The 284,384-nt window shown below is 44.9% G+C and overlaps 10 protein-coding genes, 1 non-coding gene and 1 pseudogene across 21 annotated transcripts; 10 read left to right on the forward strand and 2 right to left on the reverse strand.

Annotated features, from left to right (window-relative positions):
• Positions 1 to 35,950: 35,950 nt before the first annotated feature.
• Positions 35,951 to 36,068, forward strand: LOC111759458 (small nucleolar RNA SNORA70; annotated as a pseudogene).
• A 20,030-nt stretch (positions 36,069 to 56,098) lies between these two features.
• SLC7A8 (solute carrier family 7 member 8) lies at positions 56,099 to 107,200 on the forward strand. Its single transcript, XM_004474547.4, has 11 exons — positions 56,099 to 57,258; positions 72,665 to 72,869; positions 73,811 to 73,962; positions 93,912 to 94,037; positions 95,385 to 95,538; positions 96,085 to 96,208; positions 97,596 to 97,699; positions 101,247 to 101,343; positions 103,732 to 103,881; positions 104,157 to 104,334; positions 104,892 to 107,200. The coding sequence occupies exons 1-11, from the start codon at positions 57,108 to 57,110 to the stop codon at positions 105,047 to 105,049; spliced, it is 1,599 nt and encodes a 532-aa protein (XP_004474604.1). The 5' UTR covers positions 56,099 to 57,107; the 3' UTR covers positions 105,050 to 107,200.
• Positions 107,201 to 112,668: 5,468 nt separating this feature from the next.
• On the forward strand, positions 112,669 to 114,266 carry CEBPE (CCAAT enhancer binding protein epsilon). Its single transcript, XM_023583506.3, has 2 exons — positions 112,669 to 113,244; positions 113,845 to 114,266. Exons 1-2 carry the CDS (start codon positions 112,735 to 112,737, stop codon positions 114,178 to 114,180), a joined length of 846 nt encoding a protein of 281 aa, XP_023439274.2. The 5' UTR covers positions 112,669 to 112,734; the 3' UTR covers positions 114,181 to 114,266.
• A 3,271-nt stretch (positions 114,267 to 117,537) lies between these two features.
• Positions 117,538 to 132,383, reverse strand: LOC101413187 (uncharacterized). Its single transcript, XR_009185043.2, has 5 exons — positions 132,300 to 132,383; positions 124,080 to 124,142; positions 118,958 to 119,037; positions 118,177 to 118,266; positions 117,538 to 117,647 (listed from the first exon to the last, which is right to left on the reverse strand). It is a non-coding gene; the product is annotated as an uncharacterized protein (transcript).
• On the forward strand, positions 123,249 to 129,003 carry CIROP (ciliated left-right organizer metallopeptidase). Its single transcript, XM_058293731.1, has 14 exons — positions 123,249 to 123,558; positions 123,686 to 123,779; positions 124,103 to 124,154; positions 125,235 to 125,378; positions 125,673 to 125,798; positions 126,001 to 126,085; positions 126,230 to 126,375; positions 126,457 to 126,631; positions 126,828 to 126,897; positions 126,974 to 127,070; positions 127,165 to 127,437; positions 127,649 to 127,878; positions 128,062 to 128,241; positions 128,780 to 129,003. The coding sequence occupies exons 1-14, from the start codon at positions 123,249 to 123,251 to the stop codon at positions 128,985 to 128,987; spliced, it is 2,190 nt and encodes a 729-aa protein (XP_058149714.1). The 3' UTR covers positions 128,988 to 129,003.
• ACIN1 (apoptotic chromatin condensation inducer 1) lies at positions 132,218 to 164,194 on the forward strand. Of its 5 annotated transcripts, none has more exons than XM_004474552.4 (19): positions 132,218 to 132,485; positions 133,887 to 133,952; positions 136,413 to 136,524; positions 136,947 to 137,066; positions 142,972 to 143,060; positions 144,145 to 145,419; positions 145,879 to 146,097; positions 146,763 to 146,878; positions 154,085 to 154,226; positions 157,691 to 157,733; positions 158,610 to 158,743; positions 158,841 to 158,993; positions 159,531 to 159,672; positions 160,406 to 160,551; positions 161,150 to 161,257; positions 161,397 to 161,504; positions 161,752 to 162,076; positions 162,179 to 162,279; positions 163,246 to 164,194. In XM_004474552.4, exons 1-19 carry the CDS (start codon positions 132,348 to 132,350, stop codon positions 163,570 to 163,572), a joined length of 3,864 nt encoding a protein of 1,287 aa, XP_004474609.2. In that variant the 5' UTR covers positions 132,218 to 132,347; the 3' UTR covers positions 163,573 to 164,194. The 5 variants fall into 5 exon arrangements, with proteins under 5 accessions (XP_004474609.2, XP_058149711.1, XP_058149710.1 ...); XM_058293728.1 differs by having other exon boundaries at positions 132,232 to 132,485; positions 158,877 to 158,993; XM_058293727.1 differs by having other exon boundaries at positions 132,232 to 132,485; positions 158,613 to 158,743.
• An 890-nt stretch (positions 164,195 to 165,084) lies between these two features.
• On the forward strand, positions 165,085 to 175,556 carry CDH24 (cadherin 24). 5 transcript variants are annotated; one of them, XM_058293733.2, is made up of 15 exons: positions 165,085 to 165,303; positions 165,910 to 166,063; positions 166,628 to 166,693; positions 166,874 to 167,198; positions 167,383 to 167,677; positions 167,839 to 167,958; positions 168,033 to 168,200; positions 168,357 to 168,544; positions 168,940 to 169,193; positions 170,137 to 170,273; positions 172,732 to 172,853; positions 172,935 to 173,046; positions 173,311 to 173,559; positions 174,105 to 175,165; positions 175,270 to 175,556. In XM_058293733.2, the coding sequence occupies exons 4-14, from the start codon at positions 166,998 to 167,000 to the stop codon at positions 174,602 to 174,604; spliced, it is 2,346 nt and encodes a 781-aa protein (XP_058149716.1). In that variant the 5' UTR covers positions 165,085 to 165,303; positions 165,910 to 166,063; positions 166,628 to 166,693; positions 166,874 to 166,997; the 3' UTR covers positions 174,605 to 175,165; positions 175,270 to 175,556. The 5 variants fall into 5 exon arrangements, with proteins under 5 accessions (XP_058149716.1, XP_058149715.1, XP_058149718.1 ...); XM_058293732.2 differs by having other exon boundaries at positions 165,926 to 166,063; XM_058293735.2 differs by having other exon boundaries at positions 165,926 to 166,063; positions 167,497 to 167,677.
• Positions 175,557 to 179,304: 3,748 nt separating this feature from the next.
• PSMB11 (proteasome subunit beta 11) lies at positions 179,305 to 180,096 on the reverse strand. The gene has a single exon (XM_004474585.1). It carries the CDS (start codon positions 180,094 to 180,096, stop codon positions 179,305 to 179,307), a length of 792 nt encoding a protein of 263 aa, XP_004474642.1.
• A 3,648-nt stretch (positions 180,097 to 183,744) lies between these two features.
• Positions 183,745 to 190,118, forward strand: PSMB5 (proteasome 20S subunit beta 5). Its single transcript, XM_004474554.5, has 3 exons — positions 183,745 to 184,268; positions 184,959 to 185,265; positions 189,628 to 190,118. Exons 1-3 carry the CDS (start codon positions 184,071 to 184,073, stop codon positions 189,909 to 189,911), a joined length of 789 nt encoding a protein of 262 aa, XP_004474611.1. The 5' UTR covers positions 183,745 to 184,070; the 3' UTR covers positions 189,912 to 190,118.
• Positions 190,119 to 209,176: 19,058 nt separating this feature from the next.
• C3H14orf93 (chromosome 3 C14orf93 homolog) lies at positions 209,177 to 233,320 on the forward strand. The gene is made up of 7 exons (XM_004474555.5): positions 209,177 to 209,254; positions 220,913 to 221,951; positions 224,081 to 224,401; positions 229,057 to 229,118; positions 229,338 to 229,441; positions 230,056 to 230,168; positions 230,442 to 233,320. Exons 2-7 carry the CDS (start codon positions 221,352 to 221,354, stop codon positions 230,859 to 230,861), a joined length of 1,620 nt encoding a protein of 539 aa, XP_004474612.1. The 5' UTR covers positions 209,177 to 209,254; positions 220,913 to 221,351; the 3' UTR covers positions 230,862 to 233,320.
• Positions 233,321 to 234,422: 1,102 nt separating this feature from the next.
• Positions 234,423 to 244,893, forward strand: AJUBA (ajuba LIM protein). Its single transcript, XM_004474557.5, is given in 9 exon segments — positions 234,423 to 235,687; positions 235,689 to 235,824; positions 238,563 to 238,664; positions 240,434 to 240,501; positions 240,650 to 240,712; positions 241,470 to 241,600; positions 241,684 to 241,735; positions 242,432 to 242,500; positions 242,961 to 244,893. Coding segments are annotated over 9 exon segments (1,647 nt in total). The 5' UTR covers positions 234,423 to 234,787; the 3' UTR covers positions 243,087 to 244,893.
• Positions 244,894 to 256,410: 11,517 nt separating this feature from the next.
• Positions 256,411 to 274,562, forward strand: HAUS4 (HAUS augmin like complex subunit 4). Of its 3 annotated transcripts, XR_011648391.1 has the most exons (11): positions 256,411 to 256,997; positions 258,354 to 258,431; positions 260,053 to 260,195; positions 260,287 to 260,418; positions 261,533 to 261,667; positions 263,822 to 263,918; positions 264,420 to 264,565; positions 264,703 to 264,833; positions 265,182 to 265,250; positions 265,395 to 268,655; positions 273,466 to 274,562. XR_011648391.1 is itself a non-coding variant. In XM_071214023.1 (10 exons), exons 1-10 carry the CDS (start codon positions 256,536 to 256,538, stop codon positions 265,576 to 265,578), a joined length of 1,368 nt encoding a protein of 455 aa, XP_071070124.1. In that variant the 5' UTR covers positions 256,443 to 256,535; the 3' UTR covers positions 265,579 to 265,855. The 3 variants fall into 3 exon arrangements, 2 of the variants coding, with proteins under 2 accessions (XP_071070124.1, XP_023439268.1); XM_071214023.1 differs by lacking the exon at positions 273,466 to 274,562 and having other exon boundaries at positions 256,443 to 256,788; positions 265,395 to 265,855; XM_023583500.3 differs by lacking the exon at positions 273,466 to 274,562 and having other exon boundaries at positions 256,499 to 256,606; positions 265,395 to 265,855.
• The last annotated feature ends 9,822 nt before the right edge of the window (positions 274,563 to 284,384 follow it).

Raw genomic sequence — 284,384 nt, forward strand, 5'->3', positions numbered from 1 at the left:
GGGGGAGCCCCACGCGCAAGGAGTGCGCCCGTGAGGAAAGCCGCCCAGCGTGAAAAGAAAGTGCAGCCTGCCCAGGAATGGCGCCGCCCACACTTCCTGTGCCGCTGACGACAACAGAAGCGGACAAAGAAACAAAGAAATAAGACGCAGCAAATAGACACCAAGAACAGACAACCAGGGGAGGGGGGGGATTAAATAAATAAATCTTTAAAAAAAATAAAAATAAAAATAAAAATGGATAGGCCCAGAGAATGGAAGAAGATATGTGCACATCATATATCTGATAAGGGACATGTATCTAGAATATATTAAAAACTCTTACAACTCAATAATAAAAAGACAACCCAATTTAAAAATGGGCAAAGGACCCGAATAGACATTACTCCAAAGAAGATATAAAAATGGCCAATAGACACATGAAAAAATGTCAACATGATTAGTCATCAGGGAAATGAAAAATCAAAACCACAAATGAGGTACCACTGCATATCTACTATGATGGCTATAATAACAACAACAACAACAACAACAACAACAATAATAATAAAGTCATATAATAACAAGTGTTAGCAAGGATGTGGAGAAATCAAAACCCTCACACATTGCTGGTGAGGATATAAGGGTGCAGCTACTTTGGAAAAGAGCATGGCACCTCCACCAAAAGCTAATTTTAATGGTTCCATTTCACCCAGCAACTCTACTCCTAGATATATACCCAAAAGAATAAAAACATTTGTCTACATAAAATCTTGTACAAGTGTTCATAGTAGCACTATTTAAAATAGCCAAAGGTAGAAGAAAAACTTCCCATTAACTGATGAACGGATAAATAAAATACATATCTATCCCTATAGTGGAATATTATTCTACCATAAAAGGAATGGAGTACAAATACATGCTACAATATGAATCAACCCTGAAAACATCAAGCTTAGTGAAGCAAGCCAATCACAGTAAACCACATATCATATGATTCCATTTTTATGAAATGTCCAGAACAGGCAAATCTATAGGGACAGAAAATAGATTAGTGGATGCCTAAAGCTGAGGGTGAGGTGGGGAGGATTTGGGGAGTACCTGCTAATGGTTAAGGCTTTCTTTTTGGGGTAATGAAAATGTTCTAAAATTAGGCAGTGGTGATGGCAAAATTCTGTGAATGTACTAAAAATCAATGAATTGTTTTTGTCTCTAAAACAGTGAATTTTATGATCTGTACAGTATATCTCAATAAAGCTCTTATTGAAAAAAAGACATAGATGGAGTATTTTATACTTCTCTCTGGAAAAATTTTAAAAACCACAAACTCCTTTCTATTTATGTGGTTTTTTATTAATTTTTTTCCTGTGGATTTGTGACTTTCATAAACTTTTATAAGTTTTCCACATTATTCTTTATTTATTTATTTTTTTAATATTTATTATTATTATTTTTAATTACATTAAAAAAAATATATGAGGTCCCATTCAACCCCACCGCCCCCGCCCCCCACTCCCCCCACAGCAACACTCTCTCCCATCATCGTGATACATCCATTGCACCTGGTAAGTTCATCTCTGAGCATCACTGCACCCCATAGTCAATGGTCCACATCATAGCCCAGACTCTCTCACGTTCCATCCAGTGGGCCCTGGGGGGATCTACAGTGTCCCGTAATTGTCCGTGAAGCACTATCCAGGACAACTCCACGTCCCGAAAATGCCTCCACATCTCATCTCTTCCTCCCGTTCCCCACACCCAGCAGCCCCCATGGCTACCATTCCCACACCCATTCCACATTTTCTCTGTGGACATTGGATTGGTTGTGTCCATTGCACATCTATGTCAAGTGAGGGCTTAGATTCCACATGGGTACTGGATGCACTCCTCCTGCTTTCAGTTGTAGACACTCTAGGCTCCATGTTACCACATTATTCTTTAAACTAATATAGTATTTTACAGCTTTTAGAATGCTTTCATGATTATCTCACTGAATCCTTACAATAAGTAGGATGAGTGCTATTATTTCACATTACATGTGAGGAAGTATGAATGGGTCAAAGAAATTAAGTCACAAATAGTAGTGAGATTTGGTCTTTAGATTTCTAATGCAATAGTTTTGCCAATATTAAAACTTTACTGTATATTTCATATACATTAAGGAAACACTTCAATAAGGAAGATCATGCTATTCATTCTTTCAAAAAGTATTTATTGAATCCTACTATGTTCCTAGTACTATGTTAGGAGCTTGTATATAAGACTGATATTGTCCTTGCCATTGTGGGAGGATGCAGATAAAGAGAGAATTATAATACAGTACAGTGTTAAATACTATGTCTATTTATACACATATATGTTTGGGGGAAAGAATGTTCCAGACAGGTGGAACAGCATGCACAAGGGCCAGGAAGCAACAGAGAAATTTATTTATATAAATAATTAAAATAGATTGCCTGTATTACAGTTTAAAGCAGGGGAGCTAATAAAATATGAGACAGAAAAGAAAAACAGGGACCAAAGCATGTCTAGTCTTATGGGACATATTAAAGGGTTTAGACTTTACTTCAGACCAAGTGTTGTTTTGAACAGTTTTAATAGGGAAATAACATGATCATACTCACATTAAGAACAATTTTTCAGGAAGCGGACTTGGCCCAGTGGTTAGGGCGTCCATCTACCACATGGGAGGTCCACGGTTCAAACCCCGGGCCTCCTTGACCTGTGAGGAGCTGGCCCATGCGCAGTGCTGATGCGCGCAAGGAGTGCCATGCCACGCAGGGGTGTCCCCCATGTAGGGGAGCCCCAAGTGCAAGGAGTGCGCCTCATAAGGAGAGCCACCCAGCTCAAAAAAGAAACACAGATTTCTATGCCGCTGACAACAGAAGCAGACAAAGAAGAAGACGCAGCAAACAGACACAGAAAACGGGGCAGGGCGGGGGGGGGGGAGGGAGGGTTGGGGAGAGAAATAAATAAATAAATCTTAAAAAAAAAAAGAACAATTTTTCTGGCTTCAAGGAGAAGAAATGATAGGAGAAGGAAAGAATGGAGGCCATAGATCTATTAGGAGGCTACTTAACAGTAATCCAGATGGGAAATTACAATAGCCTGAAATAGGAGGATAGAGATAAAGTTGATAGATTCAAGATATCTTATAGAGACAGAACTAACATGATTTGATAATGAACTGGATATATGAAGAGAAGAAAAAATTAAGAATTACTACTGGGTTTTTGGCTTGGTTATTACGTGTACAGTGGTTATCACTCACCATAATGGAAAACAGGAAAAATGTCTAGCTTTCTTGTGCATGTGTGTGTGTGGGGGGGGGACATGGTGGAGGGATGTTAAGAATAATGAGTTCAGTTTGAGACATGTTGCATTAGTGAAGAAGTGGAGATATCAAGTCACCAACTGGATACATGGCTCTGAAACTCAAAAGAGAGAGGTCTCATTCATTAAGCAAAAATTTATTGCATGCCTCCTATGTGCCTAAAATGTTCATTGTAGGAATACTATAATGACCAAAACAAACTGGGTCCCTGCTTACAGTTATAAAGTATATAATTAACAAATTAAAAATTGTAAATTACCTAAACGTAATGAAGAAAATAAAAGGATTGCTGAAACAAAATAAACAGGGAAACTTAATTTTGATGTAGTGGTCAGAGAAGGCTTGTATGCATTGACAGTCAAACTGAGATCTTGACTGGAAAGAAGAGATTTGGAAGTCATCCAGACATTGATGGTAACTGAGGCCATGCAAGTGGATGAGATTATCCATGGAGAGTGTAAGAAGAAAGGAGAGTATTTAGGACAGTACTACTTAAGAGATGTACAGAGAAGGGGATGTGGCTCAAGCAACTGGGGTCCTGTCTACCATATAGGAGGTCCAGGGTTCAATGCCCAGGGCCTCCTAGTGAAGGCAAGCTGGCTTGTGTGGTGAGCTGGCCCATGTGGAGTGCTGGCCTGCAGGGAGTGCTGGCCCATGCAGAGTACTGCCCCATGCAGAAGTGCTACCCCATGCAGAAGTGCTGGCCCATGTGGAGAGCTCATGCAGCAAGATGACACAACAAAAAGAGACACAGAGAAGAGACAATAAGAGTCATGGCAGTTCAGGGAGCTGAGGTGGCACAAGAGAATGATCACCTCTTTCCCACTCTGGGAGGTCCCAGGATAGGTTCCCGGAGCCACCTAATGAGAATGCAAGCAGATATAGAAGAACATGCAGTGAATGGACACAGAGAGCAGACAATTAATTGAGGGGGGTAGATAAATAAGAAATCTTTTTTTTTTTTTTAAAGAATCAAAGTGCTTTTCTCTCAAAAAAAAAAAAAAGAGAGAGATAGAGGAAGAGGAATCCAAAAAGAAAAACAGGAGAATTTTATTATAGTAACCAAAGAAAGAATATTTCAAGGAGGAGAGAGTGGACCTCACATGCTAAGAAATAAATCTATTGGATCTGATAACAAGGAGGCTGTTGATGTCCTTGGCTAGAGCAGTTTCAGTGAAAAAATCTGAAGCCAGACTGCAGAGGGTTGAGGAGAGGCTTGGGAGGTGAAGTGCACTGAGTGTAGACACAGACCCACCACTGCTTTCCAATATAGTTTTCTTCTCAAGACTCTACTCAAGTGCTCTTGTGAGGATGCTCATGTTGTCGTTGTCCTCATATTACTTTATCTCCCAATTGTACTGGACCCAGTTGATTTTTTATTCCTTCTTGAAACATTTTCCTTTCTTGGCTACTGTGGCACCACACTCTCCTAGCTTTCACCTTTCACTGTTGTTCTTTCTCACAGTCCTTTGCTAACTTCTCCTCCTCTGCTACCTAATTGCTAGACATTGAAGGGACTCATTCTAGATGATCTCATCTAGTTCCAAGGCTTTAAATACTATCTACAGCCTGATGATTTCCATACTTTTATCTGCAGTCTTGACCTATGCCCTGAACTCCAGAATGGTAAATTGGATTTCTAAGAAGCATCTTGTGGTAGCCTGGAATTATGTATCCCAGAAAAACATGTTCTTAAACTTAATTACTTCCTGTGGGTGTGAGCCCTTGTAAATAGGACCTTTTTTTTTACTTAAATAAGTTGTAGGTTTACAGAAAATCATGCATAAAATACAGAGTTCCCATATAGCATCCTATCATTAACACGTTGCATTAGTATGGTATAATTTGTTACAATACATGAAAAAAACATTTTTATAATTATACTATTAACTGTTGTCCATCCTTTACAATAGGGTTTGCTGTTTGTGTTGTACAGTCCTATGTTTGTTTTTAATTTTTATTCTAGTAACATTTAATAAGGTTACCTCAATTAAGATGAGGTCCAGCTGAATCAGAATGGGTCTTAATCCTATTACTAAAGGCCTTATAAGGAAGGCCACAGCGAGTGAAGCCTGAGGGAACAACCCCAAGCTGGAAGTCAGTGGAACTGAGACACCAGAAGAGGCTGCCCTGCGTACTGCCATGTGACAGGAAGGCCAAGAATCAAGGATCTCTGGAAGTTAGCCCCAGAACACCACAGTCTTTTGGGAGAAAGCATCAATGATGCCTTGATTTTGGACCTCTCCTAGCCTCAAAACCTGGAGACAAAAAATTCCTGTTGCTTAGGCCAACCACATTGGCTTGTATGCATGGTATGTTTTATTTTATTTTATTTTTAAAAATTTTTTTTAAGATTTATTTTTTATTTCTCTCTCCCCTTCCTCCCTTGTCTGCTCTCTCTGTCCTTTTGCTGAGTGTTCTGTGTCTGCTTGCACCCTCGGTGGCACCAGGAAATTGCATCTCTTTTTTGTTGCATCATCTTGCTGCGTCAGCTCTCCACGTGTGCAGCACCATTCCTGGGCGGGCTGCACCTTTTTTCATGCAGGACGGTTCTCTTGCAGGGCACACTCCTTGTGCGTGGGACACCCCCATGTGGGGGCACCCCTGCGTGGCACAGCACTCCTTACGCGCAGCAGCTCTGCCACACGGGTCAGGAGGCCCTGAGTCTTGAACCCTGGACCCTCCCATATGGTAGGCAGACACTCTATCAGTTGAGCCACGTCTGTTTCCCCATAGTATGTTTTAGTAGCCAGGAAACTAAAATACATCTAAAACCCAATATGCCCAAAATATTTTCCTCCAAAATAGTCTTGGAAAAGGATACTATCATACCACTAAACTGTTTAAGACAAAAACACAGGCATCTACTTTCATTCCTCTCTTTTCCTCATCTCCCATATCCAAGTCGACAAGTTTTATTCGTTGTTCTTAGAAAGCATATCTCAGATTTAACACCCCTCTCCATGTCTACTGCTACCACTTTAGCCCAAGCAGTCTTCATCCCTTACTTAGACTCTGCAGTAGCCTGCTAACTGGTCTCTCTGCTCCACTTCTAACTTCTTTCTGGTCCATTATTTACTCAGAAGCCAGAGAATTCTTTTAAAATTATATCAGATAATTTCGTTTCCTTGCTTAAAACTCTTCAATGGTTACCCACTGCACTTAGAAGGAAATCTAAAATCTATGCCATTGCCTATAAGGCCCTATGAAATCAAGCCTTTCTCTCTGACTTTACCTTAAGTCATCCTTCCCCCCTTGCCTTAATGTGCATTCATTCATTTAACAAACATTTCTATATCCTTAATTTGTGCCAAGTAGCCAGGTTAGGCATTGTGCCAGGTACTTAGTCAGTCATTGGGTAATACAAAAATGATATCTGCCTTTGAAAAGCTCACAGTTTAGAGAAACAGGCACATGAACAAATAAAATATAACACTTTTGCAGAGTTAAGTAACCTTGCAGATTTAAGAGCAAGGTGGACTAGGAGTACAAAAAGAGCAAAAGACCGCAAAAATCTTACTACTAGAATCAGGGACAGTTTTACCAAAGGAGGGACAATTATATTTGAAAGATGGATAAAGATGCAGCCTATGATCTTAGAAGAAAGGTAGCAGGTTTACATGAGTCTCTCCAATTCCCAAAGATAATTGGAAAAGTTATATAGAAGTAGGTAAAGAATCCAAAATAGGCAGTTTGATCAACTTTTGACCACAGAGTGCAGCAGAAAAATGTCTTTGTCAGATTATTTCAGAGATTGGGGATGGTTACAACACCAATGGATATTTAGACATTCCATTCCTTCATTCAACAATTTTTTGAGTGTCCACTACATATTAGGAATTATTTGAGGGAAGTGGACTTGGCTCAATGGATAGGGCATCCGCCTATCATATGGGAGGTCCTCAGTTCAAACCCCAGGCCTCCTTGACTCGTGTGGAGCTAGCCCATGCACAGTGCTGATGTGCTCAAGGAGTGCCGTGCCACGCAGAGGTGTCCCCTGCGTAGAGGAGCCCCGTGCACAAGGAGTGCACCCTGTAAGGAGAGCCACTCAGTGCAAAAGGAAGTGCAGCCTGCCCAGGAATGGCGGCGCACACACAGAGAGCTGACACAAGATGACACAACAAAAAGAAACACAGATTCCCAGTGCCGCTGATAAGGATAGAAGTGGTCGCAGAAGAACACACAGTGAATGGACACAGAGAGAAGACAACTGGGGGAGGAGGGGGAGGGGAGAGAAAGAAATAAAAAATAAACTTTAAAAAAAAAAGAATTATTTGAGGGAGGAGATGTAGCTCAAGTGGTTAAGCACCTGCCTCCCATGTACAAGGTCCTGAGTTTGATCCCCAATACCTCCTAAAAAAGAGAAAAAAAAACCCCACAAATGAAAAAAACCAACTCGGGGGAGCCGGTATGATTCAGTGGTTGAATGCTGGCTTCCCACATACAATATGAGGTCCCAGGTTCAATCCCCAGACCTGGTATCTCAAAACAACAACAAACAAACAAAAAAAAACTACTTGAAGAGCTGGGATACAATACTAAACAAAACTGACTAAATCTCTGCCTTTGTGGAACTCATTTTCCAGTGCAAGATTCAGGCAACAAACAAACATATTTAATATAATGTTAAAGATATGAGCAATGATAACAAACTAGGGTAAGGTGTAGAGGGTGTTGGAGCTACTATTTAAGATACAAGAGTCAGGAAAAGCTCTCCCTGAGGAAAGAACATTTTAGCAGATGCCTGAATGAGGCAAACTAGATATTACTTGGGTCAGTTATTTAAGTTCACGAATTAAGAAAACACATTTTCAGACTTTGCTGACTTTACCGAACTGCCCCTTCACCAAAGTGATGACTAACTGACTCTTTCCATTTATTTTATCTTGATTATTTGACCATGTGTAACTGATCGCATGATTAGGTAGGTTAGGATTCAGACTACATATAATTTCTCTAGTAATCATTAACTAACCCTGGGTTTAGTTATTAATCAAAGACCTGGTCTCTTTCTCTTGTTCATGTGACCTTGTTTACAGTTCTCCCTGAGTCTCAGTTGGATTTTATCTCCATGTATGACTGCTCACTCCTGGGGCTAAAAGCAAGATGCAACCAAAGCCTTGATTTACCTTCCTCTATCTCCAGAATTAGGATTGTGGTGTCAGACACGGAACAAAAATTGAAACACTATCTTCAATAATCAAATGACTACAGACCATATCCTTGTTAGGATGTTAGGAAAGGGGTACTCTAATAAGAATGATAAAAAAGAGTAAAGGAGAAGGGGAATACAGATAAAAAATCTCAAGAAACATGCCAAGACAGGAATCACAAGAGGCTATAAAATAATCTCAGTGGCGAACTAGAGAGTAGAAGAGTAAAACAAAGTTTTTACAATTTGGGAACTCTCTCAAATGGTCTTCCTGTCTTCTCTCCACTATATTCTGCATTCCTATTGCTCCTCTGATGAAGTCAAAGTTCAAGTCAATGGTATGCCAATATATGATGCATTAAGAAAATACAAATGTTTTCTAAAATTCAGTAAACCAGTTGTGAACACTAAATTCAGAATTATATATATGTGCATTACTAAGAAACATTACTGAAAAATGAGAATAGGGAACAAGAAATCCCTTTATAAACTTAGGCCTATAAGCAAAAAGTTGAGAGTTGAGTGTTAAACCACCAACTGTGTTGGTGTTAAACCATCCACTGTTTTCAGGGTCAGGCCTATAAATTCAAAGAAATTTTTAGAAGATGCATCTATCTCACAGAAAAATGATAAAGCTTCCTAGAACCTCTTTTATTCTTAAAATGATTTAATAGAACTAGTAAATACAAGACAAGATGGCAGTTGCATAGGGTTTTACAGCCTATCACAGACCCCGGGTCAGTAAAATTAACTGGTTGAGATTCGTATGATTAGGGAAGAAAGCCAATTTCTCTCCATTATGTACAAATGCAGTCTAAAGAGAACTTTTCATAAAGGAATGAGATGCAATTAGACAGTGAACCCTGAGGTGAATGATGGACTGTGGTTAACAGTACAAATGTGAGAACATATATTTAAACTGTAACAAATACACAACACTAATACTTGATGTTAATAATAGAGTGATTTGTGGAGAAAAAACACACCAAATATAAGCTACAGACTATAGACAGCAGCAGTAATACTATGACAACGTTCTTTCATCATCTGCAACAAATGTGTCACAACAGTGTAAGGTGTTGGTGATGGGGTGATATATGGGAATCCTGTATGGTATGCATGACTGTTTTGTTAACTCACAACTTCTAAAATAAAAAATTGTGTGTGTGTGTACGTATAAAATGTGAGCAACACGGAAAATTTTAAATTTTCTAGTAGCTGCATTAAAAAATAAAAATAGGGAAATGGACTTGGCCCAGTTGTTAGGGTGTCCGTCTACCCCATGGGAGGTCCGTGGTTCAAACCCCGGGGTTCCTTGACCCGTGTGGAGCTGGCCCATGCGCAGTGCTGACGCACGCAAGGAGTGCTATGCCACGCAGGGGTGTCCCCCGCATAGGGGAGCCCCAAGCTCAAGGAGTATGCCCCGTAAGGAGAGCCGCCCAGCGCGAAACAAAGTGCAGCCTGCCCAGGAATGGTGCCGCACACACGGAGAGCTGACACAGCAAAAAGAAACACAGATTCCTGTGCCACTGACAACAACAGAAGCGGACAAAGAAACAAGACGCAGCAAATAGACACAGAGAACAGACAACCGGGTGCGGGGGGGGGAGGGGAGAGAAATAAATAAATAAATCTTTTTAAAAAATAAAAAATAAAAATAAATAAAAATAAAAAGAAGTGACTTTTTTTTAAAGACGCAATTAGAATTTGCTCAGAGAATCAGGTTTACTTCACTTTTGTTTCGCATACCTGAGAGATGTGACTAAAATACTGCAAAGCTGTCTCCACAGGGCTTCTAAAGAACATCTTCTCCTGAGGTTTTAGCTATGAAGAGAGTGTAAGAAACAGTGAGTATATCCGTAATGGAATGAAATAAAATTCTGAAAAATATGGTAAAAGACATAGCACTCATTCTAAAGTGCCTAGAATTATTTCCACTGTGCTTAAACAAGAGGAAGATCACCACTGCTCTAGGAGATGTGGATTACTTGCCCTAATTATTGTGCTTCTGTAACAGTGACCATAAATAATTCTTGTATCTGTTGCTTATCCTATTTTTGAAACTATCTGTGAGCTTTCTTTCTTTTTTTTTAAATTTCTTTTCTTCTTATTATTATTTTTGTAAGTTCCATGGCTTATCTTCCCATCATCTGTACTTTGGGGATACTTCTTACAGGCCAAAATGAGATGAGATGGTTTGTAGCAGAGAAATAAAAACTTACATTATCAGAAAGAGCTAGATGCTTGCAGGCAGTTCCACAAACAGCACATTTTTCTGGGGGAAAAAGAAGGGAAAAAAATGTTTGGGTCTCACAGGTTTGAGGTCAGTTTCCTAAAGTACATGGTAACAGTCAAGTAGACTAGCAAGAGAAGAAGGGGATTCTAACAAATTTAGTACACCATTGTGTTATAAAAGACCATCACTTGAGCTCTGTTCTCTAAATATTATTTCCACACTAGTATGTTGAAGACCAGTAAGGCTTTCTTTCACATGGTACCATCACCCATTTCTCCCTCTCTCTTTAAATTTCCAATTTTCTTCTGTAAGTGAGAGATAATTCCAACCCCCAGCAGTAGTACTAGAATATATTTACAAGAATAACGGGAAGCATACAAGAGTGCTAATGATCTCAAGTATAAGTTATTCTTTGTTATCCTAGCTACTTGATAGCAGGTACACAATGGGTACTATAAGAAACTACCAGTTATTTCTGCCCTCCTTACACTCTGCTAATATTCCTGGATCTTGCTGTGAAGTTCTCCTACTGTCATTTCCAATCTAAAAGATGTGAAAATTCAAATTCCTAATTTTTCCATGTAAACTGAAATTTCAGTGGTGGTGGTTACTGATTAAGACAGATGTTATGCCAAGAGAAAAGATCACATGATATATACTTCACAGACACAAGCCACTCCAAAGTGAATAACTTTGTTTCATTAGCAGATAACTTTAAAAGATTATGAAATTAGAGGATTACAGGAAGCTCCAGGAATCCCAAACAACTATTAAAAGGCAGGAACTCGGGGAAGCAGACTTGGCCCAATGGATAGGGCATCTGCCTACCACATGGGAGGTCCGTGGTTTAAACCCCAGGCCTCCTTGACCCGTGAGGAGCTGGCCCAGGGGCAGTGCTGATGAGCGCAAGGAGTGCCCTGCCATGCAAGGGTGTACCCCGCATAGGGGAGCCCCGCGCACAAGGAGTGTGCCCCGTAAGGAGAGCCGCCCAGTGCAAAAGAAAGTGCAACCTGGCGCTGCACACACGGAGAGCTGACACAACAAGATGACACAACAAAAAGAAACACAGATTCCCAGTGCCGCTGATAAGGATAGAAGTGGTCACAGAAGAACACACAGCGAATGGCCACAAAGAGCAGACAACTGGGGGCGGAGGGGAGGGAGAGAAATAAATAAATAATAACTCTTAAAAAAAAAAAAAAAGGAAATAAAGGGTGCTATGGGAGTGTATTGTTAGGGAATTTATTTTTTTAAAAAAGTCAGGACTGTCTTTTTTTTTTAAGATTTATATTTCTCCCCCTCAAACCACCCCATCCCCACCCCCCACCCCCCCTAGTTGTCTGCTTTCTGTGTCCATTCACTGTGTGTTCTTCTGTGCTTGTATTCTCATTAGGCGGCTCTGGGAACTGTTCCTGGAACCTTCTGGAGTGGGAGAGAGGCAATCATTCTCTTGCACCACCTCAGCTCCCTGTTTTGCTACATCTTCTTGTTGTCTCTCCTCTGTGTCTCTTGTTGCATCATCTTGCTGTGCCAGCTCTCCACATCTGCCAGCACTCCTGCATGGGGTGGCAGACCTGCATGGGGCAGCACTCCCATGTGGGCCAGCACTCCTTGGGCCAGCTCGGCTCGCGGGCCAGCTTGCCTTCACCAGGAGGCCCTGGGCATCAAAACCTGGACCTCCTACATGGTAAATGGGAGCCCAACTGCTTGATCCACATCCGTTTCCCAGAAACTATTTTAATCAACTATTTTGAAACTCCAGAGGCTAGTAGAACACTATACAGCATCCAGGGAAGAGCAAAAGGAAGAGGCTGATAAATTACAGTAAATACTAGTAAATTGCTCTCTTTGTGTGATGGGTACCATTGCCCAGCCCCTACTCTTGCAAAAGGCAGCAGTGGGGTTTGGCCCTGGTATAGCTTGCTGGTGCCAGAAAGAGACAAAAAAATCCAATTCCCCAAGATCCAGAGTGAGCACAGGCCGACTGCTGATCACAACATTTGATCAGCTGCTTCTCATGGCTGGGATCTGGCTTTGAGGGTGACCATTGTTCCAACCCACCCCAGACAAAGATGGTAGGAGAGATTTAAAGACAGTACACTTCCTCAGAACTGCGGGAGAGCAGTTAAAGGGCTGTATTTGCTGGGCAAGTCAAGAAAATGCAACTTTGGGGATCCATGGAAGAAGCTCTAAAACTGGCGGTTTGGAGCCTGCCAGTGCTCCTTTGTGGCTTCTTAGTATTGTTATGGCTGGGAAAGACTGACTTGGAAAACTCCTCTCCGGTGTGCTCCCCCTGCCAAAATTTGCTCCCCAAGCAAAATTAGCTTGAGACAATGAAAGCAGTGTAAGAAACAATTGAGGCAGATGGCCTGGGACAGTGGAATACCCAAGAGAGGGAAAATGTCTGTCTCCTGGGAAGTAGAGAGGGTTTCAAACTCCTATAAACAGGGGAACTCATAAGGCACAAACTCAGTACAAGACACAGACCCGGAAAAGACAGAGGACCCAGGACTTTGCAATAAATCTGGGCAGACCATTCTGATAGGAAGGCTGAGACTCAAGAAAATCTATGTCATATCATCAGCTGGTTACAAACTCAAGAAAGAGACATCTCCAGAAATAAATCCCATAGTTAACATTCTAAAATATTAAAATGTATACTGTGCAATGAAAGATTACAAGATAAACAAACAGGAAATGATGGCCCATTGAAAGGCAGAGGATAAAATCTCAGAAAACATTAATGAAGAAGACTGTGGACATACCAGACAAAAAAAAATTTTTAAATGATCATCACAAGACCTAAATATAAAAGCCAGGATCATAAAACTACTAGAAGAAAATGTAGGGAAATATCTTAAAGATCCTGTGGTAGGTGGTGGTTTCTTGGATCTTAAACCCAAAGCACGAGTAACAAAAGAAAAAATAGATAAATGGGAACTCTTCAAAATTAAACACTTTTACACCTCACAAGACTTTGTAAAAAGGGTGAAAAGGTAGCCAACTCAATGGGAGAAAATATTTGGAAATCATATATCTGATAAGGTTTAACATCCATGAAATATAAAGAAATGTTACAATTTAACAATAAAAAGACAAACAACTGGATTAAAAAATGGGGGAAAGACTTGAACAGTAATTTGTTCAAAGAAGAAATACAAATGGCAAAAAAACACATGGAAAAATGGTCAATATCACTAGCTATTAGGGAAATGCAAATCAAAGCTATAATGAGATATCATTTCACACCTATTCGAATGACCACTATTAAAAAAGACAGAAAACTACAAGTGTTGGAGAGGATGTGGAGAGATAGGAACACTTATTCACTGTTGGTGGGAATGTAGAATGGTACAGCCACTGCAGAGGACTGTTGGTCAGTATCTAAAGAAGGTGAATACAGATTTGCCACGTGACCCGGCAATGCCACCACTCCATATAGACCCAGAAGATCTTACAGCAGTGATATAAACAGACATCTGCATAAAGATATTCATAATGGCGTTATTCACAATTGCCAAAAGATGGAAACAACCCAGGAATCCATCAACCGATGACTGGATATACAAACTGTGGTGTATACACAAGATGGAATATTATGCAGCTCTAAGAAGAAATGAAGTAATGAAACATATGACAATAAGGATGAACCTGGAGGACAATATGTTGAGTGAAGCAAGCCAGACACAAAAGGACAAATACTGTATGACTGTGCTATTATGAACTAAATATATTGTGTATACTAATTGAGTTAATAACTAGAATATGGGTCCCAGAAAATAGAATGAGGTTAAAGATGGAAAGCTGAGAGTTAACCTGTGCAGAATTGGTAAAAAATTTGTGTGTTAATCTTTGGAAATGAATAGAAAAGTTGAAAGAACAACATAATGTTTATAATTAGCAGTGCTTTTATATGGACAGTGGTTGAAAGGGAAAGTCTAAAAGGAAAGCTAAAAATGTAACATGAGATTGTATAGCATAATCTATAAGACTGTTTTTCTTTGAAACTGAACAAATATATGTTAATATTACAAGATGTTAATATCAGGCAAAAGAAAAACATGCTAAATGAAAGAAATCAGACAGAAAGTACTACATAATATATGATTCTAATTATATAAAGTATAAATATAAACCAATTAATAAAGATGGATTTAGATTAGTGATTATGTAGGTCTGGGGAAGGACAGAGGTATTGAGATAACTGCTAAGGGGTATGGAGTTTTTCTTTTTAGAGTAAAGAAATGGTTCTAAAATTTTTTGTGGTGATAATTCACAATACTGTGCTTATACTCAAAGTCACTGATTGTACACTTTGGATAGACTGTATGGTATGTGGATACACCTCTATAAAACTGCTTTAAAATTATCTTCAATATGCTCAAGCAGATAAAGGAAAATACAAAGAAAGAACTAAAGTATATCAGAAAATTAATGAACGAATAATATGAGAATCTCAATAATGAGAAAGAAAACTTTAAAAAGGAATCAAACAGAACTACTGTAGTTGAAGACCACAATAAATGAAATGAAAAATTCCCAGGAAGGTTTCAACAGCAAATTGGAGCAGGCAGGAGAAAAAATCAGAAAACTCAAAGACAAGACAATCAAAATGAGACAGACTGAAGAGCAGAAAGAAAAATGAATGATTAAAAAACAAAAATAGCCAAAAAGACCTCTGGGACACCATCAAGTACATAAATACAAGTATTAGGGAGGTCCGAGAAGGAGAAAAAAGAGAAAGAGGCAGAAAGATATTCAAAGAAATAAAGGTAGAAAACTTCCCAAACTCAGCAAAGATATGAATATGCACATCCAAGAAGACCACAGCACACCAAACAGGATAATCTTGAAGAAAATATGATATACCCCATCATATACTAATCAAACTGTTGAATGCAGAGGGAGAGTTCTGAAAGCTGCATGAGAAAAACAACATGTTATGTACAAGGGACTCCCAGTTAGATTAAGTACTGATATCTCATCAGTAACCATGGAGGAAAGAAGGCAGTGGGTTGAAATACTTAAAATGCTGAAAGAAAACCATGATGAACAAGAATTTTATATCCAATGAGACTTTCTTTCAAAAATGAGGGAGAGATTAAGACATTCCCAGATAAAAGCTGAGGAAGTTGGTCACCACTAGACCTGTCCTATAAGCAATGCTAAAGGGAGCTCTTCAGACTGAAAGGAAAGGTACTAGACAAGCAGCATAAAGAAATAAAAACTCCTGATAAAAATAAACATTTGGGTAATTATAAATGTCAGTATTATTGTACTGTATTTTTTGATATTGTAACTCTACTTCTTACTTCCTAAAGGACCAAAATTCAAATTCATAAAAAGTAATAATAAATCTATGGTTTTGGACCAACAATATACAAAGAATATAACTTGTAATAAGTACAAAAAAGGTATGGGGATAGTGGGGTATAGAAGCCATGTATGTGTATTCTATTGAAGTCAAATTGGTATTATATCAAATATAATTGTTACATATGTTAAAGATTAACCCCATGGTAATCACAAGGAAAATATATGCAAAATATATCCCAATGGAAATAAGAAGGGAGTCAATATGGTATAAAACAAAAATCAAATAAATATGAAAGAGACAACAAAAGAATTGAGGGGCGGGGGGGAAAGAGGTATAAGATTTACAAAGACTAAATAGCAAAATGGCAGAAGAAAGTTCTGCATTACCAGAAGTGACTTTAAATGTAAAAGGAGGGAGCAGATGTGACTCAAGCAGTTGAGTGCCTGCCTCCCACTTGGAAGGTCCCAGGTTCAGTTCATGGTGCCTCCTAAAAACAAACAAACAAAAAAACAAACAACAAGAAAATCAAATGGAAAAACCAACACAGGGAGCCAATGTGGTCAGTGGTCGAGCACCAGCTTCCCACCTACAAGGTCCCAGGTTCAATCCCCAGTCCCAGAACCTCAAAAAATAAATAAATAAATAAAAATAAATTAAGTTAAAAAAATTTAAAAGTTATAAAGGACAAAGATGGTTATTATGTACTAATAAAGGAGTGAACTCAGCAAGAAGGTGTAACAACTATAAATATATATGCTCCTAACAGCAGAACCCTAAAATATATGAAACAAATACTGACATATTTGAAGGGAGAAATTGACGGTTCTACAGAAACAGCAGGAGACTTTTGTTTTTTGGTGTTTCTATAAAGGTTTTTATCCTGTATGTACGACATTTTGTACAAAATATGAAGCCTACATTTTTATTACTTATTACCATAAAACAAAGATACAAAGTATGTACAATATTAAAAGGAAGTCATACTAAAAAGACCTCTAGGAATAGTGACATTTCTGATGTACAGATACAGTTTGGAAACTGTGAGGATGCCAATGCAGAACTTTATGAAGAAAAACATCACCAAATCACTAGTTTATTTTTAATGCAGTACTTCTGAAATTAGTTTGGTATAGAATAAATAGTGTATCTATATAATATATAAGTTGAATGATTAGCACAGGGAATCCAACTTTAAAGATGTGGAAATTAAACAACATACTCTTCTACCCCAAATAAATACCCTTTATAAAAGCCAACAGATTTCTGGTACTTCACATCAGCCCCCTTTGGCTGACTAATACAACTACCAACCACGCTAAAATGTAAAAGGACTACAACAGGATACTATGAACACTGATACACCAACAAATTAGATAACCTAGGTGAAATGGGCAAATTCCTAGAAACCCACAAACGACCTACACTGACTTAAGAAGAAATAGATCTCAAAAAGCCAGTAACTAGTAAAGAAATTAAATCAGTAATCAAATACCCCCTAACAAATAAAAGTCCAGGATTGGATGGCTTCACAGGAGAATTTTACCAAACATTCCAAGAAGAATTAACACCAACACTGCTCAAATTCTTCTAAAAAATTTAATAGGAGGGAACACTTCCTAATTCATTCTATGAGGCCAATATCACCCTCATACCTAAGCCAGATAAAGATACCACAAGGAAAGAAAATGGCATTCTTGTGAATAGAGATGCAAAAATCCTCAACAAAATACTAATAAATAGAATCCAGCAGCACATCAAAAGAATTATACACCGTGATCAAGTGGGATTTATCCAAGGTATGCAAGGGTGACTCAACATAAGAAAATCAATTAATGTGATATGGCATATTAACAGAAAGACAGGGAGAAAAAACACATGATCATTTCAATTGATATAGGAAAGGCATTCGACAAAACCCAGAACCATTTTTTGATAAATGCACTTAGAAAACTAGGAAGAGAAGGAAATTTCCTTAACAGGATAAAGGGCATATATGAAAAATTCACAGCTAACATACTGTTAATGGTGAAAGACTGAAAACTTTCCCTCTGAGATCAGGAACAAGACAAGGATTCCCACTGTTACCTGTGTTATTTGACAGTGTACTGAAAGTTCTAGCCAAAGTAATTAGGCAAGAAAAATAAATAAAAGGCATACAAATAAGAAAGGAAGAAGTAAAACTTTCCCTGTTTGCAGATGATATGATCCTATATACAGAAAATTCTGGAAAATCCATAACAAAGCTCCCTGAGCTAATAAATGAATTTAGCAAAGTGGCGGATACAAGATCAACACCCCAAAATCAGTAGTTTCTATACCCTAACAATGAACAATCAGAAGAGAAAAAAAAGTTCCATTTACAATAGCCACTAAAAGAATCAAATATCTACGAATAAATCTAACCAAGAATGTAAAGGACCTGTACACAGAAAATTACAAAACATTGCTGAAAGAAATCAAAGAAGACCTAAATAAATGGAAGGACATTCTGTGTTCATGGACTGGGGGGAAGACTAAATATTGTTAAGATATCAATTCTAGGGAAACGGACTTTGGCCCAGTGGTTAGGGCGTCCATCTACCACATGGGAGGTCCGCGGTTCAAGCCCTGGGCCTCCTTGACCCGTGTGGAGCTGGCCCATGCGCAGTGCTGATGCGCGCAAGGAGTGCCGCGCCACGCAGGGTGTCCCCCGCGTAGGGGAGCCCCACGCGCAAGGAGTGCACCCATAAGGAGAGCCGCCCAGCGCGAAGGAGGGAGCAGCCTGCCCAGGAATGGTGCCGCCCACACTTCCCGTGCCGCTGACAACAACAGAAGCGGACAAAGAAACAACAAGACGCAGCAAAAAGACACAGAAAACAGACAACCGGGGGAGGGAAGGGGAATTAAATAAAAATAAAAAAATAAATCTTTAAAAAAAAAAAAAAAAAAAAAAAAAGATATCAATTCTACCCAAAGCATCTTACTGATTCAATGAAATCCCATAAAAATTGAACAATTTTCTTTGCAGAAATGGAAAATCCAATCATCAAATATATATGGAAGGATAAGGGGCCCCAAATAGCTAAAGCCATCTTGAAAAAGAAGAATGAAATTGGAGAACTCACACTTTCTGATCTTAAACTTATTACAAAGCTACATCAATCAAAACAGCATGGGGTGTTATTGATGGGGGGCACATGGTCAGGAGGGAGTTCTCCAGGGCATGTATGTAGGGTACATAAAATGTTCAGATATATGTTGGGTATTTTCATAGTAATTACAGTTACAAATGACAACTGAGGGAGTGCTAAGTTCCTAGCCAGAGAAGCTCTATCACATTCCCCAATGGAAAAGCAACAATCCCCCAAGTGCAATGGCATAGACCAACAAAGAAGGATGGTCCAACGATTAGCCCTTGATACTGATGACTATGCTTGTGAGCCTGTGTGCCTGAAATATGAACTAGGCCTAGAGCTGCAGGGTGCCTAAGAGTTACCTCCTGAAACCTCCATGCTGCTCAAGTGTGGCCACTCTCTAAGCCAAACTCTGCATGTAAATGCATTACCATCCCCCCAGCATGGAACATGACTCCCAGGGATGAGCCTCCCTGGCACTGAGGGATTACTACCAAGCACCAGCTGGTAATGTAACTAGAAAAAGAACCTTGAGTAAAAGGGTCAACTCAGACCAGCAGAATATCTCAGCCTACATGTAGGATCATGTGTTAAAAACCGTGTTTTGACCTTGAATAAAAGGGGGAAATGGCAAAGACAAATGAGTTTATACGGCTAAGAGTCTTCAAAAAAAAAAAGTCAGGAGGTCATCAGAGGGGTTGTGCTTATGCATGCCTCAGCAGGATCCCAAAGACAGCCAAAGTAGATACAACCCCAGGTACTGGTTCTCCTGAGGGCTATGGAGACCCACAGGTTCTATGGTCATGGCAGATGGCTCTGGAATTCAGTGCCATGTCAGTTGGCCCTACTTCGGAATTTGTTTTCCTGAGTTTGACGGAGTTGGACTCAGATGTGACCTTTCTACACATGCCTCTTCCGTCACTTTTACTGAACCTGTGATTGGTGCTAGGGTTGGTGTATACTCAGGAGACTTGAATCTCTGGACTGTTCGTGTGCCAGCTGGGCTCTGAGCCTCAGCAGAGTTGCAGCTCCTACCCTCTGGTTCATTGGACTTACCAAGGTCAGCTAACAGGGAGGTGAAGATGGTCAACCACCACACCAGGAAACCAAGAGAGCCTACAACTATAAACAGGAGAACTGTCCATCATCGATGTGGAATCTAAGCTCCCTCTCGATACAGAGGTAGAGTGGACATCACCATCCCAGGGCCCAAGGGATGGAGGAATAAAATATGGATTAGAGTGGACTTACTGATATTCTACTATGGAACTATTGTGACTAGTAATGGAAGAAATTGTAGCACTGATGTGGAGAAAGTGGCCATGGTAGTTGCTGAGGGCAGAGAAAGGGAAGAAGAGATATGATGTGGAGGCATTTTGGGGAGTTGGAGTTGTCCTAAATGATATTGCAGGGACAGATGCTGGACATTATATTTCCTGTCATAACCCACTGAATGAATGTACTGGGGGAGAGTGTAAACTACAATGTAAACTATTATCCATGTGCTTCAAAATGTATTCACCAAATGCAATGAATGTGCCACAATGATGAAAGAGGTTGTTGATGTGGGAAGAATGGGGTGAGGGGGGTAGGGGGTATATGGGAACCTCTTATTTTTTTTAATGTAACATTTTTTGTGATCTATGGATCTTCAAAAAAATACAATTTAAAAAAGAAAAATTAAAAAACATTGTATCCTGCACCGTGATAAATTCACATATTAGTTCTAGTAGCTTTTCTATAGATCATATCAGATGTTCTACATAGACAATCATGCATCTGTGAATAAAGACAGTTTTACTTTAAAAAAACAGCATGGTACTACCACAAAGAGAGATATATAAATCAATAGAATCAAATTGAGAGCTCAGAAATCGACTCTGAATAGATCAAATATAAGCTATGGACTATAGACAGCAGTAATACTACGATGATGTTATTTCATCATTTGTAACAAATGTGTCACAACAACATAAGATATTGGTGGTGGGGCAACATATGAGAATTCTGTACAGTATGCATGATTATTTTGTTAACTCACAAATTCTCAAATAAAAAAAATTTAAAGAAATCAACCCCCACATTTATGGCAGATTGATTTTTGACAAAGGCACAAAGACCACTCAATTGGGAAAGACTAGTGCTGAGAAAAAACTGGATCTCTATTTCTTAAAAAAATGAAGGCGGATTCCTACTTCACAGTATAAACAACAATTAATTCAAAATATAAGAGCAAGAACTATAAAACTCCTAAAAGAAAATGTAAAGAAGCATCTTCAGGACCTTGTGTTAGACATGGTTTCTTAGACTTTACACCCAAAGCACAAGCAACAAAAGAAAAATATAGATAAATGGGATGGCATGAAAATTAAAAACTTTTGTGCTTTTATGACTTTATCATGAAAGCAAAATTAAAACTTATATAAAAACCTATAAAATTGAAGAAAATATTTGGAAACCACATATCTGATAAATGTTTAATAGCCAGAATATAAAAAGAAACCCTTCAACTCAGCAATAAAAAGACAAACAACCCAATGAAAACATGAGCTAAAGACCTGAATAGACATTTCTCCAAAAAAGATATATAGATGGTCAAAAACCATGTATTAATAAAAAGATGCTCAACATTAATAGCCATTAGGGAACTGCAAATCAAAACCACAATGAGATACTATTTCACATCCTCTAGAGTGGCTACTATCTAAAAAGTGGAAAATTACAAGTGTTGGAGTGGATGTGAGAAAAAGGAACATTCATTCATTGTTGATGGAAATGTAAAATGTAAAATGGACAGTGGCAGGCCTTCAGAAAGCTAAGTATAGAACTACCATATGACCCAGCAATCCCACTACTATGTATATATCCAAAAAAATTGAAAGCAGGGACTTGAATAGATATTTGCACATCGATGTTCATAGTGGCATTATTCACAATTGCTAAAATATGGAGGTAACCAGAGTGTCCACTAACCAATAAATGTGGTAAATACATACAATAGAATATTATTCAGCCCTAAAAAGGAATGAAGTTCTGATATATGTGACAACATGGATGAATCTTGAAGGCATCGTGTTGAGTGAAATAAGCCAGACACAAAAGGGCACATATTGTATGTTCTCACTGATACGAAATAATTAGACTAAGCAAACTCAGAGTCAGAATCCAGAACATAGGCTATCAGGGAATGGGGTGGGGGTAGGAAATATGGAATTATGGCCTAAAATGTATAGAGTTTCTTCCACATATACCGTATGTATGCTATAGTCCATAGTTAGTGGTAATAGTCTGATGATGTTCTCTAATAACATATAATAAATGTACCACAGCAATGTAATGTGTTAGTGGAGGGGTGTTGTATGGGTGGGACTTCTGCACATTGTGCATGATTGTTTTAAAGTTCACAACTTCTTTAAATACATACATACATACATATATATATATATATATATATATATAAAGAAAACAGATGGATAGAGTTTCTATTTGGGATGATGGAAAAGTTTTGGTAATGGATGGTGATGATGGTAGCACACCATTGTGAACATAATTAACAGCACTGAATTACTTATTTGAATGTGGTTAAAAGGGGAAATTTTAGATTGTATATATGTTACTAGAATAAAATTTTTTAAAAATCCATGGAACTGCATAACACAGTGAACCCTAAATTAAACTACAGACTATAGTTAATAGAAAAATTATTAAAATTTGCTTTCATAAATTGTAACAAATGTACCACACCAATGTAAGGTGTTAATAATAAGGTTGCATATGGGAATCCTGTATTTGATGCATGATTGTTCTGTAAATCCATAATTTTTCTAATAATAATTTTAAAAGATCATGAAATTCAGATAGAGAAAAATGCTTTTCCAGAGGCCACCTAACATGATAATTCTTTCCTTGGGGACTAAAGATTTTTCCCAATCTGTGTTCCCTTTTATTGTCAGAGTGATCTATCAAGTGTAAATCAGTCTTCTATTTAAGGAACAAAACAAAACAAAACAAAACCTTCCCTAGCTCTTCATCCCCTACAGGATAAAGTTTAGGTTCTTTAGCCTGATTATAGAGTCTCGCATCATTTGGTCCCTGCCTATCTCTCTAGTCTCATCACTCACCATTTCTTATCTTATTCTTTATGTTCTACCAATTCCCCTGCACTATGGTTTCATGATGTGTTAGGCTTCTCCCCATCCTGTTCTCTTAAGTTAGAATATGCTTTCCTGCTACATCCACTTGACAAACTCAATGTACGGTTCAAAGACCTATTTAAGAAGCACCGCTTCTGTAAAGTCATCCCTGATCAAAACATACTACCCTAAATCCCTCTTCTGGGCTATTTCCACAGCTCTTTAAGTATTTTAGCATTGAAAAAGAAAAACACTTAAATTCAAGTCATATTTCTAAGACTTTATATCTGTGAGAAATGGTCAAATTACTTAGGCTCTTTGAACCAGTTTTCTTATTTGTAAAATAGGTCTACCAATAAGAACCTCCTGGGGTTGTGGTGAAGATTACAAAAAATTGGTACATGTGAAAATGCTTTTTAAACTGCAGAGCTATCATTATCATCACCACCACCATCATCATCATCATTTCAAATCAAATCGATTTCACTGGCTAGACTACTTTCCATTACAAATGATCTTGATATCAACTAAATATTCCCCTCTTTACTACTCATTATTTTTATTCTTTCCCTTTTACCCTCATCAGTCTGATCCCTTGTGGCTTTCTCAAATGCAGACTTCAAAGCACTGATGGGTACCTTCTGGCATTCGAGTAATAGATAATCCATTTAAAAAATCATTCTTTATTAATGGATTCCTCCCATTTCCAAATGATAGGTTCCTATAGTATCCACACCACTGTTGTCTAGTAGGTGGTTATTTTTATCCTAAGTCACACAGAATAACAGCTAATTATTATTCCCAGATTTAAAATATTTTTGCTTGAATCTTAAGACATTTAAGTTACTCACCCAGAGTCACACATTTTTTACAGAAAATATGGCCACAGCTGGTGACAAAGAAATGGGCCCCATCTTTTCGGAAACACTGGTTGCAATGAAACCAATCCATTCTAGAGAAGATAAAAAGGGAGAATAACCTGGGCATAATACATTCCAAAACCTATTTAACAATATTTGCTTAGCTTCTGGTAGCTTTTCGGGGTGTGAATATATTGTGGGTATTACAATTCGTTGTAAGAAAATATACAGCTATGTCCGAAGTGAAAAAACAAATTGTAGGCTGTGTTATACTATTTTTTTTAAGGAAAACTAGTTATATTTGGAAAATTAATAGGAAGACAAGGATAAGTTTTTTTGAGTGGGAGATTATGGATATCTGTGTGTGTTTTGCTTCTACAGTTTTTTTGGTTTTTAAGTTTTCTATATTAATTCATGTACCGATTTACAATTAGAAAAAAAGCAATATATATAAAGAAATAAAGAATTTTAAAATGAACTATCCATTTCTTTCCTAATGATTTCCTGTGCTATATGGCAAGAATGGAGGGAGGAGGTGGTGTTGGATCAGACATAGAAGATTATATTAGCTACTTGGGGCACATTTTATCTATGGGAAACAGATTTAGTGAATGATAGCGTGGTTTGAGTTTGTACACTTTCCCTTCTATTCTACAGAAACTCGGAATATAGTTCCGAAAGGACCTTGAAAATCATGTGTTTTGTTCAAACCTATCACTTTTTCAAAAGATGTACCAGATACTCTCTGAATTTAAATGACTTCTCTAAAATACATTTTTACTTAGTGGTAACTCTGGAATTATACTCCAAGTCTCCTGATTCCGTGCATAAAGTTCCTGTTACTACATTAAGCAAGCCTTGCATTAGACAAGGCAACCATAAATTCCACATTTTTCACAATACCAATTTCACATAATTTGTTAAATGCATAACTAAGTAAATATGACTGTAAGATTTTAAAATGAATAACATCAAAAAGGTATAACAACTGTAATTAGTTCATATGTATAATGAATTCATGTTTAATTTAATGAATATGCTACTGAAGAATGTAATTAATTTGATTTCCTTAAAAATTAAATCAGGAAAATAATCAAAGCAAGGTGATTGTTTTTCTCATCGAAGTAGTAAAAAAAAAATTTTTTTTTAAATAGTTTAGGGAAAGGTTTGCTACAAGAATGATGCCTGGGGAGTGGATGCGGCTCAAGCATTTGGGCTACCAGCTACGACAGGGGAGGTCCCAGTTTGGGGTACCTCCTGAAAAAACAAAACAAAAAACAAAACAAAACAAAAAAGGAAAGCAAACAAAAAATCCAACTCAGGGAAGCCGATAGCTCAGTGGTGGTTGAGCTCCAGCTTCCCACACATGAGGTCCCAGGTTCAATCCGACGCCCTGGTACCTCAAAAAAAAAAAAAAAAAAAAAATGATGCCTGGTTTGCACCACACCTCAATATTTTTAAGTCACATAAAGCAAGATCCACCATATAATTGTAATGAATAACATTTCAAAGCAAAAGTATTCAGTCAGTGCCATGACCTTCAGTTTACCATATTCTAACTTCTACAGGAAGTTAAGTCTAAAGAAGCTCTTGAAAAGGCCCTGGTTAATTTGAGGGCCGTAACAATTTTGATCAAATACTTAAAGCCAGGCGAACTCTCTATGAAAAGGGCAGTTAACAGGGTGTGCGAGTAAAACGACCCTCTGAGGGCAAACCTCGCCAATTCTGTAGGAGTGATGGGTATTCAGCAGAAGCTCAAATTTCCCGTAAGTTATTGTTCTAGCTATGCTCCCTCCCCGCTTGGTTGCTATGACCCCAAAAGTCCTAGGACTTCACCGAAATCATTCAGTTCACCTCACAGCGCTGGAAATGGCGGGCAAAAAAGTACCAGAGCTGGCACCAGGGTGTGGCAAGCGACTGGCGTAACCCTGGGGCTACAGCGTGAGGAGGCAGCGGCGGGGGCGCAGCCCGCGGCGGCGTTCCAGGGGGCGTGGCCGCCCGGGGCCGCTTGGGAGAGGCTTTTCTTTCTTCTCTTTTTTTTTTTTTTCCTCGACGGGCACTTCTTAACAGCTTAGGGAAGGGCACCTCGTTTAAAAGTTGGAAACAAGTAAGGATATGTTCTATTCCCATTCAGGTTACTACGGAAACAAAAATATTGAAATGAAGCTAATAATGTTCCAATAGAAAATGAGAACACACTAGAAGAATGTGGTCACAAAGCAGATGAAAATATTAACCTAATATTTTAAAATAAGCTAAAATTTTTTAAAGAAAATAATCAGTGCTTTGAAAGAACAATATGTATCAGAAATAGAAAAGTTCAAAAATGGTACGCAGGAAGCAGATTTGGCTCAATTGATAGAGCTTCCGCCTACCACATGGGAAGTCCAGTGTTCTAACCTAAGGCCTCCTGACCGTGTGGAGCTGGCCCACTCGAAGTGCTTATGGGCACAAGGAGTGCCCTGCCAGGCAGGGGTATCCCCCGTGTAGGGTGACCCCCGTGCAAGGAGTGCACCCTGCAAGGAGAGCCACCCTGCACGAAAAAAGCACAGCCCACCCAGGAGTGGCACTGCACACACGGAGAGCTGACACAGCAAGATGATGCAACAAAAAGAGACCCAGATTCCCAGTGCCGCTGACAAGAATACAAGCAGACACAGAAGAACAGACAGTGAATGGACACAGAGAGCAGACAACTGGGGGAGGGGGGAAGGGAGAGAAATAAATACAAAATAAATCTTTAAAAAAATGGTATGGATGTTAAAGGAGAACTAACAGATCTAAGAAAACTTCAAAAACAATTTTTTAAAACTTTGTGGTGATTTGAAGCTGTGTGTGCCCAGAAAACATATTCATAAAATGAATCCATTCCTGCGGGTGTAAACCTTTTGATGAGGTTACTTCAGTTAAGGTGTGCCCATCTCAAGGAAGATGGGTATTTATCCTATTAATGTGTTCTTTATAAGTGGAATGAAATTCAGACATAGAGAAAGCCACAAGAAGCAAGAAGCAGAAGATAAGTAAAACTGGAAGAGAAGGGAAAGGACAGGTGATGTCGCCATGTGCCTTGCAGTATCAAGTCTGTTAAAAGTTCATTGCAAAGTAAGGACCAAGGATTGCTGGCAGCCAACCCCAGAATACCAGCATCATCTTTTTTTTTTTTTTAAAGATTTATTTATTTATTTATTTCGCCCTGCCCCAGTTGTCTGTTCTCTGTATCTGTTTGCTGCGTCGTCTTCTTTGTCTGCTTCTGTTGTTGTCGGTGGCATGGGAATCTGTGTTTCTTTTTGTTGTATCAGCTCTCCGTGTGGGTGGCGCCATTCTCAGGCAGGCTGCAGTTTCTTTCACGCTGGGCAGCTCTCCTTACGGGGCTGCACGTGGGGCTCCCCTACACGGGGGACACCCCTGCGTGGCACAGCACTCCTTGCACGCATCAGCACTGCTCGTGGGCCAGCTCCACATGGGTCAAGGAGGCCCCGGGGTTTGAACCGCAGACCTCCCATGTGGTAAACGGACGCCCTAACCACTGGGCCAAGTCCACTTCCCAGAAAGCATCATCTTAATGATGCCTTGATTTGGACTTTCCTTTTGCCTCAAAACCGTGAGCAAAATAAATTCCCATTGTTTAGCCCTACCCTTTTAATGGTATTTGCTTGAGCAGCCCAGGAAAGAAATTAGGGACTGGAAAGGAGAAAAAACAATTTTATTTAAAGAAATAAGAGTTAAAAGGTTTCAAGTGAAAGTGATATAGAAAATTTAAAAAAATATATTTTTGCAAAAGATATCAGAACAAATACTTAAAACAAAATTTTGAGAAAATTTTCCTGAAATAAAAAAACTTGAGTCTACATACTGAAAATCTGTACCACGAACATTTTCTAAGAAAACTATTGGACTTTAAAGATAAGGAAAAATACCTTTGGTGACCAGCCAGAAACTACTATCAGTTACAGGGAAAAGAAAATCAAATTGACATCAGGCTTCTCCACAGCAGCATTTTTTTTTTTTTAAAGATTTATTTTTTATTTATTTAATTCCCCTCCCCTCCCCGGGTTGTCTGTTTTCTGTGTCTTTTTGCTGCGTCTTGTTTCTTTGTCCGCTTCTGTTGTCGTCAGCAGCACGGGAAGTATGGGTGGCGCCATTCCTCGGCAGGCTGCTCCCTCCTTCGCGCTGGGCGGCTCTCCTTATGGGTGCACTCCTTGCACTTGGGGCTCCCTTACGCGGGGGACACCCCTGTGTGGCACGGCACTCTTGCGCGCATCAGCACTGCGCGTGGGCTAGCTCCACACGGGTCAAGGAGGCCCGGGGCTTGAACCGCGGACCTCCCATGTGGTAGACGGATGCCCTAACCACTGGGCCAAAGTCCGTTTCCTACCACAGCAGCATTTTATGCTAGAAAGAATGAAGCAACATTTTTCAACATTTTCAAAGAAAGAAAATATGTTCTCAGGATTTGATATACTTTCAAATTATGTTTGCAATAATAATTGTGGGAATGAGTTTTTCTGAGGAATTCACTAAGGTAGTGGTTCTCAAACATTTTGGTCTCAGGCCACTTTTACATTTTTAAAAATTATTGAAGGAAGCAGATAAGGTTCAACTAGATGGGTGCCTGCCTATCACATGGGAGGTCCCGGGTTTGGTCTTCGTGCCTTTTAAAGAAGACAAGCCGTCACCTGCACCTGCCACAATGAGCTAGATGTCTACACCCTGCCAAAACAAGCTAGACGCAACACCCCACTTTAACGAGCTAGACACTGTACCCTGCCACAGTGAGCAGACACCTAAATGAGCAGATGCCGCTAGCCAGCAGACTCAACTATGTAATTTCATAACATCATACATTTGGTCATTGGACCAAACTAGTCATTTGGAAAATATTGGTTCTCTAGGTTATGTACATTGACACATTTCATTATACAAAAATCAAATAATGATATGCTTTGATATACAATATCCAAAAAATCACTTTTGTTAATATCACTGTCTATCTCATCAGAAATGTCTTTGTGTATCAAAAAGAAATAGTAGGGGAAACCAGTGTAGCTCAGTGGTTGAATGCCAGCTTCCCACATATAAGTCTTGGGTTCAATCCTCAGCCCTGGTACCTCAAAAAAAAAAAAAAGAATTAAAGAACTGAGCAGTCATTAAAAAGAAAAAGAAAGGGGGGGGCAAGCAGATGTGTCTTAAGCAATTGGGCTTCTGTCTACCATGTAGGAAGTCCAGGGTTCAATGCCCAGGGCCTCCTGGTGAATGCAAGCTGGCCCATGTGGCCAGCTGGCCCATGCAGAAGTGCTTCCCCGAGCAAGAGTGCTGACCCATGCAGAAAACTGGCTCAGTATGATGATGCAACCAAAAGAGACACAAAGGAGAGATAAGAGACACAGTAGACCAGGGAGCTAAGGTGGTGCAAGAGAATGATGGCCTCTCACCCTCTCTGGAACCCAGGATCAGTTCCCAGAGCTGCCAAATGAGAATATAAGCAGACATAGAGGAACACACAGGGAAGCAGATTTGGCTCAACAGATAGAGCATCTGCCTACCACATGGGAGGTCCGAGGTTCAAACCCAGGGCCTCCTGACCCGTGTGATGAGCTGGCCCATGTACGGTGCTGATGTGCACAAGGAGTGCTGTGCCACGCAGGGGTGTCCCCTGCATAGGGGAGCCCCACATGCAAGGAGTGCACCCCTTAAGGAGAACCGCCCCATGCAGAAAAAGTGCAGCCTGCCCAGGAGTGGGGCCGCACACATGGAGAGCTGACGCAGCACGATGATGCAACAAAAAGAGACACAGATTCCCAGTGCCGCTGACAAGAATACAAGCGGACACAGAAGAACATACAGCGAATGGACAATGGAGGGAGGGGGGAGAAATAAATAAGTAAAATCTTATAAAAAAAAAAAAAAAAAGAAGTGGTAGGAGATAAAACAAATTAAAGATATGGGTAGGGAGGGAGGATGGTAAAGTCAAGAGTATTGGGGGGCGGAGCGGCAGCCGCGAGCCGGGTCCCCGCGCCGCGCGCCGTGCCCTGGGCCCCGCCGGCCGCCGGGCCATGGAGGTCTACATCCCTTCCTTTCGCTACGAGGAGAGCGACCTGGAGCGGGGATACACGGCTGTCATTTTAGAAAACGAAGAGCTTCCCAAACTGTTTCTTGATTTCCTAAACGTGCGACACTTGCCCTCTCTGCCAAAGGCAGAGAGCTGTGGGTCTTTTGATGAGACAGAATCTGAAGAGTCGAGCAAACTGTCCCACCAGCCGGTGCTGCTGTTCCTCAGGGATCCATACGTCTTGCCTACAGCCAGCGATTTTCCAAGTGTGGTTATTGAAGGTGTTCTCCATGGGATATTTTACTCTCATCTGCAGCCCAGGTAGAAATCCTACGTGGCTAAAGGAAGCTGAAGCAAGTTTCAAAGTTGTAGTCAAGGAAATCGATATCTACCAAATTAACCTAAACTCTGTGACATAACAGCTCTAGCTAGTGGTGAAAGCACAGTCCCAGCTTAATTCAGGGCAGGGATGTTTCTATTAGAGTGGTGCTTTTAAAAATAGAAACTGGACCAATATGGTGGTCAGGTTAAGGCCAAGTATTTAAGAAGTGAAATGTAGCTGCCAACTTAGAAACTCTTGAAAAGGTGGCTACAGCAGGTCCTGGGAGCATAGAGTGTAACAAAACAAGTTACTCTCTACTTCAATAGCACCATTTGCTAGTAGAAAAGCATATCCTGAATTGTACTAAGACTGATAACTGTGGTAGCTTTTATGTTCAGATATTATGACACACTAATCTTTTCATAGTAAACTTTTCTCTGTTAGTAATAGGGACATTTTGAAGTGCTGGCACCAGGAAAGTATTATAGAAACACACTGCTAAATGTGAGGAAGTAACTGAACTGGAATTTAATTATACTGACAATATTATGGTATTTTTTTTTTAAATCATGACATTTTTATTTTCGTTACAGTAGAGTTGCATCATACCCAGGGGTTACTTTAAACATCAGTATATAAGATAAAATGGGGCGTTATCAAGATTTCCCTCGTAAGCCCTTTTAAAAGGCGCCTTATTGGAAATCTGTACACCTACCACAACCATTTTCTCCCTGTTGTTGGAAGAAATGACATTTTCTTTGGTTGAAGACCAAATGAAGTTGTTGTTTGTTTAAGGCCATTTTGTACAAAAATCCCATACCTTTAAACACTAGAATCACACTCAGCCCTGCCAGATGCTTGCCCTCTGGGGCACAAGTGTGACCTGAGGGAATGCTGGATTGACAATACTCGCCCTGGTCTACTCCAGGGCGGACATTCCTTGACTGGGTGGTATCACAGCAGCATTTAATGTTACTGTCCTTACTGTCCCCTTTCCACTGACCTTGTATATTGAGTCGTTGTAAGTTAAATGTGTTTATGATATCACTCTACTGTATATCAAACAAACATTCATATTTTGAACAGTAAAAAATAAAAATGTGCTACTTGCAAAAACAAAAAACAAAAAAACAAAAACAAAAAAAAAGACAAGAGTATTGGGGAAACGGACTTTGGCCCAGTGGTTAGGGCGTCCGTCTACCACATGGGAGGTCCGCGGTTCAAACCCCGGGCCTCCTTGACCCGTGTGGAACTGGCCCATGCGCAGTGCTGATGCGCGCAAGGAGTGCCGTGCCACGCAGGGGTGTCCCCCGCGTAGGGGAGCCCCACGTGCAAGGAGTGCACCCATAAGGAGAGCCGCCCAGCGCGAAGGAGGGAGCAGCCTGCCGAGGAATGGCGCCGCCCACACTTCCCCTGCCGCAGACTACAACAGAAGCGGACAAAGAAACAAGACTCAGCAAAAAGACACAGAAAACAGACAACCGGGGGGAGGGGAGGGGAATTAAATAAATAAAAATAAATCTTTAAAAAAAAAAAAAAAAGAGTATTGGAAGAAAGACTTCCCTGAATTCGACTTGTTATATAGTTTTGTCTATGGAGATATAATTTACATATTTAAAAATAGAGTTAAGGGGGAAATGTGAGAGTGGAAGGGGGTGGGTTATATGGTAATCCCCTATATTTTTGCTGTAACTTTTACATAATCTAAAACTTCTTTAAAATAAAGATAAAAATAAATAAATATAGAATTGAAAAGTAATCCCTAAAACTTGGGGGAAAACTGAAACAAAAAAATTTAACTGTATATCAGGTTAATGACCTTTTTCTTTCTTTTTTTATTTTTAGGAGGTACTGGGTATAGAACCAAGGACCTTATACAAGGGAAGCAGGCACTCAACCATTGAGCTATACCCACTCCCTTGATGACATTTTTTTAATAGATTTATTTAGGTACAATTGGCATAGAATCAACTGCATATATTAAAAATGTGCAATTTGATAAGTTTTGACATATGTATACACCCTTGAAACCATCGCTTCCAATAAAAATAGTAAACATATCCATCATCCCCAAACTTTCCTCATGCTGTTTTGAAAACAATCCCTCCAATTCCTCCCATATGAATTTTTTGGTTTCCTAGTGCATTTAAAAGTTATGTTTACATTATACTGTACTCTATTAAGTATGCAATAGCATTATGTCTTAAAAAACAGTGTACATACCCTAATTTAAAACACTTTTGTGGGAAACGGACTTGGCCCAGTGGTTAGAGCGTCCGTCTACCACATGGGAGGTCCGCGGTTCAAACCCCGGGCCTCCTTGACCCGTGTGGAGCTGGCCATGCGCAGCGCTGATGCGCGCAAGGAGTGCCCTGCCACGCAGGGGTGTCCCCCGCGTAGGGGAGCCCCACACGCAAGGAGTGCACCCCGTAAGGAGAGCCACCCAGCGCGAAAGAAAGTGCAGCCTGTCCAGGAATGGCGCTGCCCACACTTCCCGTGCCGCTGACGACAACAGAAGCGGACAAAGAAAGAAGACGCAGCGAATAGACACAGAGAACAGACAACTGGGGAAGGGGGGGAATTAAGTAAATAAATAAATCTTTAAAAAAAAAAACACTTTATTGCTAAAATATGCTAACCATCATCTGAGCCTTCAGCAAGCCATCATCTTTTTGCTGGTGGAGGGTCTTGCCTGGATGCATATGGCTGCTGATGAATCAGGATGGTGGTTGCTGAAGGTTTGGGTGGCTGTGGCAATTTCTTAAAACAATGAAGTTTTCCACATGAATTGACTATTCCTTTCACGAAAGATTTCTCTGTAGCCTTCAATGCAGTTTGATAGCATTTTAAACACAAGAGACCTTCAAAAATAGGAGTCAATCGTCTTAAAACCTGCTCCTGCTTTATCAACTAAGTTTATTTAATATTCTAAATATTTTGTTATCATTTCAATAATGTTCATAGCATCTACACCAGGAGTAGATTCCATTTCAAGAAACCACTTTCTTTGCTCATCCTGAGAAGCAACTCATCATCTGTTCAAGTTTTATCACGATTGCAGCTATTCAGTCATATCTTCAGGTTTCACTTCTAATTCTAGTTCTCTTGCTACTTCCACCACATCTGTAGTTACTTCCTCCACTGAAATCTTGAACCTCTCAAAGTCATCCATGAGGGTTGGAATCAACTTCCAAACTCCTTTTAATATTGATATTTTGACCTCCTCCTACACATCACAAATGTTCTTAAAGCCTTCTAGAACCTCGAAAAAGTTTTTAATTTACTTTGCCCAGATCCATCAGAGGAATCACTATCTAGTAGCCTTATGAAATGTATTTCTTAAATAATAAAACTTGAAAGTCAAAATTACTCCTTGATCTATGGACTACAGAATGGATGTTGTCTTAGCAGGCATGAAAACAACATTCATTTCATTGTACATCTTCATCAGAGCTCTTGGGTGACCAAGTGCATTGTCAATGAGCAGTAATGTTTATAAATATATATATTTTAGGAGGTACCAGGACTCAAACCTGAAACCTTGTACAGGGGAAGCAGGGGAAGCACTGATCTACGTCCACTCCCCAATGAAAGTTGGTGTGGCAATTTGATATTGTTTATGAACTCCAAAAATAGATATTGGATTATATTTGTAAACTGGTCTGTCCCTCCCAGCATATTAGATTGTATTGGATTCAGAGGTTTCACTTTTACTTATTAAATAATCATTAAGGCTTTGATCGGGCCATGTCAGTAGGACATTGAGCCCCCACCCCCTGGTGGCCAGGGACTCACAGAGAAAACCACATGGCAAAGAAGAGAGAGTGGGGGTTATAATGTTGCAGGCTAGAAAGTAAGAACACAGAGGAGAAGAGAGAAAACTTGATTAGACACAGCAGAGGCCCTGGGAAGAGAGATGAGCTGTTCACTTGATAGTCTACAGCTGGCCTTGTAGAGCAAGGTGAGCAGCTTAGCCAGGAGAGAAACAAGCCCTGGGAAGAGAGAAGCCCAGGAAGACTGAAACTTTGTAGCCATCTTGCTCCAACACATGGCAACAGACTTCGGTGAGGGAAGTAATTTATGCTTTATGGCCTGGTAACTGTAAGCTTCTACCCCAAGTAAATACTCTTTTATAAAATCCAACAGATTTCTGGTATTTTGCACCAGCACCCCTTTGGCTGACTAATACAGTTGGGTTTTTGTTTGTTTTGTTTTTAGGAGTTACCAGGAATCGAACCCAGGAACTTGCACTTTGATGTTATGGAGAAGGCTTCTTTCCTTAAACCTCATGAACCAACCTCTGCTTGCTTCAAACTTTTCTTCTACAGCTTCCTCACCTCTCGCAACTTTCAAAGAACCGAAAAGAGATAGGGCCTTTTTCTGGATTAGGCTTTGGCTGAAGGGAATGTTGTGATTGGTTTGATCTTCTATCCAGGCCACTAAAACTTTCTCCATAAAAGTAATAAGGCTGTTTTACTTTCTTATCATATGTGTGTTCTCTGGAGTAACACTTTTAATTTCTTTTCCTTTGCATTCACAACTTGGCCAACCATTTGGTGCAAGAGGCTTAACTTTTGGCCTTTCTTGGCTTTTGACATGCCTTCCTCACTTATCTTAACCATTTCTAGCCTTTGATTTAAAGTGAGAGAAGAGACTCTTCCTTTCACTTGAACACTTAGAAACCATTGTAAGGCTATTAATTGGCCTGCGTTCAACATTGTTGTGTCTCAGGGAATAGGGAGGTCCAAGGAGAGGGAGAAAGATGTCAGTACCACAGGACAGCATGAGCCATACCCCGCCCCCCCATGATCCCAGTATGCAGTAATACCTGGCGGGTAGCTGCTGGGCATGCGGGGGAGGAATGATGCATGGAAGGTACAGCCACCAGCCATGGAAATTAGTATAGACCCACACACACACTCAGGCACATGATAGGATACAGAGTGGACAATACCTAGCTGGGGTGGAAAGAATGGGAATTGAAACACACAAAACCTGCTCTTGGAGGGAGTGTGGCGCTCCTACTCCTGTTCAACTACATGGTGGGGGCATACTCTCTCCCCAGAAGGAAAGGGGTTTTTTCCCTCAGGATCCTTGTTGTACCAAGCCCACCTCTTACACAGCCTGGGCAGGGGGCTTTGCCCTGAGAGTGGGCCAAGGAACATTGGGAAACTCATGTGGACAAACCAGTTCCCAAACTAGTTCCCACTTTCTCCTCTGATCAGCAGGAAAAGGAGAGGCCAGAATTAGCTGAAGCTGCCTTCCAGAAGGAAGAGTAGGCATTGGCCTTCCTCCCTTCACCTTCAGCCTACTCCTAAGACCTCATTTGGAAGCAAGCTGGAGGTTTGCTGAGCTCCTTCTTTCTCTCTGGCTTCCCTTTAGAGGGAGAAGGGTGTGGAGGGTCAAGAACAGAGAAGCCTAGGCCCAGGATTTATTCTAACTCCTGCCAAAGATTGTTTGGCTTTTTAAAAAGTAATCACCCCCATGGGCACCTGGTATGCAATGGCTGTGACAGCAGCCTTCTGTGTGTGGGCTGTTGCTTGTACAGGTTGCCTTGAGGGACCTTGGAGACAGCCCTTGCCTGTCGATGTCCTCTCTGACCTCCTGCCATCCCTAATCTAGGCTCCAGACAGGTATGTGAGGTGCCTTTGGAAAGCCCCAGGGGACAGTGGCCAGGGTCCACATCAGCCAAGTCATCATGTCCATCTGCACCAAACTTCAGAACAAGGAGCATGTGATCAAGGCACTGTGCAGGGCCAAGTTCAAGTTCCCTGGTCACCAGAAAATCCATTATCTCCAAGAAGTGAGGCTTTACCAAGTTCAATGCTGACAAATTAGAAGACATGGTGGCTGAGAAACACCTCATCCCAGATGGCTTTGGGGTTAAACACATCTACAATTGTATCCCTTTGGCAAGTGGTGGGCTGCTCTCACCCAACTTGTGCCCTCCAATAAAGGACTTCCTTGCCATCTAAAATCATCATCATCTGGCAGCGGACTTGGCCCAGTGGTTAGGGCATCCGTCTACCACATGGGAGGTTCGCAGTTCAAACCCAGGGCCTCCTTGACCCGCGTGGAGCTGGCCCATGGGCACTGCTGATGCACACAAGGAGTGCCCTGCTACGCAGGGGTGTCCTCCGCGTAGGGGAGCCCCACGCGCAAGGAGTGCGCCCCGTAAGGAGAGCTGCCCAGCGCGAAAGAAGGTGTAGCCTGCCCAGGAATGGCGCTGCACAAACGGAGAGCTGACACAAGACGCATCAAAAAGAAACACAGATCCTGTGCCGCTGACAAAAACAGAAGCGGACAAAGAAGACGCAGCAAATAGACACAGAGAACAGACAACCGGGGTGGGGGAGGGAAGGGAAGAGAAATAAATAAATAAATCCTTAAAAAAAAATCTTCATCATCATCATTACAATTCTCTGGTTAAAAACCAATTTGTAGAAAGCAGATATGGCTCAACCACTTGAGTGCCCTCCTACCACATGGGAGGGTTCGGGTCCCAGTTCCTCCTAAAAGAAGTTGAGCAGATGCCTCCTCCCACCTCAACAAGCTAGACACCACCCTGTGGAAATAAGCAGATGCCACAAGCCAGCAGACACCACGGCCCTGTGGGGAGCAGATGTGGATCAGGCTGTTGGGCACTCACCTCTCATGTGGGAAGTCCCTGGTTTGGTTCCCAGTGCCTCCTGGAGAAGGCAAGTGAACAATGAGCAGACAGATGAGCAAACCATCTTGGGGGGAGGAATAATTAAAGAAGATAATAGAGTAAATAAAATCTTTTAAAAAATTGTGGGAGGAGTGGGGGGTGTGGGGAATGGGGTATATGGGAGCCTCTTATATTTTTTAATGTAACATTTTGTGTGATCTATGTATCTTTTTTAAAAAAAAAAAAGATAATTTAAAAAATGATACCTGGGCAAGAAAAAAATTGTAACCCAGTATCAGCCACCATCAGAACCACCCCAGGGAGACATTGGGTTTCCAGACAGGGTCTTGCAGCCCTATTTCTGTTGTTCCCTTAACCTTCTGGGGTCCCTAACCTAGATCAGTCCAATCACTCCTGGGTACTGATTACCCAAATGTGGGATGGTTCTTCCTTGGAGGAGGGCAGGGGCCATGTCCAGCAAGCCAGAGACCATGGCTCAGGGTCAACTCCATCTCCGTGTCAGTCAGCTTGATTCCTAGCACTGGACTGCGATGCTCAATCTTGGCTCCTGGGAGCAGAGGTGACTGTGTGGAGGTAGGAAAGTACATCTCAGGATGTAGACCAGGCAGGTGTGTGCACTGGCATGATGGTACCACAGAGGGGCAATGTCTAGGTATGACACCACTTCCCAATCAATTGACCCAGAACACAGAGACTACCTTCTCTTCCCACCCCACTTCTAGCAAAAGGAGGGAGGCACAAGATCAGAATTTTCCTTAGAGCCCCAAAACACAAGTACAGAATAAATAACCTTAAAGTGGCCAAGGAAGGGGAAACAGGGCAGGCTTCAGAGATAGGAACATAAAGAGAGGAACTGAAGCTGGTCAAGGTAAAAGAAGGAATGTCAAGCAGCAGCTGGGAACTTGGGCTGCCCCAGTAGGACAGTGGGATAGGGTAGATAAGAGGAATATGGGACAATCCCAGGAAAGTGATTCAGCTATTCTTTTAGGATACTTTTGTCTGGTAACAAATTCTTTTGTTTTTCTTCATCTGAGAATGTCTTTATTTCAGCTTATTCCTGAAAAAATATTTTTTTCTGGGTTGATGATCTTTTTTTTTTCACTTTTTTTTATTTTTTAAAAGATTTTACAAGACCTTGACAGTTTTGAGAATACTGTTCAGGTGTTTTGTAGAATGTTCCTCAATTTGGGGGTGTCTGATATTTTTCAACTGGAGTTATAGACTTTTGGAAAGACTACCACAGAAGTGAAATGCTATTCTCATCACATCATATCAGGGGGTACAGGGTAGACACATGACAACTGGTGATATTAACCATGACCATATGGTTAAGGTAGTGTTTGCCATGTTTGTCCACTGTAGAACTACTATTTTTCCCTTTCTATACTCTATTCATGGAAAGCAAGACTGTAAGTAAATCCAGCCTACCTTCAAGGTGGGAGAGGAAGATTAAGTTCCCCTTCCTGAAAGGCAAAGTATCTACATACATTATTTGGAATTCCTCTGTAAATGAACTTTGTGCTGTTGCTTCTAGGCCTCTCAGTGGACAAAGCTAGGTAAGATATGTGTGTATCCTAATTCATGTATACATGTATATCTATAATTGTTTCTGTATGTATTCACCTCCAGATATATAAAGGTAAACATAGCTCAGACCAATGTCTCTGATTCTAATCCAGTACGACAGGATTCATTCTAGCCTTCCCTTCTTGCTTATATGTAACTTCTCTTTCTGACAGTGAGAAACATGGCTGGCTCCCAACATCCACTATACATTTACTTATTTGTTCAACCCCATATTCATGTACAGGAATTTCAGAGTTTTTTACTCATATTCCATGAGAAACATGTTTATGTATAGTATGTGGATCTTTTTTTTTGATAATTGAAGAAATTTTATTACATACCTGCTAAGGGGTGGGGACTTTTTCTTTTTGGAGTAATGAAATTGTTCTAAATTTTTTTGTGGTGATGAGTGCACAACGTTGTGATTATATCAAAAGTCATTTGTTGTACATTTTGGGTAGATTTATGGTATGTGAATATATCTCAATAAAATGGCTTAAAAATAAATAAATAATTGCGCAAGAATTGCCAGAAATAGCAGCTATGTACAACAGGGGAAGTATAGAGAGATTGAGAGGTAAAAGATTTTCTTGTTTGTCTGTTTTTTTATTATTATTATTATTGAAGTAATGAAAATGTTCTAATAATGATTGAAATGATGAATGCACAACTATGAGATTATACCAAATACAATTGATTGCACACTTTGGGTGAATTGTATGCTTTATTAATATGTATCAATAAAATAGATTTGTTTAAAAAAATTGAAGCTCAAGTTCTTTTATTTTATTAGAAAATAAAAGCTCACCACCCCAATCACAATTGACAGCCTTTATATAAGTCCTTCCAGAATTTTTCAATGCATACACCAACATACAACATAGATGCATGATATGCTTTTTAAAAATGTGATAATACTGTACCCAGTATCTCCAATTTTTTTAGTTAACATTGTTTTTATCTTTCTACATCATTCTTTTTAAAGGTTGCATGATTTGATTAATTATACCTTAATTAATCAGCCCTATATTGTTGGACATATAGAGTGTGCCCAATTTATAACTATTGCAAAAATTGCTATAATGGGAAGTGGATGTGGCTCAAGCATTGGGACCACATGGGAGGTCCTGAGTTTGGTTCCCAGTCCCTCCTAAAGAGAACACCAGTAGGCACAGAGAGCACACAAGGAATGGTACACAGTGAGCACAAATAATTGAGGTGGCAGGGGGGAGAAAAAAATAAATCTTTTTTTTTTAAAGCGCCGTAATATAACATCTTTATTCAATTATCTCTGAAAACCTATACAATTATTTCTAACAGCAAACTTCCAGAAGTACATTATCGGCCATCTTGAATCCATCCTTTTCACATTTTTACCACTCTTGCTGTCTTGCAGTTCTTCCTTATTTCTTACTTTAATTTGTCTGTTTCCTAACTGATCCCTGCCTTTAGATCTGCCCAAATCTGTTCTGTCCTACGCTGCTGCCAGATCTGCTAAAAACTCTCCAACACTTTAAAGACAATTTACTGAGCAAGGCAGTCAAGCTCTTCATGATCTATCTTTATGCATCTCTCAATGTTTGGTCAAAGGCTCAGTGAACTTCAGTCACATTGAATTTAAATCACCATCTTGCACCTGCGCCATTGTGTAAACTGTTTATTTGCTTGGCACATTCTCCTTGTTAACATCTATTTGTCCTTCCAGGCTTAGCTCAGCTATCACTTTCTCCCAGATGCCTATTCCGACCTACACAGCTAAGATCAGCCTCCTTCTCTTTGCTCTCATTGCACTCATTGCATATTCCTATTATGGCTCTTGTCTCACTGTTTTATAATTGCCCACTTATCTCTCTTTCCCCAGATTGGGACTGTATCTTTCATTTTGGGATTATTAGGCCTATCACAGTGTCTGATATGTAATAAGTGCTCAATAAATCTTTTGATGAATGATGGACTAGGAAGGGAAGTTATCAGGGAGAGTCTTACCTTGCTTCTAGACCCACATTAGCAAACCCAAACAGGGAATATATCTCAAGGGGAAAAGAGAAATCTAGGGAAAAAAATGAAGAAGATTGGTGGTACCTGTAGGTATCTACTGCCACCAGTAGATACCAAAGGCAAGGGATCCATCTGGCAATTAAATCATTCATTCAACAAACATTTCCTGAACTAGGAAGGGAGGGTGGAAGATACAAAGACATTATGAAATTTCCCTTTAAAAAACCTGTAGTCTAATGGGAAATCCAAATGTGTATATAATTACATACATTACAAAGCAGAATATGTGATAATTTCAGAAATATTCATTTTCCCAGTCAGCAAATATTGTTGAGCTTCTGTGTTATATACCAACTATACTGAGTAACAGATATGACTCTTGCCCTGAAAGCAGTTCCAGTATAGTGGAAGATACAGACATTTTCTTAAATTCTCACAAATAAATACATACCATTAAGTATGTTAAGTATCATGAAGACAAGACACGAAGAACTATAAGATCATATAATCTTGGAAGGCTTCGCTGAGGGAGTGCAGAATGCTGTGAGAGCACAAAAAGGATCAGGTTCATTTGGGCAGGTTTCCTAAAGGAACAAGTATTTGAATGAGCCTTAACAATGTGAAAATTTCTTCTTGCAGTAGGGAGAGAAGGGTCATTCCAGGCAGAGGAAAAGTATCAGTAAAGGCTTTTCCTTTACTGATTAGATGAGAAAGTACATGTAGGGTTGTCCATTGCAGCTGAAAAGAATAGGGAGTGGAATATCAAGAGGGATGGTAGGGGGAAACGGACTTTGGCCCAGTGGTTAGGGCGTCCGTCTACCAAATGGGAGGTCCGCGGTTCAAACTCCGGGCCTCCTTGACCCGTGTGGAGCTGGCCATGCGCAGTGCTGATGCGCGCAAGGAGTGCCGTGCCACGCAAGGGTGTCCCCCGCGTGAGAGCCCCACGTGCAAGGAGTGCGCCCGTGAGGAAAGCCGCCCAGCGTGAAAAGAAAGAGCAGCCTGCCCAGGAATGGCGCCACCCACACTTCCCATGCCGCTGACGACAACAGAAGCGGACAAAGAAACAAGACGCAGCAAATAGACACCAAGAACAGACAACCGGGGGAGGGGGGGGGAATTAAATAAATAAATAAATCTTTAAAAAAAAAGAGGGATGGTAGGAAAAAAGATGTTGTGAGAAAAAAGCTAGAGATGGATTGAAGTATTGATACAAGAGTTTAGACTTTATTTTCTAAGTTACTAGTTCCTCAGGCAATAGAGGGATCCACTGAATTAGAATCTCAGAAGGAATTTTGTGGGTAAAATGAAAATTGGCATTGCGTGAAGTTGCCACCAGAGGGTACCATAGAAGAGTCTACCTGAGAAAGTTTTGAGCACTCCCCCTGTGCCAGATGTATTTTTAAAAAGTTCCTTGGGAGGTTATGATGCTCGAACAGCCTCAGGGACCACTGCTTTCTACAATGGGGAAACATCAGAAGCTTTTGAGCAGGATAGAAATATGAGCAACCTCATGTTTTAGAAAAACTATTATTAGGGACAGTGAAATGATGGAAAGTCTCAGACAGGGTGATTTTTTGGTTGGTCAGTTATTGTAATGAGACAAGAGAGATGATGAGTTCTGGAATAGAGCAGCAAATATGGGATGGGAGAAGATAGTGATGAGACAATTTTCAGAGATGGAATCAGAGAATCAGCAGGACTTGGTAACCAATTAGGTATAGATCTAAAAAGGGAGAGGGAGGGAAAAGGTGAAGGTCTCAAGTCTGGGTGATTGAGACCATGATGCTGTGGCCATAACTAAAAATGGGGAACACAAGAGGAAGAAAAGCTTTGACCAGAGAACTGAGAAGAGTTTGGTTTTGAACTCAATGCTAGTATGTCCAGGGCTCTAACCTGGGGGCTATATTCTTCTCACTCTAAGCACCCTTTCTGGGTGATAACATCAGTGATCACTAGTATACTAATAACTCTTAAATCTGAATTTTGAGTCCAAATCTTTCTTCTGAGTTCCAGATCCATATACCCACTGTGCACCAAGTGTCACCACTAATATGTCACATATTCTTTTGTTCAGCACTTTTTTTTAATTGAGTGCCCACTGTATCTCAGGTACTGTGCTGAGTTCTGGAGACACTGGTGAACAAAAAAAGCTGTCATCTCTGCACTCATGGAGTCTGCAATCTAGTTGAGGAGATTGACAGTAATCACAAAATCATTCTCATTAATACATACACTATACATTTAATGTATAATTACTAATGAGTGCTCTGAGGAGCTGCTCTAGGGTCCACAATGGGGTTGGATGAGGGCCTCTCTGAGGAAATGACACTCAGGCTAGATCAGGATGAAGAGCAAGGAAATAGGTGAAGAGGGAGAGGGGGTCTCTAAGCAGAAGGAAGAGCATGAACCCTTTGACGGTAGCCTTCAGGGACTGGAGGAAGGCTGCTGTACGTGTGGCACAGAGAGGAGGGTCATGGCTCAGATTGAGCCAACCAAGGAAAGGAGATGGACTTTGGAGGAAGCAGTGAGGATAATGACAAAGATCATATTTATCACAAATAAGTCAGTGGGAGAGCAGAATGATTGGCAGTTATAGTCAACAGGAAAATTGTCAGCACCTGGTAAGAGGCAGTTTTCCATGGTAATGAAGTGTCTGGGCTCTGGTTGGGAGAGTGCTCACGTCCCAAAAGTTTTCAGAAGTCAGGAGGGGGCAGTAATTGAGGATGTAACTAGGTGGTACCAAGTCTCCATGGAAAAGTTGAGATATGGTGAAGGGACAATTGTCCAAAAGTGACAGGGATGGAGAGGAATGTTGTCCCATCCTTCTCCCATGGCACAGTGAAAAGAACACATACCATGGGATCAGTTAAGATTTAACAGTGACCTCAGCATGTCACTTATCTTTCCTCATTTGTAAAATGGGAACAAGAATGTTCACCTGGAAAAGTTGTTTGGAGGGTTTAATAAGATTAAAACATGTTAGATGCCTTGCTCAGGTAAGTGCCTGCATTTAGTGGTTGCTAAATCAATGTTAGTTCCCTTTTAAGTTCCAGGCCCCAATAGAATAGGGTAAGGAACAACTTCTATACTGAAGAGCCTTGCCAAGGCAGCAGTGCAGTCAGGAGGAGAGTGAGGTTTCATTTAAGGTGTGGAGGTTCAGGGAGTCTGGAAAGAATATAACTGAGTACATGAGATTAGTATATGAAGTAGGGGGGAATTAGTACTAAGTTGGAATTAAGTTGAATTAGTATTAACTTGGAATACTAAGAATTAGTACTAAGTTGGATTTCTGGATAGAAATGAGACTATAATGAAGGGAAATAGCTGTAAAATGATTGGGTCTAGAACAGAGATGGTAAATAATAAGGATAAATGTGACAAGGGAGGCATGGTGAGTATGGGCCTCAAGCAAAGTATTGAAATGGTTAAGCCACCATTCCAGTTGGTTCCTGTGATGGTCTTTTTCATTTATTTTATGTTGTTCATGTTTCCTGAATAAATGCATTGAACACATTACATTCAAAATACCAGTTTAGCTGCATCTCACAAGTTTTGACATGCAATACTTTCACGGTCAGGAAACTTCTAGTCATTTCATAATTTCCATGATTATTATTTAAGTTATTTAGTTTAGTTTTTTATATCCCCAATACATATGGTTTTTAACCCTCTTCCCCCACCTGCAGTTGGCTCCCTCATCTGTTTACTTGTTATTGCCGCAGGGTTTTTCGCTCATTGTATGTTTTTCTTTAGAAGGCACTGGGAACCAAACCTGGGACCTCCTATGTAGGGGGCACATGCTCGACAGCTTTAACCACATCCAGTCCTCTTAACCCTCTATTTAATTGCATTGTGATTCAAGAATCTGTATGATAGCTGGTTTTGATAGCAAGTCTTTGAAATTTCGAGACCTCCTATGACCAGAACGTGTTTTTGTAAGTATTCCATGCACAATTGAAACTAGTGCATATATTCTATTTTTTTCTCTGCCCCCTCCCCAGTTGTCAGCTCTCTGTGTCCATCTGCTGGGTGTCCTTCTGTGTCTGCTGTATTCTTGTCAGCGGCACCAGAAATCTGTGTCTCTTTTTGTTGTGTCATCTTGCTGCATCAGCTCTCCATGTATGTGGCACCATTCCTGGGCGGGTTGTGCTTTTTTCACGCAGGGCACCTCTCCTAGAGGGGCGCACTCCTTGCACATGGGGCTCCCCTATGTGGGGGACACCCCTGCGTGACAGGGCACTCCTTACACGCATCAGCACTGCACATCGGCCAGCTCACCACACAAGTCAGGAGGCCCTGGGTTTGAACCCTGGACCTCCCATGTGGTAGGCAGATGTTCTATCTGTTGAGCCAAGTCTGCTTCCCTATTCTATTTTTTTTTAAGCAGGGTTCTTTGGAAATCTTTTAGATTAAGTTTGCTAATTTTTTAATTCACTTATTTTATATCTTTCCTATTGTTTTAACTGCTTGACCCATCAGTTTCTAATAGAGGCATATTAAACCCTCCCAGTAACTGCAAATTTATCAGATTTGTTTTCCAATCTATGGATCATATATTTCAAGTTTTACTTTTAAGTGCATGGAAGTTCAAGATTGCCTTATCTTGGGAGTGATTGTAGCTCAATGGTTGAGCATCTGCCTCCCAAGTAAAAGATCCTGGGTTCAGTCCCCAGTGCTTCCTTGAAAAAAAAAAAAGATGGAACAGATAGATCCCAGTTCAGTTCCAGTGCCTCCTAAAAAAATATTGCCATATCTTTTTTTTTATAGGTTTATTTATTTATTTCTCCCCCCCTCCTCACTCCGTTGTCTGCTCTCTGTGTCCATTCACTGTGTGTTCTTCTGTGTCTGTTTGTATTCTCATGAGGCAGCACCGGCAACCAATCCTGAGACCTTCTGGAGTGGGTGAGAGGCAATTTGTTCTCTTATACCACCTCAGCAACCTGTTCTGCTACATCTCTTATTGTCTCTCCTCTGTGTCTCTTTTTGTTGCATCATTGTGCTGCGCCAGCTCTCCCCCTCGGCTGGACGGCACTTCCGTGAGAGCGGCACTCATGCACAGGGTGCACTCCTGCAAGGAGAGACATTCCCGCACAGGCCAGCACTCCACGTGGGCCAGCTCACTTCAGGGGCCAGCTTGCCTTCACCAGGAGGCCCTGGGCATTGAACCCTGGACCTCCTATATGGTAGACGGGAGACCAATTGTTTGAGCCATTTCCCTGCCATATCTTTTTAACAGTTGGTCCTTTTTCTTAATTGATATGGTTCTTTATACATATTGATGCTTTTTGCCCTTAAATTCTAACTTGACTGATAATAATATTGTTATATCTTTGGTTAGTATTTGTCTACTACCTACTTTTCCTTTCTAAAAATGTTTAAATGATGGTACATAGTTTTAAAAGGTCGTGTTGTTCTATAAAGCTTAAAATTTAAAAAAACAATCCTTTTCCTTACCCTCCAATACTTCTTAGCCTCCTTTTAAAACTTTTACATTTTGTCCTTTCCAGCATTAATCACCATATATCTAAATAATAATAAATCTTTGTTTAGATTTATTGTGCTTAGATATCAATTTCTCATATCCAATTGGGGTAGATTGGAATTTAAGTACTTTCACACCACTGCCCTTCTCCCACTTCTCTTCTTTCCTTTCTTCCTTACTTTTTTTGTTAAATTAATTACTGGTATACATTATTATGGCTATGTATTGTTCACTGCTGAGCCAAAGTCAAAGAACTTCTGTACTTCTTGAAGTTAATACTTGCCTCCTGTTTTCATTTGCTTCGTTTTCTATGTCACCATCACTAGTTCTTCCTAGTTTACTTGATAGAAATGTAAGCCTGCCCTTATATACTATGCTCCAGGCTGACAAACATATCATATATAGTCTTCAGGTGCATTTTTACTTTCTGGGCAACATCCTCTTGACTCCTCCATTCTGCTCCTTTCTCCCTAAGAATGGCTCTATAGGCCTATCCCACACTCTCATCCTTGGACTTCTCTTTGTTTGTGATACCTTCTTTGCTGAACCCAGGGCCTTCCTTCTCTTTTATTTGTTCCCTTGTTTTGGTGGTGCACATCCTCTGATAGCTTCCTAAGAAAGGGCACCAAGGAGTTTTCAGGATCTTCTCTCTGATCCTCAGTACTATAAACTTTTCTGATGTGTGGGATCCTTTGGTGTGGGACTTTTTTTTTCCTTTTAATCTTTTTTTTTTTTTAAGATTTATTTATTTACTTAATTTCCCCCCCCCTCCCCTGGTTGTCTGTTCTTGGTGTCTATTTGCTGCGTCTTGTTTCTTTGTCCGCTTCTGTTGTCGTCAGCGGCACGGGAAGTGTGGGCGGCGCCATTCCTGGGCAGACTGCACTTTCTTTCACACTGGGCGGCTTTCCTCACGGGCGCACTCCTTGAGAGCCCCCACGCGGGGGACACCCTTGCGTGGCAAGGCACTCCTTGCGCGCATCAGCACTGCGCAAGGGCCAGCTCCACACGGGTCAAGGAGGCCCGGGGTTTGAACCGCGGGCCTCCCATGTGGTAGACGGATGCCCTAACCACTGGGCCAAAGTCCGTTTCCGGTCCTTTTAATCTTTTATTGTGCTTGGCACTCAGTGTGCTGTCTCAGTCCAGGTACTCATGGTTTTCAGTTCTAGGAGATTTCCTTGCATTATTTCTTTGATCATTTTCTCCTCTCCATTTTTCTATTCTCTTTTACCTTATACATTTAAGTCAAATGTTGGAATCTCCTGAATTGATCCTCTAATTTTCTTATTTTTACCTCTTGTTGTCTGTCTTTTTATTTGTTTGACCTACTTTTCAGATACTTCCCAACTTAATTTTCTAACCCTCTTACTGAATATTTTAGTTTCTATTATATATTTTAATTTCTAAGAGCTTTTTTTCTGAATGTTCCTTTTCTATTGCATCCTGTTCTTGTCTCATGTAAGCAGCATCTTCTCTTACTCCTCTGAGTCTATTAAGTAATTTTTTGGAAGCTTTGTTCTGCTCCTTGCATCATCTCTTTGTTTTTGTCATGGCTTTCATGTTGGAGATTCCCTTAAATGTCTAGTGATTCCTCACTGGAGATGCCAAATAACTAAGTTATACCTGGCCTTAATGGAGATAAAGATTTAAAGTGCTTGTTTCTAAAGTCTTTGAGGTCCTTGAAGGTAGATGGTCTTTATTCTCCATTATATCCCTAGAGTCTAGCACAGTAAATAGTTCATCAATATTGACTGAATATTTTAATGAATTTAATTGAGCACATCTAGTTATATATAGCAATAACATTAGAATTTCTTTCTCTATTAGTCTGATAAGTTGCATGCCAAAAATACCTTATTCTCTGGGTTTAAGAAGGATAATTTGAGGCATAGTTGTCACCAAATTAGCCACTAAAGTCTTTGGCATTCCCAAAATTAGGGCATCCTTAGGTACATACCCAGGAAGGGGAGATTCTGTAAAATCCTCCTCCTTTAGAATCTAGAATTTATATTTTCAACAAAGTAAATGATTAATATTTAACGTCAAAATATACCTATACTCTCCTGACTCAATATGCAATGAATATTGAATAAACATGTTTTTATTGAGTGCCCCTCATGTGCCAAGCCCTACTCTAGACATTGAGAAGATAATGGTGAATAACCAAGCAAAGCCTGTTTTATATAGTGTTTTTATTATGGAAAAATGTAAACATATATAAAAGTAGAGAAGACAGTATAATGAACCCCTGAGTATCCATAACACAGTTGAAACAATTATCAACTCATGGTCAGTCTTCTTTCCTACTCTTCACCTCTCCCCCTGTGTTATTTTGAAGCAAATCAAGATGTCATATTAATTCATCCATAAATATGTTAGCATATATCTCTAAAAGATAAGTACTATGTAATCATAACCACAATAACGTTACCCCACCTAAAAAACAAACAACAAAACCCTAATCTGGAACTTATATCCTAATAGGAGAGACAAACAAGGAATAAACAAACAATCATGTTAGGAATAACAGGTATTATAAAATGTCCGGGTGACAGGCTAGAGATTGATTTTCTATTGTGTAGTCAGAGGAGTCCTGTCCGAGGAGATAACATTTGCTGAAGGATACGAAAGATATGAGGGAGCAAGACTTGCGACTGCCTGTTGGGAAGAAGAGTGCAAAGCCCTTAGGCAGAGCTTTGTTTTGCAGTGGTAAGGATGCCTATGAAGCTGCAAGGAGTAAGTGAAAGGAAGAACTGGAGGATATGGTTTTGGAGTGGTCACCAGGGGCCATGATAAAGAAGATCTCAGATCTGATGCCAGTTGGGTGGCAGGGGCAGCCTCTGGAGGATTTTGAGCAGGGGAGTAACATGACCTGATTTATGATTATAAAGGTTCACTCTAGCTGCTGTTGTTTTGGGTTTTTTTTAAAGATTTATTTTTATTTATCTCTCTCCCCCTTCTCCCGTTGTCTGCTCTTTGTATCCATTTGCTGTGTGTTCTTCTGTGTCCATCTGCATTCTTGTCATGCAGGACCAGGAAACTGTTTTGCTTTTTTGTTGTGTCATCTTGCTGTGTCAGCTCTCTGTGGTGTGCAGCACCACTCCTGGGCAGGCTGCGCTTTTTCTGCATGGGGTGGCTCTCCTTGCAGGGCTCACTACTTGAGTGTGGGATTCCCCTATGCAGGGGTCATCTCTGCATGGTACAGCACTCCTTGTGCATGGCAGTGCTATGCATGGACCCGGAGGCCTTGGGTATCAAACCCTGGACCCTCCATATGGTAGGCAGATGCTCTATCAGTTGAGCCACAACCACTTCCCTAGCTGCTGTGTTAAGAATAGAGAGCAGGGGAAGCAGATGTGGCTCAAGCAATTGGGCTCCCATCTACCATATGGGAGGTCCTGGGTTCAGTTCCTGGGGCCTCCTGGTGAAGGCGAGCTGGCCCATGCAGAGAGCTTACACAACAAGATGATGCAATGAAAAAAAGACACAGAGGAAAGACAATGAGAGACACAACAGACCAGGGAGCTGAGGTGGCTCAAGCAATTGAGTTCCTCTCTCCCAGGATAGAAGAACTCCTCGGAAGGTCCCAGGACTGGCTCCTGGTTCCTCCTAAAGAGAAGACAAGAAGAGGAGACAAGCGAACACAGAATAACATGCAGCAAATGGACAGAGAGCAGACAACAAGCACAGGCAGTGGTGGTGGGGTAGAATAAATAAGATAAAATAATCTTTTAAAAAAATAGATAGTAGGAAAACATCTGTATAGAAACAGGGAGACCAATTAGAAGGTTAACAAAATAGTCCAGGTGAGAACTGATAGTGATGAACTAAGGTAGTAGCAGTGGAGATGGTAAGATGTGATTCATTTCTAGATATGATGTGAAGTTAGAATAAACAGGATTTGCTGACAAACCAGATATAGGGTATGTGAGAAAGAGATAAGCCAAGGTTGACTCCAAGATATTTGGCGTGACCAACTAGTGCTATTTACCAAAGTGGGAAATATGGGGAAGAGCAAGTTTAGAGAGGGAGGCCCGCACACTCTTTTGGCTATATTAAGTTTAAGATACCTATTAAACTATGCAAATGGAGACATCAAATAGGCAGTCAGATTGCTGACTCTAGAGTTTACGGGAGAGATGAGGGCTGGATCTATAAATTTGGAAAATATCAGTGTATAGACACTACCAAAAGCCATGTGCCTAGAGGAAATCACCCAAGTAGTGACTTAGGATGAAGAAAACAAAAAATCAGGAAGAGAAAAGGATCCAGCATAGAACCCAGAGAAGAGGTCAGTGAGGTGGGGAAGAGCCAGGACAGTGGGGGTGAAGCTATTAAATGGCTTGCTTTCATGCTGCTGTGAGATTGACAAGATGACAAGATTGACAAGATGAAGACTCAGAAATGACTGGATTGGACTAGGTGGTGGTCATTGGTGACCTTGACAGGAATGGATTTAGCAAAGTGATGAGAACAAAAGCTTAAGTGTAGTGAATCAGAACATGAATGGAGGTGAGGAAGTGGAGAGAGGGGAGCAGAGAAGTCCAGTGACAGCAGGAGAGGAATATAGAGTTAAGGGAAGTTGTGCGAGTGTGTGTGTGTTTAATGGAAGCTAACATAGCACGTCTGTATGCTGATAGGAGTAATTCATAGAAAATACAATGATGCAGGACAGAGAGGGATAATAGCAAGAGCAAAGTCCCCAAGTAGGGGAGATGGGACAGGGAAACTAGTGCACAGTTTGGGGAGACTTATAGGAGTACAAGAGTGCATCCATTGCAACAGGGGGGAAGGCAGAGTATCTGGGTAAAGCTACAGGTAGACAGACAGATCCCGTGTTGTGAAGGAAGTGAAAGTTCTCTTCTTAACATTTCTATTTTCTCCAAGAAACAACAGGCAAGGATTTCAATTGGAAGTGAGGAGTGGAAGGGTGGGGTTGGAAGTTTGAGAAGAAGAGAAGTGGAAGAGTAAATTGACTTCAGGACTATGATAGGATTGTTGGGCAATGTTGGGGGTCTGCTTGAGATTCTGTGCTCTATAGTAAATGATGTTCAAAATCAAAACTTGGATTGTGTTTTTCTCCTCCTTCTACGATGCAGCCCCTTTCCAGGCACCAAGGGCTACATCTTACTATAATACAATTACTCAAGACATCAGTCAATTGGTAGTTTTTAAATTTATTTATTATTCATAAATGTACATCACCATTAATAATTAATTCAATCATCTCCATTGAGTTTCAGACACCATTTTATTTTTATTTTTTTAAAGATTTATTTAATTTATTTCTCTCCCCTTCCCTCCACCCCCAACACCATTTTAGGTACTGGGAAGACAACAGTAAATAAAATAGGTCTCCACCTTCAGCAAAATTATCTTCAAAGATATGAGGCCTCACCTTTGGTAAACACAATTCTTAGTGAAAACCAGTTAAGGGGTGGAAGTTTCCATATTTAAGTACTCAGAACTAAGTCTCCTAAATCTACAAAGAAGAATACTAAGGCCCCATGACGGGTTGGGCCAGCAGAGTTGTCAAGAAGATGCCACCTGCCGCAAGTTATGCATTTTTCTTTCCTTCACACTGGTGTTGGGCTGGCTCCATGGAATCAGGCCAAGTGCAGCAGACAGAAGAGTAATCTACTGGAATTTTTGTCTCTAGTGTCAGAACAAAGATTCATCATGCTCTCCAGAAAAGCATGAATTAATTGACCTTTGTAACAAAATGGCGTCTGCTTATAGTAGCTCCATCCAAATTCTAATGACTTCATAAACCCTAAAAGACACAACTTCCTTTGAACTTATGAATATGTCCAAAAGGCAATCAGAGCATGCACTAAAAGTGGCTTATTAACTGACAAGTTGTCCTCATTTTATTTTCCTTTTTCTTTCTGGCCTGCTTTGGCCTTTTCCTTCTTTTTTATTTCCTTCCACTTCTCCCACTAATTTTCATCTGCATTGCATTTTTTAATGAGGTAAAGATTCCTAGAACACTGGCTCAGGACTCCACACAATCCCTGTGATCCAAGTCAGTAGCCCCCGGGCAGTAAGCTAGTTTTAATTTAGAGTTTTCTTCTAGCTTTAGGCATGTAGATTCAAGGAAAAGGAGAGGGAAGCCGTTTTGGCTCAGGCTACCACATGGGAGGTTCCTGATTCGGATTCCCATGTCTTTTTTTTAAGATTTATTTTTATTTATTTAATTCCCCCCCCCCCCCGTTTGTCTGTTTTCTGTGTCTTTTTGCTGTGTCTTGTTTCTTTGTCCGCTTCTGTTGTCGTCAGCGGCACGGGAAGTATGGGCGGCGCCATTCCTCGGCAGACTGCACTTTTTTTCGCGCTGGGCAGCTCTCCTTACAGGGTGCGCTCCTTGCGCGTGGGGCTCCCCTACGCAGGGGACACCCCTACGTGGCACGGCACTCCTTGCGTGCATCAGCACTGCACATGGGCCAGCTCCACACGGGTCAAGGAGGCCCGGGGTTTGAACCGTGGACCTCCCATGTGGTAGACGGATGCCCTAACCACTGGGCCAAAGTCCGTCCCCCCCCCCCCCCCCATGTCTTTTAAAGAAGACAGTGAGCTAGTGTAACGGGCAGGCAAGTCAAGGTGATACAACAAGAGACACAAGAAGAAAAACCATAATGTGAGAGACAACGAAGTGGGGAGCAGAAGTTCCCAGTGCCTCCTAAAAGAAGACAGTGAGCTGATGCAATGGGCAGGTGCGGCGAGCTGACGCAACAAGAGATGTGGGAAGGAAAAACAGAATGAGAGACAAAGCAAAGCAGGGAGCAGAGGTGGCTCTAGTGATTAGGCATCTACCTTCCACATCAACAGTCCCAAGTTCAGCTGCCTGTGCCTCCTAAAGAAACAAGGAAGATGAACAGACACAGCAAGTGAAAAACAACAAGGGGGTGGGGAGGAAAAAATAAAATTTTAAGAAAGAAAAAGGAGAGTAGAGTGGGAGCGTGGACTGTGAATTCCCTCTCGGGAGTGATTTACTGACCTAAGATGCCACAATTCTGTTACAAAGAACAAGAATAAAGTGCTTGTCTGTTGGGTCCAGAAATCAAAACCAGGAATGGAATGGTTGTGCTCCATTCCTTTGTATTAATAGACACTTCAGACCCGTTGTTTCAAAAAAGGAACACTGAAATTTGACTGAATTTTTATTTAACTGTTATCCAAGCCGCACGTCTCCCTGCCACATCCCTCTTTGCACAGTAGGTGTCAGCCACACACAGCCATTCTCTTCCTAAATCCTTATTGGTGAGAAAACGACCCTTTCACCCACTTTCACTAATTAAAGGGATCAATTGTCTTCCCATCTTAAACACACAAAACAACTGTAAACAGTCACTCAGGTACTAGAAACAGAGTTGTACTAAAGTACTAGTCTACTTGGAAATGGTCAAATGGAAGATTGTGTGAAAGCTGTGGCAATTGGGGAAGGGAAGCAGGGCTGATTCAGTCCTGTGGTTGTCCCTGAACAGATGTTAAGTGCTGGCATCAAGGTGAGTCTCTTAAAGGCACAGGTTTAACACCAACTCAAGAAGATTTGGGCATAGCACTAATCAAAAGTCTTCTCTTTCCCTCAGGGAGAAGTTGACCCATCAACAAGTAGCTAGAGTATCCCGGAATAAGCACTTGAAGTAAGCCATTGATATCCTGCTTGTCAGTGAATAGGTTGTTTTGTCTTTGCCCTCAGGTAAGATACTTCTCTGAACTTCAGCTTCCTGATCTTTAAACTGGGTAAAGTATCTGCCTTGTCTACCCAAGATTTTAATGAAAAAATTTGAGATGCTGTGTATGAAGCAGTTTGTGGACTGTGAAGCACTATTTAAGTGTAAAAAGTAGAATAAAAAATATAAAGGCAAATGTAGAATAGAATTACAAATAAAAAAGAATCCAGCACTCAAAATTTATTGAACTCCTTCAGTTAATCATTTTTACAGATTTTCCTCAAGGTACTATATCAAGAGCTTTCTTCCTCTCCCGTGTTCAGTGTTAGTTGGAAATTTTGACATACCTGCGGTTTATTTCACAAAACGATCCCAACCTGAAGTGAGCCACATAATATGAATGCATGGTCGCTTTGAAGGAGGGAAGGTTCCTTTACATTGTGCCATTAATGGACCATCTTAAGTCACTTATAAATTCCAAGTGCTAAAATAATAGAAATATTAATCTTCAACAGCCTCTTCTTTCCAATTTGGCAAACTTAGTACCACTGTATCACAACAATGTACCTGATCTCGGGCCCCCTCCCCCCTTAGCTTCTTAGTTTATAATTTGATATTGCCAAAGTTTACCATAGAGTGGTCAGTTTGCGCTGGTTTTGACCTCAAATTTACCACACTCATGTTTTATCCCATATTAACTCTCCATCATTTAAATTAGAAATAAAAAGTATTACCAAAAGAACTCACATGTGGGAAGTAGACAGATTGTTTTATATCTTGATGCTGAAATCTGAGCAGAAGTCTTCAAATCAGATTGCTTACAAATGAATTCATCAAACTTTCCCTCAAGGCTTTCTAATGTTGTCAAGAAAGGCATGGGGCAATTCAAAAATTTTTCATTTCCCATGACTCAGTCTTTCCCATAGAGTTTTGTGCTATATTCCTTGCCCCTCCTCTGTTCTTTTGTTGAAAATCCTTTCTACACCACACACCCTCCCTGGCCCCTCCTTTTTTTTTTTTTTTTTTTTTTTGCTGAGGCTTTCAATTTACTATATCTTGAACTGAAAAAAGAACGGGTTGAATTCTCAACCTTTGAAACCTTAGTACTTGCTGAGTGATCAGGGACAGAGTGAAAAGCCTGATCTGGAGGACTTTACCCATTTGGAAAAGCCCTTTCTTACTTCAATAGTTCACCCAGTCCCATTTTAAGGAATTATGTTTTTATTTTCCTCAAAATCCAAAGTCTTTTAGAATAGTTCCAAAAGGTGAGGCCAAATTTCCATGGATAGTGGTCAGCTTGGGGAACTTTGTGTTTTAGACCCATTCTACTTTTTTCAAATTATTTTTTATTTTTGTTTTATTTTGTTCTAGACCCACTTTTAAATCAAATAATTTTGCATAATAAATCTAATACAGGTTCATCTTAATTTTATTTTAGATTTATATTGATGCCTGCTCTATTGTTTCATGCTATTACTTCAAAGTACTTCACTATTATATATACCATCCCATGGTTGTTCTCACCACAAGGCAGCAGTTTCAGGGTGAAATTCTTTGGGGACACCAAGACACAATATCAATACAGTAATAAATTAGTTCATCTCTTACACCAAAAAGTCTACTTCATGATCAGAGGTGTTGATTATTCCTCCCATCTGCTTTTCAAGTGATTTATAAAGAAAATATTAGGAGCTGTGAAAGGCCCCAGTCAACCAGATTTTTGTTTGTTTTTAATTTTTCTTTTGTTTATTTTCAGTCAGATTTTGGGTTATTCTTTCCTGGGACAGTTTGGAATACTTTTGTGTTTGTCTCAGTCTGCTCAAACTAAATATGAGGTGCAAACAGGGAGGCTGCTACCTCTTCCTAATGATTGTTTCCTTTTTTTATTTTTATTTTTAGGAGGTACCAGGGATTGAACCCAGGACCCTGTATATGGGAAGCAGGCATTCAACCGCTGAGCTACATGCACTCTCCTCCTCTATGCTCTTCATAGCTCAGAATTATAGGAAATGAACCTCTTTGCCATTATTCTTAATTCTTTCCTCTCCCCACTCCCACCAGAAACCACTTCCCCACCCCTTTCAGAAACTTGTAGACTATGTATCCTTGAATGATCCGGACGTAAACATTTTAGTTCATTAGCTTGTTTATTTCTGGTGGCATCAAAGGTGTCTGAACAACTGCTCGCTTATTCGTAAAGCTCACAAATGCTGTATGACCTGTAACGTTATCCTGGCTTATGAGCTCTCCCGGAACGGTTGACATGGAAGGATTTTGCTTCCACCTCGTTAAGAGATAAAAGATGGAGAGAGATGATCACAAGGAGAAATATTTTAATCCATGTTTTTTTTTTCAGTGTTCTCTGGGGGCCGTGCTGGTATTTAAATCGAACCGGAGGGAGGAGACAGCACTCAGGATGGAGAGGAACCAGAAGGGGGGGCGGGGCCTCGCTCGGCAAATAAAGGCGGCGGCGGGCGGGCGGCGCTCACGCGTGGAGGCGCCCTCCGGCGACCCGGCGAGGTGGATCCGCCAGAGCCCGAAGGACGGGGATCGCGAGCCGGAAAACAAGGACGAGAAGCGAGCAAGGAATTAGAGGACATCGGGGGGAAAGCGCAAGGCAGAGACGGGGAGGGGAAAAGAAACCCACGTCAGGTGGAAACAAGATCGAGAGCAAACCGGTCGAGTCCACAATTTATTTTCCTGAAAGGACAGAAAGTACCTGAGGATTGCCTTTTTTTTCCCCCTTCAATTTATTGAAAGCTACTTTTATCCTCATTACAAAAGAAAAGGCTAAGGGGAAGTAAAGACAATCTCTGCTTATTTAGGGTGAGAGCTGAAGGGAAATCTTTTTGGTACGTCTGAAATCAGCCACGGCCCGGTACACAGAGCAGAGCCATCCTGATTTCTGAAGATCTGCATCCCTTTCAGGAGAATTCCAGAGGGAGTAGCTGGTACAGTTCTATTTTTATATTTAAATATGTGTGTCTCTGTTTTCCCCCGTTTTAACAATACTTTCCTTGTTTGTAAGCACGAGTGACAAGAAAGTTTCAATAGGAATATTTTCAACTTCCACTTTTATCTGCCTGTGTCTTTTTTAGAGGGTAGGAGTGGTCCTTATTTCGGAAAAGGACATTTTAACTTGAAAAGCTCTCTCTAAATAATTTACACACACACACACACACACACTTAGAAAGAGAGAGATCTTGTGGAGATTGAAATTCTACTAAGAAAGATGGAAAACGGTGCCAGGCACCGAAACAGCACTGAAAATAACCACCCAGGTGGGAGCGAGCCGGAGGCCAGCGCAGGCACGGTTTCCGGAGGGGGCGGAGTAGCCCTGAAGAAAGAGATTGGATTGGTCAGTGCTTGTGGAATCATCGTAGGTGAGTCCAATTCCCTGTCCCACCGACCGTCCCCCCCTTCTTTGCTGGTCCTGTTGTGGAACCTTAGCACCTCTCAAGCACTATCTTTCCTTCCCAATCCCCTAGAAAAGGAGTGTCAGTCCCCTGTGCTATAACCCAGCCCCCATGGTCAATTTTGAGAGGCATGGAAATGAACAAGAGATATATGTCATGCTTCTCTCCCTCCAAGCTAGACTTAAGGGTTCTGCCCGGTGTTCATAGCCTGGAGCAGATTGGGGATCACAAATCTGGCTGATGGACAGCATTACCTGGGAGCTTTTCAAAAAACAAAGATCTCCAGGCTCCAGACCTGGAGGCACTGATTCAGTAGCCTCAAGGTGGGACTGGAGACCTGAAATTTTTAACGAGCGCTCATGCAGCCATCTCCTCAGCAGTCTGTGCACTGGCTTTCAAGACGGATTTAGTAGATATGTTCTTATTTATGTTATATGACACTATGGTCCTAGAGGGTGTGTAACAAGAAAAATAGCAACAACCAATAAGAATGCCTTGAATTTATATAGCTTTTTCTATCTTATACAGCACATTCACTTTGTGAAGTAGATATGACAGCGCTGTTATTCCCATTTCTCAGAGGAGGAAATTGTAAAGCAAAGAGGAGACAGATTGTGCCTTCCTGTAAGGGTATAATGGGAGTTGAGGAGGACTGTTTGGGGTAGACGTGTGTTCCGGCTGGGAGGTGCTGAAGCTGGGCAGCCTGGGTGCCCCTGAGAGTGCAAGTGCAGGTCAGGCAGGACTGCCTTCTATAGGACAGGGGTCCTAAATTTGGCCCTGTCTCCAACAGCATATTCTCCTCTTTCCAGAGAAACCCTGGAGATGGATGGCAAGTAATGGCTCATCACTGCTCTCACAGGATGAGTTTCTTCTGTTGTCCTTGACAGAGGCTTTACCTTCTTCCCAGAGGAAGGGGTACAGGACTGTCATGCCCAGATGCATTTTTGTGTCATTGCTCCAGGGTTCTTTTGTGAAGGCTTAGTGTGTCCTGGTGCCCATGAACCATTTGCTTTGGATGCTCCCATGTCCCAGGCAGTAGAACAGAGTCTTTTTTGGCACCTGAGCAATAGTGACACTGGAGAACACCCTTGAAATCAAATAAAATCAGCACAGTATTCAGCTAATCCTCTTCACCTCTACACCCAGACTTCAGTGATCATACTATCTGTACTCTCTTTTCCAAATGGAATCCCATTTTATCTAATTCTCTGACTCTGGGAGGTTTTCCAGGCATCTACAGTTATTAGAAAGGTAATGTTATATATTAAAAAATTGTAGTCATTATATGAAACTCATTAACTTCTCTTTGTCTCTCCTACCCTCTATCTATATTGTTCTAAAAAAATAAGATCAGCAAAGCACTCAGTACATTTAGCACATGCTGATTTACCGTCTGTAAATAACCCAGAGCCTGTTACCTCTTTCACCAGTTTGATAGGATCACGCAGTTTCCTCCCAGTGAGAAGGTTCTGATTCATACACAGAGGTGCACACCCACATGTACACAAGCACACTCAAACCTCCTGCCTCGGAATGTGCAGGAATTCAAGGGTAGAGGACATTTTCCTACATATTGAGGTTGTTTGTCTCTTTCCTTAATGTTTTTTGACTATGAAGAAATGGGAATATTCAGGTGTCATAAGTACGATTTCATTTGGGTGGCTGTGACCACTGATATGTCCATAACCTCATGGAAGGCACTTCAATGTGAGAATAGTCCTATAGCTCCTCATGGTGTCATTACAATAACAAGAATAACAACTCTGGTGCTCTATGGTGAAAAGAGATCCTAAATATGTGATTTTGGAGAAATCACAGTGTGAGACTCCTGTGTGGTGAATAGACACTATCCTTCCTCCGGTTAAGCTAGGATTAGAGATGGATTTCTCCTCTGGGATGGTATGAAGGCAAATCCTTTCCACTTTGCCTCCTGGGTGGCTGTTGAGTTGCAGACATGCTTGCCCTCAGCTGCCCTGTTCTCTTTAGAGGGGTTTCTGAGTGGATGATAGTGATTCAAGTTTTCTCCCGACCAAATGCAAAAATAGAAGAACATTTTCCAGGCAGAATTAAGTGATCTGGTGTTCAACATCAACATTATGAAAGAAAAAGAATTAAAAGGTTAAAAAAAGGTAAAAAGAAAAGGAAATGTCCTAAGTGAGTCAGATGAAGAGGTATGGGAAAGTAGCATTTGTCCCAAATCTGTCTCACACCTATTTGACTTAGAAGGATAAGTTAAACTATATGTTTCTCACAAGTTCAGAGAGTTTAAGATTTATTCATTCATAATCATCATTGATGATCTAAAGTAGGAATTGCAGGGTGGCAGGTGTTATGGGAATATAAAACTAACTAATAGAGAATTCATGCCCTATAGTCACTTGTAATCTGATTGGATAAGTGAAATTCTTATGCATTAAACAGAGAACATAGAAAATTAATGAGGGAAGCAGATGTGGCTCAGGCAACAGGGCTCCCACCTACCACATGGGAGGTCACTGGTTCAGATCCTGGTGCTACCGAAAGAAGACGGCAAGCTGACACAACAAGAAACACAAGAAGAAAAAACATAGTGAGAGACACAGCAAAATGGGGAGGAGAGGTTCCTGGTGCCTCCTGAAAAAAAAAAGATAACAGTGAGTTGACGTGATATGCAAGTGCAGTGAGCTGATGCAACAAGAAACATGAGAAGAAAAAACAAAATGAGAGACATGACAGAGCAAGGAGTGAAGGTGGCTCACATGGTTAGGCACCTCCCTCCCACACCAGAGGTCAGGGGTTCAGCTCCTGGTGCCTCCTAAAAGAAACAAGGGACACAAACAGACACAGCAAATGAAAAACAATAAGGGAGTGGGGAGAAATAAATAATTCTTTAAAAAAAAGAAAGAAAATTAATGATATGATTTAGATGTGTAAGAGCTGAAAGGAGGGCAAAGTGAGGTGAAATTGTGGGTAGCACAAAGGAAGAGAAGTTCTCCCCAAGAGCCAGACTGAGAAGGAGCTTGAATGAAGTGGGGAGAGAGGAAGTGGAAAGCATGATTCTTAAACATTTTGTTGGTAAAAGGATAACGACTAAACTGTTATTTCCTTGAGCAAAGTTTTATCTTGTACATCTCAGAATCTTTAGTGTTTAGTGGAGTACTAAATGATTGTTGAATTTAACTGACTCAGACAAAAATCTGAAGATGGTAGTAATAAGAACCATTTATCTGAAGGGTTTTTGGGAACCTGGCTTGAAAACTGTGAAGCTAGGGATAATTTCATCAACCTGGATGATGATTGGTTTGTTTTAATTTTATTTTATTTTATTTTGTTTTTTTCATTTTAAATTTTTAGCATCACCTTTGCCCTAACCTAACCAGGCTGTTGAATTTCATGTACTTGGCTAAGGAAATTCAAAAGCCTATTGGCAGCAGATGAACTTAGATTTCACCATGAATGTGGAGTCCCCCCACTAAAGACAGTGTGAAGGAGCAACAAAATTCATTTATTAATGATACCAAATCTATTGTTAACAGCTGTCCCTATTAAATACTTTTTTGGGGGGGTGGGTACCAGGGCCTCATACATGAGAAGCAGATGCTCAACCACTGAGCTATACCTACTCCGCTAGACACTTTTATGCCAGGCACTAGTCCAGTCCCCTAACATATACTCTCTTATTTATTACTCACAATTATCCTGTATGGTATGCACTTATTATCGCCCCCTCCAGATAAGGAAATAGAGGCTCAGAAGGATAAATAACTTGCCAAAGTTCACACTTTAGAAAGTATTGGAGTCAGGATTCAAACCCAGAGCTTGTCTGAATCCTGAATCAATCTCTTGAGCATTATTCATTATATTTCTATTCTGACTCCCTTTTGCCTAAGGACCTGGCCTGAGATTCTTACTCAGTTTTATAGATGAAGCAATTAGGGTTGTGTTCCCAGCGAGGAAGTGTCCCAATGTTGGGGATAGGAAAAAGCCATGTTCCCTGGTGCAGCTGAAGGAAGGTTTGGGATGAGCAGAGGGGCAGCTCAGCTGCTGTGGGGTCAGGGTAGCACAGGCCATACTCCCATCAGCTCCCCCAGCTGCATATGCTGTACTTTCCTTTTGGACCAGGGCCCTTTCCAGCATGTATGTTAGAGGCACCCACAGAGTTCCTGCATAGTAAGTCTCTTTATACTAGTTATGTACTTAAGTATGTACTCAGAACCTGGGCCTGAAGGCAAACAGGCAGCTCCACAGCCTAAAGAAAAATGATCATAATTTGTCACCATTTTTAATATAAGCTATGCTCATGTGGGAACTTTGTATATTTGCCTCAGGGCAACCTTGGATGCACGTCCAGCTACTTTGCATCTAGATCACTGTCTCCCCACTAGCAGGATTTTTTGAAAGTTGTATTTATTGAGCTCTTTCCAAATGTCAGTTCCTGTGTTATAAGCCCTTTACGTATACTTTCTTATTTAATCCTAACAACAATCCTGTGGAAGTAGCTGTTATAAATATCTCCACTTTAATAGAGTCACAGAGCTGGTAGGTAATTTGCCCAAAGTCACACCATTGAGAACTGAAGTGGTTGGACTCCATAGCCAAAGCCTGGTGGGTATTGTGTGGCAGGGGAGTGGGCCATGGAGAAAGATCACCCTGAGGTTGGAGTTTGGCAAGGCCATGGTGAGTGTCTAATACTGAAAAAGTTGGGAAAAGCTTTTTTTTCCTTTTAGGATATCTGTCAACATAGAAGTATAACTGTAGGTATAATCATATTGAAATGGCAGTGTGCTGATTTGGAAAAATTTTAGGTCCAAAAGATCTTTGGGCCTGTGTGGTCCATGCCCCTTTAGAAGATTTTATATTTTAGTCCCTAACATGATGTATTAATTTCTAATCCCAAGGTTTTGTTTTCGTTTTTAACAACTCACATCTGTCTTTTATTGTATTCTAAAATGAACAGGAATCTTGATGTATTGAAAGAGTGCAAGTAAATACCATATTCAAGCAGTCACTATTTCTAGGCACATGCTCTTTAATTCTTCCCCCAAAAAAACCATGAAATCACCAAATACATCAAAATACAGTTCTGTTTTCACACTTTACATTCAGAAAAACTGACTAATAATTTACAATGTCATAAAGTTTCCATTTCACAGTACAAAAAAGGATAAATTGAAATTGGATCTTTCTTTTGTTGTTGTTATTTATGAAACTTTAGCCTGACCTGTAAGTCACTTACATGTATGAAAAGTGACATTGAACAGAGGGAGGGAGTGTCAAAATTACATTTGAGTTTCTTTTTTTTTTTTTTCGTTTTGAAACCTGGAGGGGTTAAGATTTGGTTCATACAGGACAAAAACATGTTTAAACTAAGACTTTCATTGTTCTCAAAGAAAACTCTGAGACAGAAGTGAAGGAAACCCCACAGGGGTCCCTCTGGGTTCTTGCCCGGTGCAGATGAATTGGAGTCCATACTGGGATGGTCACAAGAGAAAGCAGGTTTTTTTTTAACACCAGCGGAAGGAGGGGGTATCTGTGCCAAATCTGCCTTCCCTGAACAAGGGGGAGGGGGGGAGGGGGGTTTATGGATTCAGAAAGGGCAGGGTGGGGTGGTTCCCATCACAATGGTAAACATACACAAGGGTAAGCCTAGTTTTGAAACAACCATCAACAAATGTAAGGTCAGTTTAGCGCGATTTAGTAATTTCAGGTATTAACTTTAGGCTTTAATATACTTACTGGAAACATAAGAAAAAGAGTTTATATAGCATTGCATTGATCATAATTGTCAATAAGAATTGTCAATTCTTAATGTTTGGTTAGTTTCAGGCTTCATCTTTGCTTCAAAACAAATTGGGCAGTTTTGTTTATCAACTAAGCAATTAACGCCTACTTTAATGTTAGGTTATGGAGGACAGGACTGCCTCAGCTAAGACCCTGGTGTTCGCAGAAACCAACATGAGGTTGGATTGAAATTGCTGTGGTCCAGAAGCTAGCTATGAGGCTTGTCAAAACAAGTACCTCATGGTGCATAGAGAAAGGCACTATAATAGTAATAAGTAGCTACCATTTATTAAGCATTTACTATGTAGAGGTCATAGTACTTGATGAATATTCTCACCAAATCCCATGAAATAAGAACCGTTATAGAAACAGAGGGTTCAAATGGGTAAGTAACTCAGAGACCACAGAGCCAGGATTTCCATCCAGGCATTGAAACACTCAGCCTGGAGCACCCGGTGGCTGGGGACCAGGAATCCTGCTGTACGCTTCCCAGCTCCAGGAACCAGGGAATTCAGGGAGCAGTTTGTTGTGCCTCCTGCTGGCAGGGCTGAGACCTGTACCCTCAAAGAGCAGAGGTATGCAGAATGAGTGACTAGTAGGAGACACTTAGGGTTGGGGAAAGAAAATGGGAATCTGATGGGTTAATAAAAAAAAAAAAAGTGTCCCAGAGACAGAACCCAATAGCCCATTTAGAACAGCAAACACCCTTTTACTCAAATCAAATGACCTTCTCAGAGAGGCATCCTATATACAACTTCTAAAAATTAATTCAGTTTATTGAAGTGGAGTGAATCGTCTCAAAGTTGCCAGGCTACCAAGGTTTTCTGCTGTTCCTCTGAGGGATAATCCAGCAACACAGCTTCCTAGGAAGAAATGTCTCAGGAATTTCTGTTGTTGCTGTGGTGTTGGTGCTGCTGTTGAGTAGGGGGCATCTAGAAAAGTGGACACAAGCAAATAATTCCAAGAGGACATTTTGAACTATGGGAAACATCCACCATTCAGGAATCCAGGGTCTAGGAACTGTTCCCTTCCAATTTGTCCCTCCCTGCTGGGCACACTGAGCAAGAAGGACCCTGCTTTGTTCCCCTCCCAGCACCGGCCTCCAGAGGAGACCCCCGAGGCCCTGCTCCCTGAAGATCTGGCAAACCACAGACTATTCCTGGGCCAGGGATGGGCCACAGGATTCGGGATTATTCCATAAACACTCACTGAACATATTATAAACTAGGCCCTGATGAAATTTGCTAGCACTGGTGAATTTCATTTCTAAGAAGCAAAATAATCCCTCAAATCTATTTTAAGCTGTTTTATTTATAGAACGAGTGAAGTTTGAACTGAAAAGCTTTATCGATCACATCTTGTCCCTCATCCTTTGTCATGAACACAGCCTTCCCAGTGGTTTGCTCCCTGCTTTAAATATCCTCGGCATGAGGAGTGACGTCACCCCTGGGGAGAGGATTTGACAATATGCCTGAAGATATACCTGGCAACCTCACATTGAGCTGCAGTTTGCGAAAGCAGACTACTAGAGACAGTACCATTGGGGCAGAATTATTAGGGTTTTTTTCTTACCTATATATATATACACACATACATTTTTTTAAGGTGCTTGTCTATATACCTATAAAATGATAAAGGCTTTAGCTGCTTCTTTTTTTTTAGTTGGCTTTTATTTTATATTTTTATTATTCTTAAAGAAGCTTTAGATTACATAAATGTTACATCAAAAATATAGGGGATTCCTATATACCTCACCCCCTCCCCTTCCCACAATTTTCTCCATTAACAACATCTTACATTAGTGTGGTACATTTGTTACAATTTATGAACATATGCTGAAGTATTGCTATTCACCATTGTCTGTAGTTTACATTATAGTTTACACTTTGCACTACACAGTTTTATAGGTTTTGACAAAATGTATAATGACCTGTATCCATCATTACAATGTCATGCAGGACAATTCCAATGTCCCCAAAATGCCCCATGTTACATCTGTTCTTCCCTCTCCCTGCCTCAGAACCTCTGGTAACCACTGTCTTTATATCAATGTTACCAGTTCTTCCGTTACTAGAATAATTATGTCTACTTTAGTCCTTAGTTATATTCCCCCCTTATGTTTGTTCATTCCTCAATCTTGAGGATTTGGGAATGGTGATGCCCACTCTGTTTACAATTGAGAGGGGCTTAGATCTCATGGAGCAGATGGGTGGAACTGTCTTGCTTGCAGTTGTAGATACTCCCTGTTTTGGGGGATGGGCATTGCCCATCATCATCCTTTTGTTAGTTGCCCTGGGTGAGTCCAGTGAACTGGAGAGTTGGTGTTGGTTGCAACTCTGCTGAGATTCAGGGCCAAACTGCCATATGAAATCTGGAAGATTTAAATCTCTGGGACATATATTTAATGAGTATAGTGCTAATTATAGGTTCAAATAAAAGGGGCAGAACATGTGTAGGAAAATTATAAATGGATCCAACTCTGATACATTGAGGAGGTAACTTGTATATTTCAAGGTAAGGTCCACTGACAGGGTGCCAAAAACCTGGAATTATCTCTGCTGCCTATAGTGTCCAAATATCTCTAGAGCCCTCAGGAGCACCCCTGCTTGAGACATTGTTTACTGCAGCAGTCAGTGAGCTCCTCCTTAGATGTGTATGAGCATAATCTCTGAAATGACCTCCCAATTCACTTTGAAATCTCTTACCATAAAAACACATTTGTATTTAATATTTACCCCTTTTGGTCTAGGTCTTTTTCTAAATGCATTGCTAGTTGGCACTTGGTAATAATCCCTCAGTGCCAGGGAGGCTCATCTCCAGGAGTCATGTCCCATGCTGGGGTATGGGGGACTTTAGCTGCTTCTAAAAAGCACTGTTCTTCACAGCACGTTTGGAAAGCAGCTGATATAGGCAGTTGGGTTGCCTTAGGGATAAGAAGGTAATTGTTAAGGGGCCCTGCTGCTGGAAGTGGAACCGCTTGTAATGAAATTTTCCATGATTTGCATCAATGCATGGTGAGAGGGAACAATCATTGATGATATAGCAGAAGAAGATGAGCGTTGGAGATAAATTTTAGGTTTGCAAACTGTTTCCCCATTTACAAACTTTGGTATCTTGAACAAATTACTTAGTATACTGACCTGTAAAATGGGAGTTTCTGGTGGAATATTAAAGTGAAGTCCTTAGCCTGTGGTAAGTGTGAAATGAATATTGGTTTCTTTCTTTCCTTGAGCTTGTCTTTCACCCCATCCCCAGTTGCTGCCCCTCCTCCCCGCCCCCAACATTCACTAATTCTGGTTCAGAAATTTAGACTGGACAGGAGTGTTGAGAACTAACCAATTTCACCAAAGTGACTTGCTTAGTGACTGGTTGTTTTTCCTTTTCTCTTTGTTGATTTGAGCCTATTTGCTTGCTCATCAGCATAGTCTCATGCTTCCCTTCTTCCAAGAAGCCTTAGTCCAGCCAAAGCCTGTGACCTTTCTGTTCCTAATATCTACTAATCTATTGCCTGTAAGCATTCATGCAACTTCTGACATACCTGATGTTGTCAGCTCTTTGTCCACATGCATGATCTTGTCTTCTCTACACCATTCCGGGAGGGCAGGAACTTCAGGGATTAATCAGATGTTGATACCCAGGCACAAAGATAAACCCGGGTTTCTCAACTGTGGCCCTGTTGACCTTTGCACCAGAAAATTCTTTTTGGTGGGGGGCTGTCTTGTGCATTGTAAGATGTTTAGCCAAATAACCAGCCTCTACTTACTACATGCCCTCTCCCCCAAGATTTTTACAGACATTACCAGATGTCCCCTGAGGGGCACAATTGCTCTCATTTGAGAACCACTGAGGTAAACAAAGTCTCATTGCTGGTGCCTGGTTACTGGCTAGGCAGGGAGATGCTAAAGGCCACATGTAAATCCTTAATGGGCATATTGGAAGGCTCAGCACTCCTAGCTCCTCGGGCTATGGTGAATGTCTTTCAGTGGCTGGTGGGTGGTAGTTGACTCCATCTATTTCATTAAAAGTCCATGTATGAACAAGTGCTTTCCAATTACCTTTCAAAGCAAGCATGTACAGAGTAGGTGCTTAATAAATACTTCTTGAGATGCAATTAACTGCTGCCCGCCCACCTGTGGCATCTAAAAATTATACCTAGACAAGTGACTCAGAGAATGCTTCATGGTCCTGGCTGTACAGTGCTGTTTCGGAGCCAAGGCCTCCAAGGCAAACCCATCACATTCTTCCAGGGCTGGTCTCTATCCCATCTGCTTGCTACAAATCCTAGTAATTCTTGTATTTGTTAGCATTTCATAGATTATAAAGTGCCCCCACATATATGTGAGCTCCCTTGATCCCCACAGCAATCCTGTGAGGTAGGTAGGGCAGGAAAAATTATCCGCATTCTGCAGATGAAGGAAGTTACTCTCAGATCTCACACTACTGAGGGCAAAACAAGGACTCATTGTCTCCTCTGACTGGTGCCCTTTCTACTTTTTCAGTAAGGAATCCAGGGTAGCAGAGTTCTGCAGTGCCTTCCTTATCTCTGTTCCACAGGAAATGGCAGCTCCACAGTCTTGACCTGCCCCCACCCCTGAGGTAGCTGGTTGCACAGTCCTGGTGGGCAAGTGTGCAGAGGCTAAGAGGCATGGTAGGCTTCCAGGCCTGCTATGTGGATCAGAGCCCGTTCCTCCATGCACCAGACCCCGTTTCCATGCTGCTCTCCCCATCCTTGAAGCACTCTGAGATCCTCCTGGCCAATTTATACAAGAGGCACAAAGAATTTTCACCTCACCTCTCTCTAAACATCATGGAGTGGCCAGAACCTTCGAGACCCAAGAGGAAGCTGTGGCTAGATTTCAAGGATAGCAGGAGTTAGTAAAGAAGGCCAAAACTTTTTGGATCTGAGGGTCTGTAGGCATTAGAAGTTCAAAGCCCTAGGAAATTCTTTGACTACATCATTCTAGTGTGGACAGGCCTGGATTTAAGCAATGCCTTAATAGAGAGTCACTGGTGTATTGGACTACAGGTGGGGAAGTTAGTTATTATTCATGCAAATAGGGAATTTTTTCAATTCCAGCTATTTTTCCAGTGAAGACTTGCCCATGGGTACAACTTGGCCCCCTTTTAATGGCATGATTGGCTTGGCATTTCTTTGACAGAACAAGCCAAGCTGGGCCTCATTGTCCAGGCATCCTAGGATCCATTTTCCAAAGATGATTTTCATGATAAGATGATTAATTTATTAATTGAGGTGGAGGGTGGGGGAGGATTGAAACGCTGACCTCAAGGGCCTTGGGAATAGCAGACAGGTGTGCATCTCATTCTTAAATGACTTTATAGATAATGTGTCTGAGAGTAAAACAATGGAGAAAAAAAATCCCCACAGTAATCAACTTTGTACTTACATCTCTGTGAGAAAGCTATAGAAAAGTCCTTCCCCAGTTCTCCTTTTTTCAAAGACACTTCAGGAAAGTCTCATTTGGACAGGGTCCAAGTCTAAAACCCTGCAGTTAAAGTGTCTGTTGTGCAATTTCTAGAGGAGAGGCAGCATGGAATTGTGGAAGTAACCCTGGGCCAGGAGTCCAAGGACTTGGCCTCCAGTCTAGGCCCTGCTACTTAGGACGTGTGTACCTTTGATCAAGTTTCTTCACCTCCCTGAGCCTCCATTTTCACAAAAGGTATAGTAGGAATGATAGACTTGGTCTGCACACCTAAGAAAGTGAGAATCAAGTAAGATAATGACACAAACATTCTATAAATCATCAGACAGTACTGCTATAGCAGAAAGACATCAGATCTGCGTTCCAACTCTTTAGTAAGTGCTTTCTGTGAACCATCCTCATTGCCTACAGAGGAGCATGTAAAACAGACTCCAGTTTACATAGAAAGGTCTTTTGTCTTTTGGGAAAAGCTTGAGGCTGTGATGAGAATTGAGGTTCAAGTAGGTTGCTCTACTCATTTACCTATTTACACTGGACATATTTCACAGGATTTGGAGGTTCCAAAGAAACAGATGTATTAAATGCTTTGTGAAAATAAACTCTGGATTGATGGCGAGTGTTGCTTCATTTGGCAGACACTTCTGAAGTGCCTACTGTGTGGCACTTCACAGGTAAAGGAAAGCAGCACAGTTCCTGCTCTCCTAGAGCTTTCAGTCTAGCAGGAGAGATAAATATTAATCAAAATATCACACCAAAGATTGTATATGGTAGGCATTCTTTTTGAGTAAATGACTCTTCTCTCTGTTCCAGAAAATAGTTCTTCTATGAGGGATGTTCCTACCCCCCTGCAGAAGTTCCAGAGGCTGCTAAAATGGAAGAACTATTATCTGATTCTGGTTTTCTAGGTAGTGGCTTCCTAGAACCAGGGAGAGGCACTCTCTCCTTCCCTGTCCCCTAATGCTAAGTTTTGACTAGCATTGCTCCTTTTTTTTTTTTTTTAAGTGCTTATGTTTGTCATTTTAACTTTGTCAAAATTAAGATTGTTTAGAACCAGGTATAACTCAGTGGTTGAGCGCTTGCTTCCCATATACAGAGTCCCAGGTTCAATCCCTGGTACCTCCTAAAAAATAATAAAATTGGGGGAAGAACCCAGGTTTTATAAAATGAGGACTCTTGTCCCAATGTCAAACTACTGTGACCCTCACAATCACTCCAGTAGCTCCATGTAAGTTACATTAACCAAGAATAACCCCCCAAAGGCTGCTGTTGAATATCCCCTGTTCAGTGGCTCCTGTGGCCCAGAATGAGGAAGAGCGCGCACACACTATGGAAATGTCAGGAAGAGCAGGAGTTCTTACTGATCCCTATAACAGTGTTTGTTTTCCAAGAACCTTTAGTGGAACACTGACACTTCATTCCTGAGAAGATCAGATCTTTTAAATAACATCCACCCCTACTTTCCTCCATGAGACAGACATTCCTAGCTCTAGGAAATACCTAGCTCTTCTCCCCTCCCTTTTCAGCACCTGAGAGCTCAAAGTCAAACCTTGTTTTTAAACTGGTATTGATTGTTTTTCCAACCCTTTGAGCTAGTTTTATAACCCTAGTTCTATTGCTTTCTTCTTGGCTGGCTTTAAAATGCCCTGTGGATCACTCTTTCGATAAATTCCTGCTAGGCAAGGAGTTTACTATCATTTTTCAGCAATAATAGAAATCTCTCTCCCTCCCAGCACCTGGTATCTTCCAGGGAGCAGCATCACATGTAGTCTGGCAGGTGAAGAGTTCATTTAACAGGTGAGTCCTGGGATACTACATGTAGGTCTTTCTGTCCCCACTAAGCTGACACTTCATACAAAGCACATATGGGGACTGGTTGAGGAGAGAGGAAGGCTGAAAGATGTCCTCACTCCTATCCTAGACCTTAAATAAACATGCAAAAAAATGAAAACCCACTACAAACTGGTGGCACTTATCTCATTTTTCTGTCTTTTCTCTGCCTGATATTTACGTCACAAATGTGAAGATCAGGGATTGTTTCTTCTCTTAGTTGGATAACAGCTCTGTTCTGTTAGGGTAAACTGTTAGCACCAAGAGAAAAAAAGGCATGTTTGAGACAGAAATGAGCTTCCTTTGACTCCATGCTTTCTGATTCTGTATTTCAGTCTCCCTGGTTATTGTGGCTTTTATGCCCCTCTGGATCCCCTCTCTCTCCCATTACTCAATGCATGCCGTAATTTCTTAGTTTTTTTAAGGGGTAGCATATTCTGCATCCCAGAGGAAGAGAAAGTTATTCCTTTCAGGAAATGAATAGGGGAAGTTGATGTGGCTCAAGTGATAGGGTTTCCACCTACCACATAAGAGGACCCCAATTCGATCCCTGGGGCCTCCTGGTGAAAAAGAAGAAGAGAAAGCATGCCTGCATGGTGAGCCAGTGCCCACGCAGTGAGCCAGTGCCCGCACAAGTGAGTCATGCAGCAAGATGATGATAAAACAAAAGAGAGACGAAGGGGAGAGTCAAGGTGAAGTGCAGTAGAAACCATGAATTGAGGCGGCGCAGCTGACAGGGAACCTCTCTCCACATCAGAGGTCCCCAGGACCAAATCCCAGTCAATCCTAGAGGAGAAAAGTGAAAAAGAGAAGACAAAAAGAAATAGAAAAGATGATACAGCAAATGGACACAGACAGCAAAAACAGCAGGGCGGGGGAAGGGGTAAGGGGAAAATAAAAAAATAAATCTTAAAAAAAAAAAAGGAAGTGAATAGCCTCTTCTTTTCCCATTTGACTGCAATAGCTGCATGTGTGGCAATTGAATTTTGGTTTAGAAATGATTGTGTCAGGACTGGACTAAGGTTGAGTTATGGATGAGATCTGAAAGTCAGTTTCTAAAAGTTGAGCACAGGCTCCTATACTCTCTATCTTGTTTATCCCAGAACTGGTTCCAAATGGCTGAAGAGAGATAGTGGAGATTTGAGATGTCTTCAGAACACTGTCAAATCCAACTGGCCTCATAATACTCCAACTCTGCATTTCTCCCTGGGCCCATTTATTCTCTGCTTCTCCCCATAGGCAGTTAGTGGTGCAGCCCACAGGGCAAGAAGAGAAGGCTTTCAAAGCATCCATCCAGTGGGCCTTCACTGCCACAATAAATGAGCAACAACAACCAAAACATGGGAAGAAGTATGTCAGGAGCTGCCCCCACACTTCTCCTCCCCTGTCCAACACACCAACCACTCTGTCCTGGCTGCTGCCTCACCTCTCGAAAGAAAACCAGCCCTTTGAAGCAGAAGTGGATTAGCGGAAAGTGCTGGATTAAGTGTCAGGAGACCTGGCTTCTAGATCCAATTTTACCCATCAGTAGCTGTGGAATTTTGAGGAAGCCACTTAACTCTTCTATGTCTCAGACTCTTGGTTTGTAAAATAGTGGCAGAAATAGCTACCCTTTCTCCTCCTCCTGAACTCCATCAACTTATGAGGGTGACATAAGACAACAGAGGGGAATGACCTTTGGAAGAATATAGCACTGAGGCTTTGCACGTATCGCACCCTAAAATCACTTCCAAACCATGAGAACTGTTTTTATAGGGCCATTTTACAGGGTGAGGCTATTGCATCTAGGGAATAATATCCAAGCTCATAGATCTTGAAAACCCCCAGTCTTGGGGTGTGTCCACAATCTGTCCCAAAGGTATTGCCCATCGGCTCAGTTTGAAGCTTCTGTCTGAGAGCAGTCCACCCTTCCAGCCCTGCCGTTTTCAGTCAGTCTTGTGATCCTTATCACTTTGGATGGACCACGAGTAGCCCAGTCAGTGGACCCTGGGATCCAATCCCTGCCCCACCACATAATACTCTGTGGGCTTGGGCTGCTCACCCCCTATCTCTGAGACTCCTCTGAAAAATGAGAGAAATGCTATCTGGCTCCAGAGGGTTGTCGTAAGGAATAAACAAGACATGTAAAGTATCTGACCAATTTCCTATCTCAGTTCATGTCAGTTCTCTTCCCCTCCTTTACCAGACTTTTAGGAAGAATTATTTCTCAATGCATCTGCCTGAAGATGATTTATGAATCCCCAGGGCATTTTAGAATCAGAGATGAGAGTGCCCCTGCAAATGTCAGTCCTGCCTGCTGGGCTGACACTGCCTTCTCTCCTTCTTACCCTTGGTTCCTCGTGCAGGGAACATTATCGGCTCTGGAATCTTTGTCTCGCCAAAGGGTGTGCTGGAGAATGCCGGCTCAGTGGGCCTCGCGCTCATCGTCTGGATTGTGACAGGTCTCATCACAGCGGTCGGAGCTCTGTGCTATGCCGAGCTGGGTGTCACCATCCCCAAATCTGGAGGGGACTACTCCTATGTCAAGGACATCTTCGGAGGACTGGCTGGGTAAGAGGATCTGTGGATGCCTGAGGGCTAGGGGAGAAGAAATATAGTTCACAAAGAGGTCAGATTGGAGGAGGCCTAGGCCATGGGTTTCCAATCACCAGGGTGACAAAGAGAACAAGAGCATTTCTCTGTTGCTCCATGTCTGTAGCGTTGTGTCCCCTTGATACTCCTGAAAGCGGTAGGGGGACCTGGTTTGTAATTTTATCTCTGTTGATCTCGGTGGGCAAGCTTCTGTAAGTGGAAGCAGATAGAGCTCGGCGACCACATTGACCACAAACTCCCAGGGAAAGCACATCACAAAAGCCGAGTCCTTTTATCTTGATTAATAACACTGATGGCCTGAAATATGGAAAATCTCCTCTCACATCACCAAGGGTAATGGCCTCCTTCTAGAGCCAGGCCCTGCTCTTCAGTTTCCCCGACTTCTGTAGCTGCCGTGGAACTCCTCAGCCCTCCCCAAAGGGCTGAAAGTTGTGGAGGACATGGCCCCTGCAAACCTCGGTCCTGTGCCTCCCCTGGCAGTTGCTTAAGGAGGCACACCCTCGGCATGTCCTGGCTGTCAGAATTGGGGATTGCCAACTTGTTTTTCCATCACTGGGTGCTGGGGGCCAGCATAGTAGAGAAGAGATGTTCAAAGGAGAGGGGGAAGAGAAGGGATGCCAAGACCTGTGCCAGTACTAGTTGAAACTTAGCTGTTCACTCTTAAACCACTTTATTGTCATTTCAGAGGGCTGGGTGTCTCATTTGAAGGCAGCTGTTCTCCTCAGCCTCCCTGTAAATGAAAAAGGAAACACACCCCTTAACCTCCCTCCCTCTCCTAAAGGCCGCCCTGTGACTTGTCCAGACTTTCCCCTGATGAAGTCTGAATCCTGCCACTCTGGGGGAAGGGGCGGGGGTCTCTATCGCTGTTCCAGGTCAAGCCCTATCCTGCTCCCCTTCAGGTTCCTGAGGCTGTGGATCGCGGTGCTGGTGATCTACCCCACCAACCAAGCTGTCATCGCCCTTACCTTCTCCAACTACGTGTTACAGCCACTCTTCCCCACCTGCTTCCCCCCGGAATCAGGCCTTCGACTCCTGGCTGCCATCTGCTTATGTAAGTCTCATCTGGGCCTTGCTCTCAGGACACCCCTTTTAGACTTTCTGGTGCCTTTGGATGAATGGATTCTGCATACAATTGTCTGGTGTTTAAAAAAAGAATACTTAAGATGTTGCTCAGCAGTACAGTCATTTTCACTGGTGGGATTCTTTGCACAAAGCACTTTCACCTATATTTTCTGACTTGAGCTGCTTTCAGTAAGCTGGGCCAGTATTAAGTTTGTCATGGAGCAGATAAGGAAACAGGGAGCCAGGCTAGTGACTTACCCAGGATGTGGGCCCTTGAGGGGACCCTTCTCTTGGATTCCTTCTCTTGACACTGCACCATGCTGTGCTGGCTGCTTCCGGCTACTCCTGGGAAGATTTTTCTGGCTTTATACCTTTACCTCCACCTACCAGCTCACACTTTTTTAAATCTTTGGGAAGAGAGTGTGAAAAGTGATTTGGGGATAAAAGCATTGCTAGTGAGCAGGTGTAGCTCAGTGGTTGAGTGCCTGCTTCCCATGTACAAGGTCCCAGGTTCAATCCCCAGTACCTCCTAAAAAAAAGTCATTGTTCATGTGCCCTGCCCTTGATGAGTTTGCTATCTAACTGGGGAGAAGAAAAGCCATGGAGACCAATCCTGTGGTTGGAATTACAACTACAATAAAAATGCAGAGAAGGAAAAAGATCTCGGTGAGTTAGAATAGGTTAAAGAAGTTCTGCAAAGCTGTATTTCTAAGAAGTCTCAATGTTTAATCTCTGATACCAGAGTTCTCAATGGATTGGGGTATTTTACGTCTTTCCAAAAGCTAATAACTCATGTAAAAAACTGGATATGTTTCAGAGGCTCTGGATCAAGAGATGTTTTGGTGCCCTCCTTCTCCCCGCTTCCAACACATACACACTTGGCTGAAGGTGGTGACCATCCTGGCCACACCCCTTCCCAGGTCCTTTCCCACATTGAAAAGCAGAAGAGGTCTTTCGCAGGTCCTGACACTTTCCTTCTGTCATGCTGGTGGGGGTGGGTGATAGAGGGATTCCCCCACCCACCCCAATAGCTGGGACCCAAGAGGTGGTCTCCTTGGCAAGTGTGCCATCTTTGGATGGGTGTTCAGCCCTGGGATAGACCCCACCTCCCAGGTGGGTGGCACTGCAGAGCCATTGCTTGGGGCATTTTCCTTGTTGTCCATCAGGTCTCACAGGTCTATAGGCAAGAAATGTGGCCTCCAGAGCCAGGCTGCCTGAGCCTGGGTCTCTGCTCCACTTTCGAATGGCAAGCTCTTCCTGGCCAAGTTGCCCAGCCGCAGTGTGAGCTGGAGATCGTAAAACCCTGCCTGTCCCCGGAGGTTGTTGGAAGGAGTGCATGAGATCACAAATGTGAGGCCCTAATGACAGCGTCCTGCCAGTCACTGAGGCTGGGCTTGGGGAGTAAGCTGCTGGGGCTACTTCACCCTTGCTTATGAGTAGGGGGCAGTGGGGGCATGGGAATGCAGGAGGAGTTGGTGTATCTGTCATCAGGCAGGTTTATGTAGTGGGCAGGGAACCACATAAGGGCCAGCTGCTGCTATTTCAGCATCTCGTGCACAGACACAGCTTCCTTTTTCCTGCTGATGCTGCCAAAAATGTCTCAGACGAGAGGCCACCCTTAGCCTCCAACTAGAAAGCAAAAACCCTGAAGCTGTCCAGGCCTTCCCCCAGGGAGAGGAGCCAGGCCACAGCGTGGAGTTTCCTGGGCTGCTGGACCCTGTGGCTTCCTTGGCATTCACCAAACCCCCAAGGTAGTTTAGCCCTTGTCTGAAGACCCATGAACCTCCGCCTCTGGCTCCAACCTTCCCTTCCCACTCCACCCCTTTCCCCCAGCAGATAAGAATCACTTCTGCCTGCAGCCCAGCTCCAGAAAGTCAGGTTGCACACACTCTCCCTCCGTAGCCTTCCCCAGACCTGGACGCTGTTAGCACCCAGCTAGGGGGAATTCAGAAATGCTTGCTAATGACAAAAATGACAAGATCTTCCCCTTTCCCAATTCCTGCTGTCAAAGGTTCAATAAAGTATACCTGGTCTGTGCTCTGTCTGCTACATAGACCTGCAAGGAAGTTATCTCCAGCTTAATGGTGGTCAGTCCAGTCCTCTAAAGACAGGAATTTTTTTATTTCCTGGCACTACATGTTCAAGTATCTTTCCAACTTCATAAGCAGAAAAATCCTCTTAAACTCTTCTTATTCCCAAGCTCATTCCTCCTTATTTCCTTTAGAGGAAACAGAAAACAGCTCCTCTCCTCGCGCTCTGCACTTTCCCTTTCCTCCCAGATGCCTTGGCTGCGCGGAGCCCCCAGCTCCCCTCCCTCGCAGGGGGCACATTTCTCTCCTCTTCTTTAGACAGGACCCTCCCAACTGCTTTGTGTCTGTGTACAAAGGTTCTGTTTTCTAGTTTAATAATTAGATTTTTTTTTTAACACACATCTATAAGCTCCTCAAATCTTCTCTTCAAATATCTAGGAAAACAAGAACCAGGCTCTCAGGCAGGCTTGGTGGATGCCATCTCTCATTAAATGCTGATATCTTTTATTCTGACACCCCCATACCTATCCCACCCCTACCGTCATCCACCCCATCCCATCTTCTTAGCAAGTGCCAGGAAAGCCAGCGGAATAAGACAGACCCAGCAGTCTTTGGAGGTAGAGCCCGGAGTGGCAGGTCTAGCCATTTTCTCCAGGGTAGCAGTAGAGCTTGGGTATGGTATGGATGGATTTACATGTGAAACTCTGTTTTCTGCTTTCTCATTTGGGCCTGCTGAGGACGGGCTCCATCTGCTTTGGCCTTAGAGGTTTGGAGGGAAGACTACCCCTCCGTGGAGAGGTCACTGGTGCGTGATGGAGAGCTTCCGGTTCAGGGAGCCAGAGCCCAGGGCACAGAGCCCAGTGCGAGCGTCCGCATGGCAAAGCCTCTGGCTGGGATTTGCTGTTGAGAGGGAGGAGATGAGGTCACCTTTGATTCCACCGAAGGGCTGCTTTGGAATAGAGCCGAAGAGAAATGATGGTGGGATGGAGGGGCAGGAAGAACCTGCTGTAACTGGCTTGCCTGCACAGAGCCTGGAGGGGTGGAGAGGAGAGGGAGAGAGGGAGAAGCAACTGCAGATTTGGATCACACTTACGCAACTGCAGCTGCTGCTTTGAGTTATTTTATTATTTAGGTCAAAGCTGATTATTCACTGCTGAGTCAGCAGAATATCTCTAGCCACCGGGTAGTAAAAAAAAAGAAAGCATTTTACATTTTAATTAAATGAAAAGTCTTTCTCCCTTCTCCAGAGCTAGCACATTAGCGGGAGGAGGGCGTTAGGAAAGAAAGGACTGGGAGGTGGTAGAGGTTGGCTTTGGGTTCTATGACTATATTCTCTATGTAAAAGATTCAAGTAATATGTAAAGAGAGTCAACCATGTAAACCTTCCCTCACCTTTTCAGCAGTGGTGGATAGGTAGCCTTACAGTTCTAAATAAAAGGCATCAATCTATTTACATATCTGGGTATACAAGCATATATATTGATAGGCTGTTTTCTGCAGTTTGCTCTTTATCATGTAATCACATATTTTGGCTGTTACTGGAGTTTCTAATTATAAACAAAGTGGCCTGAGTAGTACGGGGGGGGGGGAAAGTTAGATGTTCCTTTTGAGGATGACCTCTCCTACTCCCTAATCTGTGCATCTTGCTTCCTAACTCCGGTTTTCCTTTGGGGTATGTTTGTCCCCCCTTCTTTGGGGACTGGGCCACCTTTCCTTCAGGCAGCTCCTGACATCCTTTAACTCTTTCTGGCCTGGGGTCACATCCAGCATTTGAAGTAGAGGTCTTCCTGCTCTTCCAAAATGTCTTGCACTAAAGAAGCTCTGTCTCCTTGCTTGCCCTGAGGGGGGAGCAGGGCTGGAAAAGAAGGAGGGTAGAACCCTGCATGCATTTCACAAGTTTAAAGAATGCTTCTTATCTTCTTTTCTGTCTTTCACCCAGATTCCAAGAGGCTAGTTGTCCAGGGCTTCAGGTCTCTCCATCTTCCCTTTACTTAAGCTATTTGGAAGGGAAAGGACTCATTTTATGTATTTCTTCTAACGCTGAGTTACTCTGCAGTTACTTTACAGAAAACTTCCCCGTGTGAGAGGCAGAATGCTGTGATAAACTGGTATATGTTGTTTTGCAAATTGCTTACAAATTAATCCCATCATTCTTTGTGACATCAAAGAATTCAACCGGCTCTCCCAGCATCTAAACCCCTTAATCTCAGTTCATTTTCCCTTGAGGCTCCATCATCTCTAGCCCCAAATTTCTTATCCTTCACTAAATATCCATTACCTCATATACCTAGGCTCTGCTGACTTCTTGCCCTTCCCTACTCCCCAAAGAGTTCTAGGAGTGTCTGATCAGCCTCGTATAAATATATATATGGATTCATATGAACCCAGACAAATTCGTATGGCCTAGATTTGATTCCTATACATCCAAGCCCCTCTTTTTCTCTGTACATCTTCTAATTATCCAGCATTTAAAATATAAATGTATTGAAAATCTCTTGTTTTTGACTCAATGGTGAATTTGAATAAATCTTATTTTTCATTTTTATGATGCATTAAAACTAAAACTATTCTGTAAGTAGATTTTCTGGGAATAAAAGAAAAAACTGGAAATCCATCATTAATCAAGATATCAAGCTCCTACTTTGAGTGGAGATAAGGCATCATTTATACAGAGTCTTGGGAGAGATTAAAGTGTAGTGAAGAGACTGGTGTACAAACAAATAGGTATAGTACAATGTGATGAAAAGAAGTATATATAACTTGGAGAAAGATGCTTCAAAATTGGGAAGGACATGTGCGAAGGAGGGCTTCCAAATTGAGCTAAATCTTAAAAGGAAAGGAAGAAGGTTCCAGATGGGCATAAAGTAGGAGGGCAATGTAGAGGGAAGGACACAGGTAAGACTTGGGATCCAAGTTCAAGAAAAGCCAGTGCTTTTGTGTGGGTGGGACCTGGGAGAGTGACAGGAAATGAGACTGGACAGGTAGGCAGGAGCCAAATCTTGGAGAATCCTTAATACCATGCAGAAAAGAGCACATGTTATCCAAGGAATGGGGAGCCACTGAAGGCTTTTGAGCAGAGGAGAAACTTAATTAGATTTGACTTGTGTAAAGAAAAGATTGAAACATGAAGTAGCAAAACCAAGTTAGTAGGCTAAGCATTTGTCCAGGCCAGAGAGGCAGTAGCCTAAACTATAAAAGATGTAACAAGGGCAGAGAGGTGACAAAAACAAAGATTTAGGAGCAGAGTCAGCCAGACATGTTGGTTGAATGGCTGCTAAGGGGAAGGAATTCTAGTGTGTCTACAAATGAAAATGAAATGTTGCAGCTTAACTGTCTCCTATGATCTTGATGAGCAACAAGGAGGTGTCCTCGCTGCTTCTGCCTTCCATGTCCTCCCCACCTCCAGTCCTGAGGAGTGCTGAGTGGTTTCTTGCTGGAAGTCTTTCTCAGGGTGGTTACCCCAGGTACTGATCTTGGCACAGGGAATTTAGCAGCAAACCCCCCAAAAAATACTTTTTCTCTTTAGAAGTAGCAGCAGCAGAAAATCAAGCCCATTCTCTTCATGAGTATTTATTGAATGCTTTGATTTGTCCTTTATAAGCACCACAGGGGATACAGAATTATTCGATCATTATCAAATATTTGCATGTCTGTTCTGCTCCAGGCACTGTGCTAGGCCTGGGGATAATTTGTTCCCGTCCTAAGGAACTCACAGTCCAAGGGATGACTCCAACAAGTATACAGGAAATTTCAGTTCAAAGTGGTGTCACAAGAGGACAATATCCAGGGAGCTAGCTGGATATCGATTCAAGAGAAATGACGGCAGGGAAGTGGAGTTGAAGAAAGCCTTGGAGAAAGTAACATATACACTGAGGCTGAAAGATCAGTTCAAGATAGATAGGCAGTATCCAGCCTGGAGAGGAGGGTAGAATAGGATGGGTGGGCAGAATGTTCTGTCTAGAAGAATTAACATGTGCCCAGGTCTGGGGGCAAGAAAGAATACGGTTATATGGGGACTACAGGTGGTTCAGTATAGCCACAGCATAGACTGGGAGGTGGGTAATGTAGAAAGAAGCAGGGGCCCGTGATGAAGGGACTTATGAGCCATGCTTAAGAGATTGGGCTGTACCCTAAAAGCAATGGGAAGGCATTAAAGGGTTTCATACAGGGGAGGGACAGTATCATATTTATGATTTAGAAGAATCATGTTGGCTGCAATGGTAAAGAATGGATTGGAGTGAGGATTAAAATCAAAGACAAAGAGACTGGTTAGAATGCCAGGTTAGAGGTGATAGAGATATGAGCTAGGAATGGGGCAGTAGGAGTGGAGAGGAGAAATATTATCAGGCATTTAGGAGGTAGAATTGGCGGGACCTTGTGCTTATGGGTGAAGGAGTCAGGGATGACATGTGAGCTTTTTCTTGGTGAAATAAATCGAGGACAACATTGGATCATATTTTAATGTCTCCTCATTGGTATGGTTCATGCTGGGTTGAGTGGCACCTCTGTCTCTGCTGTCCTTCCTTCTCACCCTCCAGTATTTAAGATCTGTTGCTAGGACTGGAGAAAGGCATTCCCTGTGCTTTTGGACTTCACACCTAGAATAGCAGTGTAAATGCCCATTCTTTGGTGCCATTTCACCTCCTCTTTGCCCTACAAGGCCTCTGGACTATGACTTGTGGCTAAAGCCCTGGGAATGAAACTATTTCCATTATTTTCATTTACATTTCCATAACAGCAGCTCAGTCTTGCTTATACCATGCTTATACCATACCATAAAACAATGACTATGATCAGGGCAGTGCATTACAGTTTATATATCATAGTAAGTAGTTACATATATTGCAGAGAATTGAAGAGTTTTATGGAGGTCTTTTTCCCTAGAAATCCACTGGTATGGACACTTTGGTCCATTGGTCTAAATCCAGTCAATTCATAAACCAGTGTCCCACCCCCCTGGGCTGTCTGAGACGTTAGGGTCTTCTTTTTAGTTCCAATATGCTTTAATTCCTGGCCCAGATCACCTCCTCTTCTCTGACCCCTTAGAGTCTCTTCTATTTTATTTATTTACTTTTATTTTTATTTTTAAAGAAGTTTCAGATTATATGTTACATCGAAAATATAGGGGGGGAAACGGACTTGGCCCAGTGGTTAAGGCGTCCGTCTACCACATGGGAAGTCTGCGGTTCAAACCCCGGACCTCCTTGACTCGTGTGGAGTTGGCCCATGCGCAGTACTGATGCTCGCAAGGAGTGCTGCGCCACCGCAGGGGTGTCCCCCGCGTAGGGGAGCCCCACGCGCAAGGAGTGCACCCATAAGGAGAGCCGCCCAGCACGAAAGAAAATACAGCCTGCCCAGGAATGGCGCCGCCCACACTTCCCGTGCCGCTGATGACAACAGAAGTGGACAAAGAAACAAGACGCAGCAAATAGACACAGAGAACAGACAACCAGGGGAGGGGGGGGGAATTAAATAAATAAATAAATCTTTTTTAAAAAGAAAAGAAAATATAGGGGATTCCCATATAGCCCTTCCTAAAGTCTCTTCTGATCTCCAACTTTTACTCTCATACTGGGCTGAGCTAGGTGCTGAATTCTGCTGTTCAAAGGGTGTGCCTCCATAGCCCAAGCCCTGGAAATTGGGAGATTAAGGTCCTTATTTCTGGGATTTTGTGCACCCTCTCTTGGAAGACTAAAGACTGAGGTTCCCTGAAACAGGTTTTTCCTCAAGTCCAGCTTCTACTTTCCTTACTTTCTCCATCCTAGGAATGTCAACTCTCCCCTGGCCTTTTGTTGCTGACTCTCAAAGATCCAGAGACCCAGCACCTGTGATTTATGAAATCCTCATTAAATGTGTCTGGTGAATTTTTAAGGGTTAATGTGACATACCAAATGTATATCATATATACCAGAAGACTCAGAGTGAAATCCAGTGGTACTGGGAGCTTTCAGAGAAAGAAGAAAGGGCAGGATTGTTTTGAGAATTTAGCAAGTTTGAGCCCTGGCTGCCCACGGAATTGGGTTACAACTGAACCAGTCTTGGGAATTTTGCAGCCTGGGTCCAGGTTTATAAAGAATCAGACCTTACAGATCCCACAAACTTTCCAATCTGAGAAGCAACCAGGCCTCCCAAGACCCACACCCTCTTCTCCAAGACTGACTAGGAGGGAGCTGGGCTAGTCCTCCTGAGCTCAGGACAGACCCTACAAAACTGGCCCCAGTCCTCCTTGTCCTGTTTGTCTAGGCGGCCCTGGCCCTGTGAATTGGAGCGGGAGATAACAGGAAATTTTCAGGCCCAGGCTGGAAAAGTATTGAGAAGGATTAAAATGGGGCTCCCCAAGGTACTTGTGTGGCATGGCACACTGCGTCTGTCTCCCTGGCTTTCCAGGTGGCTTCAGTTTTTCTCTTCTCCTCCACCCCAGCCCAGAAGTCATGTTTAGCTAGTGCTGAAAGAGAGAGGACTCAGCCTTTGGAAAATGCTGAGCTGGGCGTTCAGCCTTCTTGGCTGAACTAAGTACTGGATGGTGGTGATTCAGCAGAAAGTACAGGTCCAGCAACTGGCACAGAGGGGATAGGATAAGAAGGAAGGGGAAGAGAGAGAGCCAGGAAGGGAAGTGGGGAGCGGGTGCAGCTGCCTGGGCAGGAGCTTAGCTGAACATACCCAGGAAAAGCTGTGTGGATTCAGGACCTCCAGAAGCACCCCACACCTCCTTGTGTTCCTCTTCCCGTGCTTGTGTCCTTGGAGGAGGGAGGCCCTTCCATAAGAGTTCAAGCACCTCCTCTCCTTGAAGGGGGTTCTGAGATTTCTAATATGTTGTCAGTGGTTTGAGATGAAAAGGCAGAGGAGGGCAAACTGTTACTGTAGCATGGTTGGCAAGATTTATGTAAAAACCAGACTCCCCATTGTGTACCTTATTGAAACTGGGATCAAAACTTTATTTATGAATAAGGGATGCTTTGCTTTATTTGATTGAGGTTGTTTTGATATTTTTCTTTGTCTTTCACCAGTCAAGTTATTTACACATACAGTATGCAAAGCTTTGTTTTAGGTGGCAGGGTGCCTGGAGACTCTTTATAATGTGGCTCCTCACCCCATATGAAAAATATCTTGGCCCCAGGTAAGCAGGGAGTGATGGCCTTTTGAGAGTTCCAGGAAGCTGGCTCTGTGTCTCCCACTTTTACCTCACAGTCCAACAGCAGGGGCAGAACTGGAACTTTATCAGAAGCCCCGGGTTGCATGCTTTAGAACTCTAGCAGGGCTTGGTGTTTTCTTTGCCTATCAGTGCCTCTTGGCAGCCGACACTGGTTACCTCCTAGATCTGGAAACAGCTGAGGTTAGACAGGCCAAGCCCCAGCAGCTTTTCCACAATTAGAAACACGTGCCCAGTTCCTTCTACGAGCAGAGGAGACCGCCAAGGAGGCCCCATCCGGCCTATCACAGAGCTGTTCATTGCGACGCCCCCTCCTGCAGGCTGGGTGCGCGCCACTGCTTCAGCATGGAGCACCCAGAGGCTGGCCTGAGGGGAATCGCCTTACCCATTTTGCTCCGGCTCCAGAAGAGAAGGAGTCAGGGATTCCTGGCGTGGCGGGCGGCAGAGAAGTACATACCCCGTCAAAAGGTGAGACAAAGAATCCAAGCTGTCTAGCAGGCCTAAGACTCAGGTGAAATTTACAGCTGTTTCAGAGAACTGGGGAGTTCCATCCCAAAAAGGTGCTTATTTTGAAGTTCTGGAGAGGAACAGGGTGTTCTGATTTCTGCAAAGTGGCATGACTACCTTCCCTCTCAGCAGCTGTCTGCTTAGTACATTCCATCTTTCTTTTTTCTCTGTCCTGGGTTTTCTGTTCTGCTTCTCTCAAGCTTTTTCTGTCTCTCATAATGATTTGTATTGTTTTTCCTTTCCCACCCACCCCACCCAGTTTTTCTTAAGCTCACTCTTTCCCGCTCTTCTTCACCAGCTGTCTTTATGGACTTTGGTCTGGATAATTTTTCCCCCCTTTCTACTGCCTGTTCTCACTTATCTGAAAAGACTAGGAGGAGAGGCCGGGGTTTGAAAATGCTAAGGGAAAGCAAACCTTTCCAAGCCACCTCCAGCGCGCTCCTAAGAAAGGTACAAGCCAGCGAGACCAAGAAATCCAAGTGGAGTTCCCAGAGTTCACCCGGAACATGGGATGGTGGCCTGGACAAGGGGGCCAGCAGGAGGGGAGCACACCCTCCCTGGCAAGAAACAAGTCTGCACGGGAAAGGCCTTTCTAAATTCCTGGGGAAGACGACGCAACTCACTTGGAGTAGTCATCTCAGTCTCCCCTTTTGCCTTATGGGGATCTTCCTGCTGCCCAGAAAGCAACCTGGGTTGGGGCCAGCCCAGGGTCTTCAGGTGGCAAACTCGGTGTCCCAAGTGGCACTGGCGGCAGTGACCATGGGTACCACTCACAGGAGCGAGAGAGAGAAAGGATGTGGGAGTGGGCAAAGGGAAGGAAGACCAACATATCCGTGATGAAAAGAGGGCTGGGGGTGGGGGTAAGCAGCTGGGAAGCGGTAGAGCGGGCCGGTCCTGCCTTTGCCACTGATTAGCTGGGACCTTACTCACATATAAAACAAAGTTCTGGGTCTGCTTTGAGGTCATCCTTGGATCTGGCATACCATGTGATGGAAACGTGCCTCTTTGTGGGAGGGCACAGGCCTGGAGCATCTGCCTCCAGTGCCAGGAGTGGCCTGCAAGGATAGCCCCAGCTGGTTTGTTCGTCTGGGCACTCTTTCTCTCCTAACAACCAGTCCAAACCCTTCTCCACATGGCTCCATCACAACTTCCACCCCATCAGACCAGAACAGTAGGGTTCATGAAACTGCGGCTGGCTTGGCAAAAGGAAGGAGACAGATTTGGGGATCCATGTGGAAAGTGTTCATGAAGGCACAAAATGACCCTTTGCTGACCCAGCTCAGTGAGAGGCCAGTGTCCTATATCCAAAAGAAAGGAGCATCTTGAAGAGAGTTATTCTGTGGCCTTTGGGGATAACCTGTGAATTGTGAGCTTTCTCAGGGGGAGGAGAACAGCCATGATATGAACTCCCACACACACATCATGGGCACCTACCTGCCCCATTTCATGGGGCTGTCCCATGACATAGCAAACCCTGTGTTAACCTCCTAGGACAGCACAATGGCCCCCCTGCACCCTTCCTGACATTTTCTTCATCAGTCTCTCCATCTGTTCATCCCCATTCAGCACACCTCAGCACCTATTGTGTGCAGTGTTCTACGATCTCAACACCATACTGCTGGCTGTGAGAAGAGCAGGGAAGATTCATTCTCCACTGACAGGGGTGTTGAGCAGCAGCAGTGCCTGGCTTTCTGCAAGGCATTCCTTCCAAGCATCCATAGACACTTCCTTCATAAGGGTGGGTGTAGTGCCCCCATAGTGAAGGGGGAATCCAAGCCATGGGACTTGCTTGAGGAAGGGCTCTGGGTTCCTGGTTCAGTCCCTTAGCCTTATGTTTACCAGCCCCACATCCCCTGTTCCATCCTTGGGCCTATGACCCCTGCACTTCCAGATGCTTGGGTTGAAGGGTCCCCAAGCAGGTTATTTGGAGAGGAGCATCCTCCTGAGAAAGTGGATAGGGCGTCCGCCTACCACATGGGAGGTCTGCGGTTCAAACCCAGGGCCTCCTGACCCGTGTGGAGCTGGCCCATGCGCAGTGCTGATGCGCGCAAGGAGTGCCTTGCCACACAGGGGTGTCCCCCGCATAGGGGAGCCCCATACTCAAGGAGTGCGCCCTGTAAGGAGAGCCACCCAGCACGAAAGGAAGTTCAGCCTGCCCAAGAATGGCGCGCACACACTGAGAGCTGACACAACAAAAAGAAACACAGATTCCTGGTGCCGCTGATAAGGATAGAGGCGGTCACTGAAGAACACACAGCAAATGGACACAGAGAGCAGACAACTGGGGGGGGAGGGGAGAAGGGGAGAGAAATAAATAAATAAATCTTTTTTAAAAAAAGAAAGTAAGGAAAAGGCTCAAGGGTAAATGAAGAAGTGCAAGATGTGGCCTAATTGTGTGATAATGGCCTTCCCAAAAGTCTCCAAATCAGCGGGTCCTGGCCCTTTGCCTCTGATTATCAGCACCATCCTGAACAAGTCACACCCTCATTCTGAGTTCCAGTGTCTTAGTCCATGAATAATAAAAAGAACCACCTGACATTTTATATAGCAATACACAGGATACTGAGTTTCCTTACAGAATTAGAGTGGACCCTACCTTCCTTTTACAGTTAGAAGGGAGGCACAACGAGTTTGACTGATGTGTCCAGGCGCCCTGAGAGTAAGTGACTAAGCTGAGAAGGGAAGCATGGCCATCAGAGCCCCTTCACGTTCTAAAGGTCTGTGATTCCTGGTGTCAGAGCAGCCTGTCAGGTCCCTCTGAGGGACCCATCTCAGCCTCCTTCCCTCCAATCTTCTAAACCTCCACCCCATTGTTCCCACTTTACTCCTTACACAAACTACTCTACACTCTACTTACTTGTTCTCCACTCAAAAAGGACACTTAGCAACCCACACGGGCATTCCCTCACCAGGTATTAGCAAGCAGAGCTGAGGGAAAGAGTGGTAAGGTCAGGGCCCTGGCACTGTGATGGTTTTGGGGACTTAAAACCAGTCGCACAGCCCCCAAATTCATCTGTAAAACTATCTGAATGAAGACTTATTTATTTGTGCTAATGATTCACAGATGTTCTATTTCAAAATAGGCTAAAGAGATTAATTTTAAATCACCTCTTTTAACCTATAGCCCATTAATTTAATATTAATTTGATTTAAAAATTCCCAAAAAAAGTCTTATTCCTATTCTTCCCTCCCCAGATGTATACTCTCTCAACCTCATGTGCCTTACCTCCTACTGAGTCGTTAGGTTGACTCAGTCTAGAAAAATCACAGACTGAGCTCTGCCAAAGTGTGTTTGTTGTTATCTACTCCAAGATAGTACATGGTATAGCTCTTTACCCTCCACCTCAAAGAATGAACTTAGACTCAAGACTCTGGAGTTTGCCTCTTGGCTTTCTGCCTGACTTCCTTTATAGCCTTTGATTTTACCTCTTGTCAGTAAAATTAGGAGACCAGCACCACTATGCAACAAAAGCACAGGAATATGTCTGTGGACCCCTTGGCACTTCACTGCCTTGTAAGAAGTTTGTGGCTCTCGAGTCTGTGTCTGTGTACATCTAGGTTATATTTGTGTACCTTAAGTGTATGTAGGAAACCAGAGGAGAACCTGGGGTTAGATGAAGAATGGATATTGTGAGTTGTCTTTTGCCCTGAATTTCTCCAAAGGAAGAATGAGAGAGGAAAAGTTCAGCTGGCATTATTCTAGGGCAAGCCTGTTTTGCCACTGTATTTGAATTACCAAGGGAAGAAAGAGGCAGTAATAATACTCTGGCAGTGGGATCCTGGGTATGTGTAAGAACTGAATGCTATCATGTAGGTCATATGGTCATTGACCGTAGGTCATTGGTGACCTCAAATTCACTGCCCACATGTGGTAGAGAGCCCCACCACTTCCTTTCTCCACCTTTCTGCCTGATATCCGCAAGGCCTGTGGGCAAACACTCCTTTGGGATCCCTGATATATGCTGCCTGGCTACTCTAAAAGTGTTTTTCTTTAAGGGTGTGTCCCCTGCTTTCTGGTTTTTCTGCATGGCATCTGGCCCTGTATTAGTTTCCTATTACAGCTGTAACAAGTTACCACAAATTTAGTGGCTTAAAAAAATTCAAATTTATTATCTTACAGTTCTGGAGGCTCTAAGAGAATTGTTTCCTTGTCTTTTCCAGATTCTAGAGGTTGCCTGCATTCAGTCCGTGGCTCTTGGTCCCTTTCTCCATTTTCAAAGGCCAGCGGCATAGCACCTTCACATCTCTATCCACTTATATCTATCTATCTATCTATCTATCTATCTATCTATCTATCTGTCTGTCTATCTATCTAATCATGCTGCATTTGTCATCACATCTCCTTTTCTAATGCTGACCTTCCTGCCTCTCTCTTATAAGGACCCTTGTGATTACATTAGGCCTACTAGATAATCCAGGATAATTTCCCCCATCTCAAGATCCTTGACTTAATCACATCTGCAAAATGTGGTTTTGCCATGGAAGCTAACATAGTCAGAGGTTCCGGAGATTAGGATGTGGACATCTTTGGGGCCATTATTCTGCCTACGACAAGTCCTAAGAGATCTGATACCATTGTCACAGGAAGGAAGTAAAGGAGAGACTTCTATGACGCCTTAGGGATCAAAATATGAGGGCCAGAGCTAGGCTGTCGCTGGGGGTGCCTTCTCTATAGGGAACAGGAGCTTGCCCACACCCTCCAGCCCTCTACAGCGAGCAAGTCCCAGGTCGGAGGCAGTTCTACATTGTCATCAGTCTGAGATGGACTCTGCATCTCTCTACCTTGCCCGTGGCTTTCCCATAGGCAGAAAACATTGAACCCACCTCTCTCACTTGGCAATTGAGAGACCTTGGGCCCTGGGCAGGGCACTAGATTGCCAGGCTCCGAGTTGCCCTCCCCCTGCCTGCTTTGTTCTTTCAATCTCTCCTATTACCTTGAGGTTCAGTTTTTAATGGGCAGATTAAGTAACAAACCCCTGATTTCAGTATCTTCTTGAAGTCTTGTCTTCTTGGTATCTTTTCATCTTTTTTTACCCAAGAAACAGAAAGGAAAACCAAAGAGAAAATAGAGGACAGTATGCCCAAGAAATACAGATAAGGCTGAGATTCAGTGAGGACCTCTGGAGAAGCAGCAGCCACCCACCACTGCCAGACTACAATGTACAAAAAACAGAGTCTTGGGCTTTTTTGTCCAGCTTGTCCAAAATTCTGAAATTCTCATGTTGCTAGGATCACTACCTCCTCTAGGAAGCATCTCTGATTCCCTGCACTGAGGTAAGGGCTCCTCATGGATACCTAACTTCAGTGAACAGCCAGCTCTACCACCACTGCATTGTTCTGTAGTCATCTTTTAGCTCACCCATCTTCCCTGTTTCACTGTCAACTTCCTGAGGGCAGGAAATTGTGTCTTATTTATAACTGCCCCACCTACCAGAGTGCCTAGCAGGTTTGTAGCTGATGTTGAATTGATAGGTGGTTGGATAGTTGAGTGATTGGATGGATGGATGGTTGGCTAGATGGGTGGATGAGAACCATCACATTTCAAGCTACAGTGGCCACTGCTCCCCATCTATATGTGACTTTCCTGAGGCCACTGTAACTCAGGCATACACAATTCAGGGTCTAACGGAGAAAAGAAAGAGGACATAGTCATCAGCAACAGAAAAGGGCACTGGGGAGCAGAAGGGCAGACGCAGATGCCTGAGCTGGGAAAGGGCTTGGCAAGCACCCGATGAGCGGTTAGCATTGCCTTCACTCTGACCTTTCTTCTCTAGATGGAGGCTCAGGTTTCAGCCTGATATGAGGGAAGCTGCCCTATGGTACCAGGAGACTGAAAGTATCCTCATTACCCTCAGTCACATGCTGTGATCACCCAACTGCAGGGTGAAGGGTCAGGCCTGGGCCTGCAGCCATTGTTCCAAGGAGATTAGGTATCACAGGCAGCCCACCTCCCTACCTCATTCTCAGAATTTCCCTTATTTCTGAAAAATGTCTATAAAAGTGAAAGGCTAAATATTAGTCAAGATCTGTGTTCTTATGAAGCTTTGGGGATAAGGTCAGGAAAGATAGAAGACATCCACAGGAGGTTGTTTGCAAAAGTATACCTGTCCTTCATATATCTCCAGTCATCTCCCAGGAATCCCCTGGAACTGACAATTTACAGGAGTCTTTCTGTCTGCCTTGACAAGGTCTGTCTTGTAATGAGATGGTTTTATGCTTACCATCCCAGCACAGAAGGAGGTGGCCAAGTACCCCCTCCTTTTGCTTGGTGTAGGAGGAATCTGAGTTGTCCTACTTTGCCCTTTTTTCCCTCCAAGCACTTTCTTGTCCCTCCCTGCCCTGGAGGAGGATAATTTTCTTCTCTGAGATGGTGATCTGGTCCCTTATTTGTAATCCTTACCTATCCCTAGCCACATGGGTTTGGTTTTCTAATCTTCCCTCCTTTCATAAATCAGTTTCCTGTATCCTTTTGACATTATTGCCTGTGTTCCTGGATTCCTGGGTGTGAGGGGCCCAGCCTTGTATCCAGCATGCCTCCGGGCCTGGGGAGAAGCTGAGATCACAGACTTAGTTGTGACTTGGGTTGGATTGCCACCAGGCACATGATCCTGAAATCCTTATTGAATTGAGTAAGATAAACCAACTGTGTATTTACCAGGATGTCTCAATCCATCGGGAACAGTTGAGTATTTGCAAAATGTTCTCCCTGTTCAAGCACTTAAAATCCTTCCTCTGACAACATGTTTTGGTTCTCCTTATATGACACCATCCTGGATAACAACTCTTCCACAACAGGTCAAGAGTTTCTGCTCTTGAAGTCAAGCTTCCTTTTGCTTTTTGGTTCTGTGAAACCAACTGGGGATTGTGTTTTCTTTTGATGAGATTCCTGGGGAGCAGGAGATTGGTGTATATTGTGGACAATGTAGACTGAGATGAGATGCGAGGGCTTACGAAATGTGGCATTTTCTTCACTCATTTATTAAATATTTGTGTGTACCTACTATTTGCCCTGGGATTAAAAACATGAAAAGGACATACACCCTGCCCTCCTAGTCTACCCAGGGAGAGGTAGGGAAAGCAGACACTTAGAATACCAAAAAATAAAAATAAAAGGGCCATGGGAAACGGACTTGGCCCAGTGGTTAGGGCGTCCGTCTACCACATGGGAGGTCCGCGGTTCAAACCCCAGGCCTCCAGGACCCGTGTGGAGCTGGCCCATGCGCAGTGCTGATGCGCGCAAGGAGTGCCGCCCCACGCAGAGTGTCCCCCGCGTAGGGGAGCCCCACGCGCAAGGAGTGTACCCGTAAGGAGAGCCGCCCAGCGTGAAAGAAAGTGCAGCCTGCCCAGAAACGGCACCGCCCACACTTCTCGTGCGGCTGAAAAAACAGAAACGGACAAAGAAACAAGACGCAGCAAATAGACACAGAGAACAGACAACCAGGGGAGGGGGGTTAAATAAATAAATAAATCTTTAAAAAAAATAAAAGGGCCGAATAAGATATAAACAAAGTCACCTGGGAGTAGAGAGGAGGCAGAATATTGTTTTTGTATATAAAACATGGCTGATATATCATACCTTGCAGGCACATTGTCAGAAATTAAGTAAAATGATAAAGACTCGCAGAAGAGGTGACACCTGAGCTGGATCTTGAAAGAGTAGTTTGCCAGGTAGAGGCAGTGCAGGGAGGAAGGTTATAGACGGATAATAATGCCAGGACCCTCCTACTCTGCCAAAATGTTCTCAGAATCAAGTAAGGTTGGAAAATATGTGGAAAGTAAAAGCCCAATTTAAGGATAAAGTATTGCTCTAACTTTTTTAAAAAAATTAATTTATTTTTATTTATTTCTCCCCCTCCTCGTTGTTTGTACTCACTGTCTGCTCATCTGTCTTTTTAGGAGGCACAAGGAACTGAACCCAGGGCCTCCCATGTGGGAGGGAAGCACCTAATCACTTGAGCCACCTCCACTCCCTGTTTGTTGTATCTCTCATTGTTTCCTCACTGTGTCTTTCGGTTGCATCATCTCACTGTGTCATCTCGTTGTGTCACCTTGCCACGCCTGCTTGCTGTATCTTCTTTAGGAGACACCGGAAACTGGGACCTCCCAGGTGGGAGCCCAGCTGCTTGAGCCACATCTGCTTTCCTATTTTGTTTTTTGTTTGTTTGTTTTTTTAAAGATTTATTTATTTTATTTTATTCCCCCCCTCCCCCGGTTGTCAGTTCTCTGTGTCTATTTGCTGCGTCTTGTTTCTTTGTCCGCTTCTTTGTCCGCTTCTGTTGTCGTCAGCAGCACGGGAAGTGTGGGCGGCGCCATTCCTGGGCAGGCTGCACTTTCTTTCACGCTGGGCGGCTCTCCTTACGGACACACTCCTCGCGTGTGGGCTTCCCTACGCGGGGGACACCCCTGCGTGGCAGGGCACTCCATGCGCACATCAGCACTGCACATGGGCCAGCTCCACACGGGTCAAGGAGGCCCTGGGTTTGAACCGCGGACCTCCCATGTGGTAGACAGACGCGCTAACCACTGGGCCAACTCCGTTTCCCTATTTTGTAACTTTATATGCCCTTCCAAGTAAAGTCAGAGCCCTGGTTCAAGGTTTGAGGAGACAAACAAGCTCATGCTTCTACATGTACGACTTGTATCCTTTGAGAAAGAGAGACATCCTGGCCACTGTTTTAGGGGAAAGGGAAACAGGAGGATTTAAATTTTCCTTTTGATTCTCACCACTTCACAACCACCAGGAAATTGAGAATCCCATCCCAGCAGAGCCAGGCACCAGTGGGTTGCTTAGGGAGAATAGACAGGGTCCCTCTCCCTAATGCTCAGCTTCTAAGTTCTCATCCAGCCCTTTGAGCTGCCACATTGCTGGGATATTGGAGAGACCTATGACTCCTAGGTAAGGAAGCAGAGTCAAAGGCCCACATGCCACCGAAGAAGACACTGGGATGGATGGCAAATAAGCACATGAAAAAATATCCAACGTCATTATTCATTAGGGCAGTTCAAATTAAAATCACAATGAAACATGACTACACACCTATTAGAATGGCCAGAATTTAAAAACTGACAATGCCACATGCTGGCAAGGATGCAGAGCAGCAAAAACTCTTATACATTACTAGAAATGCAAAATGACACAGCCACTTTGGAAAACAGTTTAGCAATTTCTTATAAAGTTTAACATACAATTACCATATGACTGAGAATCACACTCCTGGATATTTACTCAAGAGAAATTAAAACCCAACTCAAAGACCTCTATGCAACTGTTTATAGCAGCTTTATTCATAATAGTTAAAAACTGGAAGCAACACAAGTGTCCATGGTGAATGGAAAAACAAAACAATACATTCATAAAACAGAACATTACTTGACAATAAAAAGGAATGAACAACTCATATATTCAGCAACATGGATGAAATCCAAAAACATCCTGTTAAGTGAAAAAAGCCAGATACAAAAGGCTACATATGATCCCACTTATACAACATTCTGGTAAAAGAAAAACCACAGGGACAGAAATCAAATCAGTGGTTGCCAGAAGCAGGGGGAAGGGGATTAAAAACAAAGGAGCATGATAGATAAGGTAACTTTTTGGAGGGATGGAAATGTTCTCTATTTAAATGTGGTTGTAAATAAACAACTCAATATATTTGTCAAATCTTATCAAACTACATATAAAAAGGTGAATTTTACTATATAAATTGTATCTTTTTTTTATTTTTTATTTTTTTTTTATTTTTTATTGACTTTGTAATAATATTACATTAAAAATATATATGTGAGGTCCCATTCTATAAATTGTATCTTGATAAGCCTAATAAACCAACAAAATCTAGGTCTTGATTCTGCTAGACCTCTGTTGCCCCCACAGTCATCCAGGATCCCACCAGTTGCCCAGGGCAACACAGAGTGACTTAAAGAGAAAGCCCACCACTCCTGTCTCAATCAGACGCTGATTCCCCACTCTCCTGCCCGAAAGCCAGTGCCCACACTTCAAGCCTACTTCTGGCTTCCAGCCCTGGGCAGGACGGGCTCTGACCAAGCTCTAATTTGGGGCATGTAATCCCCATTTGTAACCCATTAACCCAGCCAAGGTTTCTGGTCACTGGGGCTGAATTTGCAGGATGTTTGGCTGGCTTGTTGTAATCCCATCATTGGGAACGAGGACCATTTCTGCTTCTGTGCTGTGGGCATTGTGCAACCTTGCTCCGGCCCCTGAAGAGTATGTCTGGGGGTCTGTCGTTTCAGTGATCCTCACATGGGTCAACTGTTCCAGTGTGCGATGGGCCACCCGGGTTCAGGACATCTTCACAGCTGGGAAGCTCCTGGCCCTGGCCCTGATCATCATCATGGGGATTGTCCAGGTCTGCAAAGGTAAGTGTTATCAGGACAACAGGGCACTGCCCGATGTCCTGCCCCCTGCCTGTATACATCCCCTCACATCATCTTCAGATGTGTGAACACCCTGAAATTTCCCACCTCTGACCCTAAGTGACCTCTCTTCTTTGCTTACTTGTCAAAACAGGAGATACACCCATTTCCCCAGGGTGGATGGAAATAGGGAATGCACTCCCTGGTTTGCAGTGACCCATCCTCCCCTGCTTGCCTCATGGCCCCAGCACAGCTAGGTGAAGACCCCAGATCTCTGGACTCCTACTGTCCTCTGGCCCTAACCCCAGGGAAGCTCTCTGCCATTTTAGAGTACCTTGTGCATATCTTAAAATGGGGGACAGAGGAGCAGATCTTTATAGGTTTCAAAATCACTCATAATCTCTACAAGAGAGAGCTCTGCATTCCCAGGGCCCCTGCCAACATTCCCCACTGGATTTGGTCCTTTCCAAGCCCCAGTCTGTATTTGGTTTCCATGGGACTCGTGGCACCATTAGGCTCTGCCCAGTGTCACTGCCTCATGGAGAAAGTCAGATGACAAGCAGGAAGCTTTCCCATTGCCCAAAGCACTAAAAGCAGTGAGGGGAGCCCAGATGTTTACTCCAGGAAACCTAATTAAGTTTCTGCTATATAGTATGCATGAATATTTTAAATCAGTTGGATTAAGTTCTTTAGCAGTTTTTATTGTTTCTAGGAATTTAGACCTAAGGAAATCACTGTTCAAAGATGGTGAGTCCCTCCTAATTATGTCTCAATTCTTTCTCCTTACCACTCTAATCCCATCATTTCCTTGTCCAAATGGTGGATTACAAACAAATAAGTAACATATGATTAGGTATTGTGCCTCATTATATCAGTCAGTTGGCAACCTTTGGAAGCTTATGTTTGAGAGTTGACTGTTCTCAATGCTTGCTTTATGAAAATGTACAAACATATATCAGGGAAGGTGCTCAGGAGACTGCCAGTGACTCCAGTCCTGCGTCTCTGAAGCCAAGCAAGCTCATTTGGGCTGGAGTTGCCCAACTTACCCTCCCTTGTCCATTGACCTCCCCTGGCTTTCCTTCCAAGTAACCATGAAAAAGAAGAAGATTCAGAATTGGGCTTTGCACCTGAACGTCCCCCTGCCTATTTGAACTCATGGTTACCATGTTCTAATCTGTATTTCCCTGCTCCTTTTAGTTCCACTTCTTCAGTGCATTGGGTTCACTGGAGATGAGACAAAAGACCGGCCTCATTGCCTCAGAGAGGGGTGAGAGATGGAGCAGGCAGGCCAAGGGCTGCCAGGGCCTCTGACTCATGTCTCTGAACAGCCTCTGCCCATTGTGTCCACAGGAAAATACTTCTGGCTAGAGCCAAAGAACGCATTTGAGAATTTCCAAGAGCCTGACATTGGCCTCATCGCACTGGCTTTCCTTCAGGGCTCCTTTGCCTATGGAGGCTGGAACTTCCTTAATTACGTGACTGAGGAACTTGTTGATCCCTACAAGTAAGTTGAAATAGGCCAGCTCTTCGCTTGAAAGGCATCCACTGCCCACTTCTCCTTTCCCTTCTGGTCTGTCCTGAAGAAATAGTTTTCTCTAAGGAACTTAAACCATGTGCCATCCACTTTGCGGGAAGAGCCATGATCCGGTTACTGTCCCAGAGCAGATTAAATGCTGAAAACTTTGCTGAAATAATACCACTGCTGTATAGAATGAAATGTGCCCCCTAGAAGCTTCCGGGCATCTTATTCACTTGTCTCAAGATAGGCCAGTCTTTGTGACTTGAGGTAGGGGGAAGGGGTGCATTGTAGAGATTCAGGTCAAGAAGAGATCAGCAGGTGTGGAGAGTGTAGCCTGCCTAAACTGTTTTATTTCCTTCAAATTATCCTGCCCGTTTTGAGACAAAATTCACCTCCCAGGGAGAGGGAGCATCATAAGGCTACAAGCTTAGCCTCAGGCATAGAAGCTGAAGATAATCCCTTCACTCCACAGTGAGGCAGGTGGTCCCTGGGTGCCAAGCCTTTCCCCTCTCATCTGCTTTCCCTCTACAGGAACCTTCCCAGAGCCATCTTCATCTCCATCCCACTGGTCACATTTGTGTATGTCTTTGCCAATGTTGCTTATGTCACTGCAATGTCCCCCCAGGAGCTGCTGGCATCAAATGCTGTCGCTGTGGTAAGAAATCAAACTTGGATCTCTCACACCAGGAATGTTGGCATAGATGTAACTCCTTAGCCCCACTTACTTTTCCCTGATACATGCCTTGTGGAATTGGAAATCATTACAAGTCTTCAGGGCAGAAACCATATACTGTCTTCACTGGGGCATCTCCATGTGCCCAGGAGCAAACTGACACCTAGGTTGTGCCTAGAACAACTACTGTGGCAGAACTGAGTAGCTGCGACAGACTGTATGGCCCGCCAAGCCAAAAATATTTACTATCTGTCTCTTTACAGAATACATTTGCTGACCCCTCATCTAGGGTCACTTTAAACTCTAAATTTAATAACTGTACAAAGGAGACAGACTTCTCCTTAGAAAGCCTAATATTGCACAAGACACACCATTTCTCTCTGCCTCTGTTTCCTCCTCTGGAAAGTATGTAGTTTGACTCCTTCCCTCTTCAATGAAAAGTGTTTGCAGGTAAACAGTCATGAAGTGAGAGTGGTTTGTGCTTTGTGGGGAAAGAGATGATTCAGGTCTATGGGATTGGGGTCCTTGATATCTGGGAAAGACCTGGAAGCTGTGTTGCTCCCGCACGTGGCTTCAGGCTGGACCATAGCCTGTCCTACCAAACAGGGTCAACACTTGTCTTCTTTCTGAAGACTCTAAAGAAGGAGGCTTTCTAGTCCCCCATGGGCGTTTGTTCCCATGACTAACATCCTTCCCCATTAGGTCTTCCTCCCACCAGCATGTCTGTTCCTCTCCCCATAACATGCTATCAACCCAGGTAGACCTGGCTCTGAAAATATGGAAAAGGCTCATCACCCTCTATTTTATATTCCTTCAGTACGTGAAGGCTAGTCTACAGCTTCACAAACTTTTCTTTCTCAAAGAACAAATAGTGACTTGTTCATAAATTTTCCCCCATGACATCATCTCTTTCAATTCTCACAACCACACTATGAATTGGGATTCATCTGGTCTAAGGCAAGCTACTTGATCGTTTTATACCTCAGTTTTCTCACCCATAAAATGGGGATAATAAATATTTGTTGTTATTATTGTTGCTGTTGTTACTGTACACTTACTCTATCAGTTAATTAACCCAAGACATTTACTGACTCTGCACTGCGTAGTTATCGTGGTGGGAAGTGGTGGTACATGAGGGAGACTGGGCATTGTTAGACATCCCTCCTCTCAGGGAACCTGGCCAGAGAGATTCAGCAAGGGTGCAGATGGGAGAGAAGCAATCTCAGCAGGGAAGCAAGAACAGAGGGCTGGGGAAACCAAAGAGGGTGGAGGGAGGACAGCAGGCACACCAGCCACTGCTTCCTCGATGAGTACTCGGCCTGAGACGTAATCTCTCCTTTTCCCCTGCTCCCCCTGTTTTCTCTCCCAGACTTTTGGAGAGAAACTCCTAGGGGTCATGGCCTGGATCATGCCCATTTCCGTTGCCCTGTCCACCTTTGGAGGAGTCAATGGTTCTCTCTTCACCTCCTCCCGGTGAGTGCTGTCTGGGCCTTCCCTGGCCCGGGGGCCACTGTGCCGTGCATATTGTTCTGTGTATATGTGGTGGGCTTGTCTCCGTCTGCGGGGTCAGTGTGGGTACCTGGGGTGTGGTGACCTGGCAGAGGGGCGAGTGCTCACATGAGGTTGTGCGTATGTCAGTGTGTATGCACGGGGTGTGTGCTGCTCACATGATGACCTACCATGTGCATGACATGCAGGTCCTAGGTGCTTCAACTCTAGTGGCTTCAAATGGAGCAGAGGCCAGAGAAGGCCCCCTCTGCTGCTGTCTGATGCAGCAGCAGGTCAGGGGCTGTGCGTGGGAGATGGACAGTGCCTTGGCTGCAGTCCTAGAGCCCCCCTTTTCACTTGCCTGGAAACGGGCTGCTGCTGGCTACAAAGGAACCCCACTCTGAGAGGGTCCAGGATGGAGACTTGTGCCTGGGCCTCTGATCTCCCATTAAAGTGATGGGATCAGGCTGCAGTGGAGTTGGGTCTCCTCTGGGTGTCCTTGAGGATGCAGCTGTGGGAGACCTCTGCCTGGTCTAAGTGAGATTCAGGTAGAGATTGTGCAATGAGGAAGGTGGGGAAGAGCAGAATAGAACACTTGTCCAAAGAAAGACCTGACTTTTAGCCACAACCTCTACCCCAAAACTGTCTGGGAGGCCAGAAGCATGAGTGGGCCCAAGAGTCTCTGGCTCCTGCCTCCCTAGATCCAGGAATCTGGCCCCTTCTTGCTGTCCCATCTTACCATCTCCTGTGTCTTAAGCTGAATGTGACACAGCCCAGAATGGGCTGCTGAGGCCAGCAGACATGGGATGATTTCCATTTGTGTGGTTCAGCAGGGTCCTCCCAGAACTCTAGGAAAGCTCCCTGCCCCAGGGCAGAGTCTCTCCTGAAGAGCTGGGAAGGCAGAGAAGCCCTGAGCTCAGCTGCTTCCCACACCACTGTCACATCAGGGAGGAGTTCCCATGAAGTGGCAGGGAAGGGCCGTATTTTCAGGGCCCAGGGCAGGAAAGAGGTAGTATGATGTCACCTATACCCCAGGGTCCGATGACACTCACCCACAGCAACCTCGTGTGCGTGTTACACAGGAGCAGTGGCGACATGGAGGCCCCAGCCAAGGGCGAACAGTGGAAGAACTGTGACCCATGAGGCTCCCTGGGATCTATTGGAGGAGAGTGACTGCCTGCAGTCACTTTAGAGTGGGGTTGGTCCCTCGGGCAGGCCCAGCAGCGGTCTGCATGCATGTGATACAGTTGTGTGTGCATGCAGGCCTCCTCTGATCACCTTTCCAGTCCCTTCCTTCCTTCCTTCCCATTCCTTCCTTCCCTCTCTATCTGGGGTCTGGAGAGGAGGATCTTTCCAGAAAAATAGGAGTGTGTGTGGGTGTGTTATGCTTATTGTCCTCGTCTCCTCTGTTGTCAGCTATCAGGGCAAGGTTTGTCTTTTGTGAACTTTACACTTGCAAATGCTGTTAGGCCTGAACAATGACACTTGGCCCTGGCTGCAGGTGGAGGAGGGACTTGAATGCTGGCCCCTGGCTATGTGCATGATGAGGCCTGGGGCCCAGTCTGGTGCATGAGGCTGTCCTCTAGAGGGTCAGTAGCATGGGGGTGGGCGGGGAGAGCAGGGGCACTGCATGGCTGCATGAGGCTAGTGACACTAGCCTGGGTAGTTGGTGATGGTAACTGCATAGGGGTTCATGGGGTCACAACCAGCTCCCACACTTCTGATCAACTTCTGCTGTTAGCTCCAATCTTCCTTATACACAAATTACAAAGTAAGTGATGATTCTCTTCGTAACTGCCCGTGTCCTGATTCTATGCCTTTCTGACCTCATCACACCATCCTTTTCCTCTTCCCTCTTACATGTTCTTTTCCCTATAAACCTTAGAAAAAAGAAAAAGTGGTCTAATTCACACTACGATGTAAATGACTGCTAACAACTTATAGTATTTTCTTTTCTCTTCGGAGAGGAAAAGGGGAAAATGGCTGCTTTTAATGTTAAAATTTCTCTTTTAAACAGTAAATTTTAGGGGAGCAGATGTGGTTCAAGCAGTTGAGCACCTGCTTCCCATATGGGAGGTCCCAGGTTCAGTTCTGGTGCCTCCTAAAAAAAAAAAAAAAAACAAGCAAAAACCAACTCAAGGAAGCCAATGTACCTCCCTAGTTGAGCACCAGCTTCCCACATAACAAGGTCCTGGTACCTCAAAAAAAAATTATTTTTTTAATATCTTGGTTGTGATATTACAGTATAGTTTTGCAAGATCTTGCCACTGGGAGAGACTGGATAAAGGGTACACAGGACCTCTTAGAATTCTTTTTTACAACTGCATGTGAATATACAAGTATCTCAAAATTAAAAGATTAATTTTTTATAAATTTTTAAAAATACTTTCATGCTGATGAATGTTTTATTTTAGAATTTTAAAAAATTTTCTACAAAACATAAGAAAATTAAAATCACTCATAATCCCACCACCCAGAGATAATCAGCTGATATTTTAATGTATTTTTCCACATGCCCATAAACAATTTTAGAATCGGACTCATACTGTATGCAATCATACAGTTTTCTCTCTTTTTAAAAAATTTAACATTATATCATGAGCATGTTCTCAGGTAATCAAAAAAAATTTTCAAATCATTTTTATAACTACAAAATATCCCATCTTCTGAATATACCATAATTTATTTAATCAGTAATACCTACTTTTAGGCATGTAGGTTATTCCAATTTTTTCTTATCAGAATCTTTGTATGTACATCTTTGATCAACTGTCCATTTCTTTAGGATGGCTTCTTGGGAGAAGAATAAGTAGCTAAAAGGATATAAATATTTAGGTATAATTTATATCCTATAAAATATACAGATCCTAAGTATTCAATGCAATGAGCTTTGACGGGTGTAGAGAGAATGTAACCATCACCCAAAATAAAATATAGAACATCTTCACAGATCCCAAGTTTCCTTGTGCCCCTTTCCACTCAACGCCCCTCCCACCCCCACACAGTGGCAACTACTAGGAACCGAATGTTTTTAAGGCTTTCAATACATAGCACAGTCCCAATATATCAGAGAACCTGTCTCCCTTGAGGACAGGGGAGGCATATTTTAAAAAGATTAAGGGGGAGCAGTTGTAGCTCAGTGGCTGAGTGCCCGGGGGTTCAATCCTCGGTACCTTCTAAAAAGAAAAAGTAAGGCCAAAGAGAGAAGCTGCCCCAGGCGCCTTCCATTGCGAGCTGCAGACAGAGTGACAGTAGACTCATCAGTAACCTAGAGCCACTCGACCACCCTTAGGGTCTATCCACCACTCCAAGGGCTGCTTCTGGTTTGCCCAAACCTGCATTTGTGAACATGGGTCCTGTAACTAGCGGGCTGGGAGGTGTGCACTTGCAGGTGGGTACCTGGTCATGGGAAGGGTACTCCTGTGTGAGGCAGAAGGTGGGCACGGGCAAGGGAGCCTGGGCTGGGGAGGGAATACCTTTGGGGGGCAGATCCATGGGCTATCCCAGGCTGACCTGCCTTTCTCTCTGCCAGGCTGTTCTTTGCTGGAGCCAGGGAGGGCCACCTTCCCAGCGTGTTGGCCATGATCCACGTGAAGCGCTGCACCCCAATCCCAGCCCTGCTCTTCACAGTAAGGCCTCTCCTGCTGCCTCCTCTTTGTGCCTGCTCTGATCTGGTTGCTCACACTCCCCACAAATGCCCTCTCACCCTCCTGGCCTGTTGTTCCTGAGTTTCACTGGGTCTTAGTAAGCTAGCAAATGATATGCATGGGCTGGATTAATATCAAGAGACCCAGGGAAGCAGATTTGGCCCAATGGATAGGGCGTCCATCTACCACATGGGAGGTCCACAGTTCAAACCCCGGGCCTCCTTGACCCGTGTGGAGCTGGCCCATGCGCAGAGCTAATGCACGCAAGGAGTGCTGTGCCACGCAGGGGTGTCTCCCGCATAGAGGAGCCCCATGTGCAAGGAGTGCGCCCCATAAGGAGAGCCGCCCAGCGCAAAAAAAGTGCAGCCTGCCCAGGAATGGCACCGTGCACGCACAGAGAGCTGACACAGCAAGATGACACAACAAAACGAGACACAGATTCCCACAGAAGAACACACAGTGAATGGACACAGAGAGCAGGCAACTGGGAGGGGGGGGGGGGGCGGAGGGGAGAGAAATAAATAAAAAATAAATCTTGAAAATAAATAAATAAATAAATATCAAGAGACCCTGAATTGTAAAATACCCCAAGATCTGATGCCGGTTCATATCCATGCCTCCCATCTTGTCAGGTCAGTGACAGCTTCCAGATTCCACAGCTTCATAAAGAAGCTTTTCTTCCCCCAAGTCTCCTCTGCACCTGTGACCCACAGGGGCGCAGCTCGGGCTCCACCCGTGACTGATCACTGAGCACCTCCCAATCAATCTTCATGCTCTGGGAGGCTCTGTCAGCCTCTTGGACAATATCACTGAAACAAATTCAGAGTGATAAGCGTTCACCAAATGGGAAAGTTCCTAAAGAAAGGAAGACTGGTAAACTGAAAATGGAGAAAAGGAAACTTGGGATGGGGAAGAAAAATAGGAGTAAAATTACCCCGGAGGAGAACCATTTAGAGGGAAGCGGACCTGGTCCAATGGATAGGGCGTCTGCCTACTACATGGGAGGTCCGTGGTTCAAACCCCGGGCCTCCTTAACCTATGTGGAGCTGGCCCATGCGCAGTGCTGATGCGCACATGGAGTGCCGTGCCACGAAGGGGTGTCCCCCGTGTAGGGGAGCCCCATGCACAAGGAGTGCACCCCGTAAGGAGAGCTGCCCCACGTGAAAGAAAGTGCAGCCTGCCCAGGAATGGTGCTGCCCACACGGAGAGCTGACACAACAAGATGATGCAACAAAAAGAAACACAGATTCCCAGTGCCGCTGATAAAGATAGAAGTGGTCACAGAAGAACACACAGCGAAAAGACACAGAGAGCAGACAACTAGGGGTGAGGGGAATAAATTAAAAAAAAAAAAAAAAAAAACATTTAGGGAGAGCTAAAGGAAGGATCGAAGATGTGTCCCCACTGAGTCTTTTGAGTTTTATTTTGTTTTGTTTTCTGGATCCGGAATAAAACTTTGAAAATGACTTTGGTCTACTAGCAAAGCAGTTAGAAATTTGGATAACAGAGTTCTCTGGAGTCAAGGGATTGTGCATTAGGAGGAATTTCAGAATGTTCAAATAAGGAATGAAGGTCATCTGAATTGATTAAAGGTGGCTGGAAAAGACTCAATACTCTCAGTGGACCACAAACTATCTGAGCTATTGGTGCAGTTCTGTAACCATTAGGCAAGTACAAGAGGCTGGCCTAATCACCCATCGATTATTCTCACCATCAGATCTCACAAGGAGAACTGAGCCTTATATGGGCTTTTACAAATTAGCAGAGGGAAAGACCGTGGTACCCAGAGAGTCTCTGAAATGATTTTAAAATTGAAAGTGCACCTTACTAAGAAAATCTTATAGAGATGCTATGAAGGTTAAAGGAATTAATGTTTGAAGAATGCTAAGACTAGGACCCAGTATATAGTAAGTGCTATATAACTGTTAAATTTTAAAAAGATAAGAAAATTAAATCAGATGAGTCAGCCAGGAAAAAGGATTGGGCAAAAGAACACCTTAATCTGCAGTTAACAATCTTCCCTAAGGGATAAAAAAGCAATTAGCTTGAGCTACAACCAAGGGAGAAATGTAAATGAGATCAGGTGACACCCGGATGGTCAACCCAGTTGTTTAGGGCCAATGTCAGTTCTGATTAATTTGGGCCCACCCCTGTCAGTGGTTAAATATTTTTATTATCACTCCTACAATACGATAGAACTTCCTGGTAATGAAAATTACTGGGGGAGGTTGGAAAGTCTCCAGGAGATAATCCACTCTAAGATGGAATTTTCTGTCTGAAGGCAAGGGAAGGGCCACAGGTAGCCTGTAGACACTTCTTCCTGTCTCTGAACACATTTCCCACCACTAATGAGCTCTCTTGCTTCCCCAGTGCATCTCTACCCTGCTGATGCTAGTCACTAGTGACATGTACACACTCATCAACTATGTGGGCTTCATCAACTACCTCTTCTATGGGGTCACAATTGCTGGACAGATCGTCCTTCGCTGGAAGAAGCCTGATATCCCCCGCCCCATCAAGGTGAGAGAACCTCCCTTTGGGGTTCCCTTCCCCTCCTATACTGGTTCCGGTTGCAGTTCAGGTTTAAAAAGTACCTCTCTTCCCGGCTGCTGTCCTCAGCTCACCACCTCTGTATGATGGCAGCAGACCCCTTGGGAGGCAAGGACCATGTGTGAATGGGAAGCCCTTTCCGTTCTCCCCTGGGGATAAGAGCTGAGAAGCTTGCAGCTAGGGATGTGCTGCCCCTGGGGTGCGTGGTGACCACACAGCTAATGGAACCTCTGCTCCAACCACAGATCAACCTGCTGTTCCCCATCATCTACTTGCTGTTTTGGGCCTTCCTGCTGGTCTTCAGCCTGTGGTCGGAGCCGGTGGTCTGTGGCATTGGCTTGGCCATCATGCTGACAGGGGTGCCCGTTTATTTCCTGGGTGTTTACTGGCAACACAAACCCAAGTGTTTCAATGATTTCATTGGTAAGTTGTCGAAGGCATTGGGTGGCTAGAGGGATTACCGGTCTGGGATAAAATGGTCAGCAGTCTAGTGAGGTGCCCCATCAAGGTCAGGAGGTCTAGGTTCACCTTAACCTGGGTCCACAGAGCTCTGGAGTAGGAGCCAGGGGCAGGAAAGAGCAAGTACCTACCCAGAGAGCTCTGAGGATAGAAGAGTGGCATTTCCACATGGACCTTAGACCTGCAAGAATAGGCAACCAGTTAGCCATCCTGCAGGAGCTTCCCTGGGCTAGGCAGAGACCGTGTAGATGCTGGAATGAGTCATCAAAGGGCATAGGAAAGTGGAAGGCTGGGCCTTAATGAGCAAGGGGCAGCCAGCAGAAACAGGCTGTGCCCTCACAGGAGGCAGGGGAGACCACTATCTGCTGGAGAGTAATTCTCCTAAAGACACTGGCTATGGTGCTAAGGCAAAACCTGAGACAGGAGAGATGGAAAAGGGAAAGGCCAAGGCCAAGGCCAGCTACAGGGTTTGGAGAGACATTCTGGCACTGACCTAGTTTCTTTGTGTTCTCCTCCTACAGAGTTGCTAACCTTGGTGAGCCAGAAGTTGTGTGTGGTAGTGTACCCTGAGGGGAAGGGGAGCTCAGAGACAGAGGAGATGAGTGAGGAGGTGGAGCAGCCCATCAACCAGCCCACTCCCATCAAGGAGAAGGATGCAGTGGAGCAGCCCAAACCCTGAGGACTGCTGTGCCTCCCAGCTGACTCTTCCCGCCTTCATCTCCCCTTTCTGCCCTAAGTTCCTGCCTGGGTCCCCCCAAAACACACACACACACACCCCTCTGGTCCCCCCAAAACACACACACACACACCCCTCTGGTCCCCCCAAAACACACACACACACACCCCTCTGGTCCCCCCAAAACACACACACACACACACCTCTGGTCCCCCCAAAACACACACACACACACACACACACACACACACACACACACACACACACACACCTCTGCTCCTGTCAGGCAAGGTAAGACCTGGGTGTAGGTGGTGAGAAACTATAAACAAAGACACTGACATGTGTACCCAAAGAACAGCCCTCTCATTCCCAGGGCCCATGTCCAAGTGCTGTCCATGCTCTGAGCCATTAGAGGAGAGAGGAGATGCCAAGAGTGCCCCACAGAGCCCTCCGTCGTGGACCCAGTTGCGTCCTCAGGAACTAGAGTTCAGTACTGCCCTCCCTGCCTTACCCTCCTTTTCCTGAGCCCAAGGGCAGGTCTCAGCTCAGAGAGATGCGGCAGCAACAGTGAGCTGCTTGGGGAAGGGCAGACTCAAGCAAATCTGTCACCATTAAAGGTCAGCTAGAGAGACCAGCACCTTTCTCCCTTCACCAGGGATGCAAGAAATCAGAGAGGATGCTTCCTTCTGTCCTCTTCCCCACCCACCCCCACCGTTTGTCCCTGCATCCACCCCCACCTGGGCTTCCCATCCAGAGTGAGGTTCCTTTCAGGACACCACTCCCCCCTGAGCTAAGGACCAAGGAGAAGGAGAATTGCCCACCCCCTAACTCCAATCCAGGCCTGTGGAACATATTGGGAAAGGCTCAGATTGCAGAAACCCAGCCCTGCCTGCTGCATCCTGCCCCCAACTTGGTGCCAAAGCTTCCTGAAGCCAGAAAGACTTCTTTTTCAATGTAGTAGACATTTGTCTCCTAATGACAAAGCACTCAGCTCCTCCATCCCCATGCCCACACACACACACCCCCCCATGGGAAGGAATAGTTTCCCGGTTCCCTCTGCACCTGCACCCCCCACACACCCACCCAGCGCTGCCGGTCACCACTGGTCATTCCCTTCCCCTGCTCTCTGGACCTTGGCCCCAGACTGGTGTGAAGAATTCCCAAGCCCTTTAGACCTGAAATTGGAGCTAAATCAGCCTTAACTCACCTCCCATCCAAGAACTGGACCTAAAAATACTTCCTTATTTCTAACCCTCAGGGCAGATGTATTAAATGCCTCCCCTAGGAGGGAGGGCACGTTCCCATTCTCCCCAAAGGTGCCCCTAGAGAGCCCAGAGACTGTGTGGAGAGTGTTTTCTGAAGGCCTCTCCCCCAGTTCTATACCCTTTCCCTCATTTCCAGTCTCACCATCCTTCCTGACTTTGGACAACCTCCAAGGCAGGATGAGAGGGCAGGGGCAGAACAGCACCCACTCTGGAAGCCCCCAGAACAGTGCCGTTCTCAGGTGCCCTCTCGTGCACCCTGAGGCACCTGTGATATGCCAGCTTCGGGCTATCCTGCAGGCAGAGACTGCCCTTTCCTGTGCTCCAATGGAAGGCCTTGGGCCTGGTAACTCCCCTGCCTTACCTGTTGTGCTAAGGACGTAGGATCCTTTTATTCCAAAGCAGGACCTCCGCCCCCAACTCATTCCCTCAGCTTAACTGGAATACCAGGGAACCCCTCCTGGTCCAGGCTGGATCTCCCAGCTTCCCTGACCCATCTTTGGGGCAGCGCTGGGTTTGGTCTGAGTCATGGCTCCCTTCATAGTGGACACCAGGCAGGCTGGGGTTGGCCCCTGGAGGGTCAGGGGACCATCCTCTTGTTCCCTCTCTTCTCATTCCTCCAACTTCCTCCCCTCCTTCAGTTACTGTTTTTGTAAAGTGGATGCCTTACTTTTTGCATAAATATTTTTTGAAGCTGGTATTTCTATTTCTTTGGGGTTTTTTTTTTTTAATTTTATGAAAGGTCATTTTGGAGAGGTGGGATTAGTTAGAACTTGGGTAATGATCTGTCTTTGAGTTGGTTTGGGTTTTAGAGTTTTGTGGCAGATTTATTTCTTTTGGTGTAATAAAATGTAAAGTGGAAATAAAGTATTTGGTGATGTTGATAACTAAATGGCCTTCTGAGACAGTCACCAAGCATTTCCTGTCTTAGGAGATCTTTGGTTGCCAGGTTTCTTCCAGGATGGCATTCCCAAAGGCCTTCACACTCCATAACATTGAGCTGCCCCAAGGACTCGGTGCCAGGACTTTCAAACAGCCCCTCTCTTTTGGAATCAAAATACTCTCATTTCTTCTGTCGAGTCATGAAGTGTTAAGTTCCTTCCCTGGGTATTGTACTGAGAGCCTGCAAACTAGCTGGAAGAAACTCATCAGTACCAGAGCTGGAAACATGGGTGAAGTAGAGACCCCCACACTGAGCTAAGGGAGGCAAAGGCAAGCAAGAACAGTCACCTGGAGGTCTGGTCAGCAAAGGCTTCTCAGGCCAGGACAGTATGGGCTAAAGGGGAAAGGAAGTAACAGGCTGGGACTACAGAGAGACTTGGAGCATTAGGAGAGCACCCAGCTGGGCCCAAGGGGCTTGATGAGAGGGTCTGGGTGGTGAAGCTGGAGAGCACAGAGTGGGCAGGTGTTAAAAGCATCAGGATTGTGAGGCTTTGTTCATTCCACTGTACAGAGCCATCTGAGGGGAAGATTTCTAGGTGGAAGAGTAAAAGGACTGTTGGGTGAGGACAAGGAAGTACCTCCTGGTGTTTTGGGTTCATTGCTAGAGGAAGTTGATGGAATGAGACCCAGCCCTTGCTTCTGTGTTCCTCCCTTCCTGGGCAGCCCTCTTAGCTGCCTTTCCTGGTGGCATTGTTCCAGAACCAGCATTGCTGTCAGATGTAAGATGGGGGGAGGAAGGGGGGTAGTGGCAGAAAGGGGTGTTAAGACATTACCCTTCACCATCTGGGACACTACGCAGACACAGGCCGGCAAGACACCTCCTCTCCCAGTTTTGGCCTGCCCCCTGACATTCCTGCTATGTGGCTGCCATCCTTCCAGACTGCAGCACAAGGGCACTGAGCTGGGAGGCCAGACACTTGGCACCTAGTCCCAGCTCAGCCACCAAACAGCTGTGTGTCCTTGAGCAAGTTGCTCTGCCTATTAAGAATTTTTAGAGAAAAAAATGAAAAGGCTGAACCAAATATCAAAGTGTTCCTCAATCTCCCAACTTCGGATTGTCAGACCCTCCCAAAAGAGCAAGGGTTAAAACTGGGCAGATACCAGTCTGGTGCAAGAGTCTTTCCTCCAAGCCTCATGTCCACTCTTTTGGACACCTCTCCTCTCCCCACCCTCTATTTTCATTGCCCTGGGCTACCTGACATCTCCTCCGTGTTGTCCCATTCCAGCAAGTACAGCCTCCTAGATCCCCTCTCACTCCATGGAGACACTTGTCCCTTGGGAGGGCTCCTCTCTCCTTAAAGTGACACCTGCCAATCTTTTCAACCTGGTTAAATAGGCAACTCCTGGGCAGCACTATTTTTTGAAAACTGGGCCTTCTCCCTCTCTTTAATACTAGGAATGTCAGATGTCCTGACTTTAGGAGAGTTGGAAGTCTTTGAAGGCCACTGAAATCAGAGCTGTTTATGCAGTTATTTATTAATATAGTCATACATCAAATCCTTTTGTGACAAGGAATCTGCTATATTCTGTGGGAAGAGCAAGCATTCCTGAATTTTCTAGGTCAGCACAGACTTCAAATAATTTTTTCCATTGTCCTCACAAATATATTCTTATTTGTCAAATCACCTGCCCTTAATTTTAATTCAGGAAATACAGTCACCACAGATGAAGGGGTCCAAAAGATACATCCCTCCCTCTCCTCAAGGAACAAATAGTCTACCAGGAGAAAGAAGATAAGGCACATATGCACACGCTGTGTACTCTCTGGCACCACTGACCGCCCACTCTGAGCAGGAGCTGCCTGCCTGGGGACTTCCCCAGAAGGGCTATGAGCCTCCTGCAGTCAGGGACTGAACCTACGGTATGCCCACAGCCCACACTGTGCCTGATTCCTACATACTCAAAAGTGCTGTGGGAAGCAGACTTGGCCTAGTGGTTAGGGCATCTGCCTACCACATGGGAGGTCCAAGGTTCAAACCCCAGGCCTCCTTGACCCTTGTGGAGCTGGCCCATGCACAGTGCTGATGCTCGCAGGGAGTGCCCTGCCACACAGGTGTCACCCACATAGGGGAGCCCCATGCGCAAGGAGTGCAAGGAGTACAAGGAGTGCGCCCCATAAGGAGAGCCGCCCAGCGCGAAAGAAAGTGCAGCCTGCCCAGGAATGGCGCCACACACACGGAGAGCTGACACAACAAAATGACACAACCAAAAGAAACACAGATTCCCATGCCGCTGACAACAACAGAAGCGGACAAAGAAGAACATGCAGCAAATAGACACAGAGAACAGACAATTGGGGGGGGGATAGAAATAAATAAATACATCTTTTTTAAAAAGTGCTTATGGAATAGAGGCATCACACAAGGCAGCAGGTAGTGTGTTTGCTCGGGGGCTGGCAGATTAAGCTGGAAGATTAAGAGGAAGGGAGGGAGGAGACTTAACACCTACTGAGACCAGCTGCTTTACCCACATTATCTTATTTAAAGTGTAATTAAACAACCCTATGAAGTAGGCATTACTACTGCCACTTTACAAGTAAGATTAAGGAACTTTCCCAAGGTCACCCAGCTGCTAAGTGACAGAGGTCGAATTTGAGCCCAGTCCTCTCTGACACTTCACGGCCATGCTCTGCCACCTCCCTGTTAAGAAATGCTTGGTGAAGGAGGTGGTGTTGGAGCAAGGCTTGTTACAAAGTCACTAGAAAAATACACATGCCTTATTTCAGTTAGTCCAAACAGGTAGCAACTGCCCTGGCAAAAGGAAAACAATCCTACTAAAGAGGGCCGGCTTCTTTCTCTTTCTGAGATTCTCCCCACAACCAAGAATTCCCTGCCCTTGACATGCACTTCCCTCCCCACCACCCCTTCCTGTCCAGCATACGCCCTCTCCTGCCCTGAGATGCTACTGTCCTGCCCCCAAAACCCCTCAGTTACTGGGAAACACTGAAGTCAGAGCGTGGCAACGTCACCACTAGGCTGGGATCGCTTATCTCCCAGTGACCAAAGCTGCTGACTTTCTCATTTCCTGCCTGGCTCTATTTGCTCATCTCCCCTGCTTCCTCCAGTGCCCATTTCATTCACCACTAACACAGCCTCGCCCCTCTTTCTGTAAGCAGTCAACTGAGGGCAAAGAAGGCTCTTTGAGTCACACAGCTCCCTTTTTCCCCATCTTTTCAACCCTGGCTGATTTCAAGCCCACAGCCCTTTCCCCCAACATTGAGGAGGCATCCCTGTTGATGATGCGCAACCTCTCAGCCTTGTTTTCCTTATAAGGTAGAGGTAGAAATACTGTCTTCCTTGCCTACCTTCCTACTTAACTCGCAGGGAAATGGTCAGCATGAAAAAGTTTCATCTTTCCATGATTGAAAAAGCACAACTTACCAGAAAACACAAGGCCTAACTATTATCACTATTTCGGGGCGGGGGTGGGATTAATAGACTTTCTCCTCATTGAGACCAGGCCACTGGCCCAGTCTCCCTGTAACAGCATGGCAAGCCCCCATCCCTGCTAGGTGGCCTCTTCCCAGTTCCCAGTGCTCAGCAGGCCCTGGTAGGGCTGTGAGAGGCTGCCCTCTGCTGTCCACCTGTTCAGGGAGCACAGCTGCCCCATCAGTTCCAGAACCTTGGACCAATATTGCTACCTGGTGGTCAATAGAGGCACTGCTGCCAAACAGCTGTCACTCCGCTTTGGTTCCTATTCGGCACAGGGTCCTTTGAAATGAGAAGGCAGGAAGTCTCTCCATCTGGTCCTGGAATCTGTCTCCAGGATGCATGCAAATCTCCCCAGCCATGCCGGGACTTTGGGAGAAAGCATATCTATCTGGCCATCCCTCAAGCCAAGCACATAAAGCTCCTGGGGTAGATGTGAGGGCTGGGGAGGAAGGGAAAAGGATGATGCCAACTAAAGAAATAACTTGCTTCGTTTGTAGGCAGCCACATCTCCACAGACATTTTATTTTAGCATTCAAAGCCGCTCCACATCTCCCTTCCACATTTGTCCCACCTTGGCCCACTCTCTGTGGCCCAGCCCTTGTCATGCCCAACTTGTAAAAACTCCTGGCCCACCCACAGGGCACCCACAGCATTTGCTGATGATAAAAGAGCCAGCAACACATTTCTATGCATTCTTTCCTTTTTACTGGATCTACAGCCCCATTTGGAGGTAAAATTCAACGGGTAAAAGCAAGACTCCAGTATGTGCCTCTGTCAGAAGGGAGGGGGAAGTTTCCAGAGGAAAGAGAAAAGGGAAGAAGGGGGGCCCAGCAGGAGACCAAGAAGTGCAGAGAGAGAGCCAGGGGCTTCTTCCAGAGCGCCTGGAACAGAGCCCCAGGAAGAGGTGATGACAAAAGAGAAGGCTTCTCAAGCCTCACAAGAGGAAGTGGGCCCAAGAGAGACAAGGCGGAGGCCTGAGAATGGCCATGAAGAAGGAAAGACAGCAAACTGAACTTCAGTGAGCTCTTAAGCCCTGCAGCCCGGGTACAGGAAATGGGAGGCAGAAGAACCTCAGGCCCAGAGTTGGCGGCAAAGCATGGGCCTGAGTTGCTGGCAGCACAGGGGAGCTAGAAGAGAGGCCCTGGAGTCACCAGAGGAAGTGGCTGCCCGTTCCCTGGGCATCTGCAGCCTGGGCCTGGGGCACAGGGCTCAAGTCCTGAGCAGGCACCTCAGCCAAGCCCAGGCAGTCAGGCACTTTGCCAGGCTGCAGACGCATTCCTGTTTGAGCTATTGCACAGACCTTGGGCAAAAACCTAGCAGGTGAGCCTGCTCTAGGCCACAGCGCACATACGGTTTCCTGCTTGTTCCTACTTTCTGACCCCCTCACACAACACCTCCACCCTGCACCCAGAAGGATGGCCCTGAGAGGTAGGGCTATAAAAGGAACAGGCTGCCCCTGGGGGTAGGTGGAGCCCAGGAGTGGAGTGGTGGGGGTGGTGGAGAGGGAGGTGGGTCAAGGGAGGAGCTCAGATCAGACTGGGGGTCGGCACTGGAAGAGGGTTTCTCTGCTCACTCCAACTTGGCACCTCATTCTGCACAGAACTTTTTGGAAGTCAGAGGGAGGACACTCAGAGTGAGGTGTTGCCCTCAGGAAGAACTCTGGAATCCCTTGGGCTCAGCGGGGAGACAGGAAGGCATCTCCAGAACCTTGACCGGGACTCTGACCAAAGAGTGCCCCCCAATATAGGCCAGGGGCCCCATTTCTCTAAGGCCTGCATTCCTCCCTCTGGGGTGCGCCCTGCCCCTCCCTGAGTCACCCCAAGGAGAGAGGGGGGGAAAAAGGGAAGAGGCATTGACCCCAGAGGAAGAAAAAGGAAGCAAAGAAGAGGAGGGAGGAGAGAGGCCACACAGGAGTGGGTGACAGAGAAGACCGGAGAGGGCAGATCTGGGGCAGATCTGGGGCAGGGGGAGATCGTGAGAAGGCAGACCAAGCATCCTTGGGGTGCCCAAGCGCAAGGCGGCGGGGGCGGGGAGCCAAGGGGGCGGGCCGGCCATGTCCCACGGGACCTACTACGAGTGTGAGCCCCGGGGCGGCCAGCAGCCACTTGAGTTCTCAGGGGGCCGAGCAGGGCCCGGGGAGCTGGGGGACATGTGTGAGCATGAGGCCTCCATCGACCTCTCTGCCTACATCGAGTCTGGGGAGGAACAGCTACTCTCTGACCTCTTTGCTGTGAAGCCAGCGCCTGAGGCACGAGGTCTCAAGGGCCCGGGCACACCGGCCTTCCCCCACTACCTGCCGCCTGACCCCCGGCCCTTCGCCTACCCCCCCCACACCTTCGGCCCGGACAGGAAAGCACTGGGGCCTGGCATCTACAGCAGTCCGGGGAGCTACGATCCAAGGGCGGTGGCCGTGAAGGAGGAGCCTCGGGGCCCAGAAGGCAGCCGCGGTGCCGGCCGCGGCAGCTACAATCCCCTGCAGTACCAAGTGGCACACTGTGGACAGACGGCCATGCACCTGCCCCCAGCCCTGGCTGCACCCAGCCAGCCCCTGCGCGTCCTCAAGGTAAGAGCAGACCGACTCTCCCCACCACCAAGGGGCTGGAGAGAGGCCGCTGTGGCTGGGTAACTTTGAACTTACCCCCACTAATGCAAACCGCATCGGTATTTGGTGTCGCTTTGTGAAATTGACCCACCCACCTCTGTACTCACTGCCCGACGGTGACTAGCCCCCGGTGGCTTCTCTGTGAATTCCCTCCCCCGTGGTGCTGGAGCCCAACGTGTCCTGCAGCCCCTGTGGCAAGCCGACCTGCCCTCCTCTCAGGCCCCCCAGCCAGCTTCCCTGCTGCCCATCAGGGCCCATCACCGCTCTTGTTTCTCTGTCGCCTGCTTTTAGAAGAGGAAATGTCTGCTGATCATAGAATAAGACACTCAAGACAGATTGAGGGAAAGTGTCCTCAGAGAGTGTGGGAACATGGAAAACAGAGGACCCTGTGCACCCAGCAAGACAATGGCTGTGAGCTGGGGGGGGGGGGGGGCAGCTGGCTCTGAATCCTAGATTCCTTTGATGCCCAGGGGCGCCCTGGTGGCTGGGATTCATGTCTTGCCTTCATTCTGCCTCCGTGGCCACCCCTTACCTGTCTGTTTCCTTATGTCCCCCACCCAGGCCCCCCTGGCCACTGCTGCACCTCCCTGCAGCCCCCTCCTCAAGGCACCCTCCCCAGCTGGCCCCTCTCACAAGGGCAAGAAGGCAGTGAACAAAGACAGCCTGGAGTACCGGCTGCGGCGGGAGCGCAACAACATCGCTGTGCGCAAGAGCCGGGACAAGGCCAAGCGGCGCATTCTGGAGACGCAGCAGAAGGTGCTGGAGTATATGGCCGAGAACGAGCGCCTCCGCAGCCGCGTGGAGCAGCTCACCCAGGAGCTGGACACCCTTCGCAACCTCTTCCGCCAGATCCCTGAGGCCGCCAACCTCATCAAGGGCGTGGGGGGCTGCAGCTGAACCCAGCTGGCTGGACTATGGGCCCCAGCCCTCCTGGCCTGTCTGGAGCTCCTCATAGGCCCAGCATGAGACATAGACCAAAGACAAATGACAGTGGGCAGCCGGGAGGCTAGGGAGGGTGAACCCCAGCATAATGATTCTGTGGCTGAATAAAATTGCACTGTGACCTGGTGCTGGGGCTGTATGCTGGACCTGGCACTGGGGGGGGAGGGGGGGAGGCAGGGCATAGGGGACCCCAGGGGCAGGAAATGCTTGTGCATGATCTGCATACCTCTTATTTCCATGCCCAAATGAGTGTGCAGGAATGCAAGCGCTGCCCACAGCTTTCCTCAATACACTACCCACCCCCTGGGCCCACTCTGTCCTTTTAGAAGCTAAAGATACCCCCCACCCCACCACCAACCCCCCACAGGTCCTGGAGCAGCCTCCAGATACTCTCCTAACAGAGATGGGTGAGGGTGCCTCCAAGGCTGGCAGGAAGGTTCCAGCACCACACAGTCCCTATGCTCAGGCCTGCTAACCTGGTCCTGCTCTCCCTTACCTTAAAGTGTAGGTCTGGGAACTCTTGCCCCAGGTGAGCAAAAGAAAAATTCCAGATGGCTCTGGGATGATTATCCTTACATCTTGCTTCAGTATGCCATCCCTTCTTTCAAGTTCCCCAGCCTCATTCTCTACCAGACTGACCCCACCCCATGGCTCTCACCCACCCACTTCCATTTCCCCCCCTCATCTCTGGGCTCTCGTTCCCTAAAACTCAAAGATCTGAGGGCTTGGGAGAGGAATCAGTTGGGAAAGCCCTTGAGACCTGATTGCTATATGAGACCTGATTGATATATAAGACAATCAATACTGAGCAGGAGGGTGATAATCTGCTGCCAGTAGAGCCTTTTTCTTTTTCGTAGAACTACAACCTAAGCGGCAGTACAGTCATAAAGAGCCTCAGTTTGAGTTTCCCTCTATTACTCACTAGCTGTGTGACCTTGAGCCAGTTACCTCGCTTCTCTGTGCCTTGGTTTCCTCATCTGCGGTATGGGAATAATGATAGTACCTACTCATAGAGTTGTTGTGAGAATTAAATGAGCCCATGGATAAACAGGACCTGGCATGTGGTAAGCAATATGTAAGTGTCTGTTATTATTCCATTTTATTAGAACTGAACAGACCTCAGAGATCTCACCTAATCGTCTCATTTTGCAGGGGAGGAAACTGAGGCCTCAGAGAGGACAAGCCACTTACCTAGAGTCTCACAGTGGATTAGAGGCAGAACCAAAATTAGCACCATAAAATCACAGATCTCAAGAGGTGCTAAAAAAGACCTCAAGAGATCATCTAGTGGGCTTTGCCCTCAGACAAGCAAGATAGTGTGAGCCACATTTTGTAGATAAAGCAGTTGAGGGCCAGAGGGGATAAGAGATGTTCTCCTGAAGCTCGGTTCTTGGTGCTGGCTTGGCACAGGGTACTTGTCCCTCCACTCAAGGATACACAGCCCAGGGTGCAGCACGTAAATCATATTCCATAAGTAATCACGAAGTGTCCAGCAATGTCAGAGACCCACAGGCAGAATAAGGCTAGTGAAAGTCTCTCCTGGGCCACCAATGACTTCTAGGCCACTGATGGTTAAGTGTGAGTTAGACATCAAGAAATGATTCTCCTCCCAGTTTGCGCTCTCTCACCTCTGTCCCCAGGGTCAGAGCCTTCCATGCCTTAGCCCTCTGCCCTCAGACACCACAGTGAACCATGCCTGCCTCAGCCAGCACTCAGCCCATTCCCTGCCTCTCATCCTTGTCTCTTGGGCACCCATCTGTCCCATGTCTGGGTCTTGGAACCCTCCAAACCCAGGTCTGGTTTGAGACAGATCTGAACCTTGCTAGGTGTATTCTCCCCCTGCTTAAGTCCAGTTGAGGGACCGATGAGAGCCTCAGCCTGAGTGTGGAAGGGGAGTTGCAGGTCTCTGAGGGTGCCTGGGAGAATCCTTGTACCTTCCTTTTAGCCCAGGGGGATGAGTTGCATAAGGGGGGTTAGTACAGAACATGGTAAGTGACTCAACCTCCGGATTTCCTCCTCTCAGTTCAAGACCACTGCCCCTTGACTTATCCTCAAGGTTCTGGGTGGTAGGACCTGGGTTGCTTCAGCATCAGCCCCAAGTTTCTTTCCCACACCTCTGAACTGGTCTTCCCCAGTTCCCCCTCCCCTGCCAGCTCCTCGGGGCTGGTGCCTGGCAGAGGCTTTCTGATAAGCACTCAGCCTGGAGAGGCATCTGAGAGAAGACAGCAGTTCCCAGCATAAGGCACAGCAGCCAGCACATCCCAGTCCTTTTCACCAGATCATCACCAGTCAAGGAGAGGCAGGTAGCCCAAAGTCACACCTTCTGAATGCAGGCTTTTAACAGGACCTGAATTTGTTTAGGCCAAAGTAACTTAGTCAAGAATTTTTGAGCATCTTTTATGTACCAGGCCCTAGCTAGGTGCTGAGAATACTGTGGTGAACAAGACAAGCTCAGTTCTTAGCTGAAGGAATAAGAAAAAAACAAATAAGTGTGCTGGAGGTATTCCATTTGCCTCTCCAGATCTCCTCCCTACCCTTTATCACCTCACTCTGTCCCCAGAAGGCTGCCCACATCAACAGGCATCCAACAGGAGGGGGACCCTGGCAGGAGGCGAGGGACCTTAGGGGTCTCTCCCCACTCTCCCAGACAGGCCCCTCTCCACACGCTTCTTCCACGGGGTCCTGGCTTCACAGCCTGTGGGTGGCAGTGGCTCCCCTGCGTGACTAGCCCAGGGGGCTTCCCCACACCCTGTTGCTCTCCCTGAACCTTGGGCATGCCTTTATAAAGTGCCTTCATTACATTCTCTTCATTACCCCGCTTGAATATGCCCACTGGAAAAACGAACTGGCAGGGAGGCTATTTTAGCTGGGATGATCAAGGAAGGCCTCTCTAAGGAGATGGCATTCAAGCCGAAACCTAGAAAATGAGAAGGAAGATGTACAGAACTGAGAAAAAGGATGAGCAGATGGCAGAGCAAATAAATGTAACACCCTGAGGGGTGGGGAGATCAAGAAAAAGAAAGGAAGCCAAGTGTAGCTAGCTGAACAGAAAGAAGAAAGGGAATGAGTAAGAAAAATATCCTCCTTCACTCCAGAATAGAGTCGCAAATGACCCTTTTCCTTCCCTCAGCCTCTCTTCGCCCTCGGGGTCTGCTTCCCTCCACGCCCAATCCCCTCCTCTTACCTCCAGCAGCAGCTGCTGCAGAGAGAGGGGCTGGGGAAGGGCAGTTATCCAACCCTGCCTGGGGAAAGGCACAGGACCCGGGCCACCTGTACATCAGCAAATCAAGATTTCCAAAAACAAACCCATGCATTCCGACTGCTTTAGAATTCATAGCACAAGGCCCGCTCTTTCTTCCCGAGCAGAACTGGGTACTAGGACGAGAGTCCTGGGCTGAGAAGATCTCCAGGTCACAGGGAAGCTGCAGAGGAGAAGGAAGGCTGTGGGGAGAGACCGCGGAGAGGGCGGAAGCTGCCCAAGGTGAGCCTGCCAAGGTCAGTCGACGGTAGCGGCAGCTTGTGAAAGCTGCTCCCCCTGCTCGGTGCACACCTCCCCACCCCCCAGCCCCCTGGATTGCCACATGCCTGGGCCCCCAGGGCCCCCATCCCAGTGTTGCAAGATCCCGGTTGGGGTTGTGGGGGTGGAAAGGGGCCTCTTCACCTCCACCCCCTGCCCTGCCCCACACCAGTGAGGGGGCTATGGGATGCAAGGTGCCATATAGGAGATGCTGAGGCAACAATTGCCAGAGCTGGCAGAGGGCCTGTGCACCTCTTCGTGCACACACCAGTCACTTCCCAGTGTCTTCACAGCCCCCAGCAGGCAGACCTCCCAGGACTGCTAGAAAGTGGGAGTGGTCCAACCTGGCTGGACCCTGCCAATTGCTCCTACATGCAGGCCTGGCCTGGCCTCAGAAAAACCTCAAAGGTACATGAGAAACACCTGGAGGTTACCTGTGAGGAGGGGGTGGAGATTTTCAGAGGAAAATGGCTGCAACTGGCCATCCATTCTGCCTTCAGGGAACAGCAGAAGGACTCTACCACCTAGGAAAGGGAAGTCTTCCTATTAGGAAGAGACCTGACCCACTGCAGAGCTCTAGCCTCCCTTTTCTTTTCCTGCCTTCTGTTTTAGAAAGAAACAGAGCTCTGAGGTAGGCAGAGGCAAACTGTACATAGAATAATCCACCACCACCGCCCCACATCCCACAAGGTAAGCTTCACCCTGAAGCCCCAAACTGTCCAAACTCCTGTTGCCTCTCACACCTAGCGCTGTCACCCCTGGCCAGGCCATCCAACCCTGCTGCAATCGGGACGGTTTGCAAAACGCCTGCTACTCCCGCTTTGTCACCATCTGAGGTTAGGACTGTACTAGGGAGATAAGCCCAGGCCCCACCCGCCGGTCCTGAGCTAGGCTGCTGGCCTGCTGCAATCGGGACGGTTTGCAAAACCCCTGCTGGCTCCAGCTCTGTCACCATCTGAGGTTAGGGCTGTGCCCTGGAGATAAAAGTCTAGCCCCGCCCTCCCGCCCTGCCCTCAAACCTCACAAGCAGCATGGCCCCAAGAGACAGAGGTCGTGAGGGAGTCCACCCAGAGTCTGGAAGCTTACTCAGGCCCAGCATGAAGACCCCTTCTCCCCGGCCCTCTCCTCACTCTTCTCCCCTCCACCTCCAGCCTCACCTTTGCACACTGTTCTCACCCCCATCCTCTCCCCTCACCCTCCATCCACTCTTCTCACCTTCCATCTTCTATCCTCACCATTCCTCTTCCTTCACCACCTTCCTGCCTTCTCACCACATTCATTCATTCGTTCATTTGCTAAAACAAACAAGCAAACAAAAGCCTCATTAAACATCTACTCTGGGCCTGGCACTTTGATTGTTATAGGAGCTACTGGAGGACAGTCACTGCCCTTGTCATGTTCACAAATTAGGGAGGGGGACAGACAAACAACATACTACAAATAAATATATAATTTAAATTCTGAGCAGTGCCATGTGGCAAAAGGGAAGGGGTGGCTGATGACAGATACTAACAAGTACGCCTGGTTTAAATTTGGAGGTCAGGAAAGTCTTCCTTGAGGAAATAAACATATAAGCAGGAGTGGAGAAGTTAGTCTGGCAAAAGGCAGGAGTTCCCAGCAGAGAGAAGTGTATGCCTAGGCCCTAAAGTAGGTCCTTTCCATTTACTGACCGAAGGCTGAGGAAGGAGGGGAGGGAGCAGATTAGCCACTAATGGGGACATAAGGGAAGAGGAGGACAGAGAGACACCGGGATAAAGTCGGAGAGGAGGCTGAGGCCAGATCTCTCTCAGATGAGATTCAGAGCTCAGGAGAGGACTGACCTCCAAAGGAAGAGGACCTTTAAGAAGAAAGGGAAGAGATGGCAGCAGATACAAATAGGTTGGTAGCAGGCTGAGGTTGTTCCTGTCTCGTGGCTTCTATTTCAACATGAAAGAAGAGGCAAATAAAAGTGAGCAGGAGGGGAGGCTGAAGACTTGCAGGTGCAAAATCCTAGTTGCTGAGAGTGGAAGAAGGAGCTGATTGCTGAGATTTCTGACTTGGGAGCACCCAATTGAAGTTAGTGATCATTTTAGAGTGACAACAGTCTGTCTTGTGGGATGAATTACTTCTGTTATTCTTAGCTGGTTTTCGGCAAGTGTAGAGAAGACGCTTTTGGGCTCACCTAGAGGTGGAATGGAAAGAACAGACAGGCAAGGGAGTTGAAGGCATTTACAAAGGGGGAATTGTCGTGGCAAACCTGGAACCTAAGGTAGATCAGGATGGGGGCTGATGGCAAAAGTGGAAGGGTCAGTGGATCCTTGGTGAGCTTAAAGAACAGCTGCTGTGAGCCCACTGGAGCAAAGAAACCATAAGGAAAGGCTTATTAGAGAATGTGAAGTTCGATTCAGTCATTTCATAGGTGCTGCAGTTTCTGGTGTAATAAGGTTCAGGTATGACTTGGGAGGAAGCATAATGGAGGAGAATGAGAGGACAGAGGAACTGGGAGTTAGGCCTGTTGGGTAGAGCACCCATATGAACAATGACTCCCCTGGGATTGCTGCCATCCTCGCCTCCATCCCCTCTCCACATCCACATCCTCTTTCACCTCCACCCCATTCCTCATCAACATCTGCTCTCTCCTCATCTCTACATAATTTCCCTACCTCCACACTCTCCTTGTTGCCTTCGTCCCCTTCAGCCCCAGCCTCTCGATTATCCATTCTTTCATGTAGCATAGCCCCACCTTCTTTCATCACCTTCATCCTCCCTCCTTATTCCCATTCTCTCTCATGCCTCCACCTTTTTGTATCATCCTCGTCTTCTCATCCTGGTTCTGCTCATCAAAATTTTATTTCCTCTCTCCCACCCAGAGTTAAAGCCTGCGCTCTAGAGCCTGACTACTTGGGTTCAAATCCCACCCTGCCATTGAGGCAAGTTGCCTAATTTTGCTGTGCCTCAGTTGTAAAATTGTGACATTAGTAATAATAATAATACCTATAGTATCAGGTTGCTGGAAGGACTACATGGGTATAAAATGCTTGGAACAATGTCTGGCCACAAAACAAGGGCTCAATAAAATGATTATTCTTCTCCTCCTCTCTCCTGACTCCTTTTTTCCACCCCTTCATCTGATCACCTTCATTATCTCTCTGTACCTACTGCATCCCTCTCCAGAGATGCAGAGATGAATAAGACTCAGTCCCTGCCCACAGTCAAGCAGGGAAAACAAACACAGAAATAAATCCCAGGCTAATTTTGTTACGTCAGAGAAATAAAAGATATGCAACTAACACTGCCTGGGAGAAAAGTCTCAACAAGCACTTCACTTCTGTTCTGGATAAAGAAAGATGAGGAAGAATTTGCCAGGCAAAGGCGGGAAAGAAGTGTTCTAGCAGAAGCAACACAAGGTGTTTACATGCACACTTATATGAAGTGAAGTTCAGCCCCTCTCAGGCCTGGGCACGCCCCATCAGTATAACCACAAGGGGGCAGTAAAGCTTCAGGAGTTGCTGCAAACTTAGGCCAGAAAACCTAGTGAGAGCCAACCAGACCTTGAAGTCACCACACAAATCTTAAGAGTTTTTTCCCAGACTGGGCCAGCCCAATAATTCAGAAAAAAAAAAAAAAAAAAGATTCCAGACACTTGGAGAAAAAAAACTAGATTTCTCTTAGAGAAAGAACAAGAGTCCTCTAAAGATTTGTACACATATTGATTTTAAAAATACAAAAAACATTTCTCCACCCAGCTGAAATTTTATGTATAAAATGTACTCTTTCCTTGACTTAGTATTTACCATGAGCTGGCAAATATTATCAGCACTTTACAAATATTCACTTACTCCTCATAACAACCTTATCAGGCAAGTACAATTATCATCCCCATTTTACAGATGGGAAACTGAGGCACTTGGCCAGTTACATGGCTAGAAAGTGGCAGAGTCAGTTTGAACCAAGTTTGGGTGCTCCCTTATAAGCAATCATTCCAGCCTTAGCTCTGGTTCTTCTGAGTATAAGATCCAGCCTCCCTAGGAAGTCAGCAGCCCCTCCCTAAACAGCAAAGGTTTCTGTCACTAATTAGCTATGTCACCTTCCTGAACTGCTTCTTCAAAAGTTAAATAATGGGGTTAGACTCTGTTTCTCATTCACAAACTGTAGACTAGGCCCTAAGGGCCACGCCAAGCACTATGGATACAAAGACAGACAGGAAGTAGCCCACCTTCAAGGAGTTCAGGATGTAGATGGAGAGCTACTAAGCTATTATAATAGAGAATAAGAAATGTTCTGTTAGGAGCTGGAAGAAGCCCCTCCAGTGAATGGTCCCCCTCCCACTCTGGCAGGTGTGGAATTTGAGCAGGAGATGTTAATAAAAGGCTCCCCAGAGTAATCACAGGAAAGGTAGGGATTAGCCAGGCAGACTTGGAGGGGAGCTATCCAGCCTGGGGAAACAGGATGTGAAAGCACAGCATGTGCCAAGAAAACAAAGGGAGTCCCAAGAGTTTCGTAGAACACCTTTGGACATCTGTTGACTTCCATTTCAAAAGCATACTTTTCCTCCCCACCATGCCTATAAACTCTTCTGTGAGACCCTGCAGACCTAATACAACAGCCTCTCATAGGAAGTGTCAATCAATTAACATGTAATTGTTGAGCACATACAAAGTGTCCTACACAGGTGGAGAAGATGCTTCAAAGTCTTGCAGTTTAGTTAGAGTCCACCCAACTCTGTTATCAGGAGCTATGGAGTGCAAAAGTCTTGTTAGCCCATCTCAGATGAGGTAGACAATCATCTGTGAAGCAAAGAATGGTCTTCAACACAAACACATTATGTTGGCATCAATTTTTTAGTTCCAGGAAGCTTCCAAGGTTCCCCACTCAGAAGGTCTGGGAGGTGGGGAGCAGATACAGCTCAGTGGTTGAGCACCTGCTTCCCATATATGAAGTCCTGGGTTGAATCTCTGATACTTCCTTTAAAAAAAAAAGTCTGGGAGGGGAATGGCTGTGGCTCAAGTGTTTGAGCACCTGCTTCCCATATGGGAGGTCCCAGGTTCAGTCCCGGTGCCTCCTAAAAACAAAACAAACAAACAAGCAAATCAGGGGAGCAGATGTCACTCAGTGGTTGAGCACTAGCTTCCCACATATGAGGTCCCAGTTCCAATCCCCAGCCCTGGTATCTCAATACAAAACAAAACAAATGTCAGGGGAATTAGAATGAGGGATGGAAGAGGGTGGGGAAAGGTTTCCATCCTGAATGAGGCAGGCTCCTTTGGAAAGGTCACCTGAGACCTCAAGAATAGCATTTCTCCTCCCCTAGCCTTCCACCTCTGGCACCCTTGCGGTTCACATCTGGCCTCCTGGCAGGGAACTGTAGATTTAGTCAACAACACTCAAACCTTAAAAAAAAACAAGCATGAGTGGTGGAGGGGATACAGAGAGAGAGAGGGGAGAAGAAAGCTAGAAATAAGTGAGCCAGGAAAGAAGCGAGCAGAAGACAGGCTCCGGCGCAGGGTGGGGAGAGATAATGAGAGAGATGTGGCTGCTGCTGCTGCTGCTGCTGCTCCTCCTGGGAGATGCCACAAGCAGATGTCTACATGATGAGATACAGAGGTCTACGCGCCTTCTCAGGCCCACTTTACCCCAACCTCCCTCCAAATTCCGCTCTTCTTTCCTCACCCTCCCTGACTCCCATAATCCTCAACCCCTCCGAATCCAAACCTGTTACATAGGAGACCCTGGAGCAGACGGAGTGTGGGATCCTAAGGGAGATGAGATGAGAAGGGGATCCCGAGCAGTGACTGCAGTAAGAGAGGCCACTCAGCGAATCCAGGGTATTCTAGCAGGTGGGTGAGAAAATGGACCTGGTAGGGAGGGCTGAGGAACAGAGAAGACCAGGGCAGGAAGACCAACACAGCAAATAAAACTCAACTCGACCGTACTGAGGTGAAACTAACCTCTTGACTTGTTAAGTCCCTCCAGTGCAAGGACCCCTGCTTCTGAGTCGAGACCCTGCACAGTACTGCCATGCTGTCTGGGGAGACCCAGAGACCCCAAACTACCACAGGTGAGTTCAAGTCATTAAGAATGTATTCAGGGAGCAGATGTGGCTCAAGCAGTTGAGCACCTGCTTTCCACATGGGAGATCCCAGGTTCGGTCCCGGTGCCTCCTAAAACCAAAAAAAAAAAAAAGCAAACAAACGAAAAAGTGAACCCAAGAGAGCCCATGTAGCTCAGTGACTGAGCGCTGGCTTCCCACATACCAGGTCCTGGCTCAATCCCTGACCCCGGTACCTCAAAAAAAAAAAAAAAAAAAAGAGTGTATTCAATACCTCTTTGTTGATACCCAGAAATATCTCCAGCTCACCTCCAGATATTCATTCTTGGCAGGTGCAGCCTCTTGAACCCAGGGTACAATGGAGAGAGTTGCCTGGAAGTGAAGGTAAGAATTTCTCTGATTTGGGGAGCTGAAGATTTCTAGCCTGCTTAGACCTCTCTAAGACTACCAGTATCAGAATTACTTTATGTGCTTCTCTTTTTTTTTTTTTTTTTTTTTGAGGTACCAGGGCAGGAGATTGAACCCAGGACCTCCCATGTGGGAAGCACACACTCAACAGCTTGAGCCCTCATGTGCTTCTTTTGTTGTTTCTTTTTTGAATTTGTTGTTGTTGTTCTTTTTTTTCTCTTCTCATGTGCTTCTTAACAATACGGATTCCTAAATTCCTCCTCCCTCAATTTATTAAATTAGAGACTCAGAGATTCAGGGTTTAGGATTCAGGACCGCATTCTTTTTTTACCCCTTCCCCTCCCCTGCCTTGCTGCTTTTGCTGTCTATGTCCATTCGTTGTGAGATCTTCTGTATCTTTTTCTCTTTTTCTCTTCTCTTCTTGTCTTTTTCCTCTAGGATTCACTGGGATTTGATTCTGGGGACCTCTGATGTGGAGAGAGGTTCCCTGTCAATCCTGCCACCTCAGTTCCTGGTCTCTGCTGTGGTTCACCTTGACTCTCCTCTTCATCTCTCTTTTGTTGTGTCATCATCTTGCTGCATGACTCACTTGCATGGGCACTGGTTCACCACGTGGGCACTGGCTCACCACGCGGGCACTGGCTCACCAAGCAGGCATTCATGCAGGCACTAAGCTCACCATGTCGGCACTGGCTCACCACATGGGCACTCAAGTGGGCACTTGGCTCACCGCACAGGCACTTGACTCACCACATGGGCACTTCGCTTCCTGTGTGGGCACCCGCATGGGCACTGGCTCGCCACACAAGCATCCTTACTCTCCTTTTTCACCAGAAGGCTCCAGGGATCGAACCCAGGTCCTCCCATATGGTACGGTGGAGGTCTTATCACTTGAGCCACATCTGCTCTCAGTCAAGGCTGTATTCTAACCACTGCTTAGATGACACTAAAGCAGACTCAAAAGAGACTCACTGAACCCCTACTCCTAGTCCCCAGTTTCCTCCTGTCCTATCTCCTAGCCCATCTGCTAAGAATGGTGCTACATTTTTCCACCAGATCCCTGACGCCCATCTCCATGGTTATGCCTTGTGGCCAGAGCAGGGTCCTCCACAACTGGTCCAGCCAGATGGGCCCGGGGTCCAAAATGCTGATTTTCTCCTGTATGTGAGGGTTGCTCACACGCCCAAGTGCCACCAAGAGGTGAGGTTCAAATCAAATTCATTTTCCTTGCACTGCTTCTCTTAATCCAAAATCTCATGGCGGGTGGGTAGAAAGCATAGAGAGCAGATTTTTTATTAAATTGTGCTTATTTAGGATGAATTGGAGTATGCTGATGACGTTCGGGTGGGGGCAAAAAAAAGCTATCCCTTGATAGTACCACACCTTCAGAACTTTGCAGAGCCCCTTGGGCCTCCATTTTCACTAAGATTTCTTCTCTCCACATTACCCTGCTTCCCTCCTAACCACTCATATCTTGTCATGGCACACCCACAGCCCTCTATCATAGCCTATGCTGCCTGCTGCCAGCTGGACTCAGAAGATAGGCCCCTTGCTGGTACCATTGTCTACTGTGCCGAACATCTCACCAGCCCCAGCCTCAGCCAGAGTGACATTGTCATGGTGACTGCTGCATGATGAGAAGGGAGAAGCAAACAGGTGGGGGTGGCGGCAGGGGGGAAAGCAAGTCACCCAGGTTCCCATGAAATGGAATAGAAGATGCCTCGAGCTCTCATAAGAGCTGGTTGGGCTGAGAAGCTATAGAGTGACTGGTCAATCCTGCTGTAAATTCAGCCCTCCTCACTCTACAGTTGCTTATTCATAGGCCACGCTACACGAATTGCTCCATACCCTGGGATTCTCTGGACAACTCTTCAAGAAGTGGTGGGATTGCCCCTCAGGACCCAGCGGTAAATGGGAAGAATGAGGGAGAGGACTTTCCACAACATCAATTAGTGGGAACCACTATCTCATGACCTCCATTTGTCCAGTTCTACCTCACCCTTGCTAAATTTCCCTCTCTTCATATTGCTTTCTCCTATTTCTGTCCTCAGTTAGAGAGAACTGTTCTACAAGGCAACAAGTGACAAGGCGAGATGAATGGGGGCAGCTGCTTCTTACCACCCCAACTGTTAGCCACAGACTGGCCAAACATTTGGGAGTACAAGGGGTTTCCATGGGTGTTCCCTTGGAAGAAGAGGTAAGAACAAGAAGACACTGAGATGTTGGAAGTAAGAAGGGAATAGCCAGGTAGCAACCAGCTACCTGCCATTTCTTCCAGGAGGGATCTCTGTCCTCACACTGGGAGGCCCGACTATTCCAGGGCTCTATAATGACTGCTATCTTTGATGGTGCCCAGCGCACTCGACTTGACCCAATCACTCTTGCTGCTTTCAAAGACTCAGGCTGGTATCAAGTCAACTACAGCGCTGCAGAGGAGTTGTTGTGGGGCCGGGGTGAGACCTACGGGAATAGTTGCAGAGGGGAACTTGTGACCCAAGTCCGCTCAGGGGGAAGGGGGAAAGAAGTTGGAAGGGATTATCTGCTTAGGCCACTGAAGTGTAATTAAAGCTGTAAACATAGCTGGACTGAGGGATGTTCAAGACTTCATTTGGTTTGAAGGCTCTAACTCTTTTCCTGTCACTCAATCAGGAGCTGGCCTGGAATTTGGGCTTGTGACCACATGTGGGACTGATTCCTTGGACTTCTTCTGTACTGGCAGGTGTGTGCACTGACGGGCTGGGGGGCTGTCCAGCTATCAAGCATCCTAGCATCACCCTACCATCTCTTCCACACAGTGGGCTGGGCTGCCACTACCTGCACCTGGACAGAGGACGCTGCTCCTCAGACCCCAAGCTGGAAGGCTGCCGCATGTACAAGCCCTTAGTCAATGGGGTGAGTGGACTAGAGAGCAGAAAATGAAACTGAATGGGCCTGGAGAGGCATCAATAGACAAACACTATACTCTTACCTTCTGCCTGCCCTTCAGAGTGAATGCTGGAAGAAGGAAAACGGATTCCCACCTGGGGCTGAAAATCCCTATGGAGAGATTTACCATACTCACAGTCGTTGCTTCCTTGCCAACCTTACTTCACGACCACTCCCTGAGGACAAGACCAGCCATCCCTCTCAGAACCCACTCCTCAAGGAAGAGGAGCTCACTGGTCGTTGCTACTTACACCAATGCATAGAGAGGGGAGCATACAAGGTGAAGGTGAAGGGATCACCCTGGGTTCTATGCCTGCCAGGAAAGGCTATTCAGGTGGGTATTGTCAGTGAGATAGCAATGGTACATTGGCAAAAAGGTGGGAGATGCTTGTACAGTAGTACTGTCAACCTGTTCTGATGCTCAGTCATATTTTACAAAGTATTTTGAGTCTATGACTCTGATTTAGATTATATTTTCCTTAGGAGGGCTTGCGCAGGTAGTTGACAGATGCTTGAACTAAAGCCTTCTACCCATTTGTGTGCAGATACCGGGGTACTACGGTCTTCTCTTCTGTCCCTGGGGCCGGCTGTGTCAGACTAACGAAGGTGCCAATGCTGTTACTTCCCCACCTGTGAGTCTTTCCACCCAAGACCTGCTATTCCAGCTGTCTTTAGGATTAGCTGTGCCCCAAGGGTACACCCTGGGGAAGGAACAGAGAGAAGAGCTGACTGAAGCAGTGCTGCAGGCTCTGCAGAGCAGAACAGGCACTGGCAGGTAAAGGGATGGTTCCAGCTATTTATACAACAAACCAAGGAGAATGCTTAAGTCCTTTACTTCATAACTCTCCTCTGAAGAGATTTTGTTCATCCCACTCCTGAGCCTGCACCTGTTTCATGAGATACAATCTTCCAGGGACTGTACCTCTACCTCTACTAAGAGATCCATATGTCCATTTAGGTGCTATTTCCACAGTCCATCGATTACTGCTAATCTTGTGTTCACTGTGCAAATGTGGAAGTCTCCTGGCTGCCAAGGGCCTTCAGTTGATATGCTGTACAATGCCTTGACCATGGCTCTCCAGGCGAAGCCCATAGAAGTGAATTATGGCGGAGCCAGCTTTATTGCAGAATATAGCAAGTAAGATAATTTTCCAACTGGTTTTCTTTCAAATCCCTGGAGTCCAGATATTTGAAATTGCACTCAGTAAGCACTCACTCATGTGTACATTTTCCTGGACAGAATTAGGTAATTTCAGAAAACCACCAAGATACCTAACACGATCACCTCAGGTCCATCACTGTGACTGCCTCCTTACCCTTACCGCCTGATTGAGTTCCCCTATCTCTAGGATGTAAGGACCCACAAGTCCCCCTTTTTCTTAGGCAATACTCAGAACATCTCATCCAACTACCTAGGCCCTATAGCCTGACTCTTCCAATAAGCTGCTTCCCTTACTGCCAAATAAGGGTTCCTTCTCACAATTTTAAGTTGTTACAAAACTTAGATTTTGGTCTTGTTCCTACTTTCAGGTTCTATATTCCTTCATTCCCTGTTTAGCTGAATGCTTGAATGAAGCAGGGTTTCATGAGTTCTATACATTGTAATAAAGGTAAAGCCCTTCAACTACTAAACCTAGGCACTATTCCAGGTCAAGTAATACTTTCTATCTTTCCAGGATGCTGGCTACTCCAGACCCTAAGTCCTCCAGGTTGCATCTAGGTCTGTCCATGGGACTCTGTCTAACACTGCTTATCCTAGTATGTGCACTGGGAACCATGGCCTATCAGAAACGAGCTACTCTTCAGGTGGGACCATCTTCCCCTTACCATTCCCAAGTACACTGGGGCACAAGGGGTCCAGCTGGCGGAGTAACAGAGGTGTGATGTTACCTACAACAGGACAGGGTGAGGGCAGAGGATTATTTCTTAAGAGACAACTAGGTGGGAAGTCTATCTAATGCCTACACTTTTAAGATCTACTTTCCCCTTTCCTGAATATCAGCTTTCTACTAACCTTGCAAGAAAAAAAAAGGCAGAGACTTAAGATTCTGAAAATCTGTACTTTATTTTGGTATAAAAAAAAATAAACCCTCAATCTGTAAAGAGTGTTCATATTACTGCAGAGCAAAGTTAGATTATAGGAACACCTGCTACCAAGTATATCACATTATGCTTTACCAAAAAAGTCATTGCTATTTGGACACAATTATCAGTGGAGGAGGGAGTAACTAATTATCTCACTCTCCTGATTTTCCATAAATTTACTAAATCATCACTGGGAAAGCTAGAGTTTGGGAAGTCATAAAGTTATGCCAGAATCTGGTATGGGTGGTGAAACCAGCCATCTGAATCCAGCTAAACTATAAAAGCATGACATTTTATTGCCCTTAATCTCTCTTGTTTCTGGGATATAAGGGTTCTACTTTATACCCCCCACAACAGGCCAATGGCAGGCCAAAACCTGCATTACAATGCTTTGGTTTCTTTTGGTTAGTGTTGCAACAGAAGCCACCAAATTCTTGGATGTTTGACATCTCTTGAAAAGAAGCAAGTTAAGAGGCACACTGATGACCTGGATTTTCTTAAGTGAAAAACATGTACAAGACGAGTTCAGTTGACATGATTGTGCTGGTCAGTGAGTTCAGTCAGATCACTGGGTTACCATCTCTAGATCTTTAAGTGACACATCTGAATTGAGTTCTCATTGTAAGGTCATGGCCTCAACTCCATCAGCCGTTGGTTGTCTTCTCTTTGATTTTAATGCCTATCAGTCCTTACCAGCTGTAGCAGCCACTGCTTGGTAAAATTTTGCCACAAATTCTGGTTCACTGACCTCCAGCTGCCTGACAAATTCATTGCGCTCTTGCTCAGCCCAACCTCGAAACCACTGATCCCAAAGACGTAGCTGGCACTCAAAGATACAAGGTGGTCGGTTTGACCCAGACACACTTAGTTGTTCCAGACCATCCAGCAGTGGCTGTAATTTTCCTGGCACTGCCTTAGCTACCAGGTCCTTTAGGAAACGTTCACGCTGGGGACCTGACCAACTGGCAAACCAGTGCAGAATACACTTCATCTCCTGGGAAGTGATGTACGACATTGGGGGAGGGGAAGTGTTAGTAATATTGTCTGGTACTGAGGGTAAGGGAGAAGGGAAGGATAGTGGCAGCGAAGCAGAAGATGATTCCCGTGGCATCCTGAAACACAAAAGCATTGTTATACACTATTTGAATAGAGTAATCAAAGTACAGCTTCCCAGGAACAGGGAGCTGAATCTAGCTATCACACCCAGTCAGCAGCATCTACTGGGAAAATTACTTTACACCAATCCAATTTATGGGAAAACGGGTCCTTTTTTAAAAGGTTATTATCCAATTACCTTAGAGAAGTCACTCAAGAAAAATTTCATATCCTATTTGCCAATCCTCTTTTTTCAAATCCATCTCTCTCCAGTCACTAACTCCCTCCATCTTTCTTTTAAAGAATCTAAAAATAATCAAACAGTTCTTGCACCTACTTCTATGTTTCCAGGTTGCGTAAAGAAAAATTATTAATGTTGATCTATCACAGCTTATCTAAAGTGCAAAAAGGTACACATTTTTAAATCTAGTTTACACAGCTGGTCAGGACCCAGATGCTAATCATTCTGGAGCTAGGGACTGAAAAAAAGGGGGAAAAATTTTGATCAAAGAGCCTTTTTTGCAATATGCATATAGCCTCTTTTTAAAAAGCCAACTATTTCACAACATCCATTACCTCCTTAAATTTCCTGTAATTAAAGAGCAGAGTGAGGGTCTCATCCAAAATAAGATAACATAACAAGAAAACCAGGAGAAGATGGGTGTTTATTTGGGACTCTGAGAAAAAAAAAGAGTCTAGTTGGCTTGGTGACTTACGGAACAAACAAGAGTTATAACACACACACACACATAATTAATGTCTGTGAACAATCTTCCTTGACGTTTAGTATAATATCTATGCATCACCACCATTGATTTTGCATCACTTATGCAACTAGGTTAGCCAACTTGGACTTGAATAGTCTTCAGGTCCCAGAGTTTGAATCTAACAATCTATGACAGATGTTACTGTTATATGTTTCTTCTGCTTCAAGTTGGGATGACGTGTATGGATGAAGAGAGGAAACTAAAAAATTACATCACTACCAAAACAGGTCAGGGCGGCTGCCTTTTTCACAGCGGCCCTATAAGGAGCAGTTTCTCCTAAAGGAACTTTATTCTATTATTAGGGGGAAAGGAGAACGTTTCCAGAGTCTTGCCACACGACTTTCACGGCAAAGTTTACGTTAAATGATCATGAATTATTTTATGGTCTGAATCCCCAAATTAGTTACCTCATCGCTTTTGTCCCTGCCCACTCAACAGACTTCTGTATAATGCCTCCTAATTTGATCTCCTACAGAAGTTTGCCCCTTACAGGTCGTGGGAGAAGTTTATATTCGCTTTCGGTTAGCTAACGTAGGGAGAAGCAATCTCGACTTTGAGGCTCAAACACTTGAGCCCAAAGACACGGTACTGCCACTTGCCCACTTGTGAAATCACAGGACTCAGCATTTCGAGGCCCCCAAAGGGCGATATAGTCTTAGATGGGAGTGGCGGGGGTTCAGAGAATGCGGGCGCAGTAACTGTTTCTATAAGGGAACGGAAGGCTTGCGCTCGTAGGCTAACCTGCAAACTCTGAGTCAGATCCGACCAAGGTAGGGGCGTCTACTGCGCTTACCTCTTCTCTTCTCTCACAAGACACCCGCAGGCTATCACAAGAATCCCTGTACTCCGAATATCGAAGCCGCTTCTAAATTTCCTGAAAACCCTAAACAGGGCCAGCCCGGCAGCCCACGCACTTCCGGTCCCGAACCAGCCCCAAACACCCAAGGGCCTCAGCGTCTCTGCCCTAGGACCGGAGATAGCCGAATATCTCCGATTTTGGTCATGCAGAGTCGAGAGCTTCCGAATAGATTCGATTCAATCTCAGACGAAAATAACCGAGCTCAGAGAGCAGTGAGAGGGAGGGGGAGATCCTGGGAGGATGGAAAGAACCGATTGGTGCCGATGTGAGAACGGAAATGCCCGAGCAGTTCCGGAGGAACCCGGGGTGTTCTGAGTGGTAATCGAGGGGTTGACTATGGCAGTGGGCGGGTTCAGCTCCGTACGGCCGTAGGGGGGTAGCGGAAATTACCGAAGATGCCCGAAGTCGCCGGGACGGGACCCGAGTACCTCAGGCAAGATGGCGGAGCTGGAGGAGGTGACTCTGGACGGGAAGCCTCTTCAGGCGCTGCGGGTGACCGACCTGAAGGCCGCACTAGAGCAGCGAGGCCTAGCCAAGAGCGGGCAGAAGAGTGCCCTGGTCAAGCGGCTCAAAGGGGTGAGGAGACGGCGTTGCCCGAGTGTCGGAGGGGAGCGGACCCGGTAGAGACGAGTCTGCCGCGGCGCAGGCGCAGTGTCCGGGCTCCGCGCGAGCTCGCTCAGGCCGCCAGCGCGAGCCTCGGGACCCGCGCGCACGGTGGTTGGTGAGGTTCACGCTGGAGTAGAGATCGCGCCGGTTCCCGCCTTAACGGCAGCGGCGCGAGCCCAAAATGGGAGGGTGCGCGCTACTCTCCCGGAGTGTCTTAAGCTCCTTCCTTCTTCCCCCACCCCCTCCTTGTTTGTGTCTATGGTTTCGGCGCATGCGCTGCACAAAGAGTTAAATCCCACTACTACCACCGGCGTTGTTGGCCTGAGGGGGGACCGAGTTAGGCTGGGTGGGAGTTAGGGGTTGAGTTGGGCGGAGGAGTCGTTGGGCTTGGATATCGTGTCCGGAAGAATAGGATTGGGGTAGAGTAAAATGTCTGCTGGATTAGATTAGGAGGTGAGATGAAGAGAAACCTTGATGTGAAGCCACTTGTTAGAGAAGGGTGTTTAATATATCGGGGATCCAGCCGCATTTGAGTGGATAAGAGTTTGCTGAATATTGGTGACAGAAGTGAGGCAGGTTGGTATATTTTGGGGGTTTTGAATCTTCTTGAGTAGATTAGGGTCGGTTTGTCATGAGGTAGATAGGTGGATTGCTGGGTATAAGTTTGGTTAAACTGAGGGAAGGTATGTCCGGTTTTAATTAGGATTAATTAGGGTACGTGGCAGGTAGTACAGATTAGGGCTGGATTGGCTCAAGGATTGAGTTGGCAGACCGTTGCTTTTACAGAAACTGACGATTTCTTTTTGTGTGTGAATTTGAGTCAGACCACAGTTTACATTTGTTCTGTTGCCTTCTCTCTGAAATTTTAATAAATTTGATAAATCTGTATGCCACTTTGCTGGAAACTGCAAGTTCCCTCCAATAGATCTAGTCCTGGGTAACAGTTTGACCAAGTTTATTCAATCAGGTCAGACCCAGGAACCCCGTGTTAGTTTAGTGTGTTTGAAGCTGGTTAGAGTATTTGAAGAGATTTTATGTACATGACGAAATTTAGAAAGGTCAATTGTCAAAAGTGCAGAAGATGTAGGAATTCTAGTACTGGTTCTGTCACTGTCACTGATTTTATGACATAGCCAGGTCACTGATTCTCTATGTACCTGTATTTTACATCTGTGCATTTGGGAGCAGTAACCATGACTACCTTTAAGGGTTTTCTAAAGATGAATGTGAAAAGTGCCAGTAAAAGGCTTTGAGGTCCCTGGAAAATGAGTTTATTTTAAATGTATAGAGCTAGTCATTGTATCTGATGAAGAGGTTGGGGGACAGGGGTTATCCTTTCTGGTTTCTGACTTTTGCCCTTTTCTATACCAGGCTCTAATGCTAGAAAATTTACAAAAACACTCAACACCCCATGCTGCATTCCAGCCAAATTCACAGGTAAGAAAGGTTAATTAGATGGGGTGGACTGTTTGGATATACAGACACACGGAATGATGTTATGTTTTATATTTGATGCTTAGTTCCTTGCCAATATTTTCCTTAGTTCCCTTGGTCTGAACCAGAACAGTTGAATTTCAGTCAAGCCCATTTGAACACAAGACCTGGAGGAAAGAACAGTCTTGAAATGGTGCGTGCAGAAAGGCATGGCTTGGATCTTAAATCATATATTTGCCACTTATTTGAGAAAAGTAGTTGATGTCTTTGAGTGTAGATGTGAAGTAGACAATCAGTAGGGCAGTGACGGAAAATACTTGCTGATTTTTTTGACTTGATTTTCTAAGAATTCAACCCTTTGCATATCAGCCACTATTACTAATGTTAACTACTAACTTTAGCAGTTCCTTTTTAACTTTTAAAAGTAGTACTACATATATAACTCCTAATTTCTCACTTTAACCACTTTCAAGTATATAGTTCATGATATTGTGCTGCCATTACCAATATCCATTATACCCTGGCTTTACGTCACCTCAAACAGGTGATATAAAGCAATAGCTCCCTCTTTCTATGCAGTGACTCTTAAACATCATAATTAGCTCTGTTACTCAGAGCAAGAAACTCACTTTTCTTATCTGTAATATGACAAAGAGTTAGACCAGATCCATCGTTTTATTAACTGCTCTGCTGGGGTTTTGCAGATCTGTTTGGGAGCCTAGGGAAGATACCTTCTTCCCAGTGGAATAAGGTTCATACTCCCCCTCTTAAACTAGATTAAATCTATCTTTATCTGCTTTATACATTGGGTTTCTGCATAAGATTTCTTTTGAAGAAATCATTCCAAAAACAAAAAACTAAAATTCTTCGATGGAATGATGTCTTAGGGTTCCTTTCAGCTTTTAAAGTTCTCTTAATCATAGTGTGTCACACACTTAAAGGAAAAATTCAGGTCTTTGTTAGTGCAATGGTGTGCAGCTTCAGAACTAGATGAAGTCCCAAGATACTGTGGAAAAACAAGAGAGGCCCTCCCTACTCCCTTATCATTACCTCATTAAGCTCTAAGTATCACAGTCTAGTCAGCTTTACAGAGGTTTAGCTAAGTACTTTAACAAGCATAAGAAACTGCATAAGTTGATCAATTTACTATTGTATTCCCTTTGCCCACTGCAATTTAGTCTTTGAAGTTTTGCTTTTATTAACAGAATTTTTGAAACATACATTTAATATGTGCACCTACACTTTATGAATTCCCATTCAGTACCAGGAGACTCATATCTTAACTTAGAAAATAAAAACTTACTACTCTTAGGAGAGATGGCGAATAACATAGAAAGTTTGCAGGTTTTTTCCTTTTTCTGGAGTTCTAATAGGACTTGCTAAGCAAGAAGGACCTGTGAAGAGAAAGCTGAAGAGCAGAATGACTTGGGTGTCTGTTGCTGAAAATGGGAAAAGGGATAAACACCTGGATTTTAAATATTGTTACCAATGATTTCCTCTCACCCAAAGAAAATGGAATTATAAATCTATAAAAATGCTGAGTGGACATCCCTTTTTTTAGTCTCAAAATTTCATACTTTTAATTTGAACTTTGAATTTTGGAGTTGTTAACTCTGTCCATTAATGACAAAATGTTACCTGGATAGGTGGAGATTGATTTTTGAGAGGAACTAGTTAGTACTTTTTTTCCTTTTGGTTTTGATACTACTAAAAGGAAAATTAGATTATCTTTCATTAAAAAGCATAATTTGGGAAGCAGATGTGGCTCAAGCGATTGCACTCCCGTCTACCGTATGGGAAGTCCAGGATTCAATTCCTAGGGCCTCCTGGTGAAGGTGAGCTGGCCCATATAGCAAGCTAGCCCTGCATGGCGAGTGGCCCCGCACAGCAAGCCAGCCGGGCACAGCAAGCTAGTGCAGCAAGATAAAGCAACAACAACCAAAAAAGCATCATTATAAGAATTTTGCTTTCATTTTAAGTTATTTGTACATCAGTATCACTTTTTGGTTGGAAACTGAGTATTTAAAATAAAATATTAGGAGCAGATGTGGCTTGAGCAGTTGAGCACCTGCCTCAACATGGGAGGTCCCGGACTTGGTTCCCAGTCCCTCCTGAAAAAAACAAAAAACAACAAGCAAAACAAAAAACTTCAGGGAAGCCGATGTGGCTCAGTGGTTGAGTGCTGACTTGCCATATGAGGTTCTTGGTTCAATTCCTGGTACCTCAGGGAAAAAAAAAATTATATGCATTTCCTCTTGTCAGCTTCTGTGGATCAAGGTAACTGTTTATTTTGGTCCTCATTATAGGAGTAGCTTACTTAGGAAAAGGTCTCCCAACATTTTTGCTATCTTTCTTGGGCCCAAATAGGACCCAAGGGTAGACTTGTTCCGTGAAATTTTCTCCCTTGCATTTTCCTGGTTTGCTTTCCTAGACTTCCTTTTTTAAAAAATTTCTTTCATGCAGATTGGTGAGGAAATGAGCCAGAACAGTTTCATAAAGCAGTATCTGGAAAAGCAGCAGGAGCTACTTAGGCAGCGTCTGGAAAGGGAGGCTCGAGAAGCTGCAGAACTTGAAGGTAAGCCCAGACCCTCACTTCTTACAAGGAGTTCTTCATTCTTCTCCCTGTCTCTAGGAAAATAGGTTTGTCTGACTTTGCAATCTCAGGATTAAGTCAGGATAACGCTATTGCTTACTTGATTTGGTAGTTTAAAATGGAGCCAAATGAGTTACTATTTACCTTTTGGCAGGGAAGAGGACACTTAACTTGACTGTCTTGTTAGAAGAGGATTCCTCCCTATAGGAAGAGATTTAAATTAATTAAGCTCCCAACTAGATGAGGTAGAGCTTAATTTTAGGGAGTTTTTTTCTGTGTGTACAGTGCTCTTTTTGGTATGTATCTCTGTTTCCGTGCCTTTGCCTGACTTCCTTCATCTGCTACATATTCCCACATGCTGAGCCCTTCACTCCCTCCTTGCCCCAACCCAATCTACTTTGCAGAAGCCTCAGCTGAGTCAGAGGACGAGATGATCCATCCTGAGGGAGTGGCTTCCCTGTTGCCTCCTGACTTTCAGAGCAGCCTGGAGAGACCAGAGCTGGAGCTCAGCAGACATTCGCCCAGTACGTATCTCCCTCCCCACTGCGCTGTTTTGTCAATCCTGCGTAGTTGGTGGGGGGAGGTAGTTAATACCTCCATTCATGCTAAGCCTCCATAAAAATTGCAGGGAAATTCTGTGACATTGACATTTTGACATCTGTTTTCCATGGAAATTATGTCCTTTTTGAAGTCTGCTTTCACCTGTATGTTGTGTTAACTTCTCAAAGTGTTTTATGAGGCAGTATGATTTTTCTTCTCATCTGTACCTCCTTGGTCTCCTCTATCTTTGAATTTGGCACATTACAACAGTTTTCTTCCATCTCTTCACCTAATTGTATATATTATGTGTTGCACATCCAATCACCTCCCTGAAGGTCCATCTGCCTCAGCTTATTAATTCATTCAACAGATTTTATTCCATGCCTGTTGTATACCGGGCACATGTGAGTTATCAGGCATATAGTAGAGAAAAAGACAAGTCTTTGCCCTATTGAAACTTAGTCTAGTGAGGAGATGGACCCAAAAAAAAAAATTACATAATTCATTACATTTGTGCTAAGTGTATGAGAGGCAGTGTAGAGTATTATAAAAGCATATTACAGGGAGCTTTAAATTGTGGGGTTGGTTCAGGCAAGGTTAATATTTCCACATGATAAAAAATGCTATTAAGCATCTGTTTTGCATAGTATATGAAGCCAAGGTCTGTAAGTATAGCCTTTATTTTCTAGAAACTACTGTCTAAGACAGTATACTTTCCAGAGAACATAGTGTCAGTCATTTAGACAATAGGTAAGTGTATTAAACCACTGACAAGTATTTTGAATCATTCCGTATCCTGGTGGTGGTGGTGGTGGTGATGGTGGTATCACTCCATCCATAATACTTTTTGTATGTATGGAGGTTGCTGGTTTTTCTGATTAATACAGAATTCCTTTATGAAAATAGATTTTTAGGAGGTATTTAACAGTAGAAGAGACGTTTCTTGAAAGATTAGGGAAAACGGAGGGCCTTTGAGTCTAATTTTAAGGTTTTAGGATGCTGAATGAAAAATTTTCTTGACCCTAGTCTTAGATCTAAAGGGATATTTTTAGAAATCTTTTAATAAATAATACTTTGGAATTATTAATACTTTAGAAATATTAAGTTATTTTAGAGACTTTTTTTTCTTCTCAAATATAAGAGTAATAAACCCGCAATTGATCCACTTTGCTCTTAGCACTCCTTTTTCCCTAATTGTAAAGACAAGAGAAGGATATTTCTTCTAAAAAAAAAAAGTCAAAAGTATTTATGAATTCATGCTGTATACGTATCTTTGTGTAGAGTATATAGGAAGTTAGAACTGTAGCATTGTAAAGTCTTTTAGGGGAAGAGAAGACAATTGCAAGTAAAACTAAGAGAAGGCAGTATGCGATTAAGTGACATATAAAGTTACAGGCACATGTACCATGGGAATTCAAAGGAGTGAAAGATCCCTGAGACCAGAGTGATTAGAGGGAGCCTCGTGAAGGAGGCATGGGATTTGAGCTGAGCTTTAGAAATGGGTAGGATCTGAATTGGCAGAAAATAGAAAAGAAAAGCTTTTAGAAAGGAACGAAGGCATAGACATGGAATTATATGTGGTATTTTTAAAAGATAAGGCTAATCTAGCCAGAGTAAAGTATTTTTCGTATCTTAGAAGAGTCAGAAACAATTAAATGGAAATGAGGGCTTTGAAAGCCAATGAATATGAGCTTCATTCTGTAGGTAATGGGATCCCTGAAAATTCTTGGTAAGGACCATGTGCTATAAGGACCTATCCTTCAAGAGAGAAAAAGAGAAAGGATGTCTCAATTCTGAATGTGATTTGAAATGAGAATGAGGAATGGGTCCTGAAATAGAAATACAGTTTCAAAAGCACATGAAGACTTAGAGTGGGGCTAGCCAGTCTCTTCAGTGCTTTATGTCATCATTGGGGCTCTGTTCAAGGCTGTAATTGATGGGGAGGGGAGCAGAGATAAAAGGAGATGGAGAGGTAAAAAAATTGTTAGAATTGATGAATGTAAGTTGTAGGGTACAATTAACAATTGCCAAGTGTTTTTCACTGTACTATATGACATAAACTTTCCTATTACCTTGGCTAGAATATGATTCGCATAATAAACTGCTACATTTGGTCACAGCCTTAGAAGGAGCAGTAGTTTGGAGTTTTAGCAGCACCCAGTTGAACTAGTGTTAATGCCTGGTGTTTACCCAGAAATTATATTTGTTTAGATGTAGACTGTAGGTGAATAAATTATTGTTATGGCAGCTTATATGTTGGCTTTGGATGTTCTTAATGAGTCTTAATGGGTTCTTTCTATAATAAGTTGTGTTTTTTTTTAAGGACCGCCTCCCTCAGATGACTTCCTCATCTGTTTGCTTGTTGGTTTTTTTTGTTGTTGTTTTTTAGGGTTTTTTGTTTGTTTGTTTGTTGTCTTGTTCGTTGTTTTGCTTGATATCTGCTTGTTTGTTTGTCTTCTTCAGGAGGCACTGGGAACCAAACCTGGGACCTCCCATGTGGGAGGTAGGCGCTCAACTGCTTGAGCCACATCCGTTCCCAGTACCAAGATTTTTAACAAGATCTTAATTAAAGTAAGGTTCCTAGTAACATATTTTCCTGATCATCAGTGGCACCTGAAGATTTTTATTTTTTTATTTTAAAATATATTTCTAAACAGAATGAGCCAATTCAGTCACAGTTTCTGCTAATTTCCATAGCAGAGCAACCCACAAAGACACAGACAGCACTGATTTTTTAGGGAATATACATCTTGAGACTACAATTTTTAAAACTCCTCCAGTGGTTCTGTTGATCAATTCAATTTATGGGTGACTAAGTGAAAAAATAGTTTTTAGTATCATTATATTCCTCCTATTTATGTGCTTTAGACAAAACCCCAAATAGGAAGGAAGAATTTATTTATAGAGTTCTCCTTTACTCTTTTTTTCCCTTTTTTAGGAGGTATGGGAGATTGAACCCAGGACCTCGTACATAGGAAGCAGGTGCTCAACCTCTGAGCTACATCTGCTCCCCAGTGAAAGTTGTTTCTTTGTTTGTTTTTTAGATTTATTTTTTATTTATTTCTCTCCCCTCTCCCCCACCCCGCCCCGTTGTCTGCTCTCTCTGTCCATTCACTGCATGTCCGCCTGCATTCTTGTCAGCAGCCCCAGGAACCTGTGTATCTTTTTGTTGCATCATCTTGCTGCATCAGCTCTCTGTGTGTGTGGCGCCATTCCTGGGCAGGCTGTGCTTTCTTTGCATGGGGCAGCTCTCCTTGAGGGGCACACTCCTTGCACGTGGGGCTCCCCGATGCAGGGGATACCTCTGCATGGCACAGCAATCCTTGCATGCATCAGCACTGCACCTGAGCGAGGTCACCAGACAGGCCAGGAGGCCCAGGTTTGAACCCTGGACTTCCTTAGTGGTAGACTGACGCTCTTACCAGTTGAGCAAAATCCCCTTCCCTGTTTGTTTTTAGGAGGTACTAGGGATTGAACCCAGGACCTCATACATGGGCAACACTGAGCTAATCCACTCCCCAAAGAGAGTTGGTTTTTTCATTTGTTTTTAAAAGGTACTGGGGTTCAAACCTGGGACCTCTTAAGTGGAAGACAGGCGCTTAACCACTTGAGCTACATCTACTCCCCTTTACTCTCCTTTTCTTTCTTTTTTTTTTTTCCTTTACTCTCCTTTTTGACTTTTGCTCTTCACCACCTTCTTCAGATTTTTCTAAGGTATTGGAGCCAGCATCCATCTCCCATAGTCAGAAGATGTCTAGATTCCTTTTGTGTCATGACTGGGTATACAAAAATCCCTACTGCCTTTAATTTTTTCAAAAAGTACTCCATTTAGGAAAATTAGGGGAAATGAAAAAGCATTTTTAAAAATGGATAAATGTTCAAAATGGGTTCTTTAATACAGGTATAACCACAGGTGATCTTAGCCAAACCTTGCTTTGCAGAGAATATAGCTTTCATTCCTTTCTGTCATATCACATCTGTACCATGTGTGACATTTAGGTTTGACATCATTGCCAGATCTGTCCTCTTAATTCCTTCTTCTTTTTATTCATGGATTCCTTCTGAGCATATACTTTGCTGTGATCTCTAGCTTCCTCAATTCTGCAAATCCTGCCTAAGTCCGTGTTTTCTAGGATGATGAAACTGTTTTTCTCTATGGCCTTTAAACATTCACCTTAGTACATCCTGTGCTGTCTAGCAGCTACTTTTTCCTTTCTCCTGAAGGCTTTTGTCTTTGGAATCTTGGAAATCTTAAAATCACCTGGGCTTGTTTTTCAGCTTCTAAAATATTCGTCCATTATTAGTATTGGTGCCTCCCTTTGCTAAAGCTCAGTTTCTTCACATTTATTAATATAGCAACACATATTATCTGACTTAAGATACTCTTTTGGCCATGTCAGCTTTCCTAAGAGCTTGTCTGCATCATATCAGATCCTTCCAGAGGGGCTAGAAAGAGATTTCTTATCTCTCCTGTATATTTTGTTTCACGTCTGTGGGTCCCCTCCAGTTCTCACTTTCCTCCCTCCCTCCCCCCCCCCAAAAACAGTGATCATCCTAAACAGCTCTGGTTGTTTTCTCAGATCTATTTGATTACTATATTACTAAAGTGATTCCAGGGGAATGAGCTAGAATCCTGTTACTGCAGTTTTACAATGTCAAAATAACTTTGTAATCCAGTAAAATAACACATAGGTAGAGAAAGTTGATGTCCTTTAAAAAAACAAACAGGAGTAAATCAGCTTCTTTCCTTGAGCCTTACAAAGGAACTTTGCCTATAATTCATGGAAAGTATTCTTTTCTTTTGATTTCACTGATTTTATAATTTAACCTATTCCAGGTCACTAAATTATGAAATTATTGTTGATTATTGTAGCCACCACAGTATGCTCTCCAAATTTTTGTTGCAGAGTCTGGCCTGTCACCATACTTTCTAACCGTAGAATCCTATACATACACCTGTAATGAGGTTGCAAGTAATATTCCCTTACCCAGTTGGGAAATGTTACATATTCAAAGATCCTGTTCATCAAGTGATCACAGAGTAAAGCATTACAAGCTATGTGTAGTCTTATAGTTCATTTTATTTCATTTCTTTTGTTATTTTAATTTGTCTCATCATTATTTGCATTGCTACTCTAATATTTTAATACTGGTAGGAAACTTATTGATCTTCTAATTCAGCTCCTCCTTTTTCTCAGTCAGAAAACTGAAACCCATATTAATTAAATGGTTTACCCAAAGTCATCTCTTTCATGGAATGTGAGTGAAAACTTTTTTCCAGTTTTACATGGCATTGTTATTCAAGATGACCCAGAGTTGGTGATTTTCAAGCTTTCTTTTAGTAGTAGAACTCTCACCTTGAACTCTTAATACATATAAAACACAATTGAAAACCTTAATATAATTTCTAGGAACTTTAGAGCCCTGAAAACCATTGAGCTAAGTATTTATTTCATGGATTGTAGTTTTACTATTTGATTAGTATATTAATCACAATAGTTTGGTTAAAACTAGCAAATATTAGCAATAAGCAGTTCAAAAAAAAAAATGAACACAGAACATAGTGAAGTCTTGAGCTTTGATTAAGAGTACCAAAACACTTTATAGAAATCAGTGCCCTGTACATTTATTCATCTCTGCTAGATCGTTTGAAAGCTTAGGAGTTATTTATTTGAGTTACTTAAACTATGTGAATTTGAAAATATGCTAGACATGCGCAGCAGGAACTAACAGTAAGATCCTAACCTTAGTTCTTTATATAGTCTTTCCTTCTGCATAGAAATTAAAGAAATTGACAGATATGTACTGACCAGCTCATATGCTTTTAGAAAACAGCCATGCATGAATGTTCATGTTACGATTATGGCCTGATTTTCTTTTATTTGATAGGAAAAAGCTCCTCTCTCTCTGAAGAGAAAGGTGAATCTGATGATGAGAGACCAAGGAAAGGAGAAAGACGATCATCTAGGGTCAGACAGGTAATTCAAATACTTCCTAAAGCATCCATCACCTATTTGGGTTATCTCCCCCTTTTCTTCTTCCTTTTCAGACTGTTCATATCTGGATTTCTGTAGTTATTTTTCTCCTCTTTGTCATCTTTTTCTTCTTTTTGCAAATTTAAATCTGGGGAAGCAGATGTGGCTCAAGTGATAAGGCCTCCACCTACCAAATAGGAGGACCCAGGTTCGATCCCTGGGGCCTCCTGGTTATAAAGAAGAGAAAGCAGGCATGCATGGTGAGCCAGTGCCCACATGATGAGCTAAGTGCCCATGTGAGTGACTGCACAGCTAGTCAGTGCCTGTGCGGCAAGCTGAGTTGCCTGCATGGCAAGCCAGTGCCTGCACAAGTGAGTCATGCAGCAAGATGATGACCCAACGAAAGAGAGACAGAGGGGAGAGTCAAGGTGAAGCGCAGTACAGACCAGGAACTGAGGTGGCACAATTGACAGGGAACCTCTCCACATCAGAGGTCCCCAGGATCAAATCCTGGTGAACCCTAACGGAGAAAGACAAGAAGAGAAGACAAAAAGAGAAATAGATACAGAAGATCACACAGCAAATGAACATAGATAGCAAAAACAGCAGGGCAGGGATAGGGGAGAAGGAGAGGGAAAAAAATAAATAAATCTTTAAAAAAAAATTTTTTTTTAATCTGTCCCAGCCTTCAGTTTCTAAGCAGATACATAAACAATTATGAAAATTCAGACTGGTTTATATTATAAAGCACATTATTAGAAAAGATATGACAATGAATTATTCCATTAAACCCATAAAGCTTATCTTATTTGACGTAATGTGAGCAGAATACAGAAATGTATGCATAGTATAATTAGGCTGTGCAAAAACTAGTTGCGCTTTCATTGTTGTATTCCTTTTGGTCATTCTCTCTATTTTGATTCCCCTAAAGACCTTTATTAGTTGTGATTGTCTAATGTCATGCCTGTTTCTCTGTTGCTGAAAGTGCATATCAAGTTTCTCCTTCCTAAGTGTATTTTATGAGATACTTTTTTCTTCTTCGTTGGTTGTAAGTGTACTAAGAGGCATTATATGTCTTTTCTTTCAGGCAAGAGCAGCTAAACTCTCTGAGTGCAGCCAGGCTGCTGAGGAGGAAGAGGATCAAGAAACACCTTCCAGAAACCTGAGGATCAGAGCAGATCGAAATTTGAAAACAGAGGAGGAAGAGGAGGAGGAAGAAGAAGAAGAGGAGGAAGAGGAAGAAGAAGAGGAAGAGGAAGGACAGAAACCTAAAGAGGTACCAATCCCAAAACAGTTTAAGGAGGAAGAAGAGGTGGAGATGCCCCAAGCAAAACCAGAGGAGAGAATGGATGAAAGACCCAAAACCATAAGCTCCCTGGAACAGGAGGGGTTAGAGAGAGGGGGGAGAGTGACAAGATCCCAGGAAGAGGCTAGAAGAAGTCATCTGGCCAGATATCAGCAGGAGAAAGAGATGAAAACAGCTTCTCCCCTTGAGGAAGAAGGAGAAATAAAATCTTCAAAAGGCTTGGAGGAAAAATCAAAGTCCCCTTCCCCTCCTCGATTGACTGAAGATCTGGAGAAGGCTCCTCTTGGGCTACAACCAGAGCAAACTGCCAGTGAGGAGGAGACTCCTCCACCTTTACTTACTAAGGAAGCATCTTCCCCACCACCTGATACACAGCTCCCAGGCAAAGAAGAAATAGAGCCCATGGAAGGCCCAGCTCCCCCTGTCCTCATTCAGTTATCTCCTCCTAATACAGATGCTAAAGCCAGAGAGCTATTAATATCTCAGCATACTGTCCACTTGGTGGGAGGCCTGTCTCCTTTGTCAAGTCCTGCAGATACCAAAGCAGAACCTTCAACAGAGAAAGTGCCAGAGGAGAGTGTCCTGCCTCTGGTTCAGAGAAGCACACTGGCAGATTCCTCGACCCAGAAGGGTCTTGAAACTGAGCCAGAAAAATCTGCTCAGACACTCCCATTAAAAACTGAGGAATTAACACCAGTCAAAAGAATCACTGAGGAACCTCTGAAACCACCGTCTTTGGAACAGAAGGAAGGCAGAAGAGCTTCTCATACCCTTGTCCCAAGCCGCAGTTTGAAACGATCAGCTGGCTCCTCGTCCTCTAGCCGCTCCTCCTCATCTTCATCCTCCAGCTCTAGATCAAGATCTCGCTCTCCTGACAGCTCAGGCTCTCAGTCTCATTCACCTCCAAGATCCAAACAGAGAGGTGTATCCCAGGCACGTTCCCACTCCAACCCTTGTGGTGGTAGATCCAAGAAGGGCTCCGGATCAACATCAGAGTCCAGGTCACGTTCCCATTCTCGTTCTCGTTCACGTTCAGCATCAAGCAACAGCAGAAAAGTGAGTATGGGAGAGTCCTGGGTACACTGATGTTCTCTCCGTACTCTGTTTTTCAACCCCAGGATAAACTTCCTGTAGTCCCCAGTTCCCTGATTAAATTCCCCTCATTTCAGAATCTAATTTTCATTTCACTGATGACTAAATAGGATTCTTTTTCATTCTGAGTCATTTTGACTCCAAAGAAAGTTGAATCCATCTACCCATCTCCACCAGACTGTAACCTTTTTGAGGGTGTGGATGTGTCTTTTTACGTGTGTATCCCAATGCCCAGTAACTAGCTGGGACTTAGTATTTGTGGAATAATCTAGGAAGTCAGAAAGATCACTAAATCAGAAATAAACATAGTGATGGAAAGATCTAGAGTATTAAATTGGGTCAGCAGAAGGTGGAAATCTCAATGATACGCTGAATTTATACCATATGAAATAATGTGCCATATTATATGCTTCACTTCTTCAGTCTCTGAGCCCTGGAGTCTCCAGGGACAGCAGCACCAGCCACACTGAAACCAAAGATCCCTCTTCTGGTCAGGAGGTCGCAACTCCACCAGTGCTACAACTGCAGGTTCTTGAACCAAAGGAGAGGACTACCACTTCCTTGTCCTCTATCCGAGTGAGGCGTATGAGCCAGCCTGAGCCAGCTGAAAAGCGTGTGTGCCAGAGGTTACAGCCTGAGCGGGTAGGCTATTTTGCCCCCTCTCTAGAGGGATATGGGGAATTAGGCTTGATTTTCCATTGTCTTAGCTACAAAACTGAAAAGTCAGTTTGGGCAAGGTTCAATAGAAACATAGAAGGTTGGGAATACCTATTAGATCCCATTTATTTCCAACTTTCTGGTTTATGAAAGCTCTACATGATGCTGAGCAACAGAGTCCTTATCTCAAGGGCTCAGAGGGTCAGTTCTTCCCTAGAATTTTTTTTTTAATGAAATTTTATTAAAGTGTATCACTCATACATGAACATACATAAACTATAGTAAAACTTGTGAATTTACAAAGCAAATATGCATATTATCATATAATGCTCCCATACATATCCCAATCACCAACACTTGGCATTGTTATGAAACATTTGCTCAGAACTCTTTTTCTGCCCAAAAGGAAACTTTCTCAATTCTCTAAAAAAAAAAACTATTAAAATGATTGCTGGCATAGAAATTCTTGATGTACATATCTTTAACCCATATTTTTCATTCTATTTTCTAAAATGAAATAAGATATATAGAGCTATGTGTGAAGCTGGTATTGTGTATGTCCTTCCCGATCTTTTTCCAGCTCTACATTAAAGAAAAGGATCCAAGCAGGTTTAAGTACTTTGCTGTTTGTTTTTGCTATCTCCTGACAGGGTAGCCCGAAGAAGTACGAAGCTGAAGAGGCAGAGCCACCAGCTGCCACACAGCCCGAAACCTCAGAGACTCAGCCCTCTCGGCTACCAGAATCAGAAAGGATTCAGCACACTGTGTAAGTGACATATCTTACTGGGATATAACAAGGAACTAGGAGTGTGGGATAGTTCTTTGCTCCTCATGGTCCTTTGAGTAAAGCAGTTCTTGTTTTCTTTTAAAACATGAAGGCAGAGCTGTATCTGAACAAAGGCTAGACTTCTGTTAACTATGTTGGGAGCTGCCGCCAGAATCCTAAGGTAATCTGAAAAGTGGTGAGGGCATAAGGAAACCCACACCTAGGATCATCTGACCAAAAAACTCCTTTAAGGAGCAAGCAGCAGAGGCTTCTGCTTCCAAACTCAGGTAGTGTAATGGAATTTATTCAGGGTATCTTACAGCTCAATTTTAACTCACTATTACCACTAAACTTGAGCCTGGGAAAGCAGTTTAATAAAGGATATTGAGGGTCTACAAAGAAGCACAGCAATTGTTTTTGTTCTTTTTTCATTAACTTTCTCTATTTTCCCACATTACTATCATTCTTTTAAATACCAGTCTAAGAACAGCAAAATATGAGTTCCATATTAAGTCAGAAATTTATTCCTGGGCCCCTGAGACCGACTACACAATTAGTGAACTTTTTAGTCTTTATGTTAAGTCTCAGAGAAATATTCCTAATCATGTTAAAATTTGTCATTAAACAGGTATGGCATTCATTATTCTGAGCAAGGAATTATAAATTAAGCCACTGAACCAAAATTTCTAGCTTCAAACTCTTCTAGTAAGGCTTCCCATGGAATATGTAAAGTAAAACATGGTGGGAATAAGATTGCTTAGCTTTTAGGCATTAGGAATCCTGAACTGCTTTGGAGAATGTCTTGTGTAGACAATTGGCCTAAATTTGTTTCCTACTTGTTTTCATATCATTTGAATACTAATGCTACCATGTATAATTTTTCCTCTATGTAATAGTCTAATAATTTACTCCCTTCTGGAAGTTTCAGACTATTTTTGTGACCCTGGTTTTTGGAGGGTGGTGGGCAGGTGATGTGATTACTTTCTCCTTTCCCTGTGACTTTAACGATAGTTTTATACTCCTTACTATGGCATTTGCTCTGTGTGTACCCTTGCTAGTCTATTCTAATACTCTTGCCTCTGCTGCCATCTTGTGGCCATTACATTTTGGTTTTAAAGCCAAGAGTTCATTCTACTTCCTCTAAAATTTTTTTGTTTTTCCCTTTTTGGATGGGTACGTTATTCTTTGGAAAGGGATTTTTCTTCTAGGAATAAAGTGAAAACAGCGGATTCTGGAAGGTGTTCAGGATTCCCAGCTACACCATCGATGAGGAAATGGGGTGACATCCTCCCTCCCATATACATCAACCAGAGATCACACCTACCCTCCCCTCCCCATTTCATGGGGGTACAGCATGCCCTTGGTATATCCAGTTTCAAAATAGGTATTGAGAACCTGCTACTAATTGGGCCTGAGGAACTGCCTCCTATGCACCTTAAGAAGCAAATAATTTTCTGAAAGCCTCCTTTCTAGCCCTAAAATTCTGTGGGTCTGTGAAATCCTAACAACAGAAAGGCTCTTCATGCTATGTTGATGCACCTATTTCTAGACTTTCCCATATAGGCCAGGATTAATGAAGTTTGGAATCCTATGCAGAGTTTTACTCCCCAGGTAAAGGTGGCTTTGATCTTTATTTTATGACTGAAGTTATAAATCTAGTCACATTGATTCTGGCAAGGGGGTAGGCAAGTGGCAAGGTGATTGGGCAAATACTGAGATTGGCCATTGTTACTCAGGCATGCTTCAGCAGCCTATTTATTAGAAATACAGTCTGAGTTCAGGAGTAGCTCACACACACCTCTTAACCTGCTTTCCTTCTGCCTACCTGCCTGATGCGCTATACAGGAGCCTAAAAAAAAAAAGATACACCCAAAGGCCAAAACCCAAGGGCTGATCTGGCATTGGATTTGGTAAATGAATCTTTGAGAAGTTAGCCTACATTTCTGGAAGCCCTCCTACAACTGGTTCACAATTCTCTAGTCTTTGACCTCTCTATAGAGTCCTAATGTTCAGGCTGGTGGCCTTCTGGAGCCCTGGATGAATTTTAAAGTGGCATCGGCAGTACTAAATGGAAAAGACCATTTATGACTTAACCTTGGTTTTCCTGTCTGTCACAAGAAGTCATGTAATGTTATAAAATACAAAGTTGGGGCTTACTGATTTAGTGAAGTGTTTAAACAATGACAACAAAAAGATATTACCTCAAGAACCTCTCGTCACTTAGAAGAGATTTTCTAACTTTTTTTTTTGTGGTTGATTAAATCCATTCTGACTCTGTGCTCTGAGGAGTACTAGGTTTATGAGATAAGGGTATCTTTTTCATAGTTTGGAGCAGGAATTTGTGAACTCTCACTCCTTTTTCAGTTGAGCCCTGTTCCAAAATCCAGTCTTCTGCCTGCTGTGGATATAACAGAAATGTCTTCATACAGCAGGAAATAATAATTCTGTCTTTTTACATTTAAAAAAAGGCGGGGGGGGGGGTGGAGTAACATTGTACCAGCAGCTATGTCACCACTGAGCAGTAGTTGATTCAAACCAGATCTAACTGGGTACGCAAACGTAGCCGGCAAGAGCAACTTTAGATTCTTGGCACTATGCATATTTGTTCTTTTGCCTGTGTAGGAGGAAGGAAATGGTTCTTTAAGCCAATATGACAGTAATTGATACTCCCCAGGGGACCTACAATGCCAATATCCCAAATGACACATATTGAGGAAGTAGAATTTGTTGTCATTATAGAGTTTGCTTACTGAAAAAGAGGTGTATCTGAGGATATACCCCCAACACCATACTGCCTTTGGTTATTTTGGAACTGGTATGTTTCTGAGGATATTCTGTATTTAAATTTCACTGCCTGAGGACAATCAGGTCTCACTATTTCTTACTAATTTTATATCAGATCTTCACATCCTCATGAATTTTCTAGAATAACTAAAATTCAAATATACTACAGAAATTGCTTTTCCATTAACTTTACTGAGTCTTATATTCAAATATAAACTACAATGTGATGTTACTAGCCTCCAAGTTGTTTGATCCCTTTCTTCTGGGCTACAAATGCATTGTGTGTGGTTTAATTATAGTTAGAATCTCCCCTCATTCCCCAGTGTTGCGATTTCATACATTTTTCAAAGGTATTAATATTTGTGCAAGAACTTAAATTATGGGGAAAGGAGATGCCTGTTGTCTAAAAGGGACTACAAAGAAAAGCTGTGTGGGGCTCTGACACATAGCTAACAAAGCTTGGGACTGGCCCTACAAGTAGTTAAGAGTCCCCTTTTAAGGTCATTTCAAATTCCTCATTTTTTTGAAAATAAAGTTAAATTGTGGGGAAATAGAAAGCACAAACTTATGTCTTAAGAAGGCCAAGGAGAACATGGTAAAATTCTTACTCTTGAAAAAAAGAGGTAGTGAGAACTTCTAACAGAAAATTCTTCTTCAAAGGCAACTATTTCTAGGGAGGCATACTAGCAGCTCAAAGTATTTTAGGACAGTCAGGCAAGGGGAAGGTTTTTTGAAGGTAACATTCTTTGTGGAGTGTCCATCCTAAAAAACATTTTAAGAAGAAACCTCTTAGTTCTACAAGTATTTACTAAATGTCCACTTTGTAATCATTATGACATCCTAATTCAGAAATATCGTTTGAGCATTTCTTTTTGTCAGACTCTGGCAAGGGGCCAGTCCCTGCCCTTGAGGAGTTCTGCAGGGTGGAGGTGGGTGGCAAGTAAACCAGTGTTTATTACACACAGTGATAAGGGCATTGCTGAAAGACTGTGGCACCAAGCACTGAGTGCCTTTGCATCAGAGAAAGCACAGTCTACTTTGAGAAACAAAATAACTCCAGAAGTGACATCAGAGATAATTGCCCATTAGTGTACAAGGTTTTTACATAGCTTTACCTTGATTGAGGTCATGTAACATTTATTAATGCATGCCATATGCCTGGCACAGTTCCATGAGATTGGAATTATTATTGTCCCCACTTTACAAGATTAAGAAACAAATACACAGAGAGGGTCAGGAACTTGCCCAATATTACAAACTTGTAAGGGGGTGGAGGCAGGGTGAGGATTGGAACCTTAACCAGTCGGACTCCAGAGTGCTCACTCTTAACTGCTACATTACCTCTGAGGAGACAAGGACCATTATGTACTATGTGAAAGAGAACTTTTAAAGTAAGGTATGAACATGACTGTTGTAGTATGTGGTTGGCATATAGGTTTAGAATTTTAAGCAGCCAAGAGGAAATTTCATTTCTGGCTAAAGCTCTGGTATTACAAATCGGCTCCCGAGCTTTTGGTTAAGTTCTCAGAAGCTTGTTTTAGTGTTAAGCCTCTGCTACCACTAAGGTGCAGAAGGGAGTGCCTTTGTAGTCAGCATATAAGCATCTACTGTGTTTCAGAATACTTTTTTTTTGGATGGTTAGGATCTGCTTCCCACCTTCACATTTGGTCTAATAAAGATGCCCGTGATTAATATTTTCTGCCTAGCAGATGCCTCACCCCATTCTGCACCCCGCACAACACAATTCTCTCACTTCGGTATCTTCACGAGTCCTGCCTTATCTACTTCAGAGCCCTTACTTGGAGCCCTTGCTCCAAGAATTGGCCTTCATGCTTCAGCTACCCAAGGTCCCCTTGCCCTGTTTCTCCTTTTCCTTTCTGGCTCCAGTGGTCCCTGGGGCAGGGTGACCTTATTAAAGACTGTGAAATAAAGTTGTCTGTCATCTCTTCAGAGACCACCCCACCACCACCACCACACCCCTTCTACTGGTACTTTTAAAAGGAATTCTCCCTGCTTAGGCATTTCCCTCCACTGTCACTGGAGAAAAGGTTCGAGTATTAGTACATGATCATTGCCAGGGGTGTGCAGCCAATTAACTATAGTGATTGGATAGTGCCAAGTCCCATCCCACCTCCCCACCTGGAGCATGTACTGGCTGATGTGGTTCAGTGTTCCATGCCTGGCTTCCTGGGTTGAGGGTGGTGGGCCATAAAAACTGCTCATGCCCCTCCCTTCCGCATCTCAACTTTGACTTTGTTCTTTTCCTCCTTTAAGCCATTTTTCACTCAGCTCTACTGTGTTCCTTCTACTCTGGAATCTTCCAAGCAAGCAGCTGTAACTTTGTATATCCTCTTCATCCAGGCTTCCCGCCCCCCCCCCCCCCCCCCCCCCCCGAAAACTAGGAGAGAGCACCCTCTCCCTGTGCGGTTAGGCCCCGGTAACTATTGTAACCTGAGAAAAGAAGGAAAAAGGCCAGGCTTATTGAGCCACCAGTCTGCTCCCTGTGGCCTGCCAGTGGCTAAAAACCTTGCTCACTCAGCTCCCTCCCTCTTTTCTTTCCCCTCCCCTGCTGCAGCAGGGCCCTCCCCCATCCGCACACAAGGGCTGCTGGGTAAGTGGCAAGATGGCTCCCCTGCATGTCTCCGGCTGATCGCTGCCGCTCCGCCAATACAATAGAGCCAGCCACTACCAGCAGCCTGACCCTCTTCCTCCTCCTCTTCCAGAGAGATCAATCCAGCTGAACTCGGGGTTTGCCGTGAGGACTTAACGCTTATCTCTTAAAAACCAGATCTATTTTAGCCTCCCCTCACCACCACCTCCCCTTCCATTTACCATTTTTTGGATCCCCAGTTGGTGCATCTCGATTTTCTCTCTGGATCGGGTGGCAGGGGAGGTGGTGGTGGGATCTTGGGACAAGGAAGGTTTTTTTCTTTTTTAATTTTTTAGGATTTTCTTTGTTTGGTTTTGTTATTTCTTCCATTCCAGAAAGGGATAAACAGCACTTCCAGGGGGAGAAAAAAAATCATGTTATCAGAAAGCAAAGAAGGGTGAGAGCTTCACATTTCCACGTATCCTTTTTCCCCATCGCTGTAGCCCACTTCATCTGCCTTCTCTTTCCCATGGCTTTCATTCTGACTTTCATTTTGGTTAGTTTTCAGTCATTCTGTTTTCCCCTTTGTCCTTCCTACCCGATTTCTAATTGGCCCCATTTGCCCTCTCTGTGTGAGAAATAGGTATTTTTTTGAAAAGCATTTTCTTGAGATGTAGGCAATTAAGTGGTGTGTTTCTGTGGGGGCCTGTTAGCTGGGGGCACAGTTCTGATTTTCCCCTCCCCCTTTCCTGTACATCCTTCCCCAACTGCTTTAGGGAGACTGTTTTGACCTCTGAGGGTCAGCCTGCTGGGAATGATGAATTTTCTGGTGACGGTAATCTGCTTGGGGAAGCTTGGTTTCCCCTGTCCTGAGAGTTAGGCCCCTTATCACCTTGATTTGATCCCCCCACCCCCACCCCTCCCCATATTTAGGGGTGGGGATAAATTAGAGAAGTTAGGGATGAAGTCAGAAAAAGATGGGAAGGTAGTTATCTGGTGTTCTTTCCCTGAAACTGAAGACAACTTGTGTGATTAAGAGCTGGGAGTGGGGTCAGTGTTTATGGGGGACGGTGTGCCCTGACTTGGGAGGCCTGTTCCCACTGTCTCTTATAAGTTGGAATGAGGGGATGGGAGAAACTGGGTGGAAGCTGAATGTAAGAACGGTTCCTACACTTTGAACAGGTAAAAAGTGACCTGATTATTCTCCGAGCTTTTGTACTCTCTTCAGTTTTAGTTTTTTCTTCTCCCAGCTGCCTCCACCCCCACCATTTTCCCTGCTCCTCTCCTCTAGAGCCTCTGGGTCAGCTGGCCTTTATTTATTAAGTAGTTGATTAAACACAAGGTCGGGATCGTTTGCCACAGCCTTGACCATCGCCATACTTGTGTTTTTAAGGAATTGGGCTTCCTTTAATTTCTAATGCAATTTTGTTAAAGAGGCCTGAGACCAGGGAATAGGGAGGCCACAGGCTTGTGGTCAAATCATAGTCACTTTCGAGGGACTGTTTCAGAGGGGGATGTTTCTCCTCTTCATGTAAAACTCTGGTGAGTCACCTCAGAACAGTTGGGAGTCCTAACCCCACACATTAACAGCTTTATCCCATCTGGACAGTGGGTGGATGTGTTTGCCATGATCCATGCTGGTTGCCCAAGGAAAATGGTTTCCCACTTTTCCTGTGGAGGCTGGTTTCTTCTGGACTGATCTGAAAAGCAGCCCCCTCAATCCCACCCAAGTGATGAGGCAGGGGGGTTTCCTGATTCAGAAGCTAATGTCTTGCTTTCTCCCCCTTGATTCTTTCCTACCCTTCCCTCCCATCCTCTCCCCATGCTGGCAGTGAGGAGAAGGAGGAAGTGACCATGGACACAACTGAAAACAGACCTGAAAATGAGGTTCCAGAGCCCCCTGTGCCTATTGCCGATCAAGTCAGCAATGATGACCGCCCAGAGGGCAGTGCCGAAGATGAGGAGAAGAAAGAGGTAAATATCCCAGCCACCTGTTGGGGTGGGCGGGCAGGGGTGGACCTAGGGGAAAGAGTAGGTCTGGTAATCCCTGTTACACTGTGGGGTAAGTTAAAGAAGGGACTAAGCAGGGACTTGGATCAGAATAGGACCAAGGGAGAACTTGCTGGTTTAGCAAGGGAAACCCTTGCAAGGGGGTAGGGCTCATTCATTACCCTCTCCTTTGTTTGGGGAGTAGTACAGTCCAGACCCCTAGTAACTAACTGGAAAGTCAGTTAATGTTCCTTCATCTAAGTCCTAGGCTCAGCTTTTTCTTCTGTCTTCACACAAGCTTCTCTGGGGTAACTCCTTTAGCTTTCCCTCCTTTTTAAAAGCCTGATGGAGCTCAGCGCCATCTAGTGGGCTTTGGTAGTTCCCAACAGACCAGCCATGCTGAGGAATTTGTTTTTCATCTGCCCCCCAGTGGTCTCATTGCAGAGATGTATCCACTTAGAAGCCACAATGTGGGGTGAGCCATTCATAAGGCCCCTTCTCCATATCTGTGACTCTAAACCTCCTTTTTTTAGCATATAATGTTGTGTCCTGCGCCCAATTCGGGGATCTTCCCCCATCAGAGCTAGTGAAGTCTTCTTGGCTCTTAGAGTAACAGAGAAAGAATTAGCTGGGTTTGGAAGTAGGATAATGGGTGGGAGGGACTGTTGCGTGTGTAGCCTTTCTCTGGTGTGTGTTGCGGGGGTGGGGGCCGGTGAAAGTGATTTGATGTGCAGAATATTATTTATTACAAGGTCCTTCTTCCCCGTAAAACTTTGTCCAAGTACCTCATGTACGGTAATCCGCCCGTAAAATATAACCCTGCCCAACTGGCCAATCGCTGATGCCGCCTCTTCCTCTGGACCCACCCGCTGCTACTGAGCTGCCCAGTCAGAGCCGAGTCTGCTATCCAGGTGTCTTGGCCAGAGGGGGGCATGTTTATGGGCTCCTGCGATGGGCCCCCTTTTGCCTCCCTGTCTTGCTTACATCAGGGGGCCAAGAAGAGCACTGTTCTGGAGAGACTTGTATTGAGAAAGCAAAAAACATTCGGAAAGGGGTGGACTTGAATCATCTCCCTACTTGGGACACCCCAAGAAGAGCTTGTATCAGTGCTGGGGCGCCTGCCCACATGCCCTTGCCCTTTTGAGGACTGTGGGTTGCCTTGTTTGCTACAGACTGTTGGGACCCCCATCTAGGGCATCAAGACCTCTAAAGAGTCAATGTTTGTGACCACAGTGCAATGCTGTAAAATTCTGAGTGGGGCCCTCGGCTTAAGCTGTGACGACTAGGAACCCTGCAGAGGAGTCTAGGGTCTGAGCCCCAGGGATTTAATGCTGATGACAGCCCAGCCCATGTATCACCACTTGCTCATCAGATGGACTTTCCTTTGGTCCCTGTTGTCCATGGTGAAGGGCAGCATGTTGATTGCTCCAACTTCTCCTCAGTCCCTGGAGGCAGGGGCTCATCCATTCACGTGACTGGAACTACTGTCTCAGCTGGAGTCCCTGAGGAAATGCCACACACAACTCGCAGAAGAAAAGTATTCTGACCTTGCTGCTGATTATGTGCCAGGTTCTGGGGATACCCACCTACTATCCCCAGGCTACCTGCATCAGAGGCTCCATAATCCCACTTGATGAGAGGACCCCCCTCCCCAGTTACAGGCAGAGGAGAAAGGGACTCCGGAGTCATCACCTGCGTTCCAAGTATGGGGTGGTGTTACTGCTGCAGTTTGCCACTGGTGGACATAGAGTTCTGCCTCTCACGCTAAAAGGCAAGGACCTGCTTCTCACAAGCCATCTCATCAGGGACTGCAAGATGATGCCCCTACAGGCTGGGACTGATGTCACTCCCCTTTTCCCCCTCTGCCCCTTGCTGAGCCTGGCCACCGCCAGTGAACTGTCTTGACATCATGGAAACTGGGCAGCGTCCCCCCACACGTTTCCCTCCCGCCCCCCCTGCGCCCCTGGGAGGACTCTGGCAGTGCCGTGCTGACTACCACGCCGTGCGCCCACCTTTTTTGCCAACCCAACCCCCCACCAATTGCACAGCGCCTAGCAGGGAGGGCTCATTCTGATTGGACCGGCGGTTGACTAGATACAGTACACAGTGAGGTGCGATTGGCTGAACTGAAGATCCCAGGTGTGAGATGGTACCTGGAACATTTGTCATATTCCTAGTTTATTTTCTTCTTTATTTTCTTCTTTTTTTCTCTCTCTCTTTTTTTATTTTTAACCTTTTATTTTAAATTTTTCTTTAGTTTTCTGATTTCTTTATTGGGTTTATTTATTTATTTGATTCATGTTTTTCCTGTTTTAATTAAGACCTTTTTTTTCTCACTAACTTACCCATCAAGAGCGGCCCAGCTAGGGGTCAGGCTGGCCCTTAACGGAGACCAAGGAGACTTGGTTAGACGACATAAACGGGGCTGGGGGGTGGATTGGAAAAGGGAATTTCATCAGGAGGGTTTGGCCCTACCCTTTAGAAGGGTATAGGGTAGTCTTAGTTTTTCCAGAAATAAGCATTTGCATTAAAAGTTTCTATTCTCCTAGTCTCTGTCTCTGTCTCTCTCTGTCTGTCTCCCTTTCTTGTTGATCTGTTAATACTTCCTTTCTACCACTGGATATTTGGGGTGGGAACTGAAAGCTGCCTTCTAGTAACTGGCAGAGCCCCTAAGGCTTGAGTCCCAATTAGAGAGGAATCAGTAAGGCTCTGCTAACATAAAGTGGTTGGCAGGTTTAAGAATCTGCCTGTGGACAGTCTGCCCTTAATAGAAACCTTCCTTTTCCAAAAATGTAAAGACTCCTTTAAATTCTTTCTGCAAGCACTTGTCTTATGTGCCTCATCTCTAGTGGGTCTGGTACTGCCCTGTTACACAGTAGGGGGTTGGGGGGCTACATAGTCTTTAACAGCCTGCTATCCATATGACTCAAAGCCATTGTCAGGGAGAGTCTGGCTGGCATTGAGGAAAGGGGAGGGTAGCCATTCCTAAGTTGGTTTTCCTTGTTTTCATGTGCTTTCCTTGAGTTATTAGCAAAGAGAGGCCCGGGAGAAGGACTAGATTTCCCAATCCTGAGCCTTTGTTAGGCTTGGCATCCTGTTAACCCATAGAGACAGTGGAATAGGGCATGACCAAAATCTTTGAAGGGCTGGGAGGCTACTGAATTTCAATTTGAGCTTATTTCTGGTTAAGCTAATACACAGGTGTAGTATGGACTAGATGACTTCCCTGCTGTGATGTTTGGTTTTATTTTTTTCTCTAACTTGCATTTATTCCGCTTCGTTTTTGCCGTTTGCCGCTTCTGTTTTGGTCTCTGTCTGTCACTGTGTCTCTCTCTTTGTGTCTTTGGAGCTTATGCTAAGACTGCCCCATCTAACCTCCTTCCCCCCTTTCTGTGGGGTGTGTCTCTTTCTCTTCCCCTCCCCCCCCCCCTTTTTTTTTCTCTATACAGAGCTCGCTGCCTAAATCATTCAAGAGGAAGATCTCCGTTGTCTGTAAGTCTAGCCCCAAATTTCTGGTAAACGTCAGAGAGTGCCATAAAAACCAGAGTTGATAGGGAAAATAGATTCAGTGGCATTCTTGAGATGTCCCCTCCCATCCCATCCTTCCTCCAGCAAATCTGTATCTTCTTGGAATATGATGGGGTTTTATTTTAAAATCAAAACTTTAGACAATCAATGCCATATTCTCCATCGTATTCTTATTTCTGACAGGGTACACTGGGAGATATTTCATTCCATTTCCCATTTAATCCTAGACATGGCATATTCTTTCAGCTATCTGGACCCTCAGGGCCAGGAGTGGGTATGTGGGCCTCCTTTAAAATGCTGGGGATTCTTACCATTTTACATTTTATTCTTAAAGAATATCTGAGGAAATGAGAGCACACCACACCAAAAACAGTAACATTTATAACATTTTCTCAAAGAAGAAACTAAGTTTAGATTGACAAAAGCATAATAGATCTTTGTAACTTAAAACTCAGAATGTGAAAATTATTCTAAGGATGACTGGATCACATTATCTATCTTCAATTATTTTAATCTGGATTTTCGTAACCACGTAATCACATGAACTTCTTAGTCTGTATTCCCCACTACTTTAGATATTTCTACTTACCACTAAATGTTTAAACTAGTCACCCTTCCCTCGTTGCCTTCAGAGAGCAGTAGTTTCTATCTGTCAGGTAATGGCAACACTCCTCTTTTTCACTTTGAAGCCATGTTTTCCCCAGTCCCCAAATATGATTTCCATAAATTAACCTTTTATTTATTAAAACTTCAGCCAACAGCTACCTGGTGGGTATTGTGGCGTGAACCAGCAGAGGGCCTAAGGCCATCTAACTGTTGGGTACTGTTTCTTGGGGACAGCAGCTACCAAAGCGGTTCCAGCTGGAAACAGTGACACAGAGGGGGGCCAACCTGGTCGGAAGCGGCGTTGGGGAGCCAGCACAGCCACTACACAGAAGAAACCTTCCATCAGTATCACCACTGAATCACTCAAGGTGAGGTGGGAGGAGCCGGGGAAGGGAGGATGAGACCTTTTAAGGTGGGAGTAGACATGGGCCCAGTGTAACGGGGTGGGTGGTATCTGTGTCCCAGAGCCTCATCCCCGACATCAAACCCCTGGCGGGGCAGGAGGCTATTGTGGATCTTCATGCTGATGACTCCCGCATTTCTGAGGATGAGACAGAGCGTAATGGTGACGATGGGACCCATGACAAGGGACTAAAGATATGCCGGACAGTTACTCAGGTAAGACTTCTGTCACCCCATTGTGTGGGGAGGGGGCTGTGGAGGCAGAGCAGTCAACTGAGAAGCTAAGAGTCCTATGAGGTAACTCTCCCTTCTCTGCAGAGGGTTGGACTGTCTTGCCTCTTGTGCCTAAATTCATGGTCAGTGGATGACCAAATTGGCCTGCTGCCTACTGTTGTAAATAAAGTTATATTGGAACATAGCCACACCCCTTCACTTAGTCTTGTCTAGGACTGCTTTTGCCTTACAGTGTCGGAGTTGAGTAGTTGCAATAGAGATTATGGCTCACAAAGCCTAAAATACTACTTTCCCTCTAAAGAAGTTAGCTGACTCTTGCCTTAGTGTTCCTTCATGGCAAACTTGGAGCACAAACAATCCCATATCTGCTAGAGGTGAACTTAGTCATGGAATCTCCCTCTAGTGGAAAGAACATGGTAGGTTGATTTTAATACCCTCTCTCATCAGGCAACCTGAAGCTGGGAGAAATATACCAGTCTGATTTTAATAGGTCCCCTCTATTGTATAATGCTCTTATAGGTAGTACCTGCAGAGGGCCAGGAGAATGGGCAGAGAGAAGAAGAGGAAGAAGAGAAGGAGCCTGAAGCAGAACCTCCTGTAGCTCCCCAGGTTTCAGTAGAAGTGGCCTTGCCTCCACCTGTGGAGCATGAAGTAAAGAAAGGTGGGTAACATAGTATGAGTAAAACACAATGTAGCTCCCTGAATTCCCAGAGCACTCTCTTTAGACTTCTTTTTAAGGTAGTTAAAGTTTTCTTTTTGATTTATTTATTTTTAATTTTATTTATTTCTCTCCCCTTCCCCTCCACCCCGCCCCGGTTGTCTGTTCTCTGTGTCTATTTGCGTGTTCTTCTTTGTCCGCTTCTGTTGTTGTCAGCGGCACGGGAATCTGTGTTTCTATTTTGTTGTGTCAGCTCTTCATGTGGGCGCTGCCATTCTTAGGCAGGCTGCACTTTTGTGCTGGGCGGTTCTCCTTAAGGGGCTCACGCCTTGCGCCCATCAGCGCTGCACATGGGCCAGCTCCCCACGGGTCAAGGAGGCCCGGGGTTTGAACCGCGGACCTCCCATGTGGTAGACGGACGCCCTAACCACTGGGCCAAGTCCGCTTCCCAAAGTTTTCTTCCTTGTATGGTAGTATTTGATGTATCTCTCTTTATTTTCCCTTCCAATACATTAAACTCCTTGGGCTGGGTTTGCTTCTCTTTAATCTTTGGATGTCAGCAATGAGATGAGCCTAGCGGAGTACCTTGCACTGTATAGGTGCTCAGCACCTGTAGGTGGAAAAATAACCAGTAGGGAGTAAAAGAAAGGGAGCTTTACTATGAGAGAAGTGTTGGAGGTGAAAGCACCAGTATCGCCTCCCTACTGAAGGCCTTTTGTGTGCTTTCTTTTGGTAGTGACTTTAGGTGATACCTTAACCCGACGTTCCATTAGCCAACAGAAGTCTGGAGTTTCCATTACAATTGATGACCCTGTCCGAACTGCTCAGGTGCCCTCCCCACCCCGGGGCAAGATCAGTAACATTGTTCACATCTCCAATTTGGTAAGTCATTGTTTCCCATATTCCAACCAAATTTCACACGTTTGAACTTTAGACTCATGCTTTCTAGCTTTGACTCCTAGGGCAGCAAGTTACTCAGTCACTGACTTTGAGCAAAGTGCTTAACCAAACTTAATTTGTTTACCTCATCTGAAAAAATGGGCATTTGAAAAAAAAAAGTATCACCTTGTAAGATTGTTTGGAGGATTTAATATGATAATACAGGTAAAGCAGGGGTTTTTAAGGGGTCAGTGAGCTTGAATTTAAAATGAAAAAACATTCTTGTAGGGATGTGTTGGTGTGGGTGTGATACATTTATTAAATAATACACAATATAGTGTAGACTTAGTAAGGGGTCCGTGGAACAAAAAAAGGTTAAGAATCCCTAATGTAGAGCATTAACAGAGTGCCTGGCACATAATGTCTTAGTAATTATTACCACTGCTGGAAAGTTCCTTATATCTCTGCCCTCACATACCCCTTAACCTCTTGAACCCTAACCCTAACTCCTGTGACAGCAGTTTGGGAAATACTTAGACTAGTTACATGGTTATTTTTCTGGTATTCTTGAAAGTCCCTAAAACTCCATTTTCTTTGGCAGGTTCGTCCCTTCACTTTAGGCCAACTGAAGGAACTCCTGGGGCGTACAGGAACCTTAGTGGAAGAGGCCTTCTGGATTGACAAGATCAAATCTCACTGCTTTGTAACGGTGAGGGCAAGAAGCTGATTCTCTGGGTTGTAGAATATGTTTCCTTTTGTGACCAATGTGGGCAGGCTGAAGGACATCATGGCAAGTGGGAGGGCAGGAGACATGTTGTGACCCTCTGCCCTCCTCCTTCCTCCACCAGTACTCAACAGTAGAGGAAGCAGTTGCTACTCGCACAGCTCTGCATGGGGTTAAATGGCCCCAATCCAATCCCAAATTCCTTTGTGCTGACTATGCTGAGCAAGACGAGGTAAGAAACCTAGGGAAAGGGAAGAGGGGAAGGAGGGACAGGGGAGGTCACTGTCTGCTAGATTTCAGCCATGCTTCTTCTGGCCAAACCTGCATCATTGAAAGAGATTCTGTTCTTCCCTCTTCTCCCTCCCTTTGGGCTCCCTTATGAGCCACAGGGCTTCGGAGTCTGCCCCTGCTGCCTCCCCAGGCTCCTCAGAGTGATGTGGTCTCCATCCTGACTACCCTTGTCCCTCCTCTACCCACAGCTGGACTATCACCGGGGCCTCTTGGTGGACCGTCCCTCTGAAACTAAGGCAGAAGAACAGGGAGTCCCACGGCCCTTGCACCCCCCGCCCCCACCCCCAGCCCAGCCACCACAGCACCCCCGGGCAGAACAACGGGAGCAGGAGCGGGCAGTGCGGGAGCAGTGGGCAGAGCGGGAACGGGAAATGGAGCGGCGGGAGCGAACTCGATCAGAGCGTGAATGGGATCGGGACAAAGTTCGAGAAGGACCCCGTTCCCGATCACGGTCCCGTGACCGCCGCCGCAAGGAACGTGCGAAATCTAAAGAAAAGAAGAGTGAGAAGAAAGGTACTGTGGGGGCACACATACCCACTAGTAGGAGGGGAAGGTACCCAAACAGGATGGGATACAAGGTCATATGTGTTGAATATGACTCTCTTTCATTCTCAGAGAAAGCCCAGGAAGAACCACCTGCCAAGCTGTTAGATGACCTTTTCCGGAAGACCAAAGCAGCACCCTGCATCTATTGGCTCCCACTGACGGATAGTCAGGTGAGAGCTGCCCTTCCAGCCCTGCTCACAATGGCATTGAGGTTTGGGGTCAGTGCAAGGGGCAGGTTTGTATGACTACAAGAATGAGAGTAGACTTAAGATAATAAGGGAAGAACCTGAGCATCACAGAAAGAAGCAGTTTTAAGAACTAGTTAGGGGAAGCGGATGTGACTCGAGTTGGCTGCCCACCTACCACATGGATTTGGTTCCTGGTGCCTACTAAAGATGAGCAAGACAGCAATCTGACATGACAAGCTGGTGTGGTGAGCTTTGCAATGGGATGACACAAGGAAACACAATGAGAGACACAAGTGGAGGTGGCTCTACTGATTAGACTCCTCCCTTCCACATGGGAGGTCCTGGGTTCAGTTCCCTGTGCCTCCCGAAAAAAAAAAAAAGCCAGTTGATTAGTATGCCATAGGGACACCAGACTCTAGGGGTGAAGATGGACACAAAGACAGGAACTGAGGTTTGTGTGCCTGGGAAGCTGGCTGTGTCCGTCAGGCTACTTGGAGTTTGATTTTAGTTAACTGAGAAATTTTACCCATTTTTTCTACTTCTTAATTTCTAGAATTTTTACTTTTTGAATTGAGTTTCTTAGTAATGGGACTTTTGGGAATTTTAGCCTTATGGTATTGAACCAAAGAGAAGAGAGGTTTGTGGACATCTAGAGTGAAGGTAGCGAGGGGAATACCTGAGGTCAGACACAGGTGGTGCTGTCACCTGTGGTGGGTATAAAAGTTGCAATCTTGGAGGGACAGGGATGCTCTGAGATAGGGACAGATGCGATTGCTGAGCTTCCCTGCTTCCTGTTTAAGTTTTTTGTATTTTTTTCACACGGAAGCAGCAGCAGAGCTCACATTCACCCTGAGTTAGTTCAGAGCTCCAGACACAGGAACAAAATGGGAACTGATGTCGACAGAGCTAAGATACCTGCTTCTCTCTGCCTCTTCTGTCTGGCTGCAGATTGTTCAGAAGGAGGCAGAGCGGGCTGAACGAGCCAAGGAGCGGGAGAAGCGGCGAAAGGAACAGGAGGAAGAAGAGCAGAAAGAGCGTGAGAAGGAAGCTGAACGGGAACGAACCCGACAGCTGGAACGGGAAAAACGTCGGGAGCACAGCCGGGAGAGGGACAGGGAGAGAGAGAGGGAAAGGGAGCGAGACCGCGGTGATCGAGATCGGGATAGAGAGAGGGACCGGGAACGAGGCCGCGAGAGGGATCGGCGAGACACCAAGCGCCACAGCAGGAGCCGGAGTCGGAGCACACCTGTGCGGGACCGGGGTGGGCGCCGCTAGCTGTGAGAACACTAGAGAGAGCTGCAGGCATCAGCCACCCTGCTCTGAGAGGGTAGAGGCCACGGAGGGATAGGTACAATCTCCATCACCCTGGAACCAAGGGCCTTTCATACCATTTGCTCAGTGATGAATATGGCTGTCACCTGTCCCCACATAGCAAATGGAGCAGTGGCCATCTGTCACCCCCCACCCTCGTAACCTCTCTTGGAATTTAGCCTTAGCCCTCTCCTCCCTCTCATTTCCCATTGTTGTCTGTGAGAAGGGAGGGGAGAGCTAGGCTAGGGACGGAGGTGGTTGGCCCAGAGGTGGGTAACAGCCAGGTGCCCCAAACTTCTTGCAGTTTTTCTCCATCCTGCTCATCACCCCCCTTGGGTCCTCACAGCCTCTTGGGAACAGCCGGGGCCAGGACTGGGTCACCTATGAGCTGAATCAGCATCTCCTCCTGAGTCCCCGGGCCCCTGCAGTTCCCAATCTCTTCTGACCTGCAGCCCCTGCCTCAAGCTCACTGGTTCCACTTTATATCCACCTTTTCCTTTTGTTCAATTTTTATTTTTATTTTTTTTTATTATTAAATGATGTGGTCTATGGAAAATAATAAAAAAAAAATCTGACTTAGTTTTAACTACTGTGTGAGTGGCTTTCATTGGGCAGGGTCTGGATGAAACCCAAATCGACTTGAAGAGGATGCCTGTGGCATGGGGCCCATGGCTTGCACTCCATACACCCAGAGCAGGGACCACTTGCCGCCTTCCATCCTTGCCTAGGCTTTAACCAGCCTAAAGCTGTAGCTCTTGCTCCTTGGGGAAGACTCCCAGGGAAGTAGCAGTGCAGCGTCCTAGCTGTCCGTGGCGGCACCCAACAAGGTTAGGAGGGCAAAGCTCGGTTTCCGTTTCTAAGTCCTGTGGACAAAACATTTGGTCATCTGCTCGCCTCCGAGGTGCTTCCCAGAACTGCCACCAGGGGGCGACAACGGCTCGCCCAGTCGCTCGAAAACCCAGCTTCCCAAAAAGGCTCCACTCCCCACCTCTGTCCCCTCCCGCCAATGTCGTGCCTGCTTTCTTGGGCTGGCCCCCAGTCGGCGGATTCCCTGGGCCCTTGTGCCAGCCTCAAGCGCAACACAGCTAGCCTGCTGTCGTGCCCTGCACGGGGTCCCAAAATGCCACCGCCTATAAGCTGGGGTCCACACCCGCCCCAAGAGCCGGGCCGGGAGCGGGGAACCGGGCTTCTCCGCATCGGGCTCCGAAATCCCCGCCTCTCGGCGCACTCGCCCGTAGCCCGCTGCAGGGGGCGTGCAGGCCGCCTCGCGCACTCCCGAGCACGCTTCCCGCCCGCTGTTCGCGAAGGGCCCGGCGCCCGGGCCGGGGCGTGCTCTCGCTGGAGTGCCCTACCAGGCGCTGCGGGCCTGGTCCGCGAGGCGCGCCGCATCTGTATGCGCCCGGCAACCCCCGAGCGCCCAAGGGGCGGGCGCCAGGCGCCGCCCCCGCCCCCGCCGCGCGGGCCGGGCTGGCCGGGGAGGGTCGGAGGCTGGGCTCTCCTCTCCCGCGCGGCGCGGAGCCGCCTCGCTCCTCCGCAGGCGGAGCCTCCTTCCCCCGCCCCCTCCGTCTCGCTCCCTTGTTCTCGCCGGGGCTGCTCAGACCTGCAGCGGAGCCGCGGCGCCGGATCCCATCGGCTCGGGGCTGCGCGCCCGGGACCCGGCGACTGGGGCCTGACTGGGCCCCTCGGCTCTGCCAGGTAAGGCCTCCTGCCCGCGGGAGCCCAGGGTCGGGAACCCGCGGAGCGGCAGCAGGGGGCCGACAGCCTGCGGGTGTCTTCAAAGCGGGGCGCTCCGTGGCTGGGAGCCCAATGCCGGGTCCCTTCTCCCGCGCGCTCTCGCTTTGCCCTCTTCCTTCGCACCTCTCTCCTCTATTTCCATTTTCCTCTTCCTCTTCCTCTCTTTCTCTTCTCTGCCTGTTTGCCTTCTCTGTCCCTCCATCCCTTCTCTCTCCCTCTTGCCCTTTTTCCATCTCCTCCCTTCGCCTTTTTCTTCCTCTGCCTTTTTCTTTCCCCTCTCCCGCCTTCCTTTCCTCCCCCTGTGCCCTCGCGCTCTTCTTCTTCCCCTCCCGCTCTCCAGTTTACCACTCACTCGTCTGTCCCCCTTCCTTCTCTTCTCCTTCGTCCCGCCTCCCTCTCTGAACCCTCGGCTTCCCTCCGGCTTCCCTCTTCCCTCGTGAGGCAAAGACCGTCAGGTGTGTGTCTACTCTGGGGGAGGAGGGGCGGCAGCTACCTGAGGGGTCCCCCTAGGAGGAGGGCGAGGAGAGAGAGCAGTGGGAAGAATCCTCCCTAGCTCCTTTCCTTCAGCTTTTCCCACCCTCAGCGCCTCCTGGCTGCGTCCTCCCTGAGAATGAAGTTCCCACAGCTGGCCTGACTCCGGCAGCAGAGGGCTGCCCCTGCCTGCGCGACACAGACGCGGAAAGACTCTCTGCCCCCTGGTGACCCGTTCCCCAGCCCAGCGGTACCTATGACTCTGCTCTGCCTTTCAGGCACCCAGGCTGCCTTCTTTGAGCTTTTTCGTTCTGCCCCTTGCTGCCATTCTGTTTGTCTTGCGTCTAGACTTCTCTGTCCCGCCGGACAGTCCCTGAGTCTTGCTCTCACCCCAATCATGCTGTTTCTTTGGCTTCTGCCTTCACCCACCACCCATCCCCCATTCTCTTTCCCCTGCCCCCAACACTGTCTGTCCCCTCCTCTTCCAGCTCTGGCCCTCACTCTGCCTACTTCAAGAGCTGCAGCTGGCCAGGCGGCCTAGGGGCAGGGTCTGGAGAGGTGGGGAATCCCCCTGGGGGAGGGGCTCTTTCACAGCTGCCCATCCTGCCTTGGGCTGCACTCTTGTCATCTCTCATCCCGACCCCAGACACCTGAAGGCCAGCCTGACTAATTCCAGCCCCTTGAAGTTCCAGGCCCTTCCCTGGTAGCCCCACCTCCCCCAGCCCCGCTAGCTGCAAGGCCAACCTGGGAGGTCTGGGCGCAGGTCTGGGCTTCCAAGCTCTCCCAGCACTCCCTCTCCTGTTTTCTTCCCCAGCTCCCTTCTCCAGCTTCCCTGCTCAGAGTTGACTGACCGAAGATTTATCAGCTTAGAGGGCTGGAGGTGAATACAGGCAGAGTCTGGGTGGAGGGAAAGATCCAATTGTCTGCTCTCTGTTACTCTGGGTTCTGGGCAGTGGGGTGTCTGGTTCCTCGGATGTCTGGTCTTCAGCATCTAAATTGGGGTGGGGGTAGGGGATGTTGTAAGGGTTTCCTTGCCCCTGAGCAGCTACCTGTCCTGCAGGTGTGGATCCATGGGGTAGTCCCAATGCATCTGCCCCTCCACCCCAGCCAGCTCATGGGCTGCCCAGCCTGGCCCAGCCTCAACACCCAGGGCCAGTGAACAGAGCCCTGGCCAGAGCCCAAACATGTGGAGCCTGGTGAGGCTCCTACTGGCCTGGCTGGGTGGCTGGGGCTGCGTGGGACATCTGGCAGCTCCAGCCTGGGCCTGGGCAGGGTCCCGGGGCGGGCCAGGGCCTGGACTGCTGCGGACCCGAAGGAGCTGGGTCTGGAACCAGTTCTTTGTCATTGAGGAATATGCCGGTCCAGAGCCCGTCCTCATTGGTAAGGTAAGGAACAACCCTTGCCATATCTACCCTGAATCTTCCGACCCATAGGTCCTGCCCTGCAAATTCATCACTTTTACAGAGGGCTTGATCCCCCAGGATTCCCAACATTCCACCCAAACCCAGACTCTTTAGCCCTCTGACCCCACTCTTGGAGCAGTTGGCCATTTTCCCCCGGCCCCTACAGCTGCACTCAGATGTGGACCGGGGTGAAGGTCGCACCAAATACCTGCTGACCGGGGAGGGGGCAGGCACCGTCTTTGTAATTGACGAGGCCACCGGAAACATCCATGTTACCAAGAGCTTGGACCGGGAAGAGAAGGCACAGTACGTGCTACTGGCCCAGGCCGTGGACCGAGCCTCCAATCGGCCCCTGGAGCCCCCATCAGAATTCATCATCAAAGTGCAAGACATCAACGACAATCCACCTGTCTTTCCCCTCGGGCCCTACCATGCCACAGTGCCCGAGATGTCCAACGTCGGTGAGTGCCCGAGCTCTGAACTTCCCAGTTCCCACCTCCCAGAGTGCCCCTACCTCTTCATCCCCCATTACACCTGCCCCAGAGCCCGCCTTCTTTGACTAGGCCTCCCTCATATCTGAGTCCCCATCATTTGCTGAGTGGAGTGCTGGGATCCTCCACAGGGACTTCCGTGATCCAGGTGACTGCTTACGATGCCGATGACCCCAGCTACGGAAACAGTGCCAAGCTGGTATACACCGTGCTGGATGGACTGCCTTTCTTCTCTGTGGACCCTCAGACTGGTGAGGACAGATCTGGGGTACCTGGTGGAGCAGCCATGGGCGCAGATGCCCCCTGAACCAGTGTCTCTCCCCAGGAGTGGTGCGTACCGCCATCCCCAACATGGACCGGGAGACGCAGGAGGAGTTCCTGGTGGTGATCCAGGCCAAAGACATGGGTGGCCACATGGGGGGGCTGTCGGGAAGCACAACGGTGACGGTCACCCTCAGCGATGTCAACGACAACCCCCCCAAGTTCCCTCAGAGTAAGGGGCCAGTGCCATCTTACTCCAAAGACCTTTGGAGAACCCTCCCCTTCCCATCCTCACCCCAGGCAGACCCTGGGAGAGGGATCTGCTGGGGTGCAGAGAGGAGGGCTGAGGACCTCTCTAAGAATGGGTCTCCCTCCATTCACCCCCAAGGCCTGTACCAGTTCTCTGTGGTGGAGACAGCAGGGCCGGGCACCCTGGTGGGCCGGCTGCGGGCCCAGGACCCAGACCTGGGGGACAATGCCCTCATGGCATACAGCATCCTGGACGGGGAGGGCTCCGAGGTCTTCAGCATCAGCACGGACCCCCAGGGTCGAGACGGGCTCCTCACCATCCGTAAGGTTAGCTCCCTGTCTGCTAACACCTGCAGACCCACTTATGTCTGCCTCCTGCCCCACCCACTGGGCACATTTGTACCTGCTCTCCTAGAACAGACTTAGGCCCCTGTTGGAGCTTAGAGATCATGGTCTTCTCATCTTTCAGATGAGGGCCTAAAGCCCAGAAAGGTGAAGTGACTAGCTCAAGGTCACACAGCAAGTGTGTGATGGAGCTGGGGGCAGACCTAGAATTGCCAACTAAGTCCTCTGCCCCCACCCCGACCACCCAGGCCACTGGCCCTCCGGTGTCCACCTCTCCTCACAGGAAGCCTGAGCCCTGGATGCCCACCCCTCACGGGCCTAGGGCCTGCTTGGTTTCCAGATGTCCTCACCCCATTCTCCATGTCCCCTCACCGTAGCCCCTAGACTTTGAGACCCGGCGCTTCTACTCTTTCCGTGTGGAGGCCACCAACACGCTCATCGACCCAGCCTACCTGCGGCGAGGGCCCTTCAAGGATGTGGCCTCAGTGCGTGTGACTGTGCAGGATGCCCCGGAGCCACCTGCCTTCTCCCAGGCAGCCTACCACCTGGCTGTGCCCGAAAACAAGGCTCCCGGGACCCTGGTGGGCCAGGTCTCAGCTACAGACCTGGACTCCCCAGCCAGCCCAATCAGGTGAGCTAGATGTGGGAGGGGAGGAGCAGGACTCAGGGAAGGAGCACTGCCTCCTCCCCTCAGCGGCAAGCGGTCCCCCTGCCTAGGAGCCAGGCGGGAGGCTTGCTGGTTTGCAGGCCTGGGGGGTAGGGGAAAGTTGGAGGAACCTGGCTAACCAGCCCTCCCCACTCCACCAATCCCTCTGGAATCCAGAGTCTGGATGGATAACAGTGGCACCTCCCAGCGGTAGTACAAACAGATGTAGTGTCATTTGATAAGTACAATAGCTGTCACTGTTGGTCACTCCCTTGATAACTTTTCATTTTCATTCTCATGACCCACCCTCCCCATGAAGTAGGTATTATCCTCACCAATTGTTTCAGGGGTGAGGCTGCAAAAGGCTAAGGAACTGGCCCAAGGTTGCAGTTAGTAAGTGGCAGAACTGGGATTCAAACCCAGATTCGTCTGCCTTGAGCAGCCACTCTTTCTACTTCACTAGCGGGCATCCCTGCCACAGCTCTGAGAGGGAGGTGCTGGTACCTTTCCCATTTTGCAGTTGAGTGAGTAAACAGAGGTTAAAGATTTGCCCAAGGTCACTGAGTTGGTCAGAGGCAGAGCAGGGGCTAGAACAGAGGCCCCTGGGGCCCCAGCAGAGTGCAGACATCTAGAAAACATAGCTTTCTTCCCTCTTCTACCTTTTGTTCTGTCTCTCTTCCCCACCCCCAGGGAAACCCATCCCTCTGCATCTGAGAACAGGTGTTTAATACTCGTAACCTCCCAGGGATATGTGCCTTTTAAGGGCATCCAACCCAAAGCATGGTTCTGGGTGCATGGTACAGATTCTGCTCCAGCCCTCTGCCCAGATGAGCCGTGAGGCCCAGCAAGGCAACCAGCAGGGGGAGAGGTACCATCAAGCCCTGGTCCGGCTCCCAGGTCAGTCCCCGTCCTGTTGTCTCTTCCCCAGGTATTCCATCCTCCCTCACTCGGATCCCAAGCGTTGCTTCTCTATTGAGCCCGAAGATGGCACCATCCACACGGCAGTGCCCCTGGACCGTGAGGCTCATGTCTGGCACAACCTCACAGTGCTGGCCACAGAGCTCGGTGAGGAGGCCTGGGACCACCTGGAGGCCTGGGAGGAGGCAGCAGCCTCCTGGCAAGAGGAGCTGTCTCTGAGTGTGTGGAGGGGTATGGGGTGGACTGCTGCCATCGCATCCCCACCAGGATACGGCTACTCGTCCCAAAGCTGGATCCTCACCACCAGGCAGACGTCCTGGTCTCCTGGGATGGGCTGAGCGCTGTGGGTCTGCCTGTGCATTCCCCTGACTCTAAACTCACCTCTGACCTGACTTGCCCCAACCCAGAAGCAAGCCAAACCTCAGATAGCTCTAGCCCCTAACAAACCCCAATCTGTGTCCTGGCAGATCCTGCCCTGCCCACTCTGCTGCTTCAGGCTGGGAGCTGGGGGCCAGGGGAGGGCTGAGTAGGATGATACCCCTAAGCTACAGGAGGACTCCAATATCCCCTCCCAAGAAGCCCTGCTAGTGAGCCCCAAAGTAGGGTGAGGGGTCAACAGGATAGTTCAGCTGCCTCTGGGCCTGGCGCAGGGGGTGGAGCAGGGGTCAGCAGGCAGTCCTGTTCATGGAGGCAGGAGACCTCCCTCCCCTCTGTGAACTGTTCCTCATCACCCCAGCTCATGCCCCCAGGGGAAGCCTGCGTACTGTACATGGAAGTTGCCTTGTGTGTGGTTGTGCGTGTAGACCGTGAAGAGCTATGTGTACATGGATATGTCCAGTTAATTGTATGTGTACACACGGGTATGTACTTGTGTATGTGTATAGTTCTATATGATGAAAGATACATATACATACAACATACATATTTGTGAATATAAAGCTATACCTAGATATATGGTATATAGGTGAGTGTTCATATGTAAAGTTATATTTGTATTTTTTGTCTGTATGTGCAATTGGAAATATATGAGTGCTGCGTATAGGTAATTGCATATATTGTTTTGTGTATGTAGGTGTTTCTGGACAGATTATAATGCATTGATTACTTATAATGTGTCTGGCACTGTTCTAAGTACCAAATATGGGTTAATTCATTTAATCATCACCATAACTTTATGAGATAGATACTATTATTTCCCCTACTTTCAATGAGGAAACTTGGGCAAAGAGAAATTAAGTAACTTTCCAGGGTCATGCAGAGATTAAGTGGCGGAGCCATCAAACCCAGTCAGGCTGCAGAGTCTGAACTATCACCCCACTGCCTCTCATGTGCATTTAATTGTATATGTATAGTTTTATGTTTATTTATATGCAACTAAGTGTTGCATGGCAGTGTATGTCTGTAGTTGTGTTGTGTGTGTGAATGTCCCAGTATGTATATGTATGTTTGTGGGGCTATGTATGTAGATAGATGATAGATAGATAGATAGATAGATAGATAGATAGATAGATAGATAGATAGATAGATAGATAGAAATGGGGTATGTGTGTGTGTTATTTGGGGCTGCCTATGTATACATAGCTGTGTGTGTGTGTTGCCTCTCACTGTCTTCTTCCCCTCCTGCCAAATCCTCCGCCCCATATTGACTAGATGGCCCTGGGCCATTACTGCAGTGAAGGAGTAGACCTCATGTCCACCCTATCTCTGGGCCATCCAAAGCCCATTAGCCAGGCAGTCCACTCAGCCTGCCCTGCCCAGGGTGGAACCTCAGCCCCTTTCACCAGGCCCTACCAGTGCTTCCCCTGCCGAAGGAAAAGACTAAAGGAAATGGGAGGCTCAGGCTTGGAATGGGGAGCACTTGGGCAGGGATGCACATTTTCCATTTTCTCTTGGATGGCACTGGTAGTGAGGAGCCACCTGAAGAAGGGTTGGGTCAAGAGGGGGCCTCTGTCTGGCTGTGGTGCCCAGGCAGGCCTGGGCTCTGCACCCTTGAGACCATGCAGCTCCTCTCTCCCCAAGGTCACTAAGCTGTATTCATTCTGCAATACAGCCTCTCTCAGAGCTCTGATGGGGTGTGCATGTATATGTGTGTAAATGTGTGTCCATCCCACCGGAGCTGTGCATGGCCTTTGTGCACACTGGATGTGGACCCTGGGTGTGTAGTAGGTGATACTGCATCCACTCTATATTGAACATCCACTTCATGTATGTTGCATTTGTTTTAAATACTGATTGTACATTGGACATATGGTATGAATGTGTTCATCCCTTTCGTGGCTGTTTATGTACCATCTGTATGCACCCTCCATATGCCTTTCATTGATACAATATGTGCCCTGTATTTGGCCTATTGCATATGTACATCATGGGTTCTGCATTCCTGTTGACGTGGATGGTGTATTACACATGCTTGAATGTTGTATGCACTTGGTATTGTTCCATTCATTTCACAACTTGTATGCTACTTGTATATTGCCTGCATATTTCATGTGCTGCACTTGGATGTGTGCTGTATGTGGCATCCTGCCCATATGCAGTGTGTACTGCATGTAAACTGTTGTGTGTGGCGTTGGGGGGGATGTATGTGTTCATGTTCTGGCTTCAGACAGCTCCGCACAGGCCTCTCGGGTACAAGTGGCTGTCCAGACCCTGGATGAGAATGACAATGCCCCCCAGCTGGCTGAGCCCTATGACACCTTTGTATGTGACTCTGCAGCCCCTGGCCAGGTGAGTGGCTGAGGCAGAGGGGTTGGGGCCTCCAAGTCCACCACGTCCCACTCCATCCAAGCCCTCTCCTCTTCCTCCCAGCTGATTCAGGTCATCCAGGCCCTGGACAGAGACGAGGTGGGCAACAGCAGCCATGTTTCCATCCAAGGCCCTCTGGGCCCCGAGGCGAATTTCACAGTCCGGGACAACCGAGGTGGGTGGCCCGAGTACAACCACGAGCACACCTGCCTCCCTCTGTCCTCCTCCGCCAGCCCCCCAGCCCAGCCTACCTGACCCCTGCCCTCCAGTCTGTGCCCTCCACCTAACAGAAGGTAGGTGTGGATTTGCACTATTTTGCTACTGCTCTTTTAAGAGCAGCCATTGCTGGCCTTGCGCATGAGAAGCTGGCTCCATGGGCCAGACTGACCCTAAAAGGAAGTTGTCCTGGGAGATGCCCCAATATCTTCCCTTCCCACAGATGGTTCCGCCAGCCTGCTGCTGCCCTCCCGCCCTGCTCCTCCTCGCCAGGCCCCCTACCTTGTTCCCATAGAACTATGGGACTGGGGGCAGCCAGCACTGAGCAGCACTGCCACAGTGACAGTCAGCGTGTGCCGCTGCCGGCCTGATGGCTCTGTGGCATCCTGCCGACCTGAGGCTCAGCTCTCACCGGCTGGGCTCAGCACCGGGGCCCTGCTTGCCATCGTCACCTGTGTGGGCACCCTGCTTGGTAAGTCAGGCCACAGTGGGATATAGATGTGAAGCCCAGGTGCCCAAGGAGTATGGAAAACAGTGGGTCCGTGGACATGGGGAAATCCACCCTAGGGCTTAAAGGAACCCTCCTACCTGGATTTCCCCAGGATTTCTGCCTGACGCATCCAAGAGAAAAGCTCTGGCCTCATCTCCCTAACCTACCAACCCTGAATGATAGTAACAAGCCATAAAAGTTGTTTATTGAGTCCCTACTTTGTGCTAAGTACTGCTCTGGGCAAGTCACTATAGTATTTCATTTCATCCTTTCAATTTTTCTGAGGTAAATAGGTTTTCCATTTCCCACACTAGTAAACTGAGGGTCAAAGAGGTTCAGAGAAGTAAAGCAGTTCTCCAGGGTCACACAGCTAATATGTGGTAAAGTCAGGATTAAAGCTGAGATTTGCCAGATGTCAGACCTGTATCCTGTATCCCCTAAACGGTCTGCCCTTCAGTATGGAAACAGGCCGCCCTGTTTCCTCGGCGCCCGCCGGCTCAGCCGCCTGTGCGCGTCTCCCGCCCCAGCCCTGGTGGTGCTCTTCGTGGCCCTGCGTCGGCAGAAGCAGGAAGCACTGATGGTGCTGGAGGAGGAGGACGTCCGTGAGAACATCATCACCTATGACGACGAGGGCGGCGGCGAGGAGGACACCGAGGCCTTCGACATCACTGCGCTGCAGAACCCCGACGGGGCGGCCCTGCCGGCCTCCGGCCCCCCCGCGCGCCGCGACGTGCTGCCCCGCGCCCGGGCGCCGCGCCAGCCCCGGCCCCCGGGCCCCGCCGACGTGGCTCAGCTGCTGGCGCTGCGGCTCCGCGAGGCCGACGAGGACCCCGGCGTGCCTCCCTACGATTCGGTGCAGGTGTACGGCTACGAGGGCCGGGGCTCCTCCTGCGGCTCGCTCAGCTCCCTGGGCTCCGGCAGCGAGGCTGGCGGCACCCCAGGCCCTGCGGAGCCGCTGGACGACTGGGGTCCGCTCTTCCGCACCCTGGCCGAGCTGTATGGGGCCAAGGAGCCCCCGGCCCCCTGAGAGCCAACCCTGGCCCTGGCCCTAGCCCTGCCCTCCAGGTGGGGCAGCCCGCACAGGCCTTCTGAGTGAGCCCCACAGCGTCCAGGCAGGCAGAGGCAGCAGCCCAGGGGCCCCCACCTGCCCCCACCCCGGTGTCCCTCCTCCCTCCTTTCCCAGACGACCTCGCTCTTACCTCGTTCTCCTGACTCGTCTGTACGTCTCTCCAGGGCTCTGTCTGCCTGTGTCTGGGCCTCTCTCCGGCCCTGTATGTGACACTCCCCTCTGATGGCCCCTCTCTCTGTCTGGGTCTCAGTTATGTGACTCTGACTCTGAATCTCTCTTTTGTCTCACTGTGATTTCTCTTTTTCCGTGGCTCTCTGTTTTTGTCTCTCTCATACACACTCTCTCTGTTCTGTTGCCCACACACATGCTCTGTGTCTGTCTCCTGCCCACATACCCCCTCCTTCTGGGTCCCTGTGACTGGCTTTTTGGTTTGTTTGTTTTTTCCGCTGTCCATCCCAAAAGCAAGAGACCCTTCCAGCCACTGCTGCCCACCCTCCTGCAGGGGATGCTCTGCCCCAGGTCAGTGCTCCTACACTGTGTGCGACACACGGGGGTTGGGGACGGAGCCCCTCCCCCACTCTCCCCCACTCCTCACCTCTGACTCTGCTTTCCTGTCCTTACAGACCTGCCCGCATGGTTCCATCCATCACTCATGGCCTCATCCTGGCTCCACTGGCCTCCAGCAACAGAGAAGGAGCCGGCCCTGCCTCCCAGGGCAAGAGCTCCAGCCCCTCCACTTGGCCACCTCGCTGGAGCTCTGCCCAGCTGTCAGCCTGCCCCGGGCATCCCAGCTCCGGGCATTGTCTTGTGTGCTTCCCAGGCCCCAGGGGGAAGGGGAAGGGAGAAAACAATGGGGAAGGGGGAAAAAGGGAGGAAGGGGAGGGGCCTCCATCTCTAATTTCATAATAAACACTTTATTTTGTAAAACTGGAGTCCTGCTTATATTTCTGCACTCAGGTTAGTATATGGACCTTCACTCTGCTGAAGGGCAGGAGGAGAGACCTAAGCTTATTCCCTCCCTGGCTTATTGTCCTTTCTCCTTGAGGGCAAATCCACCTCAAGTTCCCCTAGAGAGAGGAGGGTTTGGGTTCATTCCATATGGGGAATAAGGAGATAATGACTCTGCTCACTACCAACAACTACTCTGGGTTCCCCATTGACATCAAACTGTCCAAGGAAAGTAAGGTGTAGGGATTAGCCAGAGGAGAAGGTGAGAAGGAGAAATAGAGGATGAAAGCTACTGAAAGAGAAGAGAGGATGGAAGAAGAAAAGATTAAGAGGACGAGAAAGGGGATCCAGAATAGAGAGAAATTGGGGGTGGTCTGCAGCGAAAGGGGTGAGCCAGCCTCTCCTGGGGCCTGTTTTGTCCACAGAGAAAAGGGCAGGCAGGGGTGAGATGGCATAGTCACACTGCCCACTCCCTACTCCCCGTACCCCCCAGTCCATGGTCTTACTTTTCCCCAGGCACAAAGGAGGATGGAGAGGGACCAGGGAGGCAGGCTCTCAGGGGCAGTCAATGAGGGGTAGGGGCTGAATGGGGACTGCCAGCTTTTCCCAGTGTCCACTCCCTGAGGCAGGACTCCCACCAGTCACTGGGTCAGGACAAGTCTACCCTCTAGCATGGGGTGCTGGCAATCAGGGAAAGCAGCTTCAGCGGGAAGACGCCTTCTCTCACACCTCCCATGCCTGCTTGGCTAGTGCAGCTAGGCGGTGGGAGATCCAGGACCCTTGCTCCAGTGCTGGAGAGGAATTTACTCTGCTGAGGCTGGAACCCCAGACCCTTGACTAACCCAAGGGCCTGTGTGAGGACGAACCTCTAGCCCTGAGGGCCTGGGGAGAGAGTCAGGAGGCATTACCCCAAGCCAGGCAGCAGGGGGGCAAGGTCTTCCAGTTCGGGGCAGGAAGGGAAAGAGTTCTGCCCCTTTGGTGTCACCCTGATATCTGTACCAAACCTTCAGGGATAACTGAATAAGTGGAAAAACTGAGTCATGGGCTGAGGGCCACTCCTAGGTGGTAAGGAGTACATTTGGGTGAGAGCCTTTGTCTACTTTCCCAGACCTCCCTAACGCCCTCTTGAAGTCTTCTCATTAAATCTTGGGGAGTGGGAGACTGAGGGCATAGACCTCAGCAAGACCCTTGGGCTTATCTCTGGTCTCAAGCACCTCATCATCTGGAAGGACAGACCCTGTCAAAGGGAATGAAGGGACGCAGGAAAAGAGAGGGGAGAGACAGAGACAATGGGAGAAAGACACAAGAGAGGAGAGAAAAAAGTAGGCAGTCCCCCTCCCGTTCTTGCCCTGTCTTTCAGAGTTCAATTCCCCAGTTCAGGTTAGGGGAGGTGAAGGGGCAGAGAATGTCCTGGGGTAGTGAGCCTAAGCCGCAGTGCACAGCCATGCCCTTGGCCAGCCTGCAGGAGGCAGCCCAGGCCCCCGCCATGCTCCCTTCATGCTTTTTTACTCTCCCCAAGGACCTCAGGATGGGGTTGGGAGGTGGGGAAGAGGTGAACTGGTGGGGCGTGCCCTGTGCCCACCTCCTCTACACCCTCGAATATTTTCCCCAAAGAAGTAACAAGGCCTGGCATTCTCCCTGGATAAGGCTCAGCTTTCCCCATCCGGGTGCTGCTCGTGTTTCTCTTCCTGTCAGCTCCCACTGTCTGTCTCTGCACCAGGAACCACACTGACCTCCCCTGCCCCACCCACCTGCACATCCCCATCCGGCAAGCGGGCCAGCATCACTCACTCACACCTGGACACAGAACCCACACACATCTGTGGACATGAACGTACACCCTCTCACGCATGAGTCAATCCTGTGCCAAAGCTGCCTTCCCTGGCAGGCTCCCCGCCCCCACCAGGTGAGGGTGTCACAGGGCTTCCTGACCTCACGTACCGTTCCGAGTCCCTCACTCCCTCCCCAGAGGCTGGGGACTGGGCAAGGGGCCAAGAAGGGCTGCTGGGGAGGCCACAGGCCAGACTCCTCCACCCTGGCTGGGACTAGTTCTCTAGTGCTTTGGCCACCTTCCAGAGGCCCCCTTTGCGCACCACAATTTCCTCCCTGCTCTGTCTCCGACGCTTTACCTCCTGTAGCTCCATGACCTTTACTCCCTCCTCCCCTGTCATCCCTTGGGGTCAGAGTCGGAAGTATCCTCCTTCTGTCTGGCCAGCTCCTGCCTGAGGGAATTCTTAGCCTGGGGTGCCAGGTGAGGGCCCAGGGCTCTGCCTGGAGAAGGGGCAGGTGTGTCCACGAGGGAGCAAAAGTGGCTGTTATTAGAACTGAAACTTTAAGGGATAGGATGAGGGAAAAGAAGGTTCTGTGACCTGCAACGGTTCAAGGGCAGGCTCCATCCCCTAGGTCCCAGCATCCTTGTCCTTTCTCTCCTGTGGCCCAGAGGGGGGCTGGTCCCTCCTGGAGCTGTCAGCTTGGATCTCCAAGTCAGCGTTCACAGGGAGAGGATGTGCTAACCTGACAGTTCGCACTGGCACAACCACCTCCCTCCTTCCTTCATTCCCCAGAGGGAGCTGCAGTTAGTGGAGGGAGGCAAATTAAAGAAAGGAGGAGGAGAGGTCTGGCAGAGGCTGTGACAGGCCTGAAGGGCTAGAGAGCAAGGGTACGGCTGAAGAGGGAGCTTGTGGGGAGAAGGGCAGCCTCCCCAGGCTCCCCCTCCAGGCGCTGGGACTCCTCTGGGCTCCTGCATCCCTGGAGCTTGGCCCAGCTACTCTCTCCCTCCCCATCATTCCCCGGAAGCCTGCAGGGCTCTCAGCTGTGCCTGGGTGGGCAGAAAGGAAAGGCAGGGAAGGGGACCTGGGAGGACAAGCAGCGCCAGAAGAACACCGGCTCTGGGGAAGAAGGTGGGATTCAAACCTCATCTCTGCCAGTTACTAAGGGATCTTGGACAAGTTGCGTGATAACCTTGTGCCCTGTTTCCTCCTCAGCAAAGTGAGGATAAATAATATTTACCTCAAACGTGTCATGAGAACTGAATTCAGTAAAGGAGTAACAGCTATGGTCATTACAGATGTGATTGGGGTGAGACAGGGGAGGAGAGCAGGTGTGAGGAGAAGCCCGTTGCCACCCGCGGGATGTCCGTCACTGCACTGCACCCTGCTCCTCCCGACCTGCACCGCGCCCGCCTGGGCTACCATATTCATCTTGCTCAGAGGTGCTGCCCCTCTCCAAGGTGAGAAAGTGACCGGAAGAAAGAGATCAAGACTCTGAAAGTGAGATAGAGGGTCAAAGCAGAAAGAGCTCTTCTTGCAGGTGGGATGAGTTGGGAAAAAGCAGAGAAGAGAATGGCAAGAAAGAGGGTCCAGCACCTAGCATGGTGTCTGGCAGGCGGCAGGCACGCAGGAAGGATTTGCTGAAAGAAAGACTTGATGCTGTGAAGGAGGCTGGACCAATCTATTGGGCATCAATGGGAAGGTGTCGGACAGAGCCATCAAGAGGCAGAAGGGATGGAGACTTGGAAGGAATGAAGCCGGCAGCCCCCGGGCGCTGGAGCCACAGGAAGCGATGCCACTCCCGCGTGCCCGTGCCCTGGCCTCGGCCCTCCCCCTGGTCCCGCGCTTCTCACAGCGCCTCAGTCTCTGCTGGCATCCTAGAGTCCTGCTGGCACTTGCAGAGAGTTCTCCACCTTCCTCAGCTCCGTGGGGGTAGCAGACTCAGGACAGGGCCTTGCTGGCCTCCTCCTCGGGCTCCGGGGGCTCCTGCAGCTCTGCGTACAGTATGCAGGCATCGTTGCGTGACACGTACTCCCACCCACTTTCCCGTACGTGGAAAAGGTCCACAGAACCCCCTGAGTAGGCATCCCGGTGGGTGGCATGGGCCACGGCTCGGCGAGCCAGCACGTAGGCTTCCTGGGTGGTCATGTCATAGCGGTAGCCCCGGTCGAGCACGCCATAGGCATAGGGAGAGCCAGAGCCCACGGAGAAGATGTCCCCCTGCAGGCGGGTGCCGTCGCTGTAGACATAGAAGAGGGCAGGACCCGAGCGGTCCCAGCCACACAGGGCAGTGGCCACACACAGATCCAGCCCCCGGTAGCGGGACATCATGGCTGACAAGAGTTTGGCGGCACCGGCCACACTGGGCAGCTGACCCTCCCTCAGGGCCCGCAACCGCAGCTCCCGCTGTAGCACCCGGTACCAAGTGACGCAGTCGGCAGAGGTGCCAGAGGTGGTGCCCAGGAGGTGCTGGTGTACAGGGATGACCTTGTGAGAGGCCGGACAGGCCACGTAGTTACCGCAGGAGGAACGCGTGTCGGCAGCAGCAATGACCCCGTGGCGGAAGCGGAAGGCCAGTGTGGTGGTGCCGTGGGCCAGCTTGGGGCCGTGGATCTGCAGGAAGGCTTGCGGATCACAGCCCCGAGGCACGGCCCAGCCACCAGCCCGAGGCAGGTGAGGTGAAGGTCCCCGGGAGTCAGGCGCCTGCCAGTTACACACAGCTTGCAGAGCCATCCCTGGGGCTGAGTGAAGGCTGAAAGGAGCAGGGCAGGGATTTGTGAGCTGGGTCAGGTGGGAGAAGAGGGACGCCTGGGAGAAGCTGAGTTGCAGCCAGAACCAGCGAGGAAGGCATGTGATCTAATGCTTCACATCCCCTGAACCCCAAATCAGGCTTTGGGATTGGCGGGTGGAGGGTGACCAAAGGGCGATGGGATGAGGCCAGTGGAGCCTACAGCGCTGGGAAGACGCTGCCCTGTCAGTCAGTCCTTTACCTTCTGCTCCCTGTGAGGCATCTGAGAGTCCCCCGGGAGTCCCCTGTCTGTCATCCTCCACCCACCCAGAGTGGGGTGGGGGTGGGGGTGATAGCAAAGAAGAGCGGGCGGGCACAAGTGGAGGGAGGAGATCTGGGTTCCTCTTGCTTTTTCTGTGCGGGGCTTTGGCATACAAGGACAAATAAGGCCCCACCCCTGCCCTGAAAGAGCTCCAAGCCTAGGAGCAGGCAGTCAGAATAGAGTGCTGTGCACCCACCAAGGCAGGGGACCTTGATGTAAGGGACTCTCTTCAGAGGTATGGGACCAGGGAACAGAGAGGCTCAGCTCATACTTTCAACTCAAGAACCAAATGGGGAAAGAGAAATGGACTGAGACAAGGACAAAAGAGAAGAGAGCCAGAGAGCCTTGCCTGGGGGGCGGGGAGGGGGCGCTGCGAAGAGGCTCAAATACCTTTCGGAAAGGGAGCTTACTAAGGGGTGAGAGTGAAAGGAAACTTGTAACTGGAGCTCTCTTCCTCCTGTTTTGGGGAATTCACCCCAGGAAGGATGATGTCCTTCTGTCTGTATCCAAAGACAGCGTTCCTGACAGTTCTCTGGTGGGACAGCTCCTCAGACTGGTGTTAAAATCCTGAGGATACAGCTGAAAGCATCAGGTGGCACTATATCTCCTGGTCTTCCTTCTGTCCAATAGTTCACAATTGTAAGAGAGTGGTTTGTAGTCTCAGGGCAGAAGAAAAAATTAACCTTGACTCCATAACTTAGAGGATAAGTCTTAGACTAGCCAGGGCACTTACAGTGCCAGGGATGGGGTTGGTAGACCCTGACAGGGAGTTCAGATGGACTGACAAAGTGATAGGCTGCAATTTCTAGCACTTATGGATTGTGTTTTACTAAAAGTTTCAGCTCAAGGGGAGGCTGTGAGAATGGGTTTACCCAAAGAACCAGAACCACACACAAAGGAAAGAGTCTGGACCCTGCAGACATCATGGTGGTGGTGTTTCCTGCAGTCTCGGTACTAAGGGTGAGAGTCAACATGTCACAGGAAGGCGAGGGAAACCAGGACAGCATGCTGAGGTCCACAGTCCTTCTCCCTTCCTTTGGGTAGGACCGTGTGGGAAACCTGCTGAAGAGGTAAGTCTCCTTCTTCTAAAGAACTTTCTAGAGACTAAATCTTAGACTCTTCGTATAAATGTGTGTGTGTGTGGATTACCATCTCCTCCCCACCCACTTCAGGCCATTGTCAAGTCAGGTCTAGACAGCTAAATAGCCTCCTAATTGGCTACCCTCCAGTCCCTTACCCTCTGATGTATTTTCCACAGGGACATATTTTCCTAAAGTACCACTCAAATCCCAAGTCTCTTCTGCTTACAAAACCTTCAAGGGCTACAAGATCAAATCCAAACCACCTCCCCCGTTCCAGGCTGGCATTTAAGGCCCATTACAGTATAATCCAAGTCCATCCGCCACAACCTCTTTCTCGCTATTCTTAACACATCTCCCACCTCCTCGTTCACCTATTTGAATCCTATCCTTCAGGGTTTGGCTTAAGTCCACATATTCTGAAAAGCCCTTCTAGCTACAGGCTGAGAGAGGAAAGACTGTGGGTTTAAGGAGTGATGGGACGCAAGTGATATTTAAGGAAATAAATCCAGACTCCCTTGGCAAAGCTTTCCTGGCCCCTCATCTCACCCTAACCTATACTAACCACCTTTCCCACTTCTGATCTGTAGCACTTCTTATTTTTATCTCTCGTTTGTGAGGTCCTCATGAGTAGGGGCCTTGAAACAGAGAACTAATATAAAGTAAGTTGGGGACAGGTTATGGAGGGCCTTGAATTCCATTCTGAGAAATTAAAACTTTACAGAAAATTTTTAAGCAGGCCAGTAGCAAGATCAAGATGATGCTTTAGGAAAATCAATCTGGTGCTCTGCAGGATGGATGGAAGAGTGAGAGTTTAGACCCAGAAAACTGGTTAGAAGAAAATTTCAGTAATTCAGGAGTGAGGAGATAAGAAGCTGAAGGTGGTGTTAGTTGCAATGGAAAAAGAAAGTGAGAAACATTGCAGAGGAAGAATCAACAGGACTTGGCAACTTACTGGATATGGGGGGAAAGAAGGGAAATTGTCAAAGATGAGCCAGGGTTTTGAGCCTCTGTGATGAAAAGAAAAGTGTTATTATTCTTTCATTTATTCATTGGGCAAACAAGTATTAAGCACAGAGTGGGGAACAGAGATGAATAGCAGAGAAATACCTGTCTTTAAAAACTCACAATCCAATAGGAGAAGATAAATGTACACTTATAATCAGGCAAAATGTGAAAAGTGCCTTAAGAGAGGTTTAAATGCTTTTGGCGGCAGAGTAAAAGAACCACTCACAGAAGTCAGAAGGGGTACTGATTGGATTATTGTAGGGTGGTTGCAGAATAATAGGTGTTTGATAAACAGAGGGACCTGCATTTCTTACATCATCCAAGTATGAAACACAGAGAAAGATCTTCTGCTTCATTACATGGCTGGGTTTAAGAAAGGGCTGCCAAATTCAATATAAAAAATACAACACATGCAGCCTCTACTGGAATGGGCAGAAGTGGGGGGTGCTAGGCTGAGCATCAGAGGAAAGTGAAAATTTAGATGTTGATGGATGTTGTTGCTGAAATCCAACAAAGGAGACCAGACACTGACTTTGTAGAACTATAAAGCAGAGGCAACATTTTATATCCATCCCCACTTTTTTGCTCCCTTATGGTTCCCAAAGGGGTTGAAAAATAAAGGTGGGTGGAGGGAGAGGGAGACAATGAAATATAGCGCATGCCTGAATAAAGAGCTCATTTTAGCAAGCTTAAGTTAAAGAATCTCTTGTTACATCTTTATGGAGTCTCAGAACTCTCCTCTAGGCTTTGAGATGCTGAATTACTACTGGCTCAATGTTTCAAGTGCTGAACTGGGGAACTAGTTTGTGGATTAACTGGGTCCTTTACTTTTCCATCTTTATTCTTCTGTCTCCTTTTGGGCAATTTACTACTTACTGGAATTCCCAACAGAGAATATTAAATCTTAAGAATTGGTTACTGTTTAAAAAAAAGGGTGCTGTGGCGACTGATGCTAACAAATAAGAGGCGCAGCACTTCCAAACGTTTTATTTTGTTGGCTTTTGTTGTTTTTACCGCAAACTACCGTGGCTTAACTAATTTCACAGGAAAACGTCCTCAGTATATATCATTATTTTACCCAGGATAAGAGATGCCCTTAAACAAAATGATAACCTCAGTCGCCTCAATAGAGTGCTGAAGCTGTACAGATGTACAGTGTTGCTTGGACACCGGGTTGGGCGTGGGCGTGGGCGCGGAGCCCGGGCGGGGCGAGGGCTGGGAGCAGGTAGGACTCATTTTTAACCAGTCACGCCCTTCTCAAAGATGGCCGGCCTCACATCCTTCGCGCAACATGGATTTACTTGAAGTTAACTTGAGCCACTGCTACTTGGATGACCAAAGTCAAGATGGCAGTCACATAGTTTTAGAATTCAAAGGTAGTGAAGCCACTTACTTTTCTTTCCTTGGTCAAAATGGTCACTTGCGTCAGGCTCCTGTTTTTGGAGGCGTGGCTGCCAGGAGTCAAAATGGCTCCTTGATGGTAAAGAGTAAATAGGCAGTGAAGCTGCGACGGCGAGGTGCTCCTTTTCCTAGGCCTCTTCGGCCTTACTTCCGTTTGCCCTCACTAGACATGGCGCTGGCCAGCGTGTTGGAGAGGCCGCTCTCTGTGAATCGGCACGGATATTTCGGATTTGGGGGTCGCGCGGATCTGCTGGATCTGGGTCCAGGGAGTCCCAGTGATGGCATGAGTCTGGCCGCGCCGAACTTGGACGTCTCAGAGGAGCCGGGAATCGAAATGCTTCATGGAACCACCACCCTGGCCTTCAAGGTGCAGATCCAGCCGCCGCGCCGGGCTGAATCCCGCGCGCCGGTGCCCGCGGGCGTCCCAGCCGTACTGGTTTCGCTGTCTCACTGCCCTGGCAGGCCTCGGTCCCCTCTGTGACCGGAGAGGGGGGCGGTGGGGCAGCGGGTAAGTGGGGAAAGGCGCCCTAGGCTGCCGGGGTTGCTTCCTAGGTCCTAGGTTGTTCCTGTCTAGGAATTCCCAACCGGGAAAGGGGAGACCGCCGCAGCAGTGAACATTGGTAAAGGGAAAGCTGTTGAAAACATTCTTTTTGGAAACTGGGCAGCCCCTGGAGGCGAAACTAGCCAGAACGCTGCATCTTGAGGGGGAAACAGTGTCATGAAGTCAAGGGAACGCTGGTCTAGTAGCCAAGCAATTGGGTTTCCTGGCTGAGCTCTCCATTAACTAGCCCTACAATTTGAGGCAAGTCATTCGCTGTCATTGCACCTGTCTCATCTGTAAAACAAAAATTAAAATAGTGGTTATGTCTATAGAGATATTATGCCCAAGCAACTGATGTGACGCCCTAGTGATACTAATGTGTAGGAATATATGTTGTGAAGTATAAAAACACCAGAGAAAGATGTGCTGGGTTTGCGTTGGTGCACAAAGAAGTGTAAGGAAGATGTGTTTGTGGTCTGACATGGCCTGCTTTGTGTTTTCCTTTGATCTTAACAGTTTCGTCATGGAGTCATTGTTGCAGTGGACTCCCGGGCCACAGCGGGTGCCTACATTGCCTCCCAGACCGTGAAGAAGGTGATAGAAATCAACCCCTACCTCCTGGGCACCATGGCTGGAGGTGCAGCAGATTGCAGCTTCTGGGAGCGACTGTTGGCCCGGCAGTGTCGAATCTACGAGCTGCGAAACAAGGAACGCATTTCCGTAGCAGCTGCTTCCAAGCTACTTGCTAACATGGTGTATCAGTATAAAGGCATGGGGCTGTCGATGGGCACCATGATCTGTGGCTGGGATAAAAGAGGTCCTGGTGAGTTAAGCTGCAACTACGTGGCCCTTTGGTGACTTTGTGAGCCAATGCTGAGAGTGATTAGGTTCCTAGCCGTTCTTCTCTTTGTTCAAGGAAGGCACCATAGTTTAGGAAAGAGTATGAGGTTAGACCAGCTGTGTCATTGACTAGATACATGACCTTTGGCAGATTTCTTACTTAATCAGCCTTTCATGCACTGTTGTGTTGGTTAAGTGAAGTGCCTGGCAAATTTATCCTCTCTCCCATAAAAGGAGATCTTCAAAGTTGCAATTTAAGAATTGAATTGGATAATATAAATGTAAAAAGTCTAGCCAGGGGAGTGGATGTAGCTCAGTGTTTGGCACCTGCTTCACATGTTCAAGGTCCCAGGTTCAATCCCTGGTACCTCCTTAAAAAAAAAAACAAAAAAAACTCTAGCCAGTGCTAGAGCCACATATAATTTCACATTTTCTACAGGGCACATTAAAAAAGTAAAAAACAGGTGAAATTAATTTTAATGATTCATTTAATCTAGAATATCAAAAATTGTATAATGTCAACATGTGACACTAGCCCCATTTCAGATGCTTAATATATACAGCTCATGCGTACTAAATTGAAAAGTGAAGCTCTAATATATAGTATTACATGTTACCCAAAGGTAGTTGTTCTGTTTTCCTTCATAGAGTCTGGCCTAGAAGGGGACTTTCTGACTGATGTCATTCCTTTCCTTGCTTGATATAATCACCTTAGGTTCTGTTTTGTCATCGTTGACTTGAAGTTCCCTAGCTTCTTTTCCTTTCAGGTATTTAAAAATTTGTCAGAGGAACGGGTATAGCTCAGTGTTTGAGCACCTGCATTCATGTACCTGTTTATAAATGCCCAGTTATCCTGTGGAGTGCCTATAGGATACCTACCACTTTTCCACATGCATTGGAGTGAAAATAGGAAGGGATATAAGAGAATCAATTCGCTACTTAATGGACGATGCATGACAAGATTGAAAACTGGATGTGAGAAAGGAGCTTGGTTGTTGGTTTAGAAATCTAGACACTCTTTTCTCTGAAAGGTGTGAAAGAACAGTTCCATACATCTTGATCCAGAGAACCATTTTGGAAATGTTGCTTCAGAAAACACAAACCAGTATACCTTTAGCTTTGGATTTAGTACAGAGTGCACAGAGACTGACTAGCAAGGCAAATTCAGGAAGCCAGGGCATAACCTAATTTGTGCCTTCTTCAAAAAGCCTTCCCGACTAATGCCATCCCTTTCAGTAAAAGTCAGCCCCTTGCCTTAAGAAGCAAACTGAGAGAGGATCACAGATACACAGACTACTTAATCTAAGACTGAGATAAATACCAGTTTAAAAAGAATCAATAAAATACTGAAAGAGTTTTGAGGAGGGGAGATTACTTCTGATGGGAGGAATTAGGGAAGATTTCATGGATAGTAGGTAGCAGTCCTAGATGTGAAAATAGGGGAAAGGAAACAATGAGCAAAGGAAGGGGAGAAAGAAGAATTTTATATATATATATTTTTTCCTCTTGGTAGTGGGATTGTAGCTGGAGGTCTAGTTCATTTAGAACTAAAGTATATGAAGGGAAGTAGTGAGAAAAAAAAAGTAAATTGGAACTAGATGGTGAACCAGCTGGGGAAGGTGGCAGTGGAACTGAGGAAGAGCTAGAGAAGGAACTGGGGCAGACATTAGAATCATCTGAACCTGAAAGCCCAATAAGAGTGGTAGAGCACAGCCAGGTTTGCATTAGAATCACCTGAAGAACTTAAAAAAAAAAACAATCTCCAAGCTTGTCCCGTTCCCCCCCACCCCCCCCCAACACACATACAGCAGTTAAAATAGAATGCCCCCTGTAAGGCCTGGGCACTTTCTAAAAAGCTTTCTTAGGTGATGCTGATTCCTGGTGAGGGTTGAGAACTTCTGAAGAAAGAAAAAGATCAGTGATGCATTGGCCAAATTTGAGAACACAGGAGGAAGTGAGGGTTAGTGGGTGCACAAGAGAGATGAACTTGTTAGGTAATGGAGAACCCCTGGAAGTATTTGAGGATGGGATTCAGGTTTAGGGATTTTTAATCTGAACTTGGTGAAAAGGATCCAGTTGGGGTGGTCTCAGCAGTTGGAATTGATTTAAAAAAAATTTTTTTAAAGATTTATTTATTTATTTCTCTCCCCTTCCTCCCCACCCCGGTTGTTCTCTGTGTCTATTTGCTGCGTCTTCTTTGTCCACTTCTGTTGTCATCAGCGGCACGGGAATCTGTGTTTCTTTTCGCTGCATCATCATGTTGTGTCAGCTCTGCGTGTGTGCGGTGCCATTCCTGGGCAGGCTGCACTTTCTTTCGCGCTGGGCAGCTTTCTTTCGGGGGCGCACTTCTTGCGCGTAGGGCTCCCCTACGCGGGGACACCCCTGCGTGGCAGGGCACTCCTTGCGCACATCAGCACTGTGCGTGGGCCAGCTCCACACAGGTCAAGGAGGCCCGGGGTTTGAACCACGGATCTCCCATGTGGGAGACAGACACCCTAACCACTGGGCCAAGTCTGCCACCTTGATAAAAATTTTATGAAACTTCTTTTTCTGAATTTTCATGACCGTTATAGTCTATTTGAGAGGTTGACAAACTTGTAATTTGTAAAAAGTGAAAATATTTTGGGCTTGCAGGCTGTATGGTTTTGAGGTTTTTGTTTTGTTTTTTTTTTTCAGTTTTTTCCCCCTCTCTGAGATGACTCCCTAGTCTGCTTGTTGTCTTTTGTGTTTGTTTGTTGTTTGTTATTGTTTGTTTTTGTTTTTTGCTCTTTTTCTGCTTATTGTCTGTTTGTTTCTTGTTTAGGAGGCACCAAGAACTGAACCTGGGACCTCCCACATGGGAGGTGGTTGCCCAACTGCCTGAGCCGCATCTGCTCCCAGGCCATGTTTTCTTTTGGGGGGGCGGGGCATATGGTTTTTGTCACCACTGCTTTACTCTGCACAAAAGCAGCCGTAGACAATACATAAGTGAATGGATGTACCTATATTCTAACAAATTTTATTTACAAAAAAATAAACAGTTGGCTTGGGCTAACACCTGATGTATAGCAATATTGTCCAATAGAAATAGAATATAAACTATGTATGTAATTTTAAATTTTATAGTAGCTACATTTTCAAAAATCATGAAAGGAGAAATTAACTTTAGTAATATATGTAACTCACTATATCCAAAATATTATTTCAACCCATGCCAGGTTCATTTCAAATGCTCAGTAGCCACATGTGTCTAATGGTTATCATATTGGACAATGTAGGTCTTTTCAGTTTGATTTAGAACTCTAGGCTTTATTCTCTTATTGTTGGGTGTATATATTGACCCCCAGATAAACTAAGGGCTCGGATCATATTTTTCGTTTTTAGTGTTTTTTTGAGGTACCAGGGCCAGGGATTGAACCCATGACCTGGTGTGTGGGAAGCTGCACTCAACCACTGAGCCGCTTTGGTTTTTTCATTTGTTTTGCTTGTTTGTCTTTTCAAGGAGGCACCAGGAACTGAATCCAGGACCTTCCATGTATGAAGCAGTTGATCAACTGCATGAGCCAGATCCCCTCCCCTAGGATTATGAGTTTTTTTTTAAATTAAAGATTTATTTTATTTATTTCTCACCACCCCCTCATTGTTTGCACTTGGTGTGTCTGTCTTCCTTGTTTAGAGGCACCAGGATCCAAACCTGGGACCTCCAGTGTGGGAGGGGTACCTAATCACTTGAGCCACCTAAGTTCCCTGCTTTGTTGTGTCTCTCATTATGTTTCTTTCTTCTTGTGTCTCTTGTTGCATCAGCTTGCCATGCCTGCCCGTTGCACCAGTTTGCTGTCTTGCTTGTCGTCTTTAAGAGGTACCGGGAAACTCCACTCCCTGCTTTCTTGTGTCTCTCATGTTTTTCTTCTTGTGTCTCTTGTTGTGTCAGCTTGCCATGCTTACCAATGTGCCAACTCGCTGTCTTCTCTAGAAGCTTTCTGCCCAGGAGGCTAAGAGCAGGAGGTCCCAAACCAGGGACCTCCCATGTGGTAGGCGGGAGCTCAATTGCTTGAGCCATATCCCCTCCCCCCTAGGATTACATTTTAAACATTATCTCCCATGGTACCTAGTTCTGGGCTTAAAATCTATGTCATTTGGATTGTACTTGCTTTTTCATTGTACTGAATTGGTTGGGGATTTGTTGTAAAATTCTGGAGTCTTAATTTTTTTTTTTTAATGTAATTCTACAGAGGTTCTATTTTCCTATATTTGTGTTGGTCTCCCCTGGGTTTCAAGAGAGATGGAGAATGACTGCCTTAGACGATGAATCAAATGGCAAAAGATGGTGATCTTTTTTCTCCTGCTAACTGATCTCTCTTTCCAGGCCTCTACTATGTGGACAGTGAAGGGAACCGGATCTCGGGGACCACCTTCTCTGTAGGTTCTGGCTCTGTGTATGCCTATGGCGTCATGGATCGGGGCTACACCTATGACCTGGAAGTGGAAGAGGCCTATGATCTGGCCCGTCGAGCCATCTACCAAGCCACCTACAGAGATGCCTACTCAGGAGGTGTGGTCAACCTCTACCATGTCCGGGAAGATGGCTGGATCCGAGTCTCCAGTGACAATGTAGCTGATCTACATGACAAGTATCAGTCTACCCCCTGAAGGAGGGTGGATGTGGCTACTTGCATTTCTTGCAGTCATTGTCATTGGTAATATGGGTACAGCACCCCATCTTTTAATGGAGGGGTCCCTCATTGTGTTCATATTTTGACTCTTAAACATTCACCTTTATCAGTTGTTAATAAGCTGCTGTAGAGGTGACTATTTGTTTCACTTTCTTTGCTGTTAATATTACACTACTCAACCTGAGTCTGTGTAGCGTCTTTTTTTTTTTTATTTTAAAGATTTATTTTGTTTGTTTATTTAATTCCCCTCCCCTCCCCCGGTTGTCTGTTTTCTGTGTCTTTTTGCTGCGTCTTGTTTCTTTGTCCGCTTCTGTTGTCGTCAGCGGCACGGGAAGTGTGGGCGGCGCCATTCCTCGACAGGCTGCTTCCTCCTTCGCGCTGGGCGGCTCTCCTTATGGGTGCACTCCTTGCGCGTGGGGCTCCACCACGCGGGGGACACCCGTGTGGCACGGCACTCCTTGCGCGCATCAGCACTGCGCATGGGCCAGCTCCACACGGGTCAAGGAGGCCCGGGTTTGAACCGCGGACCTCCCATGTGGTAGAAGGACGCCCTAACCACTGGGCCAAAGTCCGTTTCCCTGTAGTGTCTTTTGTCTATACTGTCCCTCCTCTAATCACTTTATAGTCAGATTAGCCAAGACAGTGGGAGGGAAGCAACTGTAATTATGGAAACAGTGATGTGAACACACTGTCTAGTGAATACATGAGTCTTCACTCAGGCTATGACGGAGAAGGAGAGAGAGGCAGGGAGGAAGGAGACTTCCTGATTCAGTTAGCAAAGAGATGAAAAGTTGATGGGGTGGAAATACGCACAGGCTTATTCCAGACAGGGCTGCAGAGGGAAAAGCTCTCACCCTGGCGGGGGAAGGGAAGACTGAAGGCTACATGGAGCGCAGAAAGGTGTAGGGAGTAAATCATGAATCTGAAAAACCAGTTAGGAAGTGAAGGCTTGGGCCCTGGAAAGAGAGAGGACAGAAAGGTGGCTATGAAAGCAGTAGTAACCAGAGCTTGGTGATCCTTGTCCTTATGGTACCTCAGTGTGTGTCTGTGTGGGGCAGAAGGAGGTGATGCTGGGCTTTTAGCCCTTCTGGGCAAAAAGCAGCACAAGGTTGTCACTGGAATGTGTGGTTGGGGAGGAGGCCCTGCTTAGAGCAGGGGAGTAGAGAAGATGGCTGATTTATCACACCCAGCATTGAGGGGGTTCCTTTCCCAAGCTACGGTGGCAGCAGATGGCAACGCCTTCTGTTAAAGAGAAGATGAAGAGGAAATAGAGGAGGTTGAGGGGAGAAAAGAGCATAAACAGTACTGCCTTGTAGTTAGTTAGCAAGGAAGAAAGCAGTGGGTAAGGGTGCCAACCCAGCGTTAGATTTTGAGACTGAGGAATGGGGAGGAGACTGAGGAGTGGGGAGGGGTCATGCATAGAAACGGAGGGGGTAGGTTAGTCCTCTTCCTTGTACTGCAGCTACTTTTCTTCCTCCTAAGCCTTGTGCGATCTCTGTATTGATTGATGAGGGCTGTCAGCCAGGAACTGAAGGAGGCTTGTTAATTGCATTTGTCAAATGCGAGGAAATTGGGAATTAGTGAGATTTGGAACGGGGTTTGGAAAACAAATGACCCTGGAGCCTAAGGAGATTAATTTTGTTGAAAAGTGCCTCAGGACCCCCTGGAGGCAGCAAGTGAGTTGCTAGTATGGACCCAGGTGTACTCTACAGCCGCACCAGGCAGAAGCTGGGCAGCATCTTCCTCTGTGCAGACCACCAGCAAATGGTGTGCTGTATGAGAGGCACAGGTACAGTCAGCTTCCTCATGTAGGACACTTACAGAGCTTTAAAAAAAAATTAGAATTAAAAATAAAAAACTCTAGGGAGAAGGCCCACCTAAAAGAAATCAAATCAGAGGTTAAAATAACATTAACCAGGTTCCTTGGCCTTCCCCTTCCTGGCCTCTTCAGGACCTACCTCCGAGCCTCCCCTCCAAGGCACACATACTCCCTGGTACTTCCTCGGAACCTCAAGGAACCCAATTTGAAAACTGTCCCAGGGAGGCATGTAGCTCAAGTGCTTGAGCACCTGCTTCCCATCGAGGCCCTGGGTTCAATCCCCAGTACCTCCTAAGGAAAAAAAAAAACCTGTCCTGGGAAAACTTTGTGGTTGGAAAGAGTTTAGATTGGAATTCCTTTATATGACCTCAGAGAGCATAAGACCCTCTACTTTCCTAACTGCTTGGAGAGAGAGAGGATCTTGGAATGCTACCCCTTGCCCTGTTTCTATCACACTGCCTTGCTTGACAGTGGTCACAATGTTTAATGTATTAATAAACACATATTCTATAAGGGCAGGATCCTTATGTCCAGGCTAGGAAATGCATAACCTACAGTCTTCTGTTCTGGCATGTCCCTGTTTCTCTGCCTCCTGGGTCCTGGATAAAAGAAAGTCTCATTTAATGGAAGAGATGAATTTGTGGGCGGTTTTCTGGAAAGAAATTAGAGCAGAGGTAGGAGAAAACTTTAACTCTAGGCCCAGCCATGAGAGCCACTGTGTGCATTTGTCCTGGTGGGAGTTGGCTTTGCAGTGACATTATGTCTTCACTTGTGTGGGGATGATGGATGCTGCATAGCACTGGAGAGATGTTACTGAGTGGAGTGTACCAGTTCAGGGACTCCCATCAGATTCACTTCCCAGTGCAGTCCTCTTGACAAAGGATGATGGAACAGAAATTGCCTTAAATAGCTGGAAGAGTAATTTCTCTTGGCAGTTCCTAGGCATCCAGGGGACAGGACCCTTTAAGTGATGCCTGACAATTCTTCCTCCCTCCACAGATAGTTCAGTACCACCAAAATCTGGCTCCTAATCTGCACACATTGGGAGCCAATGCTTGTAGAGGCCCTGTGCCTTCTCTTGCTAGCAGAGAATACTGTGGGGTTGAAGGTGGATGTGCCTGAAAGCATCTCCATGGCAGGCGAGAGTGTAGCATTGCCCTGCGGGGTTACTAGAATATCACAAAGAAAGGTGAAAAGGTAGGTGAGGATATGGGGGGCAGGGAGGGAAAGCAAAGTTAAAACAAACCAGGGACTGAGGCATAATAGTTACTAAATGTTCCTCTTTAGGTAAAACCAGAAGGTCAATGTTTTTTAATATCCTCCTCAGCTAGCAAATGAGAAACCTGTCAAAGCCATTTGGGGAGTGGACAGTCACATCTTTTGAGGGAAATAAAACAACTGATTTATTCTGGTCCATGGATTCTATATGCTCTGTTAGGGAAGAGAAGTGAGAAAAGGAGAAGGTAAGTTCTGCAGGGAGTAATTCCCTTGTGTCGGGAGTAAGGAGAATGATTGGGTCAATAGAAAATCTACATGACCATATCTAATTCTGGGTGAGTACCTTTGGGCTTATTATTTTCTGTTATTTTTGTTTGTTTTGTTAGAAGAGCTCCTCCTGCCACAGCTATAAAAAAGATTAAGTACTTTGCAGCTGACCAGCAGCAGTGACCTCAAGACTTGATTGAGTGCTTGATGATATTTTAAAAATGTGTCTATTGCAACCAGTCTCTGCTGTTTTTTGTTTGTTGGCTTGTTTGTTTGTTTTTTAAAATCTTAGTTTCCCTTCAGGAAGCCAGAATCATATTGGGAAAGCTTAATTATGGTGGGCAAAAGTTGAGAGCCAGCACAGCAACCAGAACTGCCCTGATCAGCAGCTGCCGCCGCCTCCTGCTGGATCCAGGCCCCTCCTTTATCCCCCAGTCAGCCGACTGTCCCCATCCCTCCAGTGCTCCCCAGGCTTGGCCTCAGAGCCAGGGTCTTACTTCCAGGGGCTATGACCCACTAGAGCATTTCAGTAAACACCATTTCTAACATATCCTATTTGCACTTGTTTGTGGGTTAGGCGGAAGAAATTTACTCACTTGCCAGCTTCTTGGGTTTATTCAACCCAACTCATTTCTCCCTGAAGCTTTTGCCTCTGAGTTAAATGCCAACCTAACTTGGTCCTTAACCCTTTCTAATCCAATAAGCTGTTATCAAATAAAAGGCTGACCTAGTTTATTTGAAAGGAAATAAGATACCATGGGTTCAGTCTCTTCTGATGCCTCTCCCACTCAGTCCCCCTCTAATCTCAGGCTGCCCTACCTTTCTATTCTCCCACTCCCTGACTTTTTCATGTTTTTGCTCTGTTCTCTCACTTTATATAAAAATTCTCTTTTCTTTCCTCTGTAGAATTTAAATAAAAACCAATCAATCAATAAGCCAAATGCTGCTTATGGACTTTACGTAACAAGAAAAGGTTATGCTAGCTGCAGAGTAACCAAAAAGCTGATATTACAGAGGGAAGCACAGGTGGAGTGGTCAAATGTGAGCCAGATAGAACAAGAGACCAAAGAGAGACAGAAAGGGAGATAGAAACAGAAAAGTGATTCCTGGGCAGCAAGAGGGAGATGGAGCAGAGTGGAGAGAGAGACATAGACGTGGCCGAGAAAGATGAATGGAGACATTGGTGAGCCAAGCTGACCTGGGAATGAGGGGGAGACAGGGAGTGGGAGGGAGACTGAGGCTTATGATGCAGTGGGCAGAGACAGGGAGGGAGGAAGTGGCTAGAAGCTAATGCACAATGAAACCTGTCCCCTGGAGACATAATTTCTCTAGTCACACATAATGAGCACATGCCTCTGCGTGCGTTGTCCCTGTACTGTCACAGTCACTTACATTCTGTGAGACTCTTTCCATGTCTTTACCACTTGTGCAGGATTGGAAAGAAGGTTGCACTCTCTCATAACTACCTTTCAACTCAGCCAGGCCTAAAAGAGAAAAGTAGAAGCCTCATAACAGTGTCCGGTAGATGTGAATGAGGCAGGGATTACAGATTCAGTACTTCTTAAAATTTTATTTTTAGGTTCATTAAGTCCTCTCACCCCTCTATACCTCTTCTACTCTCATGGGAGCCTCTCTATTTGCTTATGAAGGTGAAGGGTGATATTTCTTAAGGAAGGGAAAAGAGTTGATTTTCTTTTTTCTTTTTTAGATTTATTTATTTATTTCTCTTCCCTTCCCCGCCCCCCCAACCCCCGGTTGTCTGTTCTCTGTGTCTATTTGCTGTATCTTTTCCCTCCGCCTCTGTTGTTGTCAGTGGCACAGGAATCTGTGTTTCTTTTTGTTGCGTCATCTTGTTGTGTCAGTTCTCTGTGTGTGTGGCACCATTCCTGGGCAGGCTGCACTTTCTTTCGCACTGGGAGGCTCTCCTTATGGGGCACACTCCTTGCGCATGGGGCTCCCCTACGCGGGGGATACCCCTGCGTCCCACTCCTTGCGCGCATCAGCACTGCGCATGGGCCAGCTGCACACGGGTCAAGGAGGCCCGGGGTTTGAACCGCAGACTTCCCATGTGATAGACAAACGCCCTAACCCCTGGGCCAAGTCCGCTGCCGAGTTGATTTTCTTAGAAATCCACGCTGGGAAGAAATGTTTCCTATCAATATAAGCAAAAACAGCATATGATAAATTGTTAAGTGGTCGTTCTCTAGAGCTGCTTTCCCATGACTTTCAAAACATCAGGCTCAGGAGCAGATATGGCACAAGCAATTGAGCTCCCAGTTCCTGGGTTCAGTTTCCAGTGCCTCCTGAAAAAACAAAAACAAAGCAAGCAAAACAAATGAAAAACCCAAACAAGGGAAGCCGATGTGGCTTGGTGGTTGAGCACTGGCTTCCCACATACGAGGTCCCGGGTTCAATCACTGGCCACTGGCCACCCAGTACCCCAAAACAAAACAAAACACATCAGGCTCTTGAGGGGCTTCAGAAGTAACATCATAGAAGTCAAGCAAAGCTTTGAGGACAGGAGGTAAGCACCATGAGAAGCAGCCAAACAAATGATTCCAGTGTTCCAGGTTCCCATGGTAGGGGCAGAGAGGCATCTCCAGGTCTGAGGTGGGTGCTGCCTGTATGTGCATGTAGGTGAGAGTGTGTTGAATGGGTGAGTACAGAACCCAGGAGCTCACAGAAGAGCAATTTTCTAGGTCTTGGCAAAGAAACTGAAAATAGAGATCTATCTTTATATTTTTAAGAGGTGGGGGATTCAGCTGAGGTCCATCACTGTTTTTTTGTGTGTGTGTGTGGGGGGGTTTTGTCCCCCCTCCCCAATAAACTGTCAGCTGTAAGTGAAAGTCCTAGTTGAAAAAAGGGAATCCCTATACTAGGATTCCCCATAAACATAAACATGTAATTCTTTGTATAAAGGGAAAAAATACTATAAAGTTTAACTTGACTCAAAGGAAAAAAAGTTCTCTGACCCCTCACCAAACCTCTGGCCACACATATCACATGTACATAATTCATCCCCTGCTTTGACTTTTTAAAAATAAATGTACACATATCAGGGCCAAGGCTGTTCAAGTCAGGTGAGGAGAGGCCCTACACTCCCAAGGAAGACTGAGGGATAGCGGGTGCTTCCAGCAAGAAGGGAAAGAATAGTAAGGTGTATAGAACAGAAGGGACTAAGGTCGAGGGGATATTTTTCTAATTACTGCAGCTCATTTCCCATCCTAGGCTCAATCCGTCACTGTCTCAGGGACATGCTTGTGTTCTAAGCATCCCGTGCAGGCAGGGTTTCAGGAAACACACAGGCCGCCTTTTGCACGCAGCTTCTCTCTAGATTGGTGGTGTGCAGTGCTGTCTGATTAGAGGGACTCCTGAGTACCACGGTTATGTGGGAGGGCTCATCACCCTGTGTCGCTGGGTTTTGGACTGCATGCATAGTTTAACTTGTAGCAAAAGAAGAAAGTGAAGCTTTTTAAACCAGCACAAATTAAGAACAGTCCCATGTTTCCAAGTACCTCCTGAAGAGGGAAAAATATTCATAATGGGGCGGGGGGGGGAGAGGGTCAATCTTGAGTCAACAGAGTCCAAGTGTGGTCTTCAGCTAGGAGTCAGCAGTGTTCTTAAATCTCATTTAAACAGCCTGAGGCGTGTGCTGCGTCAGAGCATTTGGTAATGATTTCTGCTTGTCTCCTAATGCGTCTGCTCTCCTTTTCAGTTAAACACTCACTGCACTAATTTTTGTTTATTCCCTACAGTGTTGAACAGGGTAATGGCTACTCAGTAGAGATATATGATAAATGCATTTTTAATGAATAGATGAATGAATGATTTCATTATGGTGCCATTATGCCAGTGATTCTTATTTATCCTTCTCAACATTCTTGACCTTTTATTGATTAATTTCAAGATGCTGTTTTCTGCTCTTAAACCTGCTATTAAACATATTCATTTTTAAAATCAAGGCAAATTAAAATTGCTCATTTTAAGAATTTTTTTACTAAAGCTTCTTTAAAAATAAAAAAAATTAAAAATATATTAAAAGATAATTTTAAAAATGTTATAAATAGGAAAAAAATGATTTGAAAAAAATGTTATACCACCCCCTGGTTATAAATGAAAACAAGTATGTGTCATTTGTGAAAGTTTTTTTTTTTTTTTAAGATTTATATTACTTATATAAATCTGACACTCCTGTCATTGTTTGTGGTTACTGTCTGCTCTCTGTGTCTGTTTTCTGTGTGCTCTCTGTGTCTGCTTGTCCTCTCCTTAGTAGGCATGGGAACCAAACCCAGGACCTTCCATGCCGAAGAGAGGTGCTCACTTACCTGAGCCACCTCAGCTCCCTGGTTTGTTGTGTCTCTCATTGTGTTTCCTCTTTGTGTTATCTCGTTGTATCAGCCCGCTGTGCCAGCTTGCCTTCTCCAGGAGGCCCCAGAACCAAACACTGTACTTCCCATGTGGTATGCAGAAGCCCAGTTGCTTAAGACATCCACTTCCCTGAAACAGTTTTGGAAACATTTCTATCCATTCCCACCTTGCCCAAATTCTGTAACCCTATTCTCTTTCTGTTGAAATGGGAGGATTAGTCTCACACAAAACATGGTCATCCCCTAAAGAATTGAGCTGCAGGTTATTTCCCATTGCACATTTCATTTTGCTTTCTTTTAGATCCATGGACTGAGACTTAGCTGCTCCCCAAGTCTGGTCCCTGGATGTCTGGGGGCTAGAGTGCATTGCTCTTCACAAGTGAAAGATTAATTCCTGAAAGGTGAGAGAGGCATTTGGCAATGGTATTTGTTATACTCATTATAATGTGCTACCATCAACCCTATCCATAACCACACATTTACAATCAACCTTATTAAACATTCTATTTACATTCAGCATCAGCTCCCCCTCCTCAACCCATGTTCTGTCACCTACTAACATATACTCCATAGTTTAATTCCATAAATTTACTCATTGTATTTAGTTCATATCAGTGAGGCTATACAATATTTGTTCTTTTATGTCTGGCTTATTTCATGCAACATATTTTCCTCAAGGTTCCTCATTGTTATCATGTACTTTCCAGTTCATTTCTTCTTACAGCTGAATAGTATTCCATTGCATGTGTTATACCACATTTTAAAAAAAGATTTATTTATTTCTCTTCCCTTCCCCATCCACCCCAGTTGTCTGTTCTCTGTGTCTATTTTGCTGCATGTTCTTTGTCCACTTCTGTTGTTGTCAGTGGCACAGGAATCTGTGTTTCTTTTGGTTGTGTCATCTTGTTGTGTCAGCTCTCCGTGTGTGTTGTGCCATTCCTGGGCAGGCTGCACTTTCTTTTGCGCTGGGCAGCTCTCCTTAGGGGCGCACTCCTTGCACGTGGGGCTCCCCTACACAGGGACACCCCTGTGTGGCAGGGCACTCCTTGCGCGAATCAGCACTGCGCGTGGGCCAGCTCCACACGGGTCAAGGAGGCCCGGGGTTTGAACCGCGGACCTCCCATGTGTATACCACATTTTTAAAAAATTGATTTATTGAACTATAGTACTTATACATAAACATACATAAACAATAACTGTATAATAATAGTTGTGAGCTTACAAAATAAACATATTAAATATATATTTTTTAGAACAGAACTCATGCACATATGCAGAATTCCCAAACAACACCCCTCTATTACTACACCACACTGTAGTGGAACATTAGCTACTGCTTAATACAGATAAGATAATATCATCTGATTGTTACCATGTCCATAGTGTACATTTGGCTCACATTTTCCACACTGCCTCATTACCAACACGGTACATCTTTTGCATAAATGCAAGAATATTATATTATTACTACTAACCACAGTCCATAGGCCACTCCAGCTGTATTCTTCCCATGCTTCTCCACATTCCCAACACCCTGCAGTAGTGATAGACATTTGCTCTAGCTCACAAAGGACACTCTTGCATCTGTACCATCAACCACAATTCTCACCCATCTCTTGGTTTACTGTGCTATTCAGTTTCTAGATTATTCTCTACCATTCTGTCAAGTGGCATTTTCATACCTAGTGTACCATTTTCGGTCACATCCCCATTTATAAGCTAGCTGTTACTCACTGTGTGTTACCATCCACTCTACCCATTTTCACACTTTTATAGTAAAGTTAATTAAAACTTCTACATATGTTAAACATCAGTAGTTCACTCAGTCCTCCTCTTATCTCCTTTAAGAATCCACCACCTACCACCAGGTCTTGAAGATATTTTCCTAAAATTTCTCCTAGAAGTTTTACGGTTCTTGCTTTTATTTTTAGGTTTTTTAATCCATTTTGAGTTAATTTTTGGATAAGGTGTGAGATAGAGGTCCTCTTTCCTTCTTTCAGCTATGGATACCCAATTCTTTCAGCACTATTTGTTGAATAGATTGTTCTACCCGAGCTGTGTGAATTTGACAGGCTAGTCAAAAATGACTTGACCATACATGTGAGGGTCTGTTTCTGAACCATCAATTTGGTTCCATTGGTCTATTGTGTCTGTCTTTAGGCCAGTACCATGCTGTTTTAACCGCTATAGCTAGGTAATAAGATTTAAAGTCTGGAGATGAGAGTTTGCTTATCCTTTTTATGATGTTTCTGGCTATTCAGGACCCCTTACCCTTCCAAATAAATTTGAGGATTGCTTTTTCAAGTTTTTCTTTAATGCTGGTGGGAATTTTTATCTGGATTGCATTGAATCTATATATCAATGTGAGTAGAATTAACATCTTAATGATATTTAGTCTTGCAATCCATGAGCATGGAATGTTCTTCCAGTTTTAGACCTTTTTAAATTTCTTTTAACATTGAGTTGCAGTTTTCTGAATACAAGTGCTTTACATCATTGGTTAAGTTTATTCCTGACTATGTGAGTTTTATCTGTCATATTTTATTCACCACTTTTGAAAATTTTAGTTATTTTATTGATATAATCTTCATTTCTAGACTTGTCCAGGCCTCTCTCTTCTGTCTTCTCTTTTCAGGCTCTTGCATACCCTTTAGTATTTCCTGAAAATCTGGTCTCTTGATTAGAAATTCTTTCAGTTTCTGTTTATCTGTGAATATTCCCATCTCACCCTCATTTTTGAAAGACAGTCTTGCTGGATATAAAATTCTTGGCTGGAATTTTTTCTCTTGTAGTATCTTAAATATATCAGACCACTGTCTTCTTGCCTCCATGGTTTCTGGTGAGAAATCAGCACTAAATCTTATTGGATATTCCTTATATGTTATGCATTGCTTTTCTCTTGCTGCTCTCAGAATTCTCTCTTTGTCTTTGGCATTTGACATTCTGATAAGTATGTGTCTCAGAGTTGTTCTATTCAGATTTTTTTGGATGGGAGTACGTTGTGCTTCTTGGACATGGATATCTATGTCCTTCAGTATGGTTGGGAAATTTTCTACCATTATTTCTTCAAATATCCTTCTGCCCCTTTTCCCTTCTCTTCTCCTTTTGGGACACCCATGACATGTATGTTTGCATGCCTTTTACTGTCATTTAGTTCCCTGAGACCATGTTCAATTTTTCCCTTCTTTTCTTCATCTGTTTTTTTGTATGTTCACTTTCAGAGGTCATTTCTTCAAGCTCACCAATCCTTTCTTCTACCTTCTCAAATCTTCTATTATATGATTCCAATGTTGTTGTTGTTGTTGTTGTTTAAAGATTTATTTCTCTCCCCTTTCCACCCCTCTTCCCCTACTGTTGTCTGCTCTCTTGTGTCCATTCGCTGTGTGTTCTTCTGTGTCTGCTTGCATGTTCGATGACACTGGGAATCTGTGTCTCTTTTTGTTACATCATCTTGCTGCGTCAGCTCTCCTTGTGTGCGGTGCCACTCCTAGGCAGGCTGTGCTTTTTTTTTTTCACGTGAGCCATCTCTCCTTGCAGTGCGCACTCCTTGCTTATGGGGCTCCCCTATGCAGGGGTACCCCTGCATGGCAGGGCACTTCTTGTGCACATCAGCACTGCTCGTGGGCCAGCTCACCACATGGGCCAGGAGGCCCTGGGTTTGAACCCTGGACCTCCCATATGGTAGGCGGATGCTCTATCAATTGAACCACATCCACTTCCCTCCAGTATTGTTTTAATTTCATTTATTGTGCCTTTCATGCCCATAAGATCTGCTATTTTTCTATGTATACTTTCAAATTTTTCTTTGTGCTCATCTAGTGTCTTCTTAATTTCCTTAATCTCTTTAGCCATCTCATTGAATTTATTAAGGAGATTTGTTTGAACATCTATGATTAGTTGTCTCAATTCCTTTATGTCATCTGGAGGCTTATCTTGTTCCTTTAACTGGGCCATAGCTTCCTGTTTCTTGCTGTAGATTGTAATTTTTGATTGGTGTCTTTGCATTTGGCTTACTAGAGTATTTATTCTCGGTTCAGTTTTTCTCTTTAGTTTAGGGCTTCCTAACCTTTCTCCCTTGCTTGTTGCACAGTAGGAGCCAAGCATGTAGTTGGTGCTATAAGCTATGGAGTCTCAAGCTGCCCTCATTGCACCTGGGAACAATTAAGCTTCTTCCAACTTTCTCCTTTGCCAGGGGTAGGAACAGGGTCACAACTGTGTGGAATAATCCAAGTCGTGCAGGCCTAGACTGTAGTTGCCCAAAGAGACTGATGAAGCTTCACGCCCCTTTCTTCCCTGCCTGGGGTAGGGATGGAGCTGCAGGTGTGGGCAGCAATCTATGCAGTGCCTGTCCAAGATAGCTGCAATTGCCCTGTATACTTCCAATTTTCAATCTCTGCCAGCCAAAGTTAACTGCAGTTACCTGGATTGACTGGTGCTAGGCCCGCCAGCCTGTTCCCTGCCAGAGGTGGGGCTGAAATCTAGGCTAGGGCTGCAGACTGATCTGGGTGAAAGAAACTGTTTCCTACAGTCACTGTGATTTTTGCTCAGCTCTGCTTCCCCTCACGCTGGGGGCGGAGTCAAAATGGTGGCCACTGACCTCTTTCTGACTTGGGCTGATTCACACCCCAGCTGTTCCCAGGCTTATATCTTAGCCAGCCGAGTCTACCAATCAGTAGCTGAAATCGGCGGCCAACTGTCTCTTCCTCCCCTGCTTTTGGGAAATGGAGCTTCCAATTCCAGCCACAGAAAAGCTCCTGGGGTGGCTCGTGCCGCCAGAGCAGGATAATCACTGGCCTCTGCAGTTTGGCTGGTAATTTCTTGGAGAGGCTGGCGCAGGTCCCTACAGCTTCCTCCCTACTGGAGGTGGCACTTGGGCCTAGGCTGGATCTGCAATCTGACCTGGATGGAAAGAAGCTGGTCCCCACCAGCACTGGGATTCTCAGTCCACCCTGCTTCCCCTTGTGCCAGGCGTGGAGTTAAGATGGCAGCTACAGGCCTCTTACTGACTTGGACAGGCTCAAACTTTAGCTGTTGTCAGGATTATACTTTAGCCCACTGAATTTACTCATCAGTAGCTGAATTTGGTGCCCAACTGCTTCTTCCTCCCCCGTTTTGGGAAGTAGAGCTTTCAATTCCAGCCGCGGAACAGCTCCTGAGGTGGCTTGTGCCTCCAGTGGAGGATGGACACTGGCCTCCATGGCGTGGAGCGCTCTACTTACAAGTCTTCACAGCAGGTGGGCAGTCTCCTCCTTCCATTCCTTCAAGGATGTCACAGGATGCTCTTCTCGCCTGCTGGAGCCCCCAAACAGGTGCTTCAGCTAACTCCAGAGATCGCTGGGTGTTTACTAACTGCCCTGTAGCAGGAGCTGACTCTAGGAGCTCCTTTCTCTGCCGCCACCTTGCTGGTTCTCCAATACCACATTTTGTTTATCCATTCATTGGTTGTCAGGCACTTAGGTTGTTTCCATCTTTTAGCAATTGTGAATAATGTTTCTATGAACATTGGTGTGCAAATATCTGTTCGCATCCTTGCTTTCTGTTCTTCTGAATATACTCCTAGCAGCAGGATTGCCTGATCATGCAGCAGTTCTATATTTAGCTTCCTGAGGAACTGTCAAACAGTCCTCCACAGAGGCAGCACCATTCTACACTCCCATGAACAGAGGAGTGTTCCCGTTTTTCTGCGTCCTCTCCAGCACTTGTAGTTTTCTTATACAATTTCTTTTGTTTTTAACAATTGGTCAAGTTCCAAATTTTTCTCTTTAAAATCTAGTCTGGGGAGTGGATGCCGCTTAAGTGGTTGAGTAGTTGCTTCTCATGTTCAAGGTTCTGGTTCCATCCCCCGTACCTCCTAAAAACAAAACAAACAAAAGGAAAAAAAAAAAACTCTCATTGGGGAGTGAATGTAGCTCAGTGGTTAAGCACCTGCTTCCCATGTACAAGGTTCTGGGTTCACTGCCTGGTATCTCCTAAAAAAAAAAAAATCTAGTCTGCCAGTTTGATAAACGATAGCCCATACGCCAAATCCAATCAGCTGCCTGTTGTTTTTTTTTTTAAGATTTATTTATTTATTTATTTCTCTGCCCTTCCCCTCCACCCTGGTTGTCTGTTCTCTGTGTCTATTTGCTGCGTGTTCTTCTTTGTCCGCTTCTGTTGTTGTCAGCAGCACGGGAATCTGTGTTTCTTTTGGTTGCGTCATCTTGTTGTGTCAGCTCTCCGTGTATGCGGCACCATTCCTGGGCAGGCTGCACTTTCTTTCATGCTGGGCGGCTCTCCTTACAGGGTGCACTCCTTGTGCGTGGGGCTCCTCTATGCGGAGGACACCTCTGCAAGGCAGGGCACTCCTTGCACACATCAGCACTTCTCATGGGCCAGCTCCACACGGGTCAAGGAGGCCCAGGGTTTGAACCGCGGACCTCCCATGTGGTAGACAGATGTCCTAACCACTGGGCCAAGTCCGCCGCCAGCTGCCTGTTTTTGATAGTCTGTGAGCTAAGAATGATTTTTATAATTTTAAATGGTTACAGAACTACCAACTCAATAGCCTTTATTTTGTCTCATGGTCCACAAAACCTAAAATATTTATTTATCATCTGGCCCTTTAAGAAAAAATTTGTTGACCTCTGGTCTGTAGATTTTACAAACTGCCTGCAGCCTTAGGTGATAATTCTCTCAGATTTTAATCTCTCCATTTTAATACATCTAATCCTAGTCATTTATCACAAGAAAATAATCAGAGATGTCAAATTGTTATGTAAGAGGATGTTGATTGCAGCATTATTTATCATTGTGATATGTCATAGAACAATTCCAAAAAATTTATGGAATAACTACAATTTTAGACAAATTAGAAACCCACATTTTTTACAAAAAATGTTATAAATGAAGCTATTTCTATATGAAGAAATATGGAGTTGTTTTAAAAAATTATGATTTTGAAAAATATTTAATGGCATAGGGAAGTTTTTGTGATATGGGAGTAAGATAATTAAATACATGGATGGATATGAAATTTGACCACAATACTGAAGAATAAAATACATCTATCAAAAAAAAAATCTGGGAAATGGATGTGGTTCAACCAATTGGGCTCCCATCTACCATATAGGAGGTCCAGGGTTTGATGCCCAGGCCTCCTGGTGAGGGCACGCTGGCCCACGCAGTGAGCTGGCCCATGCGGAGTGCTGGCCCACACTGGAATGCTGCCCCATGCAGGAGTGACTTCCTGCATGGAAATGCCGCCCAGTATGGGAAAGCCACCCTGCGCAGGAGTGCCGGCCAATTCTGAGAGCTGGTGCAGCAAGATGACACAATGAGACAGAGAGGAGAGAAAATAAGAAGACATAGCAGAGCAGGGAGTTGAGGTGGTGCAAGAGAGTAACTGCCTCTCTCCCACTCCGGAAGGTCCCTGCATGGGTTCCTGGAGCCACCTAATGAGAATTCAAGCAGACACAGGAGGTCATGCAGCAAATGGACAGAGGGAGCAGAAAAGGGGGGAAACGGGGGGAAGGGAGGAGGAATAAATAAAATAAATCTTAAAAAATTAATAAATTAAAAAATTTTAAAAATCTAATCTGCTTTCACTCTTACAACAACGTAAACCCTTCTTCACTGTTCCTTGAGTACTATTCTCTACTACCTGCCTGTCTTCTTTTTCTGTCTTTTTTGTCTTCCCTTTGCATTATCTTTCACCTTTCTGTAACCTCTTTCATCTCTAGGAATCTCAGCTCTCTTAGAAACTTCCCTTTCCAGTGTCTCTGAGGACATGCTCTCAACCTGCTCTGGGATTTCCTTCTACTCCTGTTCTAAAATGCTGCGGGTATGTTAATGAATGTCTCTAAGAAACAGTTTCACCTTCTCATTCCAAGGGAAGTTCCATTTCACCGTAGGGGGAGGCCTTCTGGGATCTCACTGAACAGAAACAGCTTAAAATAAAGAGATCTGCTTTATCTAAAACCAAACAAGCAGCTTTTCCTCCATTTACAAATTATCTGTGCAGTTTAATACTTGAAATCTCAAATGTGTCAGTTGAAAATTTTATTTTTTAAGTGAAAAAGATGCTTTTTCTTGCTATTCTCATTGCCTAATAGCACAAAAGTGCTTTACTCAAAATTTCTACCAGTTTCCCCTGTGACAATAGGAAAAAAAAATTAACTTACAAAAGGAATGGTTTTTCCAGTTTAACTCTGACCTTTGCAGAAATGGAATCATAATTAAAAGTACAACCCAGGGAAGCGGCTGTGGCTCAATCAGCTGGGTTCCCGTCTACCATATGGGAGGCCCTGAGTTCGTGTCCCCAGGCCTGCACGCTGCAGAGAGCCACCGGCCTGCAAGTGCTGCTGAGTCCCGCTGGCCCACAAGTGCCAGGGAGAGCCGACTCAGCAAGGTGACACAGCAAAAAAGAGAGACAATCAAAAACGCAGAAGAACGTGCAGTGAATGGACACAGAGAGCAGACAGCAAACAAGCCGCGAGGTGGGGGCGGATAAATACATACATACATACATATATACAGAAACAGAATGCACAGTGAATGGACACAGAAAGCAGACAGTAAGCAAAAAAAAAAAAAAAAAAGCCGCAAGGGTTGGGGAGGGGGGTACATCCCAGAAGACTTCATCTGGGTATTCTGTACATTGTATTGATCATCAGAGTGAAGACAGAGCTTTTCTTTCATGGACTAGAACAAAAGAGCAAGCCAGGCAGAGCAGATTTCATGTTAGACAGAGATTATAATGTATAGTCATGAACACAGGTTCTGGAGTCAGCAGACCTGGATTCAAGCTCTGACTCCACCATTTAGTGAACTCAGTGACTCTCTCTGCAAATCTCATTTTCTCATCAGTAAAAGAGAGTGTAATAATACTTATTTTATAAACTTGATTAAATGAAAGAGAATGCCTGGCACCAAGTATGCTCTCACTAACTTGATTATAATAATTAGTAACATTTCTGTTTTCCCTTAATCCTAGCATTTAAAAAAGTATTGTTTGTACATTTGAGTATATAAGATGTCCTAAAATATTCCTATCAGAAGTTAGTGCTTTCTTAGTGATCTTATGGTTGCCTTGTGTTATTAAAAAAAAAAAGCTTAAATGGAAAACATGTAAAAAGAAACACAGAAAGTCCGTAACTTTTAAGAATCAAACACTGCCACCTCATTTTCAAGGATAAGGCCAAGTTGTTGCCTGGGTTGCCACATAAGCTAGAGTGCTGCTAGAGTGAAAACAACACTGGTGGCAACAGGCCTTTCTGCTGAGACCAGATCCTATCAAGAACTTCCTGGACTTTGAGAACCAATAAGGTGTGTGAACCAGGCCTGACTTGAAGGCCAGCACAGAAATAACCATATTCAATTTCCCCCACCTATTCCAGTAATGTCCATTATAGGATTTTTTTCCTTCTGACCCAGATCTAATCAAGGATCATACTTTGCATTTAGTTGTCATGTCACTTAAGTGGCCTTTAATTTAAGACAGTCCCCCACCTCTGTGTGTGGCTTTTATTACACTGATATTTTGAAAGCATTCAGGCCATTTGTCTTGTGGAATGTTGTGATAGTCAAATGATACAGTATTTTCTTAAATTATACTGTAGTGTCACTGAGGCACAGTGACTAAGAACTTGGGCTATGGAGCCAAATTTTCTGGGTTCAAATCCCAGGTCTGCCTTTTATTAGCCCCATAAACTTAGTCACATTATTATACTTCTCTGTGCTTTAATCTCATCTGTAAAATGGGGACAATAATAGTACCTACCTATTACTCTGGAGATTGAATTAATTAATATAGGTAAAGTGTTCAAAACAGTTCCTGCACCAGAGCTCAAAAACTATTACTTATTATGTAAGGTAAATTTTAGTTGTGGAATCTGAGTTTCAAAATTTATGTTTTGTCTAAAAAAAGTCATACAATCATAAATGATTCTTTTCTCAATGCTTATTAAATGTCTATATGTCAGCTACTGCAATAAGAATCAAATTAAACAGTTCCTCCATGGAAAAACAGTTAAGGTATTGAGGCAGGTTAGTATAGGAAAAAGGGAAGAGATAAGCCAGGACCCAGCAGAGAACAGGGCCGCCGTGAGACCCTGCCAGGAAACCCCTGAGGGGAAGGCTGCTACTAAAGAAGAAAGAACCCGCTGAGACTCTGGCTACCAGTTCCCATTTGGAACTCTTTTCTGGGTCCAGGCGAAGCCCCAGCTAACTCCAAATAGGCCTCCCATTGATAAGAGAACATCAAGTGGAAATAGGCAATCAATCAGAACAGCAAACAGCAGGGTCCCCTCCCCAACAATAGGAAGGGGCAGGAGAAAAGGTTTTAAAAAGACCTAACCCTGGGCCTCATGTGGGCGTCTAACCCTATAGCATGTCCACAATCCATGTGTTGGGTTGTATACTCAATCATTTCTAGTTTTCTTGTTTCTTAATACTCCCTTGCCTACCCTATAGTGTGTCCTTAAATTCTTTTATGTGACATAATCAAGAGCTCCAGAGCCCAGAACCCAGAGTATTCCGCTAACAGTAAGAATTTATTAACAGTAGAGAAATTATTAAAATAAGTAAAATAATGAAAGTGAAGCTAAGTGCTGCTAATCTAAGTAGCATGAAGTTCATGCTGATAGGAGAAAAGAGAAGGAAGTGATCTGTCAACTGCAGTAGTTGAAGAATGGATAAAAATTGGCTAGTCAAAATGCTTAATGAGGACAGCGTTTACATGCTGAGTGAGTTATGGAAAGTTTTGGTAAAGAAAAGCGGCACAACATTGTGACTGTAATTAATACCACTGAATCGAATATTTGGAAAGTGGTTAAAATGGGAAATGCTGTGATACATATGTTACCACATCAAAAGTAAAAAAAAAAAAAAATTACTTAGAGCAGAGGAGAAAGGCATTGCTGGCAGACACCATCACTTGAGCAAAGAAATCATATGGGGATGAAAAGGTGAGTTGTAGTGGGAACTAAGAGCAAACAAGTGGGCGAAACCGATTATGGGTGGCTTAAAATCCAGGGCCATCAACCCGTCTTCAGGCAGGAGCCATTTTAGGTTGCTGAGTACTTGGTTTTAGCCAAGTAAAGAAAAACTAGGGTCTCCAGTAGAGCGAAAACCACAAAAACATAAGACTACTCTTTAGCCTGAAGGATGGCAGATATTTGTATGAATGTTCTTTTAAAGGTGGGGCTTTTAAGCTCTAATAGCGATGACTCAGAGACATTCCCTGAAGCTTCCCTCACGTTAGTACCAATTTAGAATTTTCCTGACTAGTTAACCAAGTTTAGCAATGTGTAAAAGAGGAGCTCTCTTATTGGATTGTTAAACTGGTGACTGGGGCCTGGTTTCGCTGAGAAAACAGATAAGGGTGAGAGGAGGATGAGAAAGCGAAAGGAAGGGGAGAGAGGTGAAATTAAGGGGCAGGCGCCGGTGGGGACCGCCAGATTCCGGGTGTCTGGGAGCAGAGGTCCGCCGTCCTCCGGGGCCCCCGGGGGCCCACGCCTCGGGCGCGGCCCGTGTGCTCAGAGGCGGGGCGCCCCACGGCCCGCGGCGGCCAATCGGGGCGGGTGGCCGGGGAGGGGCGGGGCTTGCCAGCTCCGGCTCCCCGAGTCCTCCTTTTTGCACACACACGAATACAAAGAGCCACACGACCTTCGGGTATCCTTTTTCCATTTTTTTCCCTCCTTAATCTGGTGTGTGTTTTCAAAATTTTTAAAAATAGAGATCTGTGGCAGTGCTGGGGTGAGGAAATTGTTGTTAAGGGGGATTTGCTCTTTCCCCCATTTCTTTTTCTTTCTCTCTTCCTCTTTCTTTTTCCTGGTCAAGGTTTTAAATATACCAAGAAATTGAGAGGCAGGATGGCTGTGCACAACTGTTTCCAGCCATATCTATAGAGAATTTTTCTTTTTGCTATCACATTTTGAGAACTGGTAAATTTTTATGGTTGAGGGATTTAAAAAATTTAGCTGTTTGGGAATTATGAATTTTTTTTTAAAGCGGGTTAAAGGGATAATGTAAATTTCTGCCAGGGGCAACATTGAAAGAATGGAGATTTGAGGCGCTCGCACAAAAGCTGTTTGCGTGCGTTTCACACATTCCCCCCTCCCCAACTCCGCCCAGAACCAAAACCAAGTGGCTTGAATATGGCAATTTTCCAAGGCCAATAGATTAAAATATTGAAGATATTAGAATCGAAACATTCATTTCCCTGTGGAGGGGGGAGAGTCCTTACAGTCTTACAGTTTCTTGCACACGCATTCTCATGAGGCCATTTCTGTGAGTCTGTGTATGTATTTCTTGAAGCAAATAATCTCGTAAAGATTTATCTTGGGGTTTTGTTCTTTGTGTATATGTACAGTGTGTGTATTTGTGCCATATCAGATTTTATTTTCAGAAGTGACTACCTTTGGTTTTACATGTGCAAAGTAGTCCCTAGGATGTGAAATTTTTTGTGTGTTCCCAAATGTGATCAAAACAGGATTTCCTGTTTTAAAAAAGTAGATCTTATAAGAAATCCTATGCTTAACAATATTTAGGCACTTTAGTTCTAAATGCATGTCCTATATTTTTCTGCTCCTCTTCTAGAGGATCAGATTAATGAATAATTAAATAATTGCCAGGGAGTATATAGACCATGTGGCAAATGAGGATAGGCAATTTATTGAATCTGGGGTTCACAGCCTTTAGTGACTGTTTTGCCTAAGTGATTTTGCTTTTTATTGTCTCATGTTTGTAAACGTACAGCTGTGTATATTTTGGCCTTTCTGTGTGGTTTGGTTGATGTGTTCAGAACGGAAGTTCTCTCTTGGCTTCTTGACAAAATGGTCGTTTATAGGTTGGAATTTGTTTGAAAAGCTCCACAGTTGGCAAAGTAACAGGAAAACAATCCGTTTAAGTTCTATTCTCAAAAATTGCTCAACGGTGGAGTTGATGGGGCGGGGAGGAGCAAGAGGAGGAAAAGGCAAAATAAGGGAGATAAGAAATACATTTTGACTATCATGTTGCTTTTTTGGGTTGAAAAACCTTCTCTCCCTGTTTTAAGAGTTAGAGAAAGGTGAATGAATTTGAGGTCAACAGGCTCAAAAGCGGAGCCTCCCGTTATTAGAGCTATATTCTCACTTCATTCTGTTACAGAACTACTGTCTCCTCATTAAGAGTCATACGGAGAACACCTGTATCCAGATCTGTATTCACAGATTTTAGTGAACGTATAGGAAGGATATGGGCTGATGAACAAGAAACCTGAATGTCACAAGTGTGTAATATCAACCAGGAGATTTTAAAAAAAAGGATCTACCAAATTTCATTACAACAGAATCTCTGAATGATAATAATCATTTCCATTCCTCAGCTAGTGTCCTACTCAGTTAAAAGCAGGATTTGAAACACCTGAACAACAACGGCAATAAAATTATACACAGGTCTTGAAATTCGGTATAGTGAAATTGGACCTATGTGAACTCTTTGGGTTTCTGACCTGTTTATTTTTATTGCCTAACAATGCAAGTCAGATCTGTGCTTAGTAAATACTATCTCAAGTGTGGATCATTCTATACGGCTAGCCCCGCATTTCTTTGTCAAGATTCTAGTGACCTTTGTGATCGCAGCGTGCTGAATTTTTAACGGAGTTTTGCCCTTTCTAATTCTTTTCTGCCTCACCGCAGGTCGTCATGTATACTGTTTTTTTGTTTTTTGTTTTTTTAAAAAAAACATCTTTCAGAAAAGGGAGAGCTCGTCCCAGAGCGGCACAAAGCCCATGCCCCTGACTTTTCTAATCTATTTGATTTTAAATTCCATGTCCTCACTTTGAGTTTCCTTGGTAAGAGAGGGATTCCTCCCACGGATACATCGTTGGCTTGGCCTTCTTACACAAAGTAAAGCAAAACAAAACTTAGTAGATTTTGTTTGGGCATCTGCTGGGTATCTAGAGATGAAAACTTACTTAACTAAGGGGGACTGCCACTTTGCTAGTGATATTTGAAAGATCCGTAACCAAGTTAGGCAGGAACTAAAAGTCTTGCACGAGTAAATGTATGAAACCGATTTGTGGTGACAGTACTTATAATCATGTACACGCAGCTTTGTGAGTTGTAGCGAATAAAAAGGAGTAAACAAAAAAAAAACAAGCTAAAGATGGCGTCTGGCGGCCTTGAAAAAGCCTCACGGTCGTGTCCCTCCCTGAAGGGGCCCCTCCCTTCCCTAGTTCTTTGAGTGACGGCGAAAGCAGCCGATAGCGTCCCAGCCTCTGCTCTCCCATCTTCCAACCGCCAATCACCAGGAGCCAGAGAGAAAATGGGGCGGTGCCTCCCGCGTGCGCGCGCTGGCCGGGTACACGAGCCGCCGCCGCCATCTCGGAGGGTTCCCCGCGCACCCGCCTAGGGCTTCAGGAATCTGCGGTGTGAAGGCGCAGGGCACACGCTGTGGCACACCGTAGGGCCTCTCCTTGCCGCGCCAGTTCCTGCTTCCAGCGCAGCTCTCAGCCCAGGTCCTCAGACCTTTCGTGGTCACGTAGTCCTAACCACGGCGACCTAGCCAGTTTCCCGACCCACGCGTCTGGCCCCTCCACCCTCCGGTCCCCCTTTTCGGAATCCCCCCCCCCACATACCTCCCCATTCCCCAGGACCCCTAGGACACACTTTATGGTTGGTTGCAGTGACTGGCCACCCTGACCCCTCCGGGCTCGAGGACAGCTTCCGATCTCGTCACTTTCCCCTATCTGGTCCCTATCGCCCTGGGGGTTGCCGGAAGCCGACACACACTGCCTTTTCGGAAACGGTCCTGCTCTCTCTCGTGCCCGCCTTGTCATCTTTGGCTAATATGTAGTCAACTAACATTTATCGAGGGTTCGCTGGGCACAAGATACAGTTTTAGGACCTAGTTTTTAATTTATCAGTTTCTCCAGAAATGTGGTAAGGGTCCTTTATGCAAGCACATTTATATGTAAACCTTAAACGAGAAATTTTAGTTATCTCCGAGTTGTCACAATTTCGCAAGGGTAAATAAAAAGGATTGTGCTCCAGTGTGTCCTTGGAATTTTCAGATTACACAGAATCCTGTTAGGATCACATTCTGCGCACGCCCCCGCCCCAGGATCACAGTTCTCTTTTTTAAGCCCCAAAAATGAGGTCTCAAATTTTTTGAAGATTTTTGGACATTTCATTTTAAAATATAGGAAAATAGTGTTTTGTGGTATTTGCCTACCTGCATTTGTGTGATAGAAAAGGGTTTTGAGAGAACTTTTTCACAGGTGAGCCATTTTGCACCTGAAGTGGTGGAGCAGGACTGATCAGCACAGCAGAATCTTTAACTGGCCATTTTCATTTTTTTGTTCTTTAAAATGCAATTTATGGTATTCACATTTAAGGAAGTCCATTGCTAGCATGACCCTTTAGGAGTTAAGAGCCCATTATAAAAACATATCATCTGAGTGATGCCATATCATATGTATCTATTAAATAGGGAGGAAACTTATTTTTGATAGTTTGGAGGTAAACACAGTCATGCAGAAAATTCAAACTCAGAATGGGGAGAAAACAAGCTAGGGAGCTGCCAATAGTATGATATATTTAGTTTCAACAAAAATACAGGTGACTGGGAGGAAAGGGATAGTTAAAATTATGGACAGTCTTCCCTTGAACTGTCTATCTAAAGCAGGTGCGTTTTCTTTTTATCTAAATATTTATGAAAAAAATTATTGAACAGTAAGTTTTCTGGGCTCACTTCACATGAATTAAAATTAGACCACTGAAAGTGTTTATAGTCATATCAGCAGTATAAGTAAAGATCCTAAGAATAAAAAAAAAAAAGGACTGATACTAAAGTGGACCCCAAACATACATTTTATGCAAACCTAAATTTGACATCTACTGTCACTTTGTGTTGGCAACTCAAAAGACTGAAGATTTTTTTTTTAACACCAAATTCTAAAAGTTAATAGCATTTTGCAAAAGGTGTGTATTATTCTATGGTGGTCAGTTTTAGTTTACTCCTATTTTTTCTTTCTAGAAAAATATGAAGTGTTTTTTTTTTCCTTCTTTATTTATTTTTAATGTTACATTAAAAAATATGAGGTCCTCCTGTACCCCCCCCCCCCCGTGAAGTCTTAGTTTTAAAATAAATTATCTAGCCATCTGAAATTGGAAAAGTTGAAATTATTATGCTACATAATAATGGTAAAGATACTGCCTGGGTAATTTACTAGTGTAACAAATGCCAACAGTCCATGGATTACTTCATTAAGTAGTTATACCTTTTGAGAAGTAAAGTTTTAGGTGATGTTAGTTACATTGATGGTGTTAAATGGGCTGGAGAAAGTTAAGCTAGTAATGGAAAAGCAGGGTAATTATTTTAGGTCTGGAGTGTTAGTTACAATACCAGGGATAGAAAGAATTTAGGAGAAAATAACTGAGGTTGTAGTAGCCAGTAATGCAGTCCTGTCATTATCAATTTATATTGTTGATACTGAGAAAAATCCGTCTCCAAGTAAAAAGGGTGTCTGCTTCCCTCACTGTCTTCTTTAGGAGGCTCTGGGCTTCAAACCAGCATCCTCCCATGTGGTAGGCGGGAGCTCAGTGGCTTCCCTGATCATTCTTTCTTAAGTTTCATTTTAACACTTGATCTTAGTCAAAAGGCTGAGAAGTGGGAAGCAGATTTGGCCCAGTGGTTAGGGCGTCCGTCTACCACATGGGAGGTCTGTGGTTCAAACCCCGGGCCTCCTTGACCCGTGTGTGGAGCTGGCCCATGGGCAGTGCTGATGTGCGCAAGGAGTGCCCTGCCATGCAGAGGTGTCCCCACACTGGGGAGCCCCACACGCAAGAAACACAGATTCCTGTGCCACTGACAACAACAGAAGAGGACAAATAACACACAGCAAATAGACACAGAGAACAGACAACTGGGGCCGGCGGGAGAAGGGGAGAAAAATAAATAAATAAATCTTAAAAAAAAAAAAAAGGCTGAGAAGTGATCAAGTTTCACTTTTTAAGAAAAGATTTATTATTATTATGTATTTCTCTTCCCTCCCCCACCACCGCCCCAGTTGTCTGTTCTCTATTCATTCATTTGCTGTGTGTGCTTTTGTTTTTTAAAGATTTATTTATTTATTTATTTCTCTCCCCTTCCCCCCCCCCACCCTGGTTGTCTGTTCTCTGTGTCTATTTGCTGTGTCTTCTTTGTCCACTTCTGTTGTTGTCAGCGGCACAGGAATCTGTTTCTTTTTGGTGTGTCATCTTGCTGCGTCAGCTCTCCGTGTGTGCGGTGCCACTCCTGAGCAGGCTGCACTTTCTTTCGTGCTGGGCGGCTCTCCTTACGGGGTGCACTCCTTGGGCATGGGGCTCCCCACGTGGCAGGGGACACCCCTGCGTGGCATGGCACTCCTTGCACACATTAGCACTGTGCATGGGCCAGCTCCACACGGGTCAAGGAAGTCCTGGGTTTGAACTGTGAACCTCTCGTGGTAGGCGGACGTTCTAACCTTTGAGCCAAGTCTGCTTCCCATCAAGTTTCACTTTTAATGAAGCTTCTTCCTTGGTCCTCAAGCTATGGATTTAGCTAGAGTTATTTTCCTTTGCTTTTGTCCTTTTCACTTTATACTTAACCCTTTGGAGCACATTCACTCTCTCAGTTTCCTCTTGCTAAAGATTCCAAATTTGGATTCTAGTTCTGACCTTCCTCATTTTGTTTTTTCAGTCTAGTGATTTGCTTTTGGGATGGACATTCCACTTAAAGATCTTGCCCTCAATTGAAACTTCAACATGTTAAATAAATGTATGTCTTCTCTAACCCTCTGGTGCCTCTTAACTGTCTCACTTCTCCCATTCTGTCAGTGATACCATCTTCTCACCATCAGGCTTATAACCATTTTTAAGTGGCATTTTCAGTGACATTAAGTACATTCACAATGTTGTGCAACCATTACCATTATCTATTTCCAGAACATTTTCATCACTCCAAACTGAAACTCTGTACCCATTAAGCAATAGTCCCTATCCCCTCTTCCCCCAGCCCCTGGTAACTTCTAGTCTACTTTCTGTCACAATGAACTTGCCTATTCTAGATATTTTAAGTAAGGAGAATCATACAATATTTGTCTTTCAGTGTCTGGTTTATTTCACCTAGCATAATGTTTTAAAGGTTTCTTCATATTGTGGCATGTATCAGAAATTCATTCCTTTTTATGGCTGAATATAATACTCCATTGTATACCACATTACATTCATCCATTCATTTGTGAATGTATGGGTTCTTTCTGTCTTTTGGCTACTGTGAAAATGCTGCTATGGACATTGGCATACTGGAATCTGTTTGAGTCCCTGCTTCGATTCTTTTGGGGGGAGACCTAGGAGTGGAACTGCTGATCATATGGTAGTTCTAAACTTTCTGAGACACAAGCAAACTATTTTCCACAGTGGTTGCACCTTTTTAGATTCCTGCCATCAGTGCACAAGAGTTCTATTTCTTCACATCCTTGCCAACACTTACAATTTTTTATTTTTATTTTTCAATCATAGCCATCCTAGTGGATGTAAAGTAGTATCTAATTGTGGTTTTGAATTGCATTTCCCTAATGACTAATATTGTTGAACATCTCTTTATATGCTTATTGGCCATTTGTATATCTTATTTGGAGAAATGTCTATTCAAGTTCTTTGCCCATTTTTTAAACTAAATATTCTTTTTGTTGTTGAGTTGTAGTGTTTTTAAAAAATATTCTGGATATTCAACCCTTACCAGATACATAGTTTCCAAATATTTTCTCCCATTCTGTGGGTTGTGGTTTCACTTTCTTGATAGTGTCCCTTCAAGCACAGAAGTTTTTCATTTTGTTGAAGTCCAATTTAACAGTTTTTTCTTTTGTTGCCTGTGCTTTTGGTGTTACCTTTAAGCAACCATTGCTATATCCAAGGTCATGTAAATTTCCCTTCAGTTTTCTTCTAAGAGTTTTATGGTTTCCCCATATTTATTAGACAGAGAAACATCAGTTTTTCCTCCAGGATGTTGAATCTTATTCTCATCAATTCATTCTTGGGTCACTTTAGCAATCTTCCAATCTCTAACTGGTATGTAAGACAGGAGTCAACAAACTACAGCCTATAAGCTGAATCCAGTCTGCCACCTGTTTTTGTATGGCTCACAGGCTAAGAATGATTTTCACATTTTTATATAAATATTAAATGAAATATTTTGTGACATATGAAAATTATATGAAATTCACATTTCCTGTCCATAAATAAAAGCTTTATACAAAACAGCAATGCTCATTTGTTTATATATTTTCCATGACTGCTTTCTACACTGGCAGAATTGAGCTGTTGTGACAGAAACCATAGGGTCTGCAAAGCCTAAATTATTTATTTACTGTTTTCTAACTCCTGCTATAAGTTACTTTATTAAAAATAAATATACATGTATTTACTTTCATTTATTTATTTATTTATTTATTTATTTATTTATTTATTTATTTATTTATTTCTCTCCCCTCCCCCCCCAACCCTGGCCACCTGTTCTCTGTGTCTGTTTGCTGCATCTTCTTTGTCCACTTCTGTTGTTGTCAGCAGCACGGGAATCTGTGTTTCTTTTTGTTGTATCATCTTGCTGTGCTGGTTCTCCGCGTGTGTGTGGCGCCATTCCTGAGCAGGCTGAACTTTCTTTTGCGCTGGGCAGCTCTCCTTACAGGGTGCACTCCTTGCGCGTGGGGCTCCCGTACACGGGGGACACCCCTGCGTGGCAGGGCACTCCTTGCGCGCATCAGCACTGCGCATGGGCCAGCTCCACACGGGTCAAGGAGGCCCAGGGTTTGAACCGCAGACCTCCCATGTGGTAGACGGACGCCCTAACCACTGGGCAAAGTCTGCCGCCTATATTATATATATAAAAAGTTACCTTAACTTAGTTTTCAGAGCTCTGTCACCTCTCCTCACCTTGCCTTGATCTTTCATATGTACTCTGTTAATTCCTGTGATGTTTATGTTTTTCTCTCATCCAGAATATCTTCCTACACATTACCAGTTCATCCTATACATTGCCCAAGGCTTGGTTGGAGTTTTATCTTCTATAAGAACTCTTTCTTGTATGATATCATTCTGTTGCTCTTCCCATTATTTTGAAAGACTTCATCAGGAATTTTTCAGTTTATGCAATATTTTTAGACACTTCCATGTATTTGGCTTTGTTCTGTATATTATATTCCATTCTCAAATAGACTGTATTCTCTGTGTGTGTAGGGACTTTGCCTTCCCTTCATTTGAGTAGTCAGTGGATGGTAATCCATTTTGGTTAATCATGCTTTAATGTGGTCTGACATAGAGGGAATTTTTAGGTAGACTTTTTAAAATTTGCCCAACTTCTCTAACGGCGGATAATGAAAATAGTGTTTTGTTTATAATCACTTGTCTAGTGTTTATGTTATCTGGTTATTAAAGCTTGTAATCTGAAATACTGCTTTATTACCTGCTGACCCAATTTCTTCCCCTGCCTTAGAGTTTAGGTGGGAGAATGTGACAGAAAGCAGGGAAATTTAAGTCACCCACAGCGTCCATAGAAACCAAAACAAGAGTTACTTGAATGTCCATTGTGTACACTGCACTGAACCAGGTTTTTATAGACAGGTTAATTTAAAAAAACATGTATCTGTTGCCCTGAGTATGACATTCCAGAATGGACATAGTGTGGTAATACACAAACTAGAAAAACAAAGAAATTGAGGAACCAGGAGAACTCGCAATAGGAAAATACATTTAGCATTAAAAACTGGCAGAGTTGAGTGTAATCCTTAGTCTAAGATCAGTTGTGGTGATAAGTAAATTGCAAATACTGTTTTCTCAATTACCTTTTTTTAAATTTTAAATTTTTTGCTTTTTAAAAATATTTTTCTTTTTTTTCAATTACCTTTCTAATTTGCATCATAGAAGGTTTCATACCTAAAAGCATCTTTGTAGGTTTGAATTTACTGTTTCTTAGAAATTCGATACCAGGGAGCAGATGCAGCTCAGTGATTGAATGCCTGTTTTCCAGGTATGAGGCCCTGGGTTCAATCCCCAGTACCTCCTAAACAAACAAACAAACAAAACCCCTAGAAATTTTATATGAAATTTAGAGGAAAAAAATTCCAAATGACATTTCAAAACATTGCATTTTATTCTAGATTAGGGAATCAGGATGGGTGCCCAGTGTAGGGAAACAAAAGGTTTAAAGAATCATCATAATACCATCCAGCTGCAATTTGTGGGAACACTGACCATGTGTCAGTACTCTGCAAGTGCTTTACAAATATTATGTATATCTTCACAAACACACTCACGGTAGGCATCGATGAGAAAACTGGGGCTCAGAAAAGTGAAATAATTTGCCTAAATTCATATGGCTCATAAGTAGTGTAGTCAGAAGAGAATTCTTTTTATTATTTTTTAATTTCCTGTTTGACGCTGTTTTGAAAGATAACCTAGGAAAAACCATTGAAGGGGGAGGGATATTGCTGAAGATAGTCAGCAGTCACTTACAAGAAAAAGTAGGTATATGGGGAAAGAACCAAGTATAGTAGTTGTCAATTTGGTACCAGAAAGGGGTTAGACAACCCACCCAATGTCCCAACCTGATGCATCTTTTTTTTTTTTTTAGGAGGTACCAGGGATTGAACCTGGGACCCTGAAGCAGGCGCTTCACCACTGAGCTACACCCACTCCCTGCCTAACTTAATTTCTGATTTTATGCATCTTAATTTCTGATTTTATAAATAGTGGACCAATTGGCAAAAGCATTTGTATACTACAGTCGCCTATCTCCAAAACATATTTTTTTCCTCACATCATCCATGTCTGACATTAAACTCCTATTATGATATTAGTTAAAAAAAAAACAACAACAACAACCCAACAAACCTGTAGGAGCAGTGTAGGCCCTTATTTAGGGAGGAAAAAGATATATAAATGATTCATCCATAAATTGACATAGAACCACTCTGTGCTTTCCTTTAACGTTTAGTTTCAATTTGGCTTTAACCTTTAGTTTTAGGTTTAGCTATGCCTTCCAGTGACTCTAATGACAAGGAAGCTGTAAATGGATTTGAATTAAGTTCTTACAAGAAGTGAGTATCTGGCACAGAAAAGTCATTTCTTCAATACAAAGGGTGGAAAGAACAAATTAAAGACAATTTTTTAATAACCAAATATAATTAAAGTGAATTGTCAAATTTACATTTTAGTACCTCAGAAGCACTGATATTACCTGATTCTGGAATGAGATTGCAGATCCAAAAAATATATGTGTGTGTGTGTGTTTGTGTGTGTATAAAAAACTCTCCTAACCTCCTCCATTCCTTTTAATTGTGAAGTTACAAAATAACTTACAGGGTAAAATAGAAATGAATCTCTCAAGGAAATTGTAAACATACTTAACATTTTGTCATTTATGGAGCTTTGTGGCAGAAGGAAAGTTTTCCCCCCTATAAACAAGTATCATTTAGAAAATGACAATATTTATTAAGTTCCTTGGAATGTTCTCAGTGGTACAAACCAACCCCTTCCCCAGCTCCATTTTTTTTTCCCTACCATGGTTTAATTGCTTAACTACAATAATTCAAAAAAGCAACAGTTTGGTTTATCACTGATATTCTGGTTTTTCCTTTCATGGGGGCTGGCCATGTGGGCAAAGGGGCAACCTTAGATATGTAGATATTCCTGCTGATCTTTGGATACTCCCAGAAGGACCAGGAGAAGTGGAGATGAGGAGCCCCAGAAGTCATTTCTCTGGGCTACTGCTCCAGAATCCAGTGCGGCTAGTGTCCTTTGCAGGCGCTGGAGACCCAGGTATAGAACTTATTAAGAGAAAGGGGGACCGTGCAGCTCCAGGTTACACCACCTTAATTCCCTGATCCAGCTTTCATTTCCCAGCTCCCATCCTCAAGGAAAGATATAATAGTGAGACACTGGTGACACACATTGAGGGCTACATTAATTGGTATAGTCCTTATTTAGGAGTCTTACTCTGACTGCATCTGTATGAAAATTATAGAGGGTAGAATCAAGATTGACCATGTCAACAAAATGTAGTAGCAGTTCAGAAAAAAGCAGACAAACAAAACCCCACTAAACTGAAAGTAGCAATAACCAGATTCTGCTGTTTTCCTCTATAGGTCTCTTCCCTGGACCTGGGGTAATATGTGCTTTCCAGGATTATTGCATAGATGAGATAAACTGTGTGAAATGTTCTGAACTCCTTAAGGAATGACGGCAAAGCAATAAATTGCAACACTGTTATTATAGTAATTATAGTGAGGAAAAGACAGATCTACATTTTCTTCCTTAATCTAATTTTTTCCAGGTGTGTTCTTTCGAGTTCCCTCTCTGCTGGTTAGACTGGAGTGGTGGTGGGGTTTATGCTTGGGTGCAGGAAAATGCCCTCTACCTTCTGAAACTGCGTTCTCAAGGAAGGCCTTTGTAGGCATCATCCTTTCAATACAGGGTGAATGTGATGCTCAGTGTGTTTTGATGAAGGAACACAGAATCTGAAAACAGAAGAAAGCATATTTCCTTTGCAGGCCAGGAGAGGCAGCCATGGACTGTGCGTTCTTCCCTGCTTGCTTACTCCTCCCTCACAGAACCTACTGCTTGGCGCCCTGGCTCCTCTGATCACCCTCAGTGAGGAAGGAAAGTGAGTCCAAAGAGGCCAGTGTTCCTATTAAACTTGCGAAAGTCCAGTTTCATTCAGGACACTCTTCAGAAAGGTCCAGCAGTGTGAGCCCGTTGTCATTGCTTCAGCTATGTCCTTCAGCGCCACCATTCTCTTCTCCCCACCCAGTGGCAGTGAGGGCAAATGCTGCTGCTGTGCCTGTAAGAGTGAGACTAGTGGGGGCAGCTCGGGCTCTCAGGGTGGAAATGCTCCTCCCAGCACCCCGATTACAGTGACAGGGCATGGCCTGGTGGTTCAGAGTTCGGAGCAGCTCCTACATATTATCTACCAACGTGTAGATAAGGCTGTGGGACTGGCTGAGGCTGCTCTGGGTCTTGCCAGGGCCAACAATGAATTGTTAAAACGTCTCCAGGAGGAAGTAGGTGAGCTAAGGCAAGGGAAGATACCCACCCCTGATGAAGATGGAGAAGGCATGGCACATAGTCCCGCACCTGAGGAGCCTGGGCCTCTCAAGGAGAGTCCTGGGGAAACGATCAAGGCTCTGTCTGCCATGGAAGAGGAGTGTGACAGCGTGGGCAGTGGCGTGCAGGTGGTGATTGAGGAGCTGCGGCAGCTGGGAGCAGCCTCGGCAGTGGGGCCTGGGCCTTTGGGCTTCTCAGGCACTCAGAGAGACATGCGACTCCCAGGATGTGCCCTGGCTGCCAGCGAGGGGGCCCCACTGATCAATCCGGTGAGTATGGCAGAGAAAGAACGTGAGTGCCGTTGCTCCATAATGCTCTTCTTAGCCTTTCTCTCTCTTTACTCCTGTTCTCTTTCCTGCCTTAAGCCTTTCTTTTGGTTGTATTTCTGATAGAACAGTTTCCTTTGCCTTCAGGGAGAGCCAGCACTCCTGCTTTCTTCCTGAACCCAAAGCCTCTTTGGCAGGAGCACATTTTTGGGTGTGTGTGGAGAAGGGGGTGCCTTCCCTCCCTCTCAGTAGCTCCGCATGGCACCTTTTCCTCCACAGCTGTCTCAGCTGCTCAATGGGCTTGCCTCTCCTGGCAGGAATGCCTGCCGTGCACAGACGGCTCATTCATATTTTATCAGGGCCCTCTGCTTGTCAAGAGGAGATCAGTACAGAAAGAAATGGGAATGTAGAGGAGAGGGAGTCAGAGGCAGAGAGAGAGGTAGAGAGAAAGAAGGAAAAAGTGAGAGGGAGAAGACAAAGATAACAGAAAACAGGTGCGGGGAGGGAAAGAGGAAGGTAGAAATGAAGGGTTGAGGAAGGACAGAATGTGAAAAAAGGAGCACAGAAGAATGGTGAATTGATGTGAAAAGAGGAGAATTTATGTGGGAAAGAATGAGGTAAGGCAGGAGGGAACTAGATAAAGGAAATAAGATGAGGAAAAGAAATGGAAAATTGGGAGTTAATAGCAAGAGAAATAGCATCTAGGGAGAAAGAGGAACAGAAAGAAGGAAGCAAGTGAGCACATTTTGTAAGGAGGAAAAGACATAGGCATACATTGTATATTGTTCTATTTCCGTTTCTTTACTGCTCAGGGCCATATGAGCAGGAAAATCCTGGCTGGGTAGAGTGAAAACTGCAGAATGTCACATGAAAGCATGGAATGGAGATGGAGCAACTGTAGAGATCATAGAGACAGGAAAATAACAGATGTGTTGCCACTTGGGAGACAGCGGGAGATCTAGCAACTCTCCTCCACTTTATTCTCAATCTACCGTCTCTCTTTCCCTCCTCCCCCCCCAGGACAAAGCTTAGACACCCAGTGAAGAGTAAAAGGAGCTGAACACACTGGATAGATGGGAGGGATGTAACCCCCAGCCCATCTGCTGGATCTGAGAAATGAATATATGAATTCTCTCTATTTCCCTTCAATGTCACCCTGCAACTGTTCATTGCTCCCCCCAAGGCATAGCCCTATGGGTAGTGACCACTGCTGCTCTCTCCAGTGTGTGGCTGGTCAAGACTTTCAATGGGTAGGAACTGAGGAAGGAGAAACTGGGAAGGTGGAAGGCAGGAGGGTACTAGGCCCTGCAACACCCTGAGCTGTGGTTTCTGGCAGGGAAGGCTTCCAAACCAACAGGATGGAATTAGATTTCACAGTGCAGAAAGCAGCTCACAGGTCTATAAATCTCAGCCTCCTCCCCTCCTTCTGTGTGTGTGTGTGTGTGTTTCCCCACTTTCACTGTTGTGTTTTCTTGGCTGCAGAAATCCCCCTCCTTTCTTCTTCCCATCTCTTCCTTCTTCCCTCCTTCCTTTCCCTGCCCTGGATGTCCTTGAGTGAGAGCACAGGCAGTCAAGCAGATGCCAGGGCACGGACAGGCAGATGCTGCCAGGGCAGGATCAAGGCAAAGGCACGGGACTCATCCCACAAAGGGAATGGAGGGTGGGCAAGTGGAGCACTCAGCAGCAGCCTCCCTAGAGATTTCTGACTATGTCTCCCTCCTTCACTCATTTTTCTTATATTTATCCTCTTTATTTTTCTCTTCCTCATGCTGGGTTTTCTATCTTGTTATCACCTCCTTCCCCAATCTCTTTTAGACAAAACATTTACTTATCTACATTCCTTATACCCAAGAGCAAACCATAAATGACTACTCACAAATAGAGCATCAGAAACATGCCTCATCTTTGTAATCAGTCCTAACGTAATGATCAAACATGAGAGACTCTACACAAAAGGAATATTTGCCCAACATTCCCACAGGAGTCCTAGAGAAACAAGCCACTGACCATTAAAGACTGTACTAGATACCCCCCTTGTTTCCATTCTGCTCACCATCTTGGCCAAAGAATGACGGTTGACCTGCTTCCCTAAGCCTGGCTGGCTAATAGGCTATTCTTTTTTATGTTTTTAGTTGGTGGATGATTATGTGGCCTCTGAGGGTGCAGTCCAGCGGGTGCTGGTCCCTGCTTATGCCAAACAGCTCTCACCAGCTGCACCACTGGCTATCCAGCGCACAACTTCAGACACAGGGCCAGAAAATGGAACCAAACTGCTGCCACCCCGCCCTGAGGATGTGCTCAGTGCTGCTGCTGTGCTGGACAGTGCCTTGGAAGAGCCAGGCCCTGGAGCCACTGGGGAGCTGAGACACTCGCTAGGGTTTACTTCTTCCCCATGCAGGACCAGAGGGAGTGGGCAGAAGAATTCCAGGCGCAAGCGGGATCTGGTACTCTCTGTGAGTGAGCTCCATTTCTTTACATTTTTCAGTTGGGAGAGATAAGTGAAGATTGAAGGATGGGTTGATTTTAAGCCTTCCATATTGAATGAATGGTATCCTGAATCCTGCTAGAGTAGGAGGGGCAAGGAGACAGATTTGTTCCACAGACCTAGGGATAGGTAGTCCTCCTGCTACTAGTCAGGCTTTTTAAAGGCTTTTCCAGAAAGATTGATATCTTACTTTTTAAAATATATTTTTTATTTATTTTTAAAAGATACATAGATCACACAAAGTGTTGATATCTTACTTTTAAAGATTAAGAAATTATTTCATCTCTCCCAGTGATCTAAATATTCCTGGTAGGAAGACCTTTAAGGGACTGCAGATTGGCCACCGAAGGGTAGCATGAGAAACTGCCTGCACATTTAACCAGTGTGCAGGGTACATGGCAGGTGACCCCTTGGGCATAAAAGCCAAGGTGCCCTAAAGTTCCAAACCCCAAAGATGCAGAGGACCACAAGGCACTCAACTCAGTTACAAAGGTTTGGAGATTCTAGTCATCTCAAGAGCTTTTGGCAGGGAAGGGACTGGTCTGAGTCAGATCTGCCCCAAACCTTCTTGAAGTGACTTGAAGCACTATGAACATCCTGCTGAGCTGGTACCTCTCCAGTTGAATCCAAACCTAGAGAATTTTGGAGTCAGCACTCCAGCTTCTAGGGCAGTGGTTCCCAACCTGGAGAGATTTTGCCCTCAGAAGACATTTGGAAACATCTGGAGACTTTAATTGTCACAGTTGTTAAGTGTATGGGGGTGCTACTGACATCTAGTGGGTAGAGGCTAGGGATGCTGCTAAATGTCCTGCCGTGTGTGGTACAGCTCCCCATAACAAAAACTTATCCAGCCCAAAATGTCAATCATGCCCAAGCTGAGAAACCCTCTTCTAGGGTGACCAAGTTCTTGGGATCAACTCTATATCCAGACAGCATCTTTCTAGTAACCATGGGGATGTTCTTCAGTCGTCTACTATTCATACTGATGATAATGTGTTTCCATTCTGTGGATAATGGCTGCTGTGAAATAATGTGAAAGTCCTGGTTAGGAATGGAGGTAATCTCTCATATCCAACCTAAATCCCATCACTATATAGACCATTTCTTCTTGTTAGTCTTAGCAAAATTGAAAACAGATAATTATCATTTATACATCCTTTATTAATATTAATTTCTTTCTCTAAACATTCTTTATAGTCTTAATAGATTTGGACCCTTTTCCTTTTTCTCAGTGATTCCATTTTTATACTCACTTTCACTTGATTTGTTTTTGTTTCCTGAAATCTTTTCCACGTTTATTTCCCTCAAGTTGAAGCATATGGCATTAGGCCCAGGCCCTGAATTCTTATTTTCCTCTAAGTTCCCAGTTTTACATTGAACTATTCTTGCATCCCTGGAAGACACCATTCATAATCAGTATCAACTTCTTTCTTTTTTTTTTTTTTAAGATTTAGTATTTATTTATTTCTCCCCCCGCCCCACGTCTGCTTTCTTTATCCATTTGCTGTGTGTTCTTATGTGTTCGCTTGCATTCTTGTCAGCAGCACTGGGGATCTGTGTCTCTTTTTGTTGAGTTGTCTTGCTGTGTCAGCTCTCCGTGTGTGTGGTGCCACTGCTGGGCAGGCGGTGCATTTTTTTTGCGTGGGGCGGCTCTCCTTGAGGGGCACACTCCTTGTACATGGGGCTCCCCTATGTAGGGGACACCCCTGCGTGGCACGACATTCCTTGTGCGCATCAGCACTGTGCATGGGCCAGCTCACTGCATGGGTCAGGAGGCCCTGGGTTTGAATACTGGACCTCCTATGTGGTTGGCAGATGCTTTATCCATTGAGCCAAATCCACTTCTCTCAACTTATTTCTAAACTTAATTTCATATTTTGGTTATGTTCAGGGACATTTCCTTACTTATCAAGATCAGGAAATGGGTTTGGTTTCTCTGACATGGATTTCTCACCCAAGATAGTCACTCTTGCTGCCAGTAATAGAAATGGAGGCATATATCTAGAAATGCATTTCAAGGGATTTCCCAAAATTTCATAGTGCTTAAATCATGAGTAAATGTGTGAGCATTATAATTTCAGTAAATCAGGATTTTGTGAGTCACTTCCATTCTACTCCTACCCACTGCTTCCAGACATAGAGGTATAGTGTTTAGGCCTGGCTTCCAGTCCTGCCCTTTGGAGAGTTGGGTGGAACTGGGGATCTACTGGGGATCCCCAGTATGCTAACTCACCATGCTCTCTATAATAGTACTTGAAAAGGGTCTAGAGGACCAGTCAGGGAATTTTGCTGCCCATGACAGAAAATTTAGAATGTTCTTGTGGGCTTAGCAGCTAGACTGGGTTTGGAGAGGGAGAGAGAGATGCAGCTCTTCATTATTCTAATCTTTAGCTCTAGGAAGGAATCAAAGAGGCATCTCTCCAATCTGCTGGGGGTGCTGTGGATTGTTGCTAAGGCCCTGTGAACCAAAAGGACCAAACCAGAACTCTTTAATTCCTTGGAATGCTGCTGATGCCAGCCACCCATTGGGGAAATGTCTGTAGTTTTAGCTCACTCAGGAGGAAGGTTAGCCAGCAGCCTTTACAGTCTTAACAGTTATTATTGTCTAGTATTTTCCCTTTCTACTGCATGCCTGGTTTGATTTTTATCAGGTGATCTCTTCCAAGCCACTTGAGTTGGAAGCTATGCAGCTATGCAACTCAACTCTTCCAAATATTTTTCTGAAGCATTCACCCATCCCCTGTGATTCCTTAAGTTTGGACTTCTAAGTGGTAAAATAACTATATCAAATATGAAGCCAGTATAAAAATGGTCCTTTTTTCTTCTTTTTTTTTTCTTTAGGAGGTTCAGGGGTTGAACCTGGGACCTCATACATGGGAAGCAGGCATTCAACCACTTGAGCTACATTTGCTCCCAGTAATAGTCCTTTTTTAAATAGAGACCCTAGTCATAAAGAGTTGACAGTACTTTCCTAAGTTGACATGATCAGGCAGCCATAGAGCTAGATGGGTAAATTCGAGATTTCTAAATATGGAGCTAAAGCCCTTAGATCAGGATGTGAGCTCATCAAGATGGAACTGGGTAACTTCCATTGACTGAGGAAGCTGAAATGAATATATAATCAGAAGGAGCAAAACTAAGTTTAGGGGAGCAGGCGTAGCTCAGTGGTTTGAGTGCTTGCTTCCCATGTACAAGGTCCCGGGTTCAGTCCCTGGCACCTCCTAAAAGAAATAAATAAATAGTTTCTCAGGACTTAGAATTGTCCTGAATGATATTGCAGGGACAGATGCAGGACATCATATATCCTGCCATAACCCACTGAATGGACTGGGAAAGAGTGTAAACTACAATGTAAACTATAATCCATGCTGTGTAGCAGTGCTCCAAAATGTATTCATAAAATGCAATGAATATGCCACACTGATGAAAGAACTTGGTGATGTGGGAGGAGTGGGGGTGGGGGTGGGGGGGGTGGGGAGTTGGGGTATATGGGATCCTCTTATATTTTTTAAGGTAACATTTTGTATGATCTTTGTATCTTTAAAAAAAATGTAAGTCTATTAAAAAAAACCTAAGTTTAATAGGAAGTAATGTAAAATTCGGCACTAAAGTTTAAAAAACTATCTTTGAGTTGACTGCTTTGAGTTGACTACAACTCACTATGAATGAACCCTGTGGCAATGTGAGAAGGGGTGGAGTTGCTCAGAAAGGTAACACCATCTTGGATTTTGTTCCTAGAAGTACAGTGTTGTGTTCAGGGAAGTAATGCTCCCTTGGCCAAATGACAAGTTAGATTGAGTTCCAGGTGCCACTCCGTAAGAGGAACACTAGCAAACCAGAAAGCTTCAGATTTTGATGAGGAGTCTGTCTGGAAACTATGTTAAAAGGAATGGCTAAAGGACTCAGGGTTGTTTAGACTGGATAAGAAAAGACTGGGGGAGTACATGAAGGCTGTCTTCAAATATTTCAGGAGCTATTTTGGGCAAAACAGGTGTTAGATTTTAGAGCATCTAAGACAAAACTTTTTAACAACCAAAGACATGGAAGGATAGAATAAGTTGCCTCAAAAAGTAGTGAGAACCCTTAACTAGAGGTGTGAAATACAGCCTGTTTGAGGATGTGAACGGGAGGCTGTGTGATATAGTCTTCAGGGTCCTTTCCAATTCACATTTCTATAATTTTAGGTTTGTGTTTTTCAGACCATGGTGTGTGTACCCTTAGGATTTGTGGTAGTATGTGAAGGAATTTCTAAAGCCATGGATAAATCTGGGATATTTTTCTGGATCATCAATTTTACTAGAAGGTTTTAGAAGACATTTTTATATTAAAAGAAATATAGATAAATGGGGTATATCTGTGGAAATGTTTGAGAATCTCTGCTCTAGTGATCATATTCCCTGGGAGCAGAAATAAGACAAGGTGATCCTGGAGTCTTGACACAAATTAATGGAAAGGAAAAAAAAGGCCCCATTAGAAATATTAATTTAGATAGACACTCTGGAAAGGGCATCTACAGAAATGATACTCAGACTATATGAAGATTCAGGCAGAGAACGCCATAGGATAAAACCTAGAACCTGATATCCTCCCTGGCTTGATTTTGTTTGTTTGTTTGTTTCCTAGAAATTGGTCCACAATGTGCATAACCACATCACCAATGACAAGAGATTCAATGGGTCTGAAAGGTATGAATCTTTAAGTGGAAAAGAGTCACAAAATACTTTGCTAAGGAAAGGGGAGTATAGGGGGATGATCCAATAGTGAGGCTAGGGCTTTGATCTCACCATTGTCCCTTGCATCCCTGGGCCATAGAGGACTTTGCCAGTAAGTTGATTAGTGGTGAGTATCTCCATCTGGTTTTTACAAAGCTGGCTGCCTTACTTACTCTTTTCTTTTTGTGGCAGCATCAAGTCCTCTTGGAATATTGCAGTAGTGAAGTTCCTTCTAGAAAAGCTCAAGCAGGAGCTGGTGACCAGTCCCCACAATTATACTGATAAGGAGCTGAAAGGTAAGAAAAACCAAGTTAACTCCCATCTTACCCTTTCTGCTCCTCCAACCCCCATGTTCTTGGTCAGAGGAGATGAGGCATAATAGATGATTTAGGTGGTTTTGAAAATAATGGACTTTAAAAATATGTTTTGGCTGTTCTTTTCACCTACTCACAGGATTAGCTCTAACTGCCTTTTTCTTCCCCTCCTCAGTCTGAAATGGGAATGAGAGAAAGAAAGGGCTAGAATACCATCAAGCATTAGGTTTATACAGAGTCTTTTATTTGTTTGTAGATAGCTCTGAAACATGATGAACCCTAAAGCTTCTGCTGAAAAAGTACTCATAATCTGCTATCAGCAGAGTAACTGGGGTAGGTATAATGTGGGGAACATAGAAGCAATTGGAGTTGTCTTTTTCCAACAGGAGATATGGGAGGAGTTAATGTTGGAAATGGAGGAGGGAAAAGAGAGCTAAACCAGAGACTAGTGAATAGGTCTTCATTGGTATACCAGGAAAGCTCATCTTCCAAATAGTGATTCTCAATCTCCCATTTAGTGTCAGTGCAGGAAAAAAAAAGGCTGAGAACCACTGTTCTAGAAGACTCTGCATTTTGTTCCCCCCTCCCCTTCCCAGGAGCCTGTGTGGCTTACTTCCTTACTAAGAGGCGTGAGTACCGCAATTCCCTAAATCCCTTTAAAGGCCTGAAGGAAAAAGAAGAGAAGAAACTTCGAAGTCGCAGATACCGGGTAAGAGGTTTCTAGGTCTTCCTTTCAGGATGCTAAAACTCTAAACTGTAATAAGCCACACTGGGAAGAACCAGAGGACAAAGCACTGATAATTGAGCTGAGAGCCATGGATGTAGGCAAACAGAGGAGGATGGGCTAGTTCTAAGATTTGACTTGGGGACTGTAAAATCTCCAGCACAGATTTTACAGTCTTCTTCTTCACCCAAACCTTTCCCCAAATCTAATCCACAGTCTGTTTCTCTGCCTAATCTCTGTCCTGCACTTCTACCATAGCTTTTTGCCAACCGATCCAGTATCATGAGGCATTTTGGACCTGAGGACCAACGCCTATGGAAGGATGTGACAGAAGAGCTGATGTCAGATGAAGAGGACAGTCTTAATGAGCCAGGTGTCTGGGTGGCCCGCCCTCCCCGTTTCAGGGCCCAGCGCCTCACAGAGCTCTGCTACCACCTGGATGCTAACTCTAAGCATGGCACCAAAGCTAATCGTGTGTACGGGCCTCCCTCAGACAGATTACCTTCTGCAGAGGTCCAGCTACTTCCTCCAGAACTTTACAATCCTAACTTCCAAGAAGAGGAAGATGATGGAGGTGATGAGAATGGACCTGTGTCTCCATCTTTTGATCAATCCCACAAAACATTCTGTCCTGACTTGAACTCATTCATTGAAATCAAGGTGGAAAAGGATGAGTGAAATCTATAGTCAAGAATAACTCTGGCTTCTGCCACTCTCCATATGCCAGAAATGGGCAGTTAGTGTGGGGCTTCCCAGAATAATTAAATGCCCTCTGCAGTCTGAGAAAGCAAATTTGCCTCTCTTCTTAACAGACCCCACTGGAAGTGGAAGCTGGCAGCTCTAATAAGATTAAAGAACTTAATAGAGAAAGGGGAAAACCCACAGTGAATGGCAAGCCAGAAAATGCTTATTCATAAGCATAAACAGTGCCTGGGAGGAGCCTGGGATGAGGACAAGAGGAGGATGGGGCTAAGAAACACGAGGCCTTCTTGACAAATATTCCTGTCTCTGAGTTTCTTTTTTGGTTTCACCCACAGCTCTGTGGAAGCAGTCCTGCTTTCCCATGACTGCTGGTCTAGCTCTGCAGTGAAAACAGAACAGGACCATCCCAGGGTAACACTGCCACCTGGTGGGCATATTCAGTCATGGGCCTGATTTTTCTGAGCAGGAGACCATAGGCTCCATTCCTATTTGGGAATTGGGATCTAGATATAATAGCTAATGTTTATTTAATTATATAAGGCAGATTTTATTACTTCCATCTTATAGATGAGGAAATTAAGGCTTAAAGAGTCTCATCGGCAGCTGCTCTCCCACTGTGTGACTAAGCAACACACAGAGCTTTGTAACTATTTCTTAAGTCCTGTCAGGCAAGCTGTATTTTGGGAGGTGTGAGTGTGGTGTGCATGTGCCTTCACAACTGCACAAAAAAATGTGTGCATCTTGAATGGATTGAGAGAAATGGTTTTCTATTCATTCATTCATTCAACAAATATTGATAATTTACTGGGTGTCAAACACTGTGCCAGGTGCTATGGATACAATGTTGATCAGGTTTGGCACTAATCAGAGATTTTACTGTCTAGTTATGAAGCCAGGCAAGTAAGCAATGAAATTAATTGTAATAAGGGTGATGATAGGAGGAGTTAAGGGTGCAAAGGAAGCATATTGCAGGAGTATCTAACCTACTGTGGTGGTCAGGAAAGGCTTCTGAGAGGGAGTGGCGTTTAAAGTAATACCTGAAGGATAGGGAAGAATTAACAAGAAGTGAAGGGGAGGCCAGAAGAGTGTTCCAGAAATAGGGAAGAGCAGGTGCAAAAGTCCAGAGGGAAGAGAGAGCACAGACAAGGTTCAGTCTGCTGTAGAACTGTTTTGGGAGGGGATAATGCTGAGAGATGAGGCTGGGAAGGTAGTGAGAACTTATAAATCATGTTGAAGAGTATAGACTTTAGCTCAAGTGCAATGAGAAATCACTGAGAGGTTTTAAACAGGAAAATGAGATGATCAGTTCTGGGTTTTAGGAAGTACATTTCATCAGGGAGAACTTTGCAGTGAAAAGATGGTAGCTTGCTATATGTGGTAGTGATGAGAACAGATGTGAAAGATATTTAGGAAACAATTGATAGGACTTGGTAACTGGTTGGATTTGAGGGTTAAGGGAGAAGGAGAATATATTATAGGATAATGCTCCCATTTCTGCTTAAGCAGGTCAGTGGTTAATGTTGCCATTTACTCAAGAGAATGCTAGAGAAGGAGCCAATTTCAGGGAGGCAGGGAAGATGAGCTCATTAAAGGTGTGGAGTGCTTTTGAGACTACCAAGTGGTGGTGCTAAAAGTCAACTGAATTTGTAAGTCCAAGAGTGTCTGGGCTAGAGATAGAGATTTAGGAGTCATTCATATATAGATGGTAATTAAAGTCCTTGGGATAGAGAAGAGGGCCTATGGAGCTTCCAGCTCCAGTTCAGACTGCTGCCTGTAGGTCATAAGCTCTATTGGAGCATGCCCAAGCAGTACAACCCTCTCCCCATTCATTTGTCCCTGCTTATCTCCTGAACGCATGAGTTGTTGAACCCACTGTGTCTACTGCTGCCACGACCAACTCTTGGATGGGCATCCTTTAATGTCTTCTAATTTTCCATAAAATTTACTCTTCTGTCTTCATCCCAAAGGATCAAAGCTTTCAAACATTAGAGGCTCTGTATGTATATAATTTGGCTTTGTATGTAAGTAATTTGGAAGGAAAATCCAAGTTCCCCACTCCCCTCCCCCCAGAACACTGGAAGACAGGAAAGGAAGGAAAGCCTTTTGGTTAATTCTGAAGAAGTTGCTCACAGCAAGTTCTGGATCCAACCTGCTAACTCCCAGCTGTTACTAAGCTTTCAGTCCTCCCCATTCTCAATCTGATGATAAACTTGCCTCAGCATCAGAGAAAAGCTTTAGGCCTGACTGGGGAAACAGAGAGGCTGCTTCTCAGGAGAGGTGAGGTCAGAAGAGAGTGTGGCTAGGACACAAAAGCCAAGTAGTTTGTGCCAAATTAATTTCCCAAAGTATATCAGCATCCTTGCCTTCTCCATTCCGTAAGGCTACACTAAGATTATAAAAGTTGTACAAAATGTTGACATAAAAGTAATATGCATGATTTGTATAATTTTCATATTCATTTACTATCTAAATACAAAGGAGCCATATTTTTCCTTCTCCAGTCTAACACCACCCCTTAACCCAATGTACTAGTCTGGGCAAAATCAATTAGTTGGCTGGTATTTAATTAGGTGTGTTCAGCCTCAGCCACTATTATTTTTTCCCTCCTATTCTTGATCCTTCTACGGCCAGTATCAGTCTCTTTTCCATTTCCACCCTCATTTTCACTCGCTGTCTCCTCTAAATGGCATTTCTTTTGTTCCTCTTAAGTTAATACACTTTATCACCAATCTCCAGTGGGCCAACCAAAGGAAAGGCATTCCGTAGCCCCAAAGCAAGGCTTTCTATCCTGAAATATTTGTTAAAAATCTCATTTCCCAACACCAGGGGGTGTCTGTTATCCCTGTATCTATCTGAAGGTAGAGATTAGTCCCAAACCTTTTCCCTCACTCCTCATTTCTCTCACCCTCTCCCTCAGCACCATCACCGAACTTTGGGTCCAGAAAGTGATATCTTTTTATTGCAGTTTATCTGCTTGTCTTTCATTCTCTCTGGGCTTACACATTTTTATTTTGCTAAGTCTATTCATTCTGTCTCTGCTTCCCTTTGCTCTCACTTTCCCTTTCTTTTGCTACCTGTCTTCCATTTGGGGCTTCCTTGCCTCTCAAGATACCACTTACACGTTTCTGGGTTTTAGTTTTTTTTTTTAATCTACCTTTCTTCTCTCTCCGTGTCTCCCTCTTTCTGTCTCTCCGTCTCACCACTATGTATTACATTCTCTCCACCTCTCCTACAGTGCCATTAGGAACAAAGTCCCGGTGTTTGCGCAGAACATTCCCCTGGCCCGCGCGACCCAGCGGCGACATTCCACCGTGATCCTCCGCACATTCCTACTACAAAGAGTCCGTCTCCCCTCACCCCACCTCCACTTTTTCCTGTTCCACTTCTTGAGCGAGGTAGCCGCAGCTGCTCAAATCGCCCCCGCCCTCTGCCCTCCAGGCGGCGGCCCTCCGCCTCCTGGACAGTCACCGCGGTGCCCCCACCCCGCCGCGAGGCGAGATCCCTGCGCAGACACCTCGGCGCTGCCCGGGACGCGCCGCGCTCCGCCCCGCCAGGAAAGTAGATCCGGCCAGGCAGACAAAAGTTTGGGAGAGAAGTTCGGTGCGTGTGGAGTGTGCGAGCGAGGGGGGCGGGGGCCGGGGAGCGGGTCCGCAGGGCCCGCCGGCGCTGAGCGGAGAGGCTGGGCCCCGGGCCGCGGGCCCTGCGAGCCCCGTTTGTGCCCTGATGAGCGGGAGGACCCGGGCCCTCTCGCCGGGGGATGCTGCGGGAGTCCCGGCGACGGGCATCTAAGCCCCGGTGCGCGCCCCGTGCCCGCCCCGTGCCCCGGGGGAAGCGGAGCCCCGCCGCCGAGGCGCCGCAGGGTGCCGGCCGGGCGGGGGGCTGCAAGCCCCAGACCCGAGGGCATGGAGCGGTTAGGCGAGAAAGCCAGTCGCCTGCTGGAGAAGTTAAGACTCTCGGACTCGGGCAGCGCCAGGTTCGGCCGCAGAAAGGGTGAATCCAGCCGGTCCGGGTCCGATGGGACTCCCGGGCCGGGCAAGGGGCGACTGAGTGGGCTGGGGGAACCTAGGAAGTCAGGGCCCCGGGGAGCTACGGGGGGACCTGGGGATGAGCCGTTGGAGCCTGCCCGGGAACAAGGCTCCCTGGACGCTGAGCGGAACCCGCGCGGCTCCTTTGAGGCGCAGCGCTACGAAGGCGCCTTTCCCGGGGGGCTGCCCTCCTCTCGGGCCTTGCCTCTACCTCAGTCATTGCCCCCCGACTTCCGGCTGGAGACCACGGCCCCTGCCCTGAGCCCCCGCTCCAGCTTCGCCAGTAGCTCGGCCAGCGACGCGAGCAAGCCGTCCAGCCCTCGGGGTAGCCTCCTGCTGGACGGGGCGGGGGCCGGCGGGGCCGGAGGGAGCCGGCCCTGCAGCAATCGGACCAGCGGCATCAGCATGGGCTACGACCAGCGCCACGGGAGCCCCCTGCCCGTCGGGCCGTGTCTGTTTGGCCCGCCCCTGGCCGGGGTTCCGGCGGGCTATTCCCCCGGAGGGGTCCCCTCTGCCTACCCGGAGCTCCACGCCGCCCTCGACCGACTGTGCGCTCATCGGCCCGCGGGTTTTGGCTGCCAGGAGAGCCGCCACTCGTATCCCCCGGCCCTGGGCAGCCCCGGAGCGCTAGCCGGGGCCGGAGTGGGAGCGGCGGGGCCCTTGGAGAGACGGGGCGCTCAACCTGGACGACACTCCGTGACCGGCTACGGGGACTGCGCCGCTGGCGCCCGCTACCAGGACGAGCTAACAGCGTTGCTGCGCCTGGCAGTGGGCACGGGGGGGGCGAGAAGCCGGCGCCCGGAGGGAACTCTCGGGGATTGAGCCGTCTGGTCCCGAGGAGCCGCCGAGTCCATTCGCCCCAGAGGCCGCCCGGGCCCGGCTGCGGGAGCAGGAGGCCAGGGAGGACTACTTCGGTGAGTGAAAGAGAAGTGGTTAGGGATGGGAGAGGACACAATTCCACACTGCCCCGACGGCCGAAATTCCCGGCGCCGCGGGGTCAGAAAACAGGCAAGAGGGTGAGGCGGACTCTCGGGCGCTCACCCCTTCCCACTGGGTTTCAAAGGGACTAGGACCCTTCATTCCTTCTACCCCCCTCCCCCGATTATTTCGTGAGTCCCAGTTTTCCAAACGTTAGAGCTTTTTTTTCCCGGAAGGCGGCCTTGTAGAGGGGACCCAGAGCATCACCCAACTTGCGCGCACCCCACTCCATCCCCCACCCCTCTCCCAGCGGCGGTGCCCCAGCAGGCTTCTGCGCGCTGCGCCCCCACCCGGGCTCAGGCTCCGCCCGTAGGAATTCAGGGAATGCGCGGGTGGGGGGAGGCGGGGCGGGCTGGCTGCGTGCGTGCCGGCTCCTGCCCGGGCGCTCCAGGTGCCCACGGGCGGGGCCGGCCTGGGCGGCGCGGTGCGGTGCAGCGCCGGGCGGGGGGCGGAGGGGTGGCCGCTGTCGGGGAAATGGAGCCTGGGGGTGAGGATGGAGGGCCCCGGGGCGGGAAGCCGGGACCCAGCACTGTTCTCTTGGTGCGTTCGTGGGTATTTAAACACGAAGGGGACCTGGCAGTGCCATCTTCTATTTCCTCCATCCTCCGGAAGTCAGGGCAGAAGCCATGACCTCTGGGACATCATAACTCCTGGCTGGATGACACCCTGTGTAACTGCCAGAAATAACCCGGCCTTGAGTTCTGCCCATAACCTGCTCAGAACTCAGGCTAGAAGTAGCCCCTTCCTTCCTGCTGCTGTTAAGGAACCTAGTCACTGCCTTCTTCACCCGCCCCCCGCCCCACAGGTTATCTTCAGGAAGTATTAATTGACTGTATGTTTCAGTTATGGGAGATATTGGGGTTTTGAAAGGTCTTTTGACTAAAACCCACGGGCACCACAGGACTATATAAAGAATTGCTAACCAGATTGTCGTAAGTACAGGAAGAAGTGGAGGGCCTCGTCAGCTCTCCAAGCTTCTCCTTCCTACCTTCTTTCTCACCTCCCCTGTCCCTGCTCTGGACCCCGCCCTCTGAAACTCTGTGGCTAGAAAAGTGAATAGGGAGGAGGCTCATGGCAGGACTGCAGGTTGTTAAAGACCCTGCACCTAGTTTAACTTCAAGCCTCTCTAAGCCCCCATCCCTTTCCTCCACCCCAACCCCACCCAATGAGAAAAAGCCCCAGAGCAGGTGATGCTAAACTACTTCAGTTGAGGGAGACCTAGGGACAGGGCCCTTTTAGCAGTTTCTCTTTTAGGCCCATGAAAGGTCGCTGTAGGGTGGGAAGAAATGGTTTTGGTCACACCATCAGAGTTAAGAGCGGGGAGGAACTCCAATACCGTAAAATGGTAGGCAGAACCTAGGTGTGGGTGTTAGATTAGGGGAGGTGAGTTGAACATGTATGAGTGGTTTCCCCTTGTCTTCCCTTAATGTCCAAGGCTTCCCAATGTGGTGATTGTGACTCTAAAGTCCCTGGCATGGCAATCTTGGGATAGACCTTCCCTCCCCTGGGGGGACCACATTTAGAATCCAAATGTGAGGGGGGGTCTCTTCTCCCTGGAAGTCAGATTGCCTCCCCAGACAGAACCCCTACAAACCCCTGCTGCCTTCAGCCCCAACCTGATTGCATCCTCCTACTCCTGCTCCCAGTAGGGGCCCTCTTCCTTGGCTAAAGCCTTGCCCAGCTGCCAGAGGGTGGGAGCAGGACAGGCCTGGGCCCATCAGTTGCTGCAGCTGCTGCACGGGCTCCTAAGCCCCTGGGCAAAGCCTGGGATGGGCCCCAACAGGCAGGGAGCGTGGCAGTGTGCCGAGGGGGAGAGGTGGGGTGGGGTGAGGCAAGCCCGTTTGGGATCTGCTCCTCAAAGGCAGGCCCTAGCCCTCACTCATGAGCCTGGAATTGGGGAGTGGAGGGAGGGAGGCACACACCCAGGAAAGGAGGGTGCCAGAGCCAGGTATATGAATCTTAGGAGGGGGGATATTGGGGAAGAACAGTTCGGCTTTGCGTCCCTCCCATGGTAGAAGGTGACAGGGAGGCATTCAGGGATCTGCCACTGTTCCCCCCTTCCTATTCAACCCCCATCCCTGGAACACACCCTGCCATTTTTAGCAGCCACCTCCCCCCGGGAGCCATGCTTACATGGTCCCCTCTGCTCAGGGCCCTCTGCTAAGCAGAGAGAAATCGTTACAGAGCTGAGCAGCAGCTCATTTTACAGATGGGGAAATAGGTTCCAGAGAGGATTTCTGGGCCTTTCTCTAGGTTTTCCAAAGTCTGCTGCTGGGTCCTTGTAGACTGTCATCTTTGACCACTTGTCCCACAGAGGGCAAAAAGGATCTTCATACCTTGCCTGTTTAAGTCTTTTCTCTCCAACAGAAATCTTAAGCACCTGAAAGCCAGGGACCATATCTTTGACTTTCTCCAATTTCCCACAGTATTGGGCATTATGCTGGGCACAAAACCGATGCTCAGAAAATATCTGTTGATTAATCAGTAGTCAAGAATGGATTCTATGCCCAGCCAAGATCTTGCATCCTGTTTCTCTTTGCCTTCTCTTCTCAGAAGAAAGCTGATGAAATCACTTTCTTCCTGGTGGTCCTCTGGCAGTCAGTAGAGAGTGGGAATCCCTGATTTTGTGTTGAAGGAGTGGGGTGTGATGCTGACAACCTCTTTCTCCCCTCAGGTACCTGTATCAAGTGCAACAAAGGCATCTATGGGCAGAGCAATGCCTGCCAGGCCCTGGACAGCCTCTACCACACCCAGTGCTTTGTCTGTTGCTCCTGTGGTGAGTGCAGCCCCGCCAGGCCTTCTGGACCAAAGCCTGAGGCCACAATCCCCCCACACATACACACACTCACAAGTGCGTAGGGAAACAGGAGGAGAGCTTGTGCCTCTTGATTTTCTCGCTGAGCAGCTGTCAGGTCCCCACCAAGTGTCTGGATGTCCACAGCTGCCCCACCTTCTCTCTGCTTCTCCTCTGTGTTCTACCTGGTCCTCTCCCCCATGCTGGGTCTGCTTTCTGGAGTCTCCCTCTTTCCCCCTTACTTCTTTAGTTGATTTTCCTTCTGAGCACCCCTGCCTTTCTTCAGCTCCTTTCCTCCCTTCTTCCCCTCCCTCTTTCTTCTGCCTCCCTGCTTGCCCAGCCTGGACTCCAGCCCAGCCTCCAGCCTCTCCTTGGTGGGGTTTGGTCTTGGGCAGCCGAGTTGCCCAGGGCGACAGTGAAAGAGAGGAATGTGGGAAGGGCGGGGGTGGGTGGGGGTGGGCTAGGCGAGTGGGGAGCCATGGGGGGGTGAAGAGGGGGGTTTTCTCTTGGCTGGTCAGAGTTCAGCCACCTCGGTAGAGTGCTGGCCACTGGGCCATGCCAAGCTGATGACATCACGCTCCAGGAATGCCCGCTGCTGTTGCTGTTAGCTCAGGAGGCCTGCTTTGGGGGTGGGTGGGGGGTTTGCTCCTTTTGGCCTTAACTCCCCAGTCCCTCCCTCATCACCCCCCTCTTCACTGCTTGCCCATTCTGATTCCTTTGCTAAACCTTTAATCTCCCATCCCTGCCTGTCTGACTCCAGCACTCAGCTTTTCTCTCACTCCCCCAGCCTCTGCCTGGTTCTCTTCAGCCTCATCTATCTGTCTGTCCTTCTGTTTATAGGGCTTCTTCTAGATATGTTTCTTTCCTTTTCTCTCCTCTCCTGTGTCTTATAAGTTTCTAAGTCAGCCATTACAAACCACTAGGCAGAACTGGAAGTGGAGATTCTGATGGGGAGAGGGCAAAGGTGGAAAACCTTTTCATTTTCTGCTCTGTTCTCACTCCTCCCCCATACTGACAATTTAGACACCCTGTTTCTGGGTGTTGGTCACATTGGGGGAGGGTCCTGCCTGTCCACTCACAGAGGATCTTGGCCTGCCCCTGGCCTTGGAGATTCTGGGTCCCTCTAAGCCTGGAGAAACCTGGTGCAGCAGCAAAGGGGATTGGCTCCCAAACAAAGTACTTTGTCCCCAGCAGTCACTGCAATGTCTCCTACCCTCTGTAGAGTCTATCCCTGGAGGAAGAGAGACAGGGTTAAGAAAGGAAAGCTATGCTCAGGCAAAAAGGGCCCTAGGTTGAAAGGTCCCAAGGGGCAAAGCCTGTGTTAATACTCTTCTCTCAATGTAATATTATTACAAAGTCAATAGAAAAAAAAATGCTTAAAAAAAAAAATACTCTTCTCTCTGTGCAACTCACAAAGCACCTTGTTCACAGGGCTGCTTTACCGTGTACTTTTGGTTGGCTTTGCTTCCCCAGGTGCCTCCCATATATCAGGCACTGGAGAGGAAGGTCATGGAAAGCTGTTGAGGCAGGGGCTACAGGAGCAGTGAGTAGAGGAGGGAAGCTGACTGGAATGAGGCCAAAGCAAATTGGAATTGCATCAGATAGGATTTTTGTGTGAGGAGGGAGGACAAACAGCAGTTAGGAGGAAAAGTACTAAATAAAGTCCACAGTTAAACACATCATGCAACATCGGGGAACGGTGACCCTGGAGTAGGGGGAGCCAACTCCAGCCCCTTTTCTGCTGTTTCTAGGGCGAACTTTGCGCTGCAAGGCCTTCTACAGTGTCAATGGCTCTGTGTATTGTGAGGAAGATTATCTGGTAAGTGAGGGGTTCCTTGGGTCTAGAATTGGCTCCCACACTATGGCTCCCACATGATGACCCCCTTCTTGGTGGCCCATTGGGGGTGTACCCATCAGGTCATTTTCATCTTGGTAACATCCTTCCTTTGTCTTTTCTTTCTCTCCAGTTTTCAGGGTTTCAGGAGGCAGCTGAGAAATGCTGCGTTTGTGGTCACTTGATTTTAGAGAAGGTAAGGAAAATGTCTTCAGCTGGGACTCTGTGAGGCCAAGGGGCCTAGAGGGGGGCCTCAGGGACTAAATGGGTGCTGAGAGATGGTGGGAAGAGGAAACCTATCACCAGATGAATATTTTCATCCCATTCCTTCCCAGAGTAACTCTGTACAGTGGCTTCCCTTTGCTTTGCCCATGGGACCCAGTCCCTGGCTCCTAATCCCACCGTAAGTTGCTTTTGTGATCTGGCCTCTCCCTGATTCTGCCCGCATAGGCAGGCACTCCAGCCTGCACTGCAGTGACTAGTGTGATGGTTTCTGGGTATTGATTCCTTTTCTGCTATTGGCTGGATCAGATGAAACTCAGTTTTCTCCCCCATAAGGCATCGGATCAGAAGAACATTCTCAACCTTGAAGGCCTAGCAGATCACCTAAGAACTGAAAAAAAAAAAAACCACACAGATTTCTGGGTCCCATCACCAGAGATTATGGTTTGATAGGTCTGGAGTAGGATCCAGGTATTGATGATGTTTTAAAAGCTCCCCAGGTGATCCTAAAATACAGCCAGGGTTGAAAACCACAGGACTAGATGCTCTTAAAGACCTTTTTCAGGATGTCTGCCTTCATTTTAAAATTTGTTGGCTCCCTCAAAATACATAGCATTGTTCTGGTAGGATCACAGGGGGTTGGATGAGGTGATTGGGAGCAGCAGGGAACATAATGGGTAGCTGGACAGCCAGGCCTGGGAGACTGATTCTCCTCCCACCCCATGAGCCAGATCCTGCAAGCCATGGGGAAGTCCTATCACCCAGGCTGCTTCCGCTGCATCGTTTGCAACAAGTGCCTGGATGGCATCCCCTTCACTGTGGACTTCTCCAACCAGGTGTACTGTGTCACTGACTACCACAAGTGAGTCCACCCCTTGGGGTATGGTGTGGAGCTGGGCCCAGGGATTCCCCAACCTCAGCTCATCTCTGCTCTCTCTCTTTCAGAAATTATGCCCCCAAGTGTGCAGCCTGTGGCCAACCCATCCTCCCCTCAGAGGTCAGTATGTCTGGGTTCTGCTGCAGGCAACCAGTGCTGCTGTCTCTAGGGAAGGGATGGGGACATGCTGCTTGGCCTCCTGTGGGAAGCAGTGGTACTAAGGAATGCATTCTGCTAAGATTCCCGTGTGACTCTGCTCTTGGGGTCACCACCCTGACCCTAACATCCGGGCCTGGACATGTCTGACAGCCTCTGGGCTCAGGCTTCATCTCTTCTCTTCCAGTCCAGAGGAGGAGACTTTCTCTGAGGTCAAGATCACCAGATCCCTTATGTAGGGGCTGGAAACCTGCAGGAAGAACCTTAGGGCTAGAAGGAAGGGTTCAGAAATTATTTAAACTGTTTGTGTCGAGGTTGTGCCTAGGAAGAGAAGCCAAAAGCTAAAGAGGAACCAGACCCTATTGAATCTCCTTGTCCCCAGCTTTGCCTTCTTAATTTATGCCACCTGCCTCTTTCCCTTCTCTGCCTCCCAACAGCTGGGAGAGGTAGGTGAGGCTCAGATGCCAGGTGGGAACGTGTCCTGCTGGAACAGAGCTGGGGAGGAGGGGGTTTCAGGTGAGCTTTGCGAAGGCCGCCTCAGAGCTATAGATAATTACAGAGAGGCTCTGGAGGCTTTGCATGATCTTCCCTTTGGGGCGGGAGGCAGCCTATATGGGGGAGGTCATGTTGCTCTCATCTCCACAGGGGTCTCTGTTTCAGGGGTGTGAGGACATTGTGAGGGTGATATCCATGGATCGGGATTACCACTTTGAGTGCTACCACTGTGAGGTATGTTTTGGGGATCAGGGCAGCTGGAGGTGATTTGGGATGGGGGAAGGAGGGAAGGAGAAAGCCAAGCCCTAGAAGAGTCAGGCACCCATGGTAGAGGTATAGGGCATGGAAAACAGGAAGATGCTCCAACTAGTTTCAGTATGTCTCCACTATCTCGGGTCCTGGTTGTGTGGGTCTTTCTGAAACTGGCTTTCCCAGAGTCAAAACTCCCTTAGACTAGGGATTCCTGGTAATGGCTAGAAATAGGCACCTCATTATTTCTGCTGCTGCAGCGACACCTGGTGTCCAGCTGAGGCATTTTTCAGGGTTCTTTTGGAGTCTGCCCTCCAACCCCCAATCCTTTCTTTGAGTCCTGAGGAGTCTGGTGTTGAGAGGGCAGGCTCCTTGGGTGTCCGCTGGGATGTCCTCCATGCCTGGAGTGCCTGGGCTAGAGTAAACTAGGTGCTCTTCCTTCTAGGACTGCCGGATGCAGCTGAGTGATGAGGAAGGCTGTTGTTGCTTCCCTCTGGATGGGCACTTGCTCTGCCACAGCTGTCATATGCAACGGCTCACTGCCAGACAGCCTCCTGCCAATTATATCTGAACTGCTATTGCGCCATTGCTGCCATCACCACCGATGGCAAATTCCTCTGGCCAGTGGACCCTTCTGAGGCAAGCCAAGACAAGGATGTACTCTCCAGGCTTGGGAGAAGAGCCCTCTGGGGAGGGCCCCAAGGGCCAGAGACCCAAAGATCTTGACATTCCAGATGGATTGTGGAGGGTATCTCCATATATGTTTGTGGATAAGTCAAGCAATGTTCTTGTTCTAAATTACAGGAAAAAAGACAGGACATCTTGAGAGCTCCTCATTCTTTCATATCCTACACACAGTCAGATATGGGTCAGCGGATTCTTATTACATTATCTTATTTCTGTGTCTGGATGAAGAAATGGAAATTTGGACCTTATTAATGAGTTATTTCTTGGCTTTTCTCTCTTTAAGGAGTAGGAAAGCTTCTCATTCCTCTGTTAGGGATGGAGATTATCTCTGGGTGGGCCTGCTGCCGTACTGCCTGTTGCTCAGGGACTCACACAGGCCTGGGGAAGGACAGGTAGGTTCCTGTACTCCGTTCCTTTTCTCCTCAGCCAGGGGAAGTAATGACTGGGCTTCTGTGGATGTGGAGCTTCAGGAGAGCCACACTCCCTGCCCACTCCCAGGTTTAGGTGTACTGAGCCTTCCAGCTCAGCCCAGTATATGTGCACATGAGCGCGTTCACACAAACACATTCTCACTTTTTCTCAGGTCGCTCTCACTAGCAGTAGCACACCACTACAAACCTGCCACCTCTCAAAAGGATCCCAGGATTACATTCCCTGCAATCCCGAAATTCTGGCCTGGGTTCTGGGAAGCCAGAGGGAGCAAAACATTTTGATATGGTTCTAATCAGCTTGGCTGAAACTAGTTCACCTAAAACTAGATATTTTAAAACCAATTCAATTGTTTACTTAATATTCAGTTCACTTAATGACCAATTTGCCAAAAGTTCAGTCCCCTTTTTGGTGTTTATCCATTTAGGTGTCCTAGCTTTTTTTGTTGTGCTTTCGGTATTTTAAGGATTTATTTCTACTCATCCAACAATATAAATTTATCAAATTTGCAGCACTTTGTAAATGAAATTGTTTCCTACCTTTGTAGATGTCTTTTTCTATGTTATCTGCTTTTTCAAACACTTTTTTTTTAGAAGTTGAGAGTTTCTAGCAATAAATATAATTGGTACAGGCGTTTTGTGTATCATTTTGTGTTTCTTAATCGAATATTCCTTTACAAATTAGAAGCCTTGAAAAATATAATGGAGTGCTATGCTATTTTGATGCTTGGTCTAATTTCTCCATTCCTGCTGTTAAAATGCCAATATATTCTGAACAAATGAACAGGCATGTGGCATATTCAGTTCACTAACAATTAAATGTACAGACAACAACAACAAAAAAAGGTAAAAGGGTAAATCTGCTAAATCCTTTTGAAATGCTGCAGATTTGATAAATATTTATTTTAGACTAATTGGCTCTAGGTGAATTGGTTTTAGGCAAATTAATCTGGTATTCTTTTGATTCTTAGTCTTCATTTTCTGTCACTTGGAGTTTCATACTGGAAATGATGACTCCTGTGAACAGAAATTGCACACCTGGGGAGTTATTCTAAAATAACTATGTCAGTCAACCTGGGAATTGTATAGAATGAGTAAGAGTAAATGAGGAAACTCGAGTTCAGATTTCATACAACTGAGTGCCAGAGGTTGGGGAAATGCACTTTTTTTTTTTTTGAAGGGTAAATGTAATGAAACCGAATTCCTTATCTTATAGTGGGATTGCTTATTTTGAACTATTATTATTAAAAGTGAATACATAGATCCTGTGACTGGGAAGTTTTCTCACCAGGCTGCTCTGGGCCTGAGGAATCCAGGGAAGCATGTGCGGTTTTGTATCTGTCCCTTCAGTTCTATCTTTTTATGCTTAGGAATCGTGTCCTTTCTGTCACTTTAATCCATTTTTGTACTCAGATTTTGTCCCTCCATCTGTTCCTGATCTGAACAACTCATTCCTTTCTAGTTCTGCATTGATTTGTCCCAGTCCTGGGGCTCCCCAAGTTCTGTTTTTGCCACTGGGGTTACTATTCCTGAGGGAAAACAACAGATAACCTCTGATGAGGACAGGTCCAGGGAAGAGCAGGCATGGAAGGAGAGCAGCTCCAGCCACCCAATATCGTCACTGGCAGCCTCCCAGTTGTACCTGGCATGGCAAAATCTCCCCTTCTTCCTGTTTGCTGGGAGGTGGCCCATCCTTAATAGTCCCATTTTAATATTTACAGTTGATGGTGAAAGATTCATGGGATGCTGCCAAAAACACAGCAAAATGTAGACCTCATTTGGCCAATTTGCTGCCTGATTGTCATTGAGAGCTAATAGTCCTGAGGCAGGGAAAGAGGAAAAATGGAAGAATTATGGAATCCATTTTGGGCCCTTTATATGAGCGTTACAGGACAGGGGTCAGGCTTTAACAGCAGACTTCAGCTATTTGTTCTTCCCAACCCCATTCTCCACAGTCCTGTACAGTGCTTTATCAAAAACAAGACTGGTAATGGTTCTCCCTCTGCCTTACTCATAAGGAGGCTTGACTGTCTCCCCCTCTACTGCCTGGAGCTCTCAAGGCCTCAGGGAAATGGTAAGATACTGTTTATAATCGGTCTGGAGACTGTCTTCAGTCAAGGAGGGAGGAGAGAAAGAGCTATTTCCAAGCACATAATGCCAGTTGCATGAGATTGTACCTATAAAGAAGGGAACCAAAATTTGGAAAGGAGTCAATGGAAGGAAGAGAAAAAGATCAGAAACAAACATGAACTATGGGATTTTTAAAAAAATTTTATTTTTTAAGTGGTCATACTTCTGAACTGGCCCGAGGTCTTTCAGAGCCCTTAAGTTGAGGCTTCATAACGAGGGTCTAACCAGTCTCAGTCCTCTCATTCCTCACCTCCATCTCAATAAAGGAAACAAGATTGTTCCTCTGCTGTGCCCACTGCTTGTATAGGGGCCCTTAGAATTTGGGAATATCCATACTTGACCCTGGTTGTACAGAACTAAGGTTTGACATTGGAAACATGGGCAAGTTGTTAGGACAAGTCTAACTGATGGTAAGAGAGTCATCGGAGGCAAACTGTCCACTGTGGAAAGGATAATGCTGACCCAAGTGAAAGGAGCTGGGGTACCATCCAAGCAGGGAGGGAGGGGTCATGAGGAATACCTCCTAAAGGATACTGGTTGGCTTTTATCCTAGATTAGAGCCATGCTGGGTGCAATCTTAGAGATTACTTAGCCCATCACCTCATTTTACTAAGTGAAGAAACAAAAACTCTGAATGCTAAAGTGATTTACCCAAGTTCACACAGCTAGATAATGGAAATTTAAAATAAAATGACTTTCCAATTTTTGAAGACTAACAAGGAGCTTAAGCCCACCTGCTCTCTATCACAGAGACCTCCACAGTAATACTGTAGAGGTTCACTTGACTAAAAATGAGGTAAGTGCTTCACTAAGATAGATAATTAGGGAACACGAGACAATAATGAAAACTTTTGGTTCATACAAGTGCTTTTTTTTATTAATAAGAATTCACAATAAAGTTGTTAAAACACACACACCCATGTTAGAAGCAAAGGAAATACAGAGAGTCCCTCCCCTTAAGGAGGTCACAGTCTAGTGGAGACAAATACACACTTAAAATGCCTTGAGATTAGGAGCAAAAAGTCAGCAAGTGCAAAGTAATTAAGTGTTACAAACAAAAGAGCTAATGCCTGCCATAGGGTACAGAGTGATGACAGGTGAGGCATTTTCTGATCAGCAATCACACTGGAGCAGTCCACAGGCTACATCTTGCCCACAAATGCACAGAGTTTGGCCCACTGGGAGCTTTTTTAAAAATCAATTTTATTGATACATACCAGCAAACCTCAAATCCATCCAAAGTGCACAATCAGTGGCATTTGGTACAATCACACATCTGTGCATTCATCGCTTTCAATCATTCTTACAGCACTTTGATTATTCAAACAATAACTATAAACAACAAACAAAACTCACCTCTCAATCTCTATTGGGAGCTATTTTTTTTATAACATTAATTAGAACCACAGTTGAGGGAAACATCTTGACATAAAAACATCAGCTAATAAGTGTAGAAAGAAGGGTAGAATTAGAAAAACAGCATTTTGTGAACTTTCATACAAGTATTGATTCTGGAAAGGGTTATTAATTGATGTTAAAGCCATAGATATAATAGTTGATGGAGAATTGGACACTGATAGAGTGCCCAGTAACACCACACAGTTTATGGTCCTGAGGCCGGGCATGTAACTATGTTGCAGGGATCAACTGTCATCACCCATTACCTGGAATCAGTCTTAGCATCACCACTGGTAGGGCAGTTCTGGTGTGCTGCAAGTACATAATCCAAACCAGTATACTAGCTGCTCTCCACCTCATCCACCCCCAAAAGAAGTATTAGCTATAATCTTGTGGCTTACAGGAAATATTAGGGCTAAAGAAACAAACTAAAGGGCACTAGGAGGAAGCAACCAGACACTTCTAGAAGCTGAGGCATTCTGTAGGGCAATTGGCCAAGTCTCTTCAGCAAATCAGTATGATTTTTAACAAAGTCAAAATTGCTAGATGACTGAGTATAATGCATGGGCCTGGATCCCTTACAGGTTTGGACAAATTGCTGTAAAGGACATTTGGGGTCAATTGGGAAATTTTGAATATGGATAGGATATTTGGTGAGATGAAATTTTACTGAGATGGAAAGGTCAAGATTGTTAAAATTTAAAAGGTTATAAAACCATATGTACATGGGAGCGGGTGTAGCTGAGTGGTTGAATGCCTGCTTTCTATGCACAAGGTACTGGGTTCAATCCCTGAGACCTCCTTAAAACAAAACAGAACGAAAAAACGTGCATGGTGAGCACATTTTGCATTAAAAAAATCTCGATGGTAAAACGATCTTGAAAAAAGATAACTAGTTAACAGTGGTGATCTCTGAGTGATGTGAATATGTTTAGATGTTGGCCTACATTTTTTATTTTTATACAATGCATATGGTACTGCCTCTGAAATAATAATAAGCTATTACAAGTAAAATAACTGGTTGCCAACACTTAGTTCAGGAGATTTCACATAAAATCTGGATATTGAATACAGATGGGGTTCTGCAGTTTTTGAATAATTAGAAGCTCTGTCACCCCTGAGCTTTCATTCCCACATGGCAGCTATTGATTGGAACAGAGTGAGGGCTGCCCCTTTATTTGGTGCATGCTCTCCTTAGTTCTTCACAGTGCCCACAGCTCCTTTTTTTTTTTTTTTTTTTCAGATTCTACTCAATTTATTCATTTTTTAAAAAATATTACATTAAAACAATATGAGGTCCCCATTCACCCCCCCCCCACCCCCCCACCACCACTCCCCCCACAGTAACACTCTCCCCCATCATTATGACACATCCATTGCATCTGGTGAGTACATCTCTGGGCATTGCTGCACCCCATGGCCTGTGGTCCACACCATAGCCCACACTCTCCCATGTTCCATCCACCCACCACTCTTATACCTGTACTTATCACACACTGCTTACCTGTCCGGCCCCCACAAACTAGGGTTAGGAGCCCCTGGTTTAGATAATCCTGATGGGCTCCCCATCCTTAGAGCTGTCCATTATTAATTATTTGAAGGAAACAACAATTTAGGTTTTGGGGTTTTTTTTGAGGTACTGGGGCCAAGGATTGATCCCATGACCCCGTATGTGGGAAGCAGGTGCTCAAACACTTGAGCTACATCTGCTCCCCAACAATTTAGTTTTGAAATGATGCTCAAGAAAAGCCTTGACTCCAGAATTATCTATACCTGAGCTTAACTTTATAAGGCAAACCATTAATGGGAAACCAAGATGTGATACTTAATTTACTTAGCTACCATGATTGCGTACTATAAATTAGTTTAGCAAAATTTCTCTTCAGTAAACAGAATATAGAAAGTATACTAAATCGCTAACTTCCTCAAGGTTTTGCCTTTTTTTTTTTCCATTGTCTTAATCATAGGAGATGTTTCAAAAGAAATTCACAATGTGTTCATCCCAAGCATGAAACTCCAATGCCCTTTGTTTGGTCTATTTCTCATACTGGGTTCTGACACAGTTTTTAAAGGGGAACTTACTATAAGACAATGTCACCATCAGTTTAAAATCCAGAGAAGTACTTTTATCAGTCTGGCACATTTTTTTCACGTTACATAAACTCAATCATTATAATAAGAACTGTACACTTTGTGCTTCGTGTCTAGCTTTTCAATATGATACTAGTCTTCCTCTTCTGAATCAATTTTCTTTTCTGCCTCATAATTCTTTGGTAAAAATAGTTTTGCTCTGTCCCAATTTTGAGCCAAATTTCTCAGCCTTTTTTGAGATCCACAATTTCCTATCAGGCCTTATTTATATATTAGTTCACAACAGTGTCTCTACGTGAAACCAGGCTCATTCCAGTTCATATAACAAAAGTTTCTGTGAACATACAGGCAACCAACGAAGCCACAAGGGACTGCGTTTGAAATTCCCTTGGAAGTGTTAAGCAATTGCAAAAATGGCACATTATGAACATTTGTTCTGAAATTTTCATTTGATGTCATAGGTTGATTACATATTTTTAAATCCACTTGTTTTCTTCTTAAATCATGTACTTACAATGGACATGAAATTTTCTAGCTTAATCATCAATAGTTTTGAATCTGAATACCTTCATTTTTCCAGTAAATAATTCTAAATTCCTTTGACTGCTTGTAAAATTTTTATTCCAGAAGCTAATTTCTATGTCTATAATACCATAATATAGTCCTGCTACTTGTTTTCAAATACTTTGAAACTTATTTTTCAAGTTTTTCTAAACACCTGCTCAGTTAAGTGTGGTTCCAATGGCTATTTTAATGTCCTAGCTTTGAAATTGGTTATTTTTTTAAAAAAGATTTATTTATTTATTTCTCCCCCCTTCCCCCCGGTTGTCTGTTCTCTGTGTCTATTTGCTGTGTCTTCTTTGTCCGCTTCTGTTGTTGTCAGCGGCACAGGAATCTGTGTTTCTTTTTGTTGCGTCATCTCGTTGTGTCAGCTCTCTGTGCGTGCGGCGCCATTCCTGCACTTTCTTTTGTGCTAGGTGGCTCCCCTTATGGGGCGCACTCCTTGCGTGTGGGGCTCCCCTACGCGGGGGACACCCCTGAGTGGCAGGGCACTCCTTGTGCGCATCAACACTGCACATGGGCCAGCTCCACAGGGGTCAAGGAGGCCCGGGGTTTGAACCGTGGACCTCCCATGTGGTAGACGGACGCCCTAACCACTGGGTCAAGTCGGCCGCCCTGAAATTGGTTATTTAAACCCAAATTTTCTACTTGAAGATTTCCACTTGGTATCATAAATAAAATACTAAATACTCACCTGGAGTCTCTCTCTTTGGAGCACCACTTTTGTTTCCTGACTAGAGTGTGAGAGCCAGAGTATCTGCGATGTTTTGGTACACTTCCATTCTCTGTAACTAGACAGTATGGCAAAGGAATGTCCAAGCCTAAAGGGAAGGTTAAATAGACTTTTCTCAGACTCCCATTTGCATTTACCATCAAGTTCAAAACATACAGATGAATATTTTTAGAAGACTATCAAGAACAATGTCTTCAAGAAGGTAGAGCTAGATCATTGGTAGAAGCCCCATCCCCAGCTAGCAGGAGGGAGTACTTGTGCTTATTCCTTCTTTCTTTTTTAAATATATTTTTCATTTATTTTTAAAAGATAACATACATCACACAAAATGTTATATTGAAAAATATAGGAGGTTCCAATATGCTTCACCCCCCCCATTATTCTTGGCTTTATCATTAAAAAGTATTTGATAAGTAAATGATTGTATTTTGCATATGGCATAGCAGAAGTTAAGATGAAAAACACTGATGAAGAGACAGGCCTATAAAGGTCAAGCATTTCACAGAACAAACAATTATATAAAGTATTAGCACTGTGGAGGTGGTCAAAACTTCATTCTTTGAACAAATAACTGCCTCTGTATGCCAAACACTGGGATGGGTACCTTGGGGTCATGGAGAAACCACCTCCTTAAGTACAAACCCAAACATACTAAGGTTGTAAAAGAATTCTATACTTTTCAGCAATGAAAAGAAATTAACCAGGGAGTGGATGCAACTCAAGTGGTTGAGCATCCACTTCCCACATGGGAGGTCCCAGGTTCAGTTCCCAGTGCTTCCTGAAAAAACAAAAACAACAAGCAAAACAAATGAAAAAACCAACTCAGGGAAATTGATATGGTTTTGTGGTTGAGTGCCAGCTTCCCACATACTAGGTAATGGGTTCAATCCCCCGCCCCCCGCTCCCTAAAAAAAAAAAAAAAAAGAACTATGAAAAGAATCACTGATACTAACAACAATATAAAACATGGATGGATCTCAAAATAATTAGGTATATACCCAATAAAATTGAAAGGAGGGACTTGGACAGATATCTGTACACCAAATTTCATTGCAACATTATTCACAATTGCCAAAAGGTGAAAGTAACCCAAGTGTCCATGAAGAGATGAATGGATAAACAAATTGTGATATATACATATGCTGGACTATTATCCAGCCATAAAAGGAATAAAGTTAAAATACACAAATGAACCTTGAAGATATCATGTGTGATAAGCCAGACACAAAAGAGCAAATATTGTATGATCTCACTTTTTTGAAATAACTAGAGTATGCAAATTCAGAGACAGAAAGATTACACAGTACCAGGGTTGAGTTGAGGTTGGGCATGGGGAGTTAATACTTAATAGGTGCAGAGATCTGCTTAGGATGATGGAAAAACTTTGGTAATGGATGGTGGTGATGGTAGCACAACATTGGGAATGTAATTAGCACCACTGAGTTGTATACTCAAAAGTGGTAGAAATGGGAAATTTTATGTCATATACAATATATATGTAACCACAAAAAAATTTAAAAAAAATGCTGGGTGAAAGAAGGCAGTCAAAAAAAGTACATCTGTATTTGATTCCATTACATAAAATTTAGAAAGTACAAAGTGATCAATAGTGACAGAAAACAGATCAGTGGTTGACTGGGGAAGGGAGGCGTGAGAAAGGGGGTGTATTAGTCAGCTGAAAGGGGTGCTGATGCAAAGTACCAGAAATCTGTTGACTTTTAGAAAGAGTATTTATGTGGGATAGAAGCGTACAGTTACCAGGCCCTAAGACTCCAACTCAAGGTACCATCAGAGATACTTTCTCATCCAAAGTCTATTGCCATGTGGGTCCTCCTGGTGAAAAGGAAGAAGAGAAAGCATACCCGCTTGGCAAGCCAGTGCCCACATGGTAAGTGCCCTCATGAGTGCCCACACAAGTGGTGCGAGTGCCCCACACAAGTGAGTCATGCAGCAAGATGATGACACATCAAAAGAGAAACAAAGGGAGAGTCAAAGTGAAGCACAGGGAAACGGACTTTGGCCCAGTGGTTAGGGCATCCGTCTACCACATGGGAGGTCCGCGGTTCAAACCCCGGGCCTCCTTGACCTGTGTGGAGCTGGCCATGCGCAGTGCTGATGCGCGCAAGGAGTGCCCTGCCACGCAGGGGTGTCCCCCGCGTGGGGGAGCCCCACGCGCAAGGAGTGCGCCCGTGAGGAAGCCGCCCAGCGTGAAAAGAAAGAGCAGCCTGCCGAGGAATGGCGCCGCCCACACTTCCCGTGCCGCTGACGACAACAGAAGCGGACAAAGAAACAAGACGCAGCAAATAGACACCAAGAACAGACAACCAGGGGAGGGGGGGGAATTAAATAAATAAATAAATCTTTAAAAAAAAACAAACAAACAAAAAAAAAAAACAAAGTGAAGCACAGCAGAAACCAGGAACTGAGGTGGCACAATTGACACAGAACCACTTCTCCCCATTAGAGGTCTGCAGGATCGAATCTCAAGGAGAGAAAATGAGAAGACAACACAGACAGCAAAGACAGCAGGGTGGGAGGAGGGGAAGGGGGGAGAATAAAGAAATAAATCTTTAAAAAAAAGAAAGACTCCATGGGTCCAACTTTTTCCAATCTCAGCTGTAGGCTGGCATGGGGATTGTGTCTCTTCTCAGGACTTGTTTCTTTCCCGACTCAACTGCTCTCTCTTTTTTAATGTTTTTATTATTTTTTAATTATCTTTTTAAAAAAGATACATAGATCACACAGAATGTTACATTAAAAAATATAAGAGGTTCCCATATACCCCACTCCTCCCTGCAACCCCTACTTCTCCCACATCAACAACCTCTTTGATCAGTTTTGCATGCTCTGGTCTCTTCACAAGGTCAGCTGTAAACTATCAGGCTCATCTCTCTTCCCAGGGCTCCAGCATCAAAACTAAATTCTCTCCTCTGCCGTGTCTTTTTCTGTGTTTTCCTATGTGTCTATTTCCATGTGAAAGTCTGTTTTATCCCCACCAGATGGGGACTCAACCCTGCATACCATAATGATGTGGTTGAATGAAAGCCCTAATTTTTCCCCCCATTTATGTCATTGTCTTTGTTTGTTTTGCGTGTTACTTTGCTGTGCAGGGGCCTGCGCCTCACTGTGCATGTCTGGGATGCCTTTTTTACCCAGAGATCCCGAGGGATCGAACTCTGGTCCTCCATATGGTAAACGGGAGCTCAATTGCTTGAGCCACAGCTGCTTCCCCAAAGCCCTAATCTTAACATAACGTAATCAAAGACATCTCAGCTGAATCTAATACAATCAAAGGGTATCATGCCCAGAGGAACAGACCAGTTTAAAAACATAATAAATATCTTTTTTTGGAAATCATAAATAATATCAAACTGCCATAGAAGGGCAGAAGGAAACTTTTTGCGGTGATACATATGTTTACTCTCTGATTGTGGTAGGTGCTTTCACGGATGTACACATATGTATATGTATGTCAAAACTTATCAAATTGTACACTTTAAATATTGTTTGCTAATTATACCCTAAGAAAACTGATTTAAAAATTCAGAAAAAAAATTAATGGAGAGAGAGTAGAGACATTAAATTCTATGGCCTTTTTTGCAATTCTCTTTTGCTCAAGGACACCAGAGGGTATCTGACTGTAAGATCTTTTTTTTTTTAGTATTTGCTGCATTTTTAAGTGTCAAGATGGTCTATTAGCTCAACTTTCTAGTCTTATGTAGAGATGGCCTATAAAAATCCTCTTTAGTTGGCCCATTCTCCTCTTGGACCCCAAGAATGCAATTTACACTTTCTGTGTCTGCCTCCATTGCTGGAGTGTTTCCTCTATTCTAAATGATCCAGATTTTCTCTCTCAGACTCAGCTTAAATATTTCATAAAGTTGTTCCTATCCATTTTTGCAGGAAGAGTTCTTACCTTTTTCATTTTCTCTAGTATTTATAATCTAAACTGCTATTTTTTGACACCTATTTACTGCCTTGTATTATATTCTTTCCATGGGTATATGTCTTATCTTCTCAACTAGATTATGAACTTCAGGGCAGAGACTGGATCATATTTATCTTTGTGTCTCCTCCAAGGCATTTAATAAGTACTTCATAAGTGTCCACCTCACTTTTATAGTCTTTCCAAAGCACTTTCTCAGCCATTATCTCATTTGATCATTACCTCAACACTCTGAGATTGGAAGAGTTAGATGTGATTTCCTCCTTTTGACAGATGAGGAACTTGAAGCATCCAGCGGTTTGTGATCTGCTCAAGGTCACAGCTTGTTACAGACAAAATGGGAACAGATAATTGCATCTGAAAATCTTATCCAATTCAAGGCTTTTCACAACCGCTCTATCTTCCTACCTGAAGACAGTCCTCTGCACCCATCACCTCCTCATTCCCCAAGTACTTTAGAGCTGCTTAGCCAAAGCTTTGTATTTCCATATTTGAGAACTTGACAAATCTGGGAGACGAGATTTCAGCCAATTTCTGATCAGCTCTGAGTCACCAAAGCATTCCTGCTATTTTGTTCTAAGTGTCGTTTGTTAGGGACATTATGTGTTTTATTTAATGATGCTGCACTACAGAGCTGAGGAAGCATAAATGATTTTTAAAAGCCTTAGAATATGACAGCACTTTAATATTAAGCATGAAAGGTGGCAGTTGACAAGATGACCAGGAATATAAAATTTCTATACTGGATCACATCATTTCTCCATTTACTGCTAGCAGAATTCTCTAGCTGGAACTAAAGGAAAAGGTGAATTTCTTCACTTCCCAGTATACCTACCCCTGAGATTACTTCCCCACCACCCCAGATTATCTGCTTCTTCTTTGATGCATGAGATTTGATACTCTTAGTGCAGTTAATTTAGCATTATTATTGTTAATTTTTTTATTTTAGGAGATACCTGGGATTGAACCCAGGACCTTGAGCATGGGAAGCAGGCCCTCAACCACTGAGCTACATCCGCTCCCCAATGAGTGTTTTTCCGAGGTACCGGGAATCGAACCCAGGACCTCTTTCATACATGGGTAGCAAGCACTCAAATACTTGAACTCTATCTGCTTCCCTAAATATTCTTGATTTTTTCAAAATAATTGACCTTTTGACTAGATTCCAATCAACTTGTAAAATAAGGGCTGTAGGTGGATTTAAGATTGAAAGACTAGGTGAATGATTAGCAATAAAAGGGAAGGCAGAGGAGCCCGCGGGGGAGGGGGGGAGGGGGGGAGGACAAGACGAAGCAAACCTGGGGGGAGGCAGAGGAGCCCGCGGGGGAGGGGGGGGAGGACAAGAGGAAGCAGACCTGGGGGGCAGCTCCAGCAAGGCCGGGCAGGGCTGGCAGCACCTAAGAGTCAAGCCCATGCAGACACTCAGGGGGTCATTGGGGCAGGGCCAGAGGTCCATTAACGGTGCTCCTCACCCAGACGGGTCAGACAAGCTCTGAACAGTATTACCAGCTCATTTAAATCCGCCATCCGTGACCTTCAGTCACTTAACCGCTTTGCTCCTCAGTTTTCCCCTCCGCACTTTGTAAAATGAGTATGATAATGACTTCCCAGTAGGACATGGTGAGAACTGAATGAGGTGAAGGAAGGCAAGCAAAACGCTAGGCATTGGTCCTGACTCATGGCAGGCCTTCAATAAATGCTAGCAAAGATTACTACCATTTTCTTAACATTGGTCCTTAATTGAAGAGAGGTCCTCAAGAGAAAGGGTAAAGTAGGCATCCTGAGACCGTCACGTTTCCCAGCCGGGGTTCCGACTACCCGAACGCAGACGGTTGGGGACCTTACGCACTAGGCCGGTGAGGGGCGGGACCTTTCGTTGCCGCCTCTAGGGGCTGGCCCCGCCCATCCCACGCGACCTCTCGGGCTCTTCCGGCCTCTTCCCCAAGCCAGGCCTTCCCCGGCGGTACGGCCTGGCCTCATTTCCCCCTGCTCCTGCGCCGGGTCCGAGTGAGAGGTTCCGGAGCTTCGGCGCGGTCCCGGGTGTTGATGCCACGGGCCGACCCGCCCCAACCTCCTCGGCACTGCCTCTGGAACTTCAGCTGCCACTTGGTGCCCAGGTTTGCTTCAGAGGGTCGGTGGCAGCGCTACGGGGAGGAAGAGCGCTGGGAGGGTCAATCCGGCCAACCCCCGGACTCCGGCTGCGGATACCGCCCTCGCCCTTGGGAATCCTTGGCTGTCCAGACAGAAGGGAAGTTGGCGCCGGAGAGCCCGCTCCGCATTTTGATTCATCTCGGGCCCTGTAAGGGTCACATCTTGTGAAAATACCTGTAAAATCAATTTAACGTTCAGTGCAGCGTGTAAAGACAGCTCTAAGAATTTAAACGACGCCTGAGTCAGAAAATTTAAATGCTTGAGTCCCTATAGCAACGTTTTAACACGTCTGGGTGCAGAAGGTGGAGAATCGAGCCTGATTGCCGCCACTCTTCACACCCTGTAACTTTTAAAAAGGTAAAGAAAAGCACCCTAAAAAACGGAGGTGGGCACGTCCCCTAGGCGGGAAGAAAAGCTGACATTTTAAAATTTGGGGTAGGTCCTCATTTCCCTGTGCGAGATTTGCCAGCAAAACTTTGTTTGCAGGCTTAGATCAATGAAAAACAATTGTTAAAACGCCTTGCTTAACAAAGTAGTGGCTTTTGTTGACAAGTCGATGGTGTTATTAATTCTTAATGTCTCTCCAAGGCAGGAATCGTTATCTCAGTTTTGCAGGTGGAAAAAAGTTTGGCACATTAAAGCATTTCCCTTAAATAAACACAGAAGCAATGACCGAGCTGCAAATTAAGTCCAGCATTCTGACTCCTCAACTGCGTTCCCCTCTAGACCATGTTACAAAACAAATGAGTAGTTACTTTGATGTTACTCATAAAAAGAGGGAGTAAACCAAATGTTTTGTGTATGTGAAGTGTTAAATCATAATAACCTTCAATGTCTGTTCGCTTTGGGAGGTTCAGCTGTCCTTTGGAGTTTGATACCTTGAAGAAAGGTGGAGCAAAAAAATAGAAAATAACCTCGAAGGAAAAATTTTTGTCTCTTGAGTCCAGACTGTGCCTATCTTTACTGCCTGTCTGTGTTGATGTTCGTTACAATGTACTCCATGTTCTGGCACCCATCCCAACTTCAGCCACACTGACTACATCTTTGAGTTACTCTGGGTGCGCTGACCTCACTGTCAATCTTCTTGTCATGCTCTTTCCTCCAGGTGCTCTTTACTAATGCTGTTAGGTGAAAACCAGTTGTTTAAGTGTAGAATGATTTGTCTCTCCTGGTGAATGCTTCTAGAGTTAATGATCAAAAACTATCAACAGACCTTAGATGAAAGGACAAGTTAAAGAAGCACAAAAAACTATTGTGGAATTTGAGTTTAGCTGAGTTATTTGCAGGGAAAAAAGCACACTTTGATTTTTTGATTTATTTGAGGAAAGCACACTTTCCTCAGTCCACTCATAATTGGAAAATAGCAGTTCAGTTTTAACTTAGATATAATGTATGTGTCTGTGTATGTGGAGTTTTCCTGCTTAGACTCTAGTGAATTGGAGCGTTGCATTTCCTAAGGTGCTCTTTTTGACAGCTTGGAACAATTGGAAACATTTATGTGCTTAGAAAAAAAAAAGAATGCAAATGATTTGCTACTTGTAAGTCTGTTTGTCCATAAAACTTGTATAAGAGCTTGGGACCCAAGATGTATGAGATAGCCACTGAGGTTGCTCTCCAGCTGGTAGACCACGGAGATTCAAATTCACTGTAGTTTCCTTTGGAACAGCCAGCCAGTTGATTCATCCTTTTGTTTTCTTTCACTCCATTCCATAGATAAGAATCCCAAGAAAATTCAAATGGCATCTGGGGATTTCTGCTCACCTGGAGAAGGCATGGAAATACTCCAACAGGGTAAGGATAGTCGTTTGCAAGCTAGTGATTTGATGACTTATCCAGAGAGAGACCTTGTCTAGGTTCTTGCCTTCTGTAATAAAAAGATTTCTAGTGTTCACCAGTATCGTTTCCTCTCACAGAATCCTACGGTTCTGGAGAAACTAGAATAACGTGAAGATTCTTTTTTATTTTTATTTTTTAAAGATTTATTTTTATTCTTTTTATTTCTCCCCACTCTCTCGTTTGAGCTCACTGTCTGCTCATTGTGTGTTCGTTTGTTGTGTGCTCGGGAACCGAACCTGGGGCCTCCTGCTTGGTGAGCTGGAGCTCAATTGCTTTATCCGCATCCACTTCCCTGTGAAGATTCTTCAATACACTCTTATTAGAAAACAAATTGTACCAACCTGCATCTATTCAGTATCTGCTTTTGTAGTGAACTGAAAACTCAAGATGCTCCCCTGGTGCATTAGCAAGCATATGTTAAAGATAAGGGTGACCAGAAAATTCTTTGAAGACTTCCTTTTTACCTGTCTTGAATCTTTTCATATATTATTCTCAGAAATCTCAGATTCCTTACATATTTTGTATTCTTTCTGTATTGCAAATCCTTTCTGTATCTTGACCCCATCAAGAATCTTCTGTATTCTGATTATTTCCATATTGAATCCATCACTTCCTCAGGGAAAAAAAAAGACTTTTTCTCCTCCATAAGGATTTTGGTTATGATGGAAATCTGAGTGTTTGGTAAGTGTGAGTAGAACAGAAGACCGACCCTGGCAGAGAGCATGTAGGAAAAGAGATGGAAAGAAAGTCCCTTGGGCATAAAGAATAACCAAAGGATCCCAATTTTGTTCACCTTTTTCCTAATGCATGAACTGCATTTTGTTGCATCCACATGGGTTACTCAACTATATTTATAATAATGAGAATTTGGTTAGTTAATTTTTGCTTACTCTAACAGTACACCTTTTCTCAGTCTTGCTTCTGTGAATAGGAATCACATCTGAGGTTGAAACTTTACATTTCATTTTTTTTTTCCTTAAAAACTCCTGTTATTATGTGAATGAGCTATTTTGGGTATTATAGTAATCCCTCCTTAAGAGTTCCTTATTTTTTTTTTTAATTTTTAAAGAAGCTTTAGATTACATAAATGTTACATCAAAAATATAGGGGATTACCATATAACCCATCCCCTCTCCCCCACACTTCCCCCCAATAACAATATCTTTCATTAGTGTGGTACATTCGCAACAATTGCTGAACACATACTGAAGTATTGCTACTTACCATAGATTATAGTTTACATTATTGTTTGCACTTGTTCCAAAGGGTCCCTTATTCCTGATTCCATTTATCTAAAACTTTCCAACTACATTTCTATTTTCTGAGATCTCAGTTTTATTAGAGAGTCATTGTGTAATTCCTAGTTAATATCCTTGTATGTAACATAAATATTTGTTACTTTGACTATTTCCTCTGTTTATTTGTGAATTAAAAAATTTCATTAAATTTAGAATCTTCCAAGCCAAACACTTAGTTTTTTTGGTGATGAGTATGTGTTAAATGTTCTTCTCCATTTTATAAAATAAGAGCCCAACCCTCCTTTGCTTTTTGTCACTGTGGGGGATGTGCTGTTAAGTGTGCAACAAACAGCTTCCTCCTTGTAACCTGAATGAAGAGGACCTGTTACAGAACCCATACTTCAGCAAGCTGCTGCTGAGTCTCTTACAGCATGTGGACGAGAGTGGCTTAAGCCTCACCTTGGCAAAGGAGCAGGCTCAGGTAAGGGCCCTGGAAGAAGGGATGGATAGGAGGAAGCACAAATGCTCTCAAGAAATCGAGATTTCTATCAGGGATTATTTTGCTTTTCTAGGTCTGGAAGGAAGTTCGACTGCATAAAACAGTATGGTTGAGGTCTGAGATTTTACAGAGGGTCATCCAGGAGCTGCTTGTGGACTACTATGTGAAGACACAAGATACAGATTTAACTTCTGAGGATAAAAAGGTGAGGCAGAATGTAAAAAGGAAAGAAGTTCTGAACACATGTGACAACATGGCTGAATCTTGAAGACGTGTTGAATGAAATAAGACAGAGACAAACGGAAAATACCGTATGATCTCACTGATATGAAATAATTTGAATAAGAAAATTCATAGAGTCAGAAACTAGAATACAGGTTACCAGAGGCCAAGGTGGAAGTAGGAAATGGGGTATTAATGTTTAGTTGGTACAAGAATTTCTGTTTGGGGTAATCGAAGAGTTTTGGTGGTGGATAGTAGTGATAGTAGCACCGCATGGTGGATGTAATTAACACCACTGAATTATATATTTGAATGTGGTTAAAAGGGGAAATTGTAGGTGGTTGTATACATATTACTAGAGTAAAAGCAATTTTAAAGACCCATAGGACTGTGCAGCACAAAAAAGTCATATAAACTATGGACTATAGTTAATAGTACAATTGTAATATGTTCTTTTATCACTTGTAACAAAGGTACCACAGTAATGGGAAATGTTAATGGGGAGGTTATATGGGAACTCTGTATTTTCTGCAATTTCTGTATTTTTTGTAAACCTAAAACATCTCTAAAAATATGTTAAAAAAAAAAAAGGGAGAGGCAGAAGAGATGAGGTAGGGGTTGGTAACCAACTGTGACTTTGTCTGATGATGTGAGTTGGGGGAAATGGAGATATTTTTTAGGAGGTACGGTGGATTGAACCTGGACTTCATATATGAGGAGCAAGCACTTAACCACTGAGCTATATCCACTCCCAATGAGAGTTGGTTTTTTTCATTTGTTTGTTTTCAGGTGGTATTAGGGATTGAACCCTGGACCTTGTACATGGGAACCACTTGAGCTGTATCTGTTCCCTTGAAATGGAGATTTAAGTAATGGGTTATCAAAAACTGGTTATGGAGGGAGTGAGCATATTGTCAGAGATTTGAAAAAAAATATTGAAGAGGCGGTGCTCATAGCTGAGAACTTACCTGAAGGGGATGACATGTTTGAGGACTTTGAAAATGTATGAAGAAATGTTTTGTGAGGGTGGAAGAGGTGGAGTGGGAGAAGTTTTATAGTAACCCCTTTTCGGTTTTTTAAAAAATTTTCTCTCTTAGTTTCATGAGACCCTTGAACAACGGCTACTTGTGACTGAACTGACGCGGCTCGTAGGCCCCAGCCAGGAGAGAGAGATGCCTCCACTGCTTAGGCTCCAGAAAGCAGATCTGCTGGAGCTCATGCCACCCTCAGAGGTTAGGGGAGGGCAGATATTGGGACCAAAGAAGTGAATGGCTTAATTTTTCCTATATCTTTTTTTTTTTTTTTAAGATTTATTTCTATTTATTTAATTCCCCTCCCCTCCCCCGGTTGATTGTTTTTTCTGTGTCTTTTTGCTGTGTCTTGTTTCTTTGTCCGCTTCTGTTGTTGTCAGCGGCATGGGAAGTGTGGGCGGCGCCATTCCTCAGCAGGCTACACTTTCTTTCACACTGGGCGGCTCTCCTTACGGGCCCACTCCTTGCAGGTGGGGCTCCCCTACGTGGGGGACACCCCTGCGTGGCAGGGCACTCCTTGGCGCATCAGCACTGCGCATGGGCCAGCTCCACACAGGTCAAGGAGGCCCGGGGTTTGAACCGCGGACCTCCCATGTGGTAGACGGACGCCCTAACCACTTATTTTTTTATTTTTATTTTTTTTTAAAGATTTATTTATTTATTTAATTCCCCCCCCTCCCCTGGTTGTCTGTTCTTGGTGTCTATTTGCTGCGTCTTGTTGCTTTGTCCGCTTCTGTTGTCGTCAGCGGCACGGGAAGTGTGGGCGGCGCCATTCCTCGGCAGGCTGCTCTTTCTTTTCGCCCTGGGCGACTTTCCTCACGGGCGCACTCCTTGCGCGTGGGGCTGCCCCACGCGGGGGACACCCTTGCGTGGCACGGCACTCCTTGCGCGCATCAGCACTGCGCATGGCCAGCTCCACACGGGTCAAGGAGGCCCGGGGTTTGAACCGCGGACCTCCCATATGGTAGACGGACGCCCTAACCACTGGGCCAAAGTCCGTTTCCCCCTAACCACTTATTTTTCCCATATCTTTATTCATTGCTTTTGGAAGAATGATAAACATTCACGGTGGTCAAACTTGAATAGATAAGGATAACATTTCACAGAAGAAAGTAAAAGTTCAAATCTTACTTCTAGAACTAAATAGAGTTAGTGTTATATACAGCTTGACATAAATGGTATTATACCCTTCACATTTGTATAGAGAATATCATCTGTTTTCACTTCATATTTCATATTTTTTTTAAGTCAATAAATAAATGTAAATGAGATGGTACCTCCTAAAGAACTCTTCACACAGTGTCCAGACACACCAGTGCCTGGTGTTTTTGTATCATCAGTTTCAGTCCCTACAAGGATTCCATTATATGGGTGTATATAATTGCCTAAGCTTATTGATGTTCATTAAAGTTATTTCCAAATTTTTGCTGTTAGAAACCACACTGATATGAACACGCTAGTTCATGTAGTGCTAGAAGTAGGGTCACTGGGTCAGTGGTTATATATATAACAACATATTAATACATATTGCCAAACTCCTCTCCAGAATGGTGTTTTCAGGGCCTTTAACTTCCCATGCTTTCATCAACATAACATCTTAAGGGAAGCGGACTTGGCCCAGTGGTTAGGGCGTCCATCTACCACTACCACCTGGGAGGTCCGTGGTTCAAACCCCGGGCCTCCTTGACCCCTGTGGAGCTGGCCCACGGGCAGTGCTGATGCGCGCAAGGAATGCCCTGCCACGCAGGGGTGTTCCCAGGTAGGGGACCCCCATGTGCAAGGAGTACACCCTGTAAGGAGAGCCGCCCAGCGTGAAAGAAAGTTCAGCCTGCCTAGGAATGGCGCCACACACACACGGAGAGCTGATACAACAAGATGACACAACAAAAAGAAACACAGATTCCTGTGCGCTGACAACAACAGAAGCGGACAAAGAAGAACACGCAGCAAATAGACACAGAGAACTGACAATTAGGGAGAGGAGAGAGGAAAAAGAAACAACAAAAAACATAACATCTTAACAGTCTATTCATTTATTTATTTTTAGAAAGTACCGGGATTGAACCCGGGACCTCATACATGGGAAGCAGGCACTCAACCACTTCAACCACTAGGAATTGAACCTGGGACCTTGTACATGTGACGTATATGAGCTCAACCACTGAGCTGCATACACTTAATGGTCATTTCCATCATTGCTAATTTGAGAAGCTAAAAATGAATCTCCCTGATGTCTCCCTGTGCATTATCTTTGGTTATTATTGAGGTGGTCATTGTCATGTATTCATTAGCTGGATCCTCTTAGTTCTGAAAGTCTATTTTTATTTTTGTCTCTTTTTACTTCTGTGACTGTAGGATTTTGTGTGGATGAGAGCTCGGCTTCAGCTAGAAGTAGAGGAACAGCTCAAGAAGAAGTGTTTCACTCTGCTCTGCTACCATGATCCCAATTCAGGTGAGTGCTGGCTCCCTGTGTCCTGCTCACAGCTGGCTTTCAGGGGTCCCAGCCTGCTATTTTGAGAATACTGTGTTTGAACTTTAGATTTGGAACAGAAGCTGGGAAGCATTGGGAATGCTTATTTGTTTAACTCCTTGTGGGTAAAATAAAAGTAAGGAATTTCGTAAGGATTCCTTCAACAAGGTTCTGAGCAGGAGTATCCTACTGCAGGGAAGGACTAGTTCTCTCTTCTTAGGGAGATCAGAATGGCACATGGAAGGAAGTTCAGGCTCATAAGTGTGTCCCCCTTATCTTTATTTCTATGACTTAAGAATTAAGGGCCAAATCAGGAATTAAAGGTAAGTGAAAAGAATTTAATTATGAAAACGGGAATATTTTTAAGAGGACTGGGAAAACCTAGAGTTTGTAGGGCTAGATGAAGGAGAGGGGCACTGAAAAATGGTCTTACAAGGGCAGTAGCAATAGAATTTTCCTGTCCAATCTGTTGTCTCTGCTCAGATTCAGACAATGAAATCCTGAAAGCTGCAAAGGTATGGAAATTGGCAGAGATCCTGGTGGGTGAGAAGCAACAGTGTCAAGACACCAAGAACCAGCAGAAGGAGCAGATGGTGCTGCTGGAGAAACAGAGTGCCACCTACTCCCAGGTATGTCAGCAGTGGGACAGCCTCCCCTCTCTTTTACTCGGACCCATGGGGCACTTTGGAGAGGCCAAGTATTTCTGATCTGCCCCCCTTCTCCTGTCTTTTGTTTATATCCTTTCTCCTGCCCTTTGGGGGCTCAGGTGCTTCTCCGATGCCTTGCATTGCTGCAGAGGCTTCTTCAGGAGCACCGGCTGAAGACTCAGTCTGAGCTAGACCATATCAATGCCCAGTACCTGGAGATCAAGTGTAGTGCTATGATCCTTAAGCTGAGGTGAGCTCTGACCCCTATGGATCTAAGGGATTCTTTCTCACATACCACCAAACTCCTCAACCCCTGGATTTTATCTTTTCACTATGGCTGGTACCTTGTGGTTATTCAGTAAATGTCACACAGCAGTATTAGCCTTTGGGTTGCCCAAAAGATTTCTTCATAAGTCATTTAGTATAAAACCTGCTGAAATAGGTATTTTACTATGAGATAAATTACATTTCAGAGTGACCTTGTTTATCCTGTCACTGCTTAGCCCACACCTTGACCATGGACAGGTATTGTATCACATTCCTTGCTCTGCTGCTGTCAGGGATCTTCAGCTGGAAATTTCTTTCTTCCCTCTGTTAGGATGGAGGAACTAAAGATTTTGTCTGATACTTACACTGCTGAGAAAGTGGAAGTTCATCGTCTCATTAGGTGAGATCTCCCAAAAGCCAAGTACAGCTATTCAGAGCTGGTTCCCATGTTCTCCAGACACATTCATTTTAACATGTTCTCATTCTCATCTACTTTCTGAGGAGCCATATCCTTATATTGTTCTTTCTGCACCTGGGTTCTTAGGGACCGTTTGGAGGGGGCCATTCGCCTGCAAGAACAGGACATGGAGAAGTCCCGACAGGTCCTAAACACTTATGAGGTCCTCGGGGAGGAGTTTGACAGACTGGTAAAAGAGTATACCCAGCTCAAACAGGCAACCGAGAACAAGCGCTGGGCCCTCCAGGAGTTCAACAAGGCCTACCACTGAGCCAGGAAGCATGCCTTCCTCAGAGCCAGTGCCTCCTTCCCTTCCTGATAAAAGGACCACTCGGGGCCCCCACCACTACAAGGGAGTATGGGGATACTTGCTTAAAATACTGCAATCATTTGGGCACTCTCCAGGTTTCTCTTCCTTTTTTACAGACTGGACCTCTTCTGGAAAATGTAGTGGGTTTATATAATTTTATGCATAACTATTTATGAGCATCAGCCTTGGATAGTATTTGATCATCTTCTGAGTAAAGTGATGCTATTATGTCTCAGGATCATACTTGCTTTCCTTTGGGCAAAGATGGAGAAAGAATATCAAAGTCCATATGTGTAAGGAGGGGGATCTGAGTGGATCCTCCCAGAGAATGATCTATAATGCTTATACTAAAAGTAGGTGGTAGAAGCACCAACCTGCCCGTATGGAATATTAGAAGTAGATTGAATCTGGGCTTGCTCTTGGAGAACCATGTCTCCAGAGTAATGCTAGGTCCTAAGGCAGGTAGGAAACTATTCTATCACTGTGACTGTAGCAGTTGGGCATCCAGCTCTGACACAGGAGAGAATAGAAGCTTATGCTTGTGATTCCCTCTGGTGTGGTTGTAGGGTTACCTGTTGCTCCATCTGCAGAATCAAAGGAGAGTATGGGAGATCACTCTGAGAAACCAAGTTCCATGGTCTACTTAGGCTAGAACAAGGCAGGGCCCTGGCTACTGTTGAAGAGAACAGAAACACATGGGCTCTACCCTAATTTAGATGAGCCTCATTTCTGGGAAGATTGTTTCAAGGCATTCTTCTGTTAGGATCAAATAATCATGGTGTTAGATCGACTTACAGAAAAAATGAAGGCCTTTGACTTAACTTTAAATTTTTCTCCTGTAATTGGTGCTTAGCACCATTTACCTATAAACAGGCATTAGCCCATACAAAATGAACAAATAGCAAATAGATTAATGGAAAAATTCAGAAACAGTAAATATTGCTTAGTTTTATAGTGTTGTTTTCTTTTTTTTTAACTAGAAATTAGCTTTATTTTTAAAATTTTTTTATTTTTTCTTTATTTCTCTTCCCTCCCCTCCCCCCCAGTTGTCTGCTTTCTGTGTGCATTCACTGTGTGATCATCTGTGTCCGCTTGTATTCTTGTCAACAGCACCCAGAATCTGTCTCGTTTTGTCACGTCTTCTTGCTGTGTCAGCTCTCTGTGTGTGTGGTGCCATTCCTGGGCAGGCTGCACTTTTTTCGTGCTGGGCGGCTCTCTTTACGGGGGTTACTCCTTGCGCGTGGGGCTCCCCTACGCAGGGGACACCTCTGTGTGGCATGGCATTTCTTGCGCGCATCAGCCCTGCATGTGGGCTAGCTCCACACGGGTCAGGAGGCCTGGGGTTTGAACTGCGGACCTCCCATGTGGTAGGCGGACGCCCTAACCACTGGGCCAAGTCTGCTTCCCTATGGTGTTGTTTTTTTTCCAACTTTTTTTTTGGGGGAAGTTTTCAAACCTATAGAAAAGTTGAAAGAATAGTACAGTGAACACCAGTATACTCTCAGCTTAGATTCAACAATTGCTAACATTTTACCTATCTGTCTTTTTTTTCCCACCCTCTCTCCCTTCTCACTCTTAACCCCCAACACGCCTCTGTACGTATATTTATATGTTGGTATACATACATCTATATACACATACAGGCTTTTTTCCTGAACTGTTTGCTAATAAATTGCAGACATCATGACACTTCATTCCCTATGTACACCAGCAGACAACTCCTCAAAACAAGGGCACTCTCCTGTGTAATTGTAAATAATTATTACACCTAAAAAATTAATAACTCTATAATATATATTATACAGTCCATATTCAAATTCTCTCAAATTTATTTTTTTTTGGTCTAAGAACCAGTCAGGTTTCATGTATTGCATTTGGATGTTAGGTCTCTTTAAGTTTCTTTAAAAATAGAACATTCCTTCTCACTTTTTTTTCTCTTTTAATAAAATTGACTTTCTTATTAAACCAAGCCAATTACCTTATAGAATGCCCTATTGTTTAATTGCTTCCTGGTAGTGTTTAACTTGTTGCTCTTCTATGCCGTCCAGTACAGTAGCCACTTGTAGCTATTTAAATTCAAATTTAAGTTAAATAAAATTAAAATTTCAGCAGGTTGGTGATTACTGTATTAGACAATACAGATGCAGAACATTTATATTATTACAGAAAGTTCTATTGGACAGTGCTGTAAGCCTATATTTCCTATAAATTGGAAGTTAGAGCTAGAAGCTTGATTAGATTCCAGTTACATGTTTTTGCAAAAAATATTAATAGATGACTTTACATCACACCAAAGCCATATTCTGGTCAGAATGTCCCACTATTAGTTATGCTGAGTTTGATTGCTTGGTTAAGGTGGTAACTGCCAGATCTATCTGGTATGTAAAGGTACGTTCTCCCATTGTAATTAGTAGCAGCTGGAAATGAACTTCAAAAATCTCGAAATAGTACTTTCTGGTATTTATGATGGCATTCAGCATTTAATCATTTAAATAGACCAGACTAGGTTAATAATAAAAAAGATATGGATGTCTCCTTAATGTTTGTAAGCTATAGACAATAGTAGACAAAAAAAGAAAAAATGTAAGAATATAAAGTAACAAGAAATGCAAATAAATGGGGTTGCAAACCAAGAGAAGTGCATCAGGAGCTTTAAGGTAGAACCTTAATAGGGAAGGCACAGTTAGTTCATGCTTTCTAGAGGAGGTGAGTTTGTGATAGAATTTTGGGGAAAGTGACCAAGATAAGGAGAGAAAGGGAAAGGAGCAGTGTGTGAAGATACAGTGTTAGGAATGAGAAAGTTAGGTACCAAGGAAAACCTTCATTTTAAATGGCCAAAAATTAGGAAGCAGATGTGGCTCAACTGATAAAGCATCCACCTACCATATGGAGGGTCCAGGGTTTGATACCCAGGGCCCCCTGACCTGTGTGGTAAGCTGGCCCACGTGCAGTGTTGTCGCGTCCAAGGAGTGCTGTGCCACACAGGGTGCCCCTGCGTAGGGATGCCCCAGGCACAAGGAGTGCGCCCCACAAGGAGAGCTGCCCCGTGTGAAAAAAGCGCAGCCTGCCCGAAAGTGGCACCACACACATGGAGAGCTGACTCAGTAAGATGATGCAGCAAAAAAGAGATGCAGTTTCCCAGTGCCACCAGATAATGCAAGCAGACACAGAACACACAGCCAATGAACACAGCAGAAAATAGGGAGGAAGGGGAGAGAAATAAATAAAATCTTAAAAAAAAAAGGCAAAAAATTGAGAGAAGTATACCATGGCTTCAATTGAGACTCCTTTGGAGAGCTGGGGTTCGAGAACCCTTTAGGTTTCCAACTCCCTAAGAAAACAAAATGTCCTCCAAGGCAGTGGTGCCCAGCCCTGATTGCCTGGGGCAGGATGGCAGACAGTGAGCTATTTTTTAGTATTTATTTTTTATTTCTCTCCCCTTCCCTCCCCACCCCCCAGTTGTCTGCTCTCTGTGTCCATTTGCTATGTGTTCTTCTGTGTCCACTTGTATTCTTGTCAGCAGCACCAGGAATCTGTGTCTTTGTTGCATCATCATCTTGTGTCAGCTCACTGTGTGTGCGGCGCCACTCCTGGGCAGGCTGCACTTTTTTCATGCTGGGCGGCTCTCTTTATGGGGCACACTCCTACGTGTGGGGTTCCCCTACGCAGAGGACACTCCTGCGTGGCACGGCACTCCTTGTGCGCATCAGCACTGCCCATGGGCCAGCTCATCACATGGGTCAGGAGGCCCTGGCTTTGAACTGTGGTCCTCCCATATAAGAGGCGAATGCTCTATCCGTTGAGCCAAATCCGCTTCCCAGCAAACTATTTCTTTCATTTCCAAAAGCCTAAAGGAAACTGAACATTGGCCTGCAACAGAGCTGCACAAACTTTTTAAAAAAAAGAATGCAATTTTTTTGGTACATATTAATAATGAATACAGTTCATCCAAAGTGTACAGTCAATGGTACTTGGTATAATCACATAGTGTACAAACAATTTTTTAAAAATCCTTATTGGCTTGATTTGAACAAACAGAAGTATTTTTAATAAAAAGTAAAAGATTGGACCATGGGAAGCGGACTTGGCCCAATGGATAGGGTGTCCGCCTACCAGAGGGGAGGTCCACGGTTCAAACCCCGGGCCTCCTTGACCCATGTGGAGCTGGCCCATGTGCAGTGCTGAGCGTGCAAGAAGTGCCCTGCCACACAGGGGTGTCCTCCATGTAGGGGAGCCCCATGTGCAAGGAGTGTGCCCCATAAGGAGAGCCGCCCAGCGCGAAAGAAAGTGCAGCCTGCCCAGGAATGGCGCCGCACACACGGAGTGCTGACACAACAAGATGATGCAACAAAAAAGAGACACAGATTCCCATGCCACTGACAACAATTGAAGCGGACAAAGAAGACGCAGCAAAATGGACACAGAACAGACAACTGGGGGGGAGGGGAGAGAAATAAATAAATAAATCTTTAAAAAAAGAAGATTGGACCATGAACTGCCTCCCCCCACCCTGACACATGCATCATTACTCCAGTCCACCCCCCCAGAATAAACAGTGATTTAGTGTTTATGGTGCCAGGTCTTTTTCTGTAAATAGGCAAACATATGCACATACATATTAGCTAATATTCTTATTAGAGTATGACTGTATCCTAATTTAACCATTCTCTTCATGATAGATTAAATATTTAGATTGTTTCCAATTTGCCCCATTACAAAAATGCTTCACAGAATATCACTGCACATCTTGTTCAGGTGTCTTTGCTTTTGGCTGATATAGCAAATCAGTATATCAATTCTAGTTATTTTGTGGAAAAAATTAATTTACAAATGCACTTTGATATAAGTCCTTTTTTAAAAAAAAGATTTATTTATTTCTCCCTCTTCCCTATACCCCCCCATTGTCTGCTCTCTGTGTCTGTTCACTTGTATGCTTCTGTGTCTTTTTATATTCTCATTCAGTGGCTCTGGGAACCGATCCTGGGACCTTCCAGAGTAGGAGAGAGGCGATTACTCTCTTGTGCCACCTCAACTCCCTATTCTGCTTTGTCTTCATATTTTCTCTCCTCTGTGTCTCTTGTGTCATCTTTTTTTTTTTTAATTATTCTGCGCCCCCCCCCCAGCCCTTGCTTGCTGTCTGCTCTCTGTCTATTCACTGTGCATTCTTCTGTGTTTGCTTGTCTCCTTTTGTTGCATCATCTTGCTGCGCCAGCTGTCCGAGTGCGCGGGCCGTCACCTCTCTGCAATCGTGGGCTATCAGCTCTCCACGGGTGCGGGCCAGGTGCGGGCCAGCTTGCCTTCATGAGGAGGCCCTGGGACTTGAACCCAGGGCCTCCCGTATGGTAGACAGGAGCCCAATTGGTTGAGCCACATCTGTTTCCCAAGATGTCTTCAAAACATTAGTTCCTTTGAGGGGGGAGGGGTGTTCAGTGCCATCTGAAGGAAGCACTACAACGATTGTCCCTTTCCTTCACACTGACTGAGATGGAGGATTTGTGATGGAGGATTTGCTGGAGGGTCTCTTCAGACTGGCTGTTCCCTACTGTGGAACAGACAGCAGACTTAGAGGATGAATAGAAAAGGCAGTGTGACAGAGCTGAGGGTTAGCATTTTTTAATTTATTTATTTCTCTCCCCTTCCCCCCTCCCCGGCCCTAGTTGTCTGTTCTCTGTGTCTATTCACTGTGTCCGCTTCTGTTGTCAGCGGCACGGGAATCTGTGTTTCTTTTTGTTGTGTCATCTTGTTGTGTCAGCTCTCTGTGTGTGCGGCGCCATTCTTGGCAGGCCGCACTTGTTTTCGCGCAGGGCGGCTCTCCTTACAGGGTGCACTCATTGCGTGTGGGGCTCCCCTACGCGGGCAACACCCCTGCATGCAGGGCACTCCTTGCACACATCAGCACCGCGCATGGGCCAGCTCCACATGGGTCAAGGAGGCCCGGGGTGTGAACCACGGACCTCCCATGTGGTAAATGAACTATCCACTATCCAGTATCCACTGGGCCAAGTCCACTTCCCAGGGTTAGCATTTCTGACCTCTGCTGCCCTTTCTGTCCCCCTCACCCTTTTCAGAAGAGAGCTGTATCTTTACTGCCTCCCATTTATTCTTTCACCTCTCTTTACCTGCCTTTTACCATATGTGATCAGTCTTATTGATTTCTCCTATGTAATGAGAGGCAGAGTAAAGCACCTCCAGAACTCAGAATAGGATTGCTCTCATTAAGGAAACTCTGAGGCATCAGACAAGCAAAATCTGTTCCCTCAACGTTCTCAAAGAAGGTGACTATCAAGGTGTTCTGCAGAGTGCCCTGCAGGCCTCCTTGACCACCACAAGTAGGAACCCAGTGCCCCCAGAGACCAGTCCGGTAGAGTGGCCATAATTCCATCCCCAGAGGAGTGAGGAATCCCTGAGGTCCTGTACCACTTGAAGAGTCTCCATATTACCCATCTTGAAGGACCTGGTCTAAGTTTGGTTAACCAGGGATCTGTGGAAAGATTTCAGGGAGTCTGTAAGCTTAAACTGAAAAAAATCAACTTATTTTCTCTGATCACCGATGTTGAGTGTCATAAGACTATCTGCAGCTACATTCTGAGAAGGGGCCTGTGACTTTCACCTGACTGGCACAGGGATCCATGGAACAAAAAAGGTTAAGAAACCTTGGGTTAAAGGAACATTTGGTTAAAGGAACTAGAAGGTTTCCCTATACCTTGAGGCAGTGAAAATATAGGAGTCAACTCAGTGAATGAGATTAGCAGCTCAATAGATGAGATTAGCAAATAATTTACCCTAAAAGATGATTTGTATCTAATGGCCAAGGTTTAGCCAAATTGACTAAGTCCTGAGTGCATGAAAATGTAACTGAAGCTTAGAGAGACCTAACTGTGTTGAGTCTGGCTGAAAGAAGAATGTATAACCCAAAGCAAAGGATCTGCCTAGAGATTAGAAAATGCTTTTTCAAAGAGCAAATTTTCTCAATTTTCATCCAGCCCTGACCTGTTTGAAACACTGAATTGGACAAAGGGGCTTCAAAGCGGGCAGGAATAAGGTCTAGATGCAAGCTCTTGCCATAAAATGAGAGCTTTGGAACTTTATTAGGTACTGGATACATTCTAAGCACTCTGCATTTAATAAGTCATTTAGTCCTTATAGCAAACTCCTGAGGTGTGTACTATTACAGTTTCCACATTACAAACGGAAAAACTGAAGTGTAGAGAGGTCAGATAACTCATGCAGTGTTACAAAGCTGGAAAGGTAAAGAGCCCTGTGTAAACCCAGGCAGTCTAACTTTAGAACCTACCGTCTTGAGACCCTCTGATGCCCTTGGCCCAACTATACACCCTCCAAGTAACATTATGTTTGTTGATTTGGCCTCCCTGACTCTGGGAAGGGGATGCTCTGTATATGAGATGAATATTTCTGATACTAGGAAGTGTTATCCTCCCATGTATATTGGCAATGAAGAATGAACACTTGTTTCTGGTGAGTTTTCAGGGACTTGGAACCATACTGAGTCTGCTAACAAAATGGAAGTCCATAAAACTGGGGCCAGGCCCTGAACCAGAAAGACCTTACCAGTGTCTTGCTACCCTGTGAGACCTGCCAGCTTGGCCAGTGGCCATCTTTCTCCTGCCCCTGGCCCGCCCTGCTTCTAGCCCTCATTTTTTTTTTTTTTTAAGATTTATTTTATTTATTTCTCTCCCCTTCCCCCCCGTTGTCTGCTCTCTTGTATCCATTCCCTGTGTGTTCTTCTGTGTCTTCTTGCATTCTTGGCAGCACTGGGAATCTGTGTCTGTTTTGTTGCATCATCTTGCTATGTCAGTTCTCTGTGTGTACGGCACCACTCCTGGGCAGGCTGCACTTTTTTTGCATGGGGTGGCTCCCCTTGCAGGGTGCACTCCTTACACGTGGGGCTCCCTTATGCAGGGGACACTCCTGCGTGGCATGGCACTCCTTGAGCCCAGCAGAACTGCTCATGGGCCAGCTCATCACAGGAGGCCCTGAGTTTGAACCCTGGACCTCCTATATGGTAGGTAGATGCTCTATCAGTTGAGTCACATCTGCTTCCCAGCCCTCATTCTTGACCTCTGCAACTGGACCTCCTAAATGCTCTCATTCCAGCTTGCACACCACTGTCTGATCCATTTTCAGGATAATTTTGATTTGCTTTTCATAAATATTTTGTAATTTTCACTTCATTTTGTCATTACTCTGTTCAAAACACTTCCAGGCTCCCCACTGCTTACCAAACACAGTCCACAAGGCACAGCTGTGAGCTCAAGCCCTCAAAGTGCAGCCCTGTTTTTCAGCCTCTCTCCCACCACTTACACCCTCTACTCACCTGAAACCTCCCCCTGAAGGATGAACTTACTCATGTTTCCTATGCTTGTCACTGTTCTATTCATATGCAAGAGACCCACCTCAAACCCTGCTTCTGTCATTTTCATTGCAGCTAAAAAAATTCTATCATTTAAATCCCCACAACACTTTGCTACCACTTCTGTAAGGCACTTGTTGTACTCTGCCATGAATTGCCATCTGGTACTGGGAAATACATTTGATCCTATCCAAAACACTAGATGCTCTTGGAGGGTGTAGGAGCCCAGAACCCCAGCTCCCATTCCTTAAAGGAAACAAAGCCTGGAGCACATAGCTGCCTGTGATTTTGACATAAGTTAAAAAGTTGAACAAGCCTCCCCAGAGGAAAAGAACTTACAGATGGTATGTAGACTGTAATTTTCTCCAAGGTGTACACTTCCTTCCTCACCAGACCCCGTTTATGCGCTTCATGTGACCCTAGCAGAAACTCTGTTATGAAACGTCTTTATTCTGAGACCCTTTATATTGTCTTTCATTTTCTCCCCTCTTTACGGACTACTACCTTCATTCTCTGGACTGCCACCACTGGAAACCTCCTGTCCCTAAATCCCAATAAAGTTATGTCTAACTCAGTGCTGAGTGTGTTCTTTGGTCTTGTGGCTGTCCCATCTCATGCCCTTCAGGAATTGGTTGAAACAGAGGACAAAGAGTTGAAAAGCGTGATTCTCAAACTTTTTGGTCTCAGGACTGCTTTACTCTCTTACTTAGTTTTTGAGGACTCCAAAGTGCTTTTGCTTTTGTGAATTTTATCTTAGTTATTTCCTAAATTAGAAATTAAAGTTGAGAAAAATTTTAAGTATTTATTAGTTCGTTTTCTTAAAACTATTTTAAAGTGTATAATTCAGTGACTTTCAGCACATTCTCAATATTGTACAACCTCACCACTCTCTAATTACAGAACATTTTCATCACCCAAAAAAGGAACCCCATACCTACTAAAGAGTCATGCCCCATTTCTTCTCTCCCAGCCCCTGGCAACCACTCATCTGCTTTCAGTGTCTATAGATTTGCCTATTCTGGGCAGTTCATATAAATGGAATCCTGCATTTGACCTTTTGTATAATTTCTTCCACATGTTTTCAAGTTTCCATGTTGTAGCATGTATCAATAAATCATTCCTCATTATGGCTGAATAATATCCTTTTGTATGGATGTGCCATATCTTGTTTATCCATTTGTTAGTTAATAGACATTTTGGTTGTTCCTACTTTTTGGCTGTTCTGAAAAATGCTGCTATATATATTTGTGTACAACTTTTTTTTAAAAATCTTTTTAGGAGATACCGGGAATTGAACCCAGGACTTTGTACATGGGCAGTAGGGTTCAACCACTGAGCTACACCCACTCCCTATTTGTGTGCAACTTTTTAATTTCAGTTCTCCTGGGTATATACTTTGGATTGAAATTAGTCATGATATATAGTAATGCTTTTAATATGCTACTGCATTGTTTCCTAGCATTTTGTTGAGGATTTTTTATGTGTACTCGTTAGGGATACTGGCCTATAGGTTTCCTTTCTTGTGCTGTCTTTGGTATTAAGGTAATATGGGGGAAGCGGACTTGGCCCAGTGGTTAGGGTGTCCATCTACCACATGGGAGGTCCGTGGTTCAAACTCTGGGCCTCCTTGACCTGTGTGGAGCTGGGCCATGTGCAGTGCTGATGCGCGCAAGGAGTGCCATGCCACGCAGGGGTGTCCCCCGCGTAGGGGAGCCCCATGCAAGGAGTGCGCCCCATAAGGAGAGCCGCCCAGCACGAGAAAAAGTGCAGCCTGCCCAGGAATGGCGCCGCACACACGGAGAGCTGACACAAGATGATGCAACAAAAAGAAACACAGATTCCTGTGCTACTGACAACAGAAGCGGACAAAGAAGACGCAGCAAATAGACACAGAGAACAGACAACCGGGGTGGGAGGGGGGAAGGGGAGAGAAATAAAAAATAAATCTTAAAAAAAAAAAAGATAATATGGGCATCAGAGAACAAGTTAGGAAGCATTCCCTCTATTTTTTTTTTTGCAGAGTTATAAGACTGATTTTTTAAAATTAAAATTTAAATTGTTACTGAAGTATGTAATTCATACATGAACACATGTAAACAATAAGTGTACAGTAAAGATTGTGAACTTACAAAATATACATAACAAGGACTGATTTTATCTTTAAGTGTTTGATAGATTCACCAGCAAAGCCATCTGGTCCTGGACATTTTTGTTATTGGAAGATTTATGCGCGCGCGCACACACACACACACACATATACGCTTAAAAAAAAAATCTTTATTTATCCCACCCCTCCAACCCTCCACCATTGTTTGCAGTCACTGCTCTCTGTGTTCATTTGCTGTGTGCTCTCTATCTGCTCATCTTCTCTTTAGGAGGCACTGGGAACAAAACCCAAGACCTCCCATGTGGAAGAGAGGCACTCAATCACCTGAGCCACCTCAGCTCCCTGGTTTGTTGTGTCTCATTGTCTTTCCTTTTTGTGTGTCTCTCTTTTTTTTTTCAAAGATTGATTCTTTTTCCCCACCCTGCTGTTTTTGCTGTCTGTGTCCATTGACTGTGTGATCGTCTGTTATCTATTTCTCTTTTTTTTTTTGTCTTCTCATCTTTCTCCTCTAAGATTCAGAGGGATTCCATCCTGGCGACTTATGATGTGGAGAAAGGTTCCCTCTCAATTGTGCCACCTCAGTTCCTGGTCTCTGCTGTACTTCATTTTGACTCTCCCCTTTGTCTCTCTTTTGTTGCGTCATCATTTTGTTTAGCGTGCGGGCACTCATGTAGGCAGTTGACTTACCACCTGGGCACTCACACAGGCACTTGGCTCACCATGTGAGCACTGGCTTGCAGTGCAGGCATGCTTTCTCTTCTTTTTCACCAGGAAGTCCCAGGGATCAAAACTGGGTCCTCCCATATGGTAGGTGGAGACCTTATCACTCGAACCACATTCACTTCCCTGTGTCTCTTTTATTGTGTCATCTTGTTGTGTTAGCTCGCTGCTCTAGCTTATCTTCTCCAGGAGGCATTGAGGACTGAACCTTATACCTCCCGTGTGGAATGCGGAAATCCAATCGCTGAGCCATATCTGCTTCCCTTGCAGATTTTTGATTACTAATTCTATCTCTGTTGTAGGCCTATTCAGATTTTCTAATTATTCTTGGGTCATTTTTGGCAATTTGTTTCTAGAATTTATCCATTTTATCTAGATTATCTAATTCGTTGGCATACAGTTGTTCATAGTATTCTCTTATATCCTTTTTTAATCCTGTAAACATCAGTAGTAATGTTTGCACATTGTTGATTTTAATAATTTGAGTTTTATTATTGGTTTGGTTTAGCTAAAACTTTGTCAATTTTTTTTTTTTTTTAAGCTGTGGGGGCCAGGGTGTGAGAAGCTGGCACTCAACCACTGAGCCACATTGGCTCCCTTGAGTTGGTTTTTTCATTTGTGTGCTTGTTGTTTGTTTTTGTGTTTAGGAGGCACCAGGGACCAACCCCAGGTAGTTTGTCAATTTTGTTGATTTTTTCAAAGGACCAATTTTTTGTTTAATTAGATTTTAACCAGTTTACATCTAATGTAGTTACTAATGAGGAGTTAGGTTGCCGTTTGTTTTCTAGGTCATATTTTTGTTGCTCAATTCCTCATTGCTGCCTGCATATTAAGCAAAAACTGCTCCTCTATGGATCCATTCCCCACCCCTCCTGTTAATTGTTACAAATTACAGCTGTATATGTTGTGTGTCTACTGATATTTATTTAATTATTTTTTTAAATTGATTTTGTAAAAATATTACATTAAAAAAAAATTATATGAGGTCCCATTCAACCCCACCACCCCCACCCCACCACTCCCCCCCAGCAACACTCACTCCCTTCATCATGACACATCCATTGCATTTGGTAAGTACATCTCTGGGCATCTCTGCACCTCATGGTCAATGGTCCACAAGATGGCCCATACTTTCCCACATTCCATCCAGTGGGCCCTGGGAGGATTTACAATGTCCGGTGATTGCCCCTGAAGCACCATCCAGGGCAACTCCAAGTCCCAAAGGCGCCTCCACATCTCATCTCTTCTTGCCATTCCCCATATCCATCAGCCACCATGTCCACTTTTCCCATTCCAATGCCACCTTTTCTCTGTGGGCCTTGGATTGGTTGTGTCTGTTGCACCTCTATGTCAGGAGGAGGCTCAGATTCCACATGGATACTGGATGCAATCCTCCTGCTTTCAGTTGTAGGCACTCTAGGCTCCATGGTGTGGTGGTTGTCCTTCTTCAACTCCATCGTCAGCTCATCATAAATTCCACCCCTGCAGACGTCGGTTCACATCCTTCCTCCACCCTCCGATTTCCTGTAAGCCTATCGTTCAGTCTGTAGCTCTCTGAGGCAGTTTTCTTATTTCATATCATTGAGTTCATGTAGTATTTGTCCTTCAATGCCTGGGTTGCTTCACTCAACATAATGTTCTCAAGATTCATCCATGTTATCACGTGTGTTTGTAGTGTATTTGTTCTTACAGCCAAGTAGTATTCCATTGTGTGTATATACCACATTTTATTGATCCACTTGTCTGTTGATGGACATTTGGGTTGATTCCAACTTTTGGCGATAGTGAACAATGCTGCTATGAACATTGGTGTACATATATTGGTTTGTGTCTTTGTTTTCAGTTCTGCTGGGTATATATCCCTGGGCTCTTCTTAGTTGGGAGATTTTTAATGACTGATTCTATCTCTCTGCTTGTGATTGGTTTGTTAAGATCATCAATTTCTTCTTTCGTCAATATGGGTTGCTTATTTGTTTCTAGGAATTTGTCCATTTCTTCTAAATTGTCATTTTTGTTGGAATATAGTTTTTCAAAGTATCCTCTTTTTTTTTTTTAAAGATTTATTTATTTATTTAATTTCCCCCCCCTCCCCTGGTTGTCTGTTCTTGGTGTCTATTTGCTGCGTCTTGTTTCTTTGTCTGCTTCTGTTGTCGTTAGCGGCAGGGGAAGTGTGGGCAGAGCCATTCCTGGGCAGGCTGTTCTTTCTTTTCACGCTGGGCGGCTTTCCTCACGGGCGCACTCCTTGTGCATGGGGCTCCCCCACGCGGGGGACACCCTTGCGTGGCACGGCACTCCTTGCGTGCATCAGTGCTGTGCATGGCCAGCTCCACACGGGTCAAGGAGGCCCGGGGTTTGAACCGCGGACCTCCCATATGGTAGACGGACTCCCTAACCACTGGGCCAAAGTCCGTTTCCCTCAAAGTATCCTCTTATGATAGTCTTTATTTCTGTGGGGTCAGTGGTGATATCGCCTTTCTCATTTCTTATTTTGTGTATTTGCACTTCTCTCTTTTTTTCTTTGTTAGTCTCGCTAAAGGTTTGTCAATTTTGTTGATCTTCTCAAAAAACCAGTTCTTGGTCTTCTTTATCTTTTCAAGTGCTTTCTTATTTTCTGTTTCATTTAGTTCTGCTCTTCTCTTTGTTATTTCCTTCCTTCTTCTTCCTGTTGGGTTACTTTGTTGTTGTTTTTCTAATTCCTTCAAATGTGCAGTTCTTCAATTTTTGCTCTTTCTTCTTTTTTGATATATGAATTTATGGCTATAAATTTCCCTCTCAGTACTGCTTTTGCTGCATCCCATAAATTTTGGTATGTTGTGTTATCATTATCATTTGTTTCAAGGTAGTCATTGATTTCTTTTGATATTTGCTCTTTGACCCACTGTTTTTCTAAGATTGTGCTGTTTAATTTCCAAATAGTGGTATGAAACCTGGGCCTCTGTCACTTGCAAATTTCCAGCTTGACTCCACTGTGGTCAGAGATATTGTTTTGTATGATTTCAATCTTTCTGAATTCATTAAGCTTTTCTTTGTGGCCTGCATATGGTCTATCTTGGAGAATGATCCATGTGCGCTTGAGAAAAATGTATATCCTGCTGTGTTTGGTTGTAATGATCTATATATGTCTATTAGATCCAGCTCCTCTAATATACTGTTCAAGTGTATTGTTTCTTTAGTGATTCTCTTTTGTGATGTTCTGTCCAAGGTAGATAGTGGTGTATTAAAATCCCCCACTATAATTGTAGATGCATCTATTGTTTCACTTAGTTTTTCCAGTGTTTGCCTCACATATTTAGAGGCACCCTTGTTAGGAGCATAAATATTTATGATTGTTCAATCTTCTCGACAGATTTTCCCTTTCACTAAAATGTATCCTTCTTTGTCTCTCACAATTGTTTCACCTTTAAAGTCTATTTTGTCTGATATTAATATAGCTACTCCGACTTTTTTTGTTTATTGTTTGCTTGTATGATTGTTTTCCAGCCATTCACTTTCAATCTCCTTGCGTCTCTGGGTCTAAGATGTGTCTCTTGTAGACAGCATACGGATGGGTCATATTTCCTTATCCAATGTCCCAGTCTGAATCTTTTGATAGGTGACTTTAATCCGTTGACATTCAGTGTTATTACTTTCAAGGAATTATTTGTGTTAGCCATATTTTGATTGGATTTGTGTTTGTCATATTTTGTTTGTATTTTTTTTCCCTTCTATTTTTGTTTTTTTTTTGTTGCTCTTATACTCTCCTCCAACTCTGCCTGTCCTGTTTTTTCCTTTCTTCCTGCAGAACTCCCTTTAGAATTTCTTGAAGGGGAGGTTTCTTGTTGGTATACTCTTTCAGTTTCTGTTGATCTGCGAATATTTTAAACTCTCCATCATGTTTGAATGCTAGTTTAGCTGGATAGAGTATTCTTGGTTGGAAATTTTTTTCCTTTAGTACTTTGATTATATCATACCACTGCCTTCTTGCCTACATGGTTTCAGATGAGAAATCAGCACTTAATCTTATGGCGCTTCCCTTGTATGTGATGGTTTTCTTTTCTCTTGCTGCTTTTAGGATTTTCTCTTTGTCTTGAGCATTGGATAATTTGACAAGTATGTGTCTTGGGGTGGGCCTGTTGGGGTTTATGACTAGTGGAGTGCGCTGTGCTTCTTGGATATGTACATCTGTCTCTTTCAGTAGATTTGGGAAGTTTTCAGCCATTATTTCCTGCAACACTCCTTCTGACCCCTTTCTCTTCTCTTCTCCTTCTGGAATGCCTATAATATGTATGTTTGAGCATTTTGCATTGTCATTCAGGTCCCTAAATCCTAGCTGGATTTTTTCTATCTTTTTATCGACCCCTTCTACTATCTGTTTGATTTCTGATGTACTGTCTTCCACATCACTAATTCTCTGCTCTGCCTCTTCTAGTCTGCTGATATTTGCTGCAAGTGTATTTTTGATTTCTTGAACTGTGGTGTTCATTCCCATCATATCTGTTATCTTTTTGCGTATGTCTGCAATTTCCCCTCCGAGTGTTGTCTTCATGTTGTTAACCTCTTTCATTACTTCATCAAATTTGTCAGTGATAAATGTTCTGAAATCTTTCATTGCTTGAGCGAAGTTCTGTTCCCCTTCCTGATTTTTAGTTTGTTGATTGGATTCAGCCATGTTTTCCTGATTACTGGTTTGGTTTGTAGGTTTTTGTTGCTGTCTGGTCATCATTTTATCTTGACGGGTTTAATCAGTTCCTTAGCTTCTTTGTCTACTCTTAGAGATTAATTAGCTGTTGTTTTTGCGTAAGTGTTATATCTTCTCTTTGTCACTTTGTTCTTCTTATTCTAATTTCTTGTTGCTGGTTACGTTCACTTTAAAGGAAAGTATTAGTGCCGGGGAAAGGTAATTGTGTAAGCAAGGATAAAGTGTAAGGTAGTATTGGTGATATATGTTAACAAAGCAAGAATATGAGATCTGGGAGGATGGAGGTTAGATTCATGTAAAATTGTGTAGAGTTATAGCAGTAGGTAGAGTACCTATTATGAGGTAGCTGACTGAATATGGGAGGAATATGGTATGAGCTAAAAAGCTATTGTTTTCGTGAGAGAGGGAAAGAGAACAGAAAGGTAATAGTTTCAAGAGTGGATAACAGACAGAAAACAAAACAAGGGTATTAGGAATTAAGAGTTAGATACTTTGTGGATCAAAGAAAGGGAGATGGGAGGTGGAATATAGGAGAGACAGTAGATGATGGCGGATATCAAGATGTAGGCGAAAGGGGATAGTGTAGGTAGCCTAAATCAGTTCACTTAGAAATGAGGCAGTGGAGGATGAGAGAACCCAGCAAATGTGAGGTGTTCCCTGCAGCACCTATTGTATAATTGAGTTAAAATAAAATAAGTAGAAAATGAGGGACAAGAGGGAGAGCAAAAACAGAAAAACAAAAAAGAAAAAATGAAAAAAAAAAAAAGAGAAGAAAGGAAAAAAGAAAAAGGGGGGTGGGCAAAGGGTGGGGAACAGGTAGGGGTAAGAAAAAAACAGATATACGCGTACCACAATTGCAACACCAACTACAACAACAACAACAAAAAAAAAACCCTAAATAACTGAATAAAAAAAAAAAGACTTTGGGGGATACGCTGGGAGAAAAGACTAGGGGATAATGCAATATTAGCAATCAGGACATTAAAAAAAGTAAAAAATAAGATAAAATGAAAATAAAAACAAAACAAAATGAAACGGTAGAGAAAAAATGCAAACGTTGAAGGCTAGGGCATTCAAGGACCTCAGATGGACCTCAGGGCGTGATGGATTCAGGGGTGGAAAGTCTGAGACATTGAAGACTCCAGAGGTATGAGTCTCTGGGGTGTGGGCCACCAGAGTTTAGGGGATTCAGACCTGGCAACCTCTAATCTGGTCAACAGGAAGCCTAGGAGCCCCGCAGTGTAACACAGCCCTCAGGGATCCCCGCAGCTGGGTGCCAGCCCTATGGGGGAAGTCAGATCCGCAAACTCTATATTATGTCTGAACCCTGCAATTCACTTACTCACTAGGGTTTATTTTTGTGGCTATTTCGTCAATTCAGCTTTTGGATCGCTCCCACCCTATGATCCCACAAAACGGCCACCTGGGGGCGCCTCTACACCGCAGCCAATTTAATGACGCAGCACCGGACCCCGGGCCGTGTGTTGGGCTCCAGTTGGAAACGCCGAAAACAAATTCCACAACTGGAATTCCCAAGCTTCGCAAAATATTCCCCAATCGGCTTCCAGACATGTCCCCCTCCCTCGCCGCACCCTGTAACAACCTCCCAATTACGTCCCTTTATTGCCAACACTCTGATTCCGTTGCAGATCGGCAGCCGGGCCTTTGGGGGCGGGGCTCCAGGAAGAAGCGCTATTATTTGTGTCCACAATCAAAAATTCCCCCGCTTCACAACAAAACACCGTCTGTCTCCCCAAATCGATCTGCAAAGGCATCCCGTCCCATCAACCCCCCAACAGCCCACCCAGGACTCGCGAATTCCCCAACACCGCAGAGCCACCAAAAAGCGCGGCTGCAGTGCGGGTTCTGCGGCTCCATCCACCCCCAAGGAGGGAGCAACCTGTGTGCAGGTCTCACCTCCGGGCAATAGAACCCAAATTGTATCTTATAGACCAATCCTCTCCATAACCTTCCCACCAAATCGATGTCCAGACACTTCCTGCCCTGCAAAAATCCCAAAAAAGCCTGGTCCCAGAGAACCTCCGGCGGCACCCAGCTGCCTCTTCCCAGGAGAGACGGCAAGGCAAGCTCACTCAGCCACCATCTTGCCGTAAGTCTGATTTATTATTTTATGTAGCTATCTTTTAAGTCCTATAGAAGAAAAGAAGTACTGACCAGAAATACACTAATACTGACTTTTATAATTACATATGCAGCTAACTTTACTACCTTATTTTATTTCTGATTTTTATATTTATGTATGTAGCTAATTTTACCAGTGTGTTTTATTTCTTTGGACTCAAGTTATTCTCTAGTATCCTTTCACTTCAGCCTGAAGGTCTTCCTTTAGCATTTCTTGGAGGGCAGCATTTTAAAAATTATTGTTCTTACTTATTTATAAAGGAGCTTTAGATACATTAATGTTATATTGAAAATATAGGGTAGGGGAATGGTGTAGCTTAGTTGTCAAGCACCTGCTTCCTATGTATTAGGTCCCAGGTTCAATCCTGGTTACTCCTTAAAATAAATTAAAAAAAATTTTTTTTTGAAGAAAATATAGGGGATTCCCATATATCCCCCCTGCTCCCACTTTTCCCAATTAGCAGCAACTTTCATTAGTACATTTGTTACAATTGATGAATATTGAAGTATTGCTCCTAACCATGTTCTACAATTTACATTATTGTTTACACCTTGCACAACAGTACGGTTTACATTATTGTTTACACTTTGCACCCTACAATTTTATAAATTTTGACAAAGTGTATAATGGCCTGTATCCATCATTGCAATATCATGCAGATAATTCCAATGTCCCAAAAATGCTTCATGCTACAACTATTCTTCCTTCCTCCTCCCTGCAGAACCTCTGGTGACCATTGTCTATATCA

Source organism: Dasypus novemcinctus, chromosome 3, assembly GCF_030445035.2.
Source record: "Dasypus novemcinctus isolate mDasNov1 chromosome 3, mDasNov1.1.hap2, whole genome shotgun sequence".
Lineage (NCBI taxonomy): Eukaryota > Metazoa > Chordata > Mammalia > Cingulata > Dasypodidae > Dasypus > Dasypus novemcinctus.

Excerpts from the sequence above, each read along its gene's own strand:
- SLC7A8 (XM_004474547.4), top strand. The coding sequence starts at position 57,108 with ATGGAAAACGGTGCCAGGCACCGAAACAGCACTGAAAATAACCACCCA. Across the intron at positions 73,963-93,911 it reads CCTGGCTGCCATCTGCTTAT|TGATCCTCACATGGGTCAAC; the intron begins GTAAGTCTCATC and ends CTGTCGTTTCAG. Across the intron at positions 101,344-103,731 it reads TCCCAGCCCTGCTCTTCACA|TGCATCTCTACCCTGCTGAT; the intron begins GTAAGGCCTCTC and ends TTGCTTCCCCAG.
- CEBPE (XM_023583506.3), top strand. The coding sequence starts at position 112,735 with ATGTCCCACGGGACCTACTACGAGTGTGAGCCCCGGGGCGGCCAGCAG. Across the intron at positions 113,245-113,844 it reads AGCCCCTGCGCGTCCTCAAG|GCCCCCCTGGCCACTGCTGC; the intron begins GTAAGAGCAGAC and ends TCCCCCACCCAG.
- CIROP (XM_058293731.1), top strand. The coding sequence starts at position 123,249 with ATGTGGCTGCTGCTGCTGCTGCTGCTGCTCCTCCTGGGAGATGCCACA. Across the intron at positions 127,438-127,648 it reads TGCCAGGAAAGGCTATTCAG|ATACCGGGGTACTACGGTCT; the intron begins GTGGGTATTGTC and ends ATTTGTGTGCAG. Across the intron at positions 128,242-128,779 it reads TTTATTGCAGAATATAGCAA|GATGCTGGCTACTCCAGACC; the intron begins GTAAGATAATTT and ends CTATCTTTCCAG.
- ACIN1 (XM_004474552.4), top strand. The coding sequence starts at position 132,348 with ATGGCGGAGCTGGAGGAGGTGACTCTGGACGGGAAGCCTCTTCAGGCG. Across the intron at positions 158,744-158,840 it reads TCACCACTGAATCACTCAAG|AGCCTCATCCCCGACATCAA; the intron begins GTGAGGTGGGAG and ends TCTGTGTCCCAG. Across the intron at positions 162,077-162,178 it reads AAAGAAGAGTGAGAAGAAAG|AGAAAGCCCAGGAAGAACCA; the intron begins GTACTGTGGGGG and ends TTTCATTCTCAG.
- CDH24 (XM_058293733.2), top strand. The coding sequence starts at position 166,998 with ATGTGGAGCCTGGTGAGGCTCCTACTGGCCTGGCTGGGTGGCTGGGGC. Across the intron at positions 167,678-167,838 it reads GCCCGAGATGTCCAACGTCG|GGACTTCCGTGATCCAGGTG; the intron begins GTGAGTGCCCGA and ends GATCCTCCACAG. Across the intron at positions 167,959-168,032 it reads CTCTGTGGACCCTCAGACTG|GAGTGGTGCGTACCGCCATC; the intron begins GTGAGGACAGAT and ends GTCTCTCCCCAG.
- PSMB11 (XM_004474585.1), bottom strand. The coding sequence starts at position 180,096 with ATGGCTCTGCAAGCTGTGTGTAACTGGCAGGCGCCTGACTCCCGGGGA.
- PSMB5 (XM_004474554.5), top strand. The coding sequence starts at position 184,071 with ATGGCGCTGGCCAGCGTGTTGGAGAGGCCGCTCTCTGTGAATCGGCAC. Across the intron at positions 184,269-184,958 it reads CCACCACCCTGGCCTTCAAG|TTTCGTCATGGAGTCATTGT; the intron begins GTGCAGATCCAG and ends TGATCTTAACAG. Across the intron at positions 185,266-189,627 it reads CTGGGATAAAAGAGGTCCTG|GCCTCTACTATGTGGACAGT; the intron begins GTGAGTTAAGCT and ends CTCTCTTTCCAG.
- C3H14orf93 (XM_004474555.5), top strand. The coding sequence starts at position 221,352 with ATGTCCTTCAGCGCCACCATTCTCTTCTCCCCACCCAGTGGCAGTGAG. Across the intron at positions 221,952-224,080 it reads GGGCCCCACTGATCAATCCG|TTGGTGGATGATTATGTGGC; the intron begins GTGAGTATGGCA and ends TTATGTTTTTAG. Across the intron at positions 224,402-229,056 it reads AGCGGGATCTGGTACTCTCT|AAATTGGTCCACAATGTGCA; the intron begins GTGAGTGAGCTC and ends TTTGTTTCCTAG.
- HAUS4 (XM_071214023.1), top strand. The coding sequence starts at position 256,536 with ATGCCACGGGCCGACCCGCCCCAACCTCCTCGGCACTGCCTCTGGAAC. Across the intron at positions 260,419-261,532 it reads TAACTTCTGAGGATAAAAAG|TTTCATGAGACCCTTGAACA; the intron begins GTGAGGCAGAAT and ends TTTCTCTCTTAG. Across the intron at positions 264,566-264,702 it reads AGAGTGCCACCTACTCCCAG|GTGCTTCTCCGATGCCTTGC; the intron begins GTATGTCAGCAG and ends TTGGGGGCTCAG.